General features: G+C 37.9%; 1 protein-coding gene across 4 annotated transcripts; it reads left to right on the top strand.

The window, feature by feature from the left end:
* Positions 1–69,341: 69,341 nt before the first annotated feature.
* PIGK (phosphatidylinositol glycan anchor biosynthesis class K) lies at positions 69,342–213,417 on the top strand. 4 transcript variants are annotated; one of them, XR_008715849.1, is made up of 12 exons: positions 69,342–69,490; positions 73,111–73,164; positions 79,801–79,892; positions 102,565–102,700; positions 104,487–104,598; positions 106,557–106,653; positions 110,268–110,385; positions 110,594–110,704; positions 122,157–122,329; positions 160,811–160,895; positions 188,792–188,968; positions 213,097–213,417. XR_008715849.1 is itself a non-coding variant. In XM_055585435.1 (12 exons), exons 1-11 carry the CDS (start codon positions 69,398–69,400, stop codon positions 197,437–197,439), a joined length of 1,092 nt encoding a protein of 363 aa, XP_055441410.1. In that variant the 5' UTR covers positions 69,342–69,397; the 3' UTR covers positions 197,440–197,467; positions 213,097–213,417. The 4 variants fall into 4 exon arrangements, 3 of the variants coding, with proteins under 3 accessions (XP_055441410.1, XP_055441409.1, XP_055441408.1); XM_055585435.1 differs by lacking the exon at positions 188,792–188,968 and adding an exon at positions 197,419–197,467; XM_055585434.1 differs by lacking the exons at positions 188,792–188,968; positions 213,097–213,417 and adding exons at positions 162,926–162,987; positions 164,111–165,072.
* Positions 213,418–233,344: the final 19,927 nt, after the last annotated feature.

Raw genomic sequence — 233,344 nt, forward strand, 5'->3', positions numbered from 1 at the left:
ATCCTCCTCCCATCTCCAATGGGAACTCATTTTCCCCATTACGATGTTATTTCGTTGCCTGCTTGGAAGATGGTCCCTGTCACCCTGGGAACATGACCTCTAGCTCTGTGCAAGGCCTGACACGTGGGAAGGCTTGTCAGAGGAAAGAAGGCTCTGATAGGAATTGCCATCTGGGGTTGGGCCAGGGAGAGAGAGGACACCGCACCTGCTTCCAGAAATCTTGTCTGGATGTCCATTTCAAGTTAATCTTTGCAGATCTTTTCTTGGTTCTATTTCTGGTTACAGTAAAACTGCTTCTCATGCCTTCTCTATAGTGGTAGTTTTGTTTTACCCCACGGAGGGAGCTCAAGAATTAATTGAGTTTTATAAAGTTTACGAAGTTTTCTGAGGACTTATGAAACCATGTGTCTTATGGTAGCCTTAAATGAGGCAGGTGTTCCATAGAAATTGGTTTCTGCTCTCAGAATATGCCACATCATTTATAGTCCAGCTACTGACGTTCTCTACCTTGTTTAAGAGCAGATTATAGAAGTTGTGAAGCATTGTGTGTTCCCTGTGCAACAGTGCTTGGTAAGTACCAGAGTCCACGGAATGAAAGCTTAGCGCACATTATGAGCAGGCACAGCTGAGATGAAGCAGCTAAGACTGAAGAGGTCACTTTCTGCAGGACCTTTCAAGTCACGCTTTATGGGTAAGAACACAGCTCACATCTACTCTCCTAGGAAGGAATGGATCCTGAATGGATATGTGATTCTAAATGCACTTTAGTGTAGTCAGGCAAGGATGACAACTTGCTTGTATAAAATGAGTGAATAAGAAAGACTGCGTTGTACTGAATATTCTAAATAGCCTGAAAAACACAGTAACTGGAGAGAGATATGAGGAATTTCCAGGTAGCCTTATGCACTGACAATCAGGGCTTTTTAGTATGTTCCAGATGTATGATAAAAGCAAGATATTCATAATTTCTTTTGCAAAGGGAGTTGTAGCCTGTTAGGGAAGGGCTGTATGGGGGAACTATAATGCTTAAAAGCCAGGCTGATGGTTTGGAAGAGAGGAAATAGGACAAGGAACAACAAATACATTCTTGCCATGGAAAAGCTGGCTCATCACTTCCTGATATGTGTGTATATATCTGCTGCTGCTGCTAAGTTGCTTCAGTCATGTCCGACTCTGTGCGACCCCATAGACGGCGGCCCACCAGGCTCCCCCGTCCCTGGGATTCTCCAAGCAAGAACACTGGAGTGGGTTGCCATTTCCTTCTCCAATGCATGAAAGGGAAAAGTGAAAGTGAAGTCGCTTAGTCATGTCCGACTCTTCGCGACCCCATGGTCTGCAGCCTACCAGGCTCCTCTGTCCATGGGATTTTCCAGGTAAGAGTACTGGAGTGGGGTGCCATTGCCTTCTCCAGTATATAAATCTACATGTATATATATATTGTAGGTATATAATGGGTTCTTGGCCCTTTGCCATTTGTTTACTTGGGGATATGTTCTTGCATGCTTCAACAAATCAGGATGCTTACTGCAGTGTCTCCAGGCAGAATCTCTTCTCTCCCATGTTGTGCTAGGAGAGTGTGCTGGGTTATATAGCAGGGAATAAGGCAGACACAGTTCCTGCTATTTGAGCTTCCCCAGTAGCTGAGCTGGTAAAGAATCTGCCTGCAATGCAGGAGACCCCAGTTCGATTCCTGGGTTGGGAATATCCCCTGGAGAAGGGATAGGCTATCCTCTCTAGTATTCTGGCTTGGAGAATTCCATGGACTGTACAGTCCTTGGGGTCATAAAGAGTTGGACATGACTGAGCAACTTTCACTTTTGATGAATTCTTATTCTCCTGGGGAGTGTGTGTAAGAAGTGCAGATGGACAGTAAGCAAATAAGAATGCATAAACAACATCAGATACTGATACATGAAGGGCAGATAAACAACTAATACCTGTCTCACCAAAGACATAAGTGAGAATATATCAGATGTTGATAAATGTAATGATGAAAATCAAATATGCTTAATTGTTGATTTGAAGCAAGAAGGTGGAGTTCAAATTGTTTGCTGGAAGCAGCAGAGGAAGTGGGAATAGCAATAGCCTTTGAGGTGATATCTAGAACTTTCCAAAGGTCCAGACATTCTTGAGGAGGATCCTTTTGGTGAGACTGCTTCTCTGGCTCACTGCTGACACACAGGCTGTATCTCAGCAAAGGGCTGAACCTTGATCTGTCCCCATGAAGCATCTGTCTAAGAGTAGAGCCCATTGGCTCCATCCACACAAAGACGACTCAAGGGCCCTATGCCCAGGACAGCACTTCCCAACCCCCACAGAGATGGCTGGAGCTCCATGCTTAAATTCTCATATATTCATAACAGATATTTATTCCATCTATAATTTAAATGGGGCCAGTTTAACTGCAGAAAATTTTTACCGATAAAACATCAAATATTTCTCATGCTGTAGTTCCTCACTCTGGGAGAGGAACCTGAGGATCCTCCATAAGCACTTGGTTTAGTTGACAGTAATGATGTGATGACAAATTTGACCATAAGACAAAGTAAAAATTTGTTGAGTGTTCTGAGTCAGACATTGTGATAAGCACTTTATAAAGTATAATTTATTGTTGTGTTCAGTCACTAAGCTGTGTTTGACTGTAATCCCATAGACTGCAGCAAGCCCAAGCTCCTCTGTCCTCCACTATCTCTCAGAGTTTGCTGAAATACATGTCCATTGAGTCAGTGATGCTATCTAGCCAACTCATCCTCAACCGCTCTTTTCTTCCTTTGTCTTCAATCTTTCCCAGCATCAGGGTCTTTTATAATGAGCTGGCTCTTCACATCAGGTGGCCAAGTTTTGGAGCTTCAGCATCAGTCTTTCCAATGAGTGTTCAGGGTTGATTTCCTTTAGGATGGACTGGTTTGATCGCCTTGCTGTCCAAGGGACTCTCAAAAATCTTCTCCAGCACTACAATTTGAAAGCATCAGTTCTTCAGCACTCACCCATCTTTATGGTCCAACTTTCACATCTATACATGACTACTGGAAAAACCAGAGCTTTGGCTATATAGAGCTTTGTTGGTAAAGTGATGTCTCAACTTTTTAATACATTGTCTAGGTTTGTCATAGCTTTCCTTCCAAGGAGCAAGTGTCTTTTAATTTCATGGCTATAGTCACTGTCCACAATGATTTTGGAGCCCAAGGAAATAAATCTGCCACTCTTGCTACTTTTTACCTTTCTACTTGCCATGAAGTATATACAAAGTGTTACATATGCCATATTCGGTTCTTAAATCAACCTCTGAGATATGTATTATTTTCATTATATAAATGAAATAACGGATATTCAGAGGGCCTAATCCCCAGGTTATACTAGTAGTTACCATGAGTCCAGCTGCAAATCCCTATGCATCCTCACCCCTTTGAACATCATTATATCATGCCTTTCAAGGTGACAAAGGCCCTGCACGTGTGGGTGCTCGGTCGCTGCAGTCGTGTCTGACTCTTTTGTGACCCTGTGCACTGTAGCCCGCCAGGCTCCTCTGTTTATGGGATTTTCCAGGCAAGGATGCTGGAGTGAGTTGCCAGTACAAAGGCCTGCAACCATTTTTTATTTTGTACCTTTCAGTATTCATCGAGAGTCCTTCCATTCTTCTGTTCTTATTCCCTTCCTTCCATTCTTTTCTCAGCAGATATTATTTTATGTTTGAGGGGAAACTTGTATAATGACAAGTTTAACTCTATAGATTTTTCTAATTGCTCAAGGTCCTTTTCTATTTGAAAGATTATTCATGGTTCAGAGGTTGAACTCAACATTCCTATTTACTGAAATCATGAATGTTGAATTTCTCTCATTTTGTACAACCTTCCCCCCCTAGTATCCCTCTCCTAATTATTTTATTTCCCTCACTAATTGACAACCCACTGGGCCATTTGTATTTTCAGAGCCATTTATAAATATAGAAAAAGTTGTCTAAATTGTGAATATAGAAAAAATTGTCTATATTGTGAATATAGAAAAAAAATCTAAATATACGAGATGTCACACATTGTGTAATTGGCCTGATAAATATGCCACTTATTTACATGTTTTTTAAGAAAATCTTTCTGAGGCTTTTACTTTTTTGCAAATATGGAATGCACATATTTGGAATCTGGGGTAAATGCAAACTAAAATAAAGGTGTGTAACACAATTCTTCAGCCAAAGAGGAATTTCCCTATGCTTGGTTTTTTTCTCCACACTGGTTGAGTAGCTGAGCCAGACACTTGGATTCTGGATCTCAACGATCTCTAGGAATTCTCACATTATTGGAGGTCAGAGATAAGAGATTGAAACTTCCCCTACAACATCTGAAAGTGTTAGGAAAATTTCCAAGTATGTATTTTGTACACTAAGAACAGGAAAATCCTATATACTTATCTGTCTATTCATTAGTTAATACATTCATTGATCAAACAATTATGAAATAACTTTGTGTGTTCCAGACCTGTGTTTAGACTTGGGAATATAAACAGCAAGACTCAAGAGGTTCACTGCATGGTAGGAAGAGATGGGCTTGTAATATTTGAGTACATGTACAGGTAAATGTAATATGTTTTAATAATATGATAGAAGTAGCTATGTGGACGTAGGCTGTTATGGTGGGGACTCAAAGGTTCATGACTTATAAAATTATGTATATGTTTTTTAAAAAAAGCACTTGGAAAGTTTAAAAGTAATCAGAACTCACATTCACTACTAGGGGAATGTAAACTTGCAGAACCACCTCAGAAAACTGGGAATACCTGTTAAAGCTGATACATTTTTGTATTTACCAAAAGAATTTTCACAGAAGCACTATTCTAAGTAACCCCTAAACTAGAAGCTACTCCAATATTCACCAACAGTAGAACACATAAATTGTGTTAGATTCACAAAAGCAACAAGGATAAACAGTCTACAACTATATGGAACAACATGGATGAACCTCACAGACATAATACTGGTTAAACACCAGGCACAAAAAGATACAAGCTGGATGATTGCATTTATACAGTGTTCTAAAAACAGGCAGAAGAGCCTATGCTGTTAGAAATCAGGTCAGTGGCTAACCACAGGGGAATGAAGAGACAGAACTCAAGGATTGGGGGGATATGGTTCATGTTCTGCTCCTTGATTTGGGTACAGATTACATGGGTGTGCTCATCTTGTGAAAATGCATTCAGCTGTGCAAATAGAACTTGTGCTTCTCTGTATGTATATCACACTTCAATAAAGATATATGTTGAAAATTGAAAGGTGGTGTAGTATGGGGTTCAAACCCAAGACCATCTCATTTTAAATTCCATGCCCGCCTAACAGTTCCATGTGAATTTATCATTTAATAAATAGATCAGAAGTGAATTTGCAATCCATCTCCCTTAGCCTGTGCTTTATTAATGCACTTAAAGTCAAACTGTGGCTATCAACACGGTGTCATTTGTAAGTAATAACTTATTTACAGCTTAGACTCTCACTATAAGATTTTGAGCTTTTCATCAGCTTTTCAACATCAGAGACCATGTTCTAGAAATCTTTATTTTCCCAGTGCTTTGGACAATGCCTGGCCTAAAATAGATACACACGAGTGCAGGAATGAATTATCTATAGCTGTATGTATAGAATGCTTAGGACTCAACGAAATTTAAAAAGATAGCCTAGCAGGAAAAGTAAACTTTCTAATATTTTTTGAAACAAAGAAGCTTGAAACCTTTTAAAATTATACCATCATGACTTGAAAGGGTTAATATCATTTGTAGGGATTCTTGATTTACCACATGGGAGTTTAGATATTATGAAAATCTAGTTCAAGCAATGTCTTCATAATGTCTAGAAATGTAATGGCTTATAAATACATAATTAGGATACACAAATTAGAATAAAAGTAGTGTTTTATGATAATTCATACAGGCAAATATTTCTTGAGTTCCTAGTATGTGTAGGCACTGCTGTGCTACTTGGCACATAGGCAAATAAAACACATGCATGGAACATGTATCTAAAAGGGGGAAACATTAAAATACGTATGTCAAAAATCATAAGTATATTATAGATTGTTAGAACATGATAGATACCATGGGCAAAAAAAAGCAGAGGAGAGCAAGGAGGGCCAGAGGTCAGTTACAATTTAAAATTTATACAATTTTTAAAGGTTACTTTCCATTTACAGTTATTATAAAATATTGGCTGTATTCCTTATGTTGTGCAATACCCAACAATTTATATTTCCCAATCCCCTACCCTTATATTGCCCGTCCTCTGTAACCATCAGTTTGTTCTCTATATTTGTGAGTCTGCCTCTTATGGTATAGTCACTAGTTGGTGTATTTTTTAGATTCCACATGTAACTGATGTCATATAGAAGAGCCTGGCAGACTACAGCCCATGAGGTTGCAAGAGTTAGACACGGCTGAGCATGCACACACTTACACACAGAGCTGATTTACAATGTTGTGTCAGTTTTAGGTGTACACATATCTATTCTTTTTCAGATTCTTTTCCCATCCAGGTTGTAGAACATTGAGTAGAATTCCCTGTGCTGTACAGTAGGTCCTTGTAGATTATTTTACATATTGTGTGCTATGTCACTTCAGTTGTGTCCAACTCTTTGAGACCCTATGGACTGTAGCCCACCAGGCTCCTCTGTACATGCGATTCTCCAGACAAGAATACTGGAGTGGGTTGCCTCGCCCTCCTCCAGATCTTCCCAGCCCAGGGACTGAACCAGCATCTCTTATATCTCCTGCATTGGTAGGCGAGTTCTTTACTGCTAGTGCCCGCTTGTAGTGTGTTTATGTCAATCCCAGCCTCTTAATTTATCCCTTCCCTCGCACCTTCCCCCTTTGGTAACTGTAAGTTTATTTTCTGCCTGACTTTCATTTTAAAAGGCACATCTGTTTGCTAGTCTAGGGAATAGGGCAGAAGGTAAAGGTAGGAGCAGGGAGAACAGCTGGGAGGCTATGTGATTCAGATAAGAAACGAAGTCAGTACAGGCAATGAGAGCTGGTTAGATTCTAGGTATATTTTGGAGATAGAACAAGCAGAATCTTTGAACAGATTGCATGTGGTGTATGAGACAAAGAGAAAACATCCAGGATGACTTCATGTTTTTTGGCCTGGGGTTAGTCGGAGACTGTTAGCTAATTGGCTGCAGTAGCTTGCTAACTTAGAAAAGCAGATACATGGAAGGGAATTTTGACTTGCTCTGAAGGGGGCCTGGCACATGGTGAGTTCTCTCTGCTATCTAGTGACCACATTTCTCTTTCATCCACAACCTTCGGCTTACACGCAGCCGTCTGAGCTCATGTTGGGTTGAGGTGCATGTGGCATCAAATCAGCCTCTTGTGCAAGTTGTCGTTGTTCAGTCGCTCAGTCATGTCCGACTCGCTGTGACCCTGTGGACTGCAGCACACCGGGCTTCCCTGTCCCTCACTATCTCCCAGAGTTTGCTCAAATTCATGTCCGTTGAGTCAGTGATACTGTCTAACCATCTCATCTTTGTGCAAGCAGAAGACATTTCCGCTTATTTCAGGAACATACTTGGAATTTTATGTTTTAGAATTTCAGTGTCTATTCATCAGCATGACTATTTACCTGCTGCTGCTGCTGCTGCTAAGTCGCTTCAGTCATGTCCGACTCTGTGTGACCCCACAGACAGCAGCCCACCAGGCTCCCCCATCCCTGGGATTCTCCAGTCAAGAACACTGGTAAATCTGTAATCCATCAAATTTTCACCAGTTAACCTAACTGTGCTACGATAAATAAGGAAACAACTTGAACTCCAAGCTGCCTCTAAATTAAAATTCTATAGCTAAAATACATAGAGAAGCATATTTCATTTTGATTTAAATAAATATTCTGACAGAAGCTTTGAAGTAAAAGCTTTTTTGAATCTCATAGATGCCCCAGAGAAAAACAAATTTATGACATCAGTATTTTTTTTGTTTTCACAGAATGCAAATAACATATTTGTGTTTTTATTATTCTTTTTTATCATTATGGAAAAATGGCAATTTTGTGAGCCTAGAGGCCTAAAATTTCTAAATCACACATTTGTGTCAGAACAAGTATGCCCTTCTAAATGTGCACATTGCTTATTTTTGTGTTTTGCTATGTATCTTATGAACAGTCTATTAGTAATACATACATTAATTAGCTCAGGATGAGTAAGATATAATCTTTCCATCCAAGGAGAAATGTGTTGTTTCTCAAGAGTCATAAGGCATTCATGTTGGTGTGCTAGAAATTTTAAACACTTACAGAATTTACCATCTGCTACTGTTTTTTTAAAACCTTTTTCATTTAGCCACACTTTCTCTATTAACTGTTCTTCTATAATAAATTAATTAGCACTCACACTGTTTTTCTAATTAGGTGAAATCAGAAAACTGAAGATCTTGTACCGATTATATGGGCAGTGATTAAAGAAATCTTTTCCCCAAATAAGTCAACATTTTAGATTGTGCAAAGGAAAACTAATACTGAAGCATTTCTCTAATCATGCCACTCTCTTGTGTAAACATTTTAGTGGCTACCATTGTCTGCACTGTTCAATACAATACAATAGCCACATAAGGCTATTCAAATGTAACACATTATTCAATAATAATTTTAAAATAATAAAATTAAAACTTCAGTCTCTCAGATGAACTAGCCATATTTAGTATGAAATAGTCTTGTATGGCTAATGCTCACCATGTTGGGTGGAATTAGACATAAATATAGATATAGGAGGGGGTTTCTCTGATGGCTTAGTTGTAAAGAATCTGCCTGCATGTAGGGGATGTGGATTTGATCTCTGGGTGGGGAAGATCCCTGGAGAAGGAAATGGCAACCCACTCCAGTATTCTTGCCTGGGAAATCCCATGGACAGAGGAGCCTGAGGGGCTGCAGTCCATGGGGTCGCAAAAAGAGTTGGACACAACTTCCAACTAAACCACCACCACAACATAGATATAGATACAAATACAGAACATTTCTGTCATCACAAGAAATTCTATTGGAAAGTGCTTGTGTAGGGAATGACTTGTGATTTTTTAGCATGGAATTCCAAGCCCTCTATAATTTCATTCCCGTTTACCTTACTAGGTGTATCTTCCACTAGACTGATTACATGTGACCTATGCATCCTATGGACTTATGCTTCCCTGATAGCTCATCTGCCTGCAATGCAGGAAACCCTGGTTCAGTTTTTGGGTGGGGAAGATCCCCTGGAGAAGGGATAGGCTACCCACTCCAGTTTTCTTGGGCTCCCCTTGTAGCTCAGCTGGTAAAGAATCTGCCCGCAATGCCAGAGACCTGGGTTCAATCCCTGGGTTGGGAAGATTCCCTCCCTGGAGAAGGGAAAGGCTACCCACTCCAGTATTCTGGCCTGGAGAATTCCATAAACTGTATAGTCCATGGGGTCGCAAAGAGTTGGACACGTCTGAGTGACTTTCACTTCACATGCATCCTATACTTTTGTACTTCTGAGCCCTTACTTATTTCATTCCCTCAACTTATTATTAGTTTCCTGTTTTTCCACTCAGTGCAACAGTCTCATAGCTACATGGATCCACTTAAATGAACCTTCTTTATAAAAGCCATCTATATTTAGCCCTGGTGGATTTAAGTTGTCTCTTCCTTCAAGCTCTCTAGATTGTGCTTGTACAGGTATCCCCTGGATTTTGATAGTTTGCTTTATGTCCCTTTGCTTTTATGAAAGACTTATATTAGTACTTCTAACTAAAAGAAATTCAGGGATTTTTGCTTTTGTGAAAAAGGAGAAAATGAAAAGTAGTGTTCAGCATTCGTTTTGCAGCTAGTGTTATAGAGGCTGCCCACAGCCTGAGCAGTGAGAGTGGCGCCGCCAAGCTCCTTCCCTGGGAACTACCTCATCTACTCAGCATCAACTACTCAGCATCTTAGCATCAAACTGCTAAGGCTTGGAACTGCATTTGTAAGCACCTGTGTTTATCTTGACTTATTATTTTTTAACATTCTTATTTTATTTTTGAATTATAATTGATCTACACTATTACATTAGCTTCACGTGTACAATATAGTGGCTTGAAATTTTTTTTACATGAAGAAATGATCACAGTGTCTAGTTATCTTTTGTCACCGTACAAAATTATTATTATGCTGCACATTACATCCCTGTGAGTTATTTGTTTTGTAACTGGAAGTGTGTACCCTTTAATCTCCTTCACCTGTTTTGCCTGTCCCCCACAACCCGTGGGCAATCACCACTTTGGTCCTCTGTATCTGTGATTCTGCTAATGTTTTGTTTTCTTGTTCATTTGTTTTGCTTTTTAGATTCTACATATAAGTAAAATCATATAGTATTTGTCTTTCTCTGTTTGACTTATTTCACTAAGCATACTACTCTTGAGGTTCATCCATGTTGTTGCAAATGGTAAGATTTCCTTCCTTTTAATGGCTGAGAAATATTCCATTGCATATATAGACCACATCTTCTTTGTCTATTCATCTATTGATGGACACTTAGGCTCCTACCAAATATTGCCTATTGTATATAATGCTGCAAAGACATAGGAGGTGCATGGATCTTTTTGAATTAGTGTTTTTATTTTCTTCAAATAAATACTTGGAATTGTTGGATTGTATGGTAATTCTGTTTTTAATCTTTTGTGGAACCTCCATAGTAGATTTTATAGAGAAATTTTAATAGTGGTTTGCACCAATTTATATCCCCACCATCAGTATACAAGTGTTCTGTTTTCTCCACATTCTCACTGAAACTTGTTATTTCTTGTTATTGCCTTTTTGATGATAGCCATGCCTTGACTGTGTGCATTCACTAGCAAGGTGTGTCCTATGGTAGCTGCTTCTTTGCTTTACACCACTTTGGCTTACAAAAGGTTTAATTGGAAAACTCTAATTTCGCAGAGTGGGGAAAACCTGTATTTATACTGCACTGTGTATAGGATTTATGTACTTTGGTTGCTATCATCTGCTGCAGCCCCCCAAATGTGTCTTCATGGTTGTGCCATTATGCAGCTTATCACAGGGTCTTGTACATAAAAAATATTCTAAAATGATGATTTGAGGGGAACACAAGTATACCTGTGGCGGATTCATTTCGATATTTGGCAAAACTAATACAAAATTGTAAAGTTTAAAAATAAAATAAAATTTAAAAAATAAAAAAAATGATGATTTGAGTAATTAATAATAAATTTAAATATTACTTCTTCTGCAATCCCATTGTTTGATATAGTTTGAATTTGAAAATTCACTTCCTCCATTATTTTTTAGGACTATAATTTTAAAACTCCATCTATATTGATAAGCCTTGATGAGGGGTGGTGGAGGGACTAACTGCATCAAGTATAAATACAAGCTTTCTCTTTTCCTGACTGTAATTCAATGCTTGAGCATTCCAACTGCCTTCTCTATTATCTCTCATGCCTATGGCTATAAAACAGGATGCAATTTAAGTCAATCAAACTAACAGAGTGTCTACTAATCCCTGATAATTGGTGCTAGGTGTCTTTTCATTCGATTGCCTCCGGTCACTGGTTTTGCAGAATCACACTCATCAGCACAAAAAAAGGTTGTTATGATCTTGTTTATGCCTTTCTGAAAAACTGTTGGCCATTACTACATTTCCATTTTTTAAGTAAAACAAAGCTTCTCACCCGTTAATCTCTTTTTACATTATAAGCTCCAAATGGATTCCCAGAGGTCATCACTTATCTCTAGAAAACAGGGCACAAGACCATGGCACATTCCTTTTAGGGAAATTTTGAATTGTTCTTCTCTTGTCTTTCACAACAGTCTCATTTGTAATTTTCAGAAATTAGCAGGTGTTGTCTGTGAAGATTATTTCATGCTAACGAAATGCTGAAAGTTCCAATGTTAAAACTGTATTTGTGAAAAGATAACAGGAAGTTTTTGTCAATCACTGTTATCCTGAGTACCTGCCTTCAAAAGAAGATGCTTCCTAACCTGACCCTGGGAGCTTCATGGGGACAGTCATCCTATCTTTGTACTTGATAGCTACTTTTCAATATGAGTAGAAAGAGAAAATATTCTTACGCTCACTTGAAGTCAATGTGTTCATTAAATGGTCTTCGAATTTATTACAACCACATATTAACTCATCTATCTGCTGGCTACACCAATGACCTCTTAGCAGATGTCTTCTACATCTGTTTATTTCCAGCCTTGGCCTCTCTCCTGGGCTCAATTCTGCCATTAAAACAGGTTGCTAGATACTCATTCTTTCATTCAGCTAACATTTATGGGTTATATATATTTTCTTTTTTTTTTTTTTTTTAAGCACTGTGCTAGGGTTTTAGGAAACAAAGACACAGTTCGTGTGGCAAAATGCTCATCATGTCCACAGAAGTAAAGGCTATTAAATTAAAGGTGACAAAGGAGCAGAGGATGCTAGAGGAGCGTGGAAAGAACATTATTGGCCATGGAGTCCTAATTTCCACTCTTGTCTCTTTCTTATGCAGCTATCTGATATCTATAAGTTATTCAAAAGTTTAAGCCTCAGTTTTCTCTATTACAAAAATAAGAATACTAATTTTTAACTCCTTGAGTTATTTGAGAGTTAATGGAGCTCATTAGTGCAGAATTGAAACTCAACCTAACTCTTTGCTTCCAAATTTCAGTTCATTGCTTCCTGGATTTTGTATTCTATCATTTAATACCCTGATCCTAATTATCCACTGTTCCCTCTCCCACATTGTAAGCTCAGATAAACTGATTTGCTTCCTATTCCTTGGATACATTTGCCTGATGCCATTTTCCTTTGCTCAGGCTCTTCTTTCTGCCTGGAATACCTCCTCAATTCTGCATATCTATATTCCTCCTGCTTCAAGGCTTTTGATGGAAAATAATCCTCTTCATAAAGCTTTCCTTGATTTCTGCAGCATGGAACAACTGCTTCCCATATAATCCTGTAGACTTCTGTTCTAATAAATGATGTTTTTATAAGATGTGGTATCAATACATGGAATACTAGAATGAGAATGATAATTAATATCCATGCATTGAGATATTATAACTGTGACAACAGTTTGTCATTGGAGCTTGTGTGAAGATGTGGTGGAACAATCTTATCCCTGGAATAAACTGATGGAGTGTGAATGCTCCTCCCTCCCCATATCCAGTTCTCAATTTGTCCTTGCTATTCTCACTTCACCACTTTAACTTTCTTCTCATTATCTTCAGGAAGCCACTTCTATGTATTAGAAATTATGATAATAAACCAGACCTAAAAACTTCCTCATATAAGTTCTTATGAACCACTTCAAAGTGAAGTTGCCACCTTCAGTTCAATTCAGTTCAGTTCAGTTGCTCAGTCATGTCCGACTCTTTTCGACCCCATGAATTGCAGCATGCCAGGCCTCCCTGTCTATCACCAACTCCCGGAGTTTGCTCAGACTCACGTCCATCAAGTCAGTGATGCCATCCAGCCATCTCATCCTCTGTTGTCCCCTTCTCCTCCTGTCCCCAGTCCCTCCCAGCATCAGAGTCTTTTCCAATTAGTCAACTCTTCGCATGAGGTGGTCAAAGTACTGGAGTTTCAGCTTTAGCATCATTCCTTCCAAAGGAATCCCAGGGCTGATCTCCTTCAGAATGGACTGGTTGGATCTCCTTGAAGTCCAAGGGACTCTCAATTCTTCAGGGCTCAGCTTTCTTCACAGTCCAACTTTCACATCCATACATGACCACTGGAAAAACCATAGCCTTGACTAGACGGACCTTTGTTGGCAAAATAATGTCTCTGCTTTTGAATATGCTATCTAGGTTGGTCATAACTTTCCTTCCAAGGAGTAAGCATCTTTTAATTTCATGACTGCAGTCACCATCTGCAGTGATTTTGGAGCCCCAAAAAATAAAGTCTGACACTGTTTCCACTGTTTCCCCATCTATTTCCCATGAAGTGATGGGACCAGATGCCATGATCTTCGTCTTCTGAATGGGGAAGACTAGAGATCTCTTCAAGAAAATTAGAGATATCAAGGGAATATTCCATGCAAAGATGGGCTCGATAAAGGACAGAAATGGTATGGACCTAACAGAAGCAGAAGATATTAAGAAGAGGTGGCAGGAATACACAGAAGAACTGTAGAAAAAAGATCTTCACGACCCAGATAATCATGATGGTGTGATCACTGACCTAGAGCCAGACATCCTGGAATGTGAAGTCAAGTGGGCCTTAGAAAGCATCACTACAAACAAAGCTAGTGGAGGTGATGGAATTCCAGTTGAGCTATTTCAAATTCTGAAAGATGATGCTGTGAAAGTGCTGCGCTCAATATGCCAGCAAATTTGGAAAACTCAGCAGTGGCCACTGGACTGGAAAAGGTCAGTTTTCATTCCAATCCCAAGAAAGGCAATGCCAAAGAATGCTCAAACTACTGCACAATTGCACTCATCTCACACGCTAGTAAAGTAATGCTCAAAATTCTCCAAGCCAGGCTTCAGCAATATGTGAACTGTGAACTTCCTGATGTTCAAGCTGGTTTTAGAAAAAGCAGAGGAACCAGAGACCAAATTACCAACATCCGCTGGATCATCAAAAAAATGTTGCTACCTTGGCTCTTGGTAAATATGGGTTTGTTGACTTATTTTTCTTTGAACCAAGGCATGAATGCCTAGAGCTTCAAGCTGTTCTAATTACTGAAAAAATGATGGATTTCACTGGCTATCTCATTTGCTTCATATGCCATTAGGCCATTCAACCAGTAAATACCTTGAATCTTTGTAAGCAAAAAATATTTCCTATAGCAGCCACTTGGTACCTATGCTCTAAAGTTTGAGAATACTGAATGAAATATTCAATGACAAAATAATTTCACTTTCTTTGTTTGTGAAAATGTGAGTAAAGTTCACAGATTCCTGTTAAATTCTTAGGCTCTCTGTTGAGTAAACATGATTTGATGGTGAACGATCACTACTTTTATGGCAGTCATGAGCCTCCAGGCAGGGGCCAAAAGATGCTGGACCAAACCAGTAAACAACCCTGTACAGTTTAACATGTCCATTGATAGTGCCAGTTGTACCTTGTTTTGGTCATCATCTTCACAGTTATGTTGATATGAATATGTATGAATTAGCCTTACAACATGAATGCATATATGCAAATAGTTTCAGTCAACTCTGTGAACAACTCTAATTTATTAATCCTAATCCACAGACACCCTTTCTTTTTTGTAAAGTCTTTATTGAATTTGTTACAATTTTGCTTCTGTTTTATGTTTTGTTTTTTTGGCTGTGAGGCATGTGGGATCCTAGCTCCCCAACCAGGGATCAGACCTACATCCCTTGCATTGGAAGACAAAGTCTTAATCGCTGTACCACCAGGTAAGTCCACAGACTTTCACATGCCCATGCGATAGAACAAATGATCTCTTTCTGTTTGCTTCCTTTTACTCTTTGTGCCTGAAATTTTAGAACAACTTCAGTTGTTGATTATCAACTCTATACATTAAACCTCACAACTTTAGTCATTTATCTGTCTCTATCAGCCAGGATGCAAACTGCATAAATACTCCATCTTTTTTTCCCTTGAGACTGCTACAGACTTTGTTCTTAACTCTCAGGTTCTTTCAGAGAACCAGTTTTTTTTTTTTATTTCTGTTAATAGTTAAAGAATTGTGTGTTAAATATCTCTGTTATATATTTCCCACACACTCTAATATTTGATACACTATTTTTCTTGGTTATCTGATCTTTTTATTTAACCAACATTCTGAAGTATTTTATTCTATAAAGAAGACCTATATTATTGAACTGACCCATGGATAACGATTTGCTGATGGCCATTGCCCACTGTTGAACATCTACATGAGGTGTTTAATTTTGAAATACCTGACCCATGACAGTGTTAGGGATTGGTGATATATGGTTAATATGCATGGAGAGCACTTCTTTATGGCCTTGGACTTCTCATGACTGAAAGTTTGAATATGAAGATAGGGAGAAGGAATCTCATCAGAGCTTTGGTACTTTTCTCGATGGAAAAAACAACTCAGCCTGACAATGTTATCGCAGCACCAAATGGCAACATCAGAAGGATCCTAACGAGCCTGGGAAATCAATTCTTCACATGATTGTGAACCATGTATGGGAAAGACTCCACTGGTGCTTTCGTTGAACTAGGCAGGCTAGTGCCTTAAATTATTCTGGAACCAGTATGTTCACAGTTGACTTATAGTCATTTCCCTTCATGTGATTTGAACTGTGAGTCATTTGTTCCACTGAAATTGTGTACACATTGTTGTATTTTTAACTTACTATGAGCCACTCTTTTAAAATAAAACAGAACAGAAATTCAATATGCAGTCATCTAGGGGGCAATGGTGTGCAAGGTCTTGAGTGAAGATCGTGTCTTGGATCATGCAGAAGTTCATAAAGGAGTCTGGGGCTGAGGCTTTCAGCCCCTATTACCCAAGGCTGCCTTCCCATTCTAGAAGAAGAACACAGTTTCCCAGAGTGGATCAATCCTTGGGCCTTGGTTTCTGTGTCTGCCTCTTTTCTGGACATCAGACTTATTCTCATTTGCAGCTCCCAAACCAAGCACTAATATCTAAATCATAGTAGAATCTATATACATATTTATTTATCCACCCATCCATTACTCATTCCTTTATCTAATTTTTATTTATATATTTATTATGTACTTATTATATACAAGAGCTTGTGCCAGGCATTGGGGATCAGCAGAGAACAAAACAGGCAGTTCCTGCCCTGACAGAGCTTAATTTAGTGTGTTAATTTTAGTGAGGGTGGGGAAAGTCAGATTATATGTGAAAAATTACACAAATAATTCCAAATTCAGTATTAGTAAGTTCTCCAAAGGACTAGGGAGTCCTGACCAAACTGCTAATAAACTAGCAATAAAACACTGGCCAAATTACTTATCCTCTCTGAGTTTCAGTTTCCTCCTTTGTAAAACAAAATGTTTGTATGAATTAACAACTGAAGTCCATTTTAGGCCTGAACTTTATGATTCTGTGCTTGCTTAGTGAAAAAAATATATTTTATACAGAGAGCAGTCAACTAAAATTAGTCATTAAATAATACCAGTAACCATTATGAGAAGTTCATTTAATAAACAGAGAAGGCAATGGCAACCCACTCCAGTACTCTTGACTGGAAAATCCCACGGGCGGAGGAGCCTGGTAGGCTACAGGCCATGGTGTCACGAAGTCGGACACGATTGAGTGACTTCACTTTCGCGTTTCACTTTCATGCATTGGAGAAAGAAATGACAACCCATGCCAGTGTTCTTGCCTGGAGAATCCCAGGAAGGCAGAGCCTGGTGGGCTGCTGTCTATGGGGTCGCACAGAGTCAGACACAACTCAAGTGACTTAGCAGCAGCGGCAGCAGCATTTAATAAATTTTCAAATTCTCAGTTAATGGGAACCTCATCATGCAGAGAGAAATAAAGTAGAGGATCTTCTGGACAAAAATCAAACCAAACAACAATTACATTAAAGACTAAAGTAAAATGAAGGAAATGTCTTAAATCCTGAGTATTTGGCATCATTACAGCACAGTGTAAAGTATTCCTGAAATCTTCTTTAACTCCAGAAAGTTACAAACAGTGCAGGGCTTACAAAAGAGATAACATCTTTCTGAGAATAAATTGCTAAAATTCTTTAATACTGCATTTTTAATATAAATCATAGCAATTTTATTTTTGGACTTGTCTCTGAAAATTAAGGAAGTAAAAGCAAAAAAATTAACAAATGGGACCTAACTAAACTTAAAAACTTTTGCACAGCTAAGGAAACCATTGATAAAATGAAAAGACAACCTACTGAATGGGAGAAAATACTTGTAAATGATATGACTAATAAGAGATTAATATCCACCACATATAAAAAGGTCATACAACTCAAGATAAGAAACATACAACCTGATTTAAAAAAAAAAAACCTGATTAAATAATGGGCAGAATTGAATAGACATTTTTCCAAGGAGGAAATGTAGATGGCCAGTAAGTAGATGAAAAGATGCTCAACATTGCTAATCATCAGGGAAATTGCAAATCAAAACCACAATGAGATATCATCTCACACCTGTCAGCTTGCTTATCATCAAAAAGAGCACAAGCAACAAATGTTGTTGAAGATGTGGAGAAAAGAGAAACTCATGTACACTGTTGGTGTAGCCACTGTGGAAAAGACTATGGAGGGGTCTCAAAAAACTAAAAACAGAACTGCCACATATGACCTGTAATGCAGCAGACCCTGGTTCAATTCCTGGGTCGGGAAGATCCCCTGGAGAAGGGATAGGATACCCACTCCAGTATTCTTGGGCTTCCCTGGTGGCTCAGCTGGTAGAGAATCCACCTGTAATGCAGGAGAGGAGACCTGGGTTTGATCCCTGGGTTGGGAGGAGGGCATGACAACTCACTCCAGTATTCTTGCCTGCAGAATCTCCATGGACAGAGGAGCCTGGCAGGCTACAGTCCATGGGGTCTCAAAAGAGACACGAATGAGCGACTAAGCACAGCAGCATGATCCAGCAATTCCACTCCTGGGTATATATCTGGAAAAAACCAACCAATGTAAGAAAACACATGCACCCCAAAATTTATAGCAGTGTTATTTACAATTGCCAGGATGCAGAAGCAACATAAGCGTCCATCAACAGAGTGAAATTTTGCCATTTGCAGCATCATGAATGGGTTTGGAGGGTATTATGCTGAGTGAAATAAGTCAGATGGAGAGAGATAACTACTGTATTATATATCTTATAAATGTAATCTAAAAAATACAATAAACTAGTGAATATAACAAAAAAGAAGCAGACTCACACACAGAGAGAACAAACTAGTGGTTACCAGTGGGGAGAGGGAAAGAGGGAAGCAATATAGGGTAGAGGAGTAAGAGACACAAACTGTTATGTATAAAATAAGCCACGAGGATATATTGTATAACACAGGAAATAAAGCTACTATTTTATAACAACTATAAATGGAGTATAACCTTTAAAAATTGTGAATCACTATATTGTACACCTGTAATTTATATAATATTGTACAGCAACTACACTTCAATTTTAAAAACTCTTAAAATTAAAAAAAAAATGTAAATCCTAGATTTTAGCAAGAAACTTCTGATTTGTTCCTGCATGAAACAAGAAAACTGAATTGATGACCTTTACCAGACAGACAGAGACCAGGAGGCGTGAAACCGGGAATTTAGAGTGTTTTAGGGGTTGTCTCTCCCTCTCCTCATGCAGGAAGAAAGTGCTCAGTCACTGAGTTGTGTCTGGCTCTTTGTGACCCCATCAGTTCAGTTCAGTCGCTCAGTTGTGTCCGACTCTGCAATCCCCGCTTACTCCACACTGAGACATTAGATCGGAAGTCAAACCAGTGGTGATAATCACAGCAAAGGAACAATAACTCTGATACACCAAGGTGGAAGTGTTCATAAAAGGGAATAATGGTTATTTCTAAGAAAGATGAAATCAATCAAGTAGCCCTGGACAGTCAAGAAAGGAATTTTTTTCTCCTTCTTTGGCCTGAAATGAAACTTAGTCAGGGAGAAGGACTGGCCCCTGACCAAGGCAATAGGTTTTAGATTATGACTCTGGGTTCCAGTGACTCAAAGTAAGCAGCAGCTAAACTAAAGGACACCACCCAGGACTCAGAGGAAGCGGAGGACCAGATTCCTGACCTGATCTTCTTTGGCACCTCCCCACCGAGGCCACACCCTACCCTCTCACATGAAGACCATTTTGGGGAGATACGCAGAAAGGCTCTCTGAGAGACTGTATCTATTTATCTAAAAGAGATTAAAATATTATCCAAATGGGTATTTAAATGGTTATGTAGTAGTAAGCTTTAAAATATATTGAACTAAGAGTTAATTTTGTTCCTACTCACTGTTGGGTGAGGGGCTCAAGGGAAAACAGGAGTAGCTATAACTTAAATAAATAATTTACTTTTACTTTACACACCGAAGTTTTCAAATCTGGATTCCTGACCTGACTCTGGATTCCACACTACTATTGAGTGAAATAAATAATTGGATCACCAAAAGTCTGGAAAATTAGGTTCTTTTATAAAAACAATGTATTGAGAAGTAATGTAATACACAAAAACCTTCTGTGACCAAACCTATAAGGCTTTGGAACAATGTATGTGGAGTTCAAGTACAGTTCCTAACACACAAATCATGCTAAATATCAACAATTACCATTCTTGTGATTACTATATGTTGTAATATTCTTACATTTTCTATAACAAGGAAGCCAGAATCTTTGGTCCCTCTTTACTATTTGCTTTAGATGAACAAAGCTTAATAAATCTCTTAGCCAGTTCTCCTACTGTGTATTACAAACAGCCCAGACCAAAAAGCACTGCTGCTGCTGCTGCTAAGTCGCTTCAGTCGTGTCCGACTCTGTGCGACCCGAGACGGCAGCCCACCAGGCTCCGCTGTCCCTGGGATTCTCCAGGCAAGAACACTGGAGTGGGTTGCCATTTCCTTCTCCAATGCATGAAAGTGAAAAGTGAAAGTGAAGTTGCTCAGTCGTGTCCGACTCCTAGCGACCCCATAGACTGCAGCCTACCAGGCTCCTCTGTTCATGAGATTTTCCAGGCAAGAGTACTGGAGTGGGTTGCCATTGCCTTCTCCAACCAAAAAGCACACTAGGGATTAAATTCTATTTACTGTTGACACCACTTTTGTAGAGTATTTTGAAATATCTGTATGCAGGTCAAGAAACAACAGTTAGAACTGGACATGAAACAACAGACTGGTTCCAAATAGGGAAAGGAGAACGTCAAGGCTATATATTGTCACCCTGCTTATTTAACTTATATGCAGAGTACATTATGTGAAATGCCGGGCTGGATGAAGCACAAGCTGGAATCAAGATTGCTGGGAGAAATATCAATAACCTCAGATATGCAGATGACACCACCCTTATGGCAGAAAGTGAAGAAGAACTAAACAGCCTCTTGATGAAAGTGAAAGAGAGTGATAAAGTTGGCTTCAAGCTCAACATTCAGAAAACGAAGATCATGGCATCTGGTCCCATCTTTTCATGGCAAATAGATGAGGAAACAATGGAAACAGTGACAGACTTTATTTTTTTGGACTCCACAATCACTGCAGATAGTGACTGCAGCCATGAAATTAAAAGACACTTGCTCCTTGGAAGAAAAGCTATGACAACCTAGACAGTATGTTAAAAAGCAGAGACATTATTTTGCCAACCAAGGTCCATCTAGTCAAAGCTACGGTTTTTCCAGTAGTCATGTATGGATGTGAGAGTTGGACCATAAAGAAAGCTGAGCACTGTAGAATTGATCCTTTGAACTGTGGTATTGAGGAAGACTCTTGAGAGTCCCTTGGACTACAAGGAGATCAAACCAGTCCTAAAAGAAATCAGTCCTGAATATTCATTGGAAGGACTGATGCTGAAGCTGAAACTCCAATACTTTGGCCACCTGATGTGAAGAACTGACTCATAGGAAAAGACCCTGATGCTGAGAAAGATTGAAGGCAGGAGGAGAAGGGGATGACAGAGGATGAGATGGTTGGATGGCATCACCAACTCCATGGACATGAGTTTGAGTAAGCTCTGGGAGTGGTGATGGACAGGGAAGCCTGGCGTGCTACAGTTCATGCAGTTGCAAAGAGTGGGACACGACTGAGCAACTGAACTGAACTGAAGTTAAAATATACTTCTTCAATAAATCTCAGGAAAAAAATGAGAATAATATGTTAAAATTCATTTTAGAGATAAATGAAATTCTTGAGACTGGTTTTTCAGACTTTAAAAATGGAGAGTTGAGAAATTTTTATTTAATCCTCAAAAGTAGATAGTTAGGTTACTTTTGGCACCTAGTTCTTCCTTTGCCAAACTAGTAGGAACCATTTTGTTTTAAAACATCAAAAATTAATTCTCTTTAAAGAGTTAAATAGGCACCTGTCTAGATGGTAAAGGTGGGAGAAAAATTGTTTATGAAAATAGTCATAGATAACAAAGTATTCCTAAAATAGCATAGTTTACTAGTTCTGTAAATATATAAATATCAAAATGTACTGAGATTTTTGTCTTTGATAATGTTTTTTTTAAACTCCATTGTGCTTCTCTATACCAAAAAGATATTTAATAATATGTATTGAAATAAATGAACATGAAAACATCTTAAGCATTAATTCAAAATGACATAAAGTATAAAACTGTGGAGATGAAAATAGAAAAGTTGTAGTGAATCAATCCATTTCCATAATCTAGGAATCTTTTATTGTTTAAATCAAATGTATGTGCTTTTTACTGAATTTCTTAGCTCTTGTCTCTATGATTTATCATAATAAATTAATAAATAATTAACATAACTGAACACTACATTGTTATTCCCAAGTCATACAATAATTCAATAATCACACTTTGAACATTCCTCCAGTGTTTTTGCTATTTGTGATTACAATTCCCCTCTACTTCATTTTAGGTCATACCACTCCTGAGTGTTCTGAGAGGCTAGTAAATTCAGTGTATCTTACAGGCTGTCTCCCCTTGTCTTTGTACTATCCTTGGGAAGGAGGATTTTATGAATTTTCAAGTACTGATAGATGGGGAAAAAGTCAGGTGAAGTCCAGAATTAGTTGTTGATTCATACTATCAACATATTATTCATACAGAAGTTTCAGAATAAAATTAGGATAAACTTAGGTGTGGCAGAATAATAATTCCCAATTTTCTTCTTACCTCATTGACTACTCCCTTTTTGTTACTTTTTTTGGTTCCTTTTCATCTGCTCAACTCTTAATTGTAAAAGATACCAGGCCTCAGCCCTTGGACCATTTTTTTCTCTTTATGGATCCACTCCCATTATGATATTAATATCACCCAATCTTGTGGCTTTATATGCCTTTAATAGGCTTGCTGTTTAGACGATTAATCATGTCTGACTCTTTGTGACTCCATGGACTGCAGCATGCCAGGCTTCCCTGTCCTTCACCATCTCCCAGAGTTTGCTCAGACTCATGTCCATTGAGTTGGTGATGCCATCCAACCATCTTGCCCTCTGTTGTCCCCTTCTCCTCCTGCCTTCAATCTTTCCCAGCACCAGGGTCTTTTCCAATGAGTCAGGTGTTTGCATCAGGTGGCCAAAGTACTGAGGCTTCAGCTTCAGCATCTGTCTTTTCAATAAATATTCAGGATTGATTTCCTTTAGAATTAACTGGTTTGATCTCTTGCAGTTCAATGGACTCTCAAGAGTTCTCTCCAACACCACAGTTCAAAAGTATCAATTCTTTGGCACTTAGCCTTCTCTATTTGGAAAACTCAGCAGTGGCCACAGGTCTGGAAAAAGTCAGTTTTCACTCCAATCCCAAAGAAAGGCAATGCCAAAGAATGCTCAAACTACTGCACAATTGCACTCATCTCACACGCTAGTAAAGTAATGCTCAAAATTCTCCAATCCAGGCTTCAGCAATATGTGAAGTATGAACTTTCAAATGTTCAACTGGTTTTAGAAAAGGCAGAGGAACCAGAGATCAAATTGTCAACATCCTCTGGATCATTAAAAAAGCAAGAGAGTTCCAGAAAAACATCTATTTCTGCTTTATTGACTATGCCAAAGCCTTTGACTGTGTGGCTCACAATAAACTGTAGAAAATTCTGAAAGAGATGGGAATACCAGACCACCTGACCTGCCTCTTGAGAAACCTGTATGCAGATCAGGAAGCAACAGTTAGAAGTGGACATGGAACAACAGACTGGTTCCAAACAGGAAAAGGAGTATGTCAAGGCTGTATATAGGCACCCTGCTTATTTAACTTCTATGCAGAGTACATCATGAGAAACACTGGGCTGGATGAAGCACAAGCTGGAATCAAGATTGCTGGGAGAAATATCAATAGTCTCAGATATGCAGATGACACCACCTTTATGGCAGAAAGTGAAGAGGAACTAAAAAGCCTCTTGATGAAAGTGAAAGAGGAGAGTTAAAAAGCTGGGTTAAAACTCAACATTCAAAAAACAAAGATCATGGCATCTGGTCCCATCACTTCATGGCAAATAGATGAGAAAAAATGGAAACAGTGACAGACTTTATTTTTTGGGGCTCCAAAATCACTGCAGATGGTGATTGCAGCCATGAAATTAAAAGACGCTTACTCCTTGGAAAGAAAGTTATGACCAACCTAGACAGCATATTAAAGAGTAGAGACACGACTTTGTCAACAAAGGTCCATATAGTCAAGGCTATGGTTTTTCCAGTAGTTATGTATGGATGTGAGAGTTGGACTATAAAGAAAGCTGAGTGCCAAAGAATTGATGCTTTTGAACTGTGGTGTGGGACTCTTGAGAGTCCCTTGGACTGCAAGGAGATCCAACCAGTCCATCCTAAAGGAAATCAGCCCTGAATATTCACTGGAAAGACTGATGTTGAAGCTGAAACTCCAATACTTGGCCACCTGATGCGAAGAGCTGACTCTTTTGAAAAGACCCTGATGCTGGGAAAGATTGAGGGCAGGAGGAGAAGGGGATGACAGAGCATGAGGTGATTGGATGGCATCACCAACTCAATGGACATGGGTTTGGATGGACTCTGGGAGTTAGTGATGGACAGGGAGGCCTGGCATGCTGCGGTTCATGCAGTTGCAAAGAGTCGGACACGACTGAGCGACTGAATTGAACTGAATGGTCCAGTTCTCACTTTGGCACATGACTATTGGAAAAACCATAGCTTTGACTGTATTGACCTTTTTTGGCAAAGTAATTCCTCTGCTTTTTAAAATACTGTCTAAGTTGGTCGTAGCTTTTCTTCCAAGGAGCAAGCATCTTTTAATTTCATGGCTGTAGTCACTATCTGCAGTGATTTTGGAGCCCCCCAAAAAATAAAGTGTGGCACTGTTTCCACTGTTTCCCCATCTATTTGCCATGAAGTGATGGGACCAGATGCCATGATCTTAGTTTTCTGAATGTTGAGTTTTAGGCCAGCTTTTTCACTCTTTCCTTTTACCTTCATCAAGAGGGCCTTTAGTTCCTCTTCACTTTCTACCATCAGGGTGGTGTCATCTGCATATCTGAGGTTATTGATATTTCTCCCTGCAATCTTGATTCCAGCTTGTGCTTCTTCCAGCCCAGTGTTTCTCATGATGTACTCTGCATAGAAGTTAAATAAGCAGGGTGACAATATACAGCCTTGAATACTCCTTTCACAGTTTGGAACCAGTCCATTGTTCCATATTCGAATCTAACTGTTGCTTCTTGACCTGCCTACTGGTTTCACAGGAGGTAGTTAAGGTGGTCTGCTGGTCCCATCTCTTTAGTCCCCCCAAATGTATATCCCCAGCCTAGACTTTTCCTCAGACTATAGATACTGTTATATACAGTTTCTTACTTGATGACTTTACTCCAAAGTCTAAATGATACCTCAGATTTAATACCGCAAGGCCAGCTTCCATCATCCCCTCTCCTGCCTGTCCTTTCACAGTCTTCTGTACCTCAGATAAGGGTTATTCAATCCCTCAAGTTGCTTATGTGTGAAGCCTTGGGTCACCCTCGACTCTTCTCTTTCTTTCATTTCCCATAACATGTGTGCTGTGTGTTTACAACATACCTAGAAACCAATCACTTCTCTCCGCCTTCATCACTACCATCTTGGTCCAAGTGCCTTTAGTTCTCACACACATTACTGTAGTAACCTCCTAACAGTTCTTCCTGTTACCATACCTTGTGGCCCATCTCTATTCTCAACACAGCAGCCAAAGTGATCCTGTTAAATATTAAGTTCAGTCATGTCATTCTTTGCTCAAAACCCTCCATAGGCTTCCCATTACATTCAGTGAAAAAGTCAAAATTTTACAGCAGCCAAAAGTGCTCTACACAGTCTGCCTTTACACACACAGACACACACACACACCCCACCGCCAACCCTTCACTCTGACCTGAAATCTTACTGAGAGCTGTAAAACCCCTTTCCCCAACTGCTGCCCACAGCCCATGACTCCCTGTTGCTCTTCTCTTTCTCTTATTTTTATGCACTACTTATCACCATTTATTGTTGTTGTTTAGTCACTAAGTTGTGTCTGATTCTTTGTGAGCCCATGGGCTGTAGCACACCAGCTCCTCTGTTCATGGGATTTCTCAGGCAATAAATGGGTTGCCATTTTCTTCTCCAGGGAATCTTCCTGATCCAGGGACTGAGCTGGCTTCTCCTGCATCGACAAATAGATTCTTTACCACTGAGCCACCTGGGAAGCCCTGTCACCACTTAGCAAGCTATATAATTTGCCAGTTACTTTTAATTAATAATATTTCCTTGCTGATAGTCTTTTTCCAATTAGAAAACAAGTTCCATGAATGCAAGGTCTTTTGTTCCTTCATCCTCAGCACCCTATAGATAGAAAGCACTCAATATTTATATTAATAAAATGAATAATAGTGAACTTTACATGTGTTAGTTAATTGAAATCTCACAAAAAGTCTATGAAACAGATCTTATCATTATCCTCATTTTACAGATAAGGAAATTGAAGCACAGATTGATTAAGTATCTGACCAAAGGTCACACAGGCTGCAGTGTAGAATACACAAAGGTTACACACTAGAATACAGTGGAAATGAGTTTCCAACCCAATCATTTTAACTCCAGAATCTGAGATCTGAACCACTTTGCTATATTGCTTCTCAGAAAATTTCATCTCAAGGTTGGATGATTTTAACCAGGTATTTGTATTATGGCTTCACTTTGTCCTTTCCTTTTTGGTCTCTTAAATGTAAAGGTCTCAGTAAAGCAGTCATGCTCCCCAAACATTGGCATCAGTTATAACTCAAAATCGTATATTGATCAAGTGAAAAGTAACTGTCTATCCTTCCTTTATATATAGAATTATAATAGAAGGTTCTGGGGGTTTTGTTTGTTAGTTTGGAGTATTTGAACCACTTGAACTATTTGCAGTATTAAAGGACTAGATCAGACTTCTCCTGTTGAAGGTCCAGAAGTTGTGTCTATCAGACCCTGGGCTCTGATTTTCAGCTTGGGAAATATCATTAAGTAAACCTGATAGAAATACAGCTGGACTTGGTTGGGTTTGAATGTCAACTCTGAAATTTGCAAGCATTGTGACACCATTGGAAAAAGGTTGGATTCCTCACCTGCATAATGAGGCTCATTACACACATCTTGCTGACAGCATTGCTATACAGTGTGATTCAATGTAAGTCATTATTACCAATGGATAATACAGGTGTCAAGTTGTTGCCCCAGTTGCTGAAAATATTATAAATGTAATAGAAATAGACACAAAGTGTAGGTTGTATCCTCTCTGCCAAGGAATAATCTGTTTCTTCTAATGTTTCTATACCCTAAAATGAACTATTAGAGAAACTAGGAAAAACAATCCCATTTATAAAAGCATCAAAAACAATAAAATATGTAGGAATAAATTTAACCAAGACGGTTAAAGATCTGTACATTGAAAACTGTAAGATGCTGATAAAAGAGGTTGAAGAAAACACAAATAAATGAAAAGATATCCTTTTTTCATGGATTGGGAGAATTAATACTGTTAAAAAGTCCATACAAAGACATTTAGAGTTTCAATGCAATCTCTATCAAGATTCCAATGGATATTTTTCATAAATAGAAAAAACAATCTAGAATCTATATGAAACCACAGAAGACACTTCAAACCAAACTAACCTTGAGAAAGAAGAATAAAGCTGGAGGCATAACACTTCTTTACTTCAAATTTCATTACAAACTATATTAATCAAAGTAGTAGGGTGAAAGTGAAATCAGCTCAGCTGTGCCCGACTCTTTGCGACCCCATGAAATTCTCCAGGCCAGAATATTGGAGTGGGTAGCCATTCCCTTCTCCAGGGGACTTTCCTAACCCAGGGATCAAACCCAGGTCTCCCACATTGCAGGCAGATATTTTACCAGCTGAGCCACCAGGGAAGCCAAACAAACATATATAGACAAATGGAACAGAATTGAGAGCACAGAAATAAACCCACACATACACAATCAACTAAAATGTGACAAAGGAGTCGAGAAAACTCCATCAGGAAGAAACAGTCTCTTCAATAAATGGTGTTGGGACAAATGGACAGTTACAGGCAAAAGACTGAAAGTGGATTCTTGTCTTGCAACTCTAAAAAATTTACTTCAAATGGATTAAAGGTTTAAATGTAAGATTTAGAATAATAAAATCCCTAGAAGAATACATCAGGAAAACTCCTTGAAGTGATCTTGGCTATGATTTTTTGGCTGTGACAACAAAAGCATAAGCAACAAAAATAAAAATCAACAAGTAGGACTATGTCAACCTAAAAAGCTCCTGCACAGCAAAAGAAACAATAAAAAATTGAAAAGACATCCTACAGAATGGGAGGAAATATTTGTAAATCATATATCTGATAAGGAATTAATATCCAAAAGACATAAAAACTTTTACAGTTCAGTATTAAAAATAGTATTTGAATTTAAAAATAGGTAGAGGACCTAAATAGACATTATTCCTTTCCAAAAAAGACATACAGATGGCCAAGAGGTGCAAGAAAAAAATGCTCAGTATCACTCATAATCAGGGGAATGCAAATGAAAACCACAATGAGATATCACCTTATACCTGTTAGAATGGCTATTACCAAAAGACAAAAGAGAAAAGTGTTGGCGAGGATTTGGAGTAAAGGAAATTTTAGTGCACTATTGATGGGGATGCAAGCTGGTGCAGTCACTGTGGAAGACAGTATGGAGGTTCCTCCCCAAATTAAATCTAGAACTTCAATACGATCCAGCAAGCCCACTTCTGGATATATATCTAAAGGAAATGAAATCAGAATTTTGCAGAGATTTCAATTCTCATATTCATTGCAGTGTTACTCACAACAGCCAATACATGGAAACATCCAAAGTGGCCAATGACAGATGAATGGATAATGAATGTGCTATGTGTATATTAAATATTATTCAGAAGGAAATCTCCATAAACAGCAGCATAGATGAAACATAAGGCATTAGGTTAAGTGAAATAAGTCAGATGAGAAAGGCAAATGCTATGTGATCTCATTTATGTGTGAAATCTGAAAAAGCTAAACTTACAGAAAGAGAGTAGATTGATTTGCCAGGGTCCAAGGGCAGGGAACATGGGAGAAAGTGGTCCAAGGGTACAAACTTCTTATTATAAGATGAATATGTTATGGGATCTAACTTGCAGAAATGTAAATATAGCTAACAATACTCCAGTAAATATTTGAAAGTTGTCAAGAGAGTAGATCTTAAATGCTGCCACAAACACATACCCACAAAGGTAATATTGTAAGAGGATGGATGTGTTAACTAGACTTATGTGGTAACATTTTGAAACTGGAAAAGACCCTGGGGCTGGGAAAGGTTGAGGTCAGGAGGAGAAGTGGGTGACAGAAGATGAGATGGTTGGATGGCATCACCAACTCAATAGACATGAGTTTGAACAAACCCTGGGACATAGCAAAGGTCCGGGAAAACTGGCATGCTGCAGTCTCCATTGTGTTGCAAAGAGTTGGATACAACTTAGTTACTGAACAACAACAATAATATGCATCAAATCATCCCCTTAAACTTATGCATATTATACGTCAATTATATCTCAATAAAGCTGGGAAAAAAGTAAAGACTAAAAATGTTGGCAAGCTATTTATTTAATTACTTGAGTTTCTTGCTTAATATAGTAAAAACAATAATTATGTTTTAACTAATAATATTATCTATTAACATCTTTGCTGTCTGATTTAGAAATTTCCTTAAAATGGATATTTTTCCTCCACATTTTGCTACTAATTCATTGTTTTCAGATGCAATGAATGATGACACATTTTGCTTCATTTAGGGAATATTTTCAGCATTTCTAGCTGAAAAAGTCAACATTCAGAAAACTAAGATCATGGCATCCAGTCTGGATGCCATCCTAGACAGTATATTAAAAAGCAGAGACATTACTTTGCCAACAAAAGTCTGTCTGGTCAAACTACGGTTTTTCCAGTAATCATGTATGGGTGTGAGAGTTGGACCATAAAGAAAGCCAAGCGCCGAAGAATTGATGCTTTTGAACTGTGGTGTTGGAGAGGACTCTTGAGAGTCCCTTGAACTGCAAGGAGATCCAACTAGTCCATCCTAAAGGAAATCAGTCCTGAATATTCATTGTAAGGACTGATGCTGAAACTGAATCTCCAACACTTTGGCTACGTGATGTGAAGAACTGATTCATTGGGAAAGACCCTGATGCTGGGAAAGATTGAAGGCATCACCAACTTGATGGACATGAGTTTGAGTAACTCTGGGAGCTGATAATGGATAAGGAGGCCTGGCTATATTGGAGAAGACAATGGCTCCCCCCTCCAGTACTCTTGCCTGGAAAATCCCATGGATGGAAGAGCCTGGAAGGCTGCAGTCCATGGGGTCGCTGAGGGTCGGACACGACTGAGTGACTTCACTTTCACTTTTCACTTTCATGCATTGGAGAAGGAAATGGCAACCCACTCCAGTGTTCTTGCCTGGAGAATCCCAGGGACGGGGAGCCTGGTGGGCTGTCGTCTATCAGGTCGCACAGAGTTGGACACGACTAAAGTGACTTAGCAGCAGCAAGGAGGCCTGGCATGCTACAATCCATGGGGTTGCAAAGTCAGACGTGACTGAACAACTGAACTGAACTGAAGCTTAAAAATATTTAAGATGCTTAAATTATTAACCATAAATGTTATATTTATCCTTCACTTAAAGATATTTTAAGTCACACTAGGAAAAGATCCTACATTTCTAACCTTAATATTCCATTTTCTCACCATATTCTCTTATCCTTGCCTTCCTGCTCCAATCCCTCCTCACTCAGCCTCCTCGCCCTTCGTTGCACTGTAACATTCTAGATCATTCCCCTGTGATATTTCTAAATATTTGGAAAGGCAGTCTCATGCACACAGTCTTCAAACCCTTTCTGGATGCCTAAGAATGGATCCCTTAAACCTGGGACACTTTCTTATCAAAAGATAAAGTGTGCTTACAGACTGTGCTGAGGCTAGTCACCATGTGGAAATACCTTCTCATGTTTCACACCCAATGTGTAGTACCCCTTTGATCTACTTAAGTGTGTATGTCATATGATACCTGACCAGTCACCCTGCTATATCTGTCCCCTGTTGGAAAAGGACAGGGTCCTTCTGTTGCCTTGTCAGACGGTGGTGTGTAGGACAGATGCCCTGTGTTGGCTTCTGGGAGTGACCCAATGGCTATTGGGAACCCTTGTGCACTCCTGAAGCTGATCTTGCTCTGTTTCTTCTTCTCTGTGTGAGTAAAGCATCATTCCATCCATTTCTTGACTGTGTTGTGTTTTCCTTGATGACTCTGATAATAAGATGCAGCAGGCAGAAGTGCTTGGACTTCTGGTAATAGGCAACAGATGCCACGTGTCTGATTCCAAATCTTCAGTACAAGTACTGTTTTTTTTATTTTGCTTTCATGGAAACTGCTTGAACTTTGTGCCCAACTGCAGTATCTGAGTGGAGATTTAGGCAGGATTTGAAAGGGCTCTGTATTAACACAATCCTTGAATTTAAGGCATCAAGTTCCCACAAATCCCCAAGGAAAGAGGAAACTTCAAGGGATACTGAATTAAAACTATTGTATTCTATTTTTTTTTTTTTTTTTGGCCATGCTGCATGGCATATGGTATGTTATTTCCCTGACCAGGGATCAAACCCGCCTCCCCCTGCTGGGAACTATTGCCCACGCCAGCAGTCCCCAATCCTATTCAGACCCATAGATACTATAACTTGCATATAAACTTCCCCAAAGTAAATGTATATACACATATATATACATACACTAAGTCACTTCAGTTGTGTTCTACTTTTTGTGAACCTATGGACGGTAACTGGCCAGGTTACTGTGTCCATGGGTTTCTTCTGGGCAAGAATACTGGAGTGTTGCCTTGCCCTCCTCCAGGGGACCTTTGTGACCCTGGGATCAAACCTGCATCTCTGACGTCTCCTGCATTGGCAGGTAGGTTCTTTGCCACTAGCGCCATCGGGGAAGTCATACATATATATATATATATATAGTATAATATAAATCAGGGAAAAAGAAAAGCAATTCATAATAAAATAACAGATCAAACAGAAACTATCTACCCCAAATTTTACCTTGAAAAACATAATGATCTAGATTAAATACTTACACTCATTTTTTCATTTTTAATTTATAGGAAAAAATCTCTTTAAAATTTCTGTATGCAAAGAGACAGCATAGCTTACTGATTAAGAGGGAAACTACATACTGACTGCCAAGGTTTGAATCCTGAATCTGCTCTCTGCAGCAAGTTACTTAAGCTCTTTGGCAAGTTACTCAAGCTCTCAGTGTCTTACTTTCCTTATGTGAACAACTACCTTAGGGAGTTCTTATGAGTCTTCAGTGAGTAATGCATGTAAAGCACTTAGACAAGGATCAATAAATGCTAGCTCTTATTATTATTGTGAAATGATTTGAATGAGACTATTGGACATGCCAACAGAGAAGCAAAGCACATTTGCAAAACTTTTATAAAGATTTATCCTGTTTTTCCCTTAATTTAAGCTATTCTCAAAACATATTTTAAAAAAATGCAACCTTCTGAAATTGAAGAGCGCTCTAGGCAAGGGCTCTGGAAGGAGGAGAGGAGCTCAGACTGTAAGGATATGCAAGCTGGAAAGCAGAAGCAATCCCTAAGTCTGGCTGGGAAGGATGTGTTTGAGCTCATAAACTCAGACACTCAAGGATTTAAAACTTTCCTAAGGTATAGAAGTGAAGAAGGAAAATCCTTTGTTATTCTCTATGCCAACATTTTATCCATTGCCAAAGGTTACTACTGTTAATAGTGTCTTAGATTTCCTTCCAGAAAGTGTTTATAAATACAGAAACACGTGGGACTTCCCTGGTAGTCCAGTGGTTAAGGATCTGCCTGCCAGTGCAGGGACTTGGGTTTGATTCCTGCTCTGGAAAGATCCCACATGCCTCAGGTCTCTGAGTCAGTGCTCCAGAGCCTTTGAGCTGTAACTACTGAAGCTCTTGCTGGGCCTAGAGCCTGTGCTCTGCAACAAGAGAACTCACTGCAACGGCAAGCCCACACACTGCAACTAGAGAGTAACCCGCACTTGCCACAACTAGAGAAATCCTGTGTGCAGCAATGAAGACCCAGAACAGTCAAAAATAAAATAAATAAACAAATAAATGAATTTTAAAAAATGCAGAAGCATTTCTTTTTGTTTTAAATAAATAAACTGAAGTTTGTCCTTGATTGTCTCTGTTTCTATATTATACTACAAAACCAGGATGAGATTCCATCATGTTTGAGAGGATTTCATTGAGGATGGTTTGACTTAAAATACAGGATGCACAGCAGAGTTGAAAGTCACTTTAGAGAGTCTGTAGGTCATTCCAAAGAAGCAGGAAGTTATCCTATGAAGCTACTGACACTGAAGTACGGGAAGCTTGTGTGCTGCCAAGTGGGAAAGAAACTCCCTATAGATTAAAAGATTCAGGATAGAGAAAGCAAACTAGGATTTCAGACATGGATCCCAACTGAAAATCCACTCAAAAATGCAGTGTTGATTTCTGATGAATGTCTTTATCATGTGAAAGGTTTTGACAGTATCCTTCAGGATAAGTTGCAGCGAAAATCTATTTCACATTGGTAATAAATTTCTTAAGCCACCTGGGAAGGTTCACTAATTCCACATAGATCCTTTCTTCCCTCACATATGGTATTTTGTGGTAAACACACAAATATATTAGTCTACTCTGTGCCAGACATCATGTTAAGTGATAAGTTTATAAAAATAATCAGCATTTTGTCCTTGACCTCAGAGAGTTCAAGTTAAAATAAGAAAAAGTTTCCCCTAATGGTCTAAAGGGTATGCCAGGTGTAACCCTTAGCTATCAGGAGGAGAGCACAGAGAGGGCATCCTTAGATTTCTAGGATAGTTTTTTATTAATAAATATTTATATTTATTCACTTTCAACAAATATTTACTAAGTACAAATATTTGGTTGTAGGCCCTGGTAAGTCATTGTAAGGACTTTGGGATTTACTCTGTGAGATGGAAGGAATTTGAGTTTTTAAATTTAATTTAATTAAAAATTTTTTTTTCAATTTTTTGACTGTGGCTTGTGGCATGTAGGATCTTAGTTCCCAGACTAAGGATTGAACCCAGGTCCCCTCCTGCATTGGCAGCATGGAGTCTTAACCACTGGACTGCCAGGGAAGTCCTGGGATTAGAGTTTTTTGAGCAGAGAAGTGATGGGATCTGATCTACATATTAACAGATTTACTACAGTTACTGTATGGAGAGTATAATTGAGAGACTGAGGGGAGAAAACTCAGGGAGTTATTACAATAATCAATAGAAAAAGAGAGAGGGAAGGAGGAAGGAGAGCTGATAGTGGCTTGAATCAGGGCATTGATGGTAGAGGTGGTAAAAATAAATTGTGTTTAAGAACCTCCATACAGTTCTTCACAATGGCTGTATCAGTTTACATTCCCACCAACAGTGTGGAAGAGTTCCCTTTTCTCCACATCATCTCTATCATCTATTGTTTGTAGTTGTTTTGATAATGGCCATTCTGACTGGTATGAGGTGATAACTCATTGTAGTTTTGATTTGCCTTTAATAATTAGAAACCAACACAACAATGTAAACAAATTTTAAAAGAAAAAAATCAATTGTGCTCATTCTGAAGATGTGTTTGGTAATGGATTAGATGTGAAGACTGAGCATGTTATCAATGGAGAGTTGGATTAATAGTGATTAGAGTTTAAGCAGGCATGTATGCTGTATATTGGAATATGATGAAGTGAATATGAACAAAGAGAATGAATTGTAGTGACTGAATGTGGAAGTTAAATTAGATGAAAAGGGATGTGAGCACCTGAGATGAGGTGAGGAAAAGTGAAAAGGTGGTAGGATCAACAAATTGTTGGTTTTGATATGATCAGAGATCTTTGGAGACAAGGTTTTAAGGGAGTGAAGTAGGAAAATAGGTCATGGTGGGAAGTTAGAGGCTGGAAATTTAGATTATGTGTGGTTTGCAATTTTTGGTAATAACAAGGTCTAAGATGCCTAAAAGAAGCAGAAGATATTAAGAAGAAGTGGAAAGAATACACAGAAGAACCATACAAAAAAGATCTTCATGACCCAGATAACCGTGATGGTGTGATCACTCACCTAGAGCCAGATATCCTGGAATGTGAAGTCAAGTGGACCTTAGGAAGCATCACTACGAACAAAGCTACTGGAGGTGATGGAATTTCAGTTAAGCTATTCCAAATCCTAAAAGATGATGCTGTGAAAGTGCTGCACTCAATATGCCAGCAAGTTTGGAAAATTCAGCAGTGGCCACAGGACTGGAAAAGGTCAGTTTTCATTCCAATCCCAAAGAAAGGCAATGCCAAAGAATGCTCAAACTACTGCACAATTGCACTCATCTCACACGCTAGTAAAGTAATGCTCAAAATTCCCCAAGCCAGGCTTCAACAGTGCGTGAACTGTGAACTTCCAGATGTTCAAGCTGGATTTAGAAAAGGCAGAGGAACCAGGGATCAAATTGCCAACATCCACTGGATCATTGAAAAAACAAGAGAGTTCAAGAAAAACATCAATTTCTGCTTTATTGACTATGCCAAACAAAGTCTTTGACTGTGTGGATCACAACAAACTGTGGAAAATTCTTTAAAAGATGGGAATACCAGACCACCTGACCTGCCTCCTGAGAAATCTGTATGCAGGTCAAGAAGCAATACTGACAACCGGACATGGAACAACAGACTGGTTCCAAATTAGGAAAGGAGTACATCAAGGCTGTATATTGTCACCTGGCTTATTTAACTTATATGCAGAATGCTGCTGCTGCTAAGTTGCTTCAGTTGTGTCTGACTCTGTGCGACCCCATAGATGGCAGCCCACCAGGCTCCCCCATCCCTGGGATTCTCCAGGCAAGAACACTGGAGTGGGTTGCCATTTCCTTCTCCAATGCATGAAAATGAAAAGTGAAAGTGAAGTCGTTCAGTCGTGTCCGACTCCTAGTGACCCCATGGACTGCAGCCTACCAGGCTCCTCCAGGCAAGAGTACTGGAGTGGGGTGCCATTGCCTTCTCTGTATATGCAGAATACATCATATGAAATGCTGATCTGGATGAAGCACAAGCTGGAATCAAGATTGCTGGGAGAAATATCAATAACCTCAGATACGCAGATGATGCCACTCTATGGCAGAAAGTGAAGAGGAACAAAAGAGCTTCTTGATGAAAGTGAAAGAGGAGAATTGAAAAGCTGGCTTAAAACTCGGCATTCAAAAAATGAAGATCATGGCACCTGGTCCCATCTTCTCATAGCAAATAGATGGGGAAACAGTGGAAACAGTGAGACTTTATATTTTTGGGCTCCAAAATCACTGCAGATGGTGACTGCAGGCATGAAATTAAAAGATGCTCCTTGGAAGAAAAGTTATGACCAACCTAGACAGCACATTAAAAAGCAGAGACCAGAGACATTACTTTGCCAACAAAGGTCCGTCTAGTCAAGGCTATGGCTTTTCCAGTAGTCATGTATGGATGTGAGAGTTGGACTATAAAGAAAGCTGAGCACTGAAGAATTGATGCTTTTGAACTGTGGTGTTGGAGAAGACTCTTGAAAGTCCCTTGGACAGAAAGGAGATCCAACCAGTCCATTCTAAAGGAAATCAGTCCTGAATATTCATTGGAAGGACTGATGTTGAAGCTGAAACTCCAATACTTTGGCCACTTGATGCAAAGAACTGATTCATTGGAAAAGATCCTGATGCTGGGAAAGATTGAAGGTGGGAGAAGAAGGGGATGACAGAGGATGAGATGGTTGGATGGCATCACTGACTCAGTGGATATGTGTTTGAGTAAACTCCAGGAGTTGGTGATGGACTGACGTCTGGCGTGCCGCAGTCCATAGGGTCACAAAGAGTTGGACACAACTGAGTGACTGAACTAAACTGAAGATGCCTCATAGGACTGAGTGGCTGATATAAAGTGATAGACAAGATGATGGAAGAGAGCAGGTAAAGGACTTTAGTGGCTACACTATTGGAAAGATCATCTATCTGGATTTTGAAATGACTAAATGAATACTGTAATTGTGTTGAAGAGAGTGACATGAGCCAGGAGTTAAAATCTGGTGGACCTGGTGGATGACTGCAACAAGAAGAGATAAGAGGGGTTTGTGTGCATGTGTAGTTGCTCAGCTGTGTCAACTCTTTGCAATCCTTTGGACTGTAATCCACGAGGCTCCTCTGTCCAGGGGATTTTCCAGGCAAGAATACTGGAGTGGGTTGCTATTTCCTTCCCCAGGGGCTCTCCTTGACCCAGAGTTTGAACCTGTGTCTCCTGCATTGCAGGCAGATTCTTTACCTGCTGAGCCATTGAGGAAGCCCTAATGGGTGGTATAGACACATGATTTGAGATTCAAAGTCAGGGAACTTTAGGGAGGAGAAAAAGAGAAGGACCTGGAAGGGAAGTAAGGAGGAGCCCTGTCTCACATTTTATTTTACTCACATGCCCAATATTTCCAGGCAAATGGAAAAAAAAGAGCTTGTACATAGAGGATCCCAAGGGTTTACAATAGAGTAAGAAGGTGAAGGAAATGAAGAGAGAAGAGACTGAAAAAATAAGAGAGTTTACTGATGACAGTCTATGCATTCCAGACAGCACAAGGCTCCATTCTCATTTCTGCTTCTGGAAAAGAGCCCTCTCGGCCTGCGTAAGTTGCCCAGGTGCCAGGAGCCAGCGTGAGGAACTCCGCCCGTGGCAAAAGTCATGAAGAAGGAGGCTTCGCATACGCAAAGGCAGGATCGAGTCTCAGGAGTCCCCCTGGAAATTCTCGAGCGTCTACCCCCAAAACCAGAGTCTGCCTACTTTACTGCTTTGTGCTCTCACCTACACCTCTGACTTTACGGGGGGCTGTCCCCCACCACCATCTCTCTCCTGAATAGGTTCTTCTGGCCACATGTGATTGTTCAGAGCCTCCCAGCTGTGAGAGGCATAAGATGTTCTAAACTGTCTAAATACAGATTCCTTTGAGCAGTTAAAAGATTGATTAGAAATTGTATTGGTGAAGGGTTTTTCACTTGTTGGGCCAATGTTTGCTGCTAAGTCTCCATATCCCTTACCTGCTGTGTCCCTGGCAGTTTATTGATTAATATAATTGGTGTAAGTAGTAGCTTTAATGTTTGTAACCTTGGACCCTTGAGTTAATTCTTTTTCTTGTTATAGCCCACCACACCTTTGCCCTATAGGAATGCAACTTTATCTAATGCTTTTGGAGGGTGGCGCCTGACTTTAGAATAATCACCTTTAGAGAAAAATAAGTTTCTTAAAATGTTAACAGGCCTCCGGGCCAGAAGATGATGCAAATCACCTAAACTTTTGCATATGATAAGTTTGCAGGAAGAAAGCCTGGCTTACTGCATGACTCTACCCCTTCCCCCATTATCCTCTATGCATAACTTAAGGTATAAAAACTACTTTGGAAAATAAAGTGCGGGCCTTGTTCACCGAAACTTGGTCTCCCCATGTCGTTCTTTCTCTCACCTTCCGGCTGAATTATTCAGCCTCTTTTCTCCACTGAATTTCCTCACTGAGCTATCCTTATTTAACCACTCTTTATATCTTTAATTCTATCGTATCCTGATTGCTGAAGCCGTCTCCTCTTCGAATTCACCGAATCCACCAGGGCTGGACCCCGGCACCCAGGCTTTGGTAAATTGTGAATCTGTGCAACAGAGTATATCCTCTTTTGGATTTTTGAAGTGGAAATGCCTTTTGCATTTATTTTATTTTTTGTTTTGTTTATTTTATTTTATTTATTTTTTGAGCAGAATTTTTTTTTTAACTTTACAATATTGTATTGGTTTATATATGGAATTTAGAAAGATGGTAACAATAACCCTGTATACGAAACAGCAAAAGAGACACTGATGTATAGAACAGTCTTTTGGACTCTTTGGGAGAGGGAGAGGATGGGATGATTTGGGAGAATGGCATTGAAACATGTATAATATCATATATGAAATGAGTCGCCAGTCCAGGTTTGATGCCTTTTGCATTTTAGGATTGATATACTTCATCTGTTCTAGGAAGAACCTAGATGTAGAACCAATTCACCTACCCACTATAGGTTTTCTGTAATGGCTACCTGAAGGAGCTCATCAGTAACAGAGAAGAGACCCATTCAGATTGATGGTGCCCCCAGGACTAAGACTTTAAGCAGATATCTGGGAACAGAGACTTCTTGAACCTCTAAGCAAGTCCCCTGTTTGGTAAAGGAATTAACACTAAGAAGAGACATGAGGTTCCTGGAACATTATGTGGTTCAACACTGATAGTTTTTTTTTTTTTTTTTTAATCCAGCTGAATTGATGGATAAAAGTTCAGAGCCAGACTGTATTTATTACCTAGTTTTTGTTATACTTACCACCTTGAACTCTGAGATCTGGTTAGGGGTACCCAAAAAAGCCAAGATTGCATGCATCTTAAATTGATCAAATCTGACAATATTTGGCACTAAAATAGTATATTGCTTTTTTTCCCCCTTCAATGGAGTTAGATTTTCTTTTTAAAGCTTTTTTTTTTTTTTTTTGTATTAAAATAAATTATCACTGCACTTCACTCACAACCCTCAGCTGTAATAATGCAATGGATTTTTAAAAACACTTTCTACTCTGACATAGCATTTTGGGGGTAAAAATTGACTCTTTGTCTAACTAATTGCAAAAGCATTTAATTGACTCATTTCTAGAAGATTCCATTTCCACATTCTTAGAAGTTGAATGGTACTTGACATACTTAAATGGTACAGATTATATTTGATGTCCTTTATAGCTATCATTGGGCTTCCCTGGTGGCTCAGAGGTTAAGGCGTGTGCCTGGAATGCGGGAGACCTGGGGTTGATCCCTGGGTCGGGAAGATCCCCTGGAGAAGGAAATGGCAACCCACTCCAGTATTCTTGGCTGGAGAATCCCATGGAGGGAGGAGCCTGGTAGGCTATAGTCCATGGGATCACAAAGAGTGACACGACTGAGCGACTTCACTTTCACTTTCACTTTCATAGCTATCATTAGAAGAGTGGTAGTAAAAACTGAGTGGTTGTATCACTTAATTATCTATAATGGAATAAAAACTCATTTTTCCCTCTAACACCCAAAACCTCATATATAACACTTGTGGCACTATTACATATTGCTTAGGTATGATTTTATTCTCAATTTTTACCATTTTTGTGCCTTTTTTTGGTCTGTATCAAAAACAGATCACTGTAACTATTCAAGGAACAACGTAGTTTTTAGGCCTGTCCGTATAGAAAGTGCAAATCCCACAGACACAAAGGTGTGCAAACGATAACACTTCACTTTATTTTTCCACAACAAAATCTAATTTCTACTTCTAGCTCTTGTTTCCATCTGATAATAGAGAGCTTTACCTTATAACTTGAGGTAAACTTGGGCAAATACGGTAATTTCTCAGTAATTTAGGCTTAAGTGTAGTCCAGTTCAGGGCGCCTTTTCTCCTTTGCCTAGGATGGCATCTCATTTAAGGGGGAGAGAGAGGGAGCAGGTGTTGGAGGGGTCATGTACAGCAGTATGGCATTGAATAAGCCGAGTATTCTGCTCTGAGTCCCCTGAGGTGGCTGGTAATTGTGCATGTTGACATATACCAGGTCTGCCTCTGGGTTCCTGTTGGCACAGTCCACCCTGAAGTCTGCAGATGTAATCTTTTTTAAGAACCTTACACCCTTTGGTCCCTTGGCTGTTTCCTTTGTATATTTTATTCTCTGAAGCAAGAAAAGGGTGTCTCCACCCTTCCCCAGGGCCGTGAGCCACCCATAACTGTCAGTGGGCTTCTCTGTCTCACTGGCTTCAGCATGTTGTGGCCCAAGGCACTTCTTTGGCATGCTTCCTGCTTCACTTGCAGAGCTCTGACATGAAGCAGACCCAAGTCTCATCTACAGATCCCCTAAAGGCTCCTATGGTGAGCCTGTTATCTATCATCCTCCCCTCAATACTGACTCTTGGATGGGCAGGAAAAATGCCCCCTGTAAGGACCTGCCAGAGTCTAAGTTTTCTCCTTGCGCTCTTGAACCTCTTCTTCTCAGAGGGTGGCAAGAGGTGTTACTTTGGCTCTTTTACAGAAGAACTCTTGTTTAGTTGCTCAGTTGTGTCTGACTCTTTGTGACCCCATGGACTGTAGCCTGCCAGGCTCCTCTGTCCATGGTATTTCTCAGGCAAGATTACTGGAGTGAGTTGCCATTTCCTTCTCCAGGGGATCTTCTTGACCCAGCGATCGAACCCATCTCTCCTGAATTGCAAGCAGATTCTTTACCACTGAACCATCAAGGAAGCCCAAGAAGTCTTTGGCTTCAATTTTTCTGAAGCTCAGCTTTTTAAAACAAAAATCTACTAGTTTCAAGGGCCTACTCTGGAATTCAAAATCTAAGTGTTGACATTTCTTTCTCCATTCCTGCTATCCTCTGGAGGCAAAGGATGCCCTGACCATGAGGAGGATTACTTATGTGAGGAAGTGCTGGAGAGTGGGCAGAGGAGGACACAGAGAGGGCAGGAGACAAACTGGCAAGAACCTGAAGCTACAGCATCTACTGTCACCTAGTGCCCATCCCCATTCATATAGTCCTCTCTGGGTTCTGTGACATTAGCCAATTTTAATTTTCTCGTACTTCTTCAATATATTGTATATTGTCACCTTGCTTATTTAACTTATATGCAGAGTATATCATGTGAAATGTCAGGTTGGATGAAGCACAAGCTAGAATTAAGATTGCCAGGAGAAATATCAATAACCTCAGATATGCAGATGACATCACCTTTACGGCAGAAAGTGAAGAGGAACTAAAGACTCTCTTGATGAAAGTGAAAGAGAAGAGTGAAAAAGCTGGCTTAATACTCAACATTCAAAAAATGAAGATCATGGCATCCAGTCCCATTAGGTCACAGCAAATACAAAGGGAAACAATGGAAACAGTGACAGACTTTATTTTCTTGGGCTCCAAAATCACTGCAGATGGTGACTACAGCCATGAAATTAAAAGACGCTTGCTCCTTGGAAGAAAAGCTATGACAAACCTAGACAGCATATTGAAAAGCAGAGACATTACTGACAAAGTAATGTCTAGTCAAAGCTATGGCTTTTCCAGTAGTCATGTATGGATGTAAGAGTTGGACTACAAAGAAAGCTGAATGCCTAAGAATTGATGCTTTTGAACTGTGGTGTTGGAGAAGACTTTTGAGAGACCCTTGGACTACAAGGAGATTAAACCAGTCAATCCTAAAGGAAATCAGTCCTGAATATTCATTGGAAGGGCTGATACTGGGCTGAAGCTCCAATACGTTGGCCACCTGATATGAAGAACCGACTCATTTGAAAACACCCAGATGCTTGGAAAGACTGATGGCGGGAGGAGAAGGGGACAATAGAAGATGAGATGGTTGGATGGCATCACCGACTCAATGGACATGAGTTTGAGTAAGCTCCAGGAGTTGGTGATGGACAGGGAGGCCCAGTGTGCTGCAGTCCATGGGGTCACAAAAAGTCAGATATGACTGAGTGACTGAACTGACTTCTTCAATTTTTTCGTTTTTCTCCCTTTCTGCTTTTGTCTCAAACAGAGACGTTCTGGTTTTGGCTCTTGACTTTTCTCGTTTCTTAACTTCTGTCTCTTTGAAATTTCATGTATTTCAACACCTTCATTTGGTTCTAGCTATACAAACAGTGCCTACGTACAATCCTGACCTCCACTCTCACGTTTCTATGACCTTGAAGACATTTTTACTTGGACCTAGAATCACTTCAAAATCACATGTCCAAAACCAAATTCTTCATCTTCCTGTCACCTTTTGAAAGTAGACTTTGCTTGTCTCTCCATTTCTAGTAGGGGCATCACCATTTTTGCATTCACCATGTTCAAAATTCTCCCTCTTTTGGCATCTAATAGTTGACAAATCTGGAGAAGGCAATGGCACCCCACTCCAGTACTCTTGCCTGGAAAATCCCATGGATGGAGAAGCCTGGAAGGCTGCAGTCCATGGAGTTGCTGAGGGTTGGACACGGCTGAGTGACTTCACTTTCATTTTTCACTTTCATGCATTGGAGAAGGAAATGGCAACCCACTCCAGTGTTCTTGCCTGGAGAATCCCAGGGACGGGGGAGCCTGGTGGGCTGCCATCTATGGGGTTGCACAAAGTCGGACACGACTGAAGTGACTTAGCAGCAGCAATTGACAAATCTGATGTAGTCTTATTTTGAAATATTTCTTACCTTTACAACGCCACCCCCATCTTGCATCTCACCTCTGGGCTGTGACCGCTTATATTCTCTGACGTGGGCATTTCTTTAGCCTCAGGTCCCCCTGCCGTATCTACCTGCTGTGAATCTCTCAGTTCCTCTTACCTTGTTTTGACTCTACATCTTGGCTCTTATATTTCATATTGCATTTTAGATGGATGAGTAGATCTTGGACGTTCTAGTCTGGCTGTTTCTAGTGTCTTTCAGGGTATCTGAATTTCTTGTGCCAGCCCTGCATGCTGTCTTGATTGTTGAGGAGGACTCTACTTCCTGGAGCGTAGTCCTCATCTTGCCTCTGCCTATCTGGGAAAGGGCTTCATATAAACTTGCTGACTACAGTCTGCTGAACAGCATTCCCAGATTAATGGTATTCTCATTCTGTCCCTTCCTTCCTTCCTAGTCTTCAGGACTTCTTCATCATCTACAGGAGGAGATTCTAACATGTTGAATCTTGCATTTAAACTTCCCCCACATTCTATCAGGAATCAGCTTTCTAGCTTTACTATTACTGACTGTCATAAAAGAGCCCTTAGTCAGCTCCACTAAATCAATCCAATTACCATCTCTCTAGAATGTTTTTGCTTTTGGATGTCTGCAATTTTGTTTGTGTCCTTTCAGGATTTGGAATCCGTCCCATGCCCCACCTCCAACAATCCCCAGTTCATCTACGGAAAGCATACGCTGTTTCAAATTCTAGTTTAAACTACTTCCTGAAAATTTCCTACCCGATTACTGTACTTTTCCACTGAAAAAAACAAAACAGTAACAGGAACTGAAATAATGAATCATTATTCTCTATCCAATGGCTCAGAGGGTAAAGAATGCACCAGCATCCCTGGGTTGGGAAGATCCCCTGCAGGAGGAAATAGCAACACACTCCAGAATTCTTGCTTGAAAAATCCCATGAACAGAGGATCCTGGCAGACTACAGTCCAAAGAGTCACAAAGATTTGGACATGACTGAGAGACTAAGCACAGACACATACAATCATATGGGATTCTTCATATCTCAGTTTAAAGGCCGCCTTCTCAGAGTCATAAGTGACTGAACTAAAGTAGATCCCCTTATATTATTTTCTATTATCTTTTATTCTATTTTTCTTTTTTTGTTCTTAATATAAACCACAAACTGTTCTTGCAGTGGCAAATATGCTTCCTGAGAACAGGTGCCAGCCTGTTTTTTTTTTTTGTTTGTTTTTTGTTTTTGCTTTAGCTGCTGGTGCTTGCCATGTGGTAGAAACTCAATCAATTTTTATTGAATGAAAAGTCAGTCCTCAAATTCCATTGATTCTGAAATTCCCCTTGAATACAATATTCCTTTCCATTACTGCTTTCTCTCTCATTAATTGAGAAACAATGGACAGTGGTTAAATATGTAGGCTCAGGAGTAAGATGTTTTGGTTTTGAATCTTATCTTCAACACACACTACCTATGGAAACTTTAAGCAAATTATTTAACAACTGTATACCTAAGTTTAACATCTGTAAAATGGAGACAATAGGAGCATCTGCCTTGTTCTAAGAGTATACATAATTAGGCAAATAATTAGCTTATGAACATTATAAGCATCATCTGTTAGCTATTACTACTTTCCTCATGTAAACTATTATCATAGATTCCTAACTATCTCTAATATCTTTACTGCTATCTTCCAAAAAATAAATTTGATTGTATTACTCTGCTACTTAAAAATATTTAATGGTTGTGTACTATCCCCAGGATGAAGTTCAGCACTTGGCATTGAGCCCAGCGTTCTTCACGGTCCAGCCCCATTTCTTATCACTCAGACCCATGCTCCCATGTTCCATTTACTTGGGTTACTTGTCCTTCCGCAAAACTTAACAGCATGCTCTTCCCCAACTTATCTCTTGGCTCATGTCCCTACCTCTTCCTGCAACGCTTCTTGCCCTTTGCAAATGGGCGAAGTCTTATTCTTTCTCCATCCTTCTCTGAACACCCAGTTTTAATACTGCCTGCTCAGTAAAACCCTTTGTGACTCTTCCTAATAATTACAGCAATAGTACAAATAATGAGAGTGGCTAAGCTTTTTGAGTACTTACCACATGCAAGCCACAATATTCAGAGTATCCCATTTTATCTTTTTAATGACCTATGAGATAGGGCTAATGCTAGTCTACTTTATACAAATAGAAAACCTAGAATTAGAGAAGTTAAATGAAATTAACAATTTTTCTATAACTAGGGCATTAATATACTTTCATTATAGTTCTAGAACCCTGTTACACTATTAATTATTTAAGTGGCTGCTCTCTGCCTCTCTTTCTGCAAAATGAGCCCTTTGTAACTAAGAACGATGTTATTCAACATTTTATTAATATCTGTGGGGCTTGCTGTGATGCTTGGCATATGGTAGGTAGTTAGAAAATGACTTCTCTTGCTTCAATTGTGTTTTCACTAAGATCTCCAAGATCAGTTTTAGACAACTTTCTCTAGTAATGTCTAAAGTTTATTTGAATCTTGGAGCTTGGCTTAAAATGGCTTTACTGACTTTTTTTTGTTTTTGGAAATAAATAATTATAAACTCCCTTTAAGGAAGGGATGAAGAAAACAAAAGAGAGCTACATGGAGCTTTACAATTTGTTTTACTTATGTGAAAATCAACTTATATTTCAAGTGATAAAAAGTTCCAACTGTGAAAAGAAATGAAATGCTAACAAAGCATTCATATTCATTTTGTGGTACAAACGAAAGGAGTAAAAAAGCATTTTATTTTGATCAAATTTGTTCTGAGATCTCTACAGGTAATGATGCCCTAAACCAATTTTTATTTTGTATTTTTTGAAACAATAAAATGTAGTTATAGAAAAGTTATTGACATAATAACTCTATATATGATGGATACATCTGTATTCAAAACAATTTATCTCTTATTGGCACAGGGAAAGATTGGCCTTTTTCATCAGAACATACATGTGCTCAATAGTCAATCATGTCCAACTCTTTGTGATCCTACAGACTACAGCCTGCCAGACTCCTCTGTCCTTGGGATTTTCCAGGCTAGAATACTGGAATGGGTTGACACTTCCTTCTCTAGGGGATCTTCCCAACCCAGGGACTGACTCCCCATCTCCTGCACAGCAGGTGGATTCTTTTGCAACTGTTTCATCAGAACAGACAGATAAAATTTTAAATTCTGTGAAATATCTAATTTATGTGAAAATTTCACTTTTTTTTGCCAAAATATGCCACTACAGAGAGGTGTCTGGCAAAGTGAAGCATAACTTAACTCTATTTATTTTACTGTTCTCAGGGATAGAAATATTAGAAGTACTAATTTGAATTTTGCAAAGGTTCCCATGAAGTTATGAAAAATAACAAGAACATTGAAAAGAATCAATTTTATTAATTAAGTAAAACTCAGGAAGGCAGTAGAAGTACACTTAACTGAAGTGCAGTTATAAACAAAATTACCAGAATAATTTTTGATCCTTAGACCCACAATTTGGTCTAAGTGGGGCAAGCAAAGAAAAAACTAAATAACTTGCTAGAGACAGGGATTGGGGTTGACTATAAAGGATAGGGGAAAGGAAATGTTGGTAACTATTGACTGAATACTTGTTGTATATCAGACACTCAACGAGGGGCTTTAGCATGTACATATATGCAATCTCTCATGAAGTGGTGGTGGCGGTTTAGTTGTTCACTTGTTTCCAACACTTTCCATCACCAGGCTCCTCTGTCCATCAGCTTCCCCAGGCAAGAATACTGGAGTGGGTTACCATTTCCTTCTCCAGGGGATCTTTCTGACCCAGAATCAAACCCAGGTCTCCTGAATTGCAGGTGGATTCTTTACTGACCGAGCTATGAGGGAAGCCATCTCATAAACTAGGCATTATTATTATTAGCTCCATTTAATATATGAAAATACCCAAGCTTAGAAGAACTAGATAACTTGCCCAAAGACACATAGCTAGTAATAACTAGTTGAGACCAGGACTGACTCCAAGGGTTGTACTTTTAACCATTAGGTCATAAGAGAGTCAAGAGGCCAAAAGGTGGCCTCTAGAGGTTCTATGTTCAGCTTTGAAGTGAAAAGTGAAAGTGTTTGTTGCTCAGTCATGTCTGACTCTGCAACCCCATGGACTGTAGCCCGCCAGGCTCCTCTGTCCATGTAATTCTCCAAGCAGGAATACTGGAGTGGGTAGCTATACCCTTCTCCAGGGGATCTTCCCCATCCAGGGATCAAACCTGGGTCTCCTGCTTTGCAGACAGATCCTTTACCATCTGAGCCACCAGGGAAGCCCATGTTCAGGTTTCAGTTCAGTTCAATTCAGTTGCTCAGTCATGTCCAACTCTTTTCGACCCCATGAATCGCAGCACACCAGGCCTCCCTGTCCATCACCAACTCCTGGAGTTCACTCAAACTCATGTCCATCGAGTTGGTGATGCCATCCAGCCATCTCATCCTCTGTCGTCCCCTTCTCCTCCTGCCCCCAATCCCTCCCAGCATCAGAGTCTTCTCCAATGAGTCAACTCTTTGCATGAGGTGGCCAAAGTATTGGAGTTTCAGCTTTGGCATCAGTCCTTCCAATGAACACCCAGGACTGATGTCCTTTAGAATGGACTGGTTGGATCTTCTTGCAGTCCAAGAGACTCTCAAGAATCTTCTCCAACACCACAGTTCAAAAGCATCAATTCTTCGGTGCTCAGCTTTCTTCACAGTCCAACTCTCACATTCATACATGACCACTGGAAAAACCATAGCCTTGTCTAGATGGATCTTTGTTGGCAAAGTAATGTCTCTGGTTTTCAATATGCTATCTAAGTTGGTCATAACTTTCCTTCCAAGGAGTAAGTGTCTTTTAATTTCATGGCTGCGATCACCATCCGCAGTGATTTTGGAGCCACCAAAAATAAAGTCTGACACTGTTTCCACTGTATCCCCAACTATTTGCCATGAAGTGATGGGACCAGATGCCATGATCTTAGTTTTCTGAATGTTGGGCTTTAAGCCAACTTTTTCACTCTCCTCTTTCACTTTCATCAAGAGGATCTTTAGTTCCTCTTCACTTTCTGCCATAAGGGTGGTGTCATCTGCATATCTGAGGTTATTGATATTTCTCCCTGCAATCTTGATTCCAGCTTGTGCTTTTTCCAGCCCAGCATTTCTCATGATGTACTCTGCATAGAAGTTAAATAAGCAGGGTGACTATACAGCCTTGACGTACTCCTTTTCCTATTTGGAACCACTGTGTTGTTCCATGTCCAGTTCTAACTGTTGCTTCCTGACTTGCATATAGGTTTCTCAAGAGGCAGCTCAGGTGGTCTGGTATTCCCATCTCTTTCAGAATTTTGCACAGTTTATTGTTATCCACACAGTCAAAGGCTTTGGCATAGTCAATAAAGCAGAAATAGATGTTTTTCTGGAACTCTCTTGCTTTTTTGATGATCCAGCGGATGTTGGCAATTTGATCTCTGGTTCCTCTGCCTTTTCTAAAACTAGCTTGAACATCCATCAATAATAATTCATGGTGGTTCTATTTAAGATCATTAGATTCAACATAAGAAATTCAACAAATAGGCCATTGAGAAAAGTATATCTAGTTAAGACTGATCACTACTGGTGTTGGGGACCTTGAAAAGGCCTCCATATTTTAGATATGCTTTTTAGACAATAATAAAATTAACTGCACAAATAGGAAGATTAAGGTGTACATATAGAATCATATAATTTTTGATAAGTGTAAAAGCCTTACTGTCAAAACCATTATAAAGATACAGTCTTGACAAAATTCTCAAAAATCTCCTGAGGAGGTAGTTTACAATCTTCTTAAAAAACATTAGGATAATGAATTTCTTTTGATATCTATCTCAAATTTATCAGATTCAAATTAAACCCCCTAATTTCCTTAAGTATAAACGATGACCATTTGCTCATCCATATACATTCAAGGAAGCTATATAAAATACTGAGTATAACTTGGCAGGGATGTGGTGACATTTGGGTGAATTCAGGCTCATAACTGAAGGTAATCTTTAGGTTGGTGAAATATTTTGTAAGTCTCAAAGAATTTCTCAGAATTATCTGAAGGTCTGGGTAATCTGTATTTATAAATTATTCATGCCCCTTCACTTTTTTCCTTCTCCCTTTGGCTGACTGCCCCATACAACGGCTTTGCTTATTTGCAGTTCAAATCTATCCATCTTGCTATGTGTTAGCTGATGTGGTTAAAAATATCTGTTAGTAGTTAAAACAACCTAGGTCAACCCTGTGGCTCAGACAGTGAAGAATCTGCCTGCAATGCAGGAGACCCAGGTTCAATCCCTGGGTCAGGAAGATCCTCTGGAGAAAGGAATGGTAACCCACTCCAGTATTCTTGCCTGGAGAATTCCATGGACAGAGAGGATCCTGGCAGGCTACAATCTGTGAGGTCACAAAGAGTTGGACACAACTGAGCGACTGACACTACTACACTAATTAAAACAATACTTAATAAAAATAAAATTATATATCACACATAGAATTATCATTTTAAAAGTCCCCACTTTTTCGTACTAACAGACTTATTTTGCTTTCTTTAACATACCATGCCACTTTCTTTTATTTTTAAAAATTTATTTAATTAGAGGATTCTTTTTAATTTTTAATTAATTAATTTAATATTGATTTTATTTATCTATTTAGCTGTGCTGAGTCTTAGTTATAGCACACAGGATCTTCCTTTGTCTTGGCATGGAGGGTCTTTTAGTTGCAACATGTGGGATTTTTAGTTGCAGTATGCAAACTCGTAGTTGAGGCATGTGGAATCTAGTTCCTGGCTCAGAGATCAGTCTCTGGGTCCCCTGCATTGGGAGTTTGGAATCTTAGCCCCCATGTTACTTTCTTTTAGATTAATTCACTGAATTTGGGTCTTCACCAATTGTCATTTTTGTTTTTTAAGAATAACCTGGTATGTAGTTTTCACTGATGTGTTTTATCTTTTTTTGAATAGGATTTATTTCTTCTAAAAGATTTGGGTTCATAGCAAAATTGAGTGGAAGTAAAGTTCCCTTATATTTTCTGTCCCCTTCCCTGCTCCATGTACACCCGCTTCTCCACTATCAACATTCTCTGTATCACAGTGGTATGTTGGCTATAATTGATGTAACTATATTAACACCCAAAGCCCATTATTTACATTAGGGTTCATTATTGATATGGTACATTCTATGGGTTTGGACAAATGAATTATGACTTTTTTTTTTTTTTTTTACAATGTAGTATCATATAGAACAGCATGAAAAGGCAAAAACAGTATGACAAGGCAAAAACATAGGACACTGAAAGATGATCTCCCCAGGTTGGTAGGGGCCAATATGCTATTGGAGATTAGTGGAGAGATAACTCCAGAAAGAATGAAGAGGCAGAGCCAAAGAAAAACAACACCCTGTTGTGGATGTGACTGGTGATAGAAGCAGTCCGATGCTGTAAAGAGCAATATTGCATAGGAACCTGGAATGTTAGGTCCATGAATCAAGGCAAATTGGAAGTGGTCAAACAGGAGATGGCAAGAGTGAATGTCAACATTTTAGGAATCAGCGAACTAAAATGGACTGGAATGGGTGAATTTAACTCAGATGACCATTATATCTACTACTGTGGGCAAGAATCCCTTGGAAGAAATGAAGTAGCCATCATAGTCAACAGAAGAGTCTGAAATGCAGTACTTGGATGCAATCTCAAAAATGACAGAATGATCTCTCTTCATTTCCAAGGCAAACCATTTAATATCACAGTAATCTAAGTCTATGCCCTGAGCAGTAATGCTGAAGAAGCTGAAGTTGAATGGTTCTATGAAGACCTACAAGACCTTCTAGAACTAACACCCAAAAAAGATGTCCTTTTCATTATAGGGGACTGGAATGCAAAATTAGGAAGTCAAAAAATACCTGGAGTAACAGGCAAATTTGGACTTGGAGTACAGAATGAAGCAGGTCAAAGGCTAACAGAGTTTTGCTAAGAGAAAGCACTGGTTATAGCAAAAACCCTCTTCCAACAACACAAGAGAAGACTCTACACATGGACATCACCAGATGGTCAATACCAAAATCAGATTGATTATATTCTTTGCAGCCAAAGATGGAGAAACGCTATACAGTCAGCAAAAACAAGACCGGGAGCTGACTGTGGCTCAGATCATGAACTCCTTATTGCCAAATTCAGACTGAAATTGAAGAAAGTAGGGAAAACCACTAGAATAGTTTCACTGCCCTAAAAGTTCTCTGTACTCTGCTGATTCATCCCTCCCTCCCCCAGTCGCTGGAAATTACTAATTTTTTAAAAGCCTCTGTGGTTTTGCCTTTTTAGAATGTTGTATAGTTTGAAGTATATATTGATTGTATGCAGTGTTTAAAAATTGGCTTTTCATTTAGTAATATACATTTAATATTCTTTCATGTCTTATTATGGCTTGACAGCTCATTTATTGAATATTTTCAGCACTGAATGATACTCTAATGTGTGGATGTACCACAATTTATTTATCCATTCACCTACTGAAGGATATCTTGGTTGTTTCCAAGTTTCAACAATTATGAATAAAGCTACCATAAACATTCACATACAGGATTTGTTATGGACATAAGCCTTCAGCTCATTTGGATAAATAAAATACTAGGGAGCACAGCTGCTGAGCTGTGTGGAAAAAGTGCATTAAATTTTGTAAGAAACTGTCAAACTGCCTTCCAAAGTAATTGTTTTTGCATTCCCAGCAGCAGTATGTGAGAGTTCCTGTTGCTCCACATCCTTGCTAGCATTTGGCATTGTCAGTTTTGGGATTTTGGCCATTCTAATAGGTGAATATTGGTATCTCATTGTTGTTTTAATTTTCATTTTTATGATACCCTATGATGTGGAACATCTTTTCTTATGCTTATTTTCCACCTGTGTATCTTTTCTGGTGAGGTGTCTGTTCAGGTCTTTTGTCCATCTTAAAATCTGGTATTCATTTTCTTATTTTCTTTCTATATTTTGGATAACAGTCTTTAACACAAGTATCTTTTTCAAATATTTTCTCCTATTTTCTATTTTTAATATAAAACTTTCCCATGATTTCTATAGTTACTCTTTTCTCCAGTTGATACTCTTTATTATTTAAGTTTCTTTGAAACCTCATTTATTTACATGTTTATCCAAAATACATTCATTGAGCACTTTTTACTTATTATGTCCTAGATCATGGGAATACAAGATGAAGAAGTCATGCTCCTTGGCATCGAAGAATGCAATCAGTTCATTATTAGAGACAATAAAACAAGTGCTGCAATAGAAATACATGTAGGGTGTTATGTCAGCAAAAGACAACTGTGATTCTTCTGGGAAAAAAATAGGGTTAAATGAATGACAACAATAATAGCAATAATATCTGAGATTTATTCAGGAAGTTCTTAACTTGTACCTGGCACTATAGCCAAGAGTTTCATATACATTGTCATATTTAAAGTTGACAGTAACTGTGTGAGGCTTATATACTTTAATCTCATTAAATTAAGATTTCAGCTTAATGAAGGACAACAGGGACCAAGTTGAAAGACCAGTGACAGGAGGGGTAGAATATATCTGCAATGTCTAAAACCAGTAAAGGATAAAATATCTTTGTGGGAGCTCCTGCAAACAAACAAGGAAAAGCTAGAAAACACAATTGTAAAATGGGCAAAGAATATGAACATGCGATTTACAAAAGAGGAACTCTAAATGGTTAACAAGCATATGAACACATGCTCCAAAGCATTAGTACTTAGACAAACGCAAATACATATTAAAACAATATGTTTTGCCCCTATTAGAATGGGGGAAGAAAGGAGAGAGAAATGGGGAAATGCCAAGTGGGGCACAGGAATGCTCACGCACTGTTGGTAGTAGCCTAGATGGAGCACCAATTTTGGAGAGAAATCTGGTTTTGCTGTGTAAAATTAAATACATATGTCTTTCCCTAGTGGCTCTACTCCTTGTTGCTCATAGAATCCTAGCTTTTACTGGAAGCAGTGTTACCAGCCACCAGGGACAAATAGTGATTGATCTTGCTTACTGTTAACCCTCTGAACCTTTCACATGACCAAACCTTGGATAATCACAAGTCACAGGAAGTCTGCTAGGAGGCTATTAAAATAGTCTTTCTTGATATGCAAGGATATGATATTTGGAGCTTCAGCAGTTATCCTACTGTGAGAACCAAACCAGAATCCCAAAGTCAGTATGCTGAGATGGCAGAACAAGAAGATTCTTTGTCTTGGAAGAGCTCATTGGTTTGCAAACTGACCTTGAAACCACCTTTCAATGGACTGCTTGTCTTGCCAGGTAATTAAATATCCTTAAGGTTTAAATCACTTTTGGTGGGAGTTTCTGTTGCTTTTAGGCAAAATTATCCATGCTGATGCAGTGCTCAGTTGTTTGTTGAGTGAATAAATACTGGTTGTCATAATTATCATAGAACAAACTGTTCTTAGTCTCTATTTGTATAATGAGAGGTTTAAAAAGTGACAAAAGATAGCCCATGCAGCTCAATATAAGAAAAAAACAAAGCTATCTAAAAAAAAAATGGGTGGAAGATCTAAATAGACATTATTCTATATGTCTATTGACAGATGGCCAACAAACACGTACAAAGATGCTCAACATCACTAATTATTGGAGAGATCCAAGTCAAAACTACAAAGAGGTATTACCTCACACCAGTCAAAATGGCCACCATCAGAAAATCAACAAATAATAAATGCTAGAGAGGGTATGGAGAAAAGTACAGTGTTGGCTGGAATGTAAATTGGTACGGCCAATATGGAGAACAGTATTGAGATTCCTTAAAAAGCTAAAAATAGAACTACCATATTACCCAGAAATCCTGCACTTGGGTAAATACCTGAAGAAAACCGTAATACAAAAACATATATGTACCTCAACGCTAGGTGTTTCCCAGGTGGCTCAGTGGTACAGTATTCCTGCCAATGCAGGAGATGTAGGTTTGATCCCTGGGTCGAGAAAATCCCCTGGAGGAGGAAATGGCAACCTATTCTAGTATTCTTGTCTGGATAATCCGATGGACAAAGGAACCTGATGGGCAACAGTCTATGGGCTTGCAAAGAGTCAGACATGACTGAGCATGTATGCACCCCAATCTTCACTGCAGCACTATTTACCGTAGCCAGAACATGGAAGCAATGTAAGTCTCCATCAACAGAGGAATGGATAAAGAAGATATGGCACATATATCAGTAGGCTACAAAAAGGACAAAATAACGCTATTTGCAGTGACATGGATGGACCTAGAGATAATCATACTGAATGAAGTAAGTCAGACTCAGAAAGACAAACAGCATATTGCTTATATGTGGGGTCTTAAAAAAAATGAGGGTACAAATGAAGTTATTACTAAAACAGAAGTAGAGTCAGAGATGTAGAAAACAAATTTATGGTTACCAGGGTATAAGGGGAGGAGGGGTAAATTGGGGAGATTGGGATTGACAATATACACACTATGATATATAAAATAGATGGCTACTAAGGACTTACTGTGCTTCCCTGGTGGCTCAGACAGTAGAGAATTCGCCTGCAATGTGGGAGACCTGGGTTTGATCCCTGGGTTGGGAAGATCCCCTGAAGGAGGGCATGGCAACCCACTCCAGTGTTCTTGCCTGGCGAATCCCCATGAACAGAGGAGCCTGGTGGGCTACAGTCCATGGGGTTGCAAAGAGTCAGACATGACTGAGAGACTAAACACACACAAGGGCTTACTGTGGAGCACAGGAAACTACTCAGTGCTCTGTAATGGTCTATATGGGAAAAGAATGTAAAAAAAGTAATGGATATATGTATACGTAAAACTGATTCACATTGCTGTACACCTGAAACTAACACAACAGTGTAAATCAGCTATACTCTGATAAAACTTTTTCTAAAAAGTAGCACGAAATAAGCAACCAGCTAGCATAATACTAGAATATATTGTTGGTTATGAAAATAGATACACTAGATCCTGCACTTGTTTCCTAGGGCTGTCATTACAAACGACTACAAACTAGGTGGTTTAAAACAATAGAAAATTCCTCTCATGGTTCTGGAGTCTGTAAGTTGGAAACCAAAGTACTGGCAGGGCTATGTTCCTTCTGAAGACCCTGGGAAAGCATGAATCCTTCCTTGCTTCTTCCTAGCTATTGGTGGCTCCTCCCGATCCTTGGTTTTCCTTGGCTTTTAGTTGCCTTCCTCTATCATGGTACATAACTTTCTTATCTATGTGTGTCTCCTATGTGCTTTCCTCTTTATAAGAATAAAGACATAAGTAATTGGACTCAGAGGTTTTCCCTAATCCAGTATGCTATTACTTGATCACATCTGCAATGAACCTCTTTTCAAATAAATTTATATTCTCAGGTTCCAGGCATTCAAGAATTTTGGGAGGACAGTATTTAATTCGCCACAGATTCAAAATAGTTAAATTTCATCTACAACAGGGATATCTGAATTTTAAATCTCCCATTTTATTATAACACTGAAATCTTTATTTACAGCCTCTCTTATTTTCAATTTAGCCAATATAAATCTGTTGCAAATAACATAAATTCTTATTACATTACTATTGTAAGCCAATTCTACAACATGCTACTTTTTTATTGAATATAGGCACATTTATGCTGATTCTTACTAAAGCACAGTCAGTCAGTCAGATCAGTTGTTCAGGTATGTCCAACTCTTTGTGACCCCATGGACTGTGGCATTCCAGGCGTCCCTGTCCATCACCAACTCCTGGAGCTTACTCAAACTCACATCCATTGGGTCAGTGATGCCATTCAACCATCTCATCCTCTGTCATCCCCTTCTCCTCCCACCTTCGATCTTTCCCAGCATCAGGGTCTTTTCCAATGAGTCAGTTCTTCACATCATGTGGCCAAAGTATTGGACTTTCATCTTCAGCATTAGTCCTTCCGATGAATATTCAGGACTCATTTCCTTGAGGATTGACTGGTTTGATCTCCTTGTAGTCCAAGGGACTCTCAAGAGTCTTCTCCAGCACCACAGTTCAAAAGTATCAATTCTTCGGTGCTCAGCTGTCTTTATGGTCCAACTCTCACATCCATACATGACTACTAGAAAAAACAAAGCTTTGACTAAATTAACCTTTGTTGGCAAAGTAATGTCTCTGCTTTTTAATATGCTGTCTAGATTTGTCATAGCTTTTCTTCCAAGGAGCAAGCGTCTTTTAATTTTATGGCTGCAATCACCATCTGCAGTGATTTTGGAGCTCAAGAAAATAGAATCTGTTATGGTTTCCATTGCTTCCCCATCTGTTTGCCATGAAGTGAGGGGACCAGATGCCATGATATTAGTTTTCTGAATGGAGAATTTTAAGCCAACTTTTTCACTCTCCTCTTTCACTTTCATCAAGAGGCTCTTTAGTTCTTATTTTTCTGCCATCAGGGTGGTGTCATCTGTGTATCTGAGGTTATTGATATTTCTCCCTGCAATCTTGACTCCAGCTTGTGCTTCATCCAGCCTGGCATTTTTCATGGTGTACTCTGTGTAGAAGTTAAATAAGCAGGGTGACAATATACAGCCTTCACGTACTTCTTTCCCAATTTCGGACCAGTTTGTTGTTCCATGTCCAGTTCTAACTATTGCTTCTTGACCAATTTCTGCCCGTCAACAGAAAATTGGATTAAAGGTTTACTGAGCATGGCCCTGCCCACCAGAACAAGACCTAGTTTCCCCAACAGTCAGTCTCTCCCATCAGGAAGCTTCCATTAGCCTCTTAACCCTTATCCAGGCAGAGGGCAGACAGAATGAAAATCACAATCACAGAAATCTAATCAAACTGATCACATGGACCACAGCCTTGTCTAACTCAATGAAACTATGAGCCCTGCTGTGTAGGGCCACCCAAGATGAACGGGTCATGCTGGAGAGTTCTGACAAAAGGTGGTCCACTGGAGGAGGGAATGGCAAACCACTTCAGTATTCTTGCATTGAGAACACCATGAACTATTAAAGCACATTACTGCTCAAAATGTTACAGACACTTAAGTGTACTAGATGCAAGGAAGCAAACAAATAAAAGGATCACTAAAATGAAATTGGTAAGATTTTAGTTATTTAGTAATTTTGGTGTCATGGTAGTTATTAATGAAGGCATACTTATTATAGAGATGTTATTCTCTCTTCTCCACAGTTGAAGGTAATCTCAAATTATAGTTTGGAAAATTACTACTCATCTGGAAATTGTAACAGTTATAAAAGTCTAATGTTGAGAAATTTGGAATTTTAATTTTCTTAATATCTAGTTGTTTTATTTGTGAAATTACTTTGAGAGTAATTCCTTTAGTTTTACACTTTGTGTTGATTTCAAAATAATTTTTGCTCTTGTTCTTTCACTTATGTTTCTTAATTTTGATTTGATAAAAATAGAATTGTGATGGGCAAAAAAGCTGGATCTTATTTCCTTATTTCCCACAAGGTCAGTGGTAAGTGCGTTTCACAGCTCTTCGTGATGGACTGACTACCAAAAGGTAATAAATCTAATAGTTTCCTAATGCAAGCTCTGGATAAAGAAGCTATTTAACCATTATTTTATCTTACTTTTTTGTCCAGTGGATTCCGTTTATTAACTTAAATATTTTAAATTGACTGAAATGTTTGAGAGAAAGAGAGAAAACTGTTTGATCATTAAATGAAATTTGGCTAAGTCAAGCAGTATGTATAAACCATTTCTAGCACTGAGCAGCTGCTGTTTCCAGATATAAAGAGAGGGAGTGTTAGTTATTCCTTTAAAAAAAGGGCTCATTTTTTTTTATGATAGTAAAAGTGATATGTGCTATTTACAGAAAATTTTGTTTCCCATCTCTTCCTGGCAAATTTCCATTTATCCTTTAATTCTAAGCTGACGTGCCTCAAGAAAGCACCCCCTGACTAGGTAAGACTGCCCTAGGACATGATGACGTCACGTACTTCTTCTTTGTTGAACTTACTACAATATAATTAATTAGTTATTTGTGTAATTGTTGAATATCTGCCTTCCTTACCATGTCTAAGTTCCACAAGGGCAGGGGTCACGTCAAGTTTATTCCTATCTGCAGTCTCAGCTCTTAGCACATTCTCCAGCACAGAGTGGACGCTCAATGAATAACTGTTGAGTGAATGAACAGATAAATGAGTATTGAACACCCACAATCTCCATACCCAGGACTAAAAATTGCTAACATTTTAGTAGGCTTTCTTCTTATTTTCATCTATTTTTTATATGGTTGAGAGATTATGCCATATACATTTTTTCACTTAATAATATCATCTTTTTAAATGATCATTTAAATTAAAGATGCTATGTAAATCCATAATAAAAAATTTCAAGTAATACTGAAGCATGGAGAGTAAAAGCCCTCTATGATCCCCATCTTCATTCTCAGATCTCCAGAGTAGAATACCCACTGTTCACAGTTTTAAGTACCTGTAGCAGTTTCCTAATGTTGCTATAACAAACTACCATGAACTCAGTGGCTTAAAACAACCAAGTTTATCATCTTCTATTTCTGGAGGTCAGATGTTCAAAATGAGTTGATAGATCTGAGTTTCTTCCACAGGTACCAGGGGGAGAATCCATTTCCTTGCCTTTGCCAGCTTCTTGTGAAGTTGCTCACATTCTTTGGCTGGTGGCCCTTCATCACCCTGAATAAAGCCTCTGTCTTCACATCTCCCTCTCTTCTTTGATCCTCTTGCCCTCTTTTTATAAGGACCCCTGTAATTATAAAGGGCCAACCCAAATAATTCAATATAATCTCCCAAATTCAATATTCTTTAAAGAGTTATTTATTTGTCCATACCAGGTGATAGTTGCAGAATGTGGGATCCTCAGTCTTCACTGCAGCATGTGAGACCTTTAGTTGCAGCATGTGAATTCTTGTTGCTGCATGTGGGATCTAGTTCCTTTACCAGGGATGGAACCCAGACCCCCTGCATTGGGAGCTCAGAGTCTTAGCTCACTGGACCACCAGGGAAGTCCCTCAAGATTCTTAATCACATTTACAAGTCCCTTTTGTCCCATGAGGTAAACATGTTTACAGGCTCTAGGGAGTCATTATTTTGCCTACTGCAGTACCCTTCTAGCAATTTCTATAAAACACACAACTTCACCCTGCCCTCCATGCCACTCCAGTAACTCCCTAAGAGAAACTTTCAGAATATCTCACACTTCACTAAATATGGTATAATTAAAATATTTATTAAAATGTCCTTGAGACTCCATAGACTCTCACAAAATACTTAATGAATAAAGGAAATAAACAAAAATCATATGAATAAAATCAGTTGATCTTGCAGAAAATTCTTAACTCACGGAGGACTAAATTTTATCAATTAGCTCTGTACCAACAGAACCAGGGGCTTCCTGAATGACAAGGGAGGATTCTATTACTATTAAGATATGAAATCTTACATCACTAAAGTATTCAACATGACTTTCTGTTTAGATCATAATGGCCTTTTAATGACAATACAGGATTTCAAAAAACGAGACTTTGAAGGGCAGGCACTCTACTGCTGCACTGAAACAATGAAATTCTGTATTAGTTCTGAAGCTTGTGAGAAGGTCATGAGTTGGAAACTGATTACAGCATAACAAACTATTATTAAATGGCTCACTGGAAGTACGAAACAAGAGTGTTTGAGGCCAAACTGAAATGGAATTTAAGGTGGTGAAAGAAAAATAGTACTAGGAAATGATATAAATATACTGGAAAGAAATGATTTTGCTTTAACTGATTTTTTCTATTGTATTTTATAATGTATCTAATATCCTTTTATCAAATATTATTTTGTCCAAAGAACTATTATGACTGCTGGATACAGAATGTTTCCAGCAAATACTTGTGGTGCTGATCATCGGAGCAAACAGACTTGCCTGTAGTAATTAAGCTGTATAGTATAAAGCATATTGCAAAATCTCTCAGGGACCATATTCTGATCCTGATTAAATTTATTCTTTCCACTCATTTTATTTTGTAACAAAATTTACTTAGTAGGCACAGAAGTATTTATTATAATAAGTTAATGCAAGTCTGTCTTCCAAATTGCTCTGGGTAAACATTTAAACCAGAGCTCACTTGTATTACTATATGAGTCCTAAACCTAGTCCACTTCCTATGAGTCTTATTTAAAAAAAAGACTATGCATTTAGATTATGCATATTTGAAAGTCAAATATCTAAATGTCATCTTTGATATTGTCCCCTCTCCTGCTTCATAAATATAAATCTGTCATCATGTTCTGTTGCTTGTAATCTTAAAATTCTTATTGGTTATCTCCACTTTTCATCATCTTTACTTTTACCACTCTGGTCTAAGATACCACTGCCTGGACCGTAACAGTGGCTTCCCCAGTTCTCTAACGGCAGCCATACTCCTTTTTGAAGCCAGCATGATCTTTACCATTCTGAAGCTTTCCATGAATCTGACCCCCAAAGATTTGAAGAGAGCTGGCACCTGCTTAGCAAAGCAGTTTCATCTTACAGCACTCTCTCTTTTGTTCTTGAACTGCCTGCATAATGTTCTAAGTGATTAAAGAGCTCCCATCACTTCATGGGAAATAGATGGGGAAACAGTGGAAACAGTGTCAGACTTTATTTTTTGGGGCTCCAAAATCACTGCAGATGGTGACTGCAGCCACTAAATTAAAAGACGCTTACTCCTTGGAAGGAAAGTTATGACCAACCTAGATAGCATATTCAAAAGCAGAGACATTACTTTGCCAACAAAGGTCTGTCTCGTCAAGGCTATGGTTTTTCCAGTGGTCATGTATGGATGTGAGAGTTGGACTGTGGAGAAGGCTGAGCGCCGAAGAATTGATGCTTTTGAGCTGTGGTGTTGGAGAAGACTCTTGAGAGTCCCTTGGACTGCAAGGAGATCCAACCAGTCCATTCTGAAGGAGATCAGCCCTGGGATTTCTTTGGAAGGTATGATGCTAAAGCTGAAACTCCAGTACTTTGGCCACCTCATGGAAAGAGTTGACTCATTGGAAAAGACTCTGATGCTGGGAGGGATTGGGGGCAGGAGGACAAGGGGATGACAGAGGATGAGATGGCTGGATGGCATCACTGACTTGATGGACATGAGTCTGAGTGAACTCCGGGAGCTGGTGATGGACAGGGAGGCCTGGCGTGCTGCGATTCATGGGGTCATGAAGAGTCGGACACGACTGAGCAACTGAACTGAACTGAACTCCTTGGAAGGAAAGTTATGACCAAACTAGATAGCATATTCAAAAGCAGAGACATTACTTTGCCAACAAAGGTCTGTCTCGTCAAGGCTATGGTTTTTCCTGTGGTCATGTATGGATGTGAGAGTTGGACTGTGAAGAAAGCTGAGCGCTGAAGCATTGATGCTTTTGAACTGTGGTGTTGGAGAAGACTCTTGAGAGTCCCTTGGACTGCAAGGAGATCCAACCAGTCCATCCTAAAGGAGATCAGTCCTGGGTGTTCATTGGAAGGACTGATGCTGATATTGAAACTCCAAGACTTTGGCCACTCATGCGAAGAGTTGACTCATGGAAAAGACCCTGATGCTGGGAGGGATTGGGGGCAGGAGGAGAAGGGGATGACAGAGGATGAGATGGTTGGATGGCATCACTGACTTGATGGACATGAGTTTGGGTAAACTCCGGGAGCTGGTGATGGACAGGGAGGCCTGGCGTGCTATGATTCATGGGGTCGCAAAGAGTAGGACACGACTGAGAAACTGAACTGAACTGAAGGGAGATACAAGAGGGAGGGGATATATGTATACTTATAGTTAATTCACATTGTTGTACAGCAGAAAGCAACACATCGTAAAGCAGTTATCCTCTGATTAAAAAAAAAATAAGACAAGCTCCCCTCTTCCATAGGTTCTATGCAAGAGCTATTTCCTCTGCCTTGAAAACTTTTCCCTTCCTTTCATCTTTGCCTCAGTAACTCATTAATTTCAGTTCAGCTAATTTTCTCAGGGAAACTTAATTTGATTTTTCTTACAAGGTTGTGTCTCCTACTAGGAACTCTCTTGTTAGGCTTTTGCTGCTAAGTCACTTCAGTCGTGTCCGACTCTGTGTGATCCCATAGACGGCAGCCCACCAGGCTCCCCGGTCTCTGGGATTCTCCAGGCAAGAACGCTGGGGTGGGTTGCCATTTCCTTCTCCAAGGCATGAAAGTGAAAAGTGAAAGTGAAGTCGTTCAGTCGTGTCCGACCCTCAGCGACCCCATGGACTGCAGCCTTCCAGGCTCCTCCGTCCATGGGATTTTCCAGGCAAGAGTACTGGAGTGGGGGTGCCATCGCCTTCTCCTGTTAGGCTTCTACATTTGCTTAAATGCTTCTACTATGAATGTCTGCCTCCCCTGGACTGTAAGTTCTGAAAGGACAGAGACTTGCTCAGGTTTTGCTCTCTCTTCTATTACCTGTGACTAGCACAATGCCTGGTACATAACTGGTGTTAGAAATATCAACTGAATGAATGAATAACACAATGGTGTTCTTGGTGCAGAAAAGAGAAGAGAGAAAAATGAGAATTAAAAAGAAGATATGATAGCGGTGTAATTAAGAGAAGAGAACAAGAATAAACTATGGTTCAACACAAGAGTCAATTGAGTCAGTTTGAGTTATCACTCGATTGAAGAAAAACAGCATGGATAAATGAAACATTAATTAAAAAAATACATGCATTCCAATGTTCACAGCAGCACTATTTATATTAGCCAAGACATGAAAGCAACCCAAGTGTCCCATAAACACACAAATGAATGAATAAGATGCGATACATGTATGTATACACACATACACATACACAAAAAGGAATACTATTCAGCCATAAAAAGAATGAAAGTCTGACATTTGGAGAAATGTGAGTGGACCTAGAAAATATTATTGTTACTAAAATATGTCAGATACAGACAGACAAATATATATGACATTACATGTGGAATCTAAAAAGTATTACAAACAAATGTATATAGCAAAGTGAGAAACATGCAGATATAGAAACCAAATTAGTGGTTACCGGAGGGGAAAGGTAAGCAGGGAGGGGCAAACTAGGAGTAAGGGATTAAGAGATACAAGCTGCTATGTATAAGATATATAAGCAACAAGGATATATTGTATAGTGCAGGGAATTATAATCATTGTATTGTAATAACTTTTAATAGAGTTAATCTATAAAAATACTGAACCACTATTCTGTGCACCTGAAACTAATATAATACTGTGAAGCAATTCTACTTCAATTTTTAAAAAAGGCTATTATAAAACCCAGTATGGATAGACTTCATGGTTTATTTACTGTGAGGCTCAGGCATAAAAACTTTTATTAGAGAAGTCATGATTAGGTATCAGTTCAGTTCAGTTCAGTCGCTCAGTCGTGTCCAACTCTTTGCGACCCCATGAATCGCAGCACACCAGGCCTCCCTGTCCATCACCATCTCTCGGAGTTCACTCAAACTCATGTCCATCGAATCAGTGATGCCATCCAGCCATCTCATCCTCTGTTGTCCCCTTCTCCTCCTGCCCCCAATCCCTCCCAGCATCAGAGTCTTTTCCAATGAGTCAACTCTTTCCATGAGGTGGCCAAAGTACTGGAGTTTCAGCTTTAGCATCATACCTTCCAAAGAAATCCCAGGGCTGATCTCCTTCAGAATGGACTGGTTGGATCTCCTTGCAGTCCAAGGGACTCTCAAGAGTCTTCTCCAACACCACAGTTCAAAAGCATCAATTCTTCGATGCTCAGCTTTCTTCACAGTCCAACTCTCACATCCATACATGACCACTGGAAAAACCATAGCCTTGACGAGACAGACCTTTGTTGGCAAAGTAATGTCTCTGCTTTTGAATATGCTATCTAGGTTGGTCATAACTCTCCTTCCAAGGAGTAAGCGTCTTTTAATTTCGTGGCTGCAGTCACCATCTGCAGTGATTTTGGAGCCCCCCAAAATAAAGTCTGACACTGTTTCCACTGTTCCCCCAGCTATTTCTCATGAAGTGATGGGACCAGATGCCATGATCTTCGTTTTCTGAATGTTGAGCTTTAGGCCAACTTTTTCACTCTCCACTTTTACTTTCATCAAGAGGCTTTTTAGTTCCTCTTCACTTTCCACCATAAGGGTTGTGTCATCTGCATATCTGAGGTTATTGATATTTCTCCCAGCAATCTTGATTCCAGCTTTTGCTTCTTCCAGCCCGTGTGTATAATTTTGATATGATATTCAAATGCTTGTTTTCTCTTTTAGTTGCTAAATTATTATTCACTTAATGAACAGCTGAACTGAACTGTAGTCTAAATGCAGACTCTGGTTAACATTCTTCTTTTTAATTGAGGACAATGACATATATATTGTATTGGTTTTAGGTATACAATATAATGCTTTGATATATGCATATATTGCAAAGTGATTGCCACAGTAAGTCTGGTTAACATCCATCACCATATGCTTACAATTTTTTTCTTGTGATGAGAAATTTTAGGATCTGTTCTCTTAACAACTTTTAAATGTACAATATAGTATTGTTAATTATAGCAATCATTCCCAGGAGTTATTTATTTGAGTGGAAGTTTATACATTTTAATTGCCTTCACTTCTTTCACCCACCCCCTGCTCTCTGCCTCTGGCACCACCAATCTGTTTTCTGTATCAGCTTCCCTGTCCTTCACTGTCTCCTGTAGTTTGCTCAGACTCATGTCCATTGAGTCGATGATGCCATCTTACCATCTCATCCTCTGTTGCCCCCTTATTCTCCTGCTCTCAATCGTTCCCAGCATCAGGCCTTTTCCAATGAGTCAGCTCTTTGCATAAAGTGGCCAAAGTATTGGAGCTTCAGCTTCAGCATCAGTCCTTCCAATGAATCTTCAGGATTGATTTCCTTTAGGATTGGCTGGCTTGATCTCCTTGCTGTCCAAGGGACTCCCAGGAGTCTTCTCCAACACCACAATTTGAAAGCATCAATTTTTCAGCATTTAGCCTTCTTTATGGAGAAGGCAATGGCACCCCACTCCAGTACTCTTGCCTGGAAAATCCATGGACGGAGGAGCCTGGTAGGCTGAAGTCCATGGGGTCGCCAAGAGTTGTACACGACTTCACTTTTCACTTTCATGCGTTGGAGAAGGAAATGGCAACCCACTCCAGTGTTCTTGCCTGGAGAATCCCAGGGACGGGGGAGCCTGGTGGGCTGCTGTCTATGGGGTCGCACAGAGTTGGACACGACTGAAGCGACTTAGCAGCAGCAGCAGCATGGTCCAACTCACATATGTACATGACTACTGGAAAAAGCATAGCTTTGATTATATGGACCTTTGTCGGCAAAGTGACGTCTCTGCTTTTTAATAAGGTTTCTAGGTTTGTCATAGGTTTTCTATCTACAAGTATGGCTAACAATTCTAGTCAAATTTTAAACTATGCTATTTCACATATTAACAGATTGAAAATTATTATTTCCCACTTTGAGTGGTGTTTAAAACTGCTCATGTGTTCTACATTGAAGTGTGAAACTGCCCACTCTATACTTGAAAATTAATTATTCAGTGAAAAAAGAGAAATAGAAATCTATTTCTTTCACATAACAATGAGTATTTATTCAAATCCAAGAGCTAATGGCAGACTTAATGGAAAAGTGCTAAAGCCATTCTTTTAAAATTAAAATGAAGCAAGAAAATCTTCAAGTCTTCTGTTATCAATATTATTAATTATATTAAAATCATAACATAAACCATGAAAATGAAATATAAGCAATAATATTGGAAAGGAAGAGAAAAAAGATAATTTTCAGATAACATTATTGTAAAACTAGGAAAGCCAAAGCAAGTTGTCAAAAAAGTTTTAAATAATTTTGAGTATTAAGATAATTAAATAATTCTTATTAAAAGAATGAAAAAGCAGCTGGACACAAAATATGACCTACATATCAACAATAACTGATCAGAATACATAGTATTATAGATATTACTTATAATCATTTATCTATGTGTTTCCTACATTAAAAAGCAGAGACATTACTTTGTAAACAAAGGTCTGTCTAGTCAAGGCTATGGTTTTTCCAGTGGTCATGTATGGGATGTGAGAGTTGGACTATAAAGAGGGCTGAGTGCTGAAGAATTGATGCTTTTGAACTGTGGTGTTGGAGAAGACTCTTGAGAGTCCCTTGGACTGCAAGGAGATCCAGTCAGTCCATCCTAAAGGAAATCAGTCTTGGGTATTCATTGGAGGGACTGATGTTCAAGTTGAAACTCCAGTATTTTGGCCACCTGATGTGAAGAGCTGATTCATTTGAAAAGACCCTGATGTTTGGAAAGACTGAAGGCAGGGGGAGAAGGGGATGACAGACGATGAGATGATTAGATGGCATCACTGACTCAATGGACATGAGTTTGGGTAAACTCCTGGAGTTGGTGATGGACAGGGAGGCCTGGCATGCTGCAGTTCATGGGGTTGCAGAGTCAGACACGACTGAGTGACTGAACTGAACTTCCTACATAATATAAAAGAAATCTAATAAGAATAACAACAAATGTTAAAAATGCTTACAAAGTAGCTTAATTTAGTGACCTTTGACTTAAAGTTTTATTGAGAAAGTTGAAAAAGGAACCACAAATAAATGAAACTATGAGGAGATCAGTCCTGGGTGTTCATTGGAAGGACTGATGCTGAAGCTGAAACTCCAATACTTTGGCCACCTCATGCGAAGAGTTGACTCATTGGAAAAGACCCTGATGCTGGGAGGGATTGGGGGCAGGAGGAGAAGGGGACGACAGAGGATGAGATGGCTGGATGGCATCACCGACTCGATGGACGTGAATTTGAGTGAACTCCATGGTGATGGACAGGGAGGCCTGGCATGCTGCGATTCATGGGGTTGCAAAGAGTCGGACACGACTGAGCGACTGAACTGAACAGAACTAATGATATTCTTGAATAAGAGATTATGATAAAGATGTCAGTTTCTCTCAAACTTAAGAGATTTTCATAATCCCATTGAAAAAACCCCAAAAAGTAATTTTTATAAATATTATTATAAAATTCAGTTGGAAAATTACCAGGAGAATTAATCAAAGAATTTTGTGAAAAATGAAGTATACTGAAATGGTTAGCCCTAATGGCCAAATATCAAAACATGATAAAGCAACAATAATTAAAATAACATACCTCTGGCCCCAAACTAGACAATTATTTTAATTGAAAAGAGTCCAGAAATATTCTATTTCTTATAAGAATTTAATAGAAAAGATATCAGGAGTCAATAAGAAAGGTTAGCATTATGTAGAAAATTATATTGGATAATTAAATACTAATTTTGATAAAAGTACTGGTAGATCATTAGTGCAATGGCTCCCACAGAATCATGTCTCCGTTTCTACATCCTTGTGTATCTAGGTATGGACATACCGCAAAGTTTTGGGTGGTTTGTTATGCAGCAATTGACATCTTATAAAATCTTATCAGATCAGATCAGTCGCTCAGTCCTGTCTGACTCTTTGCGACCCCATGAATCGCAGCATGCCAGGCCTCCCTGTCCATCACCAGCTCCCGGAGTTCACTCAGACTCACGTCCATCGAGTCAGTGATGCCATTCAGCCATCTCATCCTCTGTTGTCCCCTTCTCCTCCTGCCCCCAATCCCTCCCAGCATCAGAGTCTTTTCCAATGAGTCAACTCTTCGCATGAGGTATAGAATATACTAAAATATATTCCAGATAGTTGAAGAGTTAAATATAAAATTAAAAGAAAATAAAACTTTTGATTTGAGACCTAAATGAACTTGAAGCATTCAGGTACAAGACATGCTGGACATGTGCTAACTTTCTTATCTTCATCAGGGAAAGCATGAAATCTGATTTAAGCCTGACATTAAAGGTCATACAAAGTGCAAAAGCAAAAGAAACAAAAATAGAAAGAGAGACAAGATACTGGGAAAAGCAACAGCATAAACTATGGCAAGGGTCAATATCACTTCTTTATAAAGATATCATTCAAATGCACATGTAAAACAAAGCTATGAACATAAATTTTACATTAGAGGGCATACAGATATTTTATTTAAAAAAACCCACAACATAAGGTCTTGATGGTAATTAAAGAACTAGAACTACCTTAGGTAACATTTTACACCAAGGAATTGAGAGGGGAAAAAATGGTATACTTTGGTGTTCAGTTACATATTTTGATGGCATTGTAAATTAGTATACTTTGGAAAGCAACATCATTCATAAGCCACTAAAGCTTTTGTGTCTTTTGACTCAAGATACTCATTCCAGGAATATTATCCAAAGAAAACAATTCATAAATGCAAAAAAACTGTCCAAAGATAACTCTTTATAATATTATTTTAATACTAAAATTTAGAGACTGTGTATTGCCCAGAAGACGGGCAGTTACTTTGGCTGAGGCCTCAGTAAGGTTCAGATATCCATGTCACATTAAATGTTAAAATTACTAAGATTATGAAGCAGCATAAATACTTTTATGTCATGCTAGATGCAAACTAAATGAATATAATAAACATAATGGAATGAATACACACGATTTATTAAATCCTCAGACTCTAAGATGTTTTAGCTCTATAATTACAAAATAAACAAAAATGTAACTAATTTCTCCATGTTCATACGTTTAACAGATAATAGACCCCAAATATAATAGTTGGAGCGCTCACCCATGTTTTCATTTGCAATTGATCCAATTAACCACCTTTTTGTACCCCAAAGCTTACTCCTCCACATCACATCATGTTTCATATAGTCAAAGAATGGGCAACACTAACCAAAAAAGGAAATAATAGCTTCTTAAGGTTTATAGGCTCACAGTTTTTCTCCATTGCTTTTCAAAAAAGTTTTAAAACGCCCATTTTATTATACAAAACCTGAAAATTTACCTCAAGGGCCAGACTCAGTCCCTGCTACCCGGGAAACGCAAGGACTGCGGAAAGCGCGGGCTTTTGAAAGCTGGCGAGGGGGCCGCTCTCTAGGAGGCGGGGCAGGTGTCGCAAAGAAAAGGGGGGGGGGGGGGGAACTACGCAAACCCCGCCCCGCGCTGCTTTACGGCACTCGCCCCGCCTCTCCGGGTGCGCTGAAGCCGGCAAACATGGTCGACATTTGTTTTCTCAGCCAGGGTTTGACTGCCCTGGCAGGGTTGTTGCTCTTACCCTTCGGCAGCTTGGCCGCTAGTCAGATCGAGGTAGGAGTCAGGCCCTCTGAACAACAGGGCCCTGCGGGGGACAGCTGTGTCGTGGCCTTAAGCGTCCAGCAGATGTCCGATACACAGCCACGGAGGGAAGCCTCCTGGAATCACCCATCAGCCTCTTATTAAGATGACTGTGCTGTGGGGAGGGTGTCGCAGGGAACGGGAGAGGACGGTGACTGTCTGTTTCAGCCTTTTAAAATGGCGAATGAAAAGAATCAAGTCCTGGGCGGCGGGAGAGGGCCTGATCCTTTGCTCCGAAGAGCGTGCAGTCGCTAGTAGGTCAGCTCTAGAGTGCCGCGCCTACGTCCCAGCTACCAAGCTACAACGCTCTACTAGGAATCAGATGGGTACAGTGTTTTATTTTTGGCTCACACTAAGTTCTGGCCAGATATAAAGCCTTTACTCTCCCCTGTACTCTGATAATACCTTCGTCCAGTTCTGCCGCCTACATCTCTAACATAATTTTTCAGAATAGCAGACGTTTGAAAATTTGTGTCCAGAGTTTTATATTCGGACCTACCCCACCTCCTGTGGGGTTTCTCCTATGCTGGAAACCTAGGATTAAAAAAAAAAAATGAACCCTTCTCTTTATTTCACATTTTAATCATCACTAAATTCTGTATTCTCAATATTTAAAATTGCTTTCACTTCTTCAGTTCCACTCGCTTGATGCAGGCCCTCGTGTTTTCTTGCCTAGACTATTTCAGCAACCTTAGCTTGTTTTATTCAGGCTTCCAAATTCCTTCTCTTTAGTCTTCATCAAAGTAAGTTTGATCAGATTATTCTTCAAATTGCATCCTTTCAGTGTTTTTGCACGGAGTAAAGTGTAAACATCATGATCTAGTCTCTGCCTACTTTCCCGTCTTCATATAGGAGCCCATTCTCCCCACCATCTCAGACGTTAGTCAGTCAGTTCAGTCGCTCGGTCGTGTCCGACTCCTTTCGACCCCATGAATCGCAGCACGCCAGGCCTCCCTGCCCATCACCAACTCCCGGAGTTCATTCAAACTCATGTCCATCGAGTCGGTGATGCCATCCAGGCATCTCATCCTCTGTCGTCCCCTTCTCCTCCTGCCCCCAATCCCTCCCAGCATCAGGGTCTTTTCCAATGAGTCAACTCTTTGCATGAGGTGGCCAAAGTATTGGAGTTTCAGCTTTAGCATCAGTCCTTCCAATGAACACCCAGGACTGATCTCAGACCTTGAGCTTAGACTAATGCTGAAAGCTTTTTAAATATGCAACTCTACCATTTTAAAAAGAAAGCATGCATGCTTTCTTTATATTCATGAATTATTGCTAATTTATATATTCACTATGAAGCATGTTGTCTAGATAATATAAATATGTATAGAAATTCTATTTTTCTTATATATTCTAGCAGATTATTCTGTATAGTTTGTTTTGGATATTATTACTGTTTTTTGTAGTTATATAGTTGTGTTTTTTTTACATTCTGATGTGTTGTTCTTCCTGTTTCTTTGTTTGCTTATTTACTAAAATGCAGTGAAAGCTAACCCCTGTAGAACCTTTCCCTATTCTGTATTTTGCATTTACTGTTGTACTGTGTGCACTTGGCTAGTATAGCTCTCATCTATCATATTATAAGCCATGTATACTTTGTACTCACTATTATTCCATCATCTTTCATTTATAGGACAATAGCTGCCTGCTTGGTCTGCCTCAGGTCATTATTTCTTCAATCCAGTCGGTTCTCCAAGCCTCAGACAGCGTAACTTTTAAATACACAGTCTGACCATGTCACCTATATATACCTTAATGTTGTTTTAAGGATAAAGAGCCAAATCTTGGTTATGACCCATAGGCTCCTGCCTGCAACTCTGGTTTTATCTCCCCTCTCTCTCTTTAAAACTTCTAGTTATGCTAATCTTCCTTTTAGTTTCTAGAACCTTTAAGGTCCCTTCTGCCAATCGGGTAATGTTCTCTCTGTCTGGAATTATTTTCCCTCTCTATCTGTTGAATCGTCACCCAAATCTCTCTGGAGAAACCTCCCCCGCCATCCCTGCTGGGCTCCCCCTCCCATTCCCTGATTAGGCCAGGTCCCCCTGTTATACTCTTTTATGATACTGTATATCTTACCTTTAGAGAATTTGTAGTTTGTCCTTATCTGTTTGATGTGTGTCTAGTAACCTCTTTGGAGGCAAGTACTAGCACTGTTTCGCCCATTGTTGTGTTCTGAGCATTGAGAACAGTAGCTGGCGCGTGGTACCCAATGAATGTGATGAATGAATGAATGTTATATTGTAGTGTAATGTGTTAGCATGCTTGTCTTTATTGACCTCAGGGATTCTTGAGAGAAAGCAGCATGCTTTTTTTTTTTTACATAGTACCTGGCACATAATAGGTACTCCACTAATCATATGTGGATTGAATAACTTTGCAGTGTCTATATTATTTTAACAACCACAAAAGAGTTTTGACATCTCAATTTTTTTCACTGAAGTCTTAAAAATGTGAGAATTTCGGAGCTAGAAGGGACATTAGAGATTATTCGGTCAGCTCTCATTTCTACATGAGGAAAATCAAGTCCAGAGAGCTAAATGACTTAGTCTAGTCTCACAGCCAGGTAAGGGTTAGGATCTGGGCTGAAACCCAGATCTTCAGATTCCTAGCTCACTAATGCATGTTGTTTTCTTTAGCATCTGTTTAACTGTTGAGTAGTTTAAAAAGAGATATATATATTGGGTTAGGTTGGCCAAAAAGTTCATTCTGGATTGTCCATAAGCCATAACAGGTATATATATAACACAGACACATGCACTCGAGTGATTTTTTAATTTCATTCTTCTGGAAATTTTCTTCCTAGCTGAAAATTAAAAGAGCTAATATTTGTTTTGTAGTTATTATTTTCCAATCACCATTCCTACATTCTGTGTGTCAGATAATGCTACCATTTCATAGATGGGGAAGCGGAAGCACAGGAAGTTAAGCAGCTTTCCTAAGTTTATACAGCTAGTAAGTAGTAGGGTCCAGATTTGAATCCAGGCAGTCTGATTGTTTTCATAATTAATGCTGTTTAGGAGCAGATCTGAGATCATTATGGTTTATATTCACTGTTATTTTAATGCATAATAAAAATCATATTCATTAGGTGTCTGGATGGTACTGGATGTGGAGATTTTTAATGTTCTCTGATGGCAAATGTAATTAAGATTTACTCTAACAGATAGTAAAATGGTACATGGAAATATGCTAGAGAATGTATTCAATCAGATATATTGGTGAGTTCAAATAAAACAATAGGAAGCATTCAATATTCATTCCTATTCAGCAGGAAGGATATTGTTATGTGTAGAATGAAGACATGAAATAAGTCATTCACAATTTAAAGACTGAATGGAAAACTGGAAGCATATGAGGAAGAGCTGACTGTATTTGAGATAAAATGTTTAAAAACAGCCCCTCTCACAATAACCCCTCAAATAAAATTATTTTGTCTTTCATAAAGTCAAATACTAGAATATTTATAAACTTGTGTGGTGATGACTTATTGTTATTGTAACTAAAAATTCCATGTATCTTAACTGCCCTTTATCAGTCTTTATTCTTGGAAATTTGACTTTCTTCTAATCTTTTTGCTATTATTTGATTACTAGGATCAAGCAGAACAGTTCTTTAGAAGTGGCCATACAAACAACTGGGCAGTTTTGGTAAGTATTCTATAAAGGTTTGCCTTGTTTACATTAGATATATGTCTGAGAAATTTTGTGTGAATCAAATTCTTAAGAGTAAAATTTATTTCTTGTAACAGAAATTATGGCTATATTTAATTGACCACATCAACTAATAATATTCTTTGCTTCCAATATATCTGTCAAGTGGTGATGTGTAAATAAATAGAAAGATAAGCTAGAAATCCTGTTGTTAAAGGAAGTATTTTATGAAGTGTAGTGGTATTCTAATGACAGAAACTAGTAACTTACATTGAATATTTCTTATCTATAATGTTAGTTTATAGAAACTCTCTACTTTGGCTATTTTCTTAAAAAATTTTTTATTTTTTGTTTACAAAAATAAATGATCATTGTAGAAAATTCAAGTTATACAGAAATGTTTAGAAGAAGACATTACTTTTATGTTATTGTGATTAAATAGAATAGTAACATGTCTCATGACTCATTTCCTTGTTGTTCAGGTATATGACTCATTTTCTTGTTCTTCAGGAACAAATACCTTTTATATGCTACCACCTCATAAGAGATTTTATAAAGGAATTGAACAAAAGCTGCTCATGATAAGAAGAGAGGTTTTAGTGATCACTTAAATTGGGCAAAACTGTGAAGTAGCAGGCCATGATCCACCAGTTTGAGAGGATAACTTGTTTTGTAGAAAACTAAAGTGTTAGTTGCTCAGTCGTGTCTGACTCTTTGTGATCCCATGGACTGTAGTGTACCAGGCTCCTCTGTCCTTGGGATTTTCCAGGCAGGAATACTGGAGTGGGTTGCCATTTCCTTCTCCAGGGGATCTTCCCTACCTGGGAATTGAACCTGGGTTTCCCTCATTGCAGGCAGATTCTTTACTCTCTGAGCCACCAGGGAAGTGTAGGAAACTTAGGAGCATTTCCAGTTAGTCTCTCTATGGAAATTCTTAAAAGAGGGAATAACTGCCTATGTGCAGACAGCTAATTTCGAAAAGGCTCCTTTAGAATAGAAGCCTGTTAGCGTTAGCTTATACCACACACATATTAAACTCTTCCTTGTTCTGGGAACTTCCATGTTCTTGAAATAGCCCCTCTCTAATCTCAGCAACCTGGGTCTCCGTAGAGAAACTGAGGGTGAAAAAGAATTACCACTGAGTATTTCACAACTGCTGTTTTCATATTTGTGCAATATTTTACACATTAATGGCTTCCCTGGTGCTCAGACGGTAAAGAATCTACCAGCAATGCTACTGGGGAGATCTGGGTTTGATCCCTGAGTTGGGAAGATCCCCTGGAGAAGGGAATGGCCACCCACTCCAGTATTCTTGCCTGGAAAATTCCATGGGCAGAGGAGCCTGGTGGGCTACAGTCCATAGGGTCACAAACAGTTGGACATGACTGAGCAACTAACACTCTTACACGTTAACTCAGATTTACTAGAGCGAGAGTTCAGTAAATTGTACTTTCTTAAATGGAAAATTATGAAATTTGACCAGGAATGGCTGAGTTGAAAGTATAAAACATACATTTCTTTCATGTTATTTCATTCAAATTAAATATATATATATACACACACACACAAACGTGTGTGTGTGTGTGTGTGTGTGTGTGTGTGTGTGTGTATTCCAACTACCCCTCCCCCCTGACCCTCCTAGTTTGAATTAGTTTTAGTCTTGACTGGATGACTAGAGGTAAATGAAATGCCCCTTTGCTCTTGTAATATGACTGAGAAAACTTTCCACCAGAGGGAGATAGAAGAAAATTGGATTCCATTTTAGTTTCAGGATCTGCTTTGATTAAAACATTTTTGTCTCTGTTTAATGAAAGTTATATAATCCATACTCCTGGTGAAAAAAAATAATACTGATGGGTCGTGATTTTGTTTCTATCTTTTTTGGTTTTGGTTTTTGCTAATATAGGCAATAGGATAGTGAAAATCCTTGAATACATATTTTTGCATGCTTCAGTTCAGTTCATTCGCTCAGTTGTGTCCAACTCTTTGCGACCCCATGGACTGCAGCATGCCAGGCTTCCCTGTCCACCACTGACTCCTGAAGCTTACTCAAACTCATGTCCATTGAGGCGGTGATGCCATCCAAGCATTTCATCCTCTGGTGTCCCCTTCTCCTCACACCTTCAATTATTCCCAGCATCAGGGTCTTTTCCAGTGAGTCAGTTCTTCACATCAGGTGGCCAAAGTATTAGCGTTTCAGCTTCAACATCAGTCCTTCCAATGAATATTCAGGACTGATTTCCTCTAGGATAGACTGGTTGGATCTCCTTGCAGTCCAAGGGACTCTCAAGAGTCTTCTCCAACACCACAGTTCAAAAGCATCAGTTCTTTGGTGCTCACTTTCTTTATAGTCCAACTTTCACATCCATAGGTCAGATCAGATCAGATCAGTTGCTCAGTCGTGTCTGACTCTTTGCGACCCCATGAATCGCAGCACGCCAGGCCTCCCTGTCCATCACCATCTCCCGGAGTTCACTCAGACTCACGTCCATCGAGTCAGTGATGCCATCCAGCCATCTCATCCTCTGTCGTCCCGTTTTCCTCCTGCCCCCAATTCCTCCCAGCATCAGAGTCTTCTCCAATGAGTCAACTCTTCGCATGAGGTGGCCAAAGTACTGGAGTTTCAGCTTCTGCATCATTCCTTCCAAAGAAATCCCAGGGCTCATCTCCTTCAGAATGGACTGGTTGGATCTCCTTGCAGTCCAAGGGACTCTCAAGAGTCTTCTCCAACACCACAGCTCAAAAGCATCAATTCTTTGGCGCTCAGCCTTCTTCACAGTCCAACTCTCACATGCATACATGACCACAGGAAAAACCATAGCCTTGACTAAATGGACCTTTGTTGGCAAAGTAATGTCTCTGCTTTTGAATATGCTATCTAGGTTGGTCATAACTTTCCTTCCAAGGAGTAAGCGTCTTTTAATTTCACAGCTGCAGTCACCATCTGCAGTGATTTTGGAGCCCAGAAAAATAAAGTCTGACACTGTTTCCACTGTTTCCCCATCTATTTCCCATGAAGTGATGGGACTGGATGCCATGATCTTTGTTTTCTGAATGTTGAGCCTTAAGCCAATCTTTTCACTCTCCACTTGCACTTTCATCAAGAGGCTTTTGAGTTCCTCTTCACTTTCTGCCATAAGGGTGGTGTCATCTGCATATCTGAGGTTATTGATATTTCTCCTGGCAATCTTGATTCCAGCTTGTGCTTCTTCCAGTCCAGCGTTTCTCATGATGTGCTCTGCATATAAGTTAAATAAACAGTGTGACAATATACAGCCTTGACGAACTCCTTTTCCTATTTGGAACCAGTCTGTTGTTCCATGTCCAGTTCTAACTGTTGCTTCCTGACCTGCATACAGATTTCTCAAGAGGCAGATCAGGTGGCCTGGTATTCCCATCTCTTGAAGAATTTTCCACAGTTTATTGTGATCCACACAGTCAAAGGCTTTGGCATAGTCAATAAAGCAGAAATAGATGTTTTTCTGGAACTCTCTTGCTTTTTCGATGATCCAGAGGATGTTGGCAATTTGATCTCTGGTTCCTCTGCCTTTTCTAAAACCAGCTTGAACATCAGGAAGTTCATGGTTCATGTATTGCTGAAGCCTGGCTTGGAGAATTTTGAGCATTACTTTACTAGCATGTGAGATGAGTGCAATTGTGCGCTAGTTTGAGCATTCTTTGGCATTGCCTTTCTTTGGGATTGGAATGAAAACTGACCTTTTCCAGTCCCATGGCCACTGCTGAGTTTTCCAAATTTGCTGGCATATTGAGTGCAGCACTTTCACAGCATCATCTTTCAGGATTTGGAATAGCTCAACTGGAATTCCATCACCTCCACTAGCTTTGTTTGTAGTGATGCTTTCTAAGGCCCACTTGACTTCACATTCCAGGATGTCTGGCTCTAGGTCAGTGATCACACCATCGTGATTATCTGGGTCTTGAAGATCATTTTTGTACAGTTCTTCTGTGTATTCTTGCCATCTCTTCTTAATATCTTCTGCTTCTGTTAGGTCCATACCATTTCTGTCCTTTATCGAGCCCATCTTTGCATGAAATGTTCCTTTGGTATCTACTGGAAAAACCAAACTTTGACTAGATGGACCTTTGTCGGCAAAGTAATGTCTCTGGTTTTTAATATGCTGTCTAGGTTGGTCATAGCTTTCTTCCAAGGAGCAAGCATATTTTAATTTCATGGCTGCAGTCACCATCTGCAGTGATTTTGGAGCCCCAAAAGATAAAGTCTGTCACTGTTTCCATTGTTTCCCCTCTGTTTGCCATGAAGTGATGGGACCAGATGCCATAATGTTAGTTTTCTGAATGTTGAGCTTTAAGCCAACTTTTTCACTCTCCTCTTTAACTTTCATCAAGAGGCTCTTTAGTTCTGCACTTTCTGCCATAAGGGTGGTGTCATCTGCATATCTGAGGTTATTGATATTTCTCCCGGCAGTCTTGATTCCAGCTTGGGCTTCATTCAGCCCAGCATTTTTCATGATGTACTCTGCATAGAAGTTAAATAAGCAGGGTGACAATATACAGCCTTGACATACTCCTTTTCCTATTTGGAACTAGTCTGTTGTTCTGTGTCCAGTTCTAGCTGTTTCTTCTTGACCTGCATACAGATTTCTCAGGAGGCAGATAAGGTGGTCTGGTATTCTCTTCTCTTTCAGAATTTTCCAGTTTGTTGTGATCGACACAGTGAAGGGCTTTGGCATAGTGAATAAAGCAGAAGTAGATGTTTTTCTAGAACTCTCGCTTTTTCAGTGATCCAGTGGATGTTGGCAATTTGATCTCTGGTTCCTCTGCCTTTTCTAAAACCAGCTTGAACATCTGGAAGTTCACGGCTCATCTACTGTTGGAGTCTGACTTGGAGAATTTTGAGCATTACTTTGCCAGTGTGTGAGATGAGTATTGTTGTGTGGTTGTTTGAGCATTCTTAACATTGCCTTTCTTTGGGATTGAAGTGAAAACTGACCTTTTCCAGTCCCGTGGCCACTGCTGAGTTTTCCAAATTTGCTGGCATATTGAGCTCAGCACTTTCACAGCATCATCTTTTAGGATTTGAAATAGCTCAACTGGAATTCCATCACCTCCACTAGCTTTGTTCATAGTGATACTTCCTCAGGCTCACTTGACTTTACATCCAGGATGTCTGGGTCTAGGTGAGTGATCACACCCATTGTGATTATCTGGATCATGAAGATCTTTTTTATATGGTTCTTCTGTGTATTCTTGCCACCTCTTCTTAGTATTTTCTGCTTCTGTTAGGTTCATACCATTTCTGTCCTTTATTGTGCCTATCTTTGTATGAAGTGTTCCGTTGGTATCTCTAATTTTCTTGAAGAGATCTCTAGTCTTTCCCATTCTATTATTTTCCTCTGTTTCTTTGCATTGAAAACTGATCATTGATTTTACATGCTTATATGAGCTAAATCAAAAAATAAGTACATTTTAAATCTTGGTATATATTGCAGATTACCCTCTTAGAAGGTTTATATTAGTTTACCTTCCCATAAGTAGGATATGAGTGTTCCATCTCCATAGCCTTGCCAATAATATGAATTGTCAGGCTTTTGGATGGTTATCAATTTGATTTATGTTTTTAAAATTATGACAGAAGTTGAGCATTGTTAAAAATTTCATTGTCCATTTTTAATACTTTTATTATGAAATGCTTGGTCTCATCCTTTGCCCATTTTTCAGAATGGAATTGTTCATCTTATTAAGTTATAATTATTTCAAGTTTTTCATTTCTGTTAGGGTTATATGGTACGTTTTTCTTTAATGTAGTCAAAAATTATAGTGTTTTCCTTATTGGATTCCAGGTCGAAAATTCATTGTAATAAAAAAGGCTTGTAGTTCCTTTCCACTTGCAGGATCGAGAAAGTTTGTTATGTTCTCTGTCATTATAGTTAAACCATCAGTAGAAGTATGTGATAGGAGGTAGGATGCTTAGCAAGTAGGTGCACTACCAACCAACCCCAGTCTCTGATTTTTCCTTTGGAATAGATGGTCGAGTGGGTTGACTTCTGAGGCACTGCATTACATTTTCCTTGTATCCTTGGTATCTTTTTTAGGGATCAGTCTTTTTTTTTTAAGTGTAAAATTTGTTGGAATCATTTCTGGTTTTCTGTTCAGTTCAACAGCTTCTTTATGATGCATTCTCTTATGTGCATATAAAATCATTTTCTATGCTCTGTTTTTATCTCTATCTTACATTTTTCACAACTAAAATTAGGAAGCTATCCAGAGTGAAAGGAATAGTATATAACCTTCTATTCTGCGATGAGATTATGTTCCTTGTCTTGGATTCTAAAGAATTTAATATTTTAGGAATAAGAACATTATAGGATCACATAAATTGAGAGTAACTAAGTTGATTCAATATTTGATTAAATTCCACAAAGATTTGTTTTCTTTTAAGCTGAATAGTTTTTTAAATTTAAGTCAAGTTATGAAAGACCTCTTTCTAGGGAGGTTGGTTTTATTGACAATTCTTTAGGTGCTTTGCTGTTTGTAGGCCTGATTATGATACACTTTTTAGGCATCTCTATATCCTACTTAAAGAGAAGTAATTTTGTAACTCTGTACTTTATTTTGATTCCTACAAATAATATATTTGTTTTGATACTTTAGGTTTGTACATCCAGATTCTGGTTTAATTATCGACATGTTGCGAATACTCTTTCTGTTTATAGAAGTGTCAAGAGGCTAGGTATTCCTGACAGGTAAGAATTCTTAATAAAGCTTAACTCTGGGCTTCAGTGAAAATTGCCTTTAGATGACTGTTATTATATTTGTGTATTTGTGTTATTTTTGAAAAACATAAAGAAACCTAATTTGAAGTTATTTTGTTATTGTTACAGCACACTGTCATGTATAAAGTAGTTTTAACTTAAGAGTATAATGGCAAATTATATAAAACAGCAGTCAATAAATACTAAGGTAGGAAGATTTGATAAAGTATAATTGTTCAGTGTCCCTTATTTAATTATTCAGTGCCTCAGTCTGGGTTTAATTGTAGGTAACAGAAGGCAATTCTGACTGATTCAAGTAGAAAAGATGTTTATTGAAAACATATTGATTAGTTTACCAATTTTCTGGGAGGGTTGAGCCCTTGAAGAGTCAGGGACAGGAGAGACTACGTAACAGAAAAGGCATGTCTAAAAATCATAGCATAAAGCCAGTCTGATGACAGGAATGCAGCCTCGAATTGCTGAAGGCCGGAGAAGGCAATGGTACGCCACTCCAGTACTCTTGCCTGGAAAATCCCATGGATGGAGGAGCCTGGTAGGCTGCAGTCCATGAGGTCGCTAAGAGTTGGACATGACTTCACTTTCACTTTCACTTTCCACCTTCATGCATTGGAGAAGGAAATGGCAACCCACTCCAGTGTTCTTGCCTGGAGAATCCCAGGGACGGGGGAGCCTGATGGACTGCTGTCTATGGGGTCGCACAGGGTTGGACATGACTGAAGTGACTTAGCAGCAGCAGCAGACTCAGCTACTACACAGCTGCCACTGTTGCCTTTGCAAACTTAATGTTGCTACTGCTGCCAAAATCTGACCTTTGTTGTCCCAGTTTCTTACCATCTCCAGCTTTTAATTTAGAGTACTTGATGGGAATGTCACGTTGGCAGAGCATAGATTAAGTGCCCATGTCCATGCTGCAGGGGTGACGGGAAGAAGGACTATGTGGCACTGTTGGCTTCTGTATAGGGAGGGGGCCTCTGCCTTCTGTGAAGACTCGTAAAGGGGTATATTCCCTAATTGTATTAGGGAGCTCAGGTACTAAGCAGAGCTTCTACACCTCCACCTGCAAATATCTGTCCTCCACCTTTGGTTTGTCAGATATGATAGATCTATTTTGGCTACTTCAGAAGCAGTCATAGAAGAAACTGCAGTCAGTTTGGTTACTTAGGTGTGATTCATCTAGTCCTATGGTTCCTCTCTACCATGTGAGGCAGTGTGGAAGGAGCTTTGCAGTTAGATCTGAGTTTGAAATCTGGGTTCAGTGGTTCAGTGGTGATTTCGGTTAGTCACTTTGCCATACTAAGCCTGTTTCCTTGGCTATTACCTGGTGATGGTTCCACCTTCTTTGCAGGACTTAGGTACTTAAAATACAGTGAATAGAAATATATATAAAATGCTGTAGGAGCAGAAAGGAAGCAGTGCATGACTCAAGAAGCAAATTTACAGTCTATGTCAATAGATCATTTTAACCTAACAAGCTGACAACTATAGCCTATAACTGTAACTATAATTTAATTCCTGTATTTCATCTGGAAATTAAGGCATCTTGGTAATATCACTTTTAAAACGTACATTAGGTCTGAGAAAGGATGATTTGTTATATGAAGTATAAGAATTATTCTTGTCATTAGCTGATTACTATTATTTGTTCTCTTCAAATAGGTGTATGTGGTTAATCTGTTGATTTTTAACTGCTATTGCTTCTATACCAAACATGCTCCTCCAGGGAATTACTATGCATTAGTTGGCAGTAGGTTTCACTTTGGTAAATGAATCTTTGTCCTGTCTATTATTCATTTGTTGTTGTTTAGTTAAGTCATGTCTGACTCTTTTGCAACCCCATGGACTGTACCTGCCGATCTGCTCTGTCCATAGGATTTCCCAGGCAAGAATACTGGAGTGGGTTGCCATTCCGTTCTCTAGGAGATCTTTCTGACCCAGGGATCAAACCCACGTCTTCTGCATTGGCAGGCGGATTCTTTATCCCTGAGTGACCTGGGAAGCCCCTTATAAGTTATTAGGTTTTTATTTTAATGATTTAAATTTTAGAAGGACTGAACTGTACAAAAAAGATCTTCATGATCCAGATAATCACGATGGTGTGATCACTCACCTAGAGCCAAACATCCTGGAATGTGAAGTCAAATGGGCCTTAGGAAGTATCACTATGAACAAAGCTAGTGGAGGTGATGGAATTCCAGTTGAGCTATTTCAAATCCTGAAAGATGATGCTGTGAAAGTGCTGCACTCAATATGCCAGCAAATTTGGAAAACTCAGCAGTGGCCATGGGACTGGAAAAGGTCAGTTTTCACTCCAATCCCAAAGAAAGGCAATGCCAAAGAATGCTCAAACTACTGCACAATTGCACTCATCTCACACGCTAGTAAAGTAATGCTCAAAATTCTCCAAGCCAGGCTTCAGCAATACGTGAACCATGAACTTCCAGATGTTCAAGCTGGTTTTAGAAAAGGCAGAGGAACCAGAGATCAAATTGCCAACATTTGCTGTATCATCGAAAAAGCAAGAGAGTTCCAGAAAAACATCTATTTTTGCTTTATTGACTATGCCAAAGCCTTTGACTGTGTGATCACAATAAACTGTGGAAAATTCTTCAAGAGATGGGAATACCAGGCCACCTGATCTGCCTCTTGAGAAACCTGTATGCAGGTCAGGAAGCAACAGTTAGAACTGGACATGGAACAACAGACTGATTCCAAATAGGAAAAGGAGTACGCCAAGGCTGTATATTGTCACCCTGCTTATTTAACTTAAATGCAGAGTACATCATGAGAAACGCTGGGCTGGAGGAAGCACAAGCTGGAATCAAGATTGCCGGGAGAAATACCAATAACCTCAGATATGCAGATGACACCACCCTTATGGCAGAAAGTGAAGAAGAACTAAAGAGCCTCTTAATGAAAGTGAAAGAGGAGAGTGAAAAAGTTGGCTTAAAGCTCAACATTCAGAAAACGAAGATCATGGCATCTGGTCCCATCACTTCATGGCAAATAGATGGGGAAACAGTGGCTGACTTTTATTTTTTTGGGCTCCAGAATCACTGTGGATGGTGATTGCAGCCATGAAATGAAAAGTTGCTTACTCCTTGGAAGGCAAGTTATGACCAACCTAGATAGCATATTGAAAAGCAGAGCCATTACTTTGCCAACAAAGGTCTGACTAGTCAAGGCTATGGTTTTTCCAGTGGTCATGTATGGATGTGAGAGTTGGACTGTGAAGAAAGCTGAGCGCCGAAGAATTGATGCTTTTGAATTGTGGTGTTGGAGAAGACTCTTGAGAGTCTTTTGGACTGCAAGGAGATCCAACCAGTCCATCCTAAAGGAGGTCAGTCCTGGGTGTTCACTGAAAGGACTGCTGTTGAAGCTGAAACTCCAATATTTTGGCTACCTGATGCAAAGAGCTGACTCATTTGAAAAGACCCTGATTTGGGGAAAGATTGAAGGCAGGAGGAGAAGGGGATGACAGAGGATGAGATGGTTGAATGGCTTCACCGATGCAATGGACATGAGTTTGGGTAGACTCCGGGAGTTGGTGATGGACAGGGAGGCCTGGCATGCTGCGGTTCATGGGGTCGCAAAGAATCGGACATGATTGAGTGACTGAACTGAACTGAACTGAAGGTTTAAATGATTTGTTTAAAGTTTTAGAAGAGTTTAAGCTTTAGATGGACATCTTAGAAACAGAGTATAACCATGGCGTGTATTTTATATATTAGGTTTTTCCCAAGGTTTCTGAAGAATTTTCTTATTCTTGTTTCGTGCTTTCCTCTCTATATCTTTGATTATGAAGTCTTTGTTGGGGAATGAATTTGAGATTTAAATAGTTGATGATTTGAACTATTTGTTGCTTAGCAAACAGAGATCAATGGAATAGATTCTGTTTGACTTTTAACCTATTATGGTGAATATTCTTCTTCCTGATGACTTATTCCTGCTTTACTTCTACCTGGATTAAGAGCAAAAATACAATTATAAGTAAATTTTAGTCAGAAAGTAATATGCTATTATGAAATGATAGTCTGGAAACTTAAAATCATTAAGAGCAGTTTTCAGTTTTAATGCTGGAATTTCAAAATACTGTTTGAATTTATTTTATACTTTAATGAACATTTTCAAGTTAAAGCAGTATAATCCTATGTATCCTGAGAAAAATGACCGGTCACTGCATTGAATAAAAATTGAGTATAACTGTATGTTGTTTACACTGTTTGCTTTTTTAAAGGAGCATTTTACATTGTCTTTTAATGCAAAATATTTGCATTTAGCTTTTCCATATACTTCAGTAAGAAACTAGTTCATGTCAGAAATCATTTCCCAAAACATATGATTTTGTGATTCAGAGATGATTGCCCTTTATTGTGGAAGTTCACATCAATTCCTTAGATCCTGTTTGAAATATCACATTAGTTGTATCAGTACTCTTGTTCTGATTTCTCTTTGATTTTCTGTCTGTATTTCACTTACTCTGATTGTACTGAGATATTCTCTCTGCCTGGAATAGTTGTCTATATACTTCTGGCTCACTGCTAACAAAACCTGGCTGTGATTATGAATCACTTATGGTACTTGTTGAAAATACTGATTCTTCAGCTTCACCCCTGGAGAGTCTAATTCACAAAATCTGAAGTGAGTCTTAGACATCAATTTTATATGTGGTTCTGTGCACAACCAAGTTAGAAAGCACGGCTGTAGCTTTTACCTGACCTTCCAAATTGACTTTAATACTTCTTCAAAAAAGCTTTTCCTGACCTTCTTTGCTTTCATAGTATCCTTTATATGTACTTTGATTATAACATGGTTACACTAATTATAGTATGTCTCCCTTATTAGATTATTAACTCTTTGAAGGGAACAAGGATTATATTTTATTTCACTTTGTACTTATAGCATCCAGCACAGTGCCTGGATAGTAGGTGCTCAGTAGATGTTGGATAAATTAACTTGTGACTGGGAAATACTTTACCCAGTTCAGCTGAGTTCAGTTCAGTCGCTCAGTTTTGTCTGACTCTTTGCGACCCCATGGACTGCAGCACGCCAGGCCTCCCTGTCTATCACCAACTCCTGGAGTTTGCTCAAACTCATGTCCATTGAGTTGGTGATGCCATCCAACCATCTCATCCTCTGTTGTCTTCTTCTCCTGCCTTCAGTCTTTCCCAGTATCAGGGTCTTTTCAAATGAGTCAGTTCTTTGCACCAGGTGGCCAAAGTATTAACCAGTTAGGCAAAGCAAACACAAGTTCGTACTTGAAAAGTAAGAACATTTCTATCTTCTAAAGTGTTCATCTAGTTTTTAGCAAATTTCTGTGTTATAAAAGACTTTTTAACACATAGGTTGTCAGAATTTTATAATACTATATCAAAATATTGATTCAGAGAGGGAATTTAATGGTTATGGGGGAAAACAAAACGACGTGCCCACAAGATCTTCATAATTGCCCTCCAACTTGTCTATTACCCTGTTCACATTTAAGTCCCAGGGTTCAGCTGTCTTGCACTTTGTGGCCGTGCTTTCTGTAACCTTACCCACCCACAGAGAGTTTGTTTTTCTTTGCTTGGTTTTAGCTTCCTGAAATATTTCACTATTTTTAGGAAATTCTGTGTCCTAAATTAATAGTTTTGGACTAAATCTCTGTTTTGCTACCTCCAGTATACTTTATATGCTTAAGATGAGGAAGAGAAAAGGAGTTAAGCAGAGGTTAGGTTCTAAAGTCAGTATGTGAAGCAAAAATGGAGCCATTTATTCTTACAAGTTTCTTAAGTAGCACATAAAGTACAACATAGCATTATCTTTCATCAAGTCTAACACAGCCAGTTTTAGAGCAACGCTAGAACAAAAATACTGTGTTCTTTTTCTTTGATGGAACATTTGATGAAGTGGTTTACTTTGGATTAAAGGACATATTATATGAAAAATATCCATATCTTTTTTAACACTAGAATCGTGATGCTCGTGCTGTGAGAGGCACAAGAGAATTGAGACTGACTGAGAGAATGTAGAATCATAGCTCCCATCTCATCTCATGTTGACTTTGGGAAATAAATGCTTGAGTAATTAGGTGGATGAAATCTGTCTCTCCTTTTATTTTTTGGCTCAATGCATAAGAATTAAGTTTATGGAGTTAAATGTGTATATAATTATTTAGCTCTACCACAAGCTGGGTGGATATGAGTTTTTATAACAATCTCTATCTTATAAATAATTTCTATAGTTAAATCCTGTAGCTTTTCTTTTTTAAAAATTCATCTTTTTATTGATGTAGAGTTGATTTGCAGTGTTGTATTAATTTCAGCTGTATAGAACAGTGATTCAGTGATGGTCCAGTAGCTATTCTGATACTTTTTTCCCCCTTACTCTGTATTTTAATAACTATATGAGATTAATAGTCCTAATATAAAAGCTTTATTCTCTCCTTATCCATAAATTCTTGTAAAACAAAGTACCAGTCCTTTATTCTGGAACTCAAGGCCTTTGTAGTCTGTCTATATCTAATATTCTGATCATTTCAGTTTTTTATGCTTCCTTCTTGTAAGTCTCTGTATTGGTGTCTGTCATTGCCTTATACTTGTTCTTTCGTCTATAGTTTTTTTCCTTCTTCCCTCCTTTCAGATTTTCATGTGTCCAAATTCACTTCATACATTCCCTAAAGCTTTCTTGGTCCTTCTTGTATAAATATTATTTTAATATTTCTGTCAAGGCACTTTTTTGTATGTATTGATCTTATTTCTTCAAGGCAGTTTCTGATACTATTTGTTGTATTGCAATACATTCTTTAGTATATTGTGCAAAGTTGAATGAATGAATGGATAGTATACTAAAGGCCCCTAGTTAAGTGGAATTTAATTGGTCTGGGATAGAAAGGAACTATTTATGAATATTGCTTGCTTATAGTTGTTTAAGATCTTGATTCAAAAACTCTTCTGAGCTAAAAGTGCTCTGTAGTGGATTTTATAACTATTCCCTGAGTCCTACTTTTGTGATCCATGGGTAGGATGATCTCACCAAGGGGTCTTCAGATTCATTTCCTTCTATCAGATTAACTTCAACTTATTCTCTATCTTCTTACTGTTTAAGTTCTTCAGGATGCACTTTTTTATTTTTGGTCGGTTGTCCTTTTTAACTTCTTTCTCACATAATATTAGAATTATAAATGTGAATTCCGATAATGTTGTAAATTAAAAAAGAAAAAAAATCACTTACTGCCTATTATTGTGGTTTTTAAAATCAGGTTGGTAACATAGCTTTTGACTAACAATTCTTTAGGTTGCTGTGAATTAGATCTTATACGTAAGAGGGTATTGTGTGAGGTGGAGCATTAATAAGATACTTCAGGAATTTTCTTGTATATTTTTTCATTAAAATAATATGGAGAAGGCCATAGATACAGTTCTTTGGCGATGCTTGTGGCTTTCCAATAAGGTCAGCCAAAATGGACCTCTATTTTTGGCCTCCTTTTTCACCGCCCTGCAGCATATATTCACTATCCACCATAATTCAGATACTGTGATAGGCATTTTATAATGAATTATTTCATCTATCTCTTGAGACCTTTATGGGAGAACTCCCTAGCTGCCATTTTCATATTAAAAATTGTTATTCAGAATGGTTAAATGACTTGCTTAAGGTCCATTAAAGGTACCATTAAATAATAAAACCAGAATTTGAATTCAGGTGTTGTGATTTTATGACTGGAGCATTTCTATTATTTCACAGCTGTCTCTTCCCTAAGAAATTACAACAGATAATATTTAGGTAACATTTACAATTAGAGAATTCTTTTAATAACATGATCTAATTTTATTCTTATGACAGTCCTGTAGAGGTTGGTATAATTATGAACAAGGATCATTTAATACCTTATTTAATTAGAAATGTATATCTACATGTTGAATGTAGTGCTTATGAGAATCATTCATATTAATTGAGGAATATAATGAATGCCTCTCCTGTTTTCTCATTTTTTAATTTTTTCCATAGCTTTTACTGTTGTCTGAGTCTTCATTATTTCATGTTTCGTGTACTTCATGCCTCTGTACTTCAGCAGCTTTGTAGCTGTTTATTCCTTGTTTCTAGCGTCTTTCGCCCTCCAACTCATCCTACACACAGCTGTTAGAATTATCTTTCTCAGATATTGCTTTCATCTTTTAACTCCCACGATCAGCAACCTGCAGTGACTGTTGTTTCTCTAAAAAATTACATAAATTTCAACCAGCCTTCAGTCTTTACTGCTTTGTTAATAATAACTTACTACGTTCATCTGTTGATTTGTTCTTTGTCTACTACATAATACTTATTAACTCCTATTTCTATTTTTTTTTAACCATTCATCCTTCTTAGAACACTTAGAATATCCTCGTGCTGTCCTTTCCTACCCATAAAACTTTCTTTCTTTGTGTCGCTATATAGAATTTTGTACAGGGAGGTCACTGAGTGATATTTTTTTAAACCATTACCATTAATTTATAAACCTTTCTCAATAATAAATATATATTTAAAATTTTATTCTACTACTATTTTTATTTTATAATTTTGCCTCATTTTTTGTGAACAAAAGGACTAAAAAGTAGTAAAATGCTTTGTAAATAATTTGTAATATATTATTGTAGTTATTGTCAAGATAATATTAACTTGTACTTTTGAGTGTTCTGCTTCTTGTCTTGTGTCATTTCCCAACAGTTTTTTTCTCATATTTTGCAAAAATATAAATCATAATGTTTGAATATAGATCCTTATGTATTCTGAGCAGTCTTCTTGTTTTATTCTCACGTTGGCAGCTGATCTATCTACCGCTCCATGTGATGTTCTTGATGAAGTACATAATATCTTGAATAGGTAAACATTTAGAATAGTTAAGAAGCCAAAATGTGCTCTGAGGAGAACAGTGACGGTGGTAAAGGAACATTTGGCCACTACTGTCATGCTCTTACGTTTAGATAAGATCCATTTGTAAGACTAAGAAGACCATTAAGGGTTTTATGGAGCAAAGGGGAAATTTCTTTATTGATTTCTAAACAGATAGGAGTACTGGTATGGACCGCTGAAATGAGAGATGCTTTTCTTGATCAATACCACAGTGTCTTCATTCCTGACACTATCTTCATATCTGGTAACTTGATTTCCTTGACTTTGTTCCTGTTTGGAACTGTCTTGGCTATTCTTGGGTCTTGTTCTTCCATATTAAATTTACAATCAGCTTGTCAAGTTCTTAAAACCCTGTTGGGATTTTGATTTGCATTACAGTAGATTAATTTAAAGAGAGTGGACTTACTTATGGTACTAAATCATTCGATTTATGAAAAGGTATGTTTTCATTTAATTATATGTTTAATGGCTTTCAACTATGCCTCATAATTTTGAATTTTTAGTTTTTGGTAGAATTTTTAGTTGTCAGTTTTTTTCTTTTTTTGGTTGATTCTGTAAGTGGTATCCTTTACAAATAATTTTCTTACTTTTGTTGTGCTTGCAACACAAACAAGCAAGTGGATTGGAAAAATTAATATTCTTAAAATGTCTGTGCTACCCAAGTGTCTATACTGCCCAGTACAATCCCTATCAAAATTCCAATGGCATTTTTCACAGAAATAGGAAAAACAACCCTAAAGTTTGTATAAAACCTTAAAAGACCCTGAATAGTCAAAGCAGTCTTGAGAAAGAAGAACAAACTAGGGGCATCACACTCCCTGATTTCAAACTATATTATAAAACTGTAGTAATCAAAGTAGTATGAAAGTGTTAGCTACTTAGTTGTGTCTGACTCCTTGTGACCCCATGGACTGTGGCCCACCAGGCTTCTCTGTCCATGGAATTCTCCAGGCTAAAATACTGGATTGGGTTGCCATTTCCTTCTCCAGGGGATCTTCCAGACTCAGGGGTCAAACCTGGGTCTCCTATGTTGCAAGCAGATTCTTTATCATCTAAGACATCAGGGAACCACAGCAGTATAGAATTGGTATAAAAACAGTTCCATAGACCAATGGAACAGAATAGGGAGCCCAGAAATAAATTCATGCATGTATGATTAGTTAATTTATGGCAAAGAAGCTAAAAATAGGGGCTGGTGCACTGGGACGACCCAGAGGGATGGTATGGGGAGGGAAGAGGGAGGAGGGTTCAGGATGGGGAACACATGTATACCTGTGGTGGATTCATTTCGATATATGGCAAAACCAATACAATATTGTAAAGTTAAAAAATAAAATTTAAAAAATAATAATAATAAGCATTAAACTATACACACACACACACACACACACAAAATATACAATGGAGAAAGAGCAGTCTCTTCAATAAATGGTGCTGGAAAAACTAAACAACTACATATAAAAAACTGAAATTAGAACATTTTTTCACACCATATAGAAAAATAAAATGGATTAAAGACTTGAATGTAAGACCTGAAACCATTAAACTCCTAAAGGAATACACTGGCAGTAAGCTCTTTGATGACAGTCGTAGTAATGAATTTTTGGGGGTTTGACTCCAAAAGCAAAAATCAACAAGTGAGTCTACATCAAACTAAAAGTACAGGAAAGGGAACCATCCACAATGAAAAGGCAGTCTACTGAATGGGAGAAAATATTTGCAAATCACATATCTGATAAGGGGTTAATGATCAAAATATATAAAGCACTCATAAACTGAATGGGCTTCCCAGGCAGCACTAGTGGTAAAGAACCTGCCTCTCATTGCAGGAGACATAAGAACTGTGGGTTCTATCCCTGGGTCAGGAAGATCCCCTGGAGGAGGACATGGCAACCCACCCCAGTATTCTTGCGTGGAAAATCCCATGGACAGAGGAGCCCTGAGGGCTACAGTCAAGGGTTGCAAAGAGTTGGACATGACTGAAGTGACTTAGCACGCACCCATAAACTGAATAGTAAAAAAAGAATCCAATCAAAAAATGAGCAGAGGGGACTTCTCTGGTGGTCAGTAGTTAAGAATCTGCCTGCCAATGCAGGGGATATGGGTTCAATCCCCATTCCAGGAAGATTTCGCATGCCATGGGCAACTGAGCCCCATGCCACAACTCCTGAAGGCTTCATGTTCTAGGGCCTGTGCTCCTTAACGAGAGAAGCCACTACAATGAGAAGCCCACACACCTTGACTAGAGATTAGCCCCTGCTTTCCACAACTGGAGAAAGCCCACGCACAGCAACAAAGACCCAGTGCAGCCAAAATAAATAAATAAATCATGAAAATTTTAAAAATGAGAAGATCTGAACAGACATTTTCCAAAGAAGATATAATGAAAATGAGTTAGCTGCTCAGTCGTATCCGACTTTTTGTGACCCCATGGACTGTAACCCACCAGGCTCCTCTGTCCATGGAATTCTCCAGGCAAGAATACTGGAGAGAGTAGCCACTTCCTCCTCCAGGGGATCTTTCTGACACAGGGATCAAACCCGAGTGTCCTGCATTGCAGGATGATTCTTTACCATTTGAGCCACCATATACTGACGGCTAGTGGGTACATGAACAGGTGCTTAACGTCACTAAGCATCAGGGAAATACAAACAAAAACCCCAGTGAGATATTACTGCAAATAATCTAGAGATGATATAAAGTATAGAGAGAGTGTTGATGTGTAGGTTATATGCAAATACCAAAGCATTTTATATATAGAATGTGAACATCTGTGGATTTTAGTAATTTTAGTAATCACAGGGATTCCTGGAACCAACCCCTTCCCAGCCAACCAAGGGACAACTGTATTGGGGAAGCAATAAAAGGAGCCTGATGCATTTGATATCATATGATTTTGGGTAGGTGCTAGGTTGTTCTGAGAAGTAGGAGGGAAGAAAGACAACTGGTGTGGTGGAATACACACTAATTTACTTCTCTTCCTACCTTCTTTCTTTTTCCCTTTCCTTCTTCCTCCCTCCCCTTTTCAACCGGCAGATATGTATTGAGAGCATATGGTGTTTCGAATACACTTGCCAATTTTTGTAATTTCAACTGATGTGGAGATACAGGGAGAGAAAAGGGCAGAGAAGGAAACTATAATTTCCATGGAAAACCTAAGTGTTTGACTGGTGGCAGTGGGAGTGACCTCAAAATAAGTCAGACTCAACTCGACATTTCGCCAGGGAAAGTGGTGATAATAATAAGTATTTCTAAGAAATTTGTGAGGAATTTCTAGTGGAAATTTGATAGAAATAATGTTGTAATTCTGTCACGGTATATCTGACTCAGGAGGTGTTAAAAAGGATAAGTGAAATTAACATTTGTGAACATAATTTAATTTCTTTGGAGAAAAGATATTTCACAGAGTTCTATATTAATGGTTTCCAAGAATTCGGCCTTAGCTTGAGTGGGAGATAAGTCAGTCAAAGGTAACCTGACGTTAAATCCTTACACCTACCCATTAACTTATATTTAATTATATCCATCTCCAAGGCTTCAAATCATGAAATTGAGATGTTATTCTAGAAAGTAAAGCCCATATTGGTCAGAAATTAATTTACCTAAACTGTTTTTCCCCACCATATTGGAAGCAAAGACAATCAAATAAGATCATATAAGGGAGCTTGTTCTACAAATATATTTTCGGATTTATTCTGGATAAGTAAAAGCTAACTTAATATTCTGTAGTTCTTCTATCTATATTGTTATATTTAATAAAAATAGATACTAAAATATTAACTTTGATCTACTGATAAAGATTTTTAGTAGATTGCACTTACTCAAGAAAGTAGTTTAGATATTGTCCCCCCCCCCCCATTTTGTTGTTTAATTAGATGTTTAGCTCTTGCACTAGGTTTTTATAAACTGATGAACACTGACAAATTATTTGCCCCCAAAACTATAACCACATATTATAAGATAATGTAGATATATGGTCAAACTCACATTGATACACATCACCATTTGATCAATTATATAATAATTATCAAGTATCCAAGTGAGTATACAACTCAAAAGTCATATAAAAATTAGGTGTCTGTTCAGTTCACTAACAGAAACCCACTTCTTGTTTTGAAAGGGAGTTTGGGAAGAGAAGGAAAAAAGCACACTTCAAGCAAAGATAATAGCTGGTGAACAACTTCTAGTAGGTGTAGAAAAATGATAAGAGCTTTAAAAATGTTATGACTAAAATTTTTAGCTACAATAACAAAACATCTTTACCTTTAAAAAATACTTACTAATTAAAGAGCATATTCTTTATATTCTGCACAAGATAAAGGCAAGATCTTTCTGGAAATATTTAATAGCCTTTTCCATTCCTTTTTAGGCTTTTCCTGTTGTGGCACACAAAAGTGCAAACATTAAATTAATTGTATAGCTTTTTTGCTTGGAGGTGTTTAAAGATATACTTCTTTGTACAGTGTAGGTTTTCAAAATGCAGATTTTTCATAACAGCACAAATGAGATTTATGGGACGATATTCAATAACATCACATGACTTGTGGGCATCCCTGGTGGCTCAGTGGTAAAGAATCCACCTGCCAAAGCAGGAGACACAGGTTCCATCGCTAAGTTGGGAAGATCTCCTGGAGAAAGAAATAGCAACCCACTAAGTATTCTTGCCAGGGAAATCCCATGGACAGAGGAGCCTGGTGAGCTATAGTGTATGAGGTTTCAAAGAGTTGGACATGACTTAGTGACTAAACAACAATGACATATGACTTGATAAAAAATTAACAAAAATCAATGGTCATGTAAACCTGATGTATACTTTTATGAATGTGGGCAGATGTAAGTGTACCATGAGCAAGCAAATAACTGTATAGGCCCTGCTTTCAGTAAGAAATGACTGAAGGAGTAAATCACATAAGATCTAGAATGTTCCTGGGGTTTTAGTTCTATATATAACACTAAAAAATATAAAATGTTATACTGCATATTTTGGTACCTAAACTTTCTAAATTTCTTATGTATTGAAAAGATTCTGATATGGGAATAGATCAAAGAAGACATAACTCAGTATTGTATGATTTCAGGAACTGGGAGGAGTGATAAATTTGAAATGCTGGACAGCAAGAGTCTTTTGTTAAGTGTCCAAATAGGTTCATTGTAACCTAACAGCAAGGATATTAAACCAGTTAATCCTAAAGAAAATCAACTCTGAATATTCATTGGAAAGACCAATACTGGAACTGAAGCTGCAAGACTTTAGCCACCTGATGCGAAGAGCTCATCTTTGGAAAAGACCTTGATTCTGGGAAAGATTGAGGGCAAGAGAAGAAGGGGGTGACAGAGGATGAGATGGTTGGATGGCATGACCAGCTCAATGGACATGAGTTTGAGCAAACTCCAGGAGATATAGTGAAGGACAGGGAAGCCTGGCATGCTGCAGTGCATGGGGTCACAAAAAGTTGGACGTAACTTAGTGACTGAACAATAACAATAGCAACCTAGGCATGGAGGCTCTGTCAAACATACAACCTGGTAAAACTGCTTTTCGGTACTCCTATACATGATACATTAGACTTACTCACTGAACCAACTTCTTGGCTAATGTGTGCAACAAATTAGGTCCTATCTGAAGTTCTACTGCCAAGACAGCATCAGACACCTCAGTTCTGTTGACCACTGAAGTCTTTGCAGCACAGATACGTTTGAGAGTGATATTCTCTAAATACAGAAATTGCTTGATGTTACAAGCTCCATGCTGCTTTTGTTTTCTGATCTACATCTTCAGGTTTCATTCTACCTTCTTGCTAGGGCAGCAAACAGTGGAGCTCTTCCAAGACTTGCCATACAGTGAGCATCTGTACAATAACCATATTCTTCATAAAACTTGATTTTCCGAAGACTTAACTGGTCATCAGCAATATGGTTGGATGGTACATTTTCATCAAAAGGACAGTCAGGAGCATGGATACCTTCTTTTCCATAAGAGCAGTGCTGCACATTGCTTCACATACTCTTATTAATACTGTGTGGTAATCCACATTTCTTCAGTTTCCCCATAATTTTGTTCATAATTTTGGTTGGATTGTGTAATAAGAAAAATCATATGTTTGTATGTGACTTCCGTGGGAGTTGGACATTTCATGCAAGACATTAATTTAGTCAAAAAATAAACATTAGGGCTGTGAAAGAATTAAATACAGAAATGATGTAAAGTAACTTGAGTTGGAAAATGCTTTGTGGATTCAATTCAGCACTTCTGGGTCCAGGGAACTGCTCTTACTCAGCTTCTTGATGGAGTGGTAATACATTTCTATAGCTTTCTTGTCCTCATAAAGGTCATGCTGTGCTTGGCAGTAAGCTTCACTCACCTTCAGAAACTCCGTAAATGTGTGATGACAGAAAGGGGTACATTTACTCATTGAAAACTGTGGCCTAGTCTTACCGTGGTATCGCAGTGGCAGCGACACAGGCAGCTGTGGCTGTGCCGCAGGGCGGAGGCGGCGCAGGCGTTGACAGAGGCAGCGGGCGGATGTTGGGTTTTGGAAAAAAGTTGAAATCAGAATGTTCCATTCCCTGAGTATTCATTGTCAGATTTTATTGTAATTAAAGATTTTGGAAAGATTTTTGCAGGTTTTTTTTTTTTTTTTTTAAAGGTGAAAACAGACTTAAAAATTTGTAACTCTAAAATGAAAAGGTTTGTTTATTTAAAAGTTTAAAAATGTTTGTATTAAATTTTAAACCATAAATTTCATTGAGCCATGAAAAATGGAAATACTGAAATGAGAGTCATATGAGGGAAGTGTGTGCGTGCCTGCTAAGTCGCTTCAGTTATGTCCGACTCTTTGTGACCCCATGGACTGTAGCCCGACAGACTCCTCTGTCCATGTAATTCTCCAGGCAGGAATACTGGAGTGGGTTGCCATGCCCTTCCTCAGGAGATCTTCCCGACCCAGGGATCGAACTCATGTCTCTTATATCTCCTACACTGGCAGGCGGATTCTTTACCAATAGTGCCATCTGGAAGCCCATGAGGAACATGATGTCCCCTTAATATTTGTTGATGTGAGTATAGAAATTATTAGAGGTTTTGGCTCTGCTCACTCTAAGGCAACATATTCCATTCTGCCAAAGAATGTAGTAGTAGTGGGTGGAACATATGCGGGCTCTGAAATTAAATCTTGTATCTTCTCCTTATCAGTTATGCAGCTTTGGGCAAGTGATCTGCCCTCACTAAATTTCCTTACCTTTAGAATGAAGACAAAAATAGTCTTCACAAGATTGTTGTGATATAGTAAGAATTAAGTATCTGAAAAGACTGCAGCACAGTGCCTATCACACTGTAAACTCAACAGATACTTGTTTCCATCATCCTGTTCCTTTACCTTGTTTCCGTTTTCCCATACCTTCTGATCTTATTTTTTCATAATCTTATTCCAATATGGAATCCAAATTTGACAGTTTGGGTAAAATAGTGTTTGTATAGTTTAATATGGAATGGTTAAATCATGTCAGTTAACATCATTCAGTTCACTTCAGTTCAGTCGCTCAGTCGTGTCCAACTCCACGACCCCATGCAATGCAGCACGCCAGCCTCCCTGTCCATCACCAGCTCCCGGAGTTCACTAAAACTCACGTCTATCGAGTCGGTGATGCCATCCAGCCATCTCATCCTCTGTTGTCCCCTTCTCCTCCTGCCCCTAATCCCTCCCAGCATCAGAATCTTTCCAATGAGTCAACTCTTCGCATGAGGTGGCCAAAGTACTGGAGTTTCAGCTTCAACATTAGTCCTTCCAGTGAACACCCAGGACTGATCTCCTTTAGGATGGACGTTGCAGTCCAAGTGCTTTAAAATTGTTGAATTATTTTTAATTGATATTTACTATTACCTTCTAGTTAATTAGCCTTTCATTTTGTCTGCCCTAGTCTCCATTTTATATTTTTCCTCTTTAATTTTTGTCCTAGTTGACTTTTATGATCAAAGTGAAGAACAGGAATGGTGGTAACTCCTCACCATCAGTGTAGTGTGTCTATATTTTATCCTTTGTAAAAAATATTTTAAAAAAACTGATAAAACTGATAACTTCAGAAGAAACATAGCCATCCAAGTCTTCTTAATGAATAACTAAACTTATTTCTTAAGAATATCTTTCTTAGTGCTCAGAGAAAATAAGAGGATTTTTAAATTTACTTGCTATTTGTGAAGAGATATGTACCAGAGAAGGCTTATTAATGATGTTTGCAAATATTTTTCTGGCAAAATGTGCAATCTAGGCATTGTGGTTAAGTCCTAGGAAACTGTTTATAGCATTCTAATGAGGTTACATATAGACTTTTAAAGAAAGGAAAGCAACGCTTATGAGCAGAAACTCAGAGACTTAAGAGATTTGAGGATCCCCTGTGATCCTCAAATCTCCAGCTGCTGTAATTTTGGCTACTGTCTAGAATAGGATGGTGATATTATTGAAGATAAGCTTAGCCTAGCTCTGGTTGCTAAAGATGCTCTAAGGTAGTATTATCTGATTAGTTATATGGATATAGTATGTATAGCAATTTTCAATGAATTGTTTAAAAACACTTTTACCAATATGGTAATCTATTTAAATATCATTTAGTGAAAAAATGTTATTATGGTAGTAGCAGCCTGTTATAAATGAAAAGGTGTGCTTTTTGAGGCTTTGTACTCTAATTGTCTAGAGCAGTGAAAATTTTTTATCTATGTAAAATTTATTTTTGTACCCATTGGTTGCTGCTTCCTGACTGGGCCAAGGATGAATGTCAGAGGGGAGGGTAAAGAATGACTGAGCAGCCCTGATGCAGGGCTTACCTGTTCCTTCAGTGGTGTTGTTTAGTCAGAGTCGTGTCCGACTCTTCTGTGACCCCCTGGACTGCAGCCGGCCAGACTCCTCTGTCCATGGGATTTCCCAGGCAAGAATACTAGAGTGGGTTGCCATTTCCTTCTCCACGGAATTTTCCTGACCCAGGGATCAAACCCACGTCTCCTGCATTGGGAGGCAGGTTCTTTACCACTAAGCCACCAGAGAAGCCCTCCTTTAATGTTAGGCAAATGTAATTATGGGAAATGGGAAAGTATTTGTTTTGAATTGTTTTCCTCTCACACATTTCTAGAATTGGGTTTCATGCCTTGTTTTTGGAGAGGTTTTAAAATTTTATTTTCATATTGATCTTTAAAATCTGTTTCAGCATGATCATGATTCTGTTAGATCAGACAACAAATAGTGGCAAGGGAATAAAATACTATCCCTTTATTTATTTATTTATTAATCTGTAAAGGAAAGAAGTTATGCTTCACTAATATTTATTATATATATTTAAAGTAGTGAATACATATGACTAACAGATTAGTAGATACATATATGGGTGTGTCCTCCAATGTTTTTTTTTTTTTAACTGACAAGAGGAAATGTATGATTTAAACAGTATGAAAACTATGTATATAAGTAAGCACTGTATTTGTTTCAAACCCAGTTTGAACTTTATACAATTTCAATGCTTCTCTTTTCTTTTGGTTTTGTATTGAGAGAAGGCCATGTTACCCTATGCTTGTGTGATGTAGGTTCTGCAGGACCTTAATAAAGTGAGAGAATTGAGTCATAACACATGGTAGTATAGGATTTCCAGAGTGTAAGAATATCATATTCTTCTATCAATTGGACGTATTTGGGGGATTTTTATCTTAATTTTAGTAAGGTAACAAAGCAACTTGCTATCATTATTTATAGGAATGTAGTAGCGTGTTTTCAATGTAGATTTTTTTTTTTGGTCTTGATTCTAGCAGTGATTGTTTAACACGTTCACAGTGAAGACTTAAATAACTGCTATGATGCTAGCCTGATACTCAGTGAAAAAGACACTTTAAGGAGACAACAAGTTAGATCTTATGATAACTGTTGTTCAAAGACTGTTTGTTGGCAAAGACTTAGTTAAATATCAGATCTGATTATTCTGAACAGTAAACAGAGCCTAGAAGTTATGAATTGCATTTTGTGCAAATACTTTTGTGAGCAGATGTTTTCTATATCATCAAATTATATTGTAGTGTGGAATGTCAAAATACAGGAAAAAATTAAATGTAGAACCAGGCCTGAAGTTATCTCTTTCTTCTTTTAACTATATGAGCAATCATTTGAAGTGAAGTGAGGTTGCTTCGTTGTGTCTTGACTCTTTGCAACCCCATGGACTGTAGCTTGCCAGGCTCCTCTGTCCATGGGATTTTCCAGGCAAGAATACTTGAGTGGGTTGCCATTTCCTTCTCCAGGGGATCTTCTCGACCCAGGGATTGAACCTGGGTCTCCCGCACTGCAGGCAGACTCTTTACCGAGCCACCAGGGAAGCCAGCAGTCATTTAGTTTTAGTAAAATAGTATCATCCTTCAAATAGAGCTAGTGTTCTTAGAGTATTATTAGTTTGGTAGATTTGTTAGAATCTAATTTATAATTTTGTGTTTATTTGTAGTTTTATAAACCTAAGAAAGTATATTAAAAAGCAAAGAACGTCACTTTGCTGACAAAGCTCCATATAGTTAAAGCTTTGGTTTTTCCAGTAGTCATATATGGATGTGAACCTTAAAGAAGGCTGAGTGCCGAAGAATTGATGCTTTTGAACTGTGATGCTGAAGAAGACTCTTGAGAGTCCCTTGGACTACAAGGAGATCAGAGCAGTCAATCCTAAAGGAAATCAGCCCTGAATATAATGAATATTGGAAGGATTGCTGCTGAAGCTGAAGCTCCAATACTTTGGCCACCTGATACCAAGAGCTGACTCATTGGAAAAGACCCTGATGCTGGGAAAGATTGAAGACAAAAGGAGAAGAGGGCGGCAGAGGATGAGATGGTTGGATGGCATCACTGACTCAATGGACATGAATTTGAGCAAACTATGGGAGATATTGAAGCACAGGGAAACCTGGTGTGTTGCAGTCCATGAGGTTGCAAAGGCATGACTTAGTGACTGACAATAACAACAGCAAATAATTTTATAAGAAATATAAACCTAAGGAGTTTAGTTTCATTATGTATTTAAGTATCATATATATAAATGGAGGCTTCCCAGGTGGCGCTAGTGGTAAAGAACTCGCCTGCCAATGCAGGAGACATGAGAGATGAGGGTTCTATCCCTGAGTTGGGAAGATCCCCTGGAAAAGGAAATGGCAACCCACTCCACTATTCTTGCCTGGAGAACTCCATGGACAGAGGAGCCTGGTGGGCTACAGTTCATGGGGTTGCAGAGAGTCAGACACACTTTCATATATAAATGATTTGACACTTGGACCAAGTCAGATTTTTTTCTACCAGACAAGAGTTCTGAACATTTCTTAACTTTTAGAAACAATGCATTAGAATATATGGTTGAATTTGTAAACTTTTGAAATTCAGTCTATTTTCTGTCTGGTTTTTCATATATTATCTCCAGATACCATGATTTTTTATGATATATTGATTATGTTAGCCAAAGGTTATAGTACTTACACTGAAGCTCAAAATTATCTATCAGAAAAGTGTTGATTGAATTTATAATTTTATGCTAAAGTGACTACTTCTTTATGAAATTGACATTTAATTTCAAGGAATGAAATTAACCTTCAACCGAAAACATGGCCTAAAGGAATAATCTTATTTTTGTATTGAGATTTATAGGTCAGTTCATTTTTGTTTAATAGTGGTTTTATAACAAAAAAGATATGATTGTTAATAACTTAATATAAATCATTTTAAGTTATTAAAATGAAAAGATATTTTCCATTTTAAGAGCAATAACTTTAACCATTTTGTGAGAATGAATCAGTAACAGCTGAAGATCTGATCTTTGAATGTGGCAGGGTTGGAACCCTTTCAAAATAGAAAAGCCAGTTTTTAAGAAAAATCACAATGTTTCAGTTCTAAACTTTAGTGTATTTGGAACATGTGCAGAAGAACATTTTCCTCTTGCTGTCTCCTGCCAGACTAATTATGTATGCCACATTAATTTTTCCCTTATGTTTGGGAAGCTCAAGTATATGGTAGAATAAAGGGTTGCCTGATTCATCTTCACTTGTTTTAATGGTAAGATCAAGATGAGAAGCATTTAAGAGAGACATTGTAATTTTCTCTCAAAGAAAATGTACACAAAAAATGAAAATGTTTCATTCACTCAGTGAGTGTTTCTTGAATGTCTGCTATATGCCAGGCTCTATTCCTAAGCCTAAGTGGTACAGTCAGTGAAGGACAGAAAAAGTCCCTGCCCTCAGAGAAGTGCTCATATTCTAATAGGGGTGGTGATGGGAAATGATTTCAGATTTGTAAATGACCTGTATAAAAGAAAACATGTAGTGAGAACAGAGTACTTTAGCTGAGATTGGAATGATAGGAAGATTTGGAAGGAAAGAAGTCTAAATTTGATCAATAGCCCCTGAATTGGAAAAGGCTTGGCATATTCCTGAACAGTTTGGAAGGAGCATAGTGAACATGGGTGTTAGGGGTGAAGTTAGAGACAGAGAGAGAGAGAGAGATACAGAGACCACATTAAGCCTTGCAGACCATGTAAGGAGTTTCTGTTTTCCTCTGATTATCATGGGGAATCCTTGAAAGACTTTAAGTGAGAAAGTTTAATGATTTGACTTGTTTAAGGAAGGTCTCTCTGGTGGCTCTAAGGAGAACGAACCATAGGAGGATGGGAGTGGAAGCAGGCAGCCAGATGGGAGCTATTCCAGCATCTAGTCCAGCATCATCTAGAGATGATGGTGGCTGATGTCAGGGGGATGGAGTGGAGCCAGTGAAGAATGATCGCACTGGAGATGTGTTCCTGTGGTACAGAGATTGCACTTGCTGATGGATTGTATGTTTTCATACTCAAGCATTTGAGATTCTGAAAAGTAAAATTTTTGGACTATCACAGTTTAACTCTGTAAGTCTTAAGAGTGTCAGATATTACTAACATTAAAAGCAATGTTTGGGGAGGACTGCTGCTAAGTCGCTTCAGTCGTGTCCGACTCTGTGCGACCCCATAGATAGAAGCCCACTAGGCTCCCCCTGTCCCTGGGATTCTCCAGGCAAGAACACTGGAGTGGGTTGCCATTTCCTTCTCCATTGCATGAAAGCGAAAAGTGAAAGTGAAGTCGCTCAGTGGTGCCCGACTCTTAGCGACCCCACGGACTGCAGCCTGCCAGGCTCCTCCGTCCATGGGATTTTCCAGGCAAGAGTACTGGAGTGGGTGCCATTGCCTTCAGTGTAGCTCTTTCATCTTAGCTTCCTTTTGCTACATTGCATAAAGTATACTGTATTGGAAAAAAAATTAAGTTAGTAACTCCCAGTTCTGTGGATAAGTTCATGCCAGATTGTTCTGATTTTTTTTCTTTAAAACTTACACTACATAGGGACATATTAAAAAAATTTTTTTAATACAAGCACTTTTAAATATGTGCTCAATAATTGTTTTGGGTTATTTTTAATAAAGAATGAAAATAATTGCCACATGATATAAATAAAATATGGGCTTTCCAGGTGGTGCTAGTGATAAAGAACCCTCCTGCCAATACAGGAGACATAAGAGACATGGATTCCATCCCTGGGTCAGGAAGATCCCCTGGAGGGGAGGGCATGGCAACCCACTCCAGTATTCCTGCCTGGAGAATCCCATGGACAGAGGAAACTGGCGGGCTACAGTCCATAGGGTCGCAAAGAGCTGGACACTACTGAAGTGACTTGGCACATAAATAAAGTATATCTTTTTAACTTTTTGGTTTTATTGAAATGGTATATTTACTAAAATTTTCTTTTCCTAGCCACATTGTTCTGATGCTTGCAGATGATATGGCATGCAACCCTAGAAATCCTAAACCAGCTACAGTGTATAGTCACAAGAATATGGAACTGAATGTGTATGGAGATGATGTAGAAGTGGATTATAGAAGTTATGAGGTAAAATGTTTAATGTGGCAACATTTTGAAATGTAGCTTTCACTTTTAAGCTCGAACATAGTGGTAGAATAAAATAATCTTATTGTTTTTCTTTAAACTTTGTACGGTTTTCACTGTAGCCTTGACAATCTGCAGTTTCTGGAGTTCATATTAAGGAAACAATATATGAGTAAAAGTATCACAGCATGAAAATTTCATATATGTATCTAGGATAGAACAACTTTATCTTGGCTTCTGTATTATTTTATTGAGGGTTAATGTATCAACTTCCTTTTATAGTAAGTGTATTCTTTGTTTTTCATATTTGATCTAAAATTTCAAGTTTTATATTTTCAGTAAATATATTAATTATGGAAATATTAAAATGACTGATACTACTTAAAGGTAACCACTTTTAATATGCCTCCAGTGTTTTTATGCACATATGATTAAAAATATATTAAAAAAAAATGGCACTGTGCTATATTTTCTGCCTTTGAAACTTTACTTTAAATTTAATAGATTGTATGTTTAACATTTCAAGTCTTTCTTGATGAAGTCTTCTTCAGTAATCCTTCCCCTTTTACTAAGCCTACCAAAAGTAAGACACACTTTCCCATGTTCCCAGACCTGTTTTGAAGAAATTAGTATCTTTTCCCAGGCTGTAAGTTCCTTAAGGACATGTATCTTCCGTGTCTTATACCTAGTGAATTCTTACAGTCTTCTGAAGGCACTCAGAAATGTTTGTTCAACACTTAAATGTTTGTGAATGTTGGACTTTTTCTGTTTCTTTTTTTTTGTCATTGTAAAATGTAGACCAAGTACTTCCCTTCTTTGTTAGCCAACAAGAAGTCCTGTTTAAAAAAACACCATTTTGGTGTCTTCTGGGAAAATGTAAACCAAACAACTTATACATACACCCACAGACACACACACATAGACACTTAGGTACTCACCTAGGGAAGAGTTGAACAAGAAAGCTGGGTTGATTTTCAGCTTTTTAAATTTAGATCTGTGTAATATAACTTGAAATTAGCATTATATTTCCAAGAACTTAAATATCTTTCAAAGCATCCTGGAGATGCAGAAATTCCCGGTTGGAAAATCTGGCTTGCGGTGTTTTTTTACATAATAAAGTTACCTCTAATGAAATTTAAGTAACAAAATGCATTTAGGAATTAAAGATGCATAATTTGGGGGTTATTTATGGATCTATCCTTATGGTTTTATTTTTATGATTTATTAAAGACCTTTTTGTTGTTGATCTAGAATTGACTAAGTAGTTATATGTATTAATTGCAATACTTATAATATTGTTGAATTTTTTTATATTTCTGTATTTTATATCTTCCCAAAGAATTGCCTGTGAAGACAGATTAATAATCTGTTTTCAGTTTTTGGCAATACTTTGTATAGCATTCAACTCTGGGAGTTGGTGATGAACAGGGAGGCCTGGCGTGCTGCGATTCATGGGGTCTCCAAGAGTCGGACACGACTGAGCGACTGATCTGATCTGATCTGATCTGTATAGCATTTGACCTTTTAAAGTTTATAATCGGCTTAGTTTTCCCCAAACTAGTTTTTTGTTGGTTTTTAGTATTTTGTAAAGAATGGAAACAAAGTTACTTTGAGGTGTATATTTAAATAAATATATTTCAATTGACTTATATTTCTCTTTTTAAGTTTTATTTTTAATTTATGCTGAGTAATACATAGAGAAAGAAGAAGGGATGTTTTTAAAAGTAGGAAAACAATTGATAGGTTTACTCAAGTTCTATTTCATCTGATTTCTCATTTTTTTCCTCAGGTAACTGTGGAGAATTTTTTACGGGTGTTAACTGGGAGGATTCCATCTAGCACGCCTCGGTCAAAACGTCTTCTTTCTGATGATCGGAGCAATATTCTTATTTATATGACAGGTAATTTTCAATTTAGATATTTAATGATAGAATATGCTGACTCTTTTTCAGAAAGGAATTTGCATGGAAAGAAATTATTAAATTATTTAAATTATTTTTGGATAAAATAGTTTGTTATGAAGTTCTCTTTTCTCATAATGTATAACAACTTGAAGTGATATTTGAAAGCAGTGTATTACTTATCAGCTGATGATAAAACAGGGGTAGAATGATTTTTAGATTTCATACAGCAGGAGAGTGACTCTTACTTAGTGGTTTACTTTTCTTTATCATGGTGCATTTATTTATAACTTTAAAAATTCAGTCAATTTATAAACTTTATAAATTAACCCAGCGGAGTTAATGAAGTCAGGAAACTTCATTTTCATCTACCTGACATGTACAAGAAATTTGCACTCCTCTGTGGCAAATAGGATGAAGTATAGTCTTGTAGCTTGGCTTTATTTGATGCACTAAACAAAAGGTTTTATTTATATTTCCTCCCTCATTAGACACAACGCTATAGCAGGGCACTCACCACTCTAGTCAGACACTTAGTGCAGTGCATAACCTGTAAGTCATATATGATAGCCCTGAAAATTGGTACCGAAATCTTTAGGTTGTGAGAATGAAATCAATTAATATACACAATGATTAAGAATATTGTGTGGTATATAGTAATCCTCAATAAATAATACCTATTGCCATTTTTTATCATTATATTAGCATAATTACAAGCCTTCCTATTACATAGGCTGGCAAACTTTTTCTGAGTCTGTTGGTACTCTTTCAGGATAACTGCAAGTATGGGAGAAATTCCAGTGTTAAAGATTGAACTGGCAAACCATGGCCCATGGAAGGGCTACCTGTTTACGAAATAAAGTTTTATTAGAACACAGTTGCATCTATTTGTTTTATGTATTCTCAAAATATATAAATTTGTTTTAAATATTGTCAAAATATATGGCAGAGTCCAGTAGTTGCAGCAGAGACCAAATGGCTCACAAGCCTAAAACATTTACTACTTGGCTGTTTACAGAAAAAGTTTAGGTGCTGATTTAGGTGCTGATTTTCAGGGCTATCGTATATGACTTACGGGTTGTGCGCTGCACTAAGTGTCCGACTAGAGTGGTGAGTGCCCTGATATAGAGTTGTGGGAGGAAATTCCCTCTAATGAGGGAGGAAATATTTTTTATCCCACAAAGACATATACTAACCACTGTTACGCTCATAGGACTGCTTATATTCTGAGGGGGCACGGAAATAGATTTTTCTACTTTGATAGGCAGTGGGAAGTACCTTTTAAAATTGGCACAAAGGGCCTATATTGGCATGCTAATGATGGTCTTACTCACACATTTCTTACTTAACAGCTGAGGAAACTGTGGCATAGAAAGGTTACTTGCCTAAGGAAACACAGTCATTAAGTAGTAAAGCTAACGTTTGTACCCAGGCAGAGAGCATGGCTCTCTCATGCATTTTGAATGTCATGATCTTTTGGTCAGCTCTCATAGTACAGTGGCTGACGGTTATAAAAACATAATTTTTTAGGTAAAAACTGCATTTCCTAGAGTTACAACATTTCAAGTATACACTGTGAACAGTGCTAGCTTACTAAGGGACTAGTTAGTGTCTTCAACTCCTTTCTCACCAAAAGTGTTTGCCTGGTATTTGAGAAATGTTCATCCATGGAAACTCATTTCTGACATAATAATGGAGCCAGTGAAAAAGTATAAATATGCTTTTATAAAACTGAATGATAAGAAAGCTCTTAAATGTATACCTACTATATTTTACACAGTCTATCATTTATCTGTTTAATTGGTATAGTAGAAAAATTAATTACTTTTAACCCTAGAATATACAATAACAAGTGATATTAAAATATTGCCATGAATGAAGTGAATGTTAATATCTAGATGTTTGCAGTTTGCATTTAAAAAAAATGTCTGTTTGATCTTTCTGACCCTTCCTATAAGGACATGGTGGAAATGGTTTCTTGAAATTTCAAGATTCTGAAGAAATTACCAACATAGAACTTGCAGATGCTTTTGAACAAATGTGGCAGAAAAGACGGTAATAAATGACTACTTTTCATAAGATAAATTAGTACCTAATTTTTCCATGGTTAGTAGATTTACAAATCTTATGAGATTTAAACTTATTTTTATGTTACTTCTTCTAACTTTAGATTTACATTTGTTGTTTCTATTGAACTGAATTATATTTTCTTTTTTAGCAGTTACACATTATAGCAGTAGTTTTATTATATTTTACAGAAGTATGAACTGAATTCTTTTTAAAGGAAAAATTTATATTTCTTAAAGAGCATGGAAAAAGTTCACCTTTTAAGATCTTATCTCTTGTTATTTCTCATCCTTTTTGGAGAAAATAAGATTCCTAATAACCAAGTGCCCCATTATTTAGGGGGCTTGTGAACATACATTTATTTCTTATCTTGTATTTATTCTTGCTTTTTGCACATTCTTGAACTCTTCATGTGATAGCAATATATTATTTCTTCTTTGGAAAAAATGCTGAAATTAGTATTAGTATAAAATTTGTAGCAGCTCACATTAACAATGATATATTATTAGTAATCTGTGGTAAGCACTCTTTTAGTTGAAAGTTGTCATATGGACTTAAGTGAATTTAAATTAGCAGTTGAACATACAGATGGCTAATAAGCACGTGAAAAAATCCCCATTATCACTAAATATTAGAGAATTGCAGATCAAAACTACAATGAGATACCACCTCAACACCAGTCAGAATGGCCATCATCAAAAAATCTATAAACCATAAATGCTGGAGAGGATGTGGAGAAAAGGGAACCCTCTTGCACTGTTGGTAGGAACCTGAATGGATACAGTCATTACGGAGAACAGTATGGAGATTTCGTAAAAACTGGGAACAAAACTACCATTTGACCGATCCCATTACTGGGCATGTACCCTGAGAAAACTACAATTCTAAATTCCTGGGTCGGGATTCCTGGGTTGGGAAGATCTGCGGGAGAAGGGATAGGCTACCTACTCCAGTATTCTTCGGCTTCCCTTGTGGCTCAGCAAAGAATCCGCCTGCAATGTGGGAGACCTGGGTTCAATCCCTGGGTTGGGAGATCCCTTGGAGAAGGGAAAGGCTATCCACTCCAGTATTCTGGCCTGGAGAATTCCATGGACTGTATAGTCTATGGGCTTGCAAAGAGTCAGGTATGACTGAGCGACTTTTACTTACCCCAGTGTTCATTGCAGCACTGTTTACAACAGCCAGGACATGGTAGCAACCTAAATATCCATCAACAAATGAATGGATAAAGAAGCTGTGGTATATATATGTATATATATACATACATACAATGGAATATTAGTCATAAAAAGGAACAGATATGAGTGAGTTCTAGTGAGGTGGATGAACTTAAAGCCTGTTATACAGAGTGAAGTAACTCAGAAAGAAAAAAGCAAATATTCTATATTAATACATATATATGGAATCTAGAAAAATGGTACTGATGAATGCACTAGAAATGCAGACATAGAGAATGGATTTGTGGACACAGTGGGGAAGGGGAGGGTGGGACAAATTGAGAGAGTAGACTGAAGCATAAACACTACCATATGTAAAATAGATAACCAGTGGGAATTTGCTCTGTGATGCTGAGAGCTCAACCAGGTACTCTGTAACAACCTAGACAGGTGGGATGGGATGGGAGGTGGGAAGGAGGTTAAAAAGGGAGGGCACATATGTATACCTATGGCTGATTCATGTCAATGTAAGGCAGAAACCAGTACAACATTGTAAAGCAATTGTCCTCCAATCAAAAATCAATTAAAAAAATAAAGTATCAGTTGAACTGCTTTTAACTTGGTTATGCTCAATAAATGCTTATGAATTTATTCATATATGCTTATAAATTATCTTCTAAACCTATGGCACAGAGGGGAATAGGATGCTTACTGTGCCTTCAAAGTGTTTAAAATCTAGGAGAAAAGAGAAATATGTACACAGCTATGCTACAAATTAAATATTCTAAATACTGGATTATAAGCATAAGGAGAACGTATAGAAGTATTGAGACAGCTTTTGCTTGGTACTGGTTTTATCTTATTCACTGCCATGCTTATTGAATGTATACTAGGCACTGGCACTGTGTTGCCATGTGGTGGTGTTCTGTTTAATTTTAATGACTCCATGAGGCAGATACGTTATGATTCTCATTCTTACAAGTGTGTAAATTGAGCACAGTTTAAATAACTTGCCAAACTTTGCACGGCTTTTAAGTGCTAGTGCTAGGATTCACATCTAAGTGGTCCTGTCCCAAAGCTTACTCTCTTAATTGTTTTATTGTACTGCCTCTCGTAACCTTTAGATGGTCCTAATCCCCAGAAGTATCCACAGATTTTTGTCTCAAAACAAATGTGTCATATTAGTTGTACCTTCTATCATCTGCTTAGATATCATTAAGATTTTGTGCTTTCTTTTTGGGTGTAGTGTTAGCTGTTTACCTAGATTCAGTATCTGAGAAAATATTATCTGCTTCCTATTTTCACCTTCATCAGTGAAGCAGCTCATTCTAAAATGTAGAGCTGATTATGTTATTCTTTCACTTTAAAAAAGCCATTGATGGCTTGTTCAGATTTATAGGGTAATATCCAAACTTCATACAGGATACTTTACAGATTGGCCCTACCTTGGTGGCTCAGATGGTAAAGAATCTGCCTGCAATGCGGGAGACCCAGGTTTGATCCATGGGCCAGGAAGATCCCTTGGGAATGGCAACCCACTCCAGTATTCTTGTCTCGAGAATTCCATGGACAGAGGAGCCTGGCAGGTTACAGTCCCTTGGGTCACAAAGAGTTGGACACGATTGAGCAAGTAACACACTACCTTTTTGAAACTAATTTCTCTCCATTTTACCAAATTAATTTTAGATCTGAACTGCACCATACTATTCCTTTACCCCAGACATTGATAGTTTTTATGTTTAGGTGCCTTAATATAGGCTTTTTCTTCTGCTGGAATGTGCTGTTCCTTTCTTTGTTAAAGAACATTCACCTCTCACTGATCTTGCCAGACACATCACCTTTCTGTGACCTGCCTTTCCCTCTGTTTCTTTCTCAGTGCTCTTGGAACATTTTTGACTTTGTTAGACTCGACACTACTGAGGGCAAGGACTATATTGCATCCCAGCTTAGTGTCAGGCATGCTGTAGGCCCTCAATAAAATTTGTAATACTCATCATATTCTGATTCAGTTACATGTTTATGTTTCTGTCTTCTAGTTAGATTTTGAAATTTTTTAAGTATGGTGACTGTCATATATATGTGTGTGTGTGTGTTTTTCTAAAACTAGCTCAGTTTCTAGGACTGTGTGAGTGCCAGAGAAGTGCTTTTTGAATTAAACATTTGTTTGGACTCTGAGTTATGTGTCATAGATAAGGGAAGGGAAGAGTTTGGGCAGCCACTTTGTGGTATAACCACTGCACTCTGTTGAAGTGGTTTCCCCAGATATGATTATACCTTTAAATTTTCTAGTATAGATTTGTATTGGGAATTCTACTGAAAAATCTCAAATTTTTAGCTGATGAAATGATTAAGATATGACTTAAACATCTTATGGAAGTATTATAAAATATTAATGTATGATTAACAGCATGATTCATGTCACAGATACTATCGCTTTTCTTTCAGCTACAATGAACTACTATTTATTATTGATACTTGTCAAGGAGCATCCATGTATGAGAGATTTTATTCTCCTAACATAATGGCTTTAGCTAGTAGCCAAGTGGGAGAAGATTCACTTTCGGTAAGCACATTTTCTTTTTTCCTGTTTGTAAATGGCATTGTTGTTAAAATATGTAGCTATTTCTGAAATTACTTATGTGCTTTATAAATATATGTTATTTCTTAGACTTTATATCTTAGGTGGAAATTTTGATTATATTTTAAATATTTTGTTTTAATGATCATATGTCTTATTAGACATGTACTTTTTTTCTTTTGCTTTTTCATAGCATCAACCTGATCCTGCAGTTGGAGTCCATCTTATGGATAGATACACATTTTATGTCTTAGAATTTTTGGAGGAAATTAATCCAGCTAGCCAAACTAATATGAATGACCTTGTAAGTATTTGCTTGATTTGATTATAGCACGATAGCTGTGCTAACCTTTCTCATACTTTTAGGGTACTCTTCCTTACGCTGAATGATGCAAAAGCAGTTTCTAAGAGGGAATTTCTTTGTAATATTGGCCTGGCTCAAGAAACAAGAAAATTCTTAACCATCTAACTTTATATTTCAAGGAACTAGAAAAAGAAGAACAAGGCCCAAAGTTACTAGAAGGAAACATAATAAAGATCAAAGCAGAAGTAAGTGAAATAACAGCTAAAAAGGCAATAGAAAAGATTAATGAAACTAAGCTGGTTCTTTGAAAAGCTAACAAATTGGCAAATCTTTAGCCAGACAGACTTATTAAGAAAAAAAGAGCCCAAATAAGTAAATTCAGAAAAGAAAGAAAGCAGTTACAATCAATATCACAGAAATGCAGAAGATCATAAGAGAACATTATGAACAGTTATATGCCAACAAATCAGACAGCCTAAAAGAAATGTATAAATTCCTAGAAACATGCAATCTTCCAAGACTAAATCATGAGGAATTAGAAAATCTGAATAGACCAATTACTAGTAATGAAACTGAATTAGTATTCCCCCCTCTCCCCACAAAAGTCCAGATCTAGGTGGCTTCACAGGTGATTCTGCCAAACATTTAAAGAAATTTAATACCAATCCTTCTCAAATTATTCAAAAAAACGAAAACAAAATTGAAGAATAAAGAACACTTCCAAAGTCACTTTATGAGGCTAGTATCACCCTGACACCAAAACAAAAGAATTGATACTACAAAAAAAGAAAATTACAACCTAATATCCCTGATGACTACAGATGCAAAAATCCTCAACAGAATACTAGTAAACTGAATCCAACAATACTTTGAAAAGGATCATGCAGCATGATCAAGTGGGACTCATTCCAGGGATGCAAGGATGCTTTAACATTCACAAATCAATTATGTGATGCACTGCATTACCAAAATGACTGATAAAACTCATATGATCATTTCAATAGATGCAAAAAAATCATCTTACAGAATTCAACATCCATTTATGATAAAAACTCTTAGCAAAGTGGCTGTAGAGAGAATATCCCTCAGTATAATAAAGGCCATATATGAAAGATCCATAGCTAACATACTCAGCGATGAAAAGCTGAGAGAAAGCTTTTTCCTCTAAGATCAAGAACAAGACAAGGATCCCCACTCTTGCCCCTTTTATTCAATATAGTATTGGAAGTCTTAGCCACAGAAATTAGGCAAGGAAAGAAGTAAAAGGCATCCAAATTGGAAAGAAGTAAAATTGTCACTAATTGCAGGTGACGTTTTATACAAATCCCTGGAGTCTCCACCAATATACCATTAGAACTAAAGTTGTAGAATACAAAAATGTTACCATTCAGTAAAGTTGTACGATTAATATACAAAGATTGATTGAATTTCTATACACTAATGAACTATTAGAAAGAGAAATAATTAAAGCAATCCTCCTTAAAATTGCATCAAAAAGAATTAAACACCTAAAGATGAATTTAGCCAAGGAAGTGAAAGACTTGTATGCTGAAAACTCTTAAGTACTAATGAAAGAAATTGATGATGACACAATTAAGGAGAATAAATCCATGATTCTGATTTAGAAGAATTAATATTGTTAAAATATTCCAAAATCCAAAGCAATCTACAGATTTCATGTAGTCCCTATCAAAATACCAAAGGCATTTTTTAAAAATAGAATTAGAACAACTAATCCTAAAATTTGTATGGAACCGCAAAAGACCCCACCCTACTAGCTAAAGTAACATTGAGAAAAAAGCAAAGTTGGACATATCACACTCCCTGAATTCAAAAAACTATGCTGCTAAGCTACAGTAGTCAAAACAAGTGTGGTACTGGGAGCCCTCTTATAGTTGCTAGATGGGATGTTGTCTACCCATGATGAATCATCTAATAAAGCCCAATACATTTTCAAATTACTTCATGTATGGATGTGAGAGTTGGACTGTGAAGAAGGCTGAGCGCCGAAGAATTGATGCTTTTGAAGTGTGGTGTTGGAGAAGACTCTTGGGAGTCCCTTGGACTGCAAGGAGACCCAACCAGTCCATTCTGAAAGAGATCAGCCCTGGGATTTCTTTGGAAGGACTGATGCTAAACCTGAAACTCCAGTACTTTGGCCACCTCATGCAAAGAGTTGACTCATTGGAAAAGACTCTGATGCTGGGAGGGATTGGGGGCAGGAGGAGAAGGGGATGACAGAGGATGAGATGGCTGGATGGCATCACTGACTCGATGGACGTGAGTCTCAGTGAACTCTGGGAGTTGGTGATGGACAGGGAGGCCTGGCATGCTGCAATTCATGGGGTCGCAAAGAGTCGGACACGACTGAATGATCTGATCTGATCTGAACTGATCATTGAATTTTAGATTTTAACAGGTGGTAGCAATGAGATTTGAAGTGAACTTCTCATGGCTTTCAGGGACAGCAGGAAACACAGGCGTGGCACCCTGTGAACTCTTTTGAGTTCGTTGTCTTTCTTGCTCTTTCCAAGGGCCATTGGCAGGTTCCTTTTGGTTGAGCTCTGTACTTTGTGTGTTTGAGCTCATGATCTAATTGGCTTTCCACAGTTCAGTATTTTGAGTGGAAAACTAGTCTCTTGATTCTGTCTCCAGATTCCGTATTGGGAACTGCGTTGGTTTTATATGTATGTCCCCATCTGGAATCCTTTCTTAGATTCCCTGCTGAGAACGACTAGTGACAGCTGCAGCTTTTCTTTTGCATGGCATCAGTCTGCAGTCCCCATTCTTTGAGGTCTGCTGATTCAGACCTTTCCTCAGTCTCTATTTTCTTTATTTTAGTTACTGTGCATTTGTTTTAGTGTGCACGTGAAGTAAAGGCCATTGTTCATGGCTATCTTGGAAGCCAAAAGGCTGCAAAGGTTCGTGGGTACAGGTTAGACATTTAAAAGTTGATAGAATGGTCATCACTTAACCCAGGGACGCCCATGTTAGGATAAGTTGGTCACAGAATGGGTTAGACTGACATCTCAGTCACCTGCCAACCTCAAGAAAACTTGTGTGCAACAAGATACACTGTGAAACACCCCAGCATTTTAACCCCACCACAAGTCCTTTTAGGTATTAGTTTGGCTCTGAGAAAACCAAAGGTCTGGCTAAAAGAAATGTGATCCTGTATGTCCAAATAGTTGAGCACACTGTCTTCCAGCACACCTACTTATTTTATATTTAAGAATTATGAATCCTGGAAGCTGCAGTTATTTAGCAAAATGGCAAAGCTTTACTAAAATCAACCTAGAATTATGTTAGGAAGAATGTCCTAACACAATAAGGTCACTTAATCAGTTCAGTTCAGTCACTCAGTCATGTCCGACTCTTTGCGACCCCATGATTACAGCATGCCAGGCCTCCCTGTCCATCACCAACTCCCGGAGTTCACTCAGACTCATGTCCATCAATTTGGTGATGCCATCCAGCCATCTCATCCTCTGTCGTTCCCTTCTCCTCCTGCCCCCAATCCCTCCTAGCATCAGAGTCTTTTCCAATGAGTCAACTCTTCGCATGAGGTGGCCAAAGTACTGGAGTTTCAGCTTTAGCATCATTTCTTCCAAAGAAATCCCAGGGCTGATCTCCTTCAGAATGGACTGGTTGGGTCTCCTTGCAGTCCAAGGGACTCTCAAGAGTCTTCTCCAACACCACACTTCAAAAGCATCAATTCTTTGGCGCTCAGCTTTCTTCACAGAACTAAAATGGACTGGAATGGGTGAATTTAACTCAGATGACCGTTGTATCTACTACCGTGGGCAAGAATCCCTTAGAAGAAATGGAGTAGCCATCATGGTCAACGGAAGAGTCTGAAATGCAGTACTTGGATGCAATCTCAAAAACGACAGAATAATCTCTGTTTGTTTCCAAGGCAAACCATTCAGTATCACAGTAATCCAAGTCTATGCCCCAACCAGTTATGCTGAAGAAGCTAAAGTTAAATGGTTCTATGAAGACCTACAAGACCTTTTAGAACTAACACCAAAAAAGTCCTTTTCATTATAGGGGACTGGAATGGAAAAGTAGGAAGTCAAGAAACACCTGGAGTAACAGGCAAATTTGGCCTTGGAATACAGAATGAAGCAGGGCAAAGGCTAATAGAGTTTTGCCAAGAGAACGTATTGGTCATAGCAAACACCCTCTTCCAACAACACAAGAGAAGACTCTACACATGGACATCACCAGATGGTCAACACCGAAATCAGATTGATTATGTTCTTTGCACATCACTTAATAAGTACCCTTAAAAACAAGGGTTCCCAAGTCAAACAAACCAAATGGAATACTTGATTTAATTAGTAAGCAGAAGTCTCCAAAAGCTTTCAAAATTTCAAAATAGCTTCACTGGAAGAGTCCTTGCAGAGGTCTAATGAAAAATTAAACCTAGAAAAGATACTTAAAACAATGCCTCAGCCTCCCCGATTTCAGCTTCTTGGGGGTTCATTATCAAAACATTAGCCCAGAGATCAGTGTGTCAGTTGTGAACAACTGGGACACTGGAAAAGAAAATGTTCTTAAGGGCCTAGGCAAGTTTTTCAGCATCAACTAAAATGGCCCCATATGGGCCCCTTGCAAAGTTGGTGAAACAGGTTTTTTGGGAAAAGTGCTAAATTATTTCCTTAAACATTTAGAGGAACTGAAATATTTAGCGCCTAGTAAGAATTTATTTTGGCCTTATACCCTAAGCTAGATACACCCAGAGGGAAAGAAACATTCCAGCAACAGGTGGGTGGATGTCATTTCTTTTTGTGAGTCCCAAAGCCTCTTCTGTTCATCTCAGAGTACTTGTAGATATTGGGACTTAGGAGACAGTTGTTCTGCACTTAATCTGTGTCTTTATGATACAGATTTCCTATTCCCATCTTCTTTGAGACTTAAGATCCATTCTTTAAATATGCAATTGTTTCTCTTCAGGAAAAAAAAGAGGGGGAAGAAATATTTGGAGATTGGGCAGATAAAAAAATCTTAGGTGTGTTTTTCACTAATGTTGGTAACTATAAGATCTCTGCATCTGTGTGTATCTACATATTTATGCTGTAGATATGCATGTATATGTGTAGCCTCTGGATGGTACTGCACAATTATTTTGTAAAAGAACTTTATTTAGTTAGTTTGACCTCAAGCTCATAAAGATCGGGCATTCTGAAATTCTCAGAAATGTTAACAGAAACTAACTGAAATGCTTTTCAAAATTATGTGATCTGAGATATTTTTAGTGAAGAAAAGCTAATTTAAGGTTGTTGGTTAAAACAAACATCTTTTTAGAATTATCAGCACTAGGCTTGAAAGAAAAATAACTGGGTATGATGTATCCCTAAGTAATCTAAATAATTGTTAAGAGCAAGTAAGTAAATATGTTGTTGTTTAATTGCTCTTTTGTGACCCCATGGACTGTAGCCCGCCAGGCTCCTCTGTCCATGGGATTTCCCAGGCAAGAATACTGCAAAGGGCTGTCATTACCTTCTCCAGGGGATCTTCCTGACCCAGGGATTGAACCCATGTGTCCTGCATTGGCAGGCGGATTCTATAAACATAAGTAGGGTAAAAAGCTTTTAGTTGAGTTTTTCAAATTAGTTTCCTAAATCTTCTTAGTAAATTGAAACCTGAAAGTTTTGCCAAAATTAAGTTAAATGCTAGAAATGTAATGAATTATAGATCTATTCTAGATCTCTCCAAATTAAAATACTGAACCATGGAATTATTGAACACAGGTTTGGGTCTCTCTCTTTCTTTCTTTGGCCACACTGCATAACTTATAAGATGTAATCTTAGGTTCCCAGCCAGGAATTGAACCTGGGCCCTTGGCCATGAAAGCATGGAGTCTTAACCACTGGACTGCCAGGGACGTCCCCTTGGTTTCTTATTGTAGAAGAACTAAGATAAATTTGGGTTTATTAGTAAGGATGTACCATGTGGCTATACCTTCCACAGTCTCTAATGATTGAGGCACCCACTTCTTTGGGAAAATCATATAAATGTTAATGAAAACCTTGGAATTTCTTGGAATTATCACTGTCCCTATCACCCTTAATCCTCAGGTGAGGTTGCAAGAATTAATGGAAAAAAAAAAAAAACTGTATTCAAGAGGAACAAGAATTAATAACATGAGACTGAATGAACTGATAAGGATGATTTTAATTTTTATGACTTTGTGTTTATAAAGTATTATGGGTTCTTTAATGTTTTTTTCCAGATTTAAAGAAATCTTTTTCCTTAAGCTGTCAACAACTTGGTAGGATATACCTTGGTGAATAAGGATGAAACATTTACTTTTTCTTCCTATCTGATCCCCAAAATTCAGAAACTCAGTGAATATTCTTATTTTCATTCTCTTTGTAACAGGACACAATTAGAAACATTTACTGTATTAATCTCTTTTGTCTGGAATGTTTTATAGTTGAGAGAGGTGTACATCAACTCAGATATGACCAGACAGCTTTAAGAAGACTGCTTGGAAAAATCAACCTGGTACTTTTCTTCCAAAGTTCCAGCGAAGCAATCTTAAAAAAGAACTTACATGGTCAATCATTATTTTTGTTGCACTTCTGTAAAAATCAGGCCAAGTTTAATACAGACAAATTAGTTTTACTGTGATTATCTTGGTTTAAAAAATCAAGTAATCATAGAAAAAATTATATTTGTACATTTATAGATAATAGACTCTAATTGTCTTTCTGGTCTTATTATGTACCTGTAAACTGAAAGTGGATCCTGTATTCATTTAGTTTCCTCAGATGACAATGACTCACCAAATTAACGTTTCCAGTTTCCTCTCATCATTTTGATTTGAAATCACTAAGAACAAAGGCAGGCATCCTTGGTAGCTCAGCTGATAAAGAATCTACCTGCAATGCAGGAGACCCTGGTTCGATTCCTGGGTTGGGAAGATCCCCTGGAGAAGGGATAGGCTACCTAGTCCAGTATTCTTGGGCTGCCCTGGTGGCTTAGTCGATAAAGAATCTGCCTGCAATGTGGTAGATCTGGGTTCAGTCCCTGAGTTGGGAAGATCCTCTGGAGGAGGGCATGGCAACCCACTCCAGTATTCTGGCCTGGAGAATCCCCATGGCTGGAGAAGCCTGGCGGGCTACAGTCCATGGAGTCACAGAGAGCCAGACCCATCTGAGAGACTAAGCACAGCACAGCGCAGCACAAGAACAAAGGCAGGCTTTGAGCCCTATCAGAAGGGACCTTACCAAGTATTTCTGACTGCTGACACCGCTGCAAAACTAAGAGGTATTTATTTAGCCTTGGGTACACATCTCAGAGCCAAGGAGGATTCTGTCTGACATCTGGTCCTGTCCAAATGCTGGAGACCTCCGAATCAACCTGACAAAAAAGAGAAATAACTCACATTGATGTAGACTGCTTCTGCCCATGATGACAGATCGATACTTCATACTTTAACTGAAAGCTCTTCTTCTTTGCTTTCCCTTCTTTAGTCTGGCATTTACCTGGAAAGACAACGCTGTTATCCTTATCTCCCAAGCCATTGTTTAGAGGGATAACCTCTGGTATTTAGAACAACTCTTTTCAGATTAGGAGAAAATCTAACTGACCATTGGCTTGAATGGGCAAAAGCAACAGAACTTGCAAATGAATCCATTAACAGTGCCACCAAGTGGAAGTAGTTTGTGCCCTGATAGGATTTGTCTTGGTTTGTGATGGTTATTTTCCTTGGGTCTATGAATGCCTGGATGACTGGTATATAAGCAGATAATACCTTTTAGGTTATCTAACTGTGCCCCTGTCTGTTCTAGAAAGGACCTACCAGAAGGCATTTAGGATTTGAAATTGCTTCCTTTGGCAGGGCTAGTTTCCCTGATAAGGAGTAAATAAAAATGAGAATATGATCAGAAGCCTCTCTGTAACTCTTGAAAGTATTGCAGAACCCATTGCAAAAGCGCTAGCTGCCTGGAAAGCTTTCTTAGGCTGTGGTTGTGGTTGTTCTTGATAATAGAATAGTCCTTGATTATCTTTTAGGTCAACCAGGAGGTATCTGTGCTATGGCTAGTATTACCTGCTATACCTGGATTGACACGTCTATGGAAGGTGAAACTCTATTACATAAGATCACTGAGCAAGCCAGTTGGCTTAAAAGGCTAACTCCTTCAATGGGGTCTTTGGTTGGTTTGAGTATTGGGGATCATGACTCTGAAGTGCATTCTAAGCATTGGGGATAATCCTGCTTATAATAATCAAAGTAGTCCCCATGGTGGGTTGTATTTTCTCAGAAGCTTTAAATTCATATTCACAGCTGCTGACCACCAAGCAAATGATCTCCCTAAGACTGGAAGGTCAGAAATGGAATGAAGAAGTATGACCAACTTAAAATTTATGAACCTGGAACCAGCATCTCTGGGTGTCATGGGAATTAAGCAAAAATGTTACGGTTTCTCTTTATCCGCCATCACCCCAGAGGCAGTTTGCATGATAAAACTCTTGCCTTTTTATTGTTCCTCCCCCCAGAAAGGAAGATATCCTGGCCTAAAAATAATTTTTTTTTTTTTTTTTTTTTTTTGCTAATAGCTACCTTGCCTTACCTTTCTTCCTATGAAAACCTATTTTGTACAATCCCTCGGAGAACTCTTTCAGTTGCTGGATGGGATGCTGCCTGACTTCATGAATTGGCCTGATAGAGTCAATTAGATCTTCAAACTAAAAAAGTAATTAACAACAGTATGGTTCTGGCACAAAAACAGATACAGAGAACAATGAAACAGATTAGGTAGTCTAGAAATAAACCTATGCGTGCTTATTTATTAATTTACAGTGAGGGAAGTAAGAATACAGAATAGGGAAAAACACTCTCATGCACCTCGATGTTCATAGCAACATTATTTACAATAGCCAAATATGGAAGTAACTGTAAGTCTCTACCAATAGATGAATGAGTAAAGATGTGGTATATATATACAATGAAATATTACTCAGCCAAAGAAAATAATGGAATTCTGCCATTTGCAACAACACGGATGGACCTAGAGGGTATTATGCTTAGTAAAGTAAGTGAGAGAAAAGACAGATACTGTATACTATCACTTATATGTGGAATCTAAAAAATAAAACAGAAATAGAGTCAGAGACGGAGCAAACAGATGGTTGTCAGATGGGTGAGTTAAGGGGAGGCACGGGTGAAATAGGTAAAGAGGATTAAGAAGTATAAACTTCTAGCTATAAAGTAAATAAGTCATAGCAGTGTAATGTATAGCATAGGGAATATAGTCAATATTTTAATAACTTTGTATGATGACCAATTGTAACTAGACTTCTCATGGTGACCATTTCGTAATGTACAAAAATGGCAAATCACTATGTGGTGCATCTGAAACTATTGTAATTGTCTCAGTTATAATTCAGTTTTTTTAAAAAGTCAAAGTATGTTTTTTGTTTGTTTTTTAGCAGCAAGGAAGAAAATATTTATTGTGTACTTAACAAAGCCCACCAGGTTGTTCACACAGGAATACCTTCAGTATACCTAGAACTTCAATTTTATCTTTGTTTATTTTATCTTTTACTTTGTTTCTTCAGCCTTCCATTTGTTTTGTCCTTGTTTGACATTTTACTTTCTTAGCCTTCCCCTACCCATTTTTTCCTCCTTTGCTTCTTAATTTATATCATGAACTCTTCTTATTTCCTATTATTGCTTTCCTGAATCTGGAGGGCACTGTGATGTTATACAAATTACTTAAGCTCTTTGAGCTTTAGTTTGAAGGGGAGATAATAATTTTTGTATACCTCAAAGTTATTGGTAAACTTAAATGAGAATATCTACAAACCGCTTCGCACAGTGCTTGGAACACCTGTGTGCTATACATTGCTGTGCCCTTCCCCATCCCTCTCCTGCTGTGTTGTGATTACCCGTGCACACAGTCTTGTTGCCACAGGTGGGCAAGTGCTGTGGCCTCTGGGCCTTTACTAGTGGGCCTGTAATGGTTTCCTTCAGATAGCCTGGGCTTCTGCCAAGCTGGGTTCTTTGCCTTACGCATCTCTACAGCTGCTCCTTTATTAGAAATGCTCTTATTTCTCATCTGTAATCTTCCTCTTTCTTTAAAAAAAATAGCTTAAGTCCCACTCCCTCTTTTTTCTTATCCTCAAACACTTAGAAGTTTATTTTTTTCCGAATTAGAACCTGTTACCTTTTTTCCCTACCTTGCTATGTTTATTCATCTCTGACTAGACTTGAAGAGAAGACCCAAGTCTTATCAGTTTTTGTATCCTCTATGAAAGGTAACCATGTGACATATATATAATGGGCACTTTTTATGCTTTGCATAGTGAATGAACGTGCGTCTGGCATTGGGGTTAGCAGACATTTGATCCTGCCCAACATGTCCATAAGACATTTGGTCCATGGCAAAGGATCCTTGAAATTTGGCTTGTCCAAATGTCCATGAGCATATTTAGTTCATGCCAGATGGTTCTGGACAGGACCAAATATTAAGGACCTTTTGACATGGACCAAATGTCCTGTAGGGGTCCTTGGCAGTTCACTGGTATGGAATATCGGGTATAAGATTGACCTAAAAGTTATTGTGAGATCTGTGTAGTGATGAAGTTGTAGTTTTCAGACTATTCCTTGGAGCACTAGGGTGTCTCGAGATGCTTTGGGTTTATAGATAAATTAAGAAAGGTATCTGATTTTTAGAATAGTTTATGTAGCTTCACAGCAGGAGGACAGGGGGATGGATAGCAAGGCTATGCTTTAGCTTCTTGCAGTCTAGAGCAGCTCTGATTTCATCTTCTTTACATACTTGGCTATTATATAGTAAGTATTTTATTGGAATTTAAAATTTGAATGAAGGGTCATGGTTGCAAAATGTTAAAAAAATTGCTCTGGTAAGACCATTTTACTGAGATGGATATAGATGCAGAAAAAAGCAGTTCTCTTGTCATAGTGTTGGCTGTGAGTTCTCATAAATTTCCCTGGTGGCTCAGATGGTAAGGAATCAGCCTGCAATGCAGGAGACCTGGATTCAGTCCTTAGGTTGGGAAGATGAGGGAATGGTTACTCACTCCAGTATTCTTGCCTGGACAATCCCATGGACAGAGGAGCTTGGTGAGCTCCAGTCCATGGGGTCTCAAAGAATTGGACACAACTGAGGGACTAACACTTTTGCTTTCATACTTTGTAGCATATGATTTTAAAAAGGGGAATGTTGTTTTCCTCCCTGGCCAGCTTCCTGTTTTATCAATAACCTATTCTAATGTCTGTAAAGCTTTCCTAAAGTGTCAAGCAGTACAGTAGCAATGAAAGTTTAATCTTTAGAACTACAATCTTTAATTTTCTTTAGGTTGGGAGAGTTTTAAAAATATACTACAGTCTACTATGTTGTGTTAATGAATTTAATGTAAGCTGTATGAATATGTAAGCATGTGCATTTACTATTGCTATACGTATTTTTTTCAGTTTCAGGTATGCCCCAAAAGTCTGTGTGTGTCTACTCCTGGACATCGCACTGATCTTTTTCAGAGGGATCCTAAAAATGTCCTGATAACTGATTTCTTTGGAAGTGTACGAAAAGTGGAAATTACAACAGAGACTATTAGTTTGCAACCAGATTCAGGAGTCGTGGAAAGCAGGTATTCATCTTAAATTATTTTTTGAATAGAGTATTCTAGTCTCATGGTTTGTAAATTTTTATGTGATATAATAATGAGATGAATATTTGTATTTATAAATAAAATTGCACCTTTCTACCCATTCTTCACTTTAGTTGGTTCTTTGCTTTTCAGATTAATGGGCAAAAGCTCTAAATATCAGTGACAAGCTAAGATCTTGATCAGGGTTATGTTGTAGCTCCAAAATGTGATGTTTGTAAGTAGTGTGAATTCAGACTTGCTTTTAAAAAGACTAAAACTTCCCTGACAACTGATTATGTCTGAGCCATACTTTTCTGTCAGTAGAGGTCTATATGCTGGTTCAGAAGACCTTCATAACTGGGCAGGAAATTTCAAACATTAATACCCTCTAACAAATGTGTATTTTGTCACCTATTGCAGTAGAAGGTATTAAATGACGTAACACTGAATAGGGAAGCTGGCAGCTGGGCATTTAGAGTATAATAGGCCCTAGGAATCTGGCAGAGGCAAGGTAGATAAACATAGAAAGGGGAGATGAGTACCAGGAGAATATAGATGCCAAATGTGTACTTCAAACTCTAGCACAGTGCTTCTGTTTTCAGGATTTCTCTGGACTCCAGCAGTCTGATTAGTTCTTTGCCGTGTATTTTGTTTCCCAGAGTCTGGATTTATGAGTCTGGTTCAAGCCTATCTCTGGCTTTTGTCTAGTGTTGTGTTCTATTAAACAGTTTATCTGGGGCTGTTGTAAATTTGAAGTGGCCTTTTATGAACAGGTCCCACTGTTCAGGATTTCTCTGGGGTCCCTTAGTTATTAGTTAGGGAAAGGAATGAGAGAAAGAGAGGTAGGTATACTCCAAGTACTTTCCTCTTGAGGAGTGGATTGTGTGTGAGTAAGTAGTGTGTCCATGCGTGTGTGTGTGTGTGTGTGTGTGTGTGTGTGTGAAAGAGAGTGAGAGACTGAGAGAGACTGGTTAATTTTGGCTATGTGACTTTAGAAGTATAGATAGTGTTCTGTTTTTCTTCTCTGTAAACATTTTTAAAGGCAACATACTTTGTTGGGGGTTAAGTAGTATCTCAGTTAATATTTATTTTTTTGAAATACATAGAAATTGATATTGTTTGCCATTCCGCTTTGTTATTTGGAATTGTTTCATGCTATGTATTGGAAACACATACTCCAGGGAGCTTTCCTGGATTGCCAAATGGCAACATATAAATTACTTTAAATTTTGAAAATTTCAAAGATTTGTAATTGAGGTTGTGAATGTTTTAGAAATAAATTTTAAAAGCTAGTAGTAAATGTATTTCTTATGAAGATTTGAAATTGATTTTATTATTATTTCCTATTATGATATTCAAAGTCTAGATTTTTTCGTTTTCAATTTCCTATGTCTGTTGGCTTTAAAAGTATTTTCTCGAGACCACAGATGATATCCAACAACAGTATTACTTTTATTTATTATTTAAATACTGTTTCAAGTTGCTTTTGTAAAATAGCTAAACTATACCTTAATACTTAGCAATTGAAATTGAGCTACTGTATGTCTTTTACCAGGTTCATTTTGTAATTTTCCTTGAACCTAAGTCCATAATATACGGGATACACCTTTTGTTAACCATCTGAATATTGCATTAATTTCCTTTAGCGATAAGGACTGTCTTTATACTTCCTCTGTACTTATTTTCTATTCTGTTCACTTAACACAATATTAAATATAACAGTTGTACAATAAAAATGATTTCAGTGGAATTCTACTAAGTTTTATTATATATTCTGGAAAGATGAGATTTTATCTCATAAAGTATCTATATAGTTCAAAAGCAAAAGTTGTTGGTGCTGATAATTATCTTCATTTAATTAAGGAGAAAATTATTTTAAGCATTAATGCCAGATATCAGGCACTGTATTTTGTTTTTTTAATTTTTATTTTATATTGGAATATAGTTGATTAACAGGGTTGTTGCTTTCAGATGCTCAGCAATGAGCAGACACTGTTGAATTAGAGCACCCTCTAGTGTTTATGAATAAATTTTATTTAGAACATTGCTCACAGATGGTTTCATAATTACTGATACTTGTTATCTAATTAATTTAGGAGGATTCAATTCTCAACATATTCCAGAAATTTTTTCTTGGGTGATACAAATATTATCTCATTATTATAGGTGCTATTTATATGCAAATATGAGTGGCAGTTGGATGTTTGTTTAGAGAAAAGTATATTTAGAGATCAGCTATCACAAAAAGCTACTTTATTAAGGAAATTTTGAGGTTGAATGCATATGTAATTTTACAGATCTTAGGTTAAAACATCAATACAATTACTGTTATTAAAATTGACAGTTAAGCTTTTAAAAATAATATTTTCTACATATATTAGGAAAATAATGGAACTCATTTTCCAGATTGTCCATATTTCATATTTTGTGTATTAGAGCAAGCTAAACTAAATTCCAATACAATGGAGAACATTAGTACATAAAATTGACTGAAGTAGCTATATGAAATAATTGTTTTTTAATATGTCTTCCAACATACACATATTATATGAATAAGGTGCAGTCATATACTTAAGTGATAATCATAACCTTAGCGACAACACTTGTTTCACCATGTGTCTTACTGTGTTTTTAATTTATTAAAATGAGGCAAAATAAGGAATGGTTACAATAAGCTTGCTTTATATAACTTGATTCTGAACTGTTTTTTCCCAGTGTACATAGGTTGACTTTGATAAATAAGCAGACAAACAGCCTCAAACAGTTGGACTTTCTAGAATATAGTAATAAGTCCATGTCAACATTACTTGGTGTACCAGAGTACCCTAGGGAAAATAGCCTATAGCTTGTGAATGTAAAAATACCCACACTAAAATGTTGAAGTGTAAATTCTGTAGGCATTGTCCAAGAAATAATGAAATCTTGGACAATATCAAGTATAAATACTCAATTTTTACCTTGGTTGGTTAGGTGACATCTTACCCTGTCTGACTTTTGCTTTATGCTCTAAATTTAGGCACGTGATTCTATTAATTTTTTGCTGTTGTAATTTTATTCTGTCATACTATAGAATTTCTTTCTCTCTTGAGGCAGTCTTTAGCAATTAAAAATTTTGAATCTAACAGGAAATTTGAGCTGGATGCTTTTCTTATAGATTTCTTATAGATAGAGGGATGAAAATGACCTTAACAAGGTCAGTCTATGTTTTGGACACCAGAGTAGAACTCTTTCAAGGGCTGGGTAAGGAAGTCTGCAGCTCATATAGTCAGTCAAAGATCAGAAAGTTCCTGCCACAGTTTCTAGATTTTAAGCCTTTTCTATGTGCTTCATGCTTTATATAAGGACTATTGCCTAGCCTTATTGGATTGAAAGTAATAGAATCCAACCTGAGCTAGCATTATTTCCTTAAAGATATCTCTTATATAGGTATTCTGTGTTTATGGGACCCAAGGGTAGCTTCCAGTAAGTGATTGAAATCAAGAAGCAGAAATCAGTCAAAAATGTGAGCATTACTCGCTCCGTCTCTGTGTTGTTCTAGACTTTTCTTTCTCTCCTACTCTGAATGTAGGGCATAGAATGTGTTTACACTGCTCTTCTGGAGCTTTACATCCATTCTGTTCATCATGATACTTTGGCCACCTGATGCGAAGAGCTGACTTTTTGGAAAAAACCCTGATGCTGGGAAAAATTGAGGGTAAGAGAAGAGGGTGTCAGAGGATGAGATGGTTGGATAGCATCACTGACTCAATGGACATGAGTTTGAAGAAACTCAGGGAGATAGTGATGGACAGGGAAGCCTGGTGTGCTGCAGTTCATGGGGTTGCCAAGAGTTGGATACAACTTAGTGACTGAACAAAGATTGATGATAAAGTGCAACTAGAGAATTAACTTGCTCATTCTCCATTTTAAGCTCCACAGGGGGCTTCTTGAGTAGCCCAGCTTGAGTTAGTTGCTCACCTCTGACCCAGCTGGGCAGTAGTGGGGTCATTTAACACAAAATCTAGGCTACTGGAGGGCCATCCCCAGGTGGATAAGATGAACCTTCCAAAATAAACTTGGAAGCTAGGCAGATACCCTCAAATAAAAATTACATTAATCCCATTTAATTCACATAATTATAAGGCAGGTGAAATTTTCCCATTATACAGATGAGTAAAGTGAGACTGAGAAGGGTTAAGAAACCTGCCTAAAGTCACACATCTAACAAATGGTGTAGCCAAAATATGAATCCAGGAATGCTTCCTACCTCTAAAAAATATATATTATTTTATTTGTTTATAATTTACCCTGAGTTTACTTGCCTTGCTTGCTTTTAAAACGATATAAAGTATAAATGATAGCACAGTGAATTGTCAGAAAGCAACTGCTCATGTAACCACCAGAGAAAGAATTAGAACAAAGCTGGTATACCAGAAGATCCCCCAACCCTTACAGCCCTTCTCAATCTCTGCCCTTTCACTCCCCCTCAAAGTTAACCATTTTCCCTTCTCTTAAACGGAGTTTGCTTTCTTGCCGTTCATCTTGGTTACATCACCTAAACAGGTATCTCTAAACCTTAGGTTTTGTTGCTCTTGCATACTATAGTGCTATGTTTTTGGAAGTCATTTTATATTGTCACTGAAGATGGTGAGTGCAGCCATGAAATTAAAAGACGCTTACTCCTTGGAAGGAAAGTTATGACCAACCTAGATAGCATATTCAAAAGCAGAGACATTACTTTGCCAACAAAGGTCCGTCTAGTCAAGGCTATGGTTTTTCCAGTGGTCATGTGTCATGTATGGATGTGAGAGTTGGACTGTGAAGAAAGCTGAGGGCCAAAGAATTGATGCTTTTGAATTGTGGTGTTGGAGAAGACTCTTGAAAGTCCCTTGGACTGCAAGGAGATCCAACCAGTCTGTTCTGAAGGAGATGAGCCCTGGGATTTCTTTGGAAGGAATGATGCTAAAGCTGAAATTCCAGTACTTTGGCCACCTCATGCAAAGAGTTGACTCATTGGAAAAGACCCTGATGCTGGGAGGGATTGGGGGCAGGAGGAAAAGGGGACGACAGAGGATGAGATGGCTGGATGGCATCACTGACTCGATGGACGTGAGTCTGGGTGAACTCCGGGAGTTGGTGATGGACAGGGAGGCCTAGCGTGCTGCGATTCATGGGGGCGCAGAGTTGGATACAACTGAGCAACTGAACTGAACTGATGCACCTGTTTTTTTTTTTTTCCTTCTTCTTCTTTTTTTAGTTTGGTAAAATTACCCTTTTTTAGTGTATATTTCTGAGTTTTGATAAATGCATGCGTGTTGGATAATCACCATGCCAATTTATTATTAAAAATTTTCTAGTCTGGCTTCTTTTACTGCCAGAATGCATGTCAGATTCATTCCTGTTGTCACAGGTATCTTTAGTTTGTTCCTTTTTATTGGTGTATTTCACCAATTGGAGGACATTTGCCCCCCAGTTTTAGGCAATTAAATAAAACCACTATAAACATTGTATACAAACCGAAGTTTTCACTTCACTTGAGTAAATATACCTAGGAGTAGGTTTGCTGGTTCATATGGAAATGCATGTTTAGCTTTATAAGAAACTTCCAAACTATTTTCTGTAGTCACTGTACCATTTTGCACTTCTGCAAATAGTTGTTCCATGTCCTTAATTAGACTTGGTACTGTCTTTTTAATTTTAGCTATTCCCTAGATAGGTAGTGATAATCTCATTATGATTTTAATTTGCAAACCCCTGGTTACTAACGACATTGAGCATCATTTCATGTTGCTTACTGGTCATTCATATATGTTTCATGAAGTGCCTGTTTAAGTCTTTTGCTCATTTTTAAAAAACTGGGTTATTTTCAGCAAAGACCTACTGTATAGCACATGTAACTCTGATCAGTGTTTGTAGCAACCTGGTTGGGAGGGGATTTGGGGAAGAATGGATACATGTATATGTATAGCTGAGTCTCATTGCTGTTCACATGAAACTTTCACAACATTGTTTGCTAATCAGCTATAAGTTCAGTTCAGTTCGGTTGCTCAGTCATGTCTGACTCTTTGCTACACTATGAACTGCAGCACTCCAGGCCTCCCTGTCCATCACCAACTCCTGGAGTTTACTCAAACTTATGTCCATTGAGTTGGTGATGCCATCCAACCATCTCATCTGTTGTCTCCTTCTCCTCCCACCTTCAGTCTTTCTTTCCCAGCATCAGGGTCTTTTCCAATGAGTCAGATCTTTGCATCAGGTGGCCAAAATATTGGAGTTTCAGCTTCAGCAACATTCCTTCCAGTGAATATTCAGGACTGATTTCTTTTAGGATTGACTAGTTGGATCTTCTTGCAGTTCAAGGGACTCTCAAGAGTCTTCTCCAACATCACAGTTCAAAAACATCAATTCTTTGGTGCCCAGCTTTCTTTATAGTCCAACTCTCACATCCATACATGACTACTGGAAAAAACATAGCTTTGACTAGATGAACCTTTGTTGACAAAGTAATGTCTCTGCTTTTTGATACGCTGTCTAGGTTGGTCATAACTTTTCTTGCAAGGAGCAAGCATCTTTTAATTTCATGGCTGCAGTCACCATCTACAATGATTTTGGAGCCCAAAAAATGAAGTCTGTCACTGTTTTCAGTTTCTCCATCTATTTGCCATGAAGTGATGGGACCAGATGCCATGATCTTAGTTTTCTGAATGTTGAGTTTTAAGCCAACTTTTTTACTACCCTCTTTCACTTTCATCAATAGGCTTTTTAGTTCTTCTTCTCTTTCTGCCATAAGGGTGGTGTCATCTGCATATCTGAGATTATTGATATATCTCCTGGCAATCTTGATTCCAGCTTGTGCTTCATCCAGCCCAGCATTTCTGAGATCATTCGGTCATCTCTGAGATTGCATCCAGTTGCTGCATTTCAAGACTCTCTTGTTGACTATGATGGCTACTCCATTTTTTCTAAGGGATTCTTGCACATAGTAGTAGATATAATGGTTGTCTGAGTTAAATTCCCCCATTCCAGTCCATTTTAGTTTGCTGATTCCTAAAATGTTGGTGTTCACTCTTGCCATCTCCTATTTGACCACTTCCAATTTGCCTTGATTCATGGACCTGACATTCCAGGTTCTTATGCAATATTGCTCTTTACAGCATCAGACTTTACTTCCAACAGCAGTCACATCCACAGCTGGGTGTTGTTTTTGCTTTGGTTCCATCTCTTCATTCTTTCTGGAGTTATCTCTCTACTGATCTTCAGTAGCATATTGGGCACCTACCAACCTGGGGAGTTCATCTTTCAGTGTCCTATCTTTTTGCCTTTTCATACTGTTCATGAGGTTCTCAAGGCAAGAATACTGAAGTGGTTTGCCATTGCCTTCTCCAGTGGACCACGTTTTGTCAGAACTCTCCACTGTGACCCGTCTGTCTTGGGTGGCCCTACATGGCATGGCTCATGGGTTCAATGAGTTAGACAAGGCTGTGGTCCATGTGATCAGATTGGTTAGTTTTCTGTGATTGTGGTTTTCAGTCTGTCTGCCCTCTGATGGAGAAGGATAAGAGACTTACTGAAGTTTCTTGATGGGAGAGACTGACTATACCCCAGTACAAAATGAAAAATTAAAAAAAAAACAGTTGTTTTCTTATTGAATTGTAAGATTTCTTTATTCTGGGTACAAGTCTTGTGTCAAATATATGTATTGCAATATTTTTTCTTAGTCTTTGGCTTTCCTTTCATATTCTTAATATCTTTTGAAGAGAAGGAGATTTAATGTTGATAAAGCTCATTTATCACTTTACTTTAAGCTTAATGCCTTTCATACTAGTCACTCCTCTGTGCAAGGATTCTTAAGCTAAATCAAAGTCATAAAGACTTTCCTTTATTTTCTGCTATAAGTTTTATAGTTTTAGCTTTCTTTTTTTTTGAATTTTTTTTAAAAATTTTATTTTATTTTTAAACTTTACAAAATTGTATTACTTTTTGGATTATGGTTTATTTTGAATTAATTTTTGAGTATAGTGTTAGTAGGAGTTAAGGTTCAGTTTTAAAAATATGACTAACTAGTTACTGCCACACCATATGTTGAAAAACTTGAATTCGTTATTGCATTATGTTGATGCCTTTGTCAAAATCACATGACTGTATATGTGTGGGTCTATTTCTGGACTGTAGTCTGTTTCATTGAACTGTGTCTCTGTTTATACAAGTATTGTACTGTCTTAATTATTTTAGAATTATAATAAGTCTTGGAAATCACCAGCTGGAGGACATTTGTTTTTCTAAGTCCTACAAATCAGTTTTTCTTTCTCAAGGTTCTCTTGACTATTCTAGATTCTGTTTTTCTAAGTCCTACAAGTCAGTTTTTCTTTCTCAAGTTTCTCTTGACTATTCTAGATCCTCTTGACTATTCTCAAGACTATTCTTGACTATTCTAGATCCTTGTTTCCATACAAATTTTAGAATCAAATTGTCTGTTTCTAAAAAAAACCTATTAGAATTTTGATTGAAATTGGATTGACTTCATATATTAATTTGAGAAGTATAGATAGCTTAACAATATTGAGTGCTCTGATCTATGAACATATATCTGCATTTATCTAGATCTCCTGTATTTTCTCTCTGCATTGTTTTATAGTTTTCAGTGGAGAAGTTTTCCATACTTTTTGTTAAATTTATCTCTAAGTATTTTTGGTTTTGATGCTATTTTAAGTGATATTTTAAAAATTTATTTTTCACTTGTTGCTCAAATATAGAAGTACAATTAATTTTTATATTGACTATATTCTTGGACTTTATTGATTCTGGTATTGATCAACACAATCCCAATCAAAATCCCAGCAGGCTTTTTTCTGTAGAGATTGACAGATTCTAAAATTTATATGGAAATAAAATATCATTAATCATATGAGTTCTAGTCTCTGTTTGTAATGTTTACTAGGAAATTAGATAAAATTTAAATGTACACATTCAGTAGAAACATGAAATTTGGCCAAAATAGTTTATGAGGAATATGAAGCTTTTGATGAAACAATTCACTGAAAATTGCTCATAGTGAATTGATATGATTATGAAACTTTATGAACCAAAGATTCATCAAAATGGTTCAAATAACAGTTGACAGGATTTCTCCCCTACTATTCTACATACTACTCTGTTTTTCAAAGTGATTAACTTCCTCATTGTTATAATTTTATATTAACAAGCATCTTATTTGGCCATTTATTTTATATTGTTATTTATAACTGTTAGTTGCAGTTATTCAGAAGCTCATTAAAGTAGAATATCAGACCATAAAATGCATGTGGTTGATTTATAAAGATACCAAAATTGATGGTTAAATTATTTATTTTGTCATTTTACATACACATAAAGTTTTTTTAATTGAAGTATAGTTGGATACAATATTGTGTTAGTTTTAAGTGTATAGCAAACTGATTTATTTATGCATGTCAACACATATATATACTCTTATTCAGATTCTTTTCCATTATAGGTTATTATAAGATATTGAATATAGTTCCCTATGCTATACAGTGTGACTTTGTTGTTTATTTTATTTGTATTAATAGTAGAGTGTATCTGCTAATCTCAAATTCCTAAATTGCCGCCCTCCTTCCTCCCCTCCCTCCCCCATCTCTTCCCCTGTGGTAACCATAAGTTTGTTTTCTATGTTGGTGAGTATGTTTCTGTTTTGTAGTGCATTTGTATCTTTTAGATTCCACATATAAGTGATTATATATGTCTGTCTGATTTACTTCATTAGTATGATAATCTCTAGGTCTATTTATGTCACTGCAAATGGCATTATTTCATTCTTTTTTATGACAATAATATTCCATTATATTTATATACCACATCTTCTTTATCCATTTATCTCTTGGTGGTTATTTAGGTTGTTTCCACATCTTGGCTATTGTAAATAGTGCCATCATAAACATTGGGATGCATGTATCATTTTGAATTAGAATTTTCATCAGTTTTGGATATATATACCCAGGAGTGGGATTGCTGGATCATATGATAACTTTATCTTTAGTTTTTTAAGGAATCTTCATACTGTTCTCCCTGGAGAAGGCACTGGCACCCCACTCCAGTGTTCTTGCCTGGAAAATCCCATGGACGGAGGAGCCTGGTAGGCTGCAGTCCATGGGGTTGCACAGAATCAGACACGACTGAGTGACTTCACTTTCACTTTTCACTTTCATGCATTGGAGAAGGAAATGGCAACCCACTCCAGAGTTCTTGCCTGGAGAATCCCAAGGATGGGGGAGCCTGGTGGGCTGCTGTCTATGGGGTCGCACAGAGTCAGACATGACTGAAGCAACTTAGCAGCAGCAGCAGCAGCATGTTCTCCACAGTGCTAGGGTTCCCATTTCTCCACACCCTTTTCAGGATTTATTATTTGTAGACTTTCTATGGTGGCCATTCTGACCAGTGTGAGGTGATACCTCATTGTAATTTTGATTTGCATTTCTCTAATAGTTAGCGACATTGAGCATCTATTCATGTGTTTGTTGGCCACCTGTGTATCTTCTTTGAAGGAATGTCTGTTTAGGTCTTTTGCACATTTTTTTGATTGGGCTGTTGTTTTTTTGATATTGAGCTGTCTGAACTGTTTGTATACCATGGGAATTAATTCCTTATCGGTTGCATCATTTGCAAATATTTTCTCCTATTCCATAAGTTGTTCTTTATTTTGTTTATGGTTTCTTTTGCTGTGCAAAAGCTTTTAGACATAAAGTTCTTACTGTTGTAGTTTAAAAATAATGTGTTGATTATTTTATGGGAAGTTTTTTTTTTTGCAGAATTTATTTTACTATGTGAAGTTCATTGAATTGGTTTATGACTTTTAAGAAATCAGTGTATAGAAATAGTATAGTAGAATGTAGTATATCCTTTTGTGTAAGTAAAACCTCTCTGAATATAAATTAGTAAATATTATGTTGACTAAGGATAGTAATTTCTAGCTGGTGTTTTTTAGTATTTTAAACTGTGTCAGAGCAAAATTAAATTTAAACACTGAACATAAATTTTTTTTTTAATTTTGAAAGATTTCAAAATGACATGGTATAATTATTTGTAAAAATAGGACATTAGAGCTTAATCCATTGGCTAAATGTTTAAAGAATAATGTTTTCAATTATATGGAAATTGAAAAATGTTTTCAATTATATGGAAAATTTGACTGTGGGACCTTTATGGTTTCTTTGAATTCTTTAATTCTATGTTCTGTGGCTCTTCTAATTTCCTCACTAATTGTAATATTGTTGCTTTACCCCACTAAATTAAGATTTAATGTCCTAAATGAGTTCATTCAACTTATTAATATCTATTATCTGATGTTACAGAGGCTATTAGAACACATTGATCAACAGCAGGGTCATTGGAATCAATCTGCTTCTAAATTCAGAGTCTGCCATTTAATAGCTATGTACCTCAAGCAGACCACTTGATTTCTTCGATTCTCTCTGTAAAATGGGAATATCATTCCACTTTATAAAGGTTATTAAGATAATTGATTTTTATTTTGCTTGTAAAGCTCTTCAGTGCTCAAATAGTAGAGTGCTCAATAAGTGTTAACATTGAGAGAATATATTACATGTACTGTAAAATTATTGCTAAAATTCTATTTTTAGTATAATTTTTCCATTTATAAAAATAATTTATTCTGCTTTTTATTAATCTAATATTGGAAAGGAGATATTTCATATCTGGAGGTTTGTCCCTTTATAGTCAGAAGTACTATTAAAAATTGGGAAATTGTGTTTTACCAGAAGGTGGCAGTAGAATTACATATTTGTGTATAAGGAACACTTTTTTTTTTTTAATGCTAAAGAGTGAGGTAGGCTATACTTTAAAATAAATCATAGTATTTTTTTCTTTCTACCATTAGCAGGAGAAAGAGAGTTTTGATACTGAATTGTCAGTTTAAAAAAGTATGGTAAAAGTACCCTGTATATGTAAGTTGTCTTACTTTAATAAACCTCGTAATGTGGAATTTTGGCTATAAAGTAGGTAAATCTATAGAATCTCTTTGAATTGCTACTCCTCTGGCATATTTTTAGGAATTAATTTATATTTAAAGTAATTAAGAAAGTAAAGGATCAGATAAAATTTTAAAATGTGTGAGGATTATTTATGATAAATTAATAATAAGGATAAAATAGTTTTTATAATTTATCAGTGGGGAAAACTGGATTCAATTTTTAAAAAATTAATTCATATGCTACACGTTAGGATTTTAGTTGTTAGGTAAAGCAAAAGGCAGAAGACAGTTATATTATCAACATAAATCAGTAATCCCATTTAAAAAATTGCCACTTTTGTTGAAATCACAATATGTCATTACATGGTTTCTAAGTATTTTACAGGTGAAGTATTGCCTGATTATTCCTTCTGGTGCTAGATCGAAGCTTTAAGACAGTCTCATGTAGGTAGAAAGAGTCTGGAGATGAATGGACTTGTATTCAAGTTTTGGTTTGGTTCTTGGCTTTATGTCTTAAGGCACATGACTTAATCTGTCCAAAACTCAGATACTTAATCTGTAGAAGGGTGATCTATCCTCTATCTTCAGAGTTATTATGAGGATTAGGGATAAGGTATATAAAATGAGCATACTCTGTCAGTGTATTTCTAAGGACCTTCCACATAAAACTCATCACAACCATACTGATGTCTCTCTTCCAGTGCAAAAGATAGAGTGGAAGTATTACCATCTTTATTTGATTTACTACAGCTCTATATAACTTGATTTTCATTTTTACCAGCATGCCACTTATCGCCCATTCTGGCAGGAATTATTCTTAGGTTGGCCTTCCCATACTTACTCATGTAATTGATTTTTTAAAAACACTATTTTAGACTTTATGCTTATTTCATTGTGTTTTTAGCATATCAATAATTATAAGTACTAGTTCATTATTGTAGTCTATCAGTCTTTCAGAATACTTATTCTGACTTCATAATATTAAGTGTATCTGTAGGTTTTATTGTGGGGGGATAAATGAAGGGAGAGGACCATAAGGTCTTTATTAGCAATATCCCCATGATTGATATCAATTTTGGGGCACAGTTATTGCTTATTAGAATACTATGATTTTTCTCAGGAATAATGGATGATTTGACATTCATGACAAACTTTTTTTGTAAAATAAAGCCAAACTGTACCATAAAACTGTAAGTAAAGTGTCATTTATATGATTTTTTATTAAATTATATACCTTAATAAATATTATTTAAAGTATGTCTTTTATAAATGTTGTAGATAATTTCCTACAAGATGGCAGGTAATTAAGAGTACTTATTTCAAAATTGATTTTCTCATAAAAATAAAGAAAAAGCAGGAGATTTAAAAATTTATTTGGTTTTTTGTTTTGTCCTGGTGATATAAATTACCAGGTACTTTATATTTGATATTTATGTGAGAAATATTTACACGAGAAAGGGAACATATTAATATTTATTTCTTCATGAACACTGATCGACAGTTTTCATTTGAGCTACAGATGACATTAATCTATGCCACAGTGACTAACTTTATTATTCTTTATCTTTGTCTACATGAATTTCAAATATTCAAAGTTCTTGTCATATTCAGTAATGTTTTAGACTTTTCACTGTCTTTTGTTTGATGAAATTGTCACATATTATTTTGAAAGTACTTTCACTAAGAGAGACATGCAGTAGATATTATTATGGAATGTCTTTTTTCAATGAGATTGATCAACTTCATTTTAACTTCCAATAGTAAGAGCCTTTTTTTATATATAATTTTTAAAATGTTAATTTTGTTACACCAAAAATATATGTATTAAAAGTATGTAGCTTGAGAGATGGAGTAGGAGGATTGCATGCTTTAGGAGAGTATTTTGTACTTTCACTTTAAGGTACTGAGACAGGTAATAATGAATTACATGATTAGACATAAATTATGAGTTTAGGCAATCTCTGGCTTAAAGATGCCACACCCCGTTTCTGTTGTTTGCAGTATGAGTTGCAACTGCTCAAATTGCTTTGCATAAACATGATGTATACATTTAAAATCTTGTGTTCAGTGTTAGGGAAAGCTCTAATTTATGTTTTTAAAAATAACTGATGTTCATAGTAATTTCACTTTAGTGTGCTAAAACTCTGTAATACATATCTTCTAAATCAATGAAGATGATTAAAATGCATCTTGTATGCTTTTAATGTTAAAGGTAATTTTCTTTCCCTAAATCTTTGGAAATTAGGAACAATAAACCTTGAGTATCCAGATATTAGGTAACTCTAATAATAAAGAATACATGAAAGTTGCTAGTGAGGGGCTCTGAACATGAGAAATTCCATTTGAATGAAACATTTCTCAATAAAAGAATACCCTGTAATAGTCAGAAATAGATATAACACTGCATTTTTCTAGAACAAGAAATTAATATAAATGAGTTAGAGAGGCTTGAAGGTTTGAAATTTGAACAATCATTTGACTTCACTTTTGGAATTGTTGCTGACTCAATTTTTCTGAAATAGTCTTCTATTATAAAAAACCTAGATGTTATACAGGTATAGGGGGAAAAAAAAAACCCTTTTTAATAGGTATAAAAGAAAAGCACTTTTAAAAGCATAGCTGAGCTACCAAGAAAATAGTGTGGAGACAGACACCATTGTTTGATGACTTGCATTTCTGATTTTTTCCAGATTGAGCTAGAACTGGTGGCACTTCCTTATTAAGGGAAAGAAGCTGCACAGGTTCAGTTGCCCATAATGATTTTAAATAGTCACAGCTGATATTCCAAACATGCATCTTCCCTAAAGTGAAAGTGAAAGTCACTCAGTCATATCCAACTCTTTGCGACCCCATGGACTGTACAGTCCATGGAATTCTCCAGGTCAGAATACTGGAGTGGGTAGCCTGTCCCTTCTCCAGGGGATCTTCCTGACCCAGCAATTGAACTGGGGTCTCCTGCATTGCAGGCGGATTCTTTACCAAGTGAGCTATCAGGGAAAGCCTGTATATCTTTCCTAAGCAGCTGGCAATAAGCTAAGATTCTTTGTCTCCTTTGCAAGGCCTGCTTAACTTTACTATAAAACAAGTATCAGTGGGTGGGGTAGCTCTCCTGGAGCCAATCCATGATGTGTCCAGCTGCACCTTAATCCAACATGTCTTTACAGACAATGACGTTCTTTATCCTACTGAAGGCTATTTTTTTAATCTGTGAGGCAAAAAATATCTATTGCTGAACAGTCGCTCAGTAGAAAGCTCCACTTTCTTCAATGATAAGGAAATCTCTTGGAGAAAAATTTGGATTTAAGGACCTAAAATCCAAGTGGTATACAAACATAGAAGGCAAGGTTCCCTATAATTACTGCTATAGAAATCTGGAATTCTTAATTACCATGGCTTTGTATGAGATTCAATGGCTGCACGTCCATTTATGGATGAATGGGTTTAAAAAAGTTAACTATCAGCTTAAAATTGACTACCCAGTTAAACTATCTTTACAGAATGAACAAAAATAAGGGCATTTTCACATATAGAAAAGCTGAGAGTATTTTGAATCAATACTTTCTTACTTAAATGACATCCAAAAGGGTCACTTCTTGAAGAAGGCAAAGGAGCCAGAAGAGAGAGATCTGATACAAAGTAATGAAATGGAAGTATATGCTAAGTGGCTTCAGTCATGTCCGACTCTTGCGGTAAAAACGGATTATGTTTTATAATTGTGATAGTAGTGATGATGATAATTATTTGGGGAAGTAAGATTAATCAAAGTACTGATGTCTTTAATAGCAGTATGTAGAAAGAACAGGAAGTTGTTGGTTTGGTAAGTATGCATTTTACATATTAAAAAGTACTTCTGACTGTTTAGAAACAGGAAATAAGATAAAAAAAAAAAAAAAACCAGGATGGGGAAGAAGTGGAATTAAAAAAAAATCAGTGAGGAGGCAGCAAAGCAGTGAAGGTGAAACAGAAAAAAAAGGAAGAGTTGAAACTACAAAGTAGGGAAACAATTATAATTAGAAGTTGCTTATAACACTAAATTTAAGTGAGTTAATCCTAGTTTAAGACAGATCATCATATTAGGATAAAAAGAAATCTAACTATAGACAGAAAACATAATGACATTACATACTGAAAATAAAAGCATTACCAAACTACTGGTACTCAAAAGAAAGCTTGTACAGTTATATTGATATTAGATAAAATAGACTTCAGGAAAGGGCACCATAAACATACATAATGAGGGCAACTGATGGTAAAAGATTTACTCATTAAAAGGTAAAAGCATGTTAAGCTTTTAGTTACCTAATAGCATAGCCACAATATATATTTTTAAAATTTATGTAACTTACAAAAGAGTTTGATAAATTCACCACTTTAGTAGATTTCAATATCACATTATCAGAAATTGATGAAAGATTCCCCCAAAGATATGAGCAACATGATTCACTGACAGATTCAACAGTTATAGAATAAACATTCTTCTCAAGGCCATATTAATATCTTAAGAAAACTGACCCATAGTTGGCCAAAAAGTACACCTTAACAACTATAAAGTGTTTGTAATGTGGAGCATGTTTTTCTGATCACAATATAGTTGTTAAAATCAATAGCAAAAAAAGATTATATATTTTATTGTTTAGTATGTATACGTGTAGAAATTTAAAAGCACATTTTTGAGTTATTCTTAGAATAAATAAAAATGATGGAAAATTTAAAAATATTTAGAAGTAAATGATAATGAACATTTTAATTATCAGAAGTAGTTGGATATAGATTCTAATTCTGGAATGAGGAAAAAATTTGCACTAGGCTTATGATTCCACCAAAAACAGCTAGAAAGGCCAGACAAAAATAATACTTTTAAAGGCTACAGAAGCAATGTGGACAGAGAAGGTAAAAATACAGATCTGGGAAAACTTCTCGGAGATGAGCTGAAAGTCTGTGAACACTTTTCCACTGAGTTAATTTGCTGATTCTGGGAGTAGACCAAAGGTTGAGAATCTGGGTTTGCTCCAGGCAGTGGGTCATTCATTGCTTGTGGACAGAGAAACCAGCTAAAATTTTGGTGATTGTGTGAGGTTAGGGTGACCCAGTTGTTACTCGATCAGAAATTAGTTTCCCTTTTAAGATATTTGCCTCAATCACATGACCAGTTTCCCTTTCAAAATATTTGCCAAATTTTGCAGCTAAAGGAAGGCTAACTGCTGAGCAGAAAACTTCTGAAAACAAAAGAACTGAATTTCTTAGTCTTACAGTTCTGAAGCAATAAAGATCTTCAGGGTGTGATTCCCTGAAGAATACCCCAGGAGAGAGATGACAGTTCTGGAGATGGTGGTGAACTGACCCAGTTCCCAGCTACTTTCCCTCTGGATGCACTTGCTGATTCTAGATGCAACAGGAGCAAAGGTTAGCAAATTATGGCCTATGAGCCAGGTTTGGTCTGCTGCCTGTCTAGTAAAGTTTTTTTTGAAAACAGCCACATTCATTTCTTTATTCATTTACATATTGTCTATGGATGCTTTTGTACTTTATGGCCAGTCCAAAATATGGACTTTATGGCCAGAAAGTCTTTGGCCCTTTGCAGGAAAAAAGTTGTGTACCTCCATGTTAGAAGAATCTGGGCTTCGTCTCAGAGTATCAGTAATGGGGACAGAGTGACCAGTACAGCTTATGGCAATTCAGTGGGGCTGGAGTGTGTAATTCTGAAGCTATGCAGAGCAACGGGACAAAAAACTAAGCCAGGAACCTCTGAAAAGCATGTGGAGTTTTCTGCAGTCACTCTTTGTTGAGGTGACAAAGACCTGCCAGGCTTGAATTTAAAATCTTGAAGAGTCTCACCATAAGATTAGGGGTAAATTAAAGATTGAATGAGTTTTGTCAAAATTCTGAGGCAGTCTTAATTCAGCTGAATCACTGACTGAATGGTAGTGTCTACCATTCACAACACCACTCTTTAAGTGCCTGCCAGAACACTGTGTGGATCTTCTCAGATGGAAAGTAGCATTGTCAGTAGGTTTTTTCCCGCCTTTAAACAAGTATGTAGTGTGCTATACACAATCAATAAAAAATTACTAGGTGCATAAAATGGAGACCATTGGGACTATATGTGTGTGTGCTAAGTCACTGTAATCGTTTCCAACTTTTTGAGGCCCTATGGTCCATAGCCCTCCAGGCTCCTCTGTTCATGGGATTCTCCAGGCAAGAATACTGGAGTGTGTTGCTGTGCCCTACTCCAGGGGATCTTCCAGACCCAGGGATGGAACTGATGTCTCTTATGTCTCTTGCATTGAAGGCTGGATCTGAACCACTAGCACCACCTGAGAAGGCTTTATGACTATATTACAAGAGAAGAACAAGCAAAACAGAATATAGAAGTAGACCTTGAAGTGATTAAGAACTTGAAGTTAGTAGAAAAGAACCTTGAAATACCTATTTTTAATATGTTCAAGAAAATAGGAAAAAATTCTTGAAAACAGATTAAAAGACAGGGAATTCACAAGAAAAAATGAACGTATCTAAGACATTGAAAATTTCATGCAAAGATGGGCTCGATAAAGGACAGAAATGGTATGGCCCTAACAGAAGCAGAAGATATTAAGAAGAGGTGGCAAGAATACACAAAAGAACTGTACAAAAAAGATCTTCACAACCCAGATAATCATGATGGTGTGATCACTTACCTAGAGCCAGACATCCTGGAATGTGAAGTCAAGTGGGCCTTAGGAAGCATCACTACGAACAAAGCTAGTGGAGGTGATGGAATTCCAGTTGAGCTATTTCAAATCCTGAAAGATGATGCTGTGAAAGTGCTGCACTCAATATGCCAGCAAATTTGGAAAACTCAGCAGTGGCCACAGGACTGGAAAAGGTCAGTTTTCACTCCAATCTCAAAGAAAGGCAATGCCAAAGAATGCTCAAACTACCACACAATTGCACTCGTCTCACACACTAGTAAAGTAATGCTCAAAATTCTCCAAGCCAGGCTTCAGCAATACGTGAACCGTGAACTTCCTGATGTTCAAGCTGGTTTTAGAAAAGGCAGAGGAACCAGAGACCAAATTGCCAACATCCGCTGGATCATGGAAAAAGGAAGAGAGTTCCAGAAAAACATCTATTTCTGCTTTATTGACTATGCCAAAGCCTTTGACTGTGTGATCACAATAAACTGTGGAAAATTCTGAAAGAGATGGAAATACCAGACCACCTGATCTGCCTCTTGGGAAATTTGTATGCAGGTCAGGAAGCAACAGTTAGAACTGGACATGGAACAACAGACTGGTTCGAAATAGGAAAAGGAGTACGTCAAGGCTGTATATTGTCACCCTGCTTATTTAACTTCTATGCAGAGTACATCATGAGAAACGCTGGGCTGGAAGAAGCACAAGCTGGAATCAAGATTTCCGGGAGAAATATCAGTAACCTCAGATATGCAGATGACACCACCCTTATGGCAGAAAGTGAAGAGGAACTAAAAAGCCTCTTGATGAAAGTGAAAGTGGAGAGTGAAAAAGTTGGCTTAAATCTCAACATTCAGAAAACGAAGATCATGCATCTGGTCCCATCACTTCATGGGAAATAGATGGGGAAACAGTGGAAACAGTGTCAGACTTTATTTTTTTGGGCTCCAAAATCACTGCAGATGGTGACTGCAGCCGTGAAATTAAAAGACACTTACTCCTTGGAAGGAAAGTTATGACCAACCTAGATAGCATATTCAAAAGCAGAAACATTACTTTGCCAACAAAGGTCCATTTAGTCAAGGCTGTGGTTTTTCCTGTGGTCATGTATGGATGTGAGAGTTGGACTGTGAAGAAGGCTAAACACCGAAGAATTGATGCTTTTGAACTGTGGTGTTGGATAAGACTCTTGAAAGTCCCTTGGACTGCAAGGAGATCCAACCAGTCCATTCTGAAGGAGATCAGCCCTGGGATTTCTTTGGAAGGAATGATGCTAAAGCTGAAACTCCAGTACTTCCGCCTCCTCATGCGAAGAGTTGACTCATTGGAAAAGACTCTGATGCTGGGAGGGATGAGGGCAGGAGGAGAAGGGGACAACAGAGGATGAGATGGCTGGATGGCATCACTGACTCAATGGACATGAGTCTGAGTGAACTCCGGGAGTTGGTGATGGACAGGGAGGCCTGGCATGCTGCAATTCATGGGGTCGAAAAGAGTTGAACATGCCTGAGCGACTGTACTGAACTGAACCGAAGACATTGAAACGACCATTCTAGAACTGAAAAATATAGTATCTGAATTGAAGAACTCAATGACTGGCTTGACATCAAATTGGATACATCAGAAAACAGCATAAGTGTACTTGAAGACAATTCAGTAGGGAAATGATCCAAGCTGAAGCACAGAAAGAAAGAAAAGAAGAAAGGAACAGAGGAAGGGAGGGAGTGTGAGAGGAAGGGAAGCAGGAATGAAAGAAGGAAGAAGGAAGAGTAAGGGATATTATTAGGCTCAGTAAAATGTTATAATGTATGTAAATAGTGTCTTAAACTAGAGGACAGATTGAAAATAAGGAAGCAGCAATACATGAAGAGATAATGAGCAAAACTAATGAAACGTATGAAACACATCAGATTCAAGTAATTCTACTAATTCTGAGCAGGATTGTTACAGTGAAACAACATCATAGTCAAAATGTCGAAAAATCACAGACAAAGAGAAAAATCTTAAAAGTCCACTGAGAATGCACAGTGCCTTTAATACTGACATAAACAGTGGATGCTGTAAAGAACAATATTTCATAGGAACCTGGAATGTTAGGTCCATGAATCAAGACAATTTGGAAGTGGTCAAACAGGAGATGGCAAGAGTAAACATCAACATTTTAGGAATCAGTGAACTAAAATGGACTGGAAAGGGTGAATTTAACTCAGATGACCATTATATCTACTACTGTGGGCAAGAATCCCTTAGAAGAAATGAAGTAGCCATCATAGTCAACAAAAGAGTCTGAAATGCAGTACTTGGATGCAATCTCAAAAATGACAGAATGATCTCTGTTTGTTTCCAAGGCAAACCATTAATTATCACAGTAATCCAAGTCTATGTCCTGACCAGTAATGCTGAAGAAGCTGAAGTTGAATGGTTCTATGAAGACCTACAAGACCTTCTAGAACTAACACCCAAAAAAGATGTCCTTTTCATTAAGGGCACTGGAATGCAAAAGTAGGAAGTCAAGAAATACCTGGAGTAACAGGCAAATTTGGACTTGGAGTACAGAATGAAGCAGTGCAAAGGCTGATAGAGTTTTGCCCAGAGAACGTACTGGTCATAGCAAACACCATCTTCCGACAACACAAGAGAAGACTCTACACGTGGACATCCCTAGATGGTCAATACAGAAATCAGATTCTGTATTCTTTGCAGCCAAAGATGGAGACGCTCTATACAGTCAGCAAAAACAAGACCAGGAGCTGACTGTGGCTCAGATCATGAACTCCTTATTTCCAAATTCAGACTTAAATTGAAGAAAGTAGGGAAAACCACTGGACCATTCAGGTATGACCTAAATCAAATCCCTAATGATTATACAGTGGATGTGACAAATAGATTCAAGATATTAGAGCTGATAGAAATATGGACGGAGATTCTTGACATTGTACAGGAGGCAATGATCAAGACCATCCCCAAGAGAAAGAAATGCAAAAAAGGCAAAATGGTTGTCTGAGAAGGTAGTACAAATAGCAGAGAAAAGAAGAGAAAGGAGTGAAAGGCAAAGGAGAAAAGGAAAGATATACCTGTTTGAATGCAGAGTTCCAGAGACTAGCAAGGAGAGATAAGAAAGCCTTCCTAGGTGACCAATGCAAAGAAATAGAGGAAAACAATAGAGTGGGAAATACTAGGGATCTCTTCAAGAAAATTAGAGATACCAAGGGAACATTTCATGCCAAGATGGGCACAATTAAGGATGGAAATGGTATGGACCTAACAGAAGCAGGAGACATTAAGAAGAGGTGGTGAGAATACACAGAAGAAATATACAAAAAGATCTTCATTACCTGGATAACCATGATGGTGTGATCACTCACCTAGAGCCAGACATCCTGGAATGCAAAGTCAGTGGACCTCACAACAAACAAAGCTAGTGGAAGTGATGGAATTCCAGTTGAGCTATTTCAAATCCTAAAAGATGGTGCTGTGAAAATGCTGCACTCAATATGCGAGCAAATTTGGAAAACTCAGCAGTGGCCATAGGATTCAATGATCCTATGGCCATAGGATTCAACTGGAAAAGTCAGTTTTCATTCCAATCCCAGAGAAAGGCAATGCCAAAGAATGTTCAAACTGCCGCACAGTTGCACTCATCTCACACGCTAGCAAAGTAATTCTCAAAATTCTTCAAGCCAGACTTTAACAGTATGTGAACTGTGAACTTCCAGATGTTCAGTCTGGATTTAGAAAAGGCAGGGGAACCAGAGGTCAAATTGCCAACATCCATTGAATCATCAGAAAAGCACGAGAGTTCCAGAAAATCATCCATTTCTGCTTTAATGACTATGCCAAAGCCTTTGACTGTATGGATCACAACACAAACTATGGAAAATTCTTAAAGAGATGGAACTATCAGACCAACTTACTTGCCTCCTGAGAAATCTGTATGTCAAAAAGCACCACTTGGAACCGGACCTGGAACAATGGACTGGAAAGGAGTACGTCAAGGCTGTATATTGTCACCCTGCTTATTTAACTTACATGCAGAGTACATCATGTGAAATGCCAGGCTGGATGAAGCACAAGCTGGAATTAAGATTGTGGGGAGAAATATCAATAACCTCAGATATGCAGATGACACCACCCTTATGGCAGAAAGAGAAGAAGAACTAAAGAACCTCTTGATGAAAGTGAAAGAAGAGAGTGAAAAAGTTTGCTTAAAACTCAACATTTGGAAAACTAAGATCATGGTATCCGGTCCCATCACTTCATGGCAAATAGTTGAGGAAATAATGGAAACAGTAGCTGACTTTATTTTCTTGGGCTCCAAAATCACTGCAGATAGTCACTGCAGCTATGAAATTAAAAGACACTTGCTCCTTGGAAGAAAAGGTGTGACCAACCATAGGCAGCATATTAAAAAGTGGAGACTTTACTTTGCCAACAGATGTCCGTCTAATCAAAACTCTGGTTTTTCCTGTAGTCATGTATGGATGTGAGAGTTGGACTGTAAAGAAAGTTGAGCGCTGAAGAATTGATGCTTTTGAACTGTGGTGTTGCAGAAGACTCTTGAGAGTTTCTTGGACTGCAAGGAGAACCAACCAGTCCATCTTAAAGGAGATCAGTCCTGAATACTCATGGGAGAAAGGACTGATGTTGAAGCTGAAACTGCAGTACTTTGGCCACCTCATGCAAAGAGCTGACTCATTTGAAAAGACTTTGATCCTGGGGAAAGATTGAAGGCGGAAGGAGAAGGGGACAACAGAGGAAGAGATCGTTGAATGGTATACCGACTCTATGGAAATGAGTTTGGGTAAGCTCCCAGAGTTGGTGATGGACAGGAAAGCCTGGCACGCTGCACTCCATGGGGTCACAAAGAGTTGGACACGACTGAGCGACGAACTGAGTGACTGAAACAGCAGAAGCCATAAACAACAGAATGACATTTTTAAAGTACTGAATGGTAGAAAACTTCTAACCTATACATCTATACACAGCAAAAATATCTTCCAAAAATGAAAGTGAAATAAAGATGTCTTCAGTCAAACAGAACAATTTGTTGCCAGTGCATCTGAACTACAGTAAAAACTAAAGGAAGTACTTTAGCCAGAAGTATAATGATTCTAATGGGAAACAGAAATTTAGTAAGGAATGAAGAGAACCAGAATAGACATATGTATCATGTAAGATAATTAAATATTGATAGTACCAAAAAAAACCACCTAATCTCTGTTGAGTTAAAACAATATTTGCTTAATTAAAATATATTATAGCAGCAATGCAAAAGGCAGAGGGATAATTAGAATGAAAGTGTTGCAAAATACTATTCTTATTGGAGAAATGATAAATGTGGGTCATTTGATTAGATTACAAAGACAAAGTTTGATGTTATAATGTCACTATAATTATTATAAACTACCATGTTAATAGAGAAAAAAGATTAATAGAGTATTTGGTTAATTCAAAGAAAAAAGGAAAGTAAAAGAAACATCAAATAGATGAGAAATAGAAAATTGATATTAATATTAAACACAGTTGTATCAGTCTACAAGTTAAGTATAATTGGACCAAATGCCCTCTTTCAAAGAGTAAAATTATCATACTAATTTAAAACAAAATCTCAAAATGTGTTTACATGATGCATTTTCAGTATAAGGTTATAAAAATCACTTGGAATGTAACTCAAGTAATACAGGAATATGGGGGATTTAGGAAAAAAATAAGTAAAAGAAATAAATCAAGCCTTCAAGTAAGAGAATTTGCTTTTTTATCAGTTGTAAAAAAATATGTACCTTCTCCCAACAAACTTCAAATAAGCAGTAGGCTTAGATGGTTTTTATTTGTGGCGTTTACCAAACATGTGAAACTGACATACAAACAGAACAGACAAAGAAAGCATGCTACCCAATTAATTTGATGCAACTAGTTAATTTTGAACCCAAAACTAGACAAGAAGAGAATGAAAAAATAATAGAACCAACCTCATTTTATTATTACACTTGTACAAATCTTTTTTTAAACAGATGTACAATCTTAAATTCAGATCCAGTTTGTAAAAGTAAAAATACTTCATGACCAAATAGAAGTTATCTTAAAATTCTAGGAATGATTTTGAGTTAGAAAATATATTAATGTATTTCATTGTATCTGTACATTAAATGAGAAATAGTTTGTAATTGTTTCAGTAGATGCAGAAAAAGCACCTGATTAAAATTCATCAATCATTAATGATGAAAGAAAGCAACATAGCTTAGTGAACTGGAAATAGAGAGCTGCCTTGACTTAATAAAGGCTGTATATCTAAAGCCAGAGGAAAACATTACATTTTAGCGTGACTCTTTAGAAGAATCTCTATGAAAGTCAGATGAGATAAGAATGCATACTCTATTGCCATCTACACAGGAAGTCCCAAATAATGCCAGAAGACAAGCGAATGATAAGACGTATAAGGATCAGGGAGAGGCAACTTTCCCTGTTGTTTTATCTTTTTTCTTTCTTTTTTTTTTTTTTTAACAGACTGTATAATAGAAAATTTAAGAGACTCTACCATTTAATTATTAAACTTACAAGAGTTGGGACATAATGTGGAAAGATATTATACTAACCAATCATAGCTATTAAAAGAAATGCTTTAGTTAGTGTAATATCAATAATATGATTGATAAAGCTTAACTGCAACAAAGTTAAAATGCTGTAAGTAGTAAAAATAAATACAAAGTTAAAAGAGAAACTCTGGGTGAAATTATTTGCAACATGTATGTCAAAAATTTTCTTTCCGGATTATATAAGTAACTGCACATAGATTCTTTTTAAAAGACACCCCAATAGAAAAGTGACCAGAGGAGATACAGTTTGGAAAAGAAAAACTCATGTCCAGTGACATTTGAAGTATTTTTTAAAAGGGGAAATGGAAATTAAGACAATGAGATACTGTTTCTTGTAGGAAATTAAGTGGTGATGAGGGAAATGGGAATTTACACATTTCTGATGGCAGTGTAAATTGATGCAGCCCCCTTGGATAGTAATTTGGTTGTTACTTGGGAACCCACTCCAGTGTTCTTGCCTGGAGAATCCCAGGGACGTGGGAGCCTGGTGGGCTGCCGTCTATGGGGTCGCACAGGGTCGGACACGACTGAAGCGACTTAGCAGCAGCAGCAGCAAAATTTAAAATATGCATAACAATGACCCCTCAAGTCCACTTCTAAATAATTACTTTAGAATAGGGGTTAGCAAACTTTTTTTGTGAAAGGCCAGCTAAGTAAACATTTTAGCCTCTGTAGGTCGAATGGTCTCAGCTGCGAATACTCTGTTATTGTAGTGCAAAAGAAGTCACAGATAATACATTAACAGATGAATGGGTTCAAATAAAACTTTATTTATAGACACTGAACTTTGAATTTTATATGTTTCATTTTTCATGAAATAGTCTCCCTTAATGTCTTTTTAACCATTAAAAAATGTAATAGCTTACAGCTATTACATACAGAAACAGATGACAGGACAAATTTGGTCTATGGGCTGGCTATAGTTTGCTGTGTTATAAAGCATCTTGCACATGTAGACAAAGCAGCCTGGAAGAATATTTTATGCAACATTATTTCTAACAATAAATAAAAGCAGATGTCCATCCATAATGGAATGTCTAAGTAAAATGAAGCATTTTCGTATTATATGTGTGTATACACGTGCTCTTTGAGAATTTTCCACAGTTTATTGTGATCCACACAGTCAAAGGCTTTGGCATAGTCAATAAAGCAGAAATACATGTTTTTCTGGAACTCCCCCTTTTTCCATGATCCAGTGAATGTTGACAATTTGATCTCTGGTTCCTCTGCCTTTTCTAAAACCAGTTTGAACATCTGGAAGTTCACGGTTCATGTATTGCTGAAGCCTGGCTTGGAGAATTTTGAGCATTACTTTACTAGCGTGTGAGATGAGTACAATTGTGCGGTAGTTTGAGCATTCTTTGGCATTGCCTTTCTTTAAAATTAAAATGAAAACTGACCTTTTCCAGTCATGTGGCCACTGCTGAGTTCTCCAAATTTGCTGGCATATTGAGTGCAGCACTTTCACAGCATTATTTTTCAGGATTTGAAATAGCTCAACTGGAGTTCCATTACCTCCACTAGCTTTATTCTTAGTGATGCTTCCTAAGGCCCACTTGACTTCACATTCCAGGATGTCTGGCTCTAGGTGAGTGATCACACCATCGTGATTATCTTGGTCGTGAAGGTCTTCTTTGTACAGTTCTTCTGTTTACTGACTACACCAAAGCCTTTGACTGTGTGGATCACAATAAACAGTGCAAAATTCTTCAAGAGATGGGAATAGCAGACCACCTGACCTGCCTTTTGAGAAATCTGTAATGCAGGTCAGGAAGCAACAGTTAGAACTGGACATGGAACAACAGACTGGTTCGAAATAGGAAAAGGAGTACGTCAAGGCTGTATATTGTCACCCTGCTTATTTAACTTCTATGCAGAGTACATCATGAGAAACGCTGGGCTGGAAGAAGCACAAGCTGGAATCAAGATTGCCGGGAGAAATATCAATAACCTCAGATAATGCAGATGACACCACCTTTATGGCAGAAAGTGAAGAGGAACTAAAAAGCCTCTTGATGAAAGTGAAAGAGGAGAGTGAAAAAGTTGGCTTAAAGCTCAACATTCAGAAAACGAAGATCATGGCATCTGGTCCCATCACTTTATGGGAAATAGATGGGGAAACAGTGGAAACAGTGTTAGACCTTATTTTGGGGGGTCTCCAAAATCACTGTAGATGGTGATTGCAGCCATGAAATTAAAAGACGGTTACTCCTTGGAAGGAAAGTTATGACCAACCTAGATAGCATATTCAAAAGCAGAGATATTAACTTTGCCAACAAAGGTCCGTTTAGTCAAGGCTATGGTTTTTCCAGTGATCATGTATGGATGTGAGAGTTGGACTATAAAGAAAGCTGAGCACTGAAGAATTGATGTTTTTGAACTGTGGTGTTGGAGAAGACTCTTGAGAGTCCCTTGGACTGCAAGGAGATTCAACCAGTCCATCCTAAAGGAGATCAGTCCTGGGTGTTCATTGGAAGGACTGACGCTAAAGCTGCAACTCCAAAACTTTGGCCACCTCATGTGAAGAGTTGACTCATTGGAAAAGACTCTGATGCTAGGAGGGGTTGGGGGCAGGAGGAGAAGGGGATGACAGAGGATGAGATGGCTGGATGGCATCACTGACTCGATGGACATGAGTTTGAGTGAACTCTGGGAGTTGGTGATGGACAGAGAGGCCTGGTGTGCTGTGATTCATGGGGTCACAAAGAGTCAGACATGACTGAGCGACTGAACTGAACTGAACTGATACAAGTGCTCAGTTGTGTCTGACTCTTTGCGACTGTGACCCCATGGACTGCAACCCACCAGGCTCCTCTCTCCATGAAATTTTCCAGCGAAGAATACTGGAGTGGGTTGTTGTTTCCTTCACCAGGAGATCTTCCCCACCTAGGGATGGAACCTGTGTCTCCTGCATTGGTAGGCATGTTCTTAACCACTGAACCACCTGGGAAGCCCTTTCATATTATACCATATAGCTATTAACAGCAATGAACTAGATTGGTAGTCATATTGACATGCTTGGGTCTAAAAAGCATAATAAATGAAAAAAAAAAGGCTGCAATATATATATATATATATGTGTGTGTATTATTTTATTTATTTACTTTTTTGCTGGGCCTTTTCCCCTCTTACAGTTTTATTGAAATATAATTGGAATAAAGCACTGTGTACATTAAAGACATAATGGTTTGAGTGACATTATAAAATGTTTACCGCAAGTTGAGTGAACATCCATCATAAAAGAAGAGATGAAGGAAAAAAATATTTTTTCTTTGTGATTCGTAGGATTTACTTAAGAACTTTCATATGTAACATATAGCAGTGTTAATCACGTTAATCATGTTGTACATTATACCTCTAGTACTTCTTTTTCTTATAACTGGAAGTTTGTACCTTTTGAGCACCTTTATCTAGTTCCCTCACTCTCCACCCCCAGCCTCTGGTAACCATAAATCTGATCACTTTTCATTATGAATTTAAGTATAATTGACCTAAAATTATGTTAATTCTTGGTGTACAATATAGTGATTTATATTTCTGTACATTACAAAATGATAATCGTGATTAGTTTATTTACCATCTGTCCTTATACAAAGATATTGTGTTGTTATTGACTATATTCCCCACACTATATTTAATCCCTGTGACATTTATTTTGTAACTAGAAATTTGTACCACTAAATCTCCCTCACCTGTTTCACTTATCCCCTGACCTCCTCCCCTCTGGCAATCCCCTGTTTGTTCTCTGTATCTGTGACTTTGTTTCTGTTTTGTTATGTGTATTTATTTATTTATTTTTAGTAGAGTCTACATGTCAGTGAAATCATGCAGTATTTGTTTTTCTCTGTCCAGCTTCTTTTCCTAGCATAATACCCTCCAGGTTCATCCATGTTGTAGCAAATGGGAAGATTTTATTCTCTTTTATGGTTGAGTAATATTCCATATTCGGTCGAACACAACTGAAGTGACTTAGTGCCATACTCTGTTGTATTTATACCACATCTTCTATGTCCATTCATCTATGGATGGACACTGAGGTTGTTTCTGTATCTTGGCTATTGTAAATAATGCTGTAGTGAACACAGAGATGCATATATCTTTTCAAATTGGTCTTTTTGTTTATTTTTGGTAAATACCCAGAAGTGGAATTGCTGGATTGTATGGTAGTTCTATTTTCAGGTTTTTTTTTTTTTTTTTTTTTTTTGAGGAGCCTCCATACAGTTTTTTTCATAGTGGCTGTACTAATTTGCATTCCCACCAACAGTGCACAAGAGTTCTCTTTAATGCTGGCTAGCACTTGTCATTTGTTGTCTTCTTATAATAGCCATCTTGACAGGTATGAGGTGATATCTCACTGTGGTTTTGATTTGCATTTTCCTGATGATTAGTGATGTTGAGCATCTTTTCGTGTATCTGTTGGTTCTCTATATGTCTTTGGGCTTCCCTGGTGGCTCAGTGGTAAAGACTGCCTGCAATGCAGGAGACCCGGGTTCAATCCCTGGGTTGGGAAGATCCCCTGGAGGAGGCCATGACAACCACTCTAGTACTCTTGCCTAGAGAATGGACAGAGGAGCCTGGCAGGCTACAGCCCATAGGGTCGCACAGAGTTGGACACGACAAGCAGCTAAGCTATATGTCTTCGGAAAAATTTCTGTTCAGGTCCTCTGCCCATTTTTTAATTAGGTTGTTTGTTTTTTTGATGTTGAGCTGTATGAGTTCTTTGTCTCTTATGTTTTGTATCTGTTTGAATGTAGAATATAATTTATTAATGAAACTATGAATATTCTACATACTTTCATGTATACATATATATTTAAGCAAAATAAAATGACTAGAACAACACACATTTATAACTTCAGTTATGTGTACCTACTAGATGTAGGCATGCTAAGTTGCTTCAGTCACGTCCGATTCTTTGCAACCCATGGACTGTAGCCCTGCAGGTTCCTCTGTCCATGGGATTCTCCAGGCAAGCATACTGGAGTGGGTTGCCATGCGTTTCTCCAGGGGATCTTCCCTACCCAGTTGAATGAACCTATGTCTCTAACATCTTCTGCATTGGCAGACAGGTTCCTGAGAAGTGCTCAGTAATTTTGACAGGATTTCTTCTGACTTACTGCTATTTTAAAATTGCCTTTGACTCTACAAAGATTATTCCTTATGAATATACACATTTGCTGGTTTGGAGAACTTCTGCAAAGTCTGCTTACCTGATAAGAGGTCCTTCAGTGAGAATTAGAGCTTGGTTTTCTGGGATTTCGTTATATTCACTTTATTAAATTTCTTGGGAGGTATTCTTTTTTAACTGGTATGTGATCTTTTTAAACTGATGTTCTTTTTTAACTGATATGCTACCTCACTGCACGCTGATGGTAAAAAAGATGCATGTTAGCAGTTGGGCCATAAGCTCATGTAACCTTATTTCTCTTGGGAGTTAACTTTCTGTTCCCTACCTCAAATGATGTTTCTTTCCCCAGCTCATTATCTTCCATGTGCTTCTTTAAAGTAGGTAATAGCCAAGGCTGTGTTTAGTATCTTTGCTTGCAAGATTGTAATTTGACAATTAGAAGAATGGTGATGCTCTGAGTGTGGAAAGTGAAAGTGAAAGTGGAGTCGCTTAGTCGTGTCTGACTCTTTGCGACCCTGTGGACTGTAGGCCACCCGGCTCCTCTGTCCATGGGATTTCCCAGGCAAGAATACTGGAGTGGGGTGCCATTTCCTTCTCCAGAGGGGGATCTCATTTCAAGGAAGATGCATTAGATTGTTGTGTCATTTCTATATAACCTGTCTTCACACAAATAATCTTCAGTGACTCTTGGGATGTTTTGGAGTTGTAATAGCATTTTGTGTTTGTCTCTATCGACCAATAAATTTGAGTTGTCTTTTCCCTTAGAGTGTCTTTAAACTTTCAGGAATGTCATAGGGCTGCAGGTTTGTCAAGTATATCTTACACAACAATATGTGTTGTCAATTATATGAATGCTTGGGTGTTTTTTTAATGCAGTTTAGGAGTGGAAATTTTTCTGTGCTTTTTTCCCCCAGCAGGATTGTGTTCAGAAATTAACTTGATTTCTTTATATACTTTTAGTTTCAAAAAATTCTTTTAGTCACTCATGTTCAAGAAGTAACACTAACTTTGGCTAGCTTCCGGTTTCTGGTGTGTTTAAAGAATTTCTTCCGAATGATTTCGGAGTACCCTACATCATGTGTCTTGAATTATTTATTGATGATCCTAATTTTTAGTTTGTGTCTGGTATGGCACAGTGTGTCTGTTTTTCAGTTCTTTTTGTTGGGTGTATTTCTAGTGTTTGAAAAGATGCTTTAGTCTTCTGCCCACAGTAAACTAGGCCATCTTATACTTGAATAATCTAATCTCTATATGGCAATATGGAATAAAACCTCACCTTTTTCTGAATTAGAGGTGACCTTATATGTGGGTGCATTAATAATTTTAGTGTTATTTTAAGAGTGCTGGATACAACAGAGGAGAAAGATTTTTGAGGGAACTGGGCATCTTGAAAGAGTAAAAAGAACTCAAAAAAACAAACGTTTGTAAAGACTAACTTTGTGGGTTTCAGAATTTTGCCAGCAGCATTTTATTTACTTTGGCAAAGGATTTGGACAATATTTTAATTGGATTTTGATTTAAGATGGTAGCGTCACTGTATTGCATCTACCATTCTTCTGTAGTGTAAGCAAATTCCATTCCTATTATTGTTTTTTTAAAAAGAAACAGTAAAGTAAGAAAAGGAATGTATAGCTTTTTGCGTGCAGAAACTACTCTTTTTAAAGTAGATGTCTTAGTGAAGGATCTTGGAAAGAGATAATAGAAAAATATATCTTAAAAAAAAAGAAAAATATATCTTTTTAGGAGGAACTCAAATGTTAAATAAAAGGAATAATGAGTAGCTTTAAGAAAGAGAACTTTACTGTTTTGCCACAGAAAATTCCAGGTTTCCCTTAGAATGGTAGCCATATATAGATTGGAATTAACATTGATAGTTTTCTTAGTTCCTGAATTACACTGTAAACATGGACTACTTGCTGGGGCCCTAGCTACCAAAGATAGGAGATGTGGGGTCTAGAAAGTGGGGGTGATTTGACTTAGGTGAGAGGATTGGGAAAGCATTAATTCTGAGGAAATAGATGACAGTTTGCAAGGAAGGAGGAGGTGTCCCTTGGAGTCTTGGTAGTGAACGGAAACAAAAAAGCAACTACACATAGGGGTCCAAAGGAGATGAGAGGGGGGAAAAAAAAGGACAAATTCTGTTCTCACCACTACCGCAAAAAGTACCATTTATTAAAAAGTCTACACTTTATTGTAGCCACAGAGGAGAGTGGTGTTGAATGGAGAGAAACCTAATAAGCCAACGTATGTCCTTTCTTCCCCCATCACAAGATAGCTTACTGTATTGCTGCATCTAGAAAAAACAATGCAGATGCTTTTCAGTAAAAAAAAGAAGGCAACATCCATACAGAATTACTATAAGAAAGCAGAAAACTAAAACCAAATCTTCTAAACACGCTCACTACACAGAGAATGAGAGGAAAAATAAAGAAAAGAAAGGCACAAAAAAGGAGAACTAAGATAAAAGTCAAAGTGTTAGTTGCTCAGTTGTGTCCAACTTTTTGCAATCCTATGGACTGTAGCCCTCCAGGTTCCTCTGTCCATGGAATTTTCCAGGTAAGAATACTGGAGTGGGTAGCCATTCCCTTCTCCAGGGGATCTTTCCAACCCAAGGATCAAACTGAGGTCTCCTGCATTGCAGGTAGATTCTTACCGTCTGAGCCACCAGGGAAGCCAAGATATAATACTCAAATATAAATAATGTTCATTACACAAGCAATTGCATTATGAAAGAACACCATGAATCAGACACTTCAAAACTCACAATCGAAATGGACAATGAATAGGAAGATGTATGAAATAGGAGCTGACTGAACTCTGGAAAGGAAATCAACAAAAAAAGACAAAAATCATTTCACAAATGAAAAGTAAATTACAAGGTACCCAAGGTAAGATAGATATTATCAAAAGTTCAGTAAGAGACATAAAGACTAGAAATGAAAAAAATTCATGAAAGTGAAATTGAAATAAGATAGATAAAAGGCTCAGAGAGAAAGAGAAGATCCAATATATTTAGATCAAGAAATTGAACTAGAAAAATAAATGAGAAATGAACAGAAATAATATTTAAAATTATAATAAAACAAACTTTTCTAAAACAAAAGGAGACTTGCATTTCCATCTTGAAAGGGCCCCCAGGTGCCTGGGAGAATTGATTGATCCAGAACTCTTAGCTATATCCTATATACAAGCAAAAATAAACAAATGGGACCTAATTAACCTTAAAAGCTTCTGCACATCAAAGGAAACTATTAGCAAGGTGAAAAGACAGCCTTCAGAATGGGAGAAGATAATAGCAAATGAAGCAACTGACAAACAACTAATCTCGAGAATATACAAGCAACTCCTACAGCTCAACTCCAGAAAAATAAATGACCCAAACAAAAAATGGGCCAAAGAACTAAATAGACATTTCTCCAAAGAAGACATACAGATGGCTAACAAACACATGAAAAGATGCTCAACATCACTCATTATCAGAGAAATGCAAATCAAAACCACTATGAGGTACCATTTCACGCCAGTCAGAATGGCTGCGATCCAAAAGTCTACAAGTAATAAATGCTGGAGAGGGTGTGGAGAAAAGGGAACCCTCTTCCACTGTTGGTGGGAATGCAAACTAGTACAGCCACTATGGAGAACAGTGTGGAGATTCCTTAAAAAACTGGAAATAGAGCTGCCTTATGATCCAGCAATCCCACTGCTGGGCATACACACTGAGGAAACCAGAAGGGAAAGAGACACATGTACCCCAATGTTCATCGCAGCACTGTTTATAATAGCCAGCACATGGAAGCAACCTAGATGTCCATCAGCAGATGAATGGATAAGAAAGCTGTGGTACATATACACAATGGAGTATTACTCAGCCATTAAAAAGAATACATTTGAATCAGTTCTACTGAGGTGGATGAAACTGGAGCCTATTATACAGAGTGAAGTAAGCCAGAAAGAACAACAGCAATACAGTATACTAACGCATATATATGGAATTTAGAAAGATGGTAACAATAACCCTGTGTACGAGACAGCAAAAGAGACACTGATGTATAGAACAGTCTTATGGACTCTGTGGGAGAGGGAGAGGGTGGGAAGATTTGGGAGAATGGCATTGAAACATGTAAAATATCATGTATGAAATGAGTTGCCAGTCCAGGTTCGATGCACGATACTGGATGCTTGGGGCTGGTGCACTGGGACAACCCAGAGGGATGGTATGGGGAGAGAGGAGGGAGGAGGGTTCAGGATGGGGAACACATGTATACCTGTGGCGGATTCATTTTGATATTTGGCAAAACTAATACAATTATGTAAAGTTTAAAAATGAAATAAAAAAAAAATAAAAGAAAAAGACCACCTGAGCCTTCAAGCCAAAAAAAAAAAAAAAATAGTTTTATTTTTTTAAATAAATTAAAAATGAGAGTAATTAAAATAGAAATAAAATCAGTTTGACATCACACCTTTAGCAATATACATAGCAAGAAAATGATGGACATTTTCAAGAAATTCAAAATGAGTAATTTGTTGTGGGATTGAATAAGTAAAAAGGTAAAAATCCATAGTGATACCCAAGATTACTTGGGAATTGCACTTTGAGTGACTTTTAAAAAAATGCTGCAGTTATTAAGAAAAATTCTAAGGGTATTCCCTAACGGTTAGGACTCAGTGCTTTCACTGCTGGGGTCAGAGGCGTGGTGTGATCCCTGGTTGGGGAACTAAGATCCTGAAAGCTGCGCAGCTGGGGAAAAACAAGAAAAAGAAAATTTTCAAACCTATCGTTGGTTGATACATGCTGAAGTGTTTAGATGAGACCTATCATGATATCTGCAACTTTAAAATGGTTCAGAAAAAATAAAATAAGGAAAAAGAAGTTGAAATTTTTTGCAACAGCTACTTGTCATTTTTAAAAATGTTAAAATGAATTGTTAATATTAGGTTTCTAATATTTTGTATCTTTTATATTGATTGAGAGACATGAGTAAAATGAATTCCAATTTATATGTTATTACTTTGTATTTTTAGAAGAATTTTTCATATTTCTACTTACTCTTAGAATTACTTCAGTGATCTTATCTACACTAATTTTTTCCCCAGCTGATATTTATTGAAACTTCTGGTGCCTTAATCAAGGCAATAGCACCAAACTCTACTGAGTAGTCACTGTATTCTTTCCTATCACAGACATACAGTAAAAAAAACAACCCACAAACATTCCAGTTTCACTTAGAAATATCCTTAATGAGGAAGGAAAATTTTTAAATGAATTATTTATCTTTTTATTGTTGAGTTGTAATATAGTTTTGATACCAATATTTTTTCAGATATATCAGTTCAGTTCAGTCTCTCAGTCGTGTCTGACTCTTTGTGACCCCATGGACTGTAGCACCCCAGGCCTCTCTGTCCATCACCAATTCCTGGAGTTTACCCAAACTCATGTCCATTGAATTGGTGATGCTATCCAACCATCTCATCCTCTGTCGTCCCCTTCTCCTCCTGCCTTCACTCTTTCCCAGCATCAGGGTCTTTTCAAATGAGTCAGTTCTTCACATCAGGTGGCCAAAGTAATGGAGTTTCAGCTTCAGCATCAGTCTTCCAATGAACACTCAGGACTGATCTCCTTTAGGATGGACTGGTTGGATCTCCTTACAGTCCAAGGGACTCTCAAGAGTCTTCTCCAACACCACAGTTCAAAAACATCAATTCTTCGGCGCTCAGCTTTCTTTATAGTCCAACTCTCATATCCATACATGACTACTAGAAAAACCATAGCCTTGACTAGATGGACCTTTGTTGATAAAATAATGTCTCTGCTTTTTAATATGCTACCTAGGTTGGTCATAACTTTCCTTCCAAGGAGTAAGCGTCTTTTAATTTCATGGCTGCAATCACCATCTGCAGTGGTTTTGGAGCCCCCCCAAAATAAAGTCAGTCACTGTTTCCACTGTTTCCCCATCTATTTGCCATGAATTGATGGGACCGGATGCCATGATCTTCATTTTCTGAATGTTGAGCTTTAAGCCAACTTTTTCACTCTCCTCTTTCACTTTCATCAAGAGGCTCTTTACTTCTTCACTTTCTGCCATAAGGGTGGTGTCATCTGCATATCTGAGGTTAGTGATATTTCTCCCGGCAATCCTGATTTCAGTTTGTGCTTCCTCCAGCCCAGCGTTTCTCATGATGTACTCTGCATAGAAGTTAAATATGCAGGGTGACAATATACAGCCTTGACATACTCCTTTTCCTTTTTGGAATCAGTCTGTTGTTCCATGTCCAGTTCTCACTGTTGCTTCCTAACCTGCATACAGACTTCTCAAGAGGCAGGTCAGGTGGTCTGGTATTCCCAGATGTATGATTTACAAAAATTTTCCTCCATTCTTTGGGTTTTTCACTTTCTTGGTAGGGTATTTTGAAGCACAAAAATTTTAAATTGTATATTATTTAATCTGTTTTCCTTTTGTTGCTTGGTGTATGTTTTGTATACCTAAAGATATAGGTAGAGCTTTAAAAGGTGGTACATTGTGAAATGTTTAAAAATAATGTGGGTTATTTTTGGTCAATCAATATTTATTTTATTTTTAATTGTATACTCTAATAATTTGTGAGGGCTGCCATAACAAAGTACCACAGACTGAGTGCTTAAGCAATAGAAATTTATTTCCTCACAATTCTGGAAGCTGGAAGTCCAAGATCAAGGTGTTGACAGGATTGTTTTCTTATAAAGCCTCTCATTGATTTATAGACAGTTAAATCTTCCCCTGGTATCTTCATGAGGTCTTTGTCTTTATCTGTGTCTACCTCCAGAACTTTTTTCATCTTTTAATACTGGAATTACTACCCATTAGTAATTCCCCCTTCTCTCCTCTTTTGCTCCTGGAAACCACCCTTCTATTTTCTGTCTCTATAAAGCAATATTTAAAAATTTTTAAGACAGTTTTTTCATCAATAGTGAGCGTCTTCAAAGTTCCTCCAATTAATTATATTTATGCTAATCTGCAAAGTATATATAAACTTTTACCTAAGAGGCCTTTTAAACTCTTATGTACAAAATTTTGTCCTTATTTGTATATTTGCCTTTTTATTGTGAGAGATCCAGATTTCTCATCATCAAATTTCTTAACTAGAGATTTATACTAGTCTTGTTTTTCAAGGTAATTCAAGGTTTCAGTTTTTAAATTTAAGTTGATAAGGTGATGTTTACTTTGCAGAAATAAAAGGTAATTGAAAGTTTAAATGTGTTTCAGTCTTACTCTTTTGAAATCTAATGTTTATTTGCTATTTTGTAAATGTTGATACTTTTTTAAGAACATTTTTTTGTAGTTTTCTTCATTTGGGGAGATTTTATTCTTACTCTGCACTTTACTCTTTTATACCATCAGGTATGTGTTGTGTCAATTCTGCATCTCATTGAAATATAAGTATTAAAATATTTTCCATATAGAACCTCTCAGAGAGTTATTATTGTCTTTATTTTATTCATATATTCATTCAGCAAACGTTTATTGAGTCTTCATAATATGGTAAACAGTGGCTATACAAAGAAGAATAAGACATGATTTTTGTCTTCAAGGTGGTTAAAAAAAAGCACACCTAAGTAGATCTAAATAAATTAATATATTTGAAAGAAGAGTAAACAAAAAGGGAGCTTTGATTGGTCCAAATAGGAAACAGAATGAAGAAAATCAGAATCATGAGAATACAAGGCCCACTGGCAGGGGACCAGTAGATGGGCATGGCTGAAACTGTTGATTTGGATGTAGAGGAGGAGTTGCTGAAGATGAGGCTTGAATAGTTGGAGCCGGATTTTGAAGACCTTTAAAAGCATATGCAGTGAACATGGAGTTCTTAAACATTTTTAAGTCTCAGAGTGAAAGACAGGATGAGACTATTATGTGATGTTAAGTAGTCTTATTAAATAGTAATTTTATGCAATCTGAATGTATATGGTTGTATCATTTAAAAATTATCCTTAGATTATTTTTCATAGATTATTGACAAATACTGCTTATTTTACAATCTCAGATATATATATTTTTAATATAGTTCATATTTGATGTGTTTAAGTATTTGCCATATTTACAAAAATATACTTTAGCTTTGTGTTTTTTAATTTCTTTTTTCCAGCTATAAGAAAGACCAGATGGTTGAGGAACTAATGGAACCTCTGAAATATGCTGAACAACTTCCTGTAGCTCAGATAATACACCAGGTTTGCTTTCCATTTTTATTCTTTTGAAAGAAACAAGATTTTTAATCTCTGAAAAGTAATTGCTTTTGTTAGGTTTTTCAGAATCAATGTGCTATAGCTGAAAGGCATTCCAGGCTGTCTAGCCCTATTTAGACTCCACCTCTTACAGTTGGAAATCTCATTCAAAGCGCAGTATTAAAAGGCTACTTGCTGTTTAACAGTAGAATTCTTGCTTATATAAAATACAGGGTAGAATCAGAATTATCTTTTGTGCATTACTTAACAACAAGACTTAATTTCAGAGAACTTTCATTTGAACCATTGTATATGGTACTCGTTAATGACAAAGAAAATGCTGAAAAAATATCATTTGGTATAATTTCTTTGAGTAGCTAAAATGAGAAAGAAATCTTTCCCTACTTCCTCCACCCTACCCCATTATCAACTCTTGTAAAGTGTAATTCTAAATGTCATATGGGTAATTTTTTCATTTCCAATTATAATGACTCTATCATCCCTTCTACATTACTGTAATCCTAGAGAAGGCAGTGTGGTAAGTTTTTAAACTTTGATTTTGTACTGTAATTCTGACAGCATATAAAGTCCGCCCTGCTGGGCCAGAATCTAAGAGTTTTAAAAGTGGTTTGTTGATGAGAGTTATGGCCTATAGATCTACCATATTTATCAGAGGCTATAGATTATAGGAAATATTAAAAGCCCTTAAACGTCAGAATTTTTCAGAATTTTCACAAATGTTAATTACTATTGAGTCTTTCCATATGTCTTTGCCAATCAAAAGAATTTTTATTTAGCAGATACAGATTGATTATGAGTACCAGGTTGAGCTTATTAAAAGAAACAGGCTTTTACTTTAAAATGTTGGCTATATAGATCTTTTCATGGATGTTAAAATTGAATATTAAAATTCTATGAGAAATTATAAAAAGTGGTCTAAAATTTGCCCACAGTCTATCTGTGGTTGGTAATCAGGTCCAGTTATATGTCAGGAATTCCCTGGTGTTGTCAGAGCTTAAATGACCTAACAGCCTGCAAATGTCACATTTAAAATTCTGTCTTCATGCCTGACTCTCAGCATAAATGAATTTAACAGCAGAGCAGGCAGCAAGTCAATATGTTCTTAACAGTAAGAGTGAGCAATGAAACAGTTTGTGGTTTGTTCAGAATAGGTAAATAGAATCTGCGCACAACACTTCACCTAGAATAAAATCTAAAATAGGAAACAAGAATTAACCTTTAAGATGGTTGACCAGATGAAATGTCAGTCATATTTTTATAGCGTGAATGAACCAATAAACTGCTGTTATATACACTGTGTGAATTCAAAGATGAAAAACTTTTACCCTGGTCAAAATTTTTTTGATGATATTCTTGGCATTATAAGAAGCTATATTAATTTTAACACTGAATTATAAGCAATTATAATGAAATTTTTACAGTACCTGAATTTATAAAATTTTTATTTTAAGATTCATGATAGGAATTTCTTTTTCTTTATATTGAATAAAATTAATTTTGTTCTCAGGGGGTAATCAGGAAAGATCATTTTTCCTCTTATTCCCCTTTATTGACAATACTACAAGTTTCAAACTGTTACAATTGTCTGTCGAGTATGTTGCTAGCAGTTCACTTATAAGTGAATTATTTGAAAGCCATTTTCCCCCCTAAAAGAATAGTAATGTATATAATAATTAGGTGCAGCCAATCCCATAAAACTTCAAAATATGTAATATATCTGTATTATAGTGTTATTGAAGTATATATTTAACTTCCACCTATAATAGTGTGTTTTTGTACTGTAAGTAACTGTTTTTCTTCTCATCTTGAGTCATGCTTTACCTATCTCTGTTATGGAGTGTGTGTCATTCTTATTTGAAATAATGTTATTTATTCACATATCTTATCCTCTGTGTGCCCAGTCATTTCATTTGTGTCTGACTCTTTGCAACCCATGGACTGTAGCCCATAGGCTCCTCTGTCCATGGGATTCTTCAGGCAAGATTACTGGAGTAGATTGCAATTTCCTCCTGCAGGGCATTTTCCTGAACCAGGGACCAAACCCATGTCTCTCGAGTCTCTTATGTCTCCTGCCTTGGTAGGTGGTTTTTTTTTTTTACCACTAGTGCCACCATATCTTCTATTTGATCATCTTTCTGGATGTCCTTGATTTCTTGATATTTTTTTCAGCATCTTATCTTGTGCCATGTTTGCATATGTCTGAATGGATGGAGATATATACGTGTGTGTGTGTGTGTGTGTGCGCAATGGTATAGTGAGAGCCAGAGCATCTCTTTTCCCTACCACCCAGGCATCAGAAGCCAGGGCACAGTTTAGAAAATGAGAGAGGAGGAGCCAGGCACAGGGCTTAACATGAAGAGCAACTCGAGAAATACCAGAGAGTGAGAGAGGGGAATGTATTTCAGTCATTTGAATAATTAATTTCTTGTTTATATTACTTAAACTGTGTGTTACAATGAGGCGATAGATAAGACTTCAATATTGCCATTTTATACTGCCAAATTATTTACTTTTTTTAGGTGTCCTAGTATACATGATTGCACATCTAGGAAATCCAAGACATTCAAGTTATAAGCAGTAGAAGTAAGAAGAGAATCTGGTGAGATAGTCAGATATAAGATGAATAAAAATGGTTCTTCTTTATATTTACAATAACTACACAAAATGGAAATGAGAAAAATGTTCTTTCACAATGAGGGGAACTATAAAATACTTAGGAAGTACATTTGGCAAGTAAACTATAGAACTTACAGCATAAAAATCATGGAAGCATACTATGTTTCATAAGCAGAAAGTTATACCAAATATTTGATGGGGCAGGGAACTTAATATAATAAAGTAAAATTCTTCCAAATTAGCAGTTCTAATTAGAATAGAAGCAAGTTTTTTTTTTTTTTTAATGTTAGAAAAAGAAAATGACCACATAGTTCATGTGGAAAAACAAATATCTAATAATAGACAAAGAAGGTATATAAAAGAAAACAGCCTCTTGAATCATATAAATATGTATGGACAAAGGAATAGATAAATAGATTAATGGAATACAATGAAAGGCTGGATTTCAAACATTATTATAATTCATAGTAAGAAATACATTTTATATACATTGATGTATGTATGTGTTAAAAATTAGAAGTAAAAGTTTTATGAAACATTTACCCTCAGTACATGTGATGCACATTATTTTGTTTTCTTTTCAGTGTCAAATAAAACTGAATTGATTTCAAAAGCAAACAGTCCCGATCTGTGGCTTGAAAAAACCCTGAATAGAGAATTCAAAGAAAAAAATTTATGAGATTTGATCATTAAATATATATGATTAAGATTATAGTATTTCAATAGGAAAACAGCTTAATTTCAATTTCATACTATGTAATATAAAATAAATTTTGTATGAAGACTTAAAAGTAAAATAAGATTTTAGAAGAAAGTTTCGGCAACTGCATTTTTAATCTAAAGTAGGAAATAACTTCTTAATGAACACAGAAATGCAGGAGATATGTTTGGCTCCATAAAAATTTAATATTTTATATATCAAAAGATACCACAACATTAAAACACCAAGGTTAGAATCAAAATAAGATCTTTGCAAAGAAGACAGTAGTGAATTGGTTAATATCACAAATATAAGCAGAATTCTTGAAAGTTTATAAAAGACAAAACAACTCAGTAGGAAAAAAAAGACAAAAGAAATGAAAAGCAGATCAGAGAAAAACAAACAGAAATGGCTAGTGAGTGAAAAGAAAATACAAAAAACCTCGAATAGCCAAAGCGATCTTGAGAAAGAAGAATGAAACTAGAGGAATCAACCTGCCTGACTTCAGGCTCTACTACAAAGCCACAGTTATGAAGACAGTATGGTACTGGCACAAAGACAGAAATATAGATCAATGGAACAAAATAGAAAGCCCAGAGATAAATCCACGCACATATGGACACCTTATCTTTGACAAAGGAGGCAAGAATATACAATGGATTAAAGACAATCTCTTTAACAAGTGGTGCTGGGAAATCTGGTCAACCACTTGTAAAAGAATGAAACTAGAACACTTTCTAACACCATACACAAAAATAAACTCAAAATGGATTAAAGATCTAAATATAAGACCAGAAACTATAAAACTCCTAGAGGAGAACATAGGCAAAACACTCTCTGACATACATCACAGCAGGATCCTCTATGACCCACCTCCCAGAATATTGGAAATAAAAGCAAAAATAAACAAATGGGACCTAATTAACCTTAAAAGCTTCTGTACATCAAAGGAAACTATTAGCAAGGTGAAAAGACAGCCTTCAGAATGGGAGAAGATAATAGCAAATGAAGCAACTGACAAACAACTAATCTCGAGAATATACAAGCAACTCCTACAGCTCAACTCCAGAAAAATAAATGACCCAATCAAAAAATGGGCCAAAGAACTAAATAGACATTTCTCCAAAGAAGACATACAGAGGGCTAACAAACACATGAAAAGATGCTCAACATCACTCATTATCAGAGAAATGCAAATCAAAACCACTATGAGGTACCATTTCACGCCAGTCAGAATGGCTGCGATCCAAAAGTCTACAAGTAATAAATGCTGGAGAGGGTGTGGAGAAAAGGGAACCCTCTTACACTGTTGGTGGGAATGCAAACTAGTACAGCCACTATGGAGAACAGTGTGGAGATTCCTTAAAAAACTGGAAATAGAACTGCCTTATGATCCAGCAATCCCACTGCTGGGCATACACACTGAGGAAACCAGAAGGGAAAGAGACACGTGTACCCCAATGTTCATCGCAGCACTGTTTATAATAGCCAGCACATGGAAGCAACCTAGATGTCCATCAGCAGATGAATGGCTAAGAAAGCTGTGGTACATATACACAATGGAGTATTACTCAGCCATTAAAAAAATACATTTGAATCAGTTCTAATGAGGTGGATGAAACTGGAGCCTATTATACAGAGTGAAGTAAGCCAGAAAGAACAACAGCAATACAGTATACTAACGCATATATATGGAATTTAGAAAGATGGTAACAATAACCCTGTGTACGAGACAGCAAAAGAGACACTGATGTATAGAACAGTCTTATGGACTCTGTGGGAGAGGGAGAGGGTGGGATGATTTGGGAGAATGGCATTGAAACATGTAAAATATCATGTATGAAACGAGTTGCCAGTCCAGGTTCGATGCACGATACTGGATGCTTGGGGCTGGTGCACTGGGACAACCCAGAGGGATGGTATGGGGAGAGAGGAGGGAGGAGGGTTCAGGATGGGGAGCACATGTATACCTGTGGCGGATTCATTTTGATATTTGGCAAAACTAATACAATTATGTAAAGTTTAAAAATGAAATAAAATTTAAAAAAAAATAAAAAAAATAAAAAAAAGAGAAGAAAGCCTAACACTCATTAAGGAAGTATACACATTACAAATTAAGTAAAATTATTGTATGCCCATCAAATTGGCAGAAATTAAAATCACACGTTGGAAAACAGTCTGGCAGTTTCTCAAAAGGTTAAGTGTAGATTTACCATATGACCCAATGATTCCAGCCTACATATGTAAAAACATGTATCCACAAAAAAACCTGTACATGAATGGTCATAGTAATATTATTTATAATAGACAATAATTGGAAACATCACAGTGTTGATCAACTAATGGACAAATAAAATATATCCATACAGTGGGCCATTATTCAGTGATTAAAGGGGAATGAAGTACTGATACCTGTATACATGGGTGATCCTTGGAAACAGTGTGTTAAGTAAAAGTCTATCATAAAAGACCACATGTTGTATGGTTCTGTTTGTGTGAAATGTCTAGAATAGGCAGATCTATTATGGGTTGTCTAGAATGGGGATGAGGTGGGGGGAATGAGGAGTGACTTCTAAATGGGTATAGGGATTCTTTTTTTTTGAAGTGGTAAAAATGTTCTAAACTTGGTGGTAAGCATCACAATTGTTGTTAAGTTGTTAAGTTATGTCCAACTCTTTGCGACCGCATGGACTGCAAATGCCAGGCTTTGCTGTCCTTCACTATCTCCCAGAGTTTGCTCAAACACACATCCATTAAGTTGATGATGCCATCGAACCATCTCATCCTCTGTCATCCCCTTCTCCTCTTGCTTTCAATCTTTCCTAGCATCAGGGTCTATTCCAGTGAGTCAGCTCTTTGTATCAGGTGACCAAAGTATTGGAGCTTCAGCTTCAGCATCAGTCCTTCTGATGAATGTTCAGGGCTGATTTCCTTTAGGATTGACTGCTTTGATCTCGTTGCAGTCCAAGGGACTCTCAAGAGTCTTCTCCAGCACCACAGTTCGAAAGCATCGATTGTTCGGCGCTCAGCCTTCTTTATGGTCCAGCTCTCACATCTGTATGTGACTATGGAAAAACCATAGCTTTGACTATACAGACCTTTGTCAGCAAAAAAACGTCTCTACTTTCCAAGTTTAGGTTAGGTTTGTCATAGCTTTTCTTCCAAGGAGCAAGTGTCTTTTAATTTCATGGCTGCAGTCATTGTCTTCACAAATTTTGGAGCCCCAGAAGATAAAAATCTGCCACTGTTTCCATTGTTTCTCCATCTATTTGCCATGAAGTGATGGAACCAAATGCATGATCTTAGTTTTTTGAATGTGCAGTTTTAAGCCAGCTTTTTTGCTCTCCTCTTTTCACCTTCATCAAGAGGCTCTTTAGTTCCTCATTGATTTCTGCCATTAGAGTGGTATCATCTATATATCTGAGGTGGTTATTTCTCCCAGCAATCTTGATTCCATCTTGTGATTTATCCAGCCTAGCATTTCACATGATGTACTCTGCATAGAAGTTAAATAAGCAGGGTGACAGTTCAGTTCGTTCAGTTCAGTTCAGTCACTCAGTCATGTCCAACTCTTTGCGACCCCGTGAATCACAGCACGCCAGGCCTCCCTGTCCATCACCAACTCCCAGAGTTCACTCAAACTCACATACATTGAGTCACTGATGCCATCCAGTCATCTCATTCTCTGTTGTCCCCTTCTCCTCCTGCCCCCAATCCCTCCCAGCATCAGGGTCTTTTCCAATGAGACAACTCTTCACATGCGATGGCCAAAATATTGGAGTTTCAGCTTCAGCATCAGTCCCTCCAATGAACACCCAGGACTGATCTCCTTTAGGATGGACTGGTTGGATCTCCTGCAGTCCAAGGGACACTCAGAGTCTTCTCCAAAACCGCAGTTCAAAAGCATCAATTCTTCAGTGCTCAGCTTTCTTCACAGTCCAATTCTCACATCCATATATGACCGCTGGAAAAACCATAGCCTTGACTAGATGGACCTTTGTTGGCAAAGTAATGTCTCTCCTTTTGAATATGCTATCTAGGTAGATCATAACTTTCCTTCCAAGGAGTAACCGTCTTTTAATTTCATGGCTGCAGTCACCTTCTGCAGTGATTTTGGAGCCCCCCAAAATATAGTCTGATACTGTGTCCAATATTTCCCCATCTATCTGCCATGAAGTGATGGGACCGGATGCCATGATCTCAGTTTTCTGAATGTTGAGCTTTAAGCCAACTTTTTCACTCTCATCAAGAGGCTTTTTAGTTCCTCTTCACTTTCTGCCATAAGGGTGATGTCATCTGCATATCTGAGGTTATTGATATTTCTCCCGGCAATCTTGATTCCAGCTTGTGCTTCTTCCAGCCCAGCGTTTCTCATGATGTACTCTGCATAGAAGTTAAATAAGCAGGGTGACTATATACAGCCTTGACATACTCCTTTTCCTATTTGGAACCAGTCTGTTGCTCCATGTTCAGTTCTAACTGTTGCTTCCTGACCTGCATATAGGTTTCTCAAGAGGCAGGTCAGGTGGTCTGGTATTCCCATCTCTTTCAGAATTTTGCACAGTTTATTGTGATCCACACAGTCAAAGGCTTTGGCATAGTCAATAAAGCAGAAATAGATGTTTTTCTGGAACTCTCTAGCTTTTTCGATGATCCAGTGCATGTTGGCAATTTGGTCTCTGGTTCCTCTGCCTTTTCTAAAACCAGCTTGAACATCTGAAAGTTTATGGTTCACGTTCTGCTGAAGCCTGGCTTGGAGAATTTTGAACATTACTTTACTAGTGTGTGAGATGATTGCAATTGTGTGGTAGTTTGAGCATTCTTTGGCATTGCCTTTCTTTGGGATTGGAATGAAAACTGACCTTTTCCAGTCGTGTGGCCACTGCTGAGTTTTCCAAATTTGCTGGCATATTGAGTGCAGCACTTTCACAGCATCATCTTTCAGGATTTTAAATAGCTCAACTGGAATTCCATCACCTCCACTAGCTTTGTTTGTAGAGATGCTTTCTAAGGCCCACTTGACTTCACATTCCAGGATATCTGGCTGTAGGTGAGTGATCACATCATCGTGATTATCTGGGTCATGAAGCTCTTTTTTGTACTGTTCTCTGTATTCTTGCCACCTCTTCTTAATATCTTATGCTTCTGTTAGATCCAAAGATGGTATGGACCATCTTTGTATGAAGTGAGCCCATCTTTGCATGAAATGTCCCCTTGGTATCTCTAATTTTCTTGAATTTTCTTGAAGAGATCTCTAGTCTTTCCCATTCTGTTGTTTTCCTCTATTTCTTTGCATTGATCGCTGAGGAAGGCTTTCTTATCTCTCCTTGCTGTTCTTTGGAACTCTGCATTCACATGCTTATATCTTTCCTTTTCTCCTTTGCTTTTTGCTTCTCTCCTTTTCACAGCTATTTGTAAGGCCTCCCCAGACAGCCATTTTGCTTTTTTGCATTTCTTTTCCATGGGGATGGTCTTGATCCCTGTGTCCTGTATAATGTCACGAACCTCATTCCATAGTTCATCAGGCACTCTGTCTGTCAGATCTAGTCCCTTAAATCTATTTCTCACTTCCACTGTATAATCATAAAGGATTTGATTTAGGTCATACCTGAATGGTCTAGTGGTTTTCCCTACTTCTTTCAATTTAAGTCTGAATTTGGCAATAAGGAGTTCATGATCTGAGCCACAGTCAGCCCCTGGTCTTGTTTTTGCTGACTGTATAGAGCTTCTCCATCTTTGGCTGCAAAGAATATAATCAATCTGATTTCAGTGTTGACCATCTGGTGATATCCATGTGTAGAGTCTTCTCTTGTGTTGTTGGGAGAGGGTGTTTGCTATGACCAGTGCATTCTCTTGGCAAAACTCTATTAGCCTTTGTCCTGCTTCATTCCATATTCCAAGGCCAAATTTGCCTGTTACTCCAGGTGTTTCTTGACTTCCTACGTTTGCATTCTATTCCCCTATAATGAATAGGACATCTTTTTTGGGTGTTAGTTCTAAAAAGTCTTGTAAGTCTTCATAGAACCATTCAACTTCAGCGTCTTCAGCGTTACTGGTTGGGGCATAGACTTGGCTTACTGTGATATTGAATGGTTTGCCTTGGAAACGAACCGAGATCATTCTGTCGTTTTTGAGATTGCATCTAAGTACTGCATTTTGGACTCTTTTGTTGACCATGATGGCTACTCCATTTCTTCTAAGGGATTCCTGCCCACAGTAGTAGATATAATGGTCATCTGAGTTAAATGCACGCATTCCAGTCCATTTTAGTTCGCTGATTCCTAAAATGTCGACGTTCACTCTTGCTATCTCCTGTTTGACCACTTCCAATTTGCCTTGTTTCATAGACCTAACATTCCAGGTTCCTATGCAATATTGCTCTTTACAGCATCGGACCTTGCTTCTGTCACTAGTCACATCCACAACTGGGTATTGTTTTTGCTTTGGCTCCATCCCTTCATTCTTTCTGAAGTTATTTCTGCACTGATCTCCAGTAGCATACTGGGCACCTACCAACTCGGGGAGTTCCTCTTTTAGTATCCTATCATTTTGCCTTTTCATACTGTTCATGGGATTTTCAAGGCAAGAAAACTGAAGTGGTTTGCCATTCCCTCTCCAGTGGGCCACATTCTGTCAGACCTCTCCACCATGACCCTCCCATCTTGGGTGGCCCCACACGGCATGGCTTAGTTTCATTGAGTTAGACAAGGCTGTGGTCTGTGTGATCAGATTGGCTAGTTTTCTGTGAGTATGGTTTCAGTGTGTCTGCTCTCTGATGCCCTCTCGCAACACCTTGGGTTTCTCTTACCTTGGACGTGGGATATGTCTTCATGGCTGCTCCAGCAAAGCACAGCCACTGCTCCTTACCTTGGACAACGGGTATCTCCTCACTGGCCGCCCCTCCTGACCTTGAACATGGAGTAGCTCCTCTCGGCCCTCCTTAGCCTGCGCAGCTGCTGCTCCTTGGACGTGGGGACAGTATACAGCATTGATGTACTCCTTTCCAGATTTTGTACCAGCCTGTTGTTCCATGTCCAGTTCTGTTGCTTCTTAACCTGCATACGGGTTTCTCAGGAGGCCAGTAAGGTGGTCTCATATTCCCATCTCTTGAAGAATTTCCCACAGTTTGGTGTGAATTGCACAGTCAAAGCTTTAGCCTAGTCAGTGAAGCATAAGTAGATGTTTTTCTGGAATTCTCTTTCTTTTTCTATGATCCAACAGGTCTTGGCAATTGACTTCTGGTTTCTTTGCCTTTTTTAAATCCAGCTTGTACATCTGGAAGTTTTTGGTTCATGAACAGTTGAAGCCTAGCTGGAAGGATTTTGAGCATTACCGTGGTGGCATGTGAAATGAGTGCAGTTGTATGGTAGTTTAAACATTCTTTGGCATTGCAGAGCTCTGTGAATATACCAAAACCATTGCATCTCAGTGCAGTGGTATTTGCAGCAGTCTTGCTTTTGGCCACAACAAATTGGAAATGATGTGCATGCCACTCAGCGTAGTTGCTTTATAGTGTGGATGATTTTCAGAAGTCACAGTCAGTAGAGCAAAGACATGTTTTCTGTATTTTCTTATTATTGGATTTATTTTTTTTAAATCAACCTCTTATCCCTCCTCTTCTTTCAGCCTAATGGTAGAAAATTTAGTCACTCTCACCTAGAGTTTTCTTCCTTTTCCACTCCTTCCTGGTATGATGGAATCACAGCTTAGGTAGTAGTGGGTAGTGACATGGCTTCATGGTACTGGGAGATTCAAGGTGTTCCTTCCCTGAGATATACTGTTATATTGTATAGGTTTGGATTGGTATCTGACTTTTCTGATAGCCGCCGAGTCAGCCATGTGCACAGTACATCTGTTAATGCTTTGCATATCATCTCTCCACGTTGTTGTATAGCTCTGGTAGTGTTAGAGGAAGAAAACAGATAAGATGTTGTCATCCTTCCTATTCCTTTCCTCTGTTCTCTATCCTCTTTTGACTTCCTCACTTCTTTTTGCTGCTTTTCCCCCATTTTCCTCTATTTCGTTCTTGTAAACTGAAGTTATTTGAATTCTCCCAAATGTTGTTGAGTGGTGTTAGTATTTTCATTGGAAATTGAATTAAGTGTAGTGTCTGATACATAGTAGACATTGGACATAGTAGACACTGGATAAGGATGGTGACCTTTGTTGAATTTAGGAGTCTTTGACATGCGGACTAAGAAGAAATGTAAGTGAAGAGTTTTCTAAAGGTCACAAAAAGAGTTTACTGCAGGCTATTTATGACACTTGGGTTCCTTTCATGACCAACAGTGGTAGTATTTATTTAATGTTTCTGAGTAGGTAGGCAAATTGTAGGTTTCATTATATTGACAATTCAGACAATCTAGTGGTCTTGCAACAACAGCAAGAAAACCATAAGTTGCATGGGATAGTGTAAATTGCAAATACTGATGAAAGGACCATTATTTTATGTGAAAATACAACTAATCCTCTTAAAGATTTATAAAGTTAGGACATAAAATATTATGAAAAATAGAAAAACACATACAAAAGAAAGTGGTTTGGTTAACCTTGCGTGCTTATGTTGATAATTTTTCTTTTAGGGAGATTGTTTTTTCTTTTAATCTGTTTACTAGGAAGACAGGTACAGAACTATCTCACTGAGACATGTATGGAGAGATGTGGATGATTTTCCTGTATAAGTAATTTTACATTTATTTCAGAGATGTTAATTTTACAATTAAACCACTTTAAAAAATAGCTTAAATTTACTATTAATATTTGAAATATGTGACTATACTATGGTACTTTTGTGGAAAGTTTGTATTTTTTGTTCTTTGTGAAAAGAATTGCATACAGATGGGTTAGAAAACATTTTTCTTTCTTTCCTGTTTTTAATTGGTAGGTTCGTGTTACTTTAATTTGTAAACTTAAAAAATAGATTAGCACCATGTAGAGTTTATTGAATTATAAAATAGTGACAAGCAGGGATTAAAAAAAAAACAGACACAAGTTTTTGAAAAATTAATATGTAGTTAAGAGTAGTATAAGTTAGAATCAAGATTGCCAGAAGAAATATTAATGACCTCCGATATACAGATGACACCAGCATTATGGCAGAAAGCAAAGAGGAACTAAATAAAACTTTTACTTTTCCCATGGTTTCCCCATCTACTTGCCATGAAGTGATGGAACTGGATGCCACGATCTTAGTTTATTTTCTTGGGCTCCAAAATCACTGCAGATGGTGACTGCAGCCATGAAATTAAATGACGCTTTCTCCTTGGAAGGAAAGCTCTGACCAACCTAGACAGCATATTAAAAAGCAGAGACATTACTTTGCCAACAAAGATCCATCTAGTCAAAGCTATGGTTTTTCTGTAGTCATGTATGCATGTAAGAGTTGGATGAAGAAAGCTGAGCACCGAAGAATTGATGCTTTTGAACTGTGGTGTTGGAGAAGAGTCTTGAGAGTCCCGTGGACAACAAGGAGATCAAACCAGTCAATCCTAAAGGAAACCAGTCCTGGATATTCATTGGAAGGACTGATGCTGAAGCTGAAGTTCCAATACTTTGGCCGCCTGATGCAAAGAACTGACTCATTTCAAAAGACCGTGATACTGGGAAAGATTGAAGGCAGGAGGAGAAGGGGATGACAGAGGATGAGATGGTTGGATGGCATCACTGACTTGATGGACATGAGTTTGAGCAAATTCCAGGTGTTGGTGATGGACAGGGAAGCCTCGCATGCTGCAGTCCATGGGGTCGCAAAGAGTTGGACACGACTGAGTGACTGAACTGAACTGAACTAGGAGTAGTATATCAATCTCAAACACAATTGTTACTAATCTTCCTTTTTTAAAAAAGTGATATGTTTTAGAAATGTACTGGAAAAATGAAAAGATCAGTAATGAATGTATAATTTACCATAACGCTTTTTCTTTAGTATCATCTAGTTAGGTATGTGTTTTATTTTTTGAAATTTTGTGTCAAGAATCAATTTTAGTTAGCTCTGCCAGATATTAAAATATTTAGGCTTGTACTATTTAGGTATACAAAGTGGTACTGATAAAACAATGTAGATAAGTCCTAAGTGCAGAATAGATCTGAGCAGAGTAGGTAATATAAATCACTTAGCTAGCCTAGAAACCCCACTATGCATTTGGATTATATAAATGATAAAGATGACACCACAAATCAGTGAGAAAATAAAGGATTATTCAGTAAATGATGCTGGGACAGTTAAGTCTTTGGGAGGGGCAGCAGAGACTAGATTCTTGATTTATAACTTGTGGAAAAAGTAGATGCTAATTGGATTATAGATCAATGCAAAAAATGGGACCTGTTAAAACTATATATTGGTAAATATTTTTGGTAAGGAATTTCTAAGGGAAAATCATGGCAAAAGCTTTAAGGAAAATCAATGTATTTGACTGTAAAAATATAAAATTTATGTACATCAAAACAAAAAGGCAAATATCAAAGTGGAAAACTATTTTCCTTACAGAATTGACATCTTTATATATAAAGAGCTTTTACAAAGTGATAACAAACCTAACACTCCAGTGGAAAAGGAGCAAAGAACTTCATACAGACAGACCTCATACATACAGACAGACCTGAAATAAAAATAACTAATAAGCTGACGAAAACATTAATATTCATTAATGATCTAAGAGTTATTCATCTCAACCTTAAAAATTAAAAAAACATTTTTCCCATTTAAATATCTCTTACATTAGCAAAACTATGAAAAGTAGTAATACTCAGTAACAACAAAACACATAAACTATTGGAGAGGAGTGTTAATTGGTAGGGACAGTGTGGTAATTTTTACCAAAATTTATAAATTATGTTTATGAGCTATTTAAACATGGCTAATTGAACACATGTCTATTCTCCTTCCTGAAAAACCCTACTCAAATGACAGTAAAGATATAAAAATATATAAATACTGTAAAACAAAGAAGATGGAGGAGTAGAAAATAGCAGATGAGAGGCACCAAAATTGGAAGAAGAAAAGAAGAAAATTAGTTGAATAAATGGTAATCAGCTTAGTGGAGTGGACAAGCTACACCCTAATTTCCATCATGAGGGAGATCTCTGAGAACAAGCCATTTGTATTGTAGAAACTGGGAAAGCAGGCACCAGACACCTCAAAGGTTGTGTGCAAAGAGGAACTCCCTGTGCCCTTCTCCTGTTTAATTTACAGAACACTGGTGTCAGGCTTATATTCTATCTGGCAGAAGACTGGAGAGTTCCTCCCTGAAGATACTGCTGCTGCTAAGTCACTTCAGCTGTGTCTGACTCTGTGCGACCCCTTAGACGGCAGCCCACCAGGCTCCCCCGTCCCTGGGGTTCTCCAGGCAAGAACACTGGAGTGGGTTGCCATTTCCCTCTCCAATGCATGAAAGTGAAAAGTCAAAGTGAAGTCGCTCAGTCGTATCGGACTCTTAGTGACCCCATGGACTGCAGCCTACCAAGCTCCTCCGTCCATGGGATTTTCCAGGCTAGAGTACTGGAGTGGGGTGCCATTATCTTCTCCAACTAGCCTAATAGAAAAAAAATGGTGTATTGTGACATTTGCAGGACCCCAGTTTAATAGCCCAGTCCCAGTCTGTTCACCTCATTGGTAAGCCCCGTGGTTGGTAAGTGCTGTTAATGCATAAAGTCTTGTGATCAGTGTGTTTTATTTCCTTACTCTTGAGATACAACCAAGGATCATTAAACTTTTGGAGAATTCTTTATTATGGAAGACAAAGCTCAAAATAAGCAAATGGATAAAGGGAACTTAGCAAATATAGACAAAGACAGTCACAGGAGAAAACAGTACTAACAGCAACCACTACCACCACCACCATTTCAGAAGGCTGCTGCTGCTGCTGCTGCTGCTAAGTCGCTTCAATGAGAAGGTATTATTCAGGAAGCAGGGTGAAAGTGAAGTCGCACAGTCGTGTCCAACTCTCAGCGACCCCATGGACTGCAGCCTCCCAGGCTCCTCCGTCCATGGGATTTTCCAGGCAATAGTACTGGAGTGGGTTGCCATTTCCTTCTCCAGGGGATCTTCCCGACTCAGGGATTAAACCCGGGTCTCCGGCATTGTAGGCGGACGTTTTATCCTCTAAGCCAAATAGGAAGCAGAGTACTATACACAAAAAGGAATATGCAGAAAACAAGGTCTTAAGAGCTCTTAGAAATTAAAACTATATGACTAGAAATAAAAATTTCACTAGAAAATTTTGAATGCAAAGTTGAGGAATCTCTTAAGAGACAGAACAAAAAGAGAAGGAAAATCAGAGATAAAGGATGAGAAAATTCAAGGAATACACTGTAGACAGTTCTGTATGAGTCTCACATTTCTGTATATCTTATGAGCAGAAGCAGTGCCAGGCTTTTAAAAAATGATTTATGTTTATTTATTTGTTTATGGCTGTGCTGGGTCTTCTTGCTGCACATGGGCTTTCTCTAGTTGCAGCGAGTGGGGCTACTCTGTGTTGCGTGGCACAGTCTTCTCACGGTGGCGGCTTCTCCTCCTGTGGAGCACAGCAGTAGTTGCAGCTCGTGGGCTCTAGAGCAAAGGCTCGGGGGTTGAGGTGCGTGGGCTTAATTACTCCATGGCTTACAGAATCTTCCCAGACCAGGGATTGAACCTGTGTTCCTGTTCCCTGCATTGGCAGGTGGATTCTTAACCACTAGACCACCAGGGAAGTCCCACACTGACAAACTTTTACTCTGGATTATTTTGGCAAAGATGTTTATCTTGTGAACAGTATTGGAAGATAGAGATAGTGACTCATTCAGATTTGTTTGCTATCACAAAGATAATGTCTCTCTCTTGGGCAAAGATTAGACAGATTTGTTGCAGCTTTTTATAAAAGACTTGGGATTTTCTAGGTTGGGGATTCGTTGTCTGTTACATAAACCTACTGTATGCATAGTAATTACCAAGGTCTGCCACTGCATTGTCCCCATGGGACTTGGGGGCAAAAAGAACTGGCACACATGTGAAACTCATGTAGATTATGAGTAATAAAGTACTTTGTCTCTGATTTAGGAGTCCCATGTCTTCTGCCAGTAACCATGAAACTGTTCTAGGCCAGCTTGTTATCTTGGAAGCAGGGTAAAATTTCAGAACCTTCACAGTTTCAGACAGTAATTTGTGAGATCCAACATGTGACTAATGAAAAGCATTGGAAAAGACAGAAAGAAAAAATAAAGGGGAAGCTGTATTAAAGAAATAATGCAAGAATATGTTTCCAAAACTCAGGGGTTTGCTAAGAAACAAATAGACCCCATCCAAGGAACATTAGTTTGAAATTTGAGAACAATAAAAAATAAAAAGAAGGCCTTAAAAACTTCCAGAATAAAAAAAAAAAGAGGCCACGATCAAAAGAATAACATCTTTTGACCACAATCAGAAGAATTAGAGGAAGGAGAATTGGAAATGAAGTAGTAATGTCACCGTTATTTTTTTGGTATAAAGCTCATGTTGCTCGTTAGTTTCTAAAAGAATGTTCAGGCAGTGCTTTCCTGCTGCTGCTGCTGCTGCTGCTAAGTCCCTTCAGTCGTGTCCGACTCTGTGCAACCCCATAGACGGCAGCCCACCAGGCTCCCCCGTCCCTGGGATTCTCCAGGCAAGAACACTGGAGTGGGTTGCCATTTCCTTCTCCAATGCATGAAAGTGAAAAGTGAAAGTGAAGTCGCTTAGTCGTGTCCGACTCTTAGTGACCCCATGGACTGCAGCCCACCAGGTTCCTCCATCCATGGGATTTTCCAGGCAAGAGTACTGGAGTGGGGTGTCATTGCTTTCTCCAAGTCTTTACTAGATGTAAAATACTAAAGATAAAAATTAAATGAAAAAAAGCCAATGAAACCATGTTATTACTTTGAAAAGATAGACAAGTTTGGTAACACAGTTAGACTAAGATAATAAAAGAAGAAAATTACCAAATCAAGAATGAAGAGGGGGCATCACTAGATCCCCTTTAGAAATCAAAAGAATTATAAGTAAAGTTTATAAAAACCTTTTTCCAACAAATTTTAGACAACTTAGATGAAATGGACAAATTCCTAGAAAAATTCAAATATTAAAACTGGTCCAAACATAAGTAGAAAAGCTAAATAGATTTTCAAGTTAGGCAATTGAATTTATAAATTAAAATTTTACCACAAAGAAAAGTATGGACTCTGATGGCATGGCTGGTGAATTCTGTCAAACATTTAAGTAAAAAATGGTATACAGTCACAAAAAATTGAGGAGGAGAAAACACTTCCTAACTTACTTTATGAGGTTAGTGTTGTTGTTGTTCAGTTGCTAAGTCATATCCAACTCTTTGTGACCAATGGACTGCGACACGACAGGCTTCCCTGTACTTCATCATCTCCCAGAGTTTACTCAAATTCATGTCCATTGAGTTGGTGACACTGTTTAACCATTTCATCCTCTGCCGCTCTCTTATCCTTTTGCCTTCAATCTTTCCCAGCATCAGGGTTTTTTCCATTAAGTCAACTCTTCACATCAGGTAGCACAGTCCAAGGGACTCTCAAGAGTCCAGCACCACAATTCGAAAGCATCAATGAGGTTAGTGTACCTTGATACCTAATACATCACAAGAGAAGAAAATCACAGATCAATATCTCTCATAAAGGTAGACACAAAACCATAACAATGTTGGCAGAGGAACAAGAGACAACTTGTATACAATCAAATATCTAGTTCTATGGCAAAGCCAAGATTTGAACCTGGACATGTTAGCACTGCAGGCTTTTGTAGCAGTGAGTACCCTGTGCTATGAAAGCAGCAAAGATACGGTGTGAACTCTATAAGTACGAACTGAATTTTAAACCTCCAGTGAATCTGTTCTTGGTCCTGATGATTATTGTCCTCACTTGTGAAATTAAATTTATCTTGCTGTCTCAGCTTGTTTCTATATTAAACAAGTATAAATATGCATGATTTGAACATCTTGATTAGACATCTTTTAGTAGATACTTTCCTGGAATTTAAGATATGTGAGAGATTTATTCTGGGAATCAACATCATGAAACAATTTTATCTTTATTAATTCAAGACCCTTTACTAAGGCAAAGGCTAAGTGTAAACAAAGGCCCAAACCTGTGTGTTGTTTAAAAAACTTTAACTTTCTCATATTTTGTCTTGACAGAGATACATTATCCACTGTTTTCTCCACTGTGTTCTTATCCATATTCCAGGCTTTCCCTGGATCCCACTGTTTCAGTTATAAGGCTTCTTATAAATCCTTTAATATTTTAATAAGATTAGTAGATTGCAAAATCTATATTTTTTAATGCATCTCTGCAGGGTACATAATGATGATATAGTGTAACCCATTTTCTTTCATTCAGACAAGCTACCCAAAAGATTACTATAGAGCTATATATATCCATTGAAGATTCAGTTTACTGGGAAGAAATACTGCACTGTGTCCTAATAGGCCTTGGCTTATAACATGGAAGTCTGTTTTGCAAAATTTTGTTTCATCTATGCTTTGTTGTTCCTTTTAAATCCTAGAGGTATTTTTTTTTTTTTTTCTAGTACAACCAATCCATATAGTTTCCTGGTATGTCCATTGTTGTGCTTTGTGGGTACTCTTGGCATTTGAGTGAGACTGTTCTTTTCATTGTACAAGACTGGATTGTGTATCACAGGGTTGTTGGCATCCTGGTCTTTCCAAACACTGGTTTCCGTGAGTACTTCTCACTCATTGTGAGACCAAACAATGCACTCGCCTTTTCTGAACTCCTCCCGTCCCATGGAGGGTAATACTGCCCCATGTTGAGTACCACTGGAGGTAATTATTTGCAGTGTTTGCCAATAAAACCGTTTATCGGTATGCTCTAGTCTCTTAATCTTATAATGTAATATTTAAAATATGTATAATTGAGAACCTCTTCTCACTTTGCTGCATTCTCAGATGTTGTCTTAGATGCTGCAGTTCTAGCTTCTGTCATTATGTGACATGTATTTGGACAGTTTTTTAGCTCTGTCCTTCTTTGTGATAGCTCTTCATCTTGTTTTACTCTAGCTATTTTGACATGTTTATGTTTTTCTATTCTAGTAATGCCTGCCTCATTATAGCTAAACTTTACTAAAGGTTGACTGAAAAGTCTATCAAGTAGAAAACTTCTGACATTTCTCTTTTAAATTGTGCCTATTGAATTATCAATACTGGAAACTCATAAAAAGACAGCATCCATAGAACTCTCCCTGCCTAGAGACTGACTGAGATTGTTTTAAATTCTTACAGTGTTTTCCCTAACTGTAGACTTTAAAACTGAAGTCTAGTGAAAAATAACATACTGCTTATTTATTTTCAAATTATAAGACAAGTAATGGAAATTATACTGCTTGAAGGTCATGTGTTATTCCTTTAATATCACCTGGGATGTGATTTTACATTCATATAAGTTCATATCAGATTTCATATTATAACTTATGAGACCTGCTTCCCAAAATGTCACTTTTCAAGGCATACATGAAACTGTAAAGCTATTTGAAAATAGTAATCAATATTTCAATACTGATATTTCATTAACTTTATGTAAGTTTGAAAAATTCTGTCTACCTACAAATTTGTCATATAGTTCCTGATATATTAAATTTCTGTATTAGGAATGAAAAGTTTAAGCCTCATTAGTCTGTTAAGTATTCCAGAATAAAAACAAACAGATACCAGTTTTCACCAAAATTGAAAAGATTTTAAAAATGAGAATAGTTGGTGAAGAGGCAGTGAGATGAGCATGCTCTTAAATTGCTAATGGGAATGTAAGTTAATACAGCTTTTTTGAAAAGTAGTTTGTTAGTGTGTGTGTATTCATAACCAATAATAGTAATTCCACTCCACCTCTAGGATTTTATTCAGAAGAATTAAAATAAAACAGAAAGATTTATGTTTAAAACTGTAAAGTTCATTAGCATTTCTTAGGTCACAGCATAATGTAATAAGGTGGACTGGGATTGAATCCAATCTCTGCCAGTTAATAGCTATCTAGTCTTGGACAGGTCTCTTAATCTTTCTTTTGCAAGTTATGTATTGGAAATATGATGATGATGATGCCAATGACAATAACAGAAGCAACAGTGAAGACATTGACAGCTTCATCTGGGTTAAATGCTGCTGAATAAATCTAATTAGGCTTCTTACCAATTTTCAATTGCAGATGTTCCAAATATTTGCTATAGTCTCTATGCCTCTTCCCCACTTCTATCTGCTTTCCTGTTCAGCTTATGACTTAGCCTCCTAAGTCTTGAGAAAATTAGACAAAAACACCTTCAGTGTACCTTCCCGTTCTTTCAAACTTATTTGTATTGTCACAAGTCTTTATCTTTTTTGTCCATCTGAAAGGAAGAAGTGTGTGAATTATACCATAGAAAACCTTGCTTACATCGTTCCATCTATCATGCCTTTCTCTCTTTTCTTTACACTTTCCATTCCTGATTTAGATGTTTTTGGTCCTTAAAAAAAGTCATCCTCAATCCTGCTGTAACCAAACTCAACAATAGAGAAACAAACAATGCATTTTAAAAATGAGCAAAGGACTTGAATAGACATCAGTCAATAGGGAAATGCAAACCAGAACTACAGTGAGATAACCTCTTCATACCCATTACGATGGCGATTATCAAAAAGCCAGACAAGGATGAGTGCTAGAGAGGATGTGGGGAAGTTGGAACCCTTGTATACTGTTAGTGGAGATGTAAAATGATACAACCACCATAGAAAATAGTACAGTGGTTCCTCAGAAAACAAAACAAAACAATTATTATATTATCCAGCAATTCTACTTGTGACTACAAACTCCAGAGAATTAAAAGCAGGGATTTGAACAGATTTTGTAACCCAGTGTCTATAGCAGCATTGTTCATAATAGCCAAAAGATAGAAACAACCCAAATGTCCATTGACAAAAAAATGGATAAACAAAATATGTCATATATATAAAATGGTGTATTATTTAGCCTTAAAAAGGAAGGAAATTCTGAAACATACTGAACCTAGAAGACGTCATACTAAGTGAAATGTTAAACACAGATGTACAAATACTATATGATTCCATTTACATGAGGTACCAGGAATGGTCACAGAATACCAAGAATAGACACAGAAAATAGAACAGTGATTTCTAGGAGCTGAGGGAGGAGGGGCTGTGGAATTATTGTTTAATGGGTATAGAGTTTCAGTTTGGGACGATGAAAAAGTTCTGGAGATGGATGGTGGTGATGGTTGCACAACTGTGTGAATGTACTTAATGCCACTGAATTCTATTCCTAAAAATGGTTAAAATGGCAAATTTTGTGTGTATTTTACCATAATAAAAAAAGTCAACTGCCACTCTTTATTTCTTCGCTGCCTTATTTTTTCCTCTATCTACTTTATTCTAGTTTGTACTCTAGCAAATGCTCTGCACCTGTTCTTGCAAAATGTACTAAAATGTCCTAATTTTCACATCATCCTAATTTTTTAAAAAAACTTATTTGTGATATTTAGGTCTCTGAAACCTTTTTTCTTTGCTTTTGGACCAACCATCACTGTGTACTGGTTTTCCTTCAATCTCTCTGATCACTTCCTTTGAAAATCTTTTGCTGTTATCTTCCTAGACCTATCTCTAGGATTCTGTCCCTGTTACAAATTCCTGCTGGACCCGCACTTCCTACTGTTCAGTGTACCATAATGGTTTTCAAATATTGCTTATATGCAAGTAACCCCCAAATATCTTTGTCTTCCTCTTGAGTTACAAAACAACATCTTATTGCCTGTAAGGTAGCTCCACTTGGGTCTCTAACACATTGTCTAAAACTGAATTCACCCCTTTCTTAAATGGTTCTTCTATTAGGTTTTATATCTTAATGCCACTGTATTCTCAATAACATTGGCTCAGACTCTTGGGCTTTTTTTTTTTTTCTGTCTCTCCTCCCTTCATCCCTCCCTCCTCTCCTTCCGTTTCATATTCTCTTCCCCTCACAGTATTCATATATAATTAGTTTTTAGTTGCTGTTTGTTCTGTCCCTTAAATGTGTCTTAAGTCCATTTACTCCTTTCCATATTCAGGGGGCACCAGCAAACCGCTGTAAAACCTCATGTTTCACAGTTAATTGTAATCATCATTATCAGATAATAATTATCATTGAAAAAGTTGTCTTTCCCATTTTATGCATAGATTAAACTGAGGTTCAAAATGGTTTAATTAACTTGCCTAAGATCTTTCATCTTGTAAGTGGCAAAGCCAGAATTTGGATATAGTTCTGTTTGACCTTAAAATCCTTCGTCTTAACATAGTTATAGTTCCTCTGGCCAACCTTGTGAGTTCTTGTAAAAGGAACTTTGTCCCCAGGAAATGTAATGAATAAGGTATCAACAGATGTAATTCATATTTTGTTTAATTAGGACCATATTTTGAAAGAACTGAATGTCAACAGAGTTCATTCAGTATTCAGCACATGAGTATCCATTTATTTAGAAACTGGCCTAAAGAGAATCACCCTTCTTTTAATTCTGTTCCTGCTTTCCTTCTCCATCCCAGTTGTCCTTGGCTCCCAAATGACAACTTTAGATAAGATAGAGATCTGAGGGGATGTGGGTCGTGAGTGGTAGGAGAATGCGCTTAAGATTAACTTTACTCATGTAAAACTGTACCTATAGTTGACTCACTAGAAAAGTTTCTTCTATGTTATCACCTAATCTGAGGATCTATATTTAGTTCAGAAAGTTTAGCAACATTAAGGATTTTATAGACTTTTGTGAGCTACCCTGATAATATAACAACCATTTATAATGTGATTTTCAAAAACATCTTCCATAGAGTTGATGGTAGAAAGGACATTTGTAATAGAATTTATTTCCTGTTTGCCTGTACTAATTCTCTCTTCTTCACCACTGAAGGCAGACTGATAGATAGTGGTTTGTTCAAAGTTGTTAAGAAAAATGAGTGTCAGTGATCTCGAATGATCTCCATCTTGCATGAGTGGACCTTGAATACTTGAGAATTAGCTATACACAACTAAATTAAACAGTCAGCAATTAAATCAAGTAGACAAATACACATTTCTTTCACAAGTAAGTAATAGTTCATCACATTTAGAAAATAAACATCCCTAATGAATGTTAGTCATTTGACCCTTTGTATTGTTTTGAATATTAAGATCTTGGTAGTAATTAACCTTACTCCCTTTGCATTACAGCTTTATTATCTTAATTACTAAGACAAAAGGCTTTCAGAAGAGTTTTTGATTCTTCATAGAAAATATAATTTTTTCTTTTAGACTATTTTGTATGAATAGTAAAGACTTGTTAAATGTATTTTATAATGGGTTTTTATTTTATTATAATAACAGATACTGTGAGATAATCATAATGGCAGCTTTCAATGTCTTAAAATTCATTGTAATTTTGTAAGTGTGTCAAATGAAGAATGTCTTTGTTTTCTGTATTCCATTGTATCAAATGTATCACAAAACTTATGGTATATTCTTAGATTTTCTGACAGTGTTTGTCTTAACAATGTGTAAACCAGGGTATTAGGGGCATAAATGTGCTTTGGTGGAGGATTGTTGGGCCCTGAGGCAAAAAGTACTGGAAGCAAGGAGATGGGCCATTTTCCACCTCCAGGAAATGAAAAAGTGATGTGCTCCTTGGCTAGTTCCCTAGCTGGGTATTTGTATCTATTTCAATAGAAATATGTACATAAGGAAGAAAAAGTACATTATACAGTGAAGAAAATAACAACCAGATCACTCATGCTCATTGTATCCTATGCATCTAGTAGGAAGATTTTAATTTGCAGTACAATAAGGTAAATTAACATTTTAGTTAAAAAAAAATACATTGTTGCTTTTATCAATAGCGGTTATGTGCCTATCCTGATAAACTTGACAGCACGTGAACTCAAGGATCCACCAAAGGCAGTACTAGAAGTGCCGTGACAAAAGGAGAATATGAAACACAGGAGGATCTCTTCTTAGAAACTGGCTGTTTGGATACAGACATCTAAAAATACAGTGTCCTTCAGCTTAATGCTGTGTACTTGGCAGTAGTTACTGACCAGCAACAGATCGAAATAGTGTGACTAGGAGTTATTTAATCTGTCATCTAAATTGACCTGAAATCACCTTAATGTGCTTCCCAATAAGAGTTGAGATTATCATTCACTTTACAATGGGTATATTCATGTCAGAAAAGTCATATTTAATATTAAAGGAATCAATAAGTTAGTTACAGATTTGTAACATTCAAGATTAACTTTCATTTCATTGTGCTAATCATGTTTGGTGAGTAATTAGTGTAGTATATTTCCGTTATAGTTTCTGATAACATTTATATAGGCATAGATTTCTTTCAAAGATTATTTTTACTGTGGTCTGCACTCAGATGTATTTACCAGTGCCTGATCAACATACTCAGTTTTTAAATTTTATTTGTGTATCTTTTTTTATTTACCAAGGTGATTAATACCTTGTAAAAAGAGAATAGTATCCATTTTACCTAATTTTGGTTAACCAAGACATTTCACAATGGTGTGATCACTCACTTAGAGCCAGACATCCTGGAATGTGAGTCAAGTGGGCCTTAGGAAGCATCACTACGAACAAAGCTAGTGGAGGTGATGGGATTCCAGTGGAGCTATTTCAAATCCTGAAAGATGATGCTGTGAAAATGCTGCACTCAATATGCCAGCAAATTTGGAAAACTCAGCAGTGGCCACACGACTGGAAAAGGTCAGTTTTCATTCCAATCCCAAAGAAAGGCAATGCCAAAGAATGCTCAAACTACCACACAATTGCAGTCATCTCACACACTAGTAAAGTAATGCTCAAAATTCTCCAAGCCAGGCTTCAGCAATATGTGAACCGTGAACTTCCAGATGTTCAAGCTGGTTTTAGAAAAGGCAGAGGAACCAGAGATCAAATTGCCAACATGCACTGGATCATCGAAAAAGCTAGAGAGTTCCAGAAAAACATCTATTTCTGCTTTATTGACTATGTCAAAGCCTTTGACTGTGTGGATCACAATAAACTGTGGAAAATTCTGAAAGAGATGGGAAACCCAGACCACCTGACCTGCCTCTTGAGAAATCTGTATGCAGGTCAGGAAGCAACAGTTAGAACTGGACATGGAACAACAGACTGGTTCGAAATAGGAAAAGGAGTACATCAAGACTGTATATTGTCACCCTGCTTATTTAACTTATACACAGAGTACATCATGAAAGGCGCTGGGCTGGAAGAAGCACAAGCTGGAATCAAGATTGCCGGGAGAAATATCAATAACCTCAGATATGCAGGTGACACCACCCTTATGGCAGAAAGTGAAGAGGAACTCAAAAGCCTCTTGATGAAAGTGAAAGTGGAGAGTGAAAAAGTTGGCTTAAAGCTCAACATTCAGAAAACGAAGATAATGGCATCTGGTCGCATCACTTCATGGGAAATAGATGAGGAAACAGTGGAAACTGTGTCAGACTTTATTTTTCGGGGCTCCAAAATCACTGCAGATGGTGATTGCAGCCATGAAATTAAAAGACGCTTACTCCTTGGAAGGAAAGTTATGACCAACCTAGATAACATATTGAAAAGCAGAGACATTACTTTGCCAACAAAGGTCCGTCTAATCAAGGCTATGGTTTTTCCGGTGGTCACCTATGGATGTGAGAGTTGGACTGTGAAGAAAGCTGAGCGCTGAAGAATTGATGCTTTTGAACTGTGGTGTTGGAGAAGACTCCTGAGAGTCCCTTGGACTGCCAGGAGATCCAACCAGTCCATTCTAAAGGAGATCAGTCCTGGGTGTTCTTTGGAAGGACTGATGCTAAAGCTGAAAATCCAATACTTAAGCCACCTCATGCGAAGAGTTGACTCATTGGAAAAGACTGATGCTGGGAGGGATTGGGGGCAGGAGGAGAAGGGGACGACAGAGGATGAGATGGCTGGATGGCATCACCGACTCGATGGACATGAGTCTGAGTGAAGTTGGTGGAGTTGGTGATGGACAGGAAGGCCTGGCATGCTGCAGTTCATGGGGTCACAAAGAGTTGGACACAACTGAGCAATTGAACTGAACTGAACTGAAGACATTTCTAGTTTAAAATGTGCCAATAGAGATTTAATTTTGTAGAATAAACATATTTACTTTTAGATAGTGTTATTAAGTGTATAAAGATTGCTAGACAGAGATGTAATAATTATAAATGGATATATTAGGCACTACTTATATATTTTTACATATTTTGTTTTGCTAAATAACTATATCTATTATATCTAAAATTGTTAAAGTTTGTGATAGATTTAACTGACATTTTAGCAATCAATTTTTAAGATTTTCACACTTACTTTACTTCTTTCCTGGTACATCTCAACTGTTTCTGACAAAAATAAAATAGTAACTGTAATAACTATAATCATTAGCATTCAACTAATGTAGAAGTAGAAAAGGACTGTTTCAAAACATTGATTAAGCCATTTATAAGGCCTTTGTCCTTGGAAAAGTTGTTACAAGCAGAGTATGGGAAAAATAATTATAAGATTTGTTTTTGTTTGCAAATATGTCAAACGTTTCTATAATGACTATCATGACTAAATGTGACTGCTTTTGTTAAAAATACTGTGTCAAACTTTAGAAAGTTTATTGTAAAATAAATTTAGTTTCTAATTTTTAGGTACAAACAAATGATATTCAAAAAATTAATTTGACTGAAATTAACTGTTTCTCTTAATAATGGCTTCTTTTAAGCACAAAGGTAGGGTTCCTGATTTGTACTTCAGACTATATATTTTGAATGCCGAAGAACACTTACAAGCATTGTAATGATTGTTTTGGAAGAATAACATTACAGAAGTAACCAAAATTCTGCCAAAAACACGGAGTTGGAATTTAACTTTTCCTTAAAGTGTTAGTCACTCAGTCGTGCCCAACTCTTTGCAACTCCATGGCCTATAGCCCGCCAGGCTCCTCTGTCCTTGGAGTTCTCTAGGCAAAAATACTGGAGTGGGTTGCCATTTCCTTCTCCAGGGGATCTTCCTGACCCAGGGATCGAACCTGGGTCTCCTGCATTGCAGAAAAGTAACAAAAACCCATTATAGTAATTTTCAATTTTTTTCCCTCAAGTATTTACCCATTTAGAAATAGTTGTATAACTGGAAACAAGCATTATTTATTATTGGTGTATTATTGAGGATTTTGTCTTTGTTTTTTTGTCTTTTTTGGTAGAGAATAAAATAAATTAGATGTACTTTTTGGAAGTTGGGAATTTTTGAATTAAGTTGTTGACATTTTTCTTAACAGAATGAGAAACTTTTCCTCATGGTTTGAAATTAAAAGGTAATATAAGAGTATGCTGATTTTGCACTGCTTTCTTAGATTCATGTTATCTTAATGTTAAAAAATCTTCTAGATTCTTAAAAATCTATGCAATCCTTGCTTGTCTTAGATGGCATCTCACCAAAATGTTGTTCACTCAGTCGTAGAAAAGTCCTCTCTTACTCCTCAGAGCAACCTGTTCTTTCTTTGAACTGCTTGTTGGAAAATTTTCTTATATCTAATTGGGAACAATCTCTTATGCTTTCCACCCCTTCATTTTAGTTCTCACACTGAAGGCTACATAAAACAAGTCTAGTCCAGGTTGCATCTGCCAGCCATCATCAGATATTTGAAAAGGTACTACTTTTCTCCTCAACTTTCCAAGAAGATTCTGTTTCAAGGAAGACATTGCTGTGTCATGGAAAGACCATGGTCTGAGCGGGACTAAGTTCAAACTAAGTAGGTTAATTAATAATTTTGTTACTTTGGATGATTTACTTACCTCTTTTACTCTAGTTTTTATCTATAACATGGCATTAAAACTTTCAATGAAGAATTGTTACAAGATAATGTATCCGGAGCACTTGGCACATTCTTGACACTGAACAAATGTTGGTTGTTTACAGATGTTGACTCTCTTCTCTTCTTCCTTTCCCTTTCCACCTCCCCTCTTCCATATTTAGGAGAATGTATTTAAGAGCATGATTATTTTATTGAGGCAGAGAATGTGTTAAAGAAATGATAGGAATCACTTAGTTACTAACAAATGGGAGGAATAGGCCCAAACTACACCTTTCCATGTATCCATTAAGTTTTACTGAATGAAAAAACCATTGATCCATGTATCTGACTGGTGAAACTGTGTGTACATGTAGAAAAACTCAATTAACGAGAATACAACTAGATGGTATACGTAAATAATGAGAAATTTTGGGAGTGTGCACCTGTTTCATTTTTTTCTGTAAAAGGTATGTGGCTTCTTTACCAACTGAGCTATCTGCTGCTGCTAAGTCACTTCAGTTGTGTCCGACTCTGTTGCGACCCCGTAGACGGCAGCCCACCAGGCTCCCCCGTCCCTGGGATTCTCCAGGCAAGAACACTGGAGTGGGTTGCCATTTCCTTCTCCAATGCATGAAAGTGAAAAGTGAAAGTGAAGTCGCTCAGTCGTGTCCGACTCTTAGCGACCCCATGGACTGCAGCCTACCAGGCTCCTCTGCCCATGGGATTTTCCAGGCAAGAGTACTGGAGTGGGGTGCCATTGCCTTCTCCGAACTGAGCTATCAGGGAAGCTAAAAATGAAAGTTGCTCAGTTGTGTCCATCTCTTTGCAACCCCATGGACTACACAGTCTGTGGAACTCTCCAGGCTAGAACACTGGAGTGGGTAGCCTTTCCTTTCTCCAGGGGATCTTCCCTACCCAGGGATCGTACCCAGGTCTCCTGTGTTGCAGGCGGATTCTTTACCAACTGAGCCACAAGGGAAACTTACTGGAGTGGATAGCCTATCCCTTCTCCAGGGGATCTTCCCCACCCAGGAATCCAACCAGGGTCTTATGCATTGCAGGTGATTCTTTACCAGCTGAGCTATCAGGGAAGCCCTAATGGCAAGCAAACAAGCTGACAAAAGGATTCCATGCACAAAACAACCCATTTCTTATATATATCATATTTCTGTATACAATTTAAATTCATATTCATACTTGTAGCCATGAGATTTAAATTTGCTTAACTCTGAGTTCACATATAATATGTTCCTGAAACACTAGTTTTACAAGATGTTAGTAGTTAATGGGTTAAAAAGAGTTTCATGGTATAAGTTAGTGAAATGCTTAAACAAAAATTACATTTTTTTCCTCTAGGACTTGAAAAATAAACTGATACGAATTGTGAAGGTATCAGATTTGAAACACCATTTTATCCTCTCTTGAGGACATGCTTTATTCTTGCAATTTATTTTACCAATATGAATAATGTAAAAACACAGACTAAAGGAAAATCACTAGACAGGGGAGGAAAATTCCTCTGTTCTCATAGGCTTGAGAATTAAACTGACATAAGAGAAGTTAACAGGAGAAAAGCATAGAAATTTTATTTAATATTTTTCTGTACAGATGGGAGTCTTCATAAAGAAAATGAAGACTCAAATAAGCAGTTACAATTGAGAGCTTATATACTTTAATTAAGACAATAAATTTGTGGAGGAGTAATGAGACAGAGGGGCTTGGGCAAGGGGCAGAAACTGTGGGAAAGTGACTAGGAAAACATATATGGGAAACTAATGGAAGATAAGGGTTATTTTAGTAGATTGGTTTGTATAGATTCATACCCAGACTCCAGTAATGAGAATGTTCTTCCCTTACTGGCACAGAGATGGTTCCTTTCTCATAGGAAATTTTATGATCTGCTTTTGGGTAGAAAGGTGGAGGTCAGAGAAGTCTTCCTGCATCTGCTGTTTCTCAGGTGTTTTCAGTTCCAAATAATACACCCAAAAGGCATAGCTTGGAGTAGCAAGGTAGTTCTCAATCCTTTCAACAGCATTCTCTAGAGCGTGGGTTGGCAATCCATGGCTCATGGGTCAAACAAGCATGGTACCTGTTTTTGTAAATAAGTTTCATTGGGACCCACAGCCAAACCCATTCATTTGCATATTGTCTACAGCTAATGTTGTACTTTGAGGCAGAGTTGCATAGTTGGAAGAGAGATTCTGTGGCCTTCAAAGCATAAATACTTACTCTCTGCCCCTTTACAGAGAAATGAAAAAAGACTCCTGCTCTAAAACCTTGAAATAAATAGCTTCTCAGAATCATCAGTATTTATGAACATGACTAATTTATACAACTACTGTTGTTGTTGTTGCTTAGCTGTTGTTTCCAACTCTTTGCGAGGTCTGTAGCCCACTAGGCTCCTCTGTCCATGGGATTTCCCAGGCAGGAATACTGGAGTGGATTTTCCCGACCCACAGATAAAACCCACATCTCCTGCATTGGCAGGCGGATTCTTTACCATTGACCCACCAGGGAAGCCCTTATTCAACTACAATATATGTCTTAATTTTGTTTAGGAAATAAGGATTTTTCTACTTTATAAACATAAATGAAATGGTCTTTCTTTATGGCCTACAAATATAAGTACAAAGGAACCTATGTTAATATACTGAACGCCAAAATAAAAAAAATGGCTGAGTATCGAAGAATTGATGCTTTTGAAATGTGGTATTGGAGAAGACTCTTGAGAGTTCCTTGGACTGCAAGGAGATCAAACGAATTCATCGTGAAGGAAATCAGTCTTGAATATTCATTGGAAGGACTGATGCTGAAGCTGAAGCTCCAGTACTTTGGCAACCTGATGTGAAGAACTGACTTATTGGAAAAGACCCTGTTGCTGGGCAAGATTGAAGGCAGGAAGAGAAGGGCATGACAGAGGATGAGATGGTTGGATGGCATCACCGACTTGATGGACTTGAGTTTGAGCAAACTCTAGGAATTGGTGATGGATAGAGAAGCCTGGCAGGCTGCAGTCCATGGGGTTGCAAAGAGTTGGACATGACTGAGTGACTGAATTGAACTGAACTGATGTTGATACACATTACTACTTTTACAAGAAAGAATAACCATACATACAAGCCCCTTAGGTCAAGTGGCTTGTACATAGTAGGCCTTCAGGAAATATATGTTGAACTTATAATTGATGATAAATCGAGAAAATATAAGACAAAAAGTATAGTACAAAAGGATTTTAGCTTTAAAATAAAAAAGCATCTGAATTTTGAAAGCATTTGTCAAATTGTTAGGAAAATCTGTTTTACATTTTTCATGTGTAGGGAATAGATATATACACTGTACACATTAAAGATGCAGAAAATGATGGGATATTATCTTTATATTGCTAGTATTAGTATACACTTAAATATCCTTTGCTACATGGATTACAAAAAAAGGGTAAATCCTAGAAGTTTTTAAGCTAATCATTTGTATATGGAAATATAAATTAGAGCATGTGTTGTGGAGGACTGTTTCTTGCTTTAAATTATCAAATTTGCAATGGTTACAAAAACATCTCCACTGCAGGCAATTGTGCCTGCCTCCAAGTGCCAGTATAAAGTAGAGACTGAAACATTCAAAGGTGTGTTTGATGTGTGCTGTATTTGCTGCTTGACCGAGAATATCTAGGAGAGCGGTACTCAGAAGAGCCAGCATCTCTGGACACGTGCCTTGCACCCATTTAGACTCTTCAGTTCAGTTCAGTTGCTCAGTCGTGTCCTACTCTTTGCGACTCCATGAATCACAGCACGCCAGGCCTCCCTGTCCATCACCAACTCCCGGAGTTCACTCAAACTCATGTCCATCGAGTCGGTGATGCCATCCAGCCATCTCATCCTCTGTCTTCCTCTTCTCCTCCTGCCCTCATCCCTCCCAGCATCAGGGTATTTTCCAATGAGTCAACTCTTCACGTGAGGTGGCCAAAATATTGGAGTTTCAGCTTCAGCATCAGTCCTTCCAAAGAACACCCAGGACTGATCTCCTTTAGGATGGACTGGTTGGATCTCCTTGCAGTCCAAGGGACTCTCGGGAGTCTTCTCCAACACCACAGTTCAAAAGCATCAATTCTTCAGCGCTCAGCTTTCTTCACAGTCCAACTCTCACATCCATAAATGACCACTGGAAAAACCATAGGCTTGACTAGACGGACCTTTGTTGGCAAGTAATATCTCTGCTTTTCAATATGCTGTCTAGGTTGGTCACAACTTACCTTCCAAGGAGTAAGAGTCTTTTAATTTCATGGCTGCAGTTACCATCTGCAGTGATTTTGGAGCCCCCAAAAATAAAGTCTGACACTATTTCCACTGTTTCCCCATCTATTTCCCATGAAGTGATGCAACCAGATGCCATGATCTTCGTTTTCTGAATGTTGAGCTTTAAGCCAACTTTTTCACTCTCCTCTTTCACTTTCATCAAGAGGCTTTTTAGTTCCTCTTCACTTTCTGCCATAAGGGTGGTGTCATCTGCCACCTTATAACCTCAGATATAACCAATATCTGAAGTTATTGATATTTCTCCCGGCAATCTTGATTCCAGCTTGTGCTTCTTCCAGCCCAGCATTTCTCATGATGTACCGTGTATAAGTTAAATAAGCAGGGTGACAATATACAGCCTTGACATACTCCTTTTCCTATTTGGAATCAGTCTGTTGTTCCATGTCCAGTTCTAACTGTTGCTTCCTGAACTGCATATAGGTTTCTCAAGAGGCAGGTCAGGTGGTCTGGTATTCCCATCTCTTTCAGAATTTTCCACAGTTTATTGTGATCCATACAGTCAAAGGCTTTGGCATAGTCAATAAAGCAGAAATAGATGTTTTTCTGAAACTCTTACTTTTTCAGTCATCCACTGGATGTTGGCCTTTTGATCTCTGGTTCCTCTGCCTTTTCTAAAACCAGCTTGAACATCTGGAAGTTCACAGTTCATGTACTGCTGAAGCCTGGCTTGGAGAATTTTGAGCATTACTAGCGTGTGAGATGAGTGCAATTGTGTGGTAGTTTGAGCATTCTTTGGCATTGCCTTTCTTTGGGATTGGAATGAAAACTGACCTTTTCCAGTCATGTGGCCACTGCTAAGTTTCCCAAATTTGCTGGCATATTGAGTGCAGCACTTTCACAGCATCATCTTTCAGGATTTGAAATAGCTCAACTGGAATTCCATCACCTCCACTAGCTTTGTTCGTAGTGATGCTTTCTAAGGCCCCCTTGACCTCACATTCCAGGATGCCTGGCTCTAGGTGAGTGATCACACCATCATGAGTATCTGGGTCATGAAGATCTTTTTTGTATAGTTCTTTTGTGTATTCTTGCCACCTCTTCTTAATATCTTCTGCTTCTGTTAGGTCCATACCATTTCTGTCCTTTATTGAACCCATCTTTGCATGAAATGTTCCCTTGGTATCTCTAATTTTCTTGAAGAGATCTCTGCTGCTAAGTCGCTTCAGTCGTGTCTGACTCTGTACGACCCCATAGACAGCAGCCATCAGGCCCCAACCTCCCTGGGATTTTCCAGGCAAGAACACTGGAGTGGGTTGCCATTTCCTTCTCCAATGCATGAAAGTGAAAAGTGAAAGTGAAGTCGCTCTGTCGTGTCCGACTCTTAGCGACCCCATGGACTGCAGCCTACCAGGCTCCTCCGTCCATGGGATTTTCCAGGCAAGAGTACTGGAGTGGGGTGCCATTGCCTTCTCCAGAAGAGATCTCTAGTCTTTCCCATTCTGTTGTTTTCCTCTATTTCTTTGCATTGATCGCTGAGGAAGGCTTTCTTATCTCTCCTTGCTGTTCTGTGGAATTCTGCAGTCAGATGCTTATATCTTTCCTTTTCTCCTTTGCTTTTCACTTCTCTTCTTTTCACAGCTATTTGTAAGGCCTCCCCACACAGCCATTTTGCTTTTTTGCATTTCTTTTCCATGGGGATGATCTTGATCCCTGTCTCCTGTACGATGTCTCAAAGCTCCATCCGTAGTTCATCAGGCACTCTGTCTATTAGATCTAGTCCCCTAAGTCTATTTCTCACTTCCACTGTGTTATCAAAAGGGATTTGATTTAGGTCATACCTGAATGGTCCAGTGGTTTTCCCTACTTTCTTCAATTTAAGTCGAAATTTGGCAATAAGGAGTTCATGATCTGAGCCACAGTCAGCTCCCGGTCTTGTTTTTGCTGACTGTATAGAGCTTCTCCATCTTTGGCTGCAAAGAATATAATCAATCTGATTTCAGTGTTGACCATCTGGTGTCCATGTGTAGAGTCTTCTCTTGTGTTAGGCTCTTCTTTTGCTGTTAAAACAACCTTTCTTCCCCACTTCTACCCCTGATTCCTAACGCCAGCTATCTCCAATATGTGCTCTATAGCTCATTAGTCTTGTGCTTTTTTTGTTGTTTTGAGTCGTATGACCCCATGGACTGCAGCCTGCCAGGTTCCTCTGTCCTCCACTATCTCCTGGAGTTTGCTCAAATTCATGTCCATTGAGTCGGTGATGCTATCTAACCATCTCATCCTCTGCCTCCCCCTTCTCCTTTTGTCTTTAATCTTTCCCAGCATCAGGGTCTTTTCCAGTGAGTAGGCTCTTCACCTTGCGTGGCCAAATTTGGAGCTTCAGCTTCAGTATCAGTTCTTCCAATAAATATTTAGGGTGATTTCTTTAGGATTGACTGGTTTGTTCTCCTTGCAGTCCAAGAGACTCTCAATAGTCTTCTCCAGCACCACAATTCAAAAGCATCAATTTTTCGGTGCTCAGCCTTCTTTATGGTCCAACTGTGACATCCATACATGACTACCGGAAAAACCCTAGCTGTGACTATATTGACCTTAGTTAGCAAGGTGGTCTCTGTTTTTTTAACTCCCTTTCTAGGTTTGTCATAGCTTACTTTTCAAGAAAAGCTTATTTTGTTGCCCCATAATATTTGTGAGGTAAGGAGTTGCCTGGAGGAGAAGTCTTGACCTATTCTCAGAGTAATTCTGCAATTTAAGAGTATTATGTAATGGTTAAGAGCACTGACTTTGAAATCAAACTAAACCATGTTTCAGGCCTAGCTAAACCACTTACTAAAGTTTCTAGCTTGTGACTAGTCAAGTTACTCAATATAGTTTTGTCATGTTTGAAATAAGATACTAATTATATAATTGTGTCACAGTGCAGTTGTAAGGATTAAATAAGATAATATATGTGAAGGTCTTATAAAGGAGTGGAACTTTTGGTCAGTACTCCATAAATGATAATCCATAAATGATTATGGGTAGTGGTAGTAGTTTTGTAACAATTGTTAATTTTCCTCATCTGTTAAGCAGGGTAATGATATTATCTACCTTGAAGGCAATGCACTGATACATTTAAAATTCTTTAATGCATGGTGTATAGTAAATATTTAAGTGTTAACCATTATTATTTGCAATTTCTGCTTGACTATTCTGGGTTCTTCCCTAATGCATTCTTATCAACACAGATCTCTTATTTTACAGGCTGACTGGAAATCTCTTTCCTCTTTCTTGATCTCTTCTTTCCATATCAGTTAGGGATGTGGAAATTTTTGTGGACTCTACAGAAGTTATGTGTCTTTTAATTCTCTGGCTTAAAATTTGATAAGATGGTAATTTGTATCTGTCAAGGCATAGCTTGTCAAATTTACTGCCATAAAGTTATTTTAGTATCCTCTTATTATCTTTTGAATGTCTGTATAATCTGTAGTGATATTCTCTCTTCTTTTTTTTTCTTTAAACCAGTTTTTTAAGAAGTTTATCAATTTTATTGAACTTCAAAGAAGCAGTTTTTTGTTGTTGATATCCCCTCCACCCCCCGCCTTTTTGTTTTGTCTTCTATTGAATTTCACTTTTTAATTTTCTTTTTTGTGCTTAGTTTGGGTTTCATTTGCTCTTTTTTTTTTTTTTTTTCAAATTTCTTCAGGTGGAATCTTTTTCATAAATTACTGATTTCAAATATTTCTTCTTTTCTAATACAGTTGTATAAAACTATACATATCTCTGTAAGCATAATTTATGTACATCCCATACATTTTGAAGTGAATGAATAGCGTGTCACCTGCCATTTCAGTAAACAGGCTGCCCACCATCAAGCCATCAGCAACTGCAGCCACCCCGACAATGCACCCTGAGGGTAAGGAGCTCAGAATGGAGAAAATTGGAATACTGGCAGTAGATTGCTAAGATGCAAATCAAGTGAATAGTTTCAGTAAGTCCAGACTCTTGCATCTTCCCATACATAGAAAAGTGATAAATTCATTAACTTGAGATGTCTGGTTTTTAAAATATAGTTAGCAGTAATTGTTTGATGTTGGATACCTGGGGTTTTTTTTTTTCTTTTTTTTCTTGCCCCCCACAGAAACTCCTGTATATCCTGACTTGTCACTTACCTCTTTGCAGCAGGCCCTAAGAGCTATCTGAGAGGCTGTATCCTGGACACAAGTCTTCAGTAAGTCTGCCGAATAAAACTTCAGGCTTTCAGCTTTGCATTCTTTTCAGTTGACAAATATATTTTCATTAAATTAAAAATATTTTCTAATATCCTTTGTAATTTCTTCTTGGGTTACTTAGAAATATATTGTTTAATTTCTAAGTATTTGAAGACTTTTCCAAGTTCTCTCTTCTGTTACTGATTTCTAGTTTAATTCCACTTTGTGGAATATTCTGTGACATCAGCCCTTAGAAATTAATTGAGACTTGTGTTAGAGACCAGAAATTGGTTCATCATAGTGAATGTCCACATGCACTAATATAGCATTTGCATTCTAGTATCACTGGGTAAAGTGAAATAAATATATCAACTATATCAAATTGGTTGATAATGTTCAGATTTTCCATATTCTTACTGATTTTCTTTTTTACTAATTAATTCTGAGATTGTGCTGAAATACCCAGTTATAATTTTTCCTTTCAGTTCTATCAGTTTTTGATATGTGTTTTTGAAACTTTAAGTACATGAAGCATTTAGAATTGGTATACCTTTTTGGTGAATCTCTCCCTGTATTAGTATGCTGCTCCTGCTAAGTCACTTCAGTTGTGTTCGACTCTGTGTGACCCCATAGACGGCAGCCCACCAGGCTCCCCTGTCCCTGGGATTCTCCAGGCAAGAACACTGGAGTGGGTTGCCATTTCCTTCTCCAATGCATGAAAGTGAAAAGTCAAAGTGAGGTCGCTCAGTCGTGTCCTACCCTCAGTGACCCCATGGACTGCAGCCTTCCAGGTTTCTGCATCCATGGGATTTTCCCTGCAGGAGTACTGGAGTGGGGTGCCATTGCCTTCTCCGTATTCATATGAGAAGTTCTTTTTTTAGTCCCTGTAATATTCGATGTTCTAAAGCAGGGGTCCCCATCCTCTGGGCTGGGGACAGTACCTCCTGTTGAATTAGTGACAGCGTTAGATCAGAAATAAAGTGCACAATAAAGCTAATGTGCGTGAATCATCCTGAAACCATCCCCCACCCCAGGTCTGTGGAAAGATTGTCTTCCACAAAACCAGTACCCGGGGCCAAAAAGGTTGGGGACCGCTGTTCTGAATTCTACTTTGTTCTGACGTTAATATGGCCTGCCCAGGTTTCTTTTTCCATTTGGAAAAACAGATTTTCATTTCACTTTTAACTTATCTGTGTTTTGAATTTAAAGTAGGTTTCTTATAGGTAGAATATTATTGAGTTTTATGTTTTTATTCAACTTGACAATCTCTGCCTTTTAATTAGAATACTAAGATCGTTTGTAGCTCAGATGGTCAAGAATTTGCCTGCAATGGTGCAGACCTGGGTTCGATCCATGGGTCAGAAAGATCCCCTGGGGAGGAGAATGGTATCCCACTCCAGTATTCTTGCCTGGAGAATTCTATGGGCAGAGGAGCCTGGCAGACTATAGTCCATTTGGTCAGAAAGAGTTGGACAGGACTGAGCGACTAACACTACTACTACTATTAAGATCCTTTCACTTAATGTAATTATCAGTAGTTAAATGGGATTTAAATCTGGTTGGATTTAGATCTGCTGTATTGCTGTTTGTTTTATATTTGCTCCATCTGTTTTCAGTTCCTTTTCTTTTTCTGTTTTCTGTTGTGTTTGTAGGATGCCATTTTAACTCCACTTTTGGTTTATTAAGTGAATCCACTTTATTAGTGTTGTTAGTCTAGGATTTATAATACGCATCTTTAATTTAATACAGTTTACTTTAAATAGAAGACTTCCCTGGTAGTCTTCTTACAAAGGATTCCCTGGTAGCTCAGCTGTAAAAGAATCCGTCTGCAATGCAGGAGACCCCAGTTTGATTCCTGGGTCGGGAAGATCCCCTGGAGAAAGAAATGGCAACCCACTCCAGTATTCTTGCCTGGAAAATCCCATAGACAGAGGAGCCTGGTGGTGTACAGTCCATGGGGTCGCAAAGAGCCGGACATGACTGAGTGACTAAACACGAACTTTAAATAGTATATTATTTTGTGTATAGTGTAAGAACTTTATAATGATATGTTCTCAGTTTCTCCCTTCCATTCTTTGTGCTGTTGTTGTTATATGTTTTGATTCTACATCTTTATGAGCCACACAATATATTATCATTTTTACTTTAATCAGTCAGTTATCTTTTAAGGAAATTTTTAAATGAAGAAAATATTTTTATATATTTGTTTACCTGTTTACCATTTTGATCTCTCCTCTTTCATTTGTGGAAGTCTGTATTTCCCTCTGGTATAATTTTCGTTCTGCCTGAAGAACTTCTCTTAACATTGCTTGTATTACAGGTCTGCTGTAGGTATACCTTGTAGTATAGGTCTTCGGTATACCACTTTGTATATTGCTGTGTATAGGTCTGCTGCAGTAAATGTCTGTTGAATTCTCAAAGCTTTTGTTTTACTGAAATTTTATTTCATGTTCATCCTCGAAAGACTTTTTTCACTTGGCACATTTTCCCTAGAATCTAGGTAACAGTTATTTTCTTTCAGTACTTTAAAGCTGCCTTTCCATTGTCTTCTGGATTCCGTGGCTGCTGACAGCACATCTTCAGTTATGCTTACCTTTGTTCCACTGTAGCAGGAGTCAGTACACTTTTTCTTAAAGGACCAAATCGTAAATAGTTTAGGTATCTGGTATCTGATCTTTGTTGTAACTACTGACCTTTGGTGTAATGTGAAAGCAGCAATAGACAATATGTAAATGGATGAGCATGGCTGTGTTCTCATAAAACTTTATTTGTGTAATCATGTGACTAACTCATCTGCTGTAGTTTGTTAAACCCCTCTCTGTAAGAACAAATCTCTTTTTACATGGCTGCTTTTAAGGTGTTCTTGCTATCATTGTTTTTCTTTTCTTTTTTTAAAAAATTTATGTATCTGTTTACTTTTGGTTGTACTGGGTCTTCATTGCTGCGCTTGGGCTTTCTCTAGTTGTGGTGCCCAAGTTTCTCACTGCGATGGCTTCTCTTGCAGAACGTGGGCTGTGGGTGCAGGGGTTCAGAAGTTGTGGCATGTGGGCTCTAGAGTGTGCAGGCTTTAGTAGTTGTGACACATGGGCCTAGTTGCCCCGTGGCACATAAAATCTTCCCAGACCAGGGATCGAACCTGTATCCACTGCATTTGCAGATGGATTCTTAACCACTGGACCATCAAGGAAGTCCTACCACTGTTTTTCAGAATTTTGACTATGATGTTCCTTTGTGTGGCTTTCTCTGTGTTTCTTGGTGTTGGGCTTTGTGGATTTGGTGGTTTATGTTTTTTTTTTAAATTTGAAAAAAAATTTCAGTCATTATTTGTTTAACATATTTTTGTCTCTCCCTATTTAGGACTCCAATTGCATGAATGTTCCTGCTTAATATTATGCCACGATAGGCATAACTTAGGCTCTGTGTATTCTTTTCCCTGCTCTTTTTCTTTCTGTGCTTCATTTGAGTAACTTCTATTGCTATCTTAATAGTTCGGTGCTAAAGTGCCTAATCTACTCTTAATTTCATCCAGTGTAGCTTTCATCTTATATATATTTTTCATCTCTAGAAATCCTATAATAGATCCTATTTATATATTCTCTTCTCTCATATGATCATGTTTTTCTTTACATACAATTTATAATAGCTGTCTTAAGAGCCCCGTCTATTAAATACATCCTCTTTTTCGTATATGGGTCTATTTCAACTGATTAATTTTTCTCCTGGCCTTGGGTGATATTTCCTCCTTCCCATGTCCTTTTAAAAGATTGGATGCTAGCTGTTTTATTTTTGTTGTTGTTGTTGCTGGCTGTTACATTTTGGATTTTTGTTTTATTCATTTAATGAGTGTTGGTTTTTGTTCTAGGATCAATTTGGTTCCTTTAAGGATTGCTTTTAAGTTGTTTTAGGCAGATCCAGATCAGCAGTGGCCACAGGACTGGAAAAGGTCAGTTTTCATTCCAATCCCAAAGAAAGGCAATGCCAAAGAATGCTCAAACTACCGCCCAGTTGCACTCATCTCACACGCTAGTAAAGCAATGCTCAAAATTCTCCAAGCCAGGCTTCAGCAATACGTGAACCGTGAACTTCCAGATGTTCAAGCTGGTTTTAGAAAAGGTAGAGGACCTATGGACACCTTATCTTTGACAAAGGAGGCAAGATTATACAATGGATTAAAGACAATCTCTTTAACAAGTGGTACTGGGAAAACTGGTCAACCACTTGTAAAAGAATGAAACTAGAACACTTTCTAACACCATACACAAAAATAAACTCAAAATGGATTAAAGATCTAAACGTAAGACCAGAAACTATAAAACTCCTAGAGGAGAACATAGGCAAAACACTCTCCGACATGCATCACAGCAGGATTCTCTAAGCCCATCTCCCAGAATATTGGAAATAAAAGCAAACATAAACAAATGGGACCTAATTAAACTTAAAAGCTTCTGCACAACCAAGGAAACTCTAAGCAAGGTGAAAAGACAGCCTTCAGAATGGGAGAAAATAATAGCAAATGAAGCAACTGACAAACAACTAATCTCGAGAATATACAAGCAACTCCTACAGCTCAATTCCAGAAAAATAAACGACGCAATAAAAAAATGGGCCAAAGAACTAAATAGACATTTCTCCAAAGAAGACATACATGGCTAACAAACACATGAAAAGATGCTCAACATCACTCATTATCAGAGAAATGCAAATCAAAACCACTATGAGGTACCATTTCACACCAGTCAGAATGGCTGCGATCCAAAAGTCTACAAGCAATAAATGCTGGAAAGGATGTGGAGAAAAGGGAACCCTCTTACACTGTTGGTGGGAATGCAAACTAGTACAGCCACTATGGAGAACAGTGTGGAGATTCCTTAAAAAACTGGAAATAGAACTGCCTTATGACCCAGCAATCCCACTGCTGGGCATACACACTGAGGACACCAGAATTGAGAGAGAGACATGTACCCCAATGTTCATCGCAGCACTGTTTATAATAGCCAGGACATGGAAGCAACCTAGATGTCCATCAGCAGATGAATGGCTAAGAAAGCTGTGGTACATATACACAATGGAGTATTACTCAGCCATTAAAAAGGATACATTTGAATCAGTTCTACTGAGGTGGATGAAACTGAAGCCTATTATACAGAGTGAAGTAAGCCAGAAAGAAAAACACCAATACAGTATACTAATGCATATATATGGAATTTAGAAAGATGGTAATAACCCTGTATATGAGATAGCGAAAGAGACACTGATGTATAGAAAAGTCTTGTGGACTCTGTGGGAGAGGGAGAGGGTGGGATGATTTGGGAGAATGGCATTGAAACATGAATAATATCATATATGAAACGAGTCGCCAGTCCAGGTTCGATGCACAATACTGGATGCTTGGGGCTGGTGCACTGGGACGACTCAGAGGGAGGGTACAGGGAGGGAGGAGGGAGGAGGGTTCAGGATGGGGAACATGTGTATACTTGTGGCGGATTCATGTTGATATATGGCAAAATGAATACAATATTATAAAGTTAAAAATAAATATATATATAAATATGTAAAATATATATTAAAAAAGAAAAAGCAGAGGAACCAGAGATCAAATTGCCCACATCCTCTGGATCATGGAAAAAGGAAGAGAGTTCCAGAAAAACATCTATTTCTGCTTTATTGACTATGCCAAAGCCTTTGACTGTGTGGATCACAATAAACTGTGGGAAATTCTGAAAGAGATGGGAACACCAGACCACCTGACCTGCCTCTTAAGAAACCTGTATTCAGGTCAGGAAGCAACAGTTAGAACTGGACATGGAACAACAGACTGGTTCCAAATAGGAAAAAGAGTACGTCAAGGCTGTATATTGTCACCCTGCTTATTTAACTTCTATGCAGAGTACATCATGAGAAACGCTGGGCTGGAAGAAGCACAAGCTGGAATCAAGATTGCCAGGAGAAATATCAATAACCTCAGATATGCGGATGACACCACCCTTATGGCAGAAAGTGAAGAGGAACTCAAAAGCCTTCTTGATGAAAGTGAAAGTGGAGAGTGAAAAGATTGGCTTAAGGCTCAACATTCAGAAAACAAAGATCATGGCATCCGGTCCCATCACTTCATGGGAAATAGATGGGGAAACAGTGGATACAGTGGCTGACTTTATTTTTTTGGGCTCCAAAATCACTGCAGATGGTGATTGCAGCCATAAAATTGAACGATGCTTACTCCTTGGAAGGAAAGTTATGACCAACCTAGACAGCATAAAATAAAGCAGAGACATTACTTTGTCAACAAAGGTCCGTCTAGTCAAAGCTATGGTTTTTCCAGTAGTCATGTATGGGTGTGAGAGTTGGAGTATAAAGAAAGCTGAGCGCTGAAGAATTGATGCTTTCGAACTGTGGTGTTCTGACTGCAAGAGATATCTAACCAGTCCATCCTATAGGAAATCAGTCCTGAATATTCATTGGAAGGACTGATGTTGAAGCTGAAATTCCAATACTTCGGCCATCTGATGCAAAGAGCTGACTCATTGGAAAAAACCCTAATGCTGGGAAAGGCATTGAGGGCAGGAGAAGGGGACAACAGGATAAAATGGTTGGATGGCATCACCGACCCAATGGACATGGGTTTCGGTGGACTCTGGGAGTTGGTGATGGATAGGGAGGCCTGGCATGCTGCGGTTCATGGGGTTGCAAAGAGTCAGACATGAATAAGCAAATGAACTGAACTGAACTGAACTGAACTTGTCTGTCTCTCTTGACTTATGTCGCTGATATTTAGACCCTCTTTCAAAGGGCTCACCTAATTAGGTCAGTCTCTCTCTCCAGGATAATCTCCTTTTTGACTAATTGAAAGTCATTGATTAGGAACCTTAATAACATCTTCATAATCCCCTTGTCTTTGTTATATAATGTGACCTAGTCAAAGGAGTGATATCCCATCTTAAATTCATAAGTCCTGGTCCACACTCAAAGGGAAGCGATTATACAGCATATGCACACCAGGGAGAGGGAATCTTGGGGGCTCTCTTAGAATTCTGCTGACCACAATTTGATGTATACTACAAGTATAATTTGAAGATTACAAATCATACTTTATACAAAGGATGTTGGTAGACTGGAAATACTAACAAACTACAACTAATTAAACAGTTGAAAACAAATAGCTAAATTATGTGCTAAAGTAATTGTAACCTTAGTGGATTTTTTTTTTTTCTTTCCTTAAAATATAATTTAACTGATCTGATATGCTCATTATATTTTAAGGAAAAAATCTTACTGAAACATTGTAAATTTTCTATTAGTTTTCCAGTAAACATGTATAATTTTTTAAATCTTTGATTTTTTCTTTTTACATAATTTTAATACTTAGTTCTGTTCTCTGTTAACCGTTTGAAGTCTGTGGTTAATGTTCTCCTAGAAACATGAAAGAGGAGACTGAACACTGTTCACATTTGGCAATGTAGTGTTGCTAAGCTACCTATCTTTTTAATTTGAAATATTAGGCATTTCAATAATAGGTAGCCCTTAAGCTTTTAAGTGTTTGCTCATGACACATTGGAATGTTTTATATATACTTTTCACCTCTGTATTATAGCTATTATTGTGAAAGTTAAAAAAAAAGTGTATTTAATAGCAGTAAAGTAGCTTAACTACATAAAATTAGTCATTTTATGAGAAGCTCTAATATGGACACAAATGAAATTACAAGCTATACTTTAATGTGAACTTACCTCAAATGCAGCTGTACTACAAAATGCAATAATTATACCAATCTCTTATTTGATTGTAAGTAAAATCATTGTAGAATGCTTAAAATATTACCTATAGTTATTTTAAAAATAGCAATATTGTTATTCTCTGGGAATATCATTAAATACATACTGAAAAAGCACTTTGTTTTATTATGTTGCTGTTATGCTATTCATGTTATTTTTTCTCAAAGTAGGATATCATGTCCTAAATGGTATTATTGTAGAACATCTTCTAAATTTGTAAAAAATGAATATAGAAAGATTCTTCTAGGTGGACTCTTTTATTAAAACTTTTTCCTCTGCATTCCTCTTTCCCCCATAAAAATAATTAAAGAAATACCTATCCATTGTAGAAAATATATTTTCAAAAGTATAGATAAGTGTAGAGAAAACTTTGAAAGTACCTCTAATCCTATTTCTCTCACAGAAACCGTATTCAGACTTCAGTTTCCTTTTTTTGAATATTGTTATAAGATCATATTTCATACTCAATTTGCATTTTACTTTTATTTTCTTATTACAGTTCAAGCATCTTTCCAAATCATTAAAATTGAGAACATTCTTGATGACTAATTATGTTGATGTGCAGTATTTCTCATATTATCTATATAGTTTCCCATTTTTATTTTGTAAATAACAGTAGGAAGAAAATCTTTGTGCAAAACCTTTGTCAGCATTTCTGAATTCCTTACTGTAGAGCCTAGCTAGGAGTGCAACAGAGTCTAGGAATGAAAAATTATGAACATTTTAAAGACTTCTGAACATGTAAATAGGTTACTTTTCCTGAAAAGTTGACCATCCTTATTAACATTTACTAATTCAGTTTTGAAACAAGGAAGAAATAATTAACATGTTATTTTAACTTGCTTTTATGATCAAAAATTATATTTTTCAGGTTTTTATTAGCCATTTGTAATTATTGTGAAAATTTTCATTTTCCTATAACATTTGTTCATAAATCCATGTGTCTTTTCTTACTCATTTTTGGCAGATCTCAAAGTACTGAATTTATTCCCCTTTCTGTCATGTTTTCTCATTTATTTGCCTCTTAGTTTGATTTATACACTTCATAAAATACCGATTTTTCAAAAAGTTGTTTTAAAAATCTCTCCACCTTTTTATTTCCATTTATTGCTTTTAAACTTATAAATCCCTTTACCCTGCAGATGGTCTGACATTTTGTCTCTTTTTTACCATATCCACCTGTGGGTGGTTGCTGGCTAAGCTCTCAGAGGCATTGCATTGTTTCAGATCCCAGAATGCAACTGGTTATTCACCGAGTGACCCTCCTGGCCCTAATGCTTGCTACTTTCAAACCGCATCCTTTCTTTCATCAGGATTTTTTAAGTGCCAGAGTCCTGTGGGTTTGGCATTGAACGAAGCAGATGCAAATCTCTGCCTGTCTGTCACCTTCCCCCTGCTGGTGTAGTATGGCTGGGGCATCACTCTTCCCAGTGCCTGGCTTTTACCATCACCATGATTTTGTTCCATGTGTCACTGCTTGGGTGTTATCTCCTCCTGTCCATCAACTTACATATGACACCTTCCTTATTCAAGGGCCAGCTCATCCAAGAAGTCCTTCCTGAATAGCTGCCCACTGACAGTCCCCTTAGCTTGCAGGCCCTATGACGCATGCTCTTCACAATGAAATCCTTTGTAACTGCTCTCCAGCGGTACTGTTAACATAGCTACCATTATGATGGACCCCTGGTGCCACTTTACAAAAGTAGTTAAAAACATTGTTTTTTTTACATGTCATATGTTTACATCTAATTCTTAATCATTTGAACTATATTTTGGTTTGTAGTTTTGGTTTAGAAACAAAACTGATTTCTTTTCCAGATGTTAACCCATTGTTAGAGGACCAGTAAGAATATTTCCTTGCTTGTTGATTTGTTATAGTTCTTTTATAATATCCAATAAAATATCCAAATTGTTGGATACTGAGCTGATTGACTACTTTCTATTCTGTTTCATTGATCTTTTCTATTTTGTATCAGAAAAATATTACAGATTAGCTTTATCATATCCTCTTTGATATTCAGGACTGTTTACTCCTCTATACAGTAATATAGATTTTTACCATATGAGATGAATTTATAAAATGAGATTTTATAAATTTATAAAATGACATTTAAAAATGAGATTTTTATCCTCATGTTGTGGATATCCCAGATATTTTATGTTTTTTAGTGCTGTTGTGGATGAAATTTGTTTCTATTCTACTTTCCAACTCATTTTTACTGGCACATTGGAAGGGTATTTTTTTATATTTAGCTCAGATCTGAACTCTTTGTTCTCAGTAATTCTAAGAGTTGATTTTATATAGTTTGTTGATACCTAATTGTAAAATCTGCAAATATGAAAATTATTTCTTCCTTGAACTGACATCTGGATTGGCTGAAAATTCCAGAGTGATATTAATTAACAATATTAATAGTAGGTGCTTGTGTCAGAAAAAAACTAAAATTATGGTTAAGGTAGAACAGTGGTCAATTTTCTGTTAGAAGCAAAATTATAGTTAAAAACAAATCATCTTTATCCTAGATTAAATTAATTGCTTTGCAGATTTACCATGTGTAAGATACATCAAGATTCTGGGAGAAACGAACATTTCTCTAGCAGAGGGTTGGGTGGGGGCAATATCCAATGAATATGAATTGCTGACTAACTTCAAAAGGAAAGGAACAAGACTTGAGCTAGAGTAGCTCAAGTAGTTGGGATGAGGAAGGTTAGAGAGAAGTGAGGTGAGTTAGTCTCTAGATTCCCCCACTTTATTTCCTTGGGAGCAGTTCCCAGTATGGTGACAAGTGGAGTCAATCTCTTCCCAGGAAGACTACAAGAAAGAGCTAAAAGTGAGCATAACTGCCGCTCCCTTTAAGTGAGGGGTACGGGGCTTAGAACATACACAAAATTTACCTTTAGAAGACACTGTAGCATGACCTCTACATAGTCTGCTATACATACTGTTCAGGGGAAACAGGTGTTTGCTGCAGTCCTTACTTAGTGAAATTTAGCTCAGATGAGTGAAATGGGGCTGAATTTCTTGTTCTAGAATGCATCAAGGGGATTATCTTGACAGACCTCCCTCACCTCAACCAAATTCATGATCCACAAGGAGCTGATTAGCCGCCCTCCATGCTGGTTTTATATATACTATTGTTGCAGAAACTTGAAAAGTATGTAGATGAGAACTTTATTTTCTTATGATAATAAAGGATCAGGATTTTTCCTTCTATATTAATGGTCATCTCAGTAGGTGTATTTCATAGTTTGATGAATAATAAGCCAAAAGTTAGTGGCTTAAAACTTCAACTATTTATTTGACTTGTAAGTCTTCAGGGTAGTGATTCAGGCTGAGTTTAGCTAAGCAGTTGTATTCTTAGCTGGGCACCTTCATGAGTCTCTGGTCAGCCTTGTCTTGGTTAGGCGATTCTGCATCTGGGAGATGGCTGGTTGCTGACTGGAGAACTTGAGTTTGTCTCCATCTGATGTCTTTTTTACCTCCAGAAGCCTTGCCTAGGTTTGTTTCTCATGGTGGTAGCAGAGGTCTAAGAGAGAGCAGAAGCAGGCAAAGAAAGCCTCTTGAGGCTAGCATGGAATTAGGACACTGTTGCTTATGTTCCTTTCCATTGGCAAAAAGAAGTCACAAGGCCAACTGATTCATGGAAGAAGGACATAGAGTATACCTCTTGATGAGAACTGCCATAAAGCAATATATTCAAAGTGTATGGACACAGGGAAGGAAGTATGGAGAATTAGGACCTTTTTTTCCCCCTGTGATTAGTCTACCACAATTCGGTGAATAAAGGACTCAGAGAGGTGCTTAGGACACTATCTTCCAGTTCTCTTTTTACCTCAACCTTTTGTCCCTATATCTTGTATTATTTTATCTTTATGCTATTCATTTGGTTTTGGCTTCTTGTGCATTTTTATTCAAATCCATGTCAAATAAAATTTTTCTAAAATTATTCTTTTGGTCTTTATGAAATCTGTTCAGAGATATGTTCTTTGTGTCTTTGGGAAATTTCTTCTTCATATGTTGGAGTGTTTTTACTCATGGCCCTCACCTTGGTTTTTGCCTTTTTCTTAGAACGCTGTCTGCATCTCCCAGTAGAGCGTGCGGATGTTAGTCACCATCTACTTAGATTTGGATCCTTTTGGATCTGTATCTGAAGAATAGGTGTTCAGCATTTCCCAGCGACTGGTGGCCTGTCATCAGATGTGGTTTTGGTAAACTAAGCTAGGGTCATGTGCTGCCGTGCTGGGTGTGCCTGGGTTTTGGACACTTTGAAAAGATGAAGTATGTGGGAAAGACATTGTTTCTGAACATATACTATTGAAAGGATTTTTCCTGTATTTTCCCTTCTTTGCAGAGATTTTTGTTTGGATGTTGAGCCTTCTTGGATGCAGTAAACCATTGCCATTGCCTGCTACCTTCTGATATGCTCTTTACTGGGAATTATATTTAAATAGATGTAGAATGAAGTGTGCCATTAATTGGTTGGGGAAGAGTTGCACTACTCTGGCTGCCTCATAAAGTCACCTTCTATGGCAACACTGTTTCTCTTAAACAGCAGGCAGAAAAAGGGAGAGAGCTAAAATCCCTTTCTCAGCTGACAGAATTACGTATTTCACAGAGCATAGCAATCTTTTGGATCCTGTGTACTATTCAGAAAACTGGGCCACCATTAATTTGTTTCTAGACCTGGTTTCCAGACTTACAGATAGTGGAATTATCTGAGGCTTCTCATCAGAGGTTAAGTTAATTTTAGTAGAGAGTGCTGTTGTCTCTTTCTGTGCCTTTTTATGTGCCTTTCCTGAGAAGATGGGAGCAGCTGCACAAGCAGGATTCTTCATAGATGTCATGCTAAGCTAAGAGTCCAAACTGTATTTAATTAGTAATTCATTTTCCATTTTTTGTTAGTCAAATATATGTAATGAATATACAATAAAAAATAGAGCAACTGCACGTAGTAGTTTTGAAAGGCTGAGATTTGCTACTTTTGTTAGCTTGTACAGTGTTGTAATGTGAATACATATACCATTCCATAATACTTCTGGAGTAATAACATACATTTCTTGGTCCTCCATTATTGCCTTCAGAGTTTGCCATTGGCAAACCCCAGTTCTAGCACTTTGCTTTCACCTCTTGTCCTCTTCTGGGCCTCAGTGGTCTAAATGTGGGACATATTTAGTTGAAGGATCAGGAAGCAGTGCCTCCAGAATTCTCTGAAACAGTTTTTAAAATAACATATTGAAATAACTATCAGGACCAATCTTTGGAGAAATGCTAGTTACTTCTTTTTATTTTTTCCTTTTTTTTTTTAAATTTTATTTTATTTTTAAACTTTACATAATTGTATTAGTTTTGCCAAATATTAAAATGAATCTGCCACAGGTATACATGTGTTCCCCATCCTGAACCCTCCTCCCTCCTCCCTCCCCATTCCATCCCTCTATGTCGTCCCAGTGCACCAGCCCCAAGCATCCAGTATTGTGCATCGAACCTGGACTGGCAACTCGTTTCATACATGATATTCTAAACAAGTTACGTGCTGAGTCACTTCAGTCGTGTCCGATTCTTTGCAACCCATGGACTGTAGCCCACCAGGCTCCTCTGTCCCTGGGATTCTTCAAGAATACTGGAGTGGGTTGCCATGCCCTTCTCCAGGGAATCTTCCCAGCCCAGGGATCGAACCCGAATCTCTTATGTCTCTTGCATTGGCAGGCAGGCTCTTTACCATGAGTGCCACCTGGGAAGCTACAGTTGTCTTATCTCTGGCAACTGTTTCTGGCTTCTGAGTTTAAGATGTAATGGTAAAATCACAACTTCGGGCAATCCATCTCATTGAAAAGTAACTAGAATTCCTACAGGTGCAGAAGTAAGATTTGCTGTTAACTACTTGATTATTTATTTCAGTAATCTGTAATGAATCATAGTGCCTAAATGATGTTCAGCATTTTCTTACATGACTTGATTTAAACACCACCTGAAAGTTTTAGGTGCTCTTGAACTCTTGAAGGTTCACATCTCCTGAACATTTAGCACTGAAATTCATTAAATTAGTTTATAGAACAGTTGTCTATATTATAACCTGTTCTTCTACAGTGCATAGTTTAATGCCAGATTTTGACAATATTTATTTAACTTTTTAAAAGTAATAACCTAGTAACCTCTGTGTATGTGTGTGTGTGTGTATTTTCAAATACTATATAAATCAGACTCCTAGTTACTGGGGAAAATCTGAATCATATCTCCTCAACCAAGTCAATACTCTTTAAAGTAGATTCTCAGGGAGCATCTTCTGACTACTGTATAAAGGTGTGCTTCCACTAATAATGAATTTTTTTTTTTAGTTAATAGCTCTTTACTAGATAATCATTTCCCAGTTGTGGAAAAATAATTTTTGATCTTAAACTTGTTTATCCATTTGGCAAGAGTTACCAATGTTTGACTGTTAGAGAATAAACAGGACAAAAACTGAGCAGCAGTTAATCATGTTTATTTAGTTCACTCACTTGTTTTTTCATGTCACATGCTTATGATACTTATATACTTACCTTTATTATAACTGTGTTTTATATTAATTACTGTAGATTTTCTACTGAAATTAAATTAAGATTTTTCAGTGTTGCACAATGTTCCAAGAGCTTACAAACCATCTGAAGTGGTTTGAGAACCACTGAGCTTATCATACATGTTGATGTATGATGACAAAAACCATCACAGTTTTGTAAAGTAATTATCCTGTAATTAAGATAAATTAATTAAAAAAAAGTACTAGATGTGTTGTGTGCAATAGGATTAATGTAATTAACACTGCTTTATGTTGTATATGGAATTTGTAGAGTAAATTCTAAGAGTTCTCATCAAAAAGGAAAAAAGAAATCATTGATTTTTTTATATCACATTACAGTTGTTGCAAATTTCTTGAAGTGTTATTTATTCTCAGCATGACTTTGAAATTATTATCTACATTTTAATTTAAAAATTACATGTTACTTTATCAAAATTTGGTTTTTTAAAGTTTTGATAACTACAATTTCAATATAGTAATTCACTTCCTTTGTAAAAAAAAAAAATGAAAAGGATCACCTAATTGAAAATCAGGCATTGGCATAAATAACTTCTCCATTTATAAAATTAAAAGAAAATAGAATTTCTTTCTATCAAAATGTTTCAGTGAGTTTATAATCTTGAATACATTAGGTAATTATTAGATATTTTAAAGCATGTATAATAAACATAAATTTATAAGAATCATGGCAGTGAATTAATGGCATGGTCCTTACTGATTTCTGGGAGATTTGACTTGTTTTAATTTTTACACTCCTTTCCTCTTTCCCTCCTTCCCTCTCTTCCTTCCTTCCTTCTTTCTTTCCTTTCTTTTTTATTTTTCCATGTGATAATTTGAAGATTGGGTGAAGAGCATTACGTGTCCTGGTTATATAGAGGAAAAAACAAAATATAAGATGTGGAAACCACTAAAAGCCTTTCTGGAATCTTGTTTACATGGTGACTAAAGCAAATTTCAGATTACAGTTTTTCACTTTAATCCATCCTAGAATAGGCTTCTCATAACTATCCTCCCAATCTTGGTTCATAATCTGGGAGGTATTAATATAACTCATAAAGAGACAGTAGTCACAGACCTTCAATTTCAGAATCATAACGCAGCTGGTGAAATGACAAGTAAATGGGAAGACTTATCTGCCTTTCTGTGCTGGACAAAGAAACATACAGGACATGTTTGTATGTGTGGAACCTGCAGACAGGGAAGGCTAACAGTACATTTAATTTAATCTACATTACTACCCCTTAAATGCACACTCTGTGAATTACCTATTTTCTATCAGTCTTTATCTATTGTTAAATTTATAATGTCATTCTTGTTTTGCAGAAACCAAAGCTGAAGGATTGGCATCCTCCTGGGGGTTTTATTCTGGGATTGTGGGCACTCATTATCATGGTTTTCTTCAAAACTTATGGAATCAAGCATATGAAGTTCATTTTCTAAATGTGGTGATGTATGAAGACTGCATGAAAGGCTACAACATTGGATATAAGTTCATGTCAATATATTTTCAAAAATGTATTGTTCTTGTGTGACTTGGCAGAAAGTATAAGCAAACTGTAAATTTGAATGAACTATTGGTTTTATAACTTAAAGAAAAATTATTGTTAATGCAAGCACTAAATGGCATTAAATATATTTCAGTTTTTCATTTTGTGTGTTACTAAAATATTGGGATAAAGAGATCACAATATTCTCACTGACTCTTTCTGAAAATAAGAATTTCCCTTTGTTTAATCCCCTTTCATTTGGAAAAGAAAAAAATGTGAAGACATTAAATTCTCTATTTTTATGTATATTCTCCTAGTCTTTTTCATATTTTTTTTCCAAAATAGACATCATATAGAACGTTTTGTCAGTTGTCACTTTGCAGTATGTTGTCAACCCTTTGCCTCTCCTTGGACATTCTTCAAGGACACATTATGAATGGCTGTGTACCATCCATTTTATGAATGTACGGTGATTTATTTAATATTCTTGTATAATTAGACTACTTTGTTCCACAAATTTTCTTTTGGTTCGTTCTTTGATGTGTTAATATGGACTTCCCTGGTGACTCAGATGGTAAAGAATCTGCTGCCATGCAGGAGACCCAGGTTCGATCCCTGGGTTGGGAAGATCCCCTGGAGAAGGGAATGGCAACTCACTCCAGCATTCTTGCCTGGAGCATTCCATGGACAGAGGAGTTTGACGGGCTATAGTTCATGGGTTTGCTAAGGGTCAGACATGACCAAGTGACTAACACTTTCATGTGTTAATATTTTATTTATCAGCTATTCCTGGAATTCTACAGCTTAAATTGTAAATAAATATGAAAAATTAGTTTTTTAATCTGGTACTGACAGTCTCCAGGGCTTTATTTACAGTCAGTTTATCTGGAAAATTTAAGATATTTGGAAATGTCACATATTGACTGCTCAGGAGAAACAAATCCCATCATTTTTTGTTTCTAAGCATTCTGTGATCCTTTAGAATTGATCACCTCCTCTTCAGTTTCCTCACTGAAAAAGATACTGCTTTTTCACTGGCTGCCCCCTGGCTGGGTCTGTACTTTTTCTGGAAGGTCCCATAAAGTGGACAGACTGCAGGAAATATTTGTGCTTGTGGCCATGTCCTTGTGTGTGACTGATGCATCGTGTAAGACAGTAAACCTCTTGTCTGGGCTCTGATGAGATGCAAGAGCTCATATCACCATGACAGACTTTCATCTTGCCGGCCATCTTCTATCTGTCTCATAACTGGAAATGGTATTGAGATTGTGCTTTGCTGTCAGACCCAGCTATTGTTTCTTCACGTATGAGGGGGAGAAAGAAATCCTGAAAGTTAAGTATTTGTGTCCCTGGGATACATTTTTGTGTTTTATCTGTTTTATCCAGAAACTTTGTGTTAATCTTAAAATCACTATGAAGATATGTTTTGTAATTATAGGAAACATTCAGAAGAGAACTCTTCCTCTACAATAAGACCTCGTAAAGTTAATATTCCTTAGACTCTGTTTTCCTCGTAGCACTTAAAATATTACCTTTTAATTATATGTAAAATGATCATTCTTTTCACAGGCAAAGGATTAACTGTGTTATCGCTCAGGTTAGAACAAATGGTATTGAAGCTTTTTGCAAGCTCTGAATCTTCATTTTAATTGATCTTTTTATTGGTGTACTAGGTAAATGAAGAAGGAAAAATTTTATCTGATTATATGGAAAAGCATCTTTTTGTACATAGAAAGGAGTAAAAGCAAACTTAAATTCAAATAGCTGGATTTTAATAGTCCTACGAGACAAAGGTTGACTGTGTCATCCTCTAAACACTTACACAAGGTCATGGACACTATGGTTGGAAGGGGTAAGCTACTTAGATTAGTAAAGGAAATATAATTGTTCTTCAGCTAAAGTAATTTAGTTTGAATATAATGAAACATATCCTGATGGTAAAGACTGCTGGAAAGGAAAAGGATTCCTCTTCAGAGATTGAAGAAGGTGCCCTTCTTAGTTAAAACCAAACTGGGAAAAGTAATACTGGATATAATATACAAGATTAATTGTATTCCAGATAAATTTCAAAGGGCAGTTATTTCTTTCTGTTTCATTATTGAATTGTCAGAATACAGTTAAAGCAAAAAGCTTGAAATATGTTAAATGCTTAGCTCATAACCATAATCTTTTTACGTAAAGCATATTCAGCCTTCAATAATGAGTAAATCCTCTGCATATGTTAAGTGGGTAATATCATAAGTGTAATTAAATGGCCCAGACTTTAAATGATAACATAAAAGCACATCCTTAAACATATTCTCCTTGAGTCACAAAGAACTGAACAACTGAAAGGTGTTTTCCTTTTGCCTTTTGTAGTGAGGATCAGATGAGCTAATGATATGACTAAACCCTTTGGAAACTGTAAATATTTGGTGGTGTTATTTTTCATATTTCTGGTTAGGAAGATACCAAGGGGGAGGTTAATGGTGCCAGGGTCCCCTTTTCTGTTGTACTTATTTACCTTTCTAAGCTACTCAGTGTTATTCCTGTTCTCTTTGGTATTTTTTCTCTCCTCCCCTACAGTGCCCTTCAGGGGGACAAGGATACTATAGATAAATGGATCCCAGCAGACATGTCCTGACCTTTTGGGGAGGGACAGGATATAATGATGCTGTTCAAAGGCAGCCTGCATGAGAAAACGAAACCAAATGATGTGGATTTTAAAATTATGAAAGACATTCATTTGCAGGTTATGAAGGAGAAATGTAGTTTGGATGCAAAGCTGATTAAATTGGATCACGAAAAATTGGAATTAAGTACAAAAAATCATTCATTCATTTATAGTTTCCATTTTTATATATCCTAAGCTAGTTGAAAATGATTCCCACAACAAGCATAACTCAGCTTGTTTCTGCTTACTGAGTATTTTCCACCATGGTATATGTTGATATCACTTCTTCCATTATGTATGTTGTACAGCAGAGTTACTGTTACTGTGGGAATCATAATTTGAAATTTTGACTTGTGTGTTTCTGGAATCTTCACAATAAATGATACATTAGCATAGAAAAATTTTTTCATTGAGTTTACCAAAATTAAATTCATCTATAGCAGATACTGTTTTAACTTATGAAAGAAATATTTTATAAACATACCACAAGGTATAACAATAAAATGAGATCAGTCTCCAACTTACTTTATGGAATCAGCTCCATTACTTCATTGTCACATTTCCTGCCTGAGTGCATATACCTACATGTGTACCTGCTACATAAATACGAAAGTTCAGTTCATAGACAATATGTGCTAAGTTGCTTCAGTCGTGTTTGACTCTGGAGACCACCAGGCTCCCCTGTCCATGGAATTCTCGAGGCAAGAATACCAGAGTGGGTTGCCATTTCCTGCCCAGGAACTGAGCCCGCGTCTCTTATGTCTCCTGCATTGGCAGGCGGGTTCTTTACCCCCAGTGCCACTTGGGACGATACACCTGAGCCAGTGTCTTTTTTCCCTTTTCTACTGTTCTGAACGTGTGCTGTAAAACATTTGATGCAATTTAACTGAGTACACCCTTTAATGGGATTGATATACATGAAGGTATGATCAAGAAACCCATTATTAAAAATTCATTTACCCTAAACTTAGAAAGGTGGTCACTGTCATTTTTGTTTCACTTGTGCTGCTTGCAGCCTCAGAGACTTCAGAGGGCTTTCACATTCACCTGAGGTATACACCCAGTCAGCGTTGACTGGGTGCAGCTCATGTGATGTGACCCTCTACTGATAATGGAGGTGCCAGCTCTGCCTGTGCTAGGATCTCAGGGACAGTTGGCCAGAACAATAGATCATTTTCTTAGGGGTCATTTAATATGATCATAAATGTAAAGCCCCTTGTACAATACCTGGCATACATGAGAAATTCAGCGTTTTGCTCTTTGCTGTGCAGGGCTCTACCTCGCTCTTATTTTCAACCTCTACTCGGGCCAGGTATCATTCTTTAAAGATCCATTAGCCTTGGTGTTCTGGGCTGTCCTGTTCACTTCAGTTTTCAGCAGATGTCATCTTGAGGTAACAGTTCCTTTTCACTTTCAATGCTATTCAACAATTTGAGTCCACAAGCTCTTTTGCTTGCTTTTCACTGCCCGCCCCGCCCCCCCCCCCCCCCCCACCATTTTAGAGAGGTTGAGGCTTTTCTCCATCTTCCCTCGGCCTTAGTTTTTTGCTATCTTCTCTGTCTGTAGCTTATCCACTCTGTTGGAAACATATCTTTAGCATGATTACTGGACAGTCTAGCCTCACCCCAGGTTCTAATGTCCAGATAACACCTCCATCTGAATTCCTCTTTATTCCTCCATCACAGTGGCCACTGCATTTCCAGGAGAAGACCTCCTCTTCTCCCCACACCCAGTTTATAATTTTTAAAGTTTCAAATGAGGGAAAACCAACTAGAACAAATTATAGGCTGAAAGGGGAATTTGCTGGAGGGATATAAGGCTATCTCACAAGCTTGTGAGGAGGGGCTCTGGTGTGAGCCTCATCAAGGACTGCCATGTTCTTGGATTCTCTTCTCAGCCTGTTTCCTTTCTGGTTTTCTCACATGGCTGTTGACTCCAGAGCCCCACGAACTATGCTTTACCACAAAAGAGAATAAAGTTACTCCTTTTCTTTATTTCTAGTTCTAATAGTCTTGGGAAAGATCTGATTAACATTGTTGGCATCAAGGGTTCACCTAGCTGGAGAGTCAAGGTCCTGTAAACACATAGGGACCTCTAGCTGCAAAGCCCTGTCTCTGAGCATTCTTCCTAGAGAAGGGAGAGATCACAGGAGCCAGGCAGCCACCTTTGCTACTACTTTTCTACTGATCTGCTAATCAGTAGGTGATCTGTGGAGCTACAGCATCACTCTGGAGCTCCCTAGAAATGCAGAATGTCAGACCCTACTCTGGACCTACTGTAGCAGAGTCTGCATTTTACCTGATCCCCAGGTAATACACACACACATGTAAGTAGGAGAAGCACTGATCTACACCTTCTACTGAATAGCTCAGTTTTATCTCCTAAAGAGGAGATTGTAAAATGGTTGTGAATAGTCATTTGTAGAACAGAGAACATGGGTAGCGTATTTTATGGGTGAATTGACTTTTTAGCATTATTTTTAACTCCTATTTAGACTTTTAAGACTATACCACTCTCATTCTCATATTTTAATGCTTAAAGTGTGAGAGTGTTAGTCACTCAGTCCTGTCCAACTCTTTGTGACCCCATGGACTGTAGCCTGCCAGGCTCCTCTGTCCATAGAGTTCTCCAGGCAAGAATACTAGAGTGGTTAGCCATTCCCTTCTTCAAGGGGTTTTCCTGACCGAGGGATCAAACCCTGGTCTCCTGCCTTGCAGGTAGATCCTTTACCATCTGAGCCAGCAGGGAAGCCCTTGAATGCTTAAATGAGCATCTAATGAACACTTACTATGTGTCATGTATGCATATTCTTTGATACTCCTGTCATCAAGTGGAGTCTAGGGACTTCTTGGTGGTTCAGTGGTTAAGAATCCTCCTGCCGGTCCTAGGAAGGACCGGGCTCAAGTTCGGACAGGAAGGCAAAGCTCAGTGCCTCTTGTCATTTTTCTTAACAATGACATGGAGTGTGTTGGGAAAACTGACTTAGAAATGATGCAGGGATTTATTCTCAGCCATTCCAAGGGAGTCTGGGCCTTAGACAAGATGGGTCAGGAACTTCAGCCACAGGTTGGGAAAAAGAGCAGCCTAGCTTTGTCACAATATTAAAAAAAAGAATCCTCTTGCCAATGCAGGGGACACAGTTTTGATCCCTGGTCCTCGAAATTTCTACGTGCCTTGGGGCAACTAAGCCCATGCACCACAGCTACTGATCCTGCATGCTAGAGCCCTTGAGCTTCAGCTGTTCAGCACATGAGGCCCAACCACTGAAGCTCACATGCCCTAGAGCCCGAGCTCTGCACACAGACCCAGCGCAGCCAAAAATAAATATAAATAAGTAAATAAAAGAAGCGGAGTCTAAATTCCTCTCATCTGAATATAGGCTGGCCTTAGTGACTTAATACTGATAAATAGGATTTGGTGGAATAATACTGTGTGACTTCAAGGCTAGGCCATGAAAGGGGATACAGCACCCCCCTGGCTGTCTTTCTCAGGACTCTTCCTCTTGGAACCCAGCCACCATCTCCTGAGGAAGCCCAAGCCACTTGGAGAAGCTGTGTATGTGTGTTCTGGCCATTACCCTGGCAGGGTCCCAACCAATAGCCAACATCAACTTCCAGACACTTGGGAGACTGCCCCAGACGTTTCCCGCAGCAACCCTGGGAGAGATCCCCAAGCCACTCATTGACTCTCAGAACCTTGAGAGATAGTAATTAGAAAAAATTGTTGTTTTTACCTCAGTGTGTTCAGGATGGTTTGTTGTACAGGGATGGTTAGTAAAACACTGGGTTAATATGTACCCACTTTAGTATTTAGATGCTAGGAGACATACAAAGAAACAGCATTCCTTTTTTAAAAGAATTACAAGTTAATTCTTGAAGCACATGTGAAAAGATGAATAACTGTATAACAAAAAATGACAAGTGCCATGTAAGAGCTGTAGAATAGGGGGTTTAAAAAGAAACTTCTAACTTTAATTGCTAAAGAAGTACGTTATTCATAATGTATTTATTCTCAGGGGAACAGACAGAGAAGGCTTCAAGAAGGAAATGGAATTTGAGTGATTAGATATCTCTCTTGTTTTCCCTCTCCATTCTTCATTATTGCTCTTTTAAAATTGTAATTTTTCTTCAGTTCTGTTCAACTCAAACTTTCCTGTCATCAGAAGATTTTGCTTTGTAATCTGAAAGTCAAATTGAGGGAAGGTAACTAGCTCAACTTCCTTTTCTACCTTCTACAAATACACCTTTGTTTTTCTCTCCTTCCATTCCTACCCCACCGCTTTGATCTTAGAGATTGAATTATTGATCCCAATCTTCTTGTAGGATATTGCTTACTCATAAACTTGCCTTTCCTTTGGCCCCGCAACCTCTTGTGTAGAAGCGTTTTCCCTTACATTTTGTAAGATGTTCAAGCTTTCTCATCTGAAAGACTCCTCAAAATTCTGTCCTCTTTTAAATTCTAATATAGAAATGCTATATAGAGCTCTTTTCTACTTCATTCTGTAGCTTATAATTGAATGAATGAGCAGCATTCTCTAATTTGGCTACTTTGTCTTGTATCCATTTGTGAACCTTTTTGTGAATCTGTCTTCTGTTCCCACAACTCCCCTGAAACTATTTTCTTTACTGATATCAGTGATTTCCTGTTTGCCAAATCAGATGGAATTTTACTGCCTGTGTCTTTTTTTCTCTCCCTCTCTCCATAATATGTAACAGTTGTTGATGACTCCTGCTTTGGGGAACACTTTCTCCTCTGCCTTCCTGGGACTGCTGTCTCCCCAGGTTTCTTCACTTGGCCTCTCCTTTTCAGTGCTTCTCTTTGACAGTGTGCCCCAGATGTTCTGCCAAGTTCTGTCCTCAAATTATTCAAATTTAACATTATCCCCGATTATTTTCATCACCAACTGTGGTTTCTGCTATTACCTCTACATCACAGGCAGCCAAATTTGTATATCCCAGGATTTCTTGAGTTCCAGAAGCACCCTTTTCTACCTCTAGGCCCTACAGGAACCTCAAACTTAGCATACCCCAAACTGAACTTACTATCTTTCATTATCATCTCATTTCCTGCTCTTATTTCTCTGTTTTCTTTTTTTTTTAATTTAATATCCAGAATCCTCTCTATGTGTGTGTGAAGTCACTCAGTTGTGTCCGACTCTTTGCAACCCCGTGGACTGTAGCCCACCAGGCTCCTCTGTCCATGGGATTCTCCAGGCAAGAATACTGGAGTGGGTTGCCATTTCCTTCTCCAGGGATCTTCCCAACCCAGGGATCGAACCTGGGTCTCCTGCATTGCAGGCAGACTCTTTATCCTCTGAGCCACCAGGGAAGCCAAATAGATGAATCCTCTCTAGATGGGCACAAATAATGAAGGTATCTGTGGCCCATAGAAGTGTTCACCATAACATTTACTACATGGGGGCGCCTAATTATCAAGTGGGTTAAATGACATGCTCTGTGGATGTCAGTTAGCCTCTTCTGCCAGCCATGCCAGTGCTTGCCACTGGGGCCATGAAGAATACTGGTTATGGTGGAGGACGGACACCATGCAGGGGCTCAACAGGCTGGATTTCTCTTTACCAGGGCTGATCTGGCTAATGCTTCTGCTGAGAGCCTAATCTACCAGGAGCAGGAACTTTCATTAAAACTCAGCCACTGGGACTTCCCTGATGGTCCTCTTATTAAGAATCTGCCTGCCAATGCAGGGGACATGATGGGTTTGATCCCTGATTGGGAAACTAAGATCCTACATGCTACAGGCAGCTAAGTCACACAACTACTGTAGCTGGGGCACCCTAGAGCCCTTGCTCTGCTACCACAGAGCAAGAAAAGCTACCACAATGAGAAGCCCGCACACTGCCATGAGAGTGTAGCCTCAGCTCACTGCAAGTAGGAAAGCCTGCACACAGCAACAAAGACCCAGAGCAGCCAAAAATAATTAAAAAAAAAATAAACAGCCACTAACTGAGTTGGTGCCTCTATGCCCCAGGGGGCCAGGCCAGTCAGCTGACGGGTAGTAGGTTGATTATATTGACCATCGTAAAGTGGGCAAAGTCATTTGCACTGAAAAAAAGACACCTTCTGGGTATGGATTTGTATTGTTTAGTCACTCAGTTGTGTCTGACTCTTTGCGACCCCATGGGCTGTAGCCCACCAGGCTCCTCTGTCCATGGGATTTCCCAGGCAAATATACAAGTATACTGGAGTGGATTGCTATTTCTTAATCCAGAGGATCTTCCCAACTCAGGGATCGATCCCAGGTCTCCCGCAAGTCTCCTGCATTGCAGGTGGATTCTTTACTGCTGAGCCACTGGTGAACCCATGGATTTGTATTTCCTGCTCTTAAACTTTTTGCCAGCATCACCATCTGTGAACTCACAGAAATCCTTATCCACCATTATGGCATTGTGCAGAGTATTGAGTCTGATTAAGGAACTGATTTCATAGCAGAGGAAGTGCAGCAGTGAGTTTATGCCCATGAAATTAATCAAACTTACCACATAACCCATACGCACTTAGTTTGCATGCACCACATAACCCATAGGACACAACACTCTGAAAAGAGGGAGTTCTGTTTCACAAGGAAGGGTATATAGGCTTTAAATCAGAGACCATTGGACAGCATTATTTCCCCCACGGCCAGAATGCATAGATCAGGGAGCAAGAGTAGAAATGGGGCAACTCCTCTCACTGTTACATCTAACAATATAGAATCTTTGCTTCCCATCCTGGCAACTTTGAGCTTTGCTGATGTGGTGGTCTTAGCTGTGAAGAGAGGAGTGCTTTCATCAGGAGACACAATGGTAGTTCCATTGGATTTGAAGAGAGGATTGCCACCTGGTCATTTGGGGCTCTTTATATCACTGAGACAACATGCCAAAAATAAGGAGTTATTCTACTAGCTGGAGTGATTAATCCAGTTACCAAAGGGAAACTGAGTGGCTGCAACACACTGAGGGCAAGGACAAATATGTGGCAGGAGGATTTTCTAAGCTGCCCCTTACTAGCTCTGTGACCATTAGCAAAGGTTAGTGGAAACCCATTACAACCACCAAAAGGCAGGATGATTGAGGACTCAGTCTTCTGAATGAAAGTTTGGGTCACTCTTCCAGTTAATAAACTGACCAACTTTTGGCTGAGATCAAGGGAAATATGCAACAAAGAGGAAGGTAGGGAGCCGCAGTTGTCAACCGTGGCCTGTGGACAGCTACTGAAATGTGATGGCTTTGTGTATTTCCTCTTTGCCTGTTACATGTTTATGTGTGTATGCTGTTTCTCCCTTTTCTTCCTCTTTCCTCTGACTTTTATTCAAGTTGGTGGGGTTTAACCTTACAATATAATTTTTAGATAAGAAAATATTCAATAACAACGTCCCTGGAAGTCCGGTGGTTGGCATTTCATCTTCCAAAGCAGGGGGTGTGGGTTCCATCCCTGGTCAGGGAGCTAAGATCCCACATGCCTCATGGCCAAAAAACCAAAACATAAAACAGAAGCAATATTGTAACAAATTCAACAAAGACTTCAAAATTGTCCCATAAAGAAAATCTTTAAAAAAGAAAGAAGATATTCCATGAGACTGTGATGAAATTTGAGGGGTAATTAATGTAGCCAGCAGCTCATACAGCAACAGCTGGGGCTGTGCATTTCTTTATTTTGGTGAAGGTTGAGAATTTCTTCATTTGCAAGAACAGCAACATCTTGTTAGATGGAAGTATAGACTTACGTCATTGTACAGGCCTCACATGTGTGGAAGAGTGGATGCAAGAGCTGAGTAGCCCAAGAACTGTACTGTTCCAGTGATCAATTCACAATCTTAACTGAACCCTTTAAGAATGCCCCCATGTAGTGAATATGATGTTACTATCATTTTGTCAGTAGAGGGTGCTGGGGAGGCATGGCAAGAAGGAGCCTCTCTTCCTGGTGTATTCCTCCCATATGTCTTCTGCAGTCTGTGTGTGTGTGTGTGTGTGTGTGTGTGTGTGTGTGTGTGCACGCACTCATTCACCAGTGAACATGTGTTTTCTGCAGCACCCAGGAGTTGACAGCACAGAGCACCTTCCTGTGGTCAGCTTCATAGCAGAGGACTGCCAGCAAAGCACCTCCTTATGAGGGGCAACCTGCCTCCTGCTGCTCTGCAGTGACACACCTATGGAGGGCATTTCTTCCAGTATACCTCCTTGGGCATCTATCTCCATCATGGGGTGCTGCTGGCAGGGCACCTCGTCTGGACAACTTCCCCCATATCTCTTGCATAGGACCGTTCAGACATGTAGAAGCCATTCAGCGAGGGTCTTATTGACCCTGTTTTAAAAACTCTGGATTCTTCTGGCTCTAGACAGCATCTCCTTGCTCCTTTTAATGAGTACAGGAAATGAAAAAGATTCAGGCAACAAGATTTCTTGTAACCCTGCCAAGAAAAGAAATGGATCAAAAGAGAATAAAGCAAGTTAGAGGAAGACTGATGCAGGAAATACTCTTGTTTGGTTGGTTATGAAAGTGCTCACAGATTATAAGGCTGAATAGCGTGGTGGTGAAGAGTCAGCTTTGCATTTTTGTTGCTTGTCAGCCTGATAAATGCACATTATACAAGGAACAGAATAATTAAAATTACAAATAAGAAAATACACTTATAAGCCAATAAAACCAAAAGTGAAGGAGAAAACTTGAGGCTGAAATAAGAGAAACCAAATGAAAGGAATAAACATTATACATTAAACATGTTAAGAAACAAAACCCGAAGCTCAGAAACTACGAAGTATAACTAAGGAAAATGAGATAAAATAATTAAAAATTTTAGATGTTAAAATCAGAGGCTTAGAATTTCAAAGATATATTAATAACTGAATAAAGTTAAAGTATAAAAAAGGAAACAAAACATGTTTTAAAGTGAAAACAATGGAGGAGAGAATTAAATGGAATATAAAGAATAAGCCAGGTAGCTGAAAAATTTATTTTAAGAGAAGGTTAAAATAAAGCTAAAACTAGTCAAAGAAATACAACATTCTCTAAGTGCTAAACATTTAGAAAACTAAACAAACTAAATATAGAAGACAAGATATGAATAATTTAGACATGAGAAAAGCAAACATTTTTAAAAAGCAAATTACCTGCTTTTTAAAGAGACACCTGGCTTTTGTTATTGTTGTTCTATAGATACTCAAGCAGCTACAAATTCCAATAGATTGTGTCTGTAATTTTGATTCCCAAGGTCAAGTTCCTTGCAGAGCACCCCCCTGGGGTTTCTTCAGACCAAAAGCTAAAGGTAGCAAGCAGTTCAAAATGTTAAACCATTCTCTAAGTCACCTGGCTCATGTGTCTTGTTTAGTCACTCAGTCAGGTCCGACTCTTTGTGACCCCATGCATGGACATGCAACCCCATGGACAAAGTAATGTCTCTTTTTCAGCAAAGAAAGTGGGTCATGTGCATACATGGCTTTTAATTCAGTCCCTTGAAGAGTTGCAAAGAAACTATGAGTCATGCTGTGTAGGGCCGCCCAAGATGGACAGGTCATAGTGGACAAAATGTGGTCCACTGGAGAAGGGACTAGCAAACCACTTCACTATTCTTGCCTTGACAACCCCATGAACAGTAAGAGAAGGTGAAAAGATAACGACACTGGAAGATGAACTCCCCAGGTTGGTAGATGCCCAATATTCTACTGGAGAAGAGTGGAGAAATAACTCCTGAAAGAATGAAGGGATGAGCCAAAATGAAAACAATACCCAGTTATGGATGTGACTGGTTATGGAAGAAAAGTCTGATGCTGTGAGGAACAATATTGTATAGGAACCTGCATAGGTCCATGCTGCTAAGTCACTTCAGTCGTGTCCGACTCTGTGCAACCCCATAGACGGGCAGCCCACCAGGCTCTCCTGTCTCTGGGATTTTTTAGGCAAGAACACTGGAGTGGGTTGCCATTTCCTTCTCCAATGCATGAAAGTAAAAAGTGAAAGTGAAGTCACTCATATAGGTCCATGAATCAAGGTAAATTGTAAGTGGTCAAACAAGAGATGGCAAGAGTGAACATCTTCATTTTGGAAATCAGTGAACGAAAATAGATGGGAATGAGTGAATTCAACTCAGATGACCATTATATCTATGCTGGGGACAGGAATCCCTTAGAAGAAATAGAGTGGCCATCATGGTCAACAGATGAGTCTGAAATGCAGTACTTGGGTGCAATCTCAAAAACAACAGAATGATCTCTGTTCATTTCCAAGGCAAACCATTCATTATCACAGTAATTCAAGTCTGTGCCCCAAAGACTAATGCTGAAGAAGCTGAAGTTGAATGGATCTATGAAGACCTACAAGACCTTCTAGAACTAACACCCCAAAAAGATGTCCTCTTCATGATAGGGGACTGGAATGCAAAAGTAGGAAGTCAAGATATACCAGGAGTAGCAGGCAAATTTGGCCTTGGAGTACAAAATGAAGCAGGGCAAAGGCTAACAGTTTTGCCAAGAGAACACACTGGTCATAGCAAACACCCTCTTCCAACAACACAATAGATGACTCTGTACATGGATATTACCAGATGGTCAATACCAAAATCAGATTGATTATATTCTTTGCAGTCAAAGATGGAGAAGCTCTATACAGTCAGCAAAAACAAGACTGGGAACTGACTGTGGCACAAATCATGAACTCCTTGTTGCCAAATTCAGACTGAAATTGAAGAAAGTAGGGAAAACCACTAGACCATTCAGGTATGACCTAAATCAAATCCCCTACGACTATACAGTGGAAGTGACAAATAGATTCAAGGGATTAGATCTGATAGATAGAGTGCCTAAAAAACTATGGACTGAAGTTCGTGACATTGTACAGGAGACAGGGATCAAGACCATCCCCAAGAAAAAGAAATGCAAAAAGGCAAAATGGTTGTCTGAGGAGGCCTTACAAATAGCTGAGAAAAGAAGAGAAGCTAAAGGCAAAGGAGAAAAGGAAAGATATACCCATTTGAATGCAGAGTTCCAAAGAATGGCAAGGAAATATGAGAAAGCCTTCCTCAGTGATCAATGCAAAAGAAATGGATAACAATAGGATGGGAAAGACTAGAGATCTCTTCAAGAAAATTAGAGATACCAAGGGAACATTTCATGCAAAGATGAGCACAATAAAGGACAGAAATTGTATGAACCCAAAGGAAGCAGAAGATATAAGAAGAGGTGGCAAGAACACACAGAAGAACTATACAAAGAGGATCTTCATGACCCAGATAACCATGATGGTGTGATCACTCACCTAGAGCCAGACATCCTGGAATGCGAAGTAAAGAGGGCCTTAGGAAGCATCACTATGAACAAAGCTAGTGGAGGTGATGGAATTCCAGTTGAGCTATCTGAAATCCTAAAACATGATGCTGTGAAAGTCTTGAGGTCAATATGCCAGCAAATTTGGAAAACTCAGCAGTGGCCACAGAACTGGAAAAGGTCAGTTTTCATTCCAGTCCCAACGAAAGGCAATGTCAAACTACTGCACAATTGCACTAATCTCACATGCTAGCAAAGTAATGCTCAAAATTCTCCAAGCCAGGCTTCAACAGTACGTGAACAACCAAGAATTTCCAGATGTTCAAGCTGGACTTTGAAAGGCAGAGGAACCAGAGATCAAATTGTCAACATCCGTTGGATCACCAAAAAAGCAAGAGAGTTCCAGAAAAACATCTACTTCTTCTTTATTGACCATGCCAAAGCCTTTGACTGTGTGGATCACAACAAACTGTGGAAAATTTCTAAAGAGATGGGAATTTCAGATCACTTTACCTGCTTCTTGAGAAATCTGTATGGAGGTTGAGAAGTGTACATGGAACAACAGACTGGTTCCAATTTGGGAAAGGAGTACGTCAAGGCTGTATATTGTCACCCTGTTTATTTAACTTATATGCACAATGCATATTGTGAAATGCCGGGCTGGATGAAGCTCAAGCTGGAATCAACATTTCTGGGAGAAATATCAATAACCTCAGATACGCAGATAACACCACCATTATGGCAGAAAGTGAAGAAGAACTAAAGAATCTCTTGATGAAAGTGAAAGAGGGGAGTGAAAAAGCTGGCTTCAAACTGAACATTCAAAAAATGAAGATCGTGGCATCCGGTCCTGTCATTTCATGGCAAATAAATGGGGAAACAACAGAAACAGTGAGAGACTTTATTTTCAGGGGCTCCAATACACTGCAGATGGTGACTGCAGCCATGAAATTAAAAGATGCTTGCTCCTCGGAAGAAAAGCTATGACCAACCTAGACAGCATATTAAAAAGCAGAGACATTACTTTTCCAACAAAGGTCCATCTAGTCAAAGCTATGGTTTTTCCAGTAGTTATGTATGGATGTGAGAGTTGGACTATAAAGAAAGCTGAGCACTGAAGAATTGATGCTTTTGAACTGTGGTATTGGAGAATAGTCTTGAGAGTCCCTTGGACTACAAGGAGATCAAACCAGTCAATCCTAAAGGAAATTAATCTTGAATATTCATGAGAAGGACAGATGCTGACGCTGAAACTCCAATACTTTGGCCACCTGATGCAAAGAACTGACTTATTGGAAAAGACCCTGATCCTGGGCAAGACTGAAGGCAGGAGGAGAAGGGGATGGCAATTATGAGATGGTTGGATGGCATCACGGACTTGATGTACTGGAGTTTGAGCAAACTCTGGGCGATAGTGAAGGACAGGGAAGCCTTGGGTGCTGCAGTCCATAGGGTTGCAGGGAATCGGACAGGACTGAGCGACTGAACTGAGCTGAACTGAACTTGAATAGTTGAACATGGCAATAGGCTAGAAAGATACACATCCCTGGCTTGGACAGCCCCGTTGTCAGCTTGGCCCTCTGAGCTGTCCTTCAGACAGAGTGTGTTAGTCACTCAGTCATATCTGACTCTTTGTGACCCCATAGACTGCAGCCTGCCAGACTTCTTTGTCATGGAATTCTCCAGGCAAGAACACTAGAGTGGGTAGTCATTCCCTTCTCCGTGGATCTTCCTGACTGAGGAATGGAACCCACATCTCCCGCATTGCAGGATGATTCTTTACTGTCTGAGTGACGCAGACATGCTGTCACCAATTGCCCAGAAGCCCATTCTAGAAATGTATATTCCACCTACATAGGTCTCAGTGCTGAGGTGATTGTGAGGTGATCATGGGCCCTCCTTCCTTCCCTTCACATTTCTGGCTGCAGCTCAGATAATTGTACTGCTTTGTAATATTTCTGGCCTCAGTTAGAAAACAAATCAGTGTGTTTCAAACTTTTGGGCTACCACCCACAGTAAGAAATACGTATCATATTGTGACTACATATATATGTGTATATATCTATGTGACTAAAAACGTTTTATAGAACAAGTACCCTCTCTAATGTCATACACTATTATTTGTCTGCTTCTTTTGTACTGTGTATTATAGATTTGTCTCAGGTGGGAGCCAGATCAATGGTTTTCAAAAAATACTTTGCACTAAGAATTTCACACTGTGATCTGATGCACATACATGTGTGTGAATCTATAGAACCAAAAGAAAAGTTTTACAAAATACTGCTGATTGTTTCTTCGTATAAAACACCTATTAATTTTCTATTCCATTGTATTATAGTTTTGTAGATGGTTTCCAAAAAATATCTGGCTATATGTACATTTCCAAGCTTCATGAGATCGTGGACAGCCCCAGCCCAGGAGAATGTCCTATGCGGTGGTAGGATTATCGCAAACATCCTTGTACCGAGAGTGTACTTGACTGCACCCCGGTGCCCATCTAGTCTTTCCCTAAGTCTGTCTGGTGAGTAGAAATATCTTTATTCTGTCTTGTTTATTTTCAGTTGGGGATGGAGAGCCAGATGAGAGGAGCTCCAGGGGAATTTCTAGAAGCTGTCATGAATTAAGAGCATAGGTTGAATATAAACTTTTTGAAAGTTACAAAACACCCAATACGAACATGCTAAAATAAAAACGGAATTTACTTACATAATTGAATGTACACGAGAGATTGTCTTCAGGCTCAGCTTGATCCAGTGCTCAACAACATTCTAAGATCTGTTACTCATAGCAGGTTCCCCTGTGATGGCTTCATTCCCAAGGTGATTCTTCTTGTGGTAGCAAAACATGGACTTATCAGTCTCAAACTCGAAAGCCCTATGCGCTGGGGGGAAGTCATATCGCTGCATGGGGTCATGTTCCCATGCCTGAATCAACTCTTGTGTCTGGGGGACAAGATATGCCAGTAGGTTTAAGCCAGTCAGGGCCTTCCCCTGGTGCTGTGTAGAGAGTTAACCACATGGTTAATGGTGAAGAGATTGACTTTCCAAAGAAAATACAGGGAACCTTCACCTGAAAGGTAAGGAAATGGAAGCTGGATTGCCAATGGCAGGTGCTGACTCTAAAAGCCTTGAAGGCAGTGTGGAGGCAGGTGATAGAGTTGTGGTGGGGGAAGGCTTGTCAACAGTTGGGGCCACAGGAGAAGGGTTAGCACTCGAGGGGCAAGGAGCAGCCTGGGTGAAGCCTGGAGCCATGTTAAGTCAACTGATATGGCTAGAGCTCCAGGTCTCACATGGCTGTGCTGTGAGGGAGGAACCTAGAGCTAATAAGGCAGGCGGTGGTTCTGAATCCAGGCTATGGAATGAGGACTAAATGTGGCAGCTAGTCAGAATTTGAAATGAGGCTCGGAGCAAAATGAGTCCTTTCCTAGACTCATCTTGCGCTGGTAGAGTGAACAGGAGACAGGCAAGCCTGGGAGGCCGTGGCAGTGGTACAGGCAAGAGTTAAATGAACATAAACAGGGAAGCAGGGAGTGGGGAGACAGGAGAGGAGCTAACGTTAAACTCTGGGCTCCTTCATCTTCTTATCTGAAAAGAACTATCTAGTCTGTTGACTTGTGCAAAGGAGGGAAACATCCTTTAATATTTAATTGGCTTCAAACAAAGATCAAATAATTCCTAAGAGCTTTACTTTTCAAAGGAAGGAAACTACCTGTTGAGGGAAAATGAGCCAATGGTTCTGTAACTCATTATACACGTCTATCCCATCAAATGGTTAAACTACTTTGCAGTAAAGCAGACAGAATAGAGATATTTCTGACTCGTCAGGCAGGCTCTGGAGACCTCCTGGGACCCTCTGATCAGAATTCATCTTCTTCTTACCCCATAGAACCCTGGTTCCAAGTGTCTTGCCTCTGTGTTACGTGTGTGCATGTTCACCACCCACTATGAGCGGGAGACCAGACACCTCTTGTTGACTGCAATCATTTCTCTTACCTTTTCTCCTTCCCTTTCCTGAGCACCTCTGCCTGGACCCAAACATCATGATAGGTGCTGGAGATACAGAGATGAGTTCCAGGTAGTCCTGAACATGAGGAGGTTCTACTGTGGGAAGTGAGACATTTAACAAGCACTAGAAGAGACATCTATGCAGAATACAGTGGGAGGAGAGATATGGTGAGATCAGGAAATGCTCCATCAGAGGCAACTTGTGATATGAGTCTTAAAAGACCAGCAGCCAGAGAGATGGGCAGGAGAGAGAAAAAGCATTGAGTGGGAAGGACTCAGGCAGGGAGGTGTTCTACTGTGGGGGAGGCTATTACAGCTTTGACCTCACGGGTGTCTACAGAAATACATATCCATTTCTTTTAGATCACTTTCAGAGCAGCTCCCCGCCATGCTGGCACTGAGACATCATGGACAGGAGCCTTTCATATATTCTTAGTTAATTCTTACTACAACACCATATAATAGAAACAGTAAGAGGAACCCCAGTTTATAGAAAATGGAGGTTTAGCAAAGTGGTAGAGAGGCATGCAACTGGGAAGGGAGTAGAGGGTGGGCTTGGGAATAGTCCTGGCTTGCAAGGCTTTTGCTCTAGGAGGGCATACAGCCACTGCCCCCTCTCTGCTTGCAATGATTGTCCTTTTGGAGTTGATTCAGGTTGGAGAACTGGGGACCCCTTTTCTGCCCTCAGCTATGCCGCTTCTTTATTTCACTTACCAGAATCAGCCCAACAGTTTGTTCTTATTGAAGCATAGTTGATTTACAATGTTGTCAGTTTCAGATATACAGCAAAGTGATGCTAGTCATTCTTTTTCATATTTTTTCCATTATAGATTATTACAAAATAGCAAATAGAGTTCCTTGTGCTATACAATAGGTCCTTGTTGCTTTTCTATTGCATATATAGTAGTGTGTATATGCTAACCCCAAACTCAAATTTACCCCTTCCTGCTCCTTTCTCCTTTGGTCACCATAAGTTTGTTTTCTATGTCTATTTCTGTTTTGTAAATAAATTCATTTGTATCATATTTTAGATTCCACATGAAAAAGAAATATCATGTTATTTGTCTTTCTCTTAGTATGATAACCACTAGGTCCATTAATGTTGCTGCAGATGGCATTATTTCACTTAACTAATACAATTATGTAAAGTTTAAAAATAAAATTAAAAAAATTGTTGGGAAAAAAAAAATAAAATCAGCCCAATAGTTTTGACATTTGCTTGAAGAAGCCTGTTATAGATAGACACACACACAGAATAAACTGTATGCATACAGACACACATTTGGCATAACATGGTGATGGTTAATCTAAAATGAAAGAATACCTAATATTAAGATTACAGGTTTATTTTTACTAAAATAAGTCAACTAAGATTCATTTCTCCTTACATTAGAGCCACTTACAAGTACATTGAAAACAAGGAGTAATCTTGTAGAAATGGAAACACTGATACTTAAAGTTATTTTTATGTTTTTCTTTTAAAAATAATTCTTAGCTGCAGAAAACATTTTAAACATTCCTTGAACCCCATAAAACATTGCTTTACTCACATAACTAACATGCTTATACTTCAGTGGTACGTGGCTGACATCACCAAGTCTCACCTTCAACTTGAAATTCAAGGTCAGCAGTAATTTTACTATAATCTATGTTTCTAGTTTCATTTACAGGCTACTTGTAGAGTTCTTCCTTTTTGTCCATGCTTACTTCTCTCTACCTACTTTTAGCTTTGGTCCTGCCTCCTCAATGATGCCTGTTGCTATTGATAATACTGTCTGTTTTGAAAATACTGACTAGGAATCCAGAGTCTTCTGACTGAAGTTCCAATCTGGCGCATTGTGGAAGCATGTCTTTTGCCAGGGACATGTCTACCATCTTCTTTACCCTGTAGGTGAGCCTGGCTGGAGTTGCTTCCCCTTTTGTACCTCTTATTTGATCCAGAACAGAAAACTCTAGTCTCATGGAGGGCTTAGCTGGACAGACCCATTTGGTATCTGTCAAACCCATGCCTTGTTACTACCTCAAATAAGAATAAGAAGTGATAGTGAAAAGGTAAGGCATAAAGCAGATCAAGGTAACCCTCCTCAACGTCTTGTTTCATTCTGTTCCTTACTAAAAATGCAAGCCAGATCCTCAAATCTCTTTTGAATTCCAGGGGAGGACTACGGCAGAC

Source organism: Bubalus kerabau, chromosome 6 (genome assembly GCF_029407905.1).
Source record: "Bubalus kerabau isolate K-KA32 ecotype Philippines breed swamp buffalo chromosome 6, PCC_UOA_SB_1v2, whole genome shotgun sequence".
In the NCBI taxonomy this organism is placed as follows: Eukaryota; Metazoa; Chordata; class Mammalia; order Artiodactyla; family Bovidae; genus Bubalus; species Bubalus kerabau.

Coding starts and splice junctions, on each gene's coding strand:
- PIGK (XM_055585433.1), top strand. CDS start 69,398: ATGGTCGACATTTGTTTTCTCAGCCAGGGTTTGACTGCCCTGGCAGGG. Junction 102,701..104,486: donor TGGATTATAGAAGTTATGAG/GTAAAATGTTTA, acceptor TTTTTTCCTCAG/GTAACTGTGGAGAATTTTTT. Junction 160,896..213,096: donor TAGCTCAGATAATACACCAG/GTTTGCTTTCCA, acceptor CTTGTTTTGCAG/AAACCAAAGCTGAAGGATTG.